This window comes from Microcaecilia unicolor, chromosome 7 (genome assembly GCF_901765095.1).
Source record: "Microcaecilia unicolor chromosome 7, aMicUni1.1, whole genome shotgun sequence".
Classification (NCBI taxonomy): domain Eukaryota; kingdom Metazoa; phylum Chordata; class Amphibia; order Gymnophiona; family Siphonopidae; genus Microcaecilia; species Microcaecilia unicolor.
In genome coordinates, this window is record NC_044037.1 from 32377037 (window position 1) to 32665394 (window position 288358).

Genomic DNA, 288358 nt, shown 5'->3' on the forward strand with positions numbered 1-288358 from the left:
GAAGAGTTCCATCCCCGTTATCATTTTGGTCGCTCTTCTTTAAACCTTTTCTAATTCTGCTATATCTTTTTTGAGATACGGCGACCAGAACTGAATGCAATACTCAAGATGCGGATGCACCATGGAGCAATACAAAGGCATTATAGTATTTTCAGTCTTATTCTCCATCCCTTTCCTAATAATTCCTAGCATCCTGTTTGCTTTTTTGGCCACCGCGGAACACTGAGCAGAAGATATGCATTCCCCTTCTGATATTTATTTATTGGTACTTATATCTCACATTATCCAAAGAAACTTCAGTTCAATGTGGCTTACATACAATTATAGATTACACTGTTCAAGTAATAAAGGTTGAGATAATTCACAAATTTATGAGTTTAGTAGAGTTATTGACGATCAAGGAATGCCAAAAGATCATCCCGCACATTCCTTAATCTGCACTTCCCGAACTGCAAAGGTCTGAAATACAAACTAACACACGCGTCAAACTTCACCTACTTGAGTACACAGATATGGAACGCATTGCCGCGTAACTTAAAAACGACTTACGAATTAATGAACTTCCACAAACTACTGAAGACCCATCTCTTCAACAAGGCATACCACAAAGATCTACCAATGTGAATATACATAACTCCTCCACATATATTCAGAACTATCTCAAAATATCTGCTTGAGGTACAAATCAAAGTAGGGTATACACAAAAAGTAGCACATATAAGTTATCTTGTTGGGCAGACTAGATGGACCGTGCAGGTCTTTTTCTGCTGTCATCTACTATGTTACTATCGTGCTTTATCTTTTTCACGTTCCCAAGATCCTTCTGTAACACTAATTGTATATTTTCTAATATATGTCCACTATTCATGACTATTGTAAGCCACATTGAGCCTGCAAAGAGGTGGGAAAATGTGGGATACAAATGCAATAAATAAATAAATAAATAAAATAAATAACAATATATCAATGTAACAATTGAGATATTACTGATCATTCTGAGGTAGGAGCTTTTTGAAAATAAAGGTTTTTAATGATTTATGGAAAGACAAATAGTTGTATGTATATCTTATGTCCTTCGGAAGTAAGTTCCACCACTTGATACCTAGGCACGTAACTCCCTTGGTAAGGATAGATTTATATTTAATCTTCTTACAACTAGGAAAATAAAGGGTGAGATCATCTCTGGCTCCTACTATGGCATTTGGTAAAAACGTACAAATTTTAAATGGATCTAGCTTTTAATGGGAGCCAGTGCAGTCTAGTCAGGAGTGGAGAAGCCCTCTTGAATCAAGAATGGGGAATACACCCTAGCCCTGCCCAAAACATTCCCCCTTGCCATATGCACACATCTAAGATTTACACGTGTAAATGCCTGCTTTCTAAAAGCAGGGGGTCTGTTTACTAAGCCGTGCTAGCGGCTTGCGCGCTGCATTGCCGACAGCCTGTTCACTTTGAATGGGCTATGTTGTCACTAGCGCACAGCGAGCCGCACTAGTGGCTTAGTAAACCCCAGTGCAGTTTTTCTATGTGTATCCAAGATACATGTATAAATGCCCATATGTACACAAGTAAATCACTATTAGAGCTTCTAAAATATCTGCCATAGCTATTAATCTTCAATTAAATTAATTGATAATTTTAATATTCTTTACCATAATACCAAATTCCTAAATCAATCAAGTTTACAGATGATTACCTAACTTTTAGAAGTCTTCTAAAAACACATTTCTTCAGTCCAGCCTTTCTGAATACAAAGAACTCCATTTGAATTTTACCCACACCCTTTTCTTAATCTCATTTCCCATCTAGTCCTGTCTAATTATGCTCTCACCTATCCACCCTTAGGACCCTGTTTACTAAGCAGCGTTATAGACGTGTTAACATTTTTAACGCTCGTTAACCTTGTATGTGCTTACAATATCCCTATAGGCGCCTACATGGTTAGCGCACACACTACATAAGAACATAAGTAATGCCACACTGGGAAAAGACCAAGGGTCCATCGAGCCCAGCATCCTGTCCATGACAGTGGCCAATCCAGGCCAAGGGCACCTGGCGAGCTTCCCAAACATACAAACATTCTTTATGTGTTATTCCTGGAATTGTGGATTTTTCCCAAGTCCATTTAGTAGCGGTTTATGGACTTGCCCTTTAGGAAACCGTCTAACCCCTTTTTAAACTCTGCCAAGCTAACCGCCTTCACCACGTTCTCTGGCAACGAAATCCAGAGTTTAATTATGCGTTGGGTGAAGAAACCTTTTCTCCGATTTGTTTTAAATTTACTACACTGTAGTTTCATCGCATGCCCCCTAGTCCTAGTTATTTTTGGAAAGCGTGAACATACGCTTCACGTCCACCTGTTTCACGCTAAAAACACTAATGCACCTTAATAAACAGGGCCCTTGATTATTTGTTTGTCCTTGAGATAGTCGAAATCCCTGGTTACTTACTGCGCATGAATTAATTTGCTTCTTGAACTTATTGTAATTTGTGTTATATTCTGTACATTATTATGTTTTATTCACTTTATTGTTTGTTTGTAAGCCACATTGAACTTGAGTTTATTCCGGGCTAATGCAGAGTATAAATATCATGAATAAATAAATAAATAAAAAGATAGCTAGATAGCTAGATAGATAAATAAATAAAATACAGTTGCCCTACATCAAGCCCAACAATCAAACTATTTTCAATGTAACAATTATAGAAAAATGGTCAAGGTGTCTGGAGGGAAAAATGACTCTGAAAATTTAACAGAATGGAATGAATCTTGGCATGTGGCAGAAAACCAGTCATAAGGCACACGGAATATGAAAATAAGTCAAATTGGACAGGGGTTCCAGAGAAATATCCTCCCCCCATCCCATTTTTATGGGAGGAATTCTAGCTTCTGTAGCATATAAACTTAAATACAATTACACAGAGCAATTAAGGAAGTCTTCTTTCAAACTATCTCTCCCTGTTCTTCTCTCTTCCCACCCCCTGCAAATGCCATGGACACAGGCATATGCCTTAGTTCTAATGCAAACCATATGGAGCTTATGAGTGGCATAATCGAACAGAGATGACCATCTCTAAGGGCGTCCATCTCTGAGGACGTCCCCGTGAAGGGGTGGGTCATCCCGTATTATTGAAACAAGATGGGCATCCATCTTTTGTTTCGATAATACGGTCGGGGTCGCCCAAATTTCAACATTTAGTTTGACCGTTGAGATGGTCGACCTCATTTTTCGCCGATAATGGAAACCGAGGACACCCATCTCAAAAACGGCCAAATCCAAGGCATTTGGCATGGGAGGAGCCAGCATTCGTAGTGCACTGGTCCCCCTCACATGCCAGGACACCAACCGGGCACCCTAGGGTGCACTGCAGTGGACTTCATAAATTGCTCCCAGGTGCATAGCTCCCTTACCTAGGGTGCTGAGCCCCCCAACCCCCTCCCCACAACTGTACAACACTACCATAGCCCTTAGGGATGAAGGGGGGCACCTACATGTGGGTACAGTGGGTTTCGGGTGGGTTTTGGAGGGCTCCCATTTACCACCACAAGTGTAACAGGTGGGGGGATGGGCCTGGGTCCGCCTGCCTGAAGTGCACTGCACCCACTAAAAACTGCTCCAGGGACCTGCATACTGCTGTGATGGAGCTGGATGACATTTGAGGCTGGCATAGAGGCTGGAAAAAATGTTTTTTTAACTTTTGTTTTTGGGTGGGAGGGGATTGGTGACCATTGGAGGAGTAAGGGGAGGTCATCCCCAATTCCCTCCGGTGGTCATCTGGTCAGTTCGGGCACCTTTTTGAGGCTTGGTCGTGAAAAAAAGGGACCAAGTCGGCTAAATGCTCGTCAGGGATGCCCTTCTTTTTTCCATTATCCGCAGAGGACGCCCATCTCTTAACCACACCCCTGTCCCGCCTTCAGTACGCTGCCGACACGCCCCCATGAACTTTGGACATCCCTGTGACGGAAAGCAGTTGAGGACGCCCAAAATCGGCTTTTGATTATGCCGATTTGGTCAACCCTGAAAGGACACCCATCTTCCGATTTGTGTCAGAAGATGGGTGCCCTTCTCTTTCAAAAATTCCCCTGTATAGCTCCAACTCTATGCTTTGAAAAGGGAATTGACAACTCAGAATTAGCTCCCCCAGTATACAGCATTCAGACAATTTATCCTCATGTCCATAGAGAATTAAATATCTGAGTTGCAAGAGCCTCTGGAAGGGCTCAACCATACCTCAAAATATTCTACAAAATATATATTGCTGCCTTGTAAAATGGTAAAGCTCCAATAATAAAATCTGAAGTGGTGTTAGAGATAATGCGTGACACCCAACATGCTCCAAAGCCTCAGGTTAATGTCAAAAGATCTCAAAACAGAAAACTCTTACTGCCGGGAATTAACTTAGAAAACACAGTTAGTTTCAATTGTGTTTAAATCTAGCTGTTTAAAAATGGACAAAGTCGGTTCTAGGGGACCTGGGGGTTGCCAAATAGATTTTAATTTGACTCTTGAGGTGTCTCTAGTCGTACCTTCACTTTGTGAAAAAAAATATTAACTGCAGCTTCCGTATGAATCTCTCTAAATCTGTTCTGAAAACTGTCAGATTTCTGCGTGGGCACAAAAGATAAACCTTTAAGGACCCGTGCCTCGGCTTCCGTAAGATGATGTGAAGACAGATTGATAATTCTAGATTCATTCACCATTGAGACCTAGTCTGTGGCGGGGCTTGTCTGTATGTTTGTGTGTCTTGTGGAAACGATCACTGTTGGCCTCGTCTGGATCGGCCTCCATGGCCTCTTCCCCGACGTCCTCTAAAAAAGCTTCAGATCCAGAGGAACTAGTGTCTGAAAAATCTCTTTCCTCTCCTTCAAACGGTAAACTCTGGGGGGCTTGCTAAGGCAGAGACTAGACACACACAAAACTCAAAAGGCCTATTTTTTTTAAATGTTGATTTTGACAAAATGAGGAAAGTTATTGAAGGAGGAGCTAGTAGGTGGGAGAAGACAGGGAAAGTAGAATAGTGAGCTTAACTAAAAAACAAAACAAAACTATAACGGCAAAAGCAAAAAGGAATCTCCAATAAAGCAGCTGAAAAATTAAAAGTAAAAAAGGTAGCATTCACTATAAACAGGATTTTAAAAAGGATCTCAGCTTTACCAGGTGCTTTCTGTGATGATGAAAGTAATCAGGGCAGCAAAATGAAGGACAGGAAAGAATGGCCAGAAACAGCCCAATGAGTACAGCAGAGCTTCCCAAATGGGATCGCAACCCGAGTGATCTCTCTATAGGTGCACCATTATTCTGCACCTCCAGGAGGGTTAAACAATTGTATTTGGCTACTATCATGGGGGTCACAATCTCAAAGAGATTGACAGCACTAGTGTAGAGGGTGATAAGGAAAAGGCAGATCTGCTGATCAGTGTTAAAAATGTGGTATTATGACATTCTGTGGCCCAGGGCAGAAATCTGGGAGGGGATCCCAAAGCTAGATAGCAGGTTGTGTTGCCTTCAAGTTTCGGGCAGGCCGGTGTAATTGCTGTTTGCACCCCACTAATACTGGCCCTGAGAACTGCAGATGGCTAGTTCATACAGAAGAATGTTCATGAATAAGTCTTTCAAATTTAAGTAGACAAACACATTCCAAGAGACTAAAGGAGCTCAGAAGAGGCCTGGCGGGTCTGCTGAAGGACATATGGGAAAATTACGTTCTTACCTTGGTAATTTTCTTTCCTTTAATCACAGCAGATGAATCCATTAACTGATGGGTTGTATCCGCCTACCAGCAGGTGGAGATAGAGAACACTGAAAAGCCACAGTGACCCTGGACGTCTAGCTCCTCCTGCCTCCAGTATATGAAACTTCCAAAGCAGAGTAAATAAGGTAAAACATCGTAAACTCTCCTCACAGTGAACAAACGCCCGAGAACCGGAGCACTAACCAAACAAAGGAGGGACAATCTGAACCTCCTGCAATAGAACAGTATGTAGCAACTCGGAGAGCTGATCTTCAACTCCTCCCGATGAGGTACAATGTCTGCATAAAAAATCTGACGAAAAAACAAAACCAGACAGGGAGGGATCATGGATTCATCTGCTGTGACTAAAGGAAAGAAAATTACCAAGGTAAAAACCTAATTTTCCCTTACTTATCATCAGATGAATCCATTAACTGATGGGATGTACCAAAGCACTCCCTCTGAACAGGCCTCCAAACAGTCTCTTCCCAGCATTCTGAGCAATCCAACCTCAAGCTCCTGGGCCCCTTTCTCACTCAGGGTGAGCTGGTTCTCAGTATGCAGATTAGAATGTTATCCTTTCACGCTCAGGGTGACCTGGTTCTCCAGAGGCAAAATTAAACAGGTCTTACCAACAGCATATTCAGGCAATTCTTTATTCCAGCCCCTGGGCACAGTTCTTCTAGCTTAAATACTTTATACATTTACATATTACAGTCCTTTTGTTGCAGGAATGGATGCATGAATTTATGATACCTCAGGAGTCAGACAGCACACCAGAATGAGAGAGAAATCTTCTTTATTTGCCAGCAAACAAAGTAGAACATCAGCATTAAGTCTCTTCTTCTCTTTCTCAGCTCTCTGTGTCTTTGTGGCTTCTGTCTCAGCTGCTTCTCTTCTTATGCTGTCTTCTCCTTCTTCTGTCTGTTCCTTCTGTCCTCTTTCTTTTGTCTGTTCCTTCTGTCCTCTTTCTTTTGTCTGTTCCTTCTGACGTAAGCTGCTTCTACTCCCACTTAAATACAGTTCTATCTAGCCTAGCCCCCTTACTCTCCAATTGGTTAAGGAATAGATTGATTACCTTGCCTCAACCAATCAGCTCTATACAAATATCAGTTACATAGGTTCCAGACATCCTAAACTGACCTATGACCTGGGGCCCCTTACACCAGACATTGTGGCTCCCATCTCTTACATGTTCTTATTATGATTGATTTCTCATCTATAGCTTAACCTGGGTTCACTTAGAGGATAATGGATATTCTTACATTTATTATTCTCATATTCCTAGTACTAACTGCTAACTAAACTCTGGCATTCATTAAAGGGGTCAAGGGCCAGTCTTACTTAATGGCATACATATCAGTTATTACTTTCAAGACCATTTCTACATTTTACCTATAATTAATCAAGGAGAAGAGAGCTGACTAGTCCTGACCTTTTTCACCTATCAGCTTATACATTGAACCAGCCAGAACTGCAGAATAACTTAAAACACATGTTGGCCTCTTCACTGCAGTCCTTGCTTGACCTCTTAAACAGCAGACAAAGAGTAATACAGAATTTAACAGACATTCTACACAGAAACAAAACTTATTAATTTACACAGAATACAGCATATTCTAAAGTAAGCATCCTTATAAGACATATTCTACATACTTATAATGGTCTCTATATCTATATCTAAGCTATCTCCTTCTAAGCATTTTTAACTAATCCTAAACAAACTGCCTGCTTTTAAACTACAGTATGTCTGGCTCATTCCTTTGTTCATTCATAATAGTTTACAGCTGTGCCAGCATTAACAATCCATCATTCACAAAGGACAGAGTTTCATTTCTCACTGACCTTTCTAACCTTTAGCTTAGCCAAGCTAGACTCTAATAATCTGAACCATCTGGCATTCCTTCACTTTAGTTGCAAGGTAAAAAGTTGGAATTCAAATCACCAAGCTTTTAAACCCCAGATTTTTAAACCAGAATTAACACTTAATATGATTTCTTATATATATAATTATGCCTATGGCTGCCTCATTCCCCCCTTTGAGACTAAAATCAGCTTATGCAGAGATAAGTCTCACTACTCAAACTCTGGAGATTATAGTGATCCTAACTAGGAATAGACTTATGAACCACCATTACCCTACTTGTTAAGGTCCGACGGCATACTGCCGAAGCACATGAGGCCAGGAAACAAAACAACAACCCTGCTAGAACTAAGACTATTAGGGAAATAAACAAGGGACGTATCCAGGAGGTCAATGACCACCACCAGGAGGTAAGGTCTAATCCTCCTCGGTAATCCTCCACATTAAGGCTGGCCAACTGTAGGACTTTATCCATGGCATGCCTAACTACATGCGTCCTATTTATAACAATAGTACAGCACTCTGAAGAATTTAGCACTGTGCAGAGGCCACCCTGGGCTGCAAAGAGATAATCAAGGCCCATACGGTTATACCGAGAAACTATACTTAATTCATTAATTTGATCCTGCAATGCATTGACTACCACATTCAGCTCATGAACTAAAACATGAAGTAGGGATTGAAGTCTCCGGGTGGCCATACCTAGTTCAGTAATACCCGCTACCGGGCCCCCAATTGGAATCCAGGCCGTAGCAGAAAGGGCTACAAGTCTCTTTTTAGTCAGAGGATAAGTAGAATTGATATACTGGAGGGCTAATTCAATCGCCTCATCCTCTGTGGCAACGGAGGAAGGTAAGGACAAGGCCTCTCGCTTAGAGCGGTGCGGGGATGGTGGCCTGAGGAGAGGAATAACTTTAGGAAAATAATTCAAAGTTACCAATACACAAAAATCATATGTGGGGGGAAGAATCATGTGGAGGACATTATCACAGAGCCAGTAATGACCAAGGAGAGGGCGACGAAAGTTCCCAATAAATGTAGGCACAGGATGGAGATTAGGATGCCCATAATGCGAGCCCCTATCCCAGGGGGAACGAAGAAGAAATGGAGACTTTGTACACCATAGGTGCCAATCCCCAATTGTAACAGACCGCTCATATGATGCAACCCCTTCATACCCCGGGGACTTATGAAAGTAGAAAATAGGATGGGACACTATAGTCTTCTCAGTAGTATAGTTAGGAGCCAGATAATCACCTTGGTCATAATCTGCAGGTATGGTAGTAGGGCACATAGGAGTACCTGGAGAAACTACCCACACAGGTTCCTCCTTCTCTGGGAGAACATTAGTATAGTTACAGGGAATGGGAAGAACAGTTGAGATGTCTCTTGTTAAACAAAACACTCCAGAAGCTGGATAGGGAGACGTAAAGACTGGCCTTAGAGAAGAGTCAGAGGGGGAAGTAGCATTATAAAAGGACCACCAAGTATAATCCTGGCTCCAAGGACCTGAACTCGAAAAGTAGGGAGGTATAAGAGCTGGGAGCTGCACAGGAACAGGAACAGCTGGGACGTCTGTAGTATAAGGAGAAAATCGGGAACACACAATACAAGGGGAAGTAATCTTTGCCTGGCTAATTAGTTCCTGGACAGAGTGTAACCAAAGGTTGGAGTGAGTTGGGGTTTTAGGAACAAGGAGGCAAGGAGTAGAAAACAACAAAAGCATCCAAACTACTAACATTTTCTTTCTTCCTAATCTAAAACAAATACAGCAAACTAATTAAGCAATAATATTTCAACAGTCTGTGCTAATCACAGATTACTCTCATATAATGTTCTCAGTCTTTGAGTTCTTATACCAGTTGGGATAGACCCTCAACTGACAAGGATCAAGCTCTCAAATTCCAAGAAAGCCAGAACCTGGGCAAGAAAGAGTCTCAGCGTGAAGCCGAAGTTCAGCAGCTCCTGCAGTACGCAGTTGACCCTTCTTTTCAGCTAGTAGATTCTTTGGTTCGGGTCAAGCGCAACTTCAATGGCTCCGCAGGATCTCTTTCTGCTCTCCACTGTTTAGGCTCCGTCTGATCCTTGCTGGGCTCAGTCTGGTCAGCAGACTTAATTCGAGACCAATGGACCCATGGAGTTATCCCTGCGACCTTCACAGCTGTAGGGGTAGAAAGCAAAACAGTAAAAGGTCCTTTCCATCGGGGCCCCAAAGGCTGGAGCCTCCAGTCTTTCACCCAAACTCTATCCCCTGGCAGGAAGGAATGTACCTGAGCCTGGAAGGGGACAGGGTTTATTTCTCTCACATAAGACTGAAGCTCAGAAATTATCTTGCCCAAGAGGGCTACCTGCTCCTGCACCTGGGCAGACCCTAAAATCCCTATATCTCCCTTAATTCCCTGCAAAATGGCTGGGGGCTTCCCATACACAATTTCAAAGGGAGAGAGGGCTGTTCCTTTAGTTGGAGTGCATCGGAGGCGGAAGAGGGCTAGTGGCAGTGCCTGTGGCCATTTCAGTTGGGTTTCCTGACAAATCTTTGCTAGGCTATTTTTCAAGGTTCTGTTTGCCCGCTCAACCTGCCCTGAACTCTGGGGACGATAGGCACAATGCAATTTCCAGGTAATGCGCGGGACAGGGCCTGAAGTGTAGCTTCAACAAAGGCGGGACCATTATCTGAACCTATGGCAAGGGGCAATCCATACCTGGGGATGACATCCCTAAGGAGGGCTCGAGCTACTTCTGTGGCTTTCTCAGTAACTGTAGGATATGCTTCCACCCACCCAGAAAAGGTACAGACCATGACCAAGAGGTATCGGAACCTACCGCTCCTGGGCATTTCTGTGAAGTCTATAACTAGAGACTCAAAGGGTGTTAGTCCTCCAGACTGAACTCCTGGTGGAATACGGGGTCCCTGACGAGCATTATTCTGGGCACAGAGAGTACATCGGGCAGAGGCAGTGGCAACCAGACTATCCAATCCTTCCAGCACCACTACTCGACTGAGTAGGCGGGCTAGTGCTGTTTTCCCTAAGTGTGATAGGTCATGAGCTTGAGACACTACAGGCCAAGCTAGGTGGCGTGGCACCAGAACTCTGGTATCAGGGAGATGTAACCAGCCATCAGGTCTCCTTACTGCACCTTCCTCTTGAGCCCATTTCTCTTCCATTTGGGTATACATAGGCGTCCATTCTTGCAGTCGAATTTGGAACAGGGGGGTCAGAGTACTTGCTGGGGGTCCTCGAGCAGCTTCCTTGGCCACCCGATCAGCATGGCGGTTCCCTCGGGCCACTGGAGTATCTATCCTTTGGTGTCCCCTGCAGTGAATGACAGCTACCTTCTTAGGTGCCCAAACAGCCTCTAGCAGCTGAAGTATTTCAGGTCCATACTTAACAGGTTGGCCTGCAGCATTTATGAGTCCCTTTTCCTTATACAAAGCTCCATGAGCGTGTAAAGTTGTGAAGGCATACTTGGAATCAGTATAAATGTTAGTCACCAGTCCTGCTGCTAGCTCCAGAGCTCGTATGAGGGCCACAAGTTCTGCTTTCTGGGCTGAAGTTCCTTGGGGCAGGGCTCTTGCTTCTATCATCTTGTCCTCTGTCACCACAGCATAGCCTGCCAATCGCTTGGAGTTCTCCACGTAACTGCTTCCATCTGTGAAATAAATTACATCTGGGTCCCTCCACGGAACATCTTTAAGATCTGGTCGACTGGAGTACACTTCATCCATGGTTTGGATACAGTCATGATCCGGTGGTCCCTCAGATGCTGGCAAAAGAGTGGCGGGATTGAATGTAGCCACCGTTTCCAGGTGTATCCGTGGATTCTCACATAAGCTAGCTTGGTACTTAACCATGCGGTTATTTGTAAACCAGTGGTTGCCCTTATACTCCATGAGGGTGAGAACTGCGTGGGGGACTTTAACAACCAGTTCTTGCCCCAAGGTCAGCTTATCAGCTTCCTGGACCAGTAAGGCTGTTGCTGCAATGGCCCTCATGCAGGCTGGCCATCCTTTAGCCACTCCATCCAGCTGTTTAGACAGGTATGCAACAGGCCTCTGCCAGGATCCCATCATCTGGGTCAGCACACCCAGAGCAACCCCCTGTCGCTCATGGACATACAGTGAGAAAGGTTTCTCCACATCAGGAAGGCCTAACGCAGGGGCTTGGAGTAGGGCTTTCTTTATGGCAATGAAGGATTGTTGAGCAGTAGGTCCCCATTCAAATGGTTCCTTTTCACCCCCCTTTGTGGCCTGGTAAAGGGGTTTCGCCATCAGTGCAAAATTTGGAATCCAAATTCTGCAGAATCCGGCTGCTCCCAGAAATTCCCTAACTTCTCTTCTGGACTTGGGTTGAGGAATTGCAGCAACTGCTTGCTTCCTACTGACATCCAGTCTCCGACTTCCCTGGGAAATACAAAAGCCCAGATACTTCACTTCTGACTGACAAAGTTGGGCCTTTGAGCGTGAGACCTTATAGCCTGCATCCAAGAGTAGCTCCAGCAATTCTCTGGTAGCCTCAAAACACTCTTCCTGAGTCACTGCTGCAATCAGGAGGTCATCTACATACTGGAGTAAAACTCGCCTGGAAGGCTCAGATTTAAAAGTCTTAAGGTCTTGTCCTAGGGCAGTCCCAAAAATAGTGGGGGAATTCTTGAACCCCTGTGGCAGGCGGGTCCATGTATACTGAAGCTTCCTTCCTGTTACTGGGTTTTCCCATTGAAAGGCAAAAAGCAGTTGACTGGCGGGGGCCACCCGAATACAAAAGAAGGCATCTTTTAGATCTAGTGTCGTGAAATGGGTAGCTCCAGAAGGTATCAATCCTAACAGGACATATGGGTTAGGCACTACAGGGTGTAATGAGATAGTAGATTTGTTGACCACTCGTAAGTCTTGGACTGGCCGGTAGTCCTCAGTCCCTGGCTTCTGAACTGGCAACAGTGGCGTATTCCATGGAGACTGACAAGGACGAATAATTCCATGGGATAACAGACGATTCAGGTGTGCTTGGATCCCTTCCAGAGCCTTTCTGGGAATTGGGTATTGGCGAAGATGGATTGGCCGGGCACTTGGAAGTAAGTCTACATGGACAGGAGGAATATTTCGGGCCAACCCTGGGGGATTATCTTCTGCCCATACCCCACTGACCTGAAAGCTGTCCGCCAGGGGTAGGTCAACTTGGCCATGTGACTGATGCAGCCGCCATTCTTCTTCAAGGGGGCAGCAGAAACTCAATATACCCTTAGGGCTAGATGTCGGGGGCCGAAAGGAGACTGAAGTCTGGCCATCAGAGTCAAAGGAAATTTGGGCCCTAAGCTTGGACAGCAGGTCTCGACCTAACAAAGGGATTGGACAGTCTGGCATATACAGGAATTCATGAGTGACTGTGTGTGAGCCTAATTGGCATCTACGGGTTGTCAGGAAGGGCCTCCGGTTCTGCACCCCCGTGGCTCCCACCACTCGGACAGTTTTTCCAGACACAGGCGCTAATCGCTCCGTCACAACAGAATGTTCAGCTCCTGTATCAATCATGAATGGAATTGAGCGGCTCCCTATAGTTAACTTGACCATAGGTTCCTGGGAGCCCAGTTTGTAGGAACCCGGTCTGTCCTATTCGTCCCATTCTGCCATCTCGGCTATCCCGATGATGTCAGATTCAGCAGGCTCATATCTTCCCTCTCGAACTCGGCCTCGGCTTCCTCGATCTCCTGGTCCCCTTCTCAATCCCTGGCGCCTCTGGGGGCATTCATCTTTCCAGTGCCCTCTTTCCTTACAGTAGGCACACTGATCCCTCTCCAATCTTGGTCTGGGATTCTCCCCCCTTGGCCGGGATTGATTGAAGGAATCTCGGGGCCTGGCTGGTGGTCCGGGGTCCCACTTTGGCTTCCCATTAGCTAGAGGTCGACCTCGATTAAGGGTGGAATTAGTAATGGCTGCCGCTAAAAGATCGGCCTTCTTCTGCATCTTCCGGTCAGCCTCTCGGCGCACCTCCTGATCTCTATTAATGAAAACCTTGGTTGCGATCTCAATTAGCTGGGTGGTATTCATCCCTGCGAATCCCTCTTGACGCTGCAACTTCTTCCGGATATCTGGCATACTCTGGGCCACCAATGCACTATTCACCATTCTCTGGTTTTCTAGGGCTTCAGGATCAAATGGGGTGTATGTTCTGTAGGCTTCAATTAGTCGCTCTAAAAAGGCCCCAGGGGATTCAGTTGCCCCTTGGAGAATTTCAGAAACCTTTGCCAGATTAATGGGCCTCTTTATGCCTTTCCTCATACCTTCCAGCAAGTCCCGGCAATAGCCAGACAACAGTTCATAGTGCTGCCCATCATTTGGATCCCAAACTGGAGCTGCGTGAGGGAACCGAGCTCTAACCCATTCCTCTAGGTTCTGTGTCCCCTCGGGGGCACGCGCTCGCGTGATGGCCTCAGCATTTTGCAAAATCTTCCGCCTCTCCTCAGTTGTGAAGAGGGTCAGGACAAGTTGTTGACAATCAGTCCAGGTTGGGTTATGGGTGGCCATAATGCTAGCCACTAGGTCCACCACTGCCTGAGGCTTTTCAGTATAAGAGGGGTAATGCGTCTTCCAATTCAGGAGATCGGTGGTTGTGAAGGGTACATACTGATAGGCCTGTGCCTGTATAACCTGACCCTGATTATTAGGATCCGGTCGAGTGGTAGTTACCTGACGGAGTGGCAGAACTCTCGAGGAGGTGGGAATGGAATCTGAGGTAGAGCTAGGAGCTACCCTCCTATCATGCTCAAAAGTGATTGCAGCAGGTCTAACCCATTCAGGGGAGGTAGGTTGAAACCCTGAGGGATGGGGAGGGGTACTCATAGAGGTGGTCACAGGTGATTCAGTCCATTGAAAGGGATGCCGGGCCCCTGATGAGTGGGTAGGGGTATTAGAAGGAGAGGCTGGGCTGTCGGGAGTTGAGGAGTCAGGGAGTGGAGCCCAAAGCGGGTCTTCGGAGGTTAACAGGGAAGGATGTGGCAGAGGAGGGTAGAGACTGGCTGAAAAGTCCAACCTAGGATGTGGTGGGGTTCGCACAGTGGGGGAGGAACTATCCGGAGAAGCCTGTACTGGAGAAGCTTGGGCTGGGCGGCATGGATCTCTAGGGGCGGCACGGAACCCCAACAATGGGCCATAAGGTGGTGGCTCAAGATCTGAGGGGTCATCAGAAAATATGGGTTTCTCAGACAGGGTAGGGGCGGAAGCCACCGATTGGGTGGTAGGCTTCCTAGGGCTCTTTCCCTCTTCCAATTTAGATTTTCTAATCTTTCTTTGAGCACGGCCTAACATGAATTTTACTGGGGATCCCATATAAGTTTTCAACCAAGAGGGAGGGTCAGTCACAAGGCTATCCCAGGAATCTATATAAGGGAGTTGTTCAGAATATTCTGGTTCTCCTACAACTATGCTGTAGACCTTCCGGATTACTTCAATATCTAAGCTGCCACTAGGGGGCCACCCCACTCCCATAGATGGCCACTCAACTTCACACAAGGTTCTTAAAGTACTTGAGCTTAAAGTCTGTCCATAGTCATTAATTAAAAATCCTTTTTTGAAATTCTTAAGCATACAATCTAGGGGAGTATCAATTTGTCTAGACGATTTCCCTCCCATAATGCTTACAGTTACAACACACAAAGAGGGGGGGGGGGGGGGAATTTTTTTGGATTTGCGGTAAGGGGTCCGCAGATCCAGAAACAAAATGGTAGACAGACAACAATCGCTTCCTTCTGTTGCTGGCCAATTGAACTCGCGTTAATTGGAAACGCAGCTATAAGAAGTCCGCACTCATTTAGCATTCACGCATCACACATTCATTCAGTACAGAAAATCCCACCCAACAATTTCAGATTTCTCAGATACAGATAAGCTTAAGCGTTTTCGCTTCTAATCTCCACTAGACTAGAAGGTACTAGGGCCTTCGCTGAGAGTTGATCAGACTCTCCTTCCCCCAATTTTTGAGGGGCTGGTTTACAATTTCCTAGCTAGGATTACAATACAGAATACAGAATACATACCCGGCGAATGTTCTCCAGTCAGTTGGGTGCTGGGATTAATGCAGGATTCAGGATCCCACCGCTGCCACCAAGAATTGTTGCAAGGAATGGATGCATGAATTTATGATAACTCAGGAGTCAGACAGCACACCAGAATGAGAGAGAAATCTTCTTTATTTGCCAGCAAACAAAGTAGAACATCAGCATTAAGTCTCTTCTTCTCTTCTCAGCTCTCTGTGTCTTTGTGGCTTCTGTCTCAGCTGCTTCTCTTCTTATGCTGTCTTCTCCTTCTTCTGTCTGTTCCTTCTGTCCTCTTTCTTTTGTCTGTTCCTTCTGTCCTCTTTCTTTTGTCTGTTCCTTCTGACGTAAGCTGCTTCTACTCCCACTTAAATACAGTTCTATCTAGCCTAGCCCCCTTACTCTCCAATTGGTTAAGGAATAGATTGATTACCTTGCCTCAACCAATCAGCTCTATACAAATATCAGTTACATAGGTTCCAGACATCCTAAACTGACCTATGACCTGGGGCCCCTTACACCAGACATTGTGGCTCCCATCTCTTACATGTTCTTATTATGATTGATTTCTCATCTATAGCTTAACCTGGGTTCACTTAGAGGATAATGGATATTCTTACATTTATTATTCTCATATTCCTAGTACTAACTGCTAACTAAACTCTGGCATTCATTAAAGGGGTCAAGGGCCAGTCTTACTTAATGGCATACATATCAGTTATTACTTTCAAGACCATTTCTACATTTTACCTATAATTAATCAAGGAGAAGAGAGCTGACTAGTCCTGACCTTTTTCACCTATCAGCTTATACATTGAACCAGCCAGAACTGCAGAATAACTTAAAACACATGTTGGCCTCTTCACTGCAGTCCTTGCTTGACCTCTTAAACAGCAGACAAAGAGTAATACAGAATTTAACAGACATTCTACACAGAAACAAAACTTATTAATTTACACAGAATACAGCATATTCTAAAGTAAGCATCCTTATAAGACATATTCTACATACTTATAATGGTCTCTATATCTATATCTAAGCTATCTCCTTCTAAGCATTTTTAACTAATCCTAAACAAACTGCCTGCTTTTAAACTACAGTATGTCTGGCTCATTCCTTTGTTCATTCATAATAGTTTACAGCTGTGCCAGCATTAACAATCCATCATTCACAAAGGACAGAGTTTCATTTCTCACTGACCTTTCTAACCTTTAGCTTAGCCAAGCTAGACTCTAATAATCTGAACCATCTGGCATTCCTTCACTTTAGTTGCAAGGTAAAAAGTTGGAATTCAAATCACCAAGCTTTTAAACCCCAGATTTTTAAACCAGAATTAACACTTAATATGATTTCTTATATATATAATTATGCCTATGGCTGCCTCACTTTATTTGAACACACAGTTCCTCTAAGTACTGAGGCTACCCAGTCCAACACTAATGCTTTAGGGACTTCTTACCCCAGCCTGTTTTTCTTCCTTGAGCACTCAGTCCACCACAAGTCCATAGGGTTTAGCCAGTTCTTTCCAGGGGGATTCTCCTTCTTCTGCTGCCAGCTCACCTCTCTCCCTTTCACAACTCAGGTGGGGTATAAAGTGGTTAATCGCTAAACAGGACCCAGCCCATAACCTCCTACACCCGTGGACCTCCCAGGGCTCTCCCCGGTCCTAGCGACCTCCATCTATTCTCCTAACGCCCTCTAGTGGCCTACCCCGGAAATCCTGGACATTTTTAGGGGAACAGCGCCATCTAGTGGCCTGCCCCGGCTAGGACAGCCTCTTATTTATCACAGGTGGGAACAGGCAACTCCGCGAGCAAGCACCTGCGCCCCAAAATGTGCGTCCTGCTTCGCTGCCACATCCAGCCTGTAATGCCGTACAAATGAGAGCTGAGAAGCCCACGTAGCCGCACGACAGATCTCTTGAAGAGAAAGGACACCTGTTTCAGCCCACGAGGCAGAAATTGCTCTAGTGGAATGCGCTTTAAATGCTTCAGACGGAGCCCGCCCTGAAAGCAGATACGCAGAAAAAATGACTTCCCTGAGCCAGTGAGCCAGAGACTTTCCCTCGGAAGCATGCCAACGCTGCCACTTGAACCCGAAGGGAATTGTAAGTCATGCTTTTTTGTAAGCAGTCCTGCATAAAGTCCAGAACCTGCGCAACTGGAGCCCACGTTGGTGTGATCGCCTTTGAAACACACCATGCCTCAAACTTGTGCAAGATCCGAGCATAAGCTGTGGAGGTAGACCGCTTGAGGGCCTGCAAGAGAGTGGAAATGACCTTGTTAAAGTAGCCCTTGTCTCTTAATTGCGTCCTCTCAAAAGCCAGGCCTTAAGACCAAATCGGCAGAGATCCTCCATAGACACCGGACCCTGAACCAGTAGGTTCGGCACCAGAGGCAAAGGAAGTGAAGCCTCCACCAGCATCTGACGGAGATCCGCATACCACAGATGCCTTGGCCAATCCGGTGCGATGAGAATCACCAATCCTCGGTGTAGTCGAATCCACAGTAGAACTCGCCCTATCAAGGGCCAAGGAGGGAACACATACAGGAGGCCCGAGGGCCAGGGTTGAGCCAGTGCATCCAACCCCCCTGAGCGAGGATCTCTCCTTCTGCTGAAAAAGCGAGGTACTTTGGCATTTGAACTTGACGCCATTAGATCCAATCCGAGAGTCCCCCATTTGGCACAAATCTGAAGAAAAACTTCTGCCAGTTCCCATTCTGCTGGGTCGATTTGATGTCTGCTGAGGAAATCGGCTTGCATGTTGTTCTGACCTGCTATGTGAGCTGCGGACAGCAGAGGCAAGTGGAACTTGGCCCAGAGAAAAATCTGAGCGGCCTCCGCGGCCAGGGCCCTGCACTGCATGCCGCCCTGGCAATTGATGTAGTCCACCACTGTCGTGTTGTCTAACAGAACTCGGATAGGAAGTCCCTTCAGAGTCTTGTGGAAGGCCAGAAGAGCCTGGAATGTCGCTCTCAGTTCCAAGCGATTGATGGACCACCCCCGCTTCCACGGGCATCCACTGACCCTGAGCATAGCTGCCCTGGCAATGAGCTCCCCAGCCCGAAAGGCTGGCATCCGTTATCACCAGGCACCAAGAGGGAAGCGCGAGCGACATTCCCTGTTGCCGCATCCTCTCGGAAAGCCACCAATCCATACTGTGCTGGGCCGCAGGGGGCCACGTTAGTCTGCGTTGGTATTCCTGGGAGAGTGGAGGCCATTGATGCAGCAGAGCACTCTGTAGTGGTCTCATGTGAGCTCTCGCCCAGGAACCACCTCCATGGTGGCCGTCATCGACCCCAGGAGCTGAACGAAGTCCCAAGCTCGAGGGCGAGGCATCCGCAGGAGCAGATGGACCTGATTCTGAAGCTTGCATCGCCTGTGATCGGGGAGAAAGACGAACCCCGAGGCCATGTTGAACCAGACCCCAAAACACTCGAGAGACTGAGAGGGGGTCAGGTGACTTTTGGGCAAATTGATCACCCAGCCCAGAGACTGAAGAACCGTTATTACTCTGGTCATGGCGAGTCGGCTCTCGTCTGCCGAATCCGCCCTGACGAGCCAGTCGTCTAGATACGGGTGAACTCTGATACCCTCTCGCCTGAGAAAGGCAGCTACCACCACCATCACCTTGGAAAAGGTACGGAGAGTTGTGGCTAGGCCGAAAGGCAAGGCCTGAAACTGGAAATGTTGGCCCAACACCGCAAACCAGAGAAACCGCTGATGCGGGGGCCAAATAGGAATGTGCAAGTAAGATTCCTTGAGGTCCAGAGACATGAGAAACTCTCCTGGCTGTACCGCCGCAATGACAGAGCGCAGGGTTTCCATGCAAAACTGTCACACTCTTAGAGCCTCATTGACTCTTCGTAAGTCAAGGATCGGTCTGAAAGACCCGCCTTTTCGAGGGACCACAAAGTAAATAGAGTAGCGACCGCAGCTGCATTCAGCGGGAGGCACCGGAACCACCGCTCCGAGTTGCAGCAAGACTTGCTAGGTCTCCTCTACTGCCGCCTGTCTGACGGCAGTGCCGCATCGGGACTCCATAAAAGCATCTCTCACCGGGCCACCGAATTCCAATCGGTAGCCTTCTCTGATCAGGTCTAGGACCCACTGATCCAAAGAAATCTTGGTCCACTCCTCGAGGAAGAGGGAAAGATGACCCCCTACTGCAGGAATCGACGAGTGGACTTGCGTCCCGTCATTGCGGAGAATGCCCCTAAACTCCTGGCCGCTGCGGAACGTTTGTCCGAGTGAAAGGAGTTCCTCTACTGAAAGCGGGCACGTTGAGAAACCCCAGCAGAGCGCCCCGGGCGATACCTGCGAGCTTCGCGGAAACGTGGCCTGGAAGAGGAGGGAAAAACAGGAGTTTTGGAAGAAGGCCGCGGCCTATCCTCAGGTAACCGTTGGGATTTAGAGTCCCCTAGGTCTTTAACAATCTTCTCCAATTCCTCTCCAAATAACAGAAGACCCCCAAAAGGGTAACCTCACCAGCCTTTGCTTAGAAGCCATGTCAGCTGCCCAATGCCGCAGCCAAAGAAGATGGCGGGCAGAAACCGCCACAAACATCTGCTTAGCCAAAGCTCTGACCAGATAGTGAATGATACATACCTGTAGCAGGTGTTCTCCGAGGACAGCAGGCTGATTGTTCTCACGACTGGGTGACGTCCGTGGCAGCCCCCACCAACCGGAAGAAGCTTCGCGGGCGGTCCACACGCAGGGCACGCCCACCGCGCATGCGCGGCCGTCTTCCCGCCCGTGCGCGACCGTTCCCGCCAGTTGAATGACAAGCAAAATGATGAAAACGCAACTCCAAAGGGGAGGAGGGAGGGTAGGTGAGAACAATCAGCCTGCTGTCCTCGGAGAACACCTGCTACAGGTATGTATCATTCACTTTCTCCGAGGACAAGCAGGCTGCTTGTTCTCACGACTGGGGTATCCCTAGCTCTCAGGCTCACTCAAAACAAGAACCCAGGTCAATGGAACCTCGCAACGGCGAGGGTATAACAGAACTTGACCTACGAAGAACAACTAACTGAGAGTGCAGCCTGACCAGAATAAATTTGGGTCCTGGAGGGTGGAGTTGGATTTAAACCCCAAACAGATTCTGCAGCACCGACTGCCCGAACCGACTGTCCCGTCGGGTATCCTGCTGGAGGCAGTAATGTGATGTGAATGTGTGGACAGATGACCACGTCGCAGCTTTGCAGATCTCTTCAATAGTGGCTGACTTCAAGTGGGCCACTGACGCTGCCATGGCTCTAACACTATGAGCCGTGACATGACCCTCAAGAGCCAGCCCAGCCTGGGCGTAAGTGAAGGAAATGCAATCTGCTAGCCAATTGGAGATGGTGCGTTTCCCGACAGCGACCCCTAGCCTGTTAGGGTCGAAAGAAACAAACAATTGGGCGGACTGTCTGTGGGGCTGTGTCCGCTCCAAGTAGAAGGCCAATGCTCTCTTGCAGTCCAATGTGTGCAACTGACGTTCAGCAGGGCGGGTATGCGGCCTGGGGAAGAATGTTGGCAAGACAATTGACTGGTTAAGATGGAACTCCGACACCACCTTCAGCAGGAACTTTGGGTGGGTGCGGAGCACTACTCTGTTGTGATGACATTTGGTATATGGAGCATGAGCTACCAGGGTTTGAAGCTCACTGACCCTACGAGCTGAAGTAACTGCCACCAAGAAAATGACCTTCCAGGTCAAGTACTTCAGATGGCAGGTATTCAGTGGCTCAAAAGGAGGTTTCATCAGCTGGGTGAGGACGACGTTGAGATCCCATGACATTGCAGGAGGCTTGATAGGGGGCTTTGACAAAAGCAAGCCTCTCATGAATCGAACGACTAAAGGCTCTCCAGAGATGGCTTTACCTTCCAAACGATAATGGTAAGCACTAATCGCACTAAGGTGATTCCTTACGGAGTTGGTCTTGAGGCCAGACTCTGATAAGTGCAGAAGGTATTCAAGCAGGTTCTGTGCAGGGCAAGAACAAGGTTCTAGGGCCCTGCTCTCACACCAAACGACAAACCTCCTCCACTTGAAAAAGTAACTTTTTAGTGGAATCCTTCCTAGAGGCAAGCAAGACACGGGAGACACCCTCAGACAGACCCAACGCAGCGAAGTCTACGCCCTCAACATCCAGGCCGTGAGAACCAGAGACTGAAGGTTGGGGTGCAGCAACGCTCCGTCGTTCTGCGAAATGAGAGTCGGAAAACACTCCAATCTCCACGGTTCTTCTGAGGACAACTCCAGAAGAAGAGGGAACCAGATCTGATGGGGCCAAAAGGGCGCAATCAGAATCATGGTGCCGCGGTCTTGCTTGAGCTTCAGTAAGGTCTTCCCCACCAAAGGTATGGGAGGATAAGCATACAGGAGGCCGGTCCCCCAATGAAGGAGAAAGGCATCCGACGCTAGCCTGCCGTGTGCCTGAAGTCTGGAACAGAACAGAGGCAGCTTGTGGTTGGTCTGAGAGGCGAAAAGGTCCACCGAGGGGGTGCCCCACTCTCGGAAGATCTTGCGTACCACTCTGGAATGAAGCGACCACTCGTGCGGTTGCATGACTCTGCTCAGTCTGTCGGCCAGACTGTTGTTTACACCTGCCAGGTATGTGGCTTGGAGGAGCATGCCGAACTGGCAAGCCCAACGCCACATCCCGACGGCTTCCTGACACAAGGGGCGAGATCCGGTGCCCCCCTGCTTGTTGGTGTAATACATTGCAACCTGATTGTCTGTCCGAATTTGGATAATTTGGCAGGACAGCCGATCTCTGAAAGCCTTCAGTGCGTTCCAGATCGCTCGGAGCTCCAGGAGGTTGATCTGCAAATCCTTTTCCTGGAGGGACCACAGACCCTGGGTGTGAAGCCCATCGACATGAGCTCCCCACCCCAGGCGAGATGCATCCGTCGTCAGCACTTTCGTGGGCTGAGGAATTTGGAATGGACGTCCCAGGGTCAAATTGGTCCGAATGGTCCACCAGAGCAGTGAAGTGCGGCAACTGGTGGAGAGGCGGATGACATCCTCTAGATTCCCGGTGGCTTGGAACCACTGGGAAGCTAGGGTCCATTGAGCAGATCTCATGTGAAGACGAGCCATGGGAGTCACATGGACTGTGGAGGCCATATGACCCAGAAGTCTCAACATCTGCCGAGCTGTGACCTGCTGGGACGCTCTGGTCTGTGAAGCCAGGGGCAGGAGGTTGTTGGCCCTCGTTTCGGGAAGGAAGGCCCGAGCCGTCTGGGTATTCAGCAGAGCTCCTATGAATTCCAGAGACTGTGTTGGCTGGAGATGGGACTTTGGGTAATTTATCACAAACCCCAGGAGCTCCAGAAGTTGAATAGTGCACTGCATAGACCGGAGGGCTCCCGCCTCAGAGGTGTTCTTGACCAGCCAATCGTCGAGATATGGGAACACATGCACTCCCAGCTTGCGTAGATACGCCGCTACCACCACGAGGCACTTTGTAAACACTCGTGGGGCAGAGGCGAGCCCAAAGGGCAGCACACAATACTGAAAGTGCCGTGCACCCAGGCGGAATCTGAGATACTGTCTGTGAGCTGGCAGTATCGGGATGTGAGTGTATGCGTCCTTTAAATCCAGGGAACATAGCCAATCGTTTTTCTGAATCATTGGCAGAAGGGTGCCCAAGGAAAGCATCCTGAACTTTTCTTTGACCAGGAATTTGTTCAGGCCTCTCAGGTCTAGGATGGGACGCATCCCCCCTGTTTTCTTTTCCACAAGGAAGTACCTGGAATAGAATCCCTGTCCTTCCTGCCCGGGTGGTACGGGCTCGACCGCATTGGCGCTGAGAAGGGCGGAGAGTTCCTCTGCAAGTACCTGCTTGTGATGGGAGCTGAAGGATTGAGCTCCCGGAGGACAATTTGGTGGCAGGGAGGCCAAATTCAGGGTGTATCCGCACTGCACTATTTGGAGAACCCACTGGTCGGAGGTTATGAGAGGCCACCTTTGGTGAAAAAATTTTAACCTCCCTCCGACTGGCAGATCGTCCGGTACGGACACTTTGAGGGCGGCTATGTTCCCGTGGATCCAGTCAAAAGCCCGCCCCGGCTTTTGCTGTGGAGGCGCAGGGGGCTGCTTGGGCGCACGCTGTTGACGAGAAAGAGCGCGCTGGGGCTGTCCCTGTGCCTGACGAGGCCTTCGGGCCGGCTGGGTGTACCTACGCTTGGCAAAAGAATAGGGCACAGCCTGCCGGGCCCGGGAAAAACGTCCACCTGCTGAGGTGGATGCTGAAGGCGCCCGGTGGGAGAGCTTGTCGAGGGCAGTTTCCCGCTGATGCAGTTGGTCCACCATCTGCTCGACCTTCTCACCAAAGATATTATCCCCCCGGCAAGGGACGTCGGCCAGTCTCTGCTGGGTGCGGTTGTCCAGGTCAGAGGCACGCAGCCATGAGAGCCTGCGCATCACTATACCTTGGGCCGCAGCACGAGATGCCACGTCACAGGTGTCATAGATACCCCTGGACAGGAACTTTCTGCACGCCTTCAGCTGCCTGACCACCTCCTGAAAAGGCCTGGACTGCTCCGGCGGGAGCTTATCAACCAGGTCCGCCAGTTGCTTCACATTGTTCCGCATGTGGATGCTCGTGTAGAGCTGGTAAGATTGGATGCGGGTCACGAGCATGGAAGATTGGTAGGCCTTCCTCCCAAACGAGTCCAGAGTGCGAGACTCCCGCCCCGGGGGCGCCGAGGCGGTATCCCTCGAACTCCGTGCCCTCTTGAGAGCAGAATCCACGACCGCCGAGTCATGAGGCAATTGGGGCCGCATTAACTCTGGGTCCGAGTGAATTCTGTACTGGGACTCTGCTTTCTTGGGGATGGTGGGATTAGATAATGGTCGCATCCAGTTCCGAAGCAGTGTCTCCTTAAGGACATTGTGCAACGGCACCGTGGAGGACTCTCTAGGTGGTGATGGATAGTCGAGGACCTCGAGCATCTCAGCCCTCGCCTCATCCACAGAGACCACGGGGAAGGGAATGCAAATAGACATGTCCTGACAAAGGAGGCAAAGGAGAGGCTCTCAGGAGGCGAGAGCTTCCTCTCAGGTGAAGGCGTGGGGTCGGACGGAAGGCCCACAGACTCCTCTGAGGAGAAATATCTGGGGGTCCTCCTCCTCCCCCCACGAGGCCTCTTCCTCGGTATCGGACATGAGCTCATGTAGCTGAGTCCTCAACCGGGCCCGGCTCGACGTCGAGGCACCGAGGCCTCGGTGTTGTCGAGCGGTGGACTCCCGCGCCGGCGGGGACGAAGCTCCCTCCATCGACTCCACCTGTGTGGCGGTTGAGACCGGCGCCGCAAGCGGCGGTGGTGTCAAAGGCCTCGGCACCGGGCTAGAGCTCGCCGGCGCCACAGTCAACGGCGCCGAGGGCGCAAGCACCCCCGGCGCCGGCACAGCCTGGCGCATCAGCCCTTCCAGGATCCCCGGAAGGATGGCTTGGAGGCACTCGTCCAGGCCCGCTGTCGGGAAAGACGGGGGGGCCGGTAGAGGCGTCGGTGCTGGAAGCTGCTCGGGTCCAGGAGACTGCACCGAAGTGCTGGGGCCCTGACGCGTCGGTACCTCCACTACTGAGGGGGACCTTTCCTCTCGACGCGGACGTTTCGGCGTCGATTCCTCTCCGGCACCGAGGGCCGGGCGCACCGATGGGGACCGATGACGGTGCTTCTTTTGTTTCTTGCGGTGCCCGTCATCGGCGCCAGGTGGAACGGAGGAGGAGGAAGTCGATCCCCCTCGGTCTCGAGGGGCCGGGTCGGACAGGGTTCGGTCCCGAGGGCCATGAGCAGAGGGAGTGACCGGGGCCGATTGCCCACGCGGCCTCTCACCCCTACCGTCACCGGAGGACCGGCGGGCCGACGGTACCTGTACTCCTGGGGTCGATGCCATCGGTGCCGATTTCGCGGACACCGGTACTGGTACCGAAGAACCGGCCGTCGATACCGATGCCGTCGAGGTCGACGTCAAGGGGCCGGCGCAAGTTCCAAAAAGACGGTCCCGAAGAACTTGCCTCGCAACCTGAGTCCGTTTCCGGAGACCAAGACACAAAGAACACGACTTGATATTGTGCTCCGGCCCGAGGCACTGGAGGCACCAAGCGTGGGTGTCGGTCTGCGAGATAGGCCGGCCGCACCGACCACACTTCTTAAATCCACTCGGGACCTTCGAGGACATCGACGGAAAAATCGCGTCGGCGAAGTTAAAGTCGTCGATGGTGGCGGTAAATCACACCTCGAAAAATAAAGCGGCCACAAGGCCGCAACGCGACGCCCCCGCTAGAAAACGAGGGAAAAATTCAGCGCATTCTCTTCCTTTTTTTTTTTTTTTAGAAAGGGAAAAAGGTTTGAAGCGCGCGGGAACAAAAAACAAAAAATTAGCGAATTCGCGGACAACGCGACGGTTTTCCGGGGCTGACTAAGAGAGAGCGGCAACGCACGACTCTCTCCAGCGCGGAAAAGAAAAGACTGGCGGGAACGGTCGCGCACGGGCGGGAAGACGGCCGCGCATGCACGGTGGGCGTGCCCTGCGTGCGGACCGCCCGCGAAGCTTCTTCTGGTTGGTGGGGGCTGCCGTGGGCGTCACCCAGTCGTGAGAACAAGCAGCCTGCTTGTCCTCAGAGAACTTAAAGGGCATCAGCCAAAAAGGACAGGGCAGACTCCATACGCGGGCCAACCTCAGAGAGGGCACCCACACCATCCTCAGGCTGATCAACCGCCTGCTGTAACCAGAACAGGCAGGCCCGGGCTACATAGGAACTGCAAATAGCCGCCCTTAAGGAAAGGCCCGAGATTTCAAAGGACCGTTTCAGCGCGGATTCCAGCCGCCGGTCCTGCGTATCTTTCAAAGCGACCCCTCCCTCCACCGGGAGAGTGGTCTTCTTAGTCACAGCCGTGACCAACGCATCCACTTTAGGCATCCCAAAAGATGCCAGGTGATACTCACTCAGAGGGTAAAGCTGACCCATAGCCCTGGCTACCTTCAAAGGCCCATCAGAGTCAGACCATTTAGCTGAAAAAAGCTCTTGGATGGAGTCATGCACAGGAAAAGCCCTAAACGGCTTCTTAGTACTAGCCATCCTAGGATTAACAGAGGAGGCCTCGCCCCCGGCAGGATCTTCAATAGAAAGGGCCTGCAAGGCGTCAGAAATCAGAGCTGGCAGCTCATCGCGGTGAAAAATCCGTACCGCTTTAGGGTCATCCAAGTCCTGTGGCAAACAAGTACTCTCATCTGGAACATCCGTCCATGAGGGCCTTCCAGACCCGTCAGACTCCCCACATCCTGACCACAGGGGGGAAAAGGGAGATGCGCCACTCTCAGACGGAGAATTTACCCGTTTAGCAGCAGTCCAACGCTTGGGGGAAGAAGTAAGCTTCGCAGCCAACACAGGGCTATCCAAACATGGAGGTAATCCAGTCCGCATCGTAGCATCAGACACCTCTGGCATAGCTCTTTTTAACATAAAGGCCTTATGCATCAACAGCACAAACTCAGGGGCCAAAAGCTCACCCTGGTTCTCCACCCCCAAATTAGGAGAAGCGGGGTATGGAGCTCCTCTAGCAGCCTCGAAACAAGTCGTCCCCCCGCAGACTCCTCCGCAATAGCGAGGATCAAGCCACGCGGCGTTTCCCAAATGGCACCCGCTGCCAGCTCCATCGAGCGGGAAGAATCACCGTTTGACTAGCACAAGCATCCAAGGAGCACGTACTGCAAATCCCTGCTGCTGACCTGCTTTTACCACAGCGGGAGCAGCGCTTAACTGTTTCAGCAGCCATTGCCCAACCGGACGGAAATGTAGAAATAAAATGGCAGCCTCACGCCAACTTACCCCGCACAGGACGCTGTCCGCAGGAACCTCCCCGGAGGAGCTGGGCACCCACCACTCTCACCTCGGAAGACCGAGTCAATGAGCTTTGGTCAGGCTGCACAAAACCAAAATCTCTGGAAAAAGCCTCAGAACAGCAACGCTGAATAAGCACGCCCTTTTTTTTTTTTTTAAACACTGAGGAAAGTTGGAGGCAGGCAACAAACAAGGGACTCTGGGAGGAGGTGGGATGGGGTAAGGCAGGGACAGGGAACAAAACCAAGTATGCTTTCAAAGTGGGCACCACCAGCCACAACACCCCCGCTCTACTGGCAAAGCACAGGAGCCACCCCAGGCAGGGATCCAGGAGCTGATGATCAAGCGACGTCCACACCTGCTAGGAGATAGAGATATACTGGAGGCAGGAGGAGCTAGACTTCCAGGGTCACTGTGGCTTTTCAGTGTTCTCTATCTCCACCAGCTGGTAGGCGGATACAACCCATCAGTTAATGGATTCATCTGCTGCTGATGACAAGGAATTAACAGATATTTAGAAACATAAGTTCCGTGGAACCACAGAATGGCAGCTGTGGTCCCTGACCTCTTTGAAGAGGTGGGAAACTAAGTAGGTATGCCTTACCTTGGTAGTGGTTAAAAGTAATGACAATTCTGATGGAAAGAATAGTGAAATATCTACAAATCCAGTAGGATTCATGTAAAAACATAAGAAACTGGGTCAGACCATAAGAATAGCCATACTGGGTCAGTCCATCTAGCCCACTAGCCTGCTTTCAGCAGTGGCCAATCTAGGTCACAAGTACCTGGCAGAAATTCAGATAGCAGCAACATTCCAGGCTACCAAACCCAGGGCAAGCAGTGGCTTCCCCATGTCTATCTCAATAGTAGACTATGGACTTTTCCTCTGGAAACTTGGCCCAAACCTTTTTTAAACAGATATGTTAACCAGCATTACCACATCCTGAGCGAGTTCCAAAGCTTAACTATTATTTTTTGCATGAAAAATATTTCCTATTTGTTTTTAAAGTATTTCCATGTAATTTCAGGTAAAATTATGTATCATACCTGATAATTTTCTTTCCATTAATCATAGCTGATCAATCCATAGACTGGTGGGTTGTGTCCATCTACCAGCAGGTGGAGATAGAGAGCAAACTTTTGCCTCCCTATATGTGGTCATGTGCTGCCGGAAACTCCTCAGTATGTCGATATCAAAGCTCCATCCGCAGGACTCAGCACTTAGAGAATTACACCCACAAAGGGACACTCTGCCCAGCTCACCACCGCCGAAACGGGGGAGGGGAATTAACCCAGCTCATCCCCACACAAGTGGGGGAGGGGAATCCGTCCAGCTCATCCCCGCGGAGCGGGGGAGGGACACCACACCCGCCGATGCGGGGGGATCTGGCTTATCCTGCAACCGCAACCGCGGGAGGAGCTGACTGACCCTAACACCGCCGAAGCGGGAGGGGTACAAAGCTGCCCTACAGCCGCACGAAGCGGGAGGGAGTGCCGGCAGAATTTAAGTCTCAATCCAGCCCCGTAAAACGGAGGGGAGAGGAATGCAGCAGCTCACTGTAACACAAACTCGTCTCAACTCTTGAAGAATCCAAGCGAAAAAACTTGAACACGAAGTCCTCCTGAAGGAACTGAAGACTAAACTTGAACCTAAAATTCAACCAGAATATAAACAGTACAGATATCTGGGAGGGGCTATGGATTGATCAGCTATGATTAATGGAAAGAAAATTATCAGGTATGATACATAATTTTACCTTCCATATCATCATGCTGATCAATCCATAGACTGGTGGGATGTACCGAAGCAGTACTCACCCAGGGCGGGACATAGAAATCCCTGACCTCAACACTGAAGCTCCAAACCGGGCCTCCGCCCGAGCAGCCACAGTCAAGCGGTAATGCTTGGAGAATGTATGGGCCGATGCCCAAGTTGCCGCCTTACATATCTCTGCCAAGGAGACGGACCCGGCCTCTGCCATCGAGGCCGCCTGAGCTCTAGTGGAGTGAGCCTTCAGCTGGATAGGCGGCACCTTCCCCGCGGCCACATAAGCCGCTGCCATGGCTTCCTTGACCATCTTGCCACTATAGGCTTAGCAGCCTGCAGACCCTTACGAGGACCTGCAAACAGGACAAACAGATGATCCGATTTCCGGAAACCATTGGTCACTGCCAAGTATCTGATGATGACTCGTCTCACATCCAGATATTCGAGAGCAGAATACTCTTCTGGGTAGTCCTCCCTACGAAAGGAAGGGAGACAGAGCTGCTGAATCACATGGAAGCGAGAAACAATCTTGGGTAGGAAGGAAGGCACTGTGCGAATAGTCACTCCTGCCTCAGTGAACTGCAGAAAAGGCTCTCGACAAGAGAGTGCCTGGAGCTCGGAAACTCTTCTGGCTGAAGTGATAGCCACCAAAAAGACTGCTTTCAACGTCAGGTCTTTCAGAGATGCCCTCGACAAGGGTTCAAAAGGCGGCTTTTGCAAGGCTCTTAGCATCACACAGGCACCACTGAGTGCAGAGGAGGGCGCAGGTGATTAACTCCCTTGAGGAAACGCACCACATCTGGCTGCGAAGCCAGGGAAGCACCCTTCAGGCGGCCCCTGAAGCAAGCCAGGGCCGCTACCTGGACTTTCAGGGAACTGAGCGACAGGCCTTTCTCCAGACCTTCTTGCAGGAACGCCAGCACTGAAGAAATTGGAGCAGTAAATGGAGAAAGTGAACCTGCTTCACACCACGCTGCAAAGGTACGCCAAACCCTGGCGTAAGCAGTAGAAGTAGAGCGCTACCTCGCTCTCAGCAGAGTGGCGATGACCTTGTCTGAGAAGCCCTTCTTCCTCAGACTCTGCCGCTCAATAGCCAGGCCGTAAGACCAAAGGGGGAGGAATCCTCCATCACCACGGGACCCTGATGTAACAGGCCCTGCTCCACTGGCAGTCGCAGAGGTCCGTCCACTGAGAGCCTGATCAAGTCCGCATACCAGGGACGTCTGGGCCAATCCGGACCCACCAGGAGTATCCGGCCCAGATGCTTTGCCACCCGGTCTAGCACCCTGCCCAACATGGGCTAGGGCGGGAACACATAGAGAATCTCTTGTGTCGGCCACTGTTGGAGAAGAGCATCTCTCCCAGGAATCGAGGGTCCCGTCCTCTGCTGAAAAAGCGCGGCAGTTGGCAATTGGCCGATGACGCCAACAGATCTAGGCTCGGCTGGCCCCAGCGCTTCGTGATGTCCAAGAACGCCTGAGCAGATAGCTGCCACTCTCCGGGCTCCAAGGTATGGCGACTGAGAAAGTCCGCCTTGACATTCATGACCCCGGCAATGTGGGCCGCTGACAGCTGTTCCAGGTTCGCTTCCGCCCACTGGCATAGATTCATGGCCTCCTTGGCTAGAGGGGCGCTCTTGGTACCTCCCTGGCGGTTGACATAGGCCACAGCCGTGGCATTATCCGACAGGACCCATACAGGCTTCAACGCCAGTACCGGGATGAACTCCAAAAGCGCCAACCGAATGGCTCTGAGTTCCAGGAGGTTGATAGACCACTTTGCCTCTGCAGGAGACCAGAGCCCCTGCGCTGTCCTTCCCAAGCAGTGGGCTCCCCAGCCCGACAAAGAGGCGTCCGTCATGACGACAATCCACTCCGGGGTCACCAGAGGCATTCCTGCAGACAACTTGTCTGTCTGCGTCCACCAGCTCAGCGCCTTGCGCACTGCTGGGTCCAAGGGAAGGCGCACAGCATAATCCTCCGACATCGGAGTCCAGCGCTGCAACAGAGAATGTTGTAGTGGTCTCATATGAGCCCTGGCCCAGGGCACTACTTCCATCGTGGCCGTCATAGCCCAACAGCTGCACATAGTCCCAAGCCCGAAGAGGAGAGGCTACTAGGAACTGGTCCATCTGAGCCTGAAGCTTGACAATCCGATTGTCTGGCAGGAACACTCTGCCCACTTGGGTGTCGAATCGAACTCCCAGATACTCCAGGGACTGAGTTGGGCGCAGCTGGCTTTTCTCCCAGTTGATGATCCACCCCAGGGAGCTCAAAAGAGCAACCACCCGGTTCACAGCTTTGCCGCACTCTGCATAAGAGGGGGCTCGGATCAACCAGTCATCCAGGTAAGGATGGACTTGTACTCCTTCCTTCCTCAGGAAGGCCACGATGACCACCATTACTTTGGAGAAGGTCCGTGGAGCAGTAGCCAACCCGAACGGGAGGGCTCTGAACTGGAAGTGTCGGCCCAGTACTGCAAAACGCAGAAAGCGTTGATGAGGAGGCCAGATGGGAATATGCAAGTCCGCTTCCTTGATGTCCAAGGATGCCAGGAACTCTCCTGCCTTCACTGCCGCTATAACAGAGCGGAGGGTCTCCATGCGAAAGTGCCTGATTGACCCCTTTGAGGTCGAGGATAGGCCGTACAGAACCTCCTTTCTTTGGTACCACAAAGTAAATGGAGTAACGTCCCTTGCCAAGCTGATTTTCTGGCACCGGAACGACCGCACCCAGGCGGATCAGATTGTCCAAGGTCTGCTGCACTGCCACAGCTTTGACCGGAGACTTGCAGGGAGAGAGTACAAACCCGTCTCTTAAGGGTTGGCAGAACTCTAGCTTGTAGCCGTCTCTGATGACTTCCAGCACCCAAGCGTCTGAAGTTATTGTGGTCCACTCGTCCAGAACCGAGGACAGCCGTCCTCCAATCTGCACTGGAGCGTGGACCAAGGCCCCGTCATTGGGTACAAGACCCTAGGGGAGGACCGGCAGGAGCACCTCCGGGACGGCGGTCTCTGCGAAAGGAATGTTGCTTGGGGGAGAAGTTCCTCTTGAAGGAAGAGGGGGCAGAGGAGCCCGACCTGCCCGGGCGGTACCGACGGGCTTCCTGAAACCGTCCTCTGGAGGTACCGGGGCGAGCACTAGCCCGAGCCCTGACCTCTGGTAACTTCTTGCCCTTAGACGTGCCGAAATCGGTCACGATTTTGTCCAGCTCGACCCCAAAGAGCAGCTTGCCTTTAAAAGGCAATCTAGCCAGGCGGGATTTAGAGGCGTGGTCAGCAGACCTATGCTTCAGCCAAAGCCACCGCCGCGCAGAGATTGTCTGAGCCATGCCTTTAGCTGAGGCCCTCAAGACATCATACAGCAAGTCTGCCAAATAGGCTAAGCCCGATTCCAGGGCCAGCCAATCAGCCCTCAAGGAATGATCCGAGGGGGAAGCCCGCTGCACCATAGACAGGCACGCCCTGGCCACATAGGAGCCGCAAACTGAGGCCTGCAAACTTAAAGCAGCCGCCTCAAAGGACGACCTTAAGGCCGCCTCCAATCTTCTGTCTTGGGCGTCCTTTAGGGCCGTGCCACCTTCCACCGGCAACGCCGTTTTCTTAGTCACCGCAGTGATTAAAGAATCCACGGTAGGCCACAGATAGGCCTCACGTTCACTTTCAGGCAAAGGATAGAGGCGGGGCATAGCCCTAGCCACTTTAAGGCTTGCTTCCGGGACATCCCATTGAGCCGAAATTAAGGTGTGGAAGGTTCTATGCGGGCGCTTCGTCCCCAGCATAATGGCAGAGCCAACAGGGGCTGAGGGAGAGACGTCCTCCGGAGAGGAAATCTTCAAAATGCCCATGGCCTGCAATAACAGGTTGGGCAAATCCTCTGAGCTAAAGAGCCGCGCTGCAGAGGGGTCATCCGCTCCATCCGAGCGGGGATCCGTCTCCTCCAAGGAATCCGCAAAGGACCGTTGGGAGAACTCAGATACGCTGCCCTCATCTACATCGGAGGAGACAAAGTCCTCCAAGGCCTGGGAATCAACCCGAGGGCGTTTACCTCCGGGGCCTCAACCTCTTTACCAGACGAGGGAGCAGGGGCAGCATTTTGCATAAGGGAGGCCTGATGCAGCAGCAAAACAAACTCGGGGGAGAAACCCCCCAGACTGTGCACTTCCGCAGCCTGGGCTACAGCCCTAGACGCACCCTCAACCGGCGCTCGCAAGAGCGGGGGAGAGACATGCTGCGCATCCAAGATGGCGTCCGGCGCGACACTCCGCGAAGGAGCCGCGCGGGAAAAACGGCGCTTAACTTTAGCCGCTTTTGTGCCGTCGCCCAAATTAAGGGCGTTCATGGCATTAATGTCTCCTACCTCAAGGGCGGCCCAAGAAGAAGCCGTCCGAGCCGCGTGGCCGGCCAAGATGGCGGAGGCGAGCAGCGGGGGATGGGCGTTTATGGCGGGAAAAACCGCCACACCTGAGGAAGGACCGGGACACTCATCGGTCACGAAACTGTCACCCAACAAGGGCGAATCAGACTTCAAGACCCCCGCATCCCCTCTAGAAGCCCCAAGCGATCCGGGGAGCGACTCTTTGTGCCCTCACCCTCCGACGCCATAGGCCACGTGGAGATCAATCGGGGAACTCCCTGCCCGCTATAAAAAGGTAAAAATTACCTGCTTTCCGCTCCGAGCTGTAACGACCTGGTGTCCCAGTGAGTAGCTGCAATAAACGTTTAAATAAACGTCGAAATAAACGCCTTTAAGGACGTTCAAAATTTTTTTTTTTAAACGGAGCCAGCGAGAGGGGGGAGAAAAGGAGGGACCTGGCGCCACCAGGTTTGCACTTGCTCAAGAAGAGCCCTCAACCCCAGGCACTCAAGAAAACCTAAAAATTAGGCTTGGAGGCCTAGCCAGAGCTGCTGCTGTGTGTGACCACCACCTGCTGAGATAGAGAACATACTGAGGAGTTTCCGGCAGCACATGACCACATATAGGGAGGCAAAAGTTTGCTCTCTATTTCCACCTGCTGGTAGATGGACACAACCCACCAGTCTATGGATTGATCAGCATGATGATATGGAATTGAGTGTCCCTTAGTCTGTACTTTTTAGGAGTGAAAAATCAATTCACTTTTACCCGTTCTACACCATTCAGGATTTTATAGACCTCAATCATACCCCCCCCTCCCCCCCCCCCCCCCCCCAAAAAAAAAAAAAAAAAAGTCATCTCTTTTCCAAACTGTAGAGCACTAACCTTTTTAGCCTTTTCTCATATGGGATGAGTTCCATTCCCTTTATAATTTTGGTTGCTCTTCTTTGAACCTTTTCTAATTCCACTATGTCTGAGATAGTGACCAGAATTAAACAATACTCAAAGTGAGGGCACACCATGCAGCAATACAATGGCATAATATCTTGGTGTTGTGAACCCCAGCATCAGGTTGAGTCCGATTATTCTTCCCAATGGGCATCAGTTTGCATTTGTCCACACTAAATTTCATCTGCCATTTGGGTGCCCAGTCTTCCTGTATTTTTTCACAATCCACGTTAATGATTTTTAATAGTTTTATGGCATCTGTGAATTTAATCACCTCACTCATGGTGGTTTTCTAGATCATTTATAAATGTTAAACAGCACCAGTCCCAGTACAGATCTACTACTACTCTGCAGAACTCCACTAGTCACCCTCCTCCATTGAGAAAAATGGCCAACAGCAGCCTATCCAGGTCACAAGAACCTAGCAGAATCCCAAAAGGTATACAGATTTCATGCTGCGTACTCCAGACATAAGCAATGTCCTGAAGTCCTCCTTTGTAATGGCTTATAGACTTTGCCTCTAAGAGCTTGTCCTTTTTAAGCCCAGCTCCCCAACCTCAGATTTAAATTGCTGCTTTGTAACTTCATTGCCTTGCCCCTTGTATTTGTACTTTTTCTGGTCACTACAGTCATGATGTGGTCCCGCCATTGGGCACAGGCATCATGAGATTCTCCATTCCTAATTCTTAATGCTGTTTTCCCATCTATACCTCCTCACAGAGGATTTCAACATATTGTGCATACTATTACCTAGATCAAAGCTGTCTAATCACAGCCTCACAAGGGTAGGTTTTCATGATTTCCATTATGAATATGCATGAGATCTATTTGCACACAATGGAGGCACTGAATGCAAATGGATCTCATATATTCATTGGGGAAATGACTACATTGCAGCCCTTGAGGACTATGGTTAGACATCCCTAACCTAGATAATTTCCCTGGGTGATAACCCCTAATGTGGAACTTTGCATTGTGTAGCTGTATTTTCCCCCTACGTGCATCACTTTACACTTGTTCATATTAAGTTTCATCTCATTTGAATGCCCAATCTACCAAGGTCCTCATGCATTTCTCACAATTCTATTTAATGAGCTTTCAATAACTCCTCTAAGTTTTAAACAGCTGTTCCTATTTCCACAGGCTTTACAAAAAACTAAAAAAAGTCAGAATATGAGTACATCCCTATTCTTCTCTCTTTTTGCATCTCCTAAACTATAGGTTTCCTCACGCACTGGGAACATCAGCATCCTGTATCAGCCCCGATTTAGGAAGTCCTTTGATCCAGAAAACCAAGACTCCTAATACAGATGAGAATTTGAGACTGGTATTTGTCATCCCCCCCAACTTAGAAAAATAGTAATTCGAGAGGCACAGTCCATGCCTTGGAGACATTACAGGAACCTCAAGGCAAAATGACCAGGGCTGAGGCACAAACAAGCCAGGATAATTCCTTCCAAAACCAAATTAAACGCAGTAAGTTTAACAGAAAGTCCACTTTTTCTAAGTTAAATGAAGCTGCAGGAAGCACAGTCTACTGATGTTACCTTACAAAACCACAAGTAAACTCACATCACTAATACATCTAAAATAATGACCATTCATTTAACATTCAGCACAAACATAGAATCATCACAATCCAGTCATATGACATCCTACTTTGTGATTAGGATGTTAAGCTACATTTCAGTACAAGCCCATGAAAGATTTAGAATATTCAAGAAACCACTTAAAAACATAATACTGTTTATTTTGATTCAAAAACATTTCAGCATTCTAAACATAGAAAAAAAAATTGCAAGTTTAAATACAGAATCTCTGAACTTTTAATTGCTGCACTTCCTCTTCACTTGAGAATGGGGATTAGTTTTAGTTGAAACCCAATTTAGCTAAAACGATCCATGTTTCTCATGCCAGTTTAACCCCTTCCATAAAACTAAGAATGGCAGCAAAACGCTATTTCACTATATACAGAAAGACAACTTCAAGCTAAATGGACACCCACTGTAGTGTAAATAGATCTACCCTCACAGTGCATGCTCTGGGTCATGATAGCACCGTATGGGAGGTACCATCTTCCAAGATTTCCCTCCTTAAGGCACTACAATGCTAAAAGCATGTACTACAAGAATTTGTCTACTTTTTACAGACTATAGATATGTACAGTTTATAACCCAGGATTTTCTAGCCAAGAACCATATAGTTAACACCTTACAAATTAAAAAAAAAAGATGCTTGAAACATTTTTAAATGCTTTGTTACACCAACAGCAAAGTGCACAGAGTGAGGAGAATGAGCGCCTTTCCTTAAAAATTGTTTGGAAATATATACAGCTTTAATACAGTTTCAGGATGCTCAGTACACCCATGGCCACATAATGTAAACCAGTTACAACTCCGTGAGCATTTTAGAAACTACATTTGATATTTTCCAATTCTGTCAAATCCAATAAAGGCAGCTGACACCAACTCAAGTGAGATGGCTCATTTTTGTTTCCCCTACTCTATGGTATCCACATAGAAACAAATATACAGTTTTATTCATCATCATCCTCTTCCTCGTCCTCTTCTTCCTCCTCTTCTTCGTCATCCTCCTCTTCATCCTCCATCTTTTTCCGAGCTGCTTTAGGAGCACCTTTTGCACCATCCATTTTTCCTTTTGACTTGTAGTCTGCAACATCCTGCAAGTATCAAAGAAAAATCAAGCTGTTAATAGCAATACTACATATCCAAACCCAGCAAATTTAACGTTTTAAGTAAGGCAAATTTTTTTAAAAACAAAAGCCAACCAAGAATTCTGCACTGGGTGAAGTTACACATGCACAGGATACAGATCTGTTGAGTCAAAATATAATCCTATAAAAAACATGAGAAAAACTTATTTGACTGCCCCAATATTTTCTGCACAAACCACTTTCCATTCTTTTGGAGTGCTAACCAGAAGGCTAGCCAATGCCACCACTGTTGTTTTGCAACTACTATTCTAGAAGCCAGTTTATTTTATATCCCATTTTAACTCTGTTCTAATAGCCCTTGGCTGGGAGCCATGCACTGGGGCACCCCATTCCAGATTCCTTCAATTATAGGCCCTAAATATGTTACTATTACTTATTTCTATAGCACTGTACACTAAACAGGTAAAAGTCCCTGCTCAACAGATTTTACAATCTAATCAAGACAAACAGGGCAAATAAGGGATAAAGGAATTACTTAAGGTGGGAATAATAAAACAAGACATGGGTACTGAATAAGTGAACATAGATTTGAAGACAGTCAGAGAGGGAGCTTGATGCACTGACTCAGAAGTCTATTTCCAGGCATATGGTACAGCAAGATAAAAGGAACCTGGAGTTGGCCATGGAGAAGGGTACAGATAAGGGATTTACCCAATGAATGGAGTTCCTGGGAAGGAGTGTAAGGAGAGATACTGAGGAGCTAAAGAGTGATGCACTTTTAAGTCAATAAGAGGAGTTTCAACTGTATGTGGAAACAGATAGGGAACCAGCTTAGTGGGAAACCTGTGAGAAGCAGGTTGCAGTAGTCTACGCATGAGGAGATGAGTATAGCTAAGACATTGTAATAGAGAACAAAAAAACAAAAAAAAAAAACAAAAACAAACAGGCTTTACCAGTTTTTTTTCGACATGTGCAGAAAAAGAGGATTCAAAGATGTTGGCTATAACACTACAAAAAAAAAAAAAAGTGCTTATGTGCATCAAGGTACCAGAAAACCATTAATGAGATCTATTAAAAAGGTAATATGCAAACCAGCAGTAATGGATTGTCACACTACTCATAAGCAACAATCCATAGTTAACTGGTAGTGATAACTTATACCTGTATTGATAGGGGCATACATGCAGATAGTGTATGCCTACAACATCTCCACCTTCTCTGTACAAAAATGCACACTGTCCCTTTTAGATGCTGCATAGCCATGGAAATGCAAGCATTTTTTTTACTTTAAGGTGTCAGGATAGAGATGAGACCATAGGAAAAGCAGTTTCTATAATGTCCAAAACTTGGGCATACCCCTGAATTCTATAACTTGCATGCAAAGTTAGAAAATAGCATCAGTTGCGTGCATAACTTAGCTGCACATTGGCACTGACAAGCAGTTGCACATAACTGCCCTTAAGTCAGCATTCTACAAATTGTGCACACCAACTCCATATGCAAGGAGGTGTGGACCTGGGAGAGGCATACCTAACACTTACTGCACTCAAGTTAAGCTAGTATCCTAGGACAGCAATTATGCACATTATTGCTGATGCAGAATTCACACTTAATGCACATCATTCTGGCACTTTAGAAGACCTGTAGAGAATTACCCCCCCACAGTATTTCGAGCATAAAATTGTGTGATCAGTTACAGGTAAGTAAAATATGGCTAGAACAGGACTAGAGACCATCTAAGCTCCCCCCTACCTACAGACAGTTGTATATGCCCAATATATCCTTCACATATTAGCCAAAACAAAAGTCTTGCCCCTCAAGTTGTGGCAAATCTAGGCTTGCCACAATTCATGCTCACCTTTTCATATTTTTCCTTCAGCTTAGCTGCTTTGTTATTATATGGCTGCTTTTCACCATCACTAAGATTGTTCCACATTTCACCAAGTTTCTTGGCCACATCTCCAATAGATATGCCAGGATTTGTGGATTTGATTTTAGGACGAAATTCAGAACAGAACAAGAAGAAACCAGACCTGGTGGGGGGGCAGAAAAACAGACACAGTAAAAGCCCAAATACCCAGTGTTGGGACATTTTTGGGTCCATTTCTTTTCAACAAAAAATGTTTACCTATCCAATGAATGCTTATCTAGATAGTACCTCAGGTATACACAGCTAAACTGAACTACAAACAAGTTACCCAGAAATGGACTGTTTAAAAAAAAAAAAAAAAAAACCCACACCCACCCACAGATGGACAGTTACTGTATTTATTATAATGGTCAGTATATATATATATATATATATATATATATACACACACACACAAGTATTTTTTTTTTTTTGGGGGGGGGGGGGGGTGTTGGTTTACTTACGGGGGCCTCTTTGGAGCATTGGGATCCTTCTTTTTCTTACCACCTTTAACTGGTCCATAATCTTTCATTTCTCTATCATACCGCACTTTATCAGCCTTTGCGAGATCTTCAAATTTGGACTTCTCCTTAGCAGACATTATCTGATATAAAAAAAAAAAACCACCACACCAGATGTAAATTCAACTGCAAACCATTATTTTGTAGTTATAAACATGACATTTAATTCAATCCATACTTCAAATGGCACATGGACATACTCTGATGTGTAATGCAATGCTAGTACAATAGCTTAAAAAGGTTTAGTACTTTTAATCCTCATTCTAAATGCCGAATGTACAAATCAAATTATGAAAACAGAAGTAGAATATAGTCATGATCATAATACATTGAAGAAATATTTAAGTATATGACCAAACTCTGCCAACATACATGACTATACCAAAGACCATAAAATTATTTTAAAAACAAGGAATACCTTCCATCTCTCTGAACACTTCTTGGAGAATTCTGCAAAATTCACTGGAATTTCAGGATTTTTCTTCTTGTGTTCTTCACGGCAGGTCTGCACAAAGTAGGCATAGGCAGACATTTTGCCTTTGGGCTTCTTTGGGTCACCTTTAGCCATCTTGTTTCTTTAAAGAATAATAAAAAAAAATCCACAATGTTTAAAGCTTGTGTAATTGCCCTTGAGCTCAATACTCACCTGTAACTGTCAGTGGTCACATTTTGGGGGCAATTCTAGAACAGGGTACCTAAACTTAGGTGACCATAGTATGTGCTTTAGGAGCCTATTCTGTAAAAGGAAGGTAGGGGCCTATTTTCCTTTATAAAATTCTAGCCTAACTGGGTATTTATACACTTAAAATTTAAGCATGATCACATATCAACTATAGAGCTGGTATAAGTGAAAGCATTTAAGTGCTACAGGATTCCGTTACACGGTAAGTGGAAGCCCTACCTATGTTCCACCTATGCTACACCACTATGCTACTCATTTTCAAAGCATTTAGACAGTTCCATAAGTTATTATGGAACTTTGTAATTACAGCCTAAAAGTGCTTTGAAAATACACCTCAAGTTAGTTAAGTGCTATTTTTAACCAAAGTGGCATCCTAGCATCTACATACTTAACACATGCAATTGGCCATTTATGTTTGCAGAACACCTGGCAGGTCTTTTACTAAGGTGTGCTAGCATTTTTAGCTCATGCTAAAAGTCAGCTGGCTCTAAATACTCAAACACCCATAGGAATATAGAGGGGGTGTCTGCATTTAACACAAAAATGCTAGTGCACCTTAGTAAAAAGGCCCCAGGTGTTAGCAAAATACTCATGAACGCTCACAAGCATATACAATTGGCTATTGTGGTGCTACAGCACCTTAAAGAGGATTCATTTTTTGTCTAGATTAGTACAGTTGCTGCAACTCACTCTTAGGAAAAGTTGAGTTGGCATTGAGGACAGAACTATACGCTCTCATTTAATAATCTTCAAGGTGCCTGTGCTGCTACTCTGTGCCGAATTAAAAAATAAAATAAAAAAAATTCGGTGGCATTTTAGTAAACTTGGTCTCTGCCTGTTCATGTAAAGTGCCAGTCATCCTTATGCAGCTAATTACTGCAGTAACTAACAAACCCAAAACCATATTTTCCACTGTCAATTACACTAGAAGTGTTTTAAGTTTAAATCCTCCTAGTTCACATTATAGACATCTTTCGCATAAATGCAGACCACCCACAATAAGTTATTTCAGCAAGTCGTAATTTTATTGTATCTAAAATAAGCCTCCAGATCAGAGCCGTACTTTCTGCTGAGGTAAAGCAATATATAAAATAGCAAACACTCAAATCAGCCAGAGCGAATGTATAATGATGCTCAGTTGTTAAACTTATGAAGGTTCCCGATTTTTTTTTTTTTTAAACAGCACGGATGTTCTTTTCTTCTCAGCTTCCCGCCATCTTTTTCCTTTCTCCACACCCAAGGTCATCATAAAAAATTACCTTTGAAAAATAAAAGTTCGCACTCTAAAAGCCGGGCAGCCTTTCAGCGCAGTCAGCGCACGTATAAAAGAGCGTCTCGGGCTAGAGAGCACAACGCGCCACACACGAGGCTGCAAAATGAAGAGCCGCTGCCTCACTCCGCTAAAGACGACAGGTCACCAAGACACCAATAATTCATCTTCCATTTTGTGAAATGCTTCCTCATGAAAGAAACTGCCCCTCAAATCGTCCCCTCTAAAAAGGCTTTCGGTGTGGGGGGCCCGGGAAAAGGAGAGAGGCGGGAGGCGACGTCTCCAACGCTTTGGCCGTCGAGCGAAAGGCTTCAGTAAAGTATATAGGCTCGCTATTGAGTATATAGAGAAGCGTTGCTCTTCTCTGCCATAGCCCTCCCATTCACTAAAATGGCTTCTCTGTGCAGAGCGCGGCGCCCAGGCGGTGCAATACCTAACAAAGCCACACGCGCGCGCGCGCACACCCCCCTCCCTCCCTCCCTCACGCTCATTCCCCTGCACTCTGCTGCAACCCTAATGCCCCCCGCGCCCCCACCAACCAAACCACCAAAACAGAAATACACCCCAAGGCCGGGTCCGTCGCACCGGGCGTTATGGTGAAGCTAGAGACACGTTTCAGGGCGCCCCCCCTACCCCTCCCCCGCCTCCTCCTTAGCGCAGTGGCTCAGTAACAAAGGCTCGTGCTCGGCCATGACAGGCAGTGCCGTTCTCAGCCGCTCTGTGGGGGTGGGGGGGCAAATACAAGAGGTGCGCTGTCGTCGGCATTGAGAGAAAAAAAATGGGGGCAAACCAAAGGTGTTTGGGGGGGGGGGGGGAATATTGTAAAATGTGGTACTTTATGGTCACGCCGCTGCCGCACGAGGAAAAAAAAGTAGGGAGCCCCCTCCCTCCCCAAAACGGGGGGGGGGGGGGCAGCACAGGTTACGACTGCACCACCACCAGCTGCCCACCACACCGGGGCATTAGCAAAGCGGCCCCGCCGTCCAGAGACGGCCTTGATGCTCAAGCAGAATTAAGGCGCGCGCGGAAATCGCACAGGATACCCGGGCCAGGCAGCGGCCTCCACTCGATGACCTGAGTTATTGGTCGTATTACTATTTTTTTCATATTACCCCGCGCGCTTCTCTCGCGTGCCGGGAATACCCAGCACTCCGTGCAGCCGCTTCTCCGAGCCAGCAACAAGAAAAACAGCCCCCAACTTCAGAGCTCACACTCGCCACTGGCAGAAGAAGCGGGGAAAGGGGGAGGGGGAGGAGGAAAAAAAAAAAAGTTACACATAAAACAAGGGGTGAGGGGAGAGCGAATACAGTTTTATGCATCCCACAGATACAATTTTTTTTTTCAAGTCGAACGGTTCACTCGCGCGCTGCATAACAAATAACGAGACATCTATAACACGGCGCGGCTGCAACTCGGAAGGTAAGATCCGAGCAAAGTCCCATCACTGTAAGTCGCTCTGCGGGGCCAAAGTATTTATGTCACGGGGCGCGCCAAGAACAAAAAAATATATATCGGCATACATATATACACGAAGACAGAAAAAGTTTGACGGTACATGCTAGGGCGCGGCAAAGAACGACGGCAAAAGAAGCACAAGGAGACCAACGGCGGAAGGGCAGTGGTGCAGTGAAGGAGAGGCGCAAATTGGCGAAATCGGCCAACCTGCGCGACGCGAAGAAAGAGAGGGAATCGGTCCACTGAACGTACCTGTATTGTTCACTATAGTGCGGGAAGGAAGCACAGAACACACGGCGCCTGGCTCTTCGATGTGTACGTACGCACACACGCGCCCTGGGCTCAGCCTCGCGCCGCCTCACTGTCGCCGGAAAGCGCTGTGATTGGTTGCCGGCTGCCGTCGTTTAAAACAGCCTCCGCATAGTCTCATTGGGTGGGAGGTGTTGATCATCTAGTTGGCCGCTAGGGGGTGTGTGCTGCGTCTGTTATGAATATAGTGGAGGGGTAAGTGATGAAGTTGATGATGAACGGAAAGAAGTGTGAAAGCATAGCTTGGGAGGACGGTCACCATTTGCTGAGTTTTATTTTTCTGGAGCTGAAACGTGCTTAAGGAGGAGAGAACAGGTGTTTTTTTTTTTGGGGGGGGGGTATTGGAATGAGGAGGTGAGATGTTTCATTGAGTGAGTTGTCTGCGTTTCTGGTTGCTCCTTTTAATAGCACGTGGATGTAGTTTGAACCTGTTCTAGTCAGTGTTGCTTTTCATTGATCCTGAATGCATGCAGCATGTATGTCAACGATGTAATAGGTGAATTTAGTTAGCAGCTGGCCACAGCTGTACAATTTCGGATCCACTGTCTGCCCTGAATGTGGTTATGATAAATATATTAAATGTTAGCTTATCAAAAGTTTATTGCTATGCAAAATATGAAGATTTAAAATGATGGCTAAAAATTGTCGGTATGCCAAATTGCAGTTCTTCTACTTTGGATAGATGAATGTATGAGTTCACATACTCAGCAATTCTACTTTGAATACGTGAGTATATGAATTCACATACTCAGCCTAACAGCCAACACCAGTTCCCCATCAGGGCCAGTCCGTTTTTGATGCTCTAGTATTAGGTAAACTGAACATTCAGCTGAATGCTACTGCTTTCGACTCCTAACCATGACTCTCTTACTCAGTACCCTCACTTATTGCCCTATCCTTTATCCTCACCTCTTTATTCCCCTACCCTTAATTGTTCTGTCTGTCTCATGTCTTATCTAGATTGTAAGCTCTTTGAGCAGGGACTGTCTTTTTTTTGTGTATGGTGTGCAGCGCTGCGTATGCCTTGTAGCGCTATGGAAATGATAAGTAGTAATGCCCCAGCCTCTCCTGTCCACCATTTTCTCTTCTTACCCTCTTGTTGTCTAGCATCTTGCCTACACCCACCTCCCCCAAGTAGCCAGCATCACTCATTACTTATGCCCTCAGGTGTCCAGCCTCTCCTCTCCTTTATTCCCCACTCCAAGTGGCCATTATCCCTCCCCAGATATCCAGCATCTCTCTTCTGTTCCCGCTTGTTCAGTCACTGTTGTTGCCACTGCCACAGACTTCCAGTAGGCCAGCCCTAAAGCTAAGTGAGACTGAGTGTTAACCGCAGGCCTTGAACAGATGTATGTGCTCAAGGCCTGCCATGTCCTGCACTCTCTGAACTTATGTGCAAGGCCTTCTGGTGCTGTCCCCAGATTTATGCCACCCTAGGCACATGTCTAGTCCACCTAATTATAAAGCTGATACTGCATATCTTTTACCTGAGCTTTCTTTTTTAATTTTATTGTTAATAACAAATGAAAATGAAGAATAATTGACAAAGGAAAAAGCATGTCACAGCAAGAAATATCATCATTATAAATAATCAGTAATCAATATCAAAGAAACATAACCATAGTGAACTGCAGGGTTGTATAGCCCACAAATGTGGAGGTCCAAGAGTCAATGATCAGGAATGTGATTGCAGGAAAATAAATAGAAATAAAGCAAATGGGTTAGCTAACATATGTCTCCTACAATATAGTCCAGTACATACAGACCCTAACTGATGTGTTTACCCATTTGTACCACCGTATTCCTCTCCAAGGACGCTACCAAACTCCTTACCCACACCCTTATCACCTCTCGCCTAGACTACTGCAATTTGCTTCTCGCTGGTCTCCCGCTCAGCCATCTATCTCCTCTTCAATCTGTCCAAAACTCTGCTGCGCATCTTATATTCCGCCAGAATCGCTATACTCACGTTAGCCCTCTCCTCAAGTCGCTTCACTGGCTCCCTATCCGCTTCCGCATACGGTTCAAACTTCTCCTTTTGACCTACAAGTGCATCCACTCCGCAGCTCCTCAGTACCTTTCTGCTCTCATCTCTCCCTACACTCCTCCCCGTGAACTCCGTTCGCTGGGTAAATGTCTCCTGTCGTCCCCCTTCTTCCCCACTGCTAACTCCTGGCTCCGTTCCTTCTATCTCTTTGCTCCCTATGCCTGGAGTAGACTCCCTGAGCCAGTACATCAGGCTCAGTCTCTGGCTGTCTTCAAGTCTAGGCTTAAAGCCCACCTCTTTGCTACTGCTTTCGACTCCTAACCATGACTGTCTTACTCAACACCCTCACTTATGACCCCTACCACTGCAATTTCCCCACCCCTAGCTGTCTGTTCATCTGTCCAATTTAGATTGTAAGCTCTGTTGAGCAGGGACTGTCTTTTCATGTTAATTTGTACAGCGCTGCGTAAGTCTAGTAGCGCTATAGAAATGTTTAAAAAAAACTCTTAATTTAGAAGTATGCAGCAATGATTTTGCTGCATACTTTGCCAACAAAATTAAAAGTCTCCACCAAGATTTACAGGCAATCCCACCCAGTGCCCAACCAGTCAACCAGAGGTGCACAAACTCACCCCCTCCTAACAGAGACAGATGGAACACTTTTAACCTAATGACAGAGGAGAGCATTGACAAAATCCTAAGAGACCTTCGACCAACTACCTGCTCTCTCGATCCCTGCCCATCAAAGATAGTGCAGCAGGCAAGTATGGGCCTTATAGAAGGCGCCACAAAAATTGTGAACACCTCTCTTTCTAATGGGCAACTACCAACAGCATTAAAAAGGGCAGTGGTTCGCCCTCTGCTGAAGAAAAACAGCCTTGACCAGGACAAACTTGAAAGTTACAGGCCAGTATCCAACATCCCGTTTCTAGGGAAACTCATAGAACAAACAGTCTGTGTTCAACTTAATGAATGGCTAGAAAAGAGTAACTGCTAAATCCATGTCAATCTGGATTCAGACCTGGTTATGGAACAGAAACGGTCCTCGTATCCCTGCTAGATGATCTTCACAGAAACCGAGACAAGGGATTTGCCTCGATGTTAGTACTGCTAGATTTCTCAGCAGCTTTTGACACTGTGGATCATGATATCTTGCTGGCATGACTGACAGAAACAGGTATCAATGGAACAGTACTTGCCTGGTTCAGATCCTATCAGACAGGCAAGAATCCATAATGATTGGCAGCAACTCATCACCACCATGGACACTGACCTGCGGGGTACCACAAGGATCAATACTGTCACCTATTCTGTTCAATATCTACCTCAAGCCAAAGCTGAGCTGATTTGGTCAATGGACACTCAGTTCTACATCTATGCGGATGATGTGCAGCTACTCATCCCCATTGAACTTGACTTACCCACAGCCTTGAATAAACTGATCACTTGTCTAACATCAATTCAAGAATGGGCTAAACACAACAAACTTTGCCTGAACCCAAGTAAAACCGAGCTTCTCTGGATCCCTAACACAAGTGGATACATACCTGACATCAAAATCCCTTTTGGGAAGTATGAACTCCCCCTCAAATCACAAGTCAGGAACCTGGAATACAGCTAGATTCAACACTTACTCTGATTCCCCAAATCCAAGCAACCTTCAAGAGCTGCTTCCACTATTTGCCATAGCTACGCAGCCTCTCTCCTTACATCGAGAAGGTAAATCTTATCCCAGTTGTGCATGCCATGGTAACATCAAGACTGGATTACTGCAATCCACTATACAATGGTCTGACTACAAAGGGCCTGCACCAGCTCCAGTTAATTCAGAATGCAGCAGCAAGACTCATAGAAGGTTGCAAGCGACATGACCACATCACACCATTTTTGCAAAAACTTCATTGGCTACCAGTACAAAACTCTATGTCTGATCTTCAAGGCCCTGAAAGGAAATGACCCCGAGTATCTGAAGAATAGGATGATCCTCCACACACCACCAAGGACACTAAGGTCCTCCCAAGGACTTTCACTAACTACACCCTCTCCAATAGACATTACACGATGTGATACCTGCAAGCGAGCCTTCTTCAGAGTAGCCTCCACACTCTGGAATGCATTGCCTGAAAGGCTCCGCTTAACACAAGACTACCTCTACTTCAGGAAGTAGGTAAAAGCTTGGCTCTTCAACCAAGCCTTTAATGGAAGAAGTAACTAACTTGTTAGTCTCACTCACACACACAAGGATTGACTCGGGCTGCACATACTGCAGCGGCACATGTTTATCCACTCCTACCCTAGCTGAGATAATATTTAACCATCTCTCTGACCTCACGTGCAACTTTTTTCAAATCAGTCACCTTACTTTCTAAGTCTTCCTACTTTCTTACTCATCTATATGTTACAACTTTGCCTTACCCTTCACTACCAATTATAATGCTCTAGTACATATTGTGTTGTCATTGCAAATAGTATACCATGCCATACTTTGTATTGTTGATCGAATGTTTTACTGATCTAATTGCCTATTGCTCATGTTTGATCTATTCTTACTGTACACCGCCTTGAGTGAATTCTGTCAAAAAGGCGGTAAATAAATCCTAATAAATAAATAAAATAAGGTTTTTATTTTATTTTTTTATTTGTAGCATTTGTGTCGCACTTTTTCTCACCGATTTGCAGGCTCAATGTGGCTTACATTTGACGTAATGGCGGTTGCCATTTCCGGGTAACAGAATTACAAATGGTATTGCGTTAAGGTACATACTTACATGGTTGCATACATGGAACATAACATATATGGAACAGATCATGGTGTATGTATATATATATATATATCACGTGCATACATACCTGGTAAAGCAGAATACATTATGGTATTGCATGAAGGTTCCTGAGTAATACATTGGATTGTAACATACATTAGGTCTTCGACTATAGAGAGACCCTATTCGACAAGGTTTAAGGTTGTAGTGCTTGATCATTAATAGTAAAAAGGTTGATCAGTCATGTGGGAAGATTTCGGTTTTGTGTTCCATACACTATTAGCTAATCTAAATATACATTTACAAGGAAATCTAAACTAAAATATAGACCCTAGAGAAAGTGCTTCCTGGAACATAGGAATTGCTTTTTTCTTTCCTGGGTCTGTCAGCAGACTGTCCCAGATGGCAAAAAAATAGATATTGTGTAGTGGTGGAAACCAGTGGCGTAGCTACGTGGGGCCTGAGGGGGCCTGGGCCCCCGTAGATTTCAGTCGGGACCCCCCTCCCGGTGAACCCGCCGCCGCCTACCTTCCGTTTTGCTGGCGGGGGACCCCACTCCCCGCCAGCCGACGTCCTCTCCGACCGTTCTACTGCAGAGAAAAGTCTTCTTCCTTGCATGCTGAACACTGTTCTCTGAGTCTGACGTCCTGCACGTACAGGACGTCAGCATGCAAGGAAGAAGACTTTTCTCTGCAGTAGAACGGTCAATGGACACTCAGTTGTACATCTATGTGGATGATGTGCAGCTACTCATCCCCATTGAACTTGACTTACCCACAGCCTTGAATAAACTGATCACTTGTCTAACATCAATTCAAGAATGGGCTAAACACAACAAACTTTGCCTGAACCCAAGTTTTCCAATTTCTTATGCACCTCTGTCTTCTCTTGAATTAAAGCCTAAGTTTGCCCATAATAGTTTTTAAATCCGCTTGTTTCTGAGACTGGGGACAAAAGTTGCTGACCCAGGTTTTGGCTTCTCTGATTCAACTCCACAGAAAATTTTACAAAAGACAAACAAACTTGGTGAAGGGAGAACAAAGCAGTGGCGTACCAAAGGGGGGGGGGGCGGTCCGCCCCGGGTGCACGCCGCTGGGGAGTGCCGTGGTGTGCGCCTGTCGCCCTGTCTCTGAGTTCGCATGTGTTTTCAAGTCTTTGCTTAAAGCCCACCTCTTCAATGCTGCGTTCGGCACCTAACCCTTACCGTTCAGTGAATCCAGACTGCCCCAATTTGACTGCCCCTATCGGACCGACCGTTCACTTGTCTATTAGATTGTAAGCTCTTTGAGCAGGGACTGTCTCTCTTTGTTAAATTGTACAGCGCTGCGTAACCATAGTAGCGCTCTAGAAATGTTAAGTAGTAGTAGTAGTAGTGTTCACTGCTCCCTCTGCCCCGGAACAGGTTACTTCCTGTTCCGGGGCAGAGGAAGCAGTGAACACATGTGAACTCGGAGCCAACAGGGCGACAGGCGCGCGCCGCGGCACCCCCCCCCAAGCGGTGTGCACCCGGGAGGGGGGGGGTGTCATTTCACAGGGGGGGTGTCATTTCGTGGGGGGGCACCGCGCTGCACCCGGGGGGGCGCATTGGTGGTCCGCCCCGGGTGTCAGCCAGCGTCGGAACGCCACTGGAACAAAGCACTAGAGGTGCAACTGAGACACTTTTACAGCTCTTATCAGTGGCTACAGCCCTTTCCTCTATGTTGTTGCTGGCTTTTCTATCTATACCTACATGAATAACTCCCTACCATCATCAAGTAAACCCTACAACTAACAGACCACTACTTGGAAACTTGGACCTAGTAAATGCCAGATCAGCTAATTAAAAAAAATTCCTATAATCTGTGATGTCATCATTGAATACCACCTAGACATCCTGGGAATAACAGACCTGGCTTGATGAAAGCGGAGGAGACCTATTGACTGAACTATGCCCCACAGGATTCACTATCCTGGAATCAACCAAGACAAGGGAAAAGGGTGGAGGTGTAGCAGTCCTGATCTGAGAGACAGTTAAACTGTGCAGTGTCTCCACCTGTCTGAGTCAGAATGCCTCCTAATCCATTGAGGCTATTTTGACAGTCCGGTGTTATTTTCCTGTTTAACTTCAGATTATATTTATATCGTTTGTGTCTATTGATTTAATAAACACATCTTTTTTTCATAATCAGCTATACATCATTAGACTCCTGAGTAAGGTGCTTGGGCGCTGAAACACGGCTGCTGTGTTGAGTTGTTTCTGGTTTTCTTGAAATAAAGATTTGATTTCCATCATCACGTCTCCTCCGGTTTTTGAGAAGAGCCTACTCTTCCTACTTTTTGCTTCTGCATCCTTTGACGTAGGAAAATAGCGCACCTCCACCTTTGGGTGGTTATCTTTGGATAGAGGCTTCTAAATCATATTTGTATTCACATTTGTGAAAGGTGGGAGGGGTTCAGTGACCACTGGGGGGGGGGGGATATTTGGGGGGGGGGGGGTCACCCCTGATTCCTTCCAGTGGTCATCTGGTCATTTAGGCCACCCTTTTGTGCCTTATTCGTTATAAAAACAGGCCTAGTTGAAAAAGTCTTAGTTTTAGCCTGGACATTTTTGTTTTGTTCCATTATGGTTGAAAAACATCCAAGTATTAGGAATTTCACACCGTAACAAAATAGCCCTTCCCACAAAACAACCCTTGACCAAATAGCCTCTACACAAAACAGCCCCCTAAGAAAAAATAACACATCACAAAAAAATATAATAAACTACAACTGAAATCTTCACTGATAAAGACTCCTACCAGCATTCAACTGCATAGAGCATATATAAATAAAATTCTGTAACTACAAACTGGTATTCATGATCTGTTCTGCTAGTTAAAGGAACTATTCTACCATCACCATGCTAATTAAAAAAAAAAACAATAGTGTCATAATTTTCATAGTCTTACCAACCTTATCCTGTTTGGCAAGGTAAGATTATTAGGGGAAAAAATGCAGTGCCATATTCTGGGCATCCTGATCAGGCCCTTTTGTTGTGCAGCTAACTTGTCAAGGGCTGTATTGTGGGCAGGCCATTTTGACAGTGGCTGTTATGTCAGAGAATATTATGTCAGGAGCTTTTTTTAATTTGGAGCTATTTTGTCAGGGCCATTTTGACCAGGTACCTATTTCCATTAGTTCGATACCGATATGCTATTGCTGGGGGAGACTAACACGTATCCTCATATGGTTCTTAATTGGCCTTTATGATTTCATTCTGAACCCAAATGCCACTATGCCCCTCTCATGAGCCAGGCTTCCTCTAGCAACAGGGTGGATGATAGTTACATTGGTGTGGATAATCTCTGATTGTTTCCCATTCTCAAGGACTCACCTTCACCCAGTCTCCTATATAGGGAATCTGTCAGCCTTATTTTCCTTCCCTAGTTGAATCCCAGCTGCCTTTCACAGCACAACATATCAGGAACCATGTCTCCCTTACAGTGTTGACACTGTTCTCTGAGTAAGTCTGTTTTCAGATAGAGTTGCCTAGGGCTGTCACATATCAACACATTTCTGGTGAGTCAGTCTTGTGGTGTGCTTGTCCCGAGGGCAAGATCTATGGTCTTACATGCAAAACACAGACAGAGCCTCATTAAATATGAAATAAGGGACCCAGTGGCGATCCTAGGTCGGCTGCCACCCGGGGCGGATCGCCGCTGTGCACCCCCCCCCCCCAGGTGTAGCAGCCTCCGTCCCCCCAGGGTGCAGCACGACACCCCCCCTTGGTGCAATGACACCCCCTCCCCGGCGCATCAAGCCCCCCCCCCCGGGTGCATTCTTGGCTGCTGGAGGGTGCAGAGAGCAGCCATGCGCCTGTCAGCTCTGCTGGCTCCCTGCTCCCTCTGCCCTGGAACAGGAAGCAACCTGTTCCGGGGCAGAGGGAGCAGGGAACCAGCGAAGCCGATAGGCACGTGGCTGCTCTCTGCACCCTCCAGCAGCGTGCACCCGGGGCGGACCCACCGCCCCACCCCTGCTATGCCTCTGAAGGGACCACAGATCAGTCATAGAGATATGAAGGTAAAAAACTGTAAACCTCAGATCTGATTTGCATATATAGCAATAGAGAAACAGAAACTCAAATGCAAGATATCAGAGATACTGATTTCCCAAAGCTGACATGTTCTAATTAACACATTCAAAATAAAATACTTTTTTTCTACCTTTGTAGTCTAAGCATTTTATTTTTCCATTCAATTTGGTCCAAGCGTCTCTTCTGCTTTTCTGTTCTTTTGTCTTTCCAGGTCTCCTGTATATTTGACACTTCTCTCTCTGTGCCACTATCTGTCCTGTCCAGGATCTCCCCTCTGTTTTCCTGTTCCTATCCTCCCACATATGTTCAGTATCTGACGTTTTAGTGTCCCCTTTCCTCAACTTGGCGAACGCCTTACGGTACTATGTAAGCCACATTGAGCCTACAAATAGGTGGAAAATGTGGGATACAAATGTAACCAACAAACAAACTTATATTCAGCATCACCCCTCTCTCTCTCTCTATCTTACCCCTTTTCCTTCATTGCTCCTCTGTATCCCTGTCCCTATGCTTACTCCATGCCCAGCTTCTCTTCTCTGTGCCCTGTCTCTCCCTTTTCTCTTCCCTTCCTCCTGCACCCTTACCCAGGGTCCAGCATTTCCCCCCACAGTGCAGCATATCTCCCTCTTTCCTTCCATGGGCCTTGTATCTCTCCTCCTGTGGTCTCTTCCCCCTGCCCCCCCTCCTGGATCTAGCATCTTTCCCCTCTCTCCCCCTCCACCAGTCCGTCCTGTCTCTGTCTCTCATCCTCATCTTAATAGCAGGTCTAGCACATCTCCATCTCCCAACTTCCTCCCCCCACCAATGGCCAGCACACCTCCATCTCATAATTCCCCCCACCAATGCCCAGCACACCTCCATCTCCCAAGTTCCCCCCTCCAACAATGGCCAGCACATGTCCATCTCACAGCTTCCCCCCTCCCAATAGCCAGCACACCTTCAACTCCCAACCCCCCCCACATACAAATGACCAGCACACCTCTGTCTCCCAAGTCCCTCCTCCATCTTCTCTCCCTCCCCCCCCCCGAGTCCAGCGCCCTTCCCCCTGAACCATCCCCAGTGAGTCCTCTCCACCTGTCGGCTCCCCGAGTTCTCCCATCCAGCCCGATCACTGGCAGCACCGTGGCTGTGACCATGGCAGATCGCCCCTGCCGACATCGGGATTTTCCCTGTGGGATGTCCCGCCTGTGTGAAAATATCATAGGAGGCACAGCACTGCACAGGAAAAGCTCTAATGGTGGCCACAGTGCTGGCAGAGGCAGTCTATCGCAATCACACAGCCGCTGCCAGCGATCAAGCCAGGTGGGAGGACCCGGGGAATTGACACACAGACTGGACCCACCGGGGGAACAGTTGAGAGGCTGCTGAGCAGGAGACGACCGTGAAAGCAGGAGTCTCCCACTGAATGCGAGAGATTTGGTCTGATATTGGAGCCCCTGGGAGCACGAGGCCCAGTATAGCCGCATTGGTTGCCCCTGCCTAAGACTGGCCCTCCTTGTCCCTTCTGGAAATCACTAAAGACTATCTTGTTCAAAAAGGCATACCCTAACGATCCAACTTAAATACCTGAATCCTGCAACACAACGATACTAATACTTGAACTGGACATAACGCTTCCTCCTTTCTATTCCCTTATGTGTCTGTCACACATGCACCATAATATCACTCTGTGTTTGTCATACCGGAAAGGCGATCGCCTCATGGTACCATGTAAGCCACATTGAGCCTGCAAATAGGTGGGAAAATGTGGGATACAAATGCAACAAATAAATAAATAGAAGGAACTGGTCATAGGCTCATTGAAGACCATTAAAGTTCTGTCCACAGTAGGCGGTCTACTGACATCAAATGATGTATCAACGCACTCTGTATATTTCTTGTTTGATCTGTGTTCTGTGGCTTTTACTGGAGCACCTTGTAACGAGTGTGGAGCGTGTTAGATGCTTAGGATGGGGTGGGGCCATGGCATGGAGCTAGGCCTCAGACCTAAGGGCCTTGCACATTACAGGTTGCCTGCTATGCCCTGGAGAGAAGACATGGGGTATAGTACACATGGACAGGGACCACAGATGATTGCAATGGGTTGTCAGGACTATGCACCAATGGTCAGGCCAAGTGGAGGAGTGGCCTAGTGGTTAGGGTGGTGGACTTTGGTCCTGAGGAACTGAGTTCGATTCCCGGCACAGGCAGCTCCTTGTGACTCTGGGCAAGTCACTTAACTCTCTATTGCCCCATGTAAGCCGCATTGAGCCTGCCATAAGTGGGAAAGTGTGGGGTACAAATGTAACAAAAAAAAAATACTTGGATGTATTCTCTGGGATGGAAAGGGTACTTATTTGACTGTGATGCTGCATGTTATAGGTTATAAGGTACACCACTAAGGTCTTTTAGAGACTCACTGACTTGGCATGGTATGGCTCTAGACATCGGCTGACACAGTAGTGCTGCAGTGCTGAGATAACCATATACCAAGCATCCATCCCATGGGGTGTTCATGAATAACCATAGACCTCGAGTGATACACATACTCAGCATCCAGTTGACAGTCTCCAATTTTTTTGCATTAGACCCAGATTTTGTGTCAGAGCCCTAGGCATGGATGAGGGACTGCAGCTTGGATGGGTTCTCTCATGTGTGAACTTTGTGATACTATTAATCTGTGTCTCATGTTACACAGTGTGATAGTGTGTGGCCATACATGTAGCACATAGATATGTGTGCTCTGAAACTCTTTATAGTCTGGTTGTGTTCCTAGTTTGGGAGCTGGAGGGAGTTTTATCAGTGTTGGTATGAATGCCACGGGATATGTAGGAGCTACACACACCCATATTTGGAGAACTGGGTATATGGTGGGTGCTGAGCTGACATAAATGGTAAGTTCAAGCCTGACAAAGATTAGGCAAGGATGTATGTTTGCTGTTGTTCTCTTGTATCATATTTGCTGGCTGCTTCCATGACATGTGATAGCCACATCTAGCACCATGGGTAACTCTCCACAGTGTCTGATGATAGTGATAGGCCACAGATCTGATTATTGCCACCCATGGAAGAGCTGAGGCTGGTGAAAGGGTTGTCCTGTAGGGTGTTTGTGGCCTTTGAGGAGAGCAGGATTACAAGTGCCTTGGGTTGCCTCATGTTCTTGTGTCTCCATTTGTGCTGCCCCTATTGAATGTGAGCAGATTAGATTTATTTATTTAACACATTTATATCCCACATTATCCCACTTAGTTGCAGGCTCAATGTGGCTTACACAATACCGTAGAGGTAGGCTCCGATTCAATAATACAAATACATAGTAACAGTATTAAGCATGTAACAAACATCGGTATAAAACATCAAGGAAATACAGAGGGGGGTAGTGATAGAAGCCTAGTACGGTCCATAGTTTGCTGTGTCGCAGGAAGTAGGATTGTTTGTTTGTATTAAGTACTGTTGTGCTGTGAACTACAAGCTCCTGTAGTTTTGTAGTTTTCTTGTAATTGGCCCTTTCTGAGCACATGTTCTCTGTTCCCACTGTGTTATGGGCATTCCTGATTGGCTTGCCTTGTCTCTAAGCATGTTGAGTAGGAACCTTTTCCCCTTTTCCATTGCGGCTGTAGAGAACCAGAATCTGGCCATGCTGTATTCTGCTGCTTGTGCCTTTCAAGTCCCTGTGATTTCATTGTGTTTTGTTTTTTTACCATATGTATTCAATATATTCAACTTTACCAGCCAGTGTGTGTAAGCTGAATTACTGGCCTCCCTTGCCTGAGAGAGTTACATCCAGAGCAGAGCTGCAGTGGCAGTAATGCACATTTTCAATACATCTCAATAATAAGTGTTTTGTTTCTTTTTTTGGATTAACTGCATTAAAGAATAATTGGATCAAGAATTTTGAGTCTTGTGAGGACAGGAGTGAAAACACAATAATTTCCTTTAGGGAGCTTCACATTAATGAAGTGTACAGTGCATTGAAGTGGAGCATTTGCTCAAAGCATCACACATGATGACAGAGGAATGCTGACATCAGTTTAGACCAATATTGCAGTCAAAGACATTAAAAAGGAATTGCATTTGACTTAGGAAGCACTCTTCCTACAAAAGTTTATCAGAGTGAACTGTAAGGAACAGAGCAAAAAATTACATAGCTTTAAAACATTCAATGTGTGGATCAGTGGTGTAGCCACGTGGGGCTTTGGGGGCCTGGGCCCCCCCCCCCAATTTCGGTTCAGGCCTCCAAAGTCTGCTGGTTTAGCTGGTGGGAGGCCTCAAATCCTCACGCACATATTTGGGTTTAATGAAATTGAGCATGCACAAGCTTTGCGTGTGCTCAATTTCACTAAAACTGAGCATGCGTGCCGGGGCAGGAAAGGAGGGCAGGCGGCGTGGTGCCGAGTATCGCCAAGGAAGGCTTCTTCTGGCAGGGCTTGGGGAACCCTGCCAGCACAGGTGTGTAGGGTTCCAGTGTGGGCAGAGAACAGCAGGGTGGTGGGGTAAAATGTGCCCCAGCACTTAAAATCAAGGTCTAGCTACGCGTCTGGTGTGACTATAACTAAGGATTTTAGAGCTAGCCATAGTGAACTGTGTAAAAAGCAGAAAGCCAATAGAGAGGGTAATACAGCATACACAGAAAGTATACAAATAAAAAAAAGCAAGCAACACTGGGCCTTCAAGACTGGGACAACTGAAGTTCTTTATTGACAAGTGACCCGACACGGGCTGTTTTTCGGCGTTATTCAACGCCTGCCTCAGGGGTCAAGATATAGTTCTGTAATAGGTAAGTTGTATAGGGTCGTTGCCCCAAGATGTTTAATGATGATTATGAATTGCCGCACTTGTGAAGGTAGAGCTCTATGAAGAGCCTTCTCATTTGCACAAAAGAACTTTAGTTGTCCCAGTCTTGAAGGCCCAGTGTTGCTTTTTTTTGTCTGTGTAAAAAGCAGGAAATCTGCAAAGCTGTCATCTACTGCTTCAGATTTCAGGAAGTTAGCTCCTTGTGCATGCTTTAGCTCAAGCATAATTAGCTGAGCGAGCTATGTTAGGCATATTTTCAAAGTACTTAGCCTTCCAAAGTTCCATAGAAACCTATGGAACTTTGGAAGGCTAAGTGCTTTGGAAATATGATGGTGTGCTATCCTTGCAAGGAGCTTCCAGCTGCCATCTTAGCTGCAGAGAAAGAAAACAATTTTGGCACAGAGCCAAGGTTCACACACTGACCACAAAGGTGTCCAAAGAAGAGCTTTATTCTTACCAGTACAGTTGCAATGCCATGGCATAGCTTAGTGTAAAAGAAAATAAAATAATTGAAGAGACTGAGCAGGATATTTATGCTGAGCCAGATGACATTTCAAATGCAGCACAGGAAAGTCCTGAGACAGGGAAAGGTCCTGATAGATCCAAAATACAAGCTAACAGAAAAGGCTTGGCAAACATACACTGCAGCATAGGAGCCGACTCTGTGGGTGCTATGGGTTCTTGAGCACCCCCAATATTGAGAAGTTTCATGGTATGTGCCCAAGGAAGGGTTATTTCCACTGGGCTTTGCAATAATTTTGAAAAGTTGGCTCCTATGCATTGCAGACAAGCAGGAATATCTGCCTGGCTTAAGTAGAAGATGGCATCAACTTGAGCAGTCCATAACCAAAATCTCTGAAACCCCTGCAAACCTCAATTATCACACCAAACAGTTGCATTCCAGATTTAAAGACTATCAACTCACAGCAGAAAGCTATCTTAAGCTTTTAGCAAAGACCAATATAGAGGAAAGCTTGCATGAGTATAGCCTTCAAGAGAGTTTGAATCGAATGCACCAAAGAATGGCAACAGATGCAATTAAAAACATAGAATTAAATAAGGAGCCTATAAGGGACAATACATCACAACACTGTAGTGCTTCTAGGCATACCTCAACATCTTCTCCATCACATAAGAGAAGCTGCTGTAGTTTGTCCACCAAAAGTTCAATTACTATCAGACTGCAAAGGAAAGCAGAGGCTGCTAAATCACATGCACTTTTGATAGCCCCCAAGAAGCAGTCCTAAAGCTAGAGAAGCTCAAAATGGAAGATGAGGAGCAGAAAGCAGCAGCAGCATGAAAGCTGAATTAGAAGGAGAGGAACAGAAAGAAGCCACCATTGCTGCACACAGGAAAGCTGAATTGGACATTACTATGCTACACATTAAATGCTGTGGCAAAAAAGGAAGCAGCTGCCATTGAGGCCTAAGTCAAGGCTCTTGAAGCAGCCACAAAGCAGGATGACGGGGAGACCCATATTACCTCCAAAGATCCTGCACAGCAAGCCAAAACTTATGTAATGAAGCCATGGAAGCCAGCCGCCACCACAGTGATCCACACACTCACATGCATACGGATGCACTACCACTGGCTCATGCTACAGGTATGCGCATCAAGAAAGATGCTTCATGTCAGACACAGATTTCAGTGCTCTACAGTGATTGGGTGCAAGAAAGATTTGGGCAGTTGCTCTGAAGAAGGGCATCAGCTAAGCACTCTTTGCTGAAGCAGGAGGCAGCTGAGAAGCCACGCTCCACACCACTGTTCAAAGAAAGTGAAGCAAACAATCAGCCAAAGTGCAGGTCTCACTATAGTCAGCTGGAAAGGGCTTCCACCATTCAACCTGAGACTTCAGAAAGCAAAAATCTAGCAAAGTATATGACGTCCAAAGACCTAGTGATTTTGGGGCTTACCCAGTTCAATGACTGCCCTGAGAGCTGCAGGAAATGGATATCTAACTTTTAAGGATGCCATATCAATTATGAAGCTCACTCCAAAGGAAGAGATGAATCTGATGATGAGATGGCTAGGAAGCGAATCAGCTGAACATGTAAAGGGATTAAAAAATGCATATTCCTTTTCATCTAAGACTGCACAATTCTGAACATATAGGTGCTATCTCCTTCTACCAGCAGATGGAGGTAGAGAAAAAGCTAGGCTTTTCCAATGAAGTCACTGGTGCTCTAGGAAAGTTCCATTATTTTTCTCTACCCCTAGCAGATGGTAGGTTGTTCAGGCTGGTGTTCCTGGTCCTTGGCCTAGTTCCCCAATCTGCTGGCTCAGGCTGAACAGTGAAGTTGATCCTAACGACTGCTCCCAGCTTACCCAATCTCTGGCTCAGACCTGGTTGAGCGTGGAGCCTTGCTCTGCTGCTCCCAGTCACGTTCTGTAGTGTCCATTGAATGAAGCGTGTGACTTGGTCCTACTGGACCCTGCTGGAGGAGCACCTGTCCTGTGGGACCCTGCTGAAGGGTGAGATGTTCTTTCCCTGGGCTCTCCTTATGGGCTTTCCTTTTTGGCTTGCCTTGTCTCCAAACATGCTGGGTAAGGAGCCTGTTCCTCCCTCCCATTGTATCTGTAGAGAATCAGAATCTGCATATGCTATATCCCGCTGTATGTGCCTTTCAATTCCCTGTGATTTCATTGTGTTTTAATTGAATGTATTCAACTTCACCAGCCAGTGTGTGTAAGCTGAATTCACCAGCCTCTCTTGCCTGAGAAAACTGGATCCAAAACAGACTCAGACCTGCAGTAGCAGTAACTCTTATTTCCAATATATCTCAATAGTAAGTGCTTGTTTCTTTTTCCTTGGATTAATTGCATTAAAGAATAATTAGATCAAGAGTTTTGAGCCTTCCTGGTGATGTTAATACTGATTTATCTCTATGTCACACATGGTGATCAACTGTATGAGGATATGTAACAGTGTGAGTACAAATGGACATGGCAAGGGGGGGGGGGAACCATGTGTAAGCAGTAAAACATAACAACTGTTATGTGAAAGCCTTCCACCAAACTGTATGCATTTAAGTTCTGTCAAAAAAATGTAATATTTGAGGGGAGGATGGGTCACAGGGGGAGGGAGGGAAGAGGATAGATATCAGGAAGTGGCAGGGCTAAGGGGTATCAGAGGAGCGTAGCTGGAGGATGGCAGCGTGTTCAAAGGCAAATGGGTTAATGAGCATATCCAACATTTACCCTAAAATGCACTCCATCCTCTCCGTGTGCTCCTCTGTGAGCATTAACCTCTGATCTAGTACCTCTTGCTGCCGGACCACCTTCTGCAGCACCTGGGTTCTCAGACTGAGCTTCACCCCAGATACCACATGGGATGGTGTGTTGGCTGCCTGAGGAGCAGGAGATGATAGCTGCTGGAGGACCTGGACTTCCTTGCTTTCTGAAAGGAAAACTTCCTCCTGATTGTCATCCTTCTCCTCTTGGGCTTCCACAGCAGTATAGCCAGGGATGGTGTTCCTTCCTCTTGTGGTACGGGTGATGTCCGACAATGCCCCAGTGGTTGCATATGTCAACAAACAGAGGGACATCAGGAATGCAACTGCTGTGCAGGAGATCAGCTGGCTGTCCAGTTGGCCAGATATAAAAGGCTCCCATAGCAGGGATTGAAAACATCTGAGTGCACTTGGGAAAGTGGAAGCTAAGTCCTGTAGGGGAATGCCAGTGTTTAACCTGATGGCAACTCAGAATGCCAAGACTCTTCAGTTCTTCAGGTACAGAAAATATGGTGATGGGATCAATGCAATATTGCAGCCTTTGCCATGGACGGAACCTCTGTATGTCTTTCCCCCATGGCTTCTTATCAGGCGGTTGCTTTGGAGTCACTCGGAAATCATAGCGCCCACTTTTATGCCAAACACCCATATCTGGTTACCCTAGTGGCCCTGGACTGGCCCTGCAGACTGTGGTATTTTGACCTGGTTCGGTTGTTTGCAGGTCCTCTGCTGCAGTTGCTGTGGAGTCCAGGTCTTCTGCATTAAGGGCCAATATGTATGTAGGATCCAAATCTCTTCTGGCTTATGGCTTGGTCCTTGAGAGGGACTCTTTAAGGTGCCAGAGGTATTTGTCATTGGCCATTGCTATCTTGCTGAAAGCTTGCAGGAGCTCTGTGTCACTGGTATATTTGTGGGACTGTCACTTGTTTGAAATATGGTGTGGAGAGATGGAGTTGTCCGGCTAGCAGGTTTTCAACCATGGCCTGGCTCTTAGCTTTCTCAAGGTTAAGGTGGAGACCCTGTCTTATTGTAGAGGTAAAATTAATGGAATTTCATTGGTAGCACATGTGGACATCTCTTGTTTGAATAAATGATGACATGTCATGTGATGAATTGGCTTGGTGACAAAGTGTCAGGTAAATGTCCATAACATCATGTCTTGTAGGGTTTGAACTAGTTTAAGGACCAAGGACAGCAACACACTTATTGCAGTGATTACAGTATTTTATACACGTGCTTCTGATTCCCTGTGTCTCTGAGAACTTCCTGGTGTGCCACACAAGATTCTGCCCTCCTCCAAATGTATGCTCAGTAACAGGCTGCTTTGAGCGTGTTTTGTGCTGTAGAGCAGCCTGTTACCAAGACTCACCTGCCATTGTCCTACTTCTTTTGCCCACTTCTTGCTGGTCTTGATGCCCCCACATAGCCTCAGGGCCTGCCCCAGCTATCAACACAGACAAAAAGGCTCCTTCCTCTCTACTATCAACACCCCTGTATAGTCTCCAGTCCTGCCCCAGCAGCAATGCTGACAAAAAGGCTCCCTCCTTGCTGCTGCCAACATTCCCACAAAGCCTCCAGTCCTGCCCCAGCTGTTCATGATAACAAAATCGATGACTGCCCAAGAAGAATTCCTATGCACTGCAGAACAGGTAAAAGTGGAGGAAGCCTGTTTGAAAATTGCCTGTGAGGGAAGGGAAGGGAAGCGCACCCCCAGTGGTTCCTAGTAGCCTATGAGACTTTTGGTGATAATGAGATGGAGATTTTTTACCTCATTTTCGAAAGAGATCGCTGGCCATCTTCTGACACAAATCGGGAGATGGCCGGCGATCTCCTGATCCTAGCCAAATCGGTATAATCGAAAGCTGATTTTGGCCGGCGCCAACTGCTTTCCGTGGCGGAGCCGGCCAACCTTCAAAGCAGGGTACAGAAGGCGGGACGGGGGCGGGGTGTAGTTACAAGATGGCTGGCTTCGCCCGATAATGGAAAAAAGATGGCCTGCTCGGACGAGCATTTCGCCGGCTGAACTTGGTCCATTTATTTTTAGGACCAAGTCTCAAAAAAGTGCCCCAATTGACCAGATGACCACCGGAGGGAATCGGGGATCACCTCCCCTTACTCCCCCAGTGGTCACCAACCCCTTCCCACCCAAAAAAAAATTAAAACAAAAATATTTTTTGCCAGCCTGTATGCCAGCCTCAAATGTCATACCCAGCTCCCTGACAGTAGTATGCAGGTCCCTGGAGCAGTATTTAGTGGGTGCAGTGCACTTCAGGCAGGTGGACCCAGGCCCACCCCCCTATCTGTTACACTTGTGGTGATAAATGTTGATCCCTCCAAAACTGTACCCACATGTAGGTGCCCCCCCTTCACCCCTTAGGGCTATGGTAGTGGTGTAGAGTTGTGGGGAGTGGGTTTTAGGGGGGGATTTGGGGGGCTCAGCACACAAGGTAAGGGAGGTATACACCTGGGAGCAATTTTTGAAGTCCACTGCAGTGCCCCCTGGGGTGCCCGGTTGGTGTCCTGGCATGTCAGGGGGACCAGTGCACTACAAATGCTGGCTCTTCCCATGACCAAATGCCTTGCATTTTGCCGGGTTTGAGATGGCCGGGCCCGGTTTCCATTATGGCTGAAAACCGAAGCCGGCCATCTCTAAACCCGGCGATCTCAACATTTGACCTAAATGTTGAGATTTAGCCGGCCCCAATCGTATTTCGATAATACGGTTGGCCCCGGCCCTTTGCGGAGCCAGCCCCAAAGATGGCCGGCGCCGTTCGATTATGCCCCTCCACGTGACCTAATGATCATGCTTTTGGCAGCCTATGACTGTTTTGTACTTGCTGTTGTTTAAGTCTGAGGTATTTTTTCTTCATCCTTTGGTAAACTGTGACTGAGCATAATTAGACATTCTGTTATTTTGAAGGTTAAGGGGAATAGGAATCACTGAGACTCATTGCTTTCTTACAGCAGTGTATAATTTCTGTGCACTGGCAAATTAAGTCCCTACCATGTATTTTGCTTTTCAAATTCCCCCCATAAAGCTGAAGGTTCAGGTGTTGTATATCTCAGTGGGGGAAGGGACGAAATTGTAAAGTGGAACTTATTATTCTCCGAGGACAAGCAGGCTGCTTGTTCTCACTGATGGGTGACGTCCACGGCAGCCCCTCCAATCGGAAACTTCACTAGCAAAGTCCTTTGCTAGCCCTCGCGCGCCCGCGCGCACCGCGCATGCGCGGCCGTCTTCCCGCCCGAAACCGGCTCGAGCCGGCCAGTCTTCTTTTGTCCGCACTCGGTACGGTCGTGTTTTCGCCGTGTCGAGCCCCGGAAAGTCGACCTCGCGCGTCCAATTTGTTTGAACGTGTTTTTTTCCTTCGGGAAAGCTTTTTTGCCCCGGTAAGTTTTCTTTCGTCGTCGGGGTAGGCCTTTTTTCGGCCTCGGTCGAGATTTTTTCTCCCTCTAAATTTGGTGCTTCAAATTTCGCCATTTCGGCTTTTGATTTCGCCGGCGTGATTTTTCCGCCCATGACATCGAAGCCTTCCAGCGGCTTCAAGAAGTGCACCCAGTGCGCCCGGGTTATCTCGCTCACTGATCGACACTCGTCGTGTCTTCAGTGTCTGGGGGCCGAGCACCGCCCTCAGAACTGCAGTCTGTGTTCCCTGCTTCAAAGGCGGACTCAGGTAGCGAGACTAGCCCAGTGGAACGTGTTGTTCTCGGGCTCTTCGTCGGCATCGGCACCGGGATCTTCGAGTGCATCGACGTCGTCAGCGTCCAGACCATCTTCCTCGGCCGCCCCTGCATCGAGTGCATCGAGGCATCGGGCCTCTGCATCGGCGCCGAGACATCGGATAGCTGCATCGACGTCGGTGGTACCAGGACCTCGTCTGCTGATGTCGTCGGACGGTGGTGCATCGGGTGGAGTGCAGGTGAGGGCTGTCCATTCCCCTGCTGGTGGCGGTGAGCCCTCGGGTGGGTCTCCCCCTACCCTGAGGGCTCCTGCGGTACAGCCCCCCCGAGATCGACCTTCTTCAGTCTCGGCCCCGAGGAAGCGACGGGTGGATTCGACGTCCTCCTCGTCGGTGCCGGGGAGCTCCGGTGACATGCTTCGGAAGAAATCGAAGAAGCATCGACACCGGTCTCCCCCCCGTGTCGGCACCGAGAGCTCTGGGTCGCCGAGGGATTCGGCACCCAGCAGGCATCGGCACCGAGAGGACCGCTCACCCTCTGTTCAGGAGGTGTCGATGCGCTCCGCTCTGGACAGCCCGGAACAGCCTCCACGCCCGGAACAGGTACTGACGTCGACGCCTGCATCGACCTCTCAGCCTTTCTCTGCAGCCGCTCTAAACGAGAGCCTCCGGGCCGTTCTCCCAGAGATTCTGGGAGAGCTGTTGCGCCCTACCCCTCCGGTACCGGCGGTGCTTGCGCCACCGGTACCGTCGAGCGTGGCGCCGGCTGGCCCATCGCCCAGGTTGAGGTCCCCGACGTCGGTACCCGCGTGCGGTACCGACCGCGGCCACCTCCCAGGAAGGCTCCCCGACTACGTCGGCGGAGGGAGCTTCGCCGATGCGGGCGAGGGAGTCTACCTCTCGACGCCCCCATCGTGGACGGGGTTCCACGGAGTCGAGCAGGGCGAGGTTGCAGACACAGGTCCGTGAACTTGTGTCTGACACCGAGGGTGAGGCCTCGTGGGAGGAAGAGGAAGATCCCAGATATTTCTCTGACGAGGAGTCTGGGGGTCTTCCGTCTGATCCCACTCCCTCTCCTGAGAGACAGCTTTCTCCTCCCGAGAGTCTGTCTTTTGCCTCCTTTGTCCGGGAGATGTCTACGGCCATCCCCTTCCCGGTGGTTGTGGAGGACGAGCCCAGGGCTGAAATGTTTGAGCTCCTGGACTATCCTTCTCCACCTAAGGAAGCGTCCACTGTTCCCTTGCACCATGTCCTGAAGAAGACATTGCTTGCGAACTGGACCAAACCATTAACTAATCCCCACATTCCCAAGAAGATCGAGTCCCAGTACCGGATCCATGGGGACCCAGAGCTGATGCGCACTCAGTTGCCTCATGACTCTGGAGTTGTGGATTTGGCCCTAAAGAAGGCTAAGAGTTCTAGGGAACATGCTTCGGCGCCCCCGGGCAAGGACGCTAGAACCTTAGACTCCTTTGGGAGGAAGGCCTACCATTCCTCTATGCTCGTGTCCAAGATCCAGTCTTACCAGCTCTACACGAGCATACACATGCGGAATAATGTGCGGCAGTTGGCGGGCTTGGTTGATGCTCTTCCCCCTGAGCAAGCCAAGCCTTTTCAGGAGGTGGTCAGGCAGCTGAAGGCGTGCAGAAAATTCCTGGCCAGAGGAGTTTATGACACTTTTGATGTTGCGTCCAGGGCCGCTGCTCAAGGTGTGGTGATGCGCAGGCTCTCATGGCTGCGTGCCGCCGACCTGGAGAATAGAGTCCAGCAGCGGATTACGGACTTGCCTTGCCGTGCGGATAACATTTTTGGCGAAAAAGTCGAGCAGGTGGTAGAGTCTCTCCACCAGCGGGACACCGCATTCGACAAGTTCGCCCGCCGGCAGCCTTCAGCTTCTACCTCTACAGGTAGACGATTTTTCGGGGGAAGGAAGACTGTTCCCTATACTTCTGGCAAGCGTAGATACAATCCTCCTTCCCGACAGCCTGCGGCCCAGGCTAAGCCCCAGCGCGCTCGCTCTCGTCAGCAGCGTGCGAATCAGCAAGGCCCCGCGGCTCCCCAGCAAAAGCAAGGGGCGAGCTTTTGACTGGCTCCAGCAGAGCATAGCCGACATCCAAGTGTCAGTGCCGGGCGACCTGCCTGTCGGAGGGAGGTTGAAAGCTTTTCACCAAAGGTGGCCTCTTATAACCTCCGATCAGTGGGTTCTCCAAATAGTCCGGCAAGGATACACCCTCAATTTGGCCTCTCAACCTCCAAATTGTCCACCGGGAGCTCAGTCCTACAGCTTCCAGCACAAGCAGGTACTTGCAGAGGAACTCTCCGCCCTTCTCAGCGCCAATGCGGTCGAGCCCGTGCCATCCGGGCAAGAAGGGCTGGGGTTCTATTCCAGGTACTTCCTTGTGGAAAAGAAAACAGGGGGGATGCGTCCCATCCTAGACCTAAGGGCCCTGAACAAATATCTCGTAAAAGAAAAGTTCAGGATGCTTTCCCTGGGCACCCTTCTCCCCATGATTCAGCAAAACGATTGGCTATGCTCTCTGGACTTGAAGGATGCCTACACACACATCCCGATACTGCCAGCTCACAGACAGTATCTGCGATTTCAGCTGGGCGCACGCCACTTCCAGTACTGTGTGCTACCCTTTGGGCTCGCCTCTGCGCCCAGGGTGTTCACAAAGTGCCTAGCTGTGGTAGCAGCGGCGCTTCGCAGGCTGGGGGTGCACGTGTTCCCATATCTCGACGATTGGCTGGTGAAGAACACATCCGAGGCAGGAGCCCTGCAGTCCATGCAGATGACTATTCGCCTCCTGGAGCTACTGGGGTTTGTGATAAATTACCCAAAGTCCCATCTTCTCCCAGTGCAGAAACTCGAATTCATCGGAGCCCTGCTGGATTCTCGGACGGCTCGCGCCTATCTCCCAGAGGCGAGAGCCAACAACTTGTTGTCCCTCGTCTCGCGGGTGCGAGCGTCCCAGCAGATCACAGCTCGGCAGATGTTGAGATTACTGGGCCACATGGCTTCCACAGTTCATGTGACTCCCATGGCCCGCCTCCACATGAGATCTGCTCAATGGACCCTAGCCTCCCAGTGGTATCAGGCCGCCGGGGGTCTAGAGGACGTGATCCACCTGTCCACGAGTTTTCTCGAATCCCTGTATTGGTGGACGATTTGCTCCAATTTGACTCTGGGACGTCCCTTCCAAATTCCTCAGCCTCAAAAAGTGCTGACCACGGATGCGTCTCTCCTGGGATGGGGAGCTCATGTCGATGGGCTTCACACCCAAGGAAGGTGGTCCCTCCAAGAAAGCGATCTACAGATCAATCTTCTGGAGTTGCGAGCGATCTGGAACGCTCTGAAGGCTTTCAGAGATCGGCTGTCCCACCAAATTATCCAAATTCAGACAGACAATCAGGTTGCCATGTACTATGTCAACAAGCAGGGGGGCACCGGATCTCGCCCCCTGTGTCAGGAAGCCGTCAGCATGTGGCTCTGGGCTCGCCGTCAAGGCATGGTGCTCCAAGCCACATATCTGGCAGGCGTAAACAACAGTCTGGCCGACAGGTTGAGCAGGATTATGCAACCTCACGAGTGGTCGCTCAATTCCCGTGTGGTGCGACAGATCTTCCAGGCGTGGGGCACCCCCCTGGTGGATCTCTTCGCATCTCAAGTGAACCACAAGGTCCCTCAGTTCTGTTCCAGGCTTCAGGCCCACGGCAGACTGGCGTCGGATGCCTTCCTCCTGGATTGGGGGGAAGGTCTGCTGTATGCTTATCCTCCCATTCCTCTGGTGGGGAAGACTTTGTTGAAACTCAAGCAAGACCGAGGCACCATGATTCTGATTGCTCCCTTTTGGCCGCGTCAGATCTGGTTCCCTCTTCTTCTGGAGTTATCCTCCGAAGAACCGTGGAGATTGGAGTGTTTTCCGACCCTCATCACGCAGGACGAAGGGGCTCTTCTGCATCCCAACCTCCAGTCCCTGGCTCTCACGGCCTGGATGTTGAGGGCGTAGACTTTGCCTCTTTGGGTCTGCCAGAGGGTGTCTCCCGCATCTTGCTTGCTTCCAGGAAAGACTCCACTAAGAGAAGTTACTTCTTTCATTGGAGGAGGTTTGCCGTCTGGTGTGACAGCAAGGCCCTAGATCCTCGCTCTTGTCCTACACAGACCCTGCTTGAATACCTTCTCCACTTGTCTGAGTCTGGTCTGAAGACCAACTCCGTAAGGGTTCACCTTAGTGCAATCAGTGCATACCATTACCAAGTGGAAGGTAAGCCGATCTCAGGACAGCCTTTAGTTGTTCGCTTCATGAGAGGTTTGCTTTTGTCAAAGCCCCCTGTCAGGCCTCCTACAGTGTCATGGGATCTCAATGTCGTTCTCACCCAGCTGATGAAACCTCCTTTCGAGCCACTGAATTCCTGCCATCCGAAGTACTTGACCTGGAAGGTCATTTTCTTGGTGGCAGTTACCTCGGCTCGTAGAGTCAGTGAGCTTCAGGCCCTGGTAGCCCAGGCCCCTTACACCAAATTTCATCACAACAGAGTAGTCCTCCGCACTCACCCTAAGTTTCTGCCAAAGGTTGTGTCGGAGTTCCATCTGAACCAGTCAATTGTCTTGCCAACATTCTTTCCCCGTCCTCATTCCTGCCCTGCTGAACGTCAGCTGCACACATTGGACTGCAAGAGAGCATTGGCCTTCTATCTGGAGCGGACACAGCCCCACAGACAGTCCGCCCAATTGTTTGTTTCTTTTGATCCCAACAAGAGGGGAGTGGCTGTAGGGAAACGCACCATATCCAATTGGCTAGCAGATTGCATTTCCTTCACTTACGCCCAGGCTGGGCTGGCTCTTGAGGGTCATGTCACGGCTCATAATGTTAGAGCCATGGCAGCGTCGGTAGCCCACTTGAAGTCAGCCACCATGGAGGAAATTTGCAAAGCTGCGACGTGGTCATCTGTCCACACATTCACATCTCATTACTGCCTGCAGCAGGATACCCGACGTGACAGTCGGTTCGGGCAGTCAGTTCTTCAGAACCTGTTTGGGCTTTAGGATCCAACTCCACCCCCCGAGGGCCCTGTTTGTTCTGTTCCAGGCTACACTCTCAGTTAGTTGGTAAATTTTTTAGGTCAATCTCAGTTATGTCCTCGCCGTTGCGAGGCCCAATTGACCAATGTTGTTGTTTTGAGTGAGCCTGGGGGCTAGGGATACCCCATCAGTGAGAACAAGCAGCCTGCTTGTCCTCGGAGAAAGCGAATGCTACATACCTGTAGAAGGTATTCTCCGAGGACAGCAGGCTGATTGTTCTCACAAACCCGCCCGCCTCCCCTTTGGAGTTGTGTCTTCCCTTGAAGTGTATTGTCTTGCTACATACTGGACTGGCCGGCTCGAGCCGGTTTCGGGCGGGAAGACGGCCGCGCATGCGCGGTGCGCGCGGGCGCGCGAGGGCTAGCAAAGGACTTTGCTAGTGAAGTTTCCGATTGGAGGGGCTGCCGTGGACGTCACCCATCAGTGAGAACAATCAGCCTGCTGTCCTCGGAGAATACCTTCTACAGGTATGTAGCATTCGCTTTACAACATTTTACTTGCTACTATTGCACTGTTGGTTCAATAACAATTTGATAATGAATGTGAATGTTGGGCAGACTGGATGGACTATGCAGGTCTTTAATTTGCTGTCATTTACTGTGCTACTATGTAAAATGGCTGCTGCAACCTCCCACGGCCGTCTTGTGAGGCTGACGCAGGAATTTTTCATCGCTCGTGCCCTGAAGAGGCCAGAAGACCACCAGGGCTTCAAAGGTAGGTCCAGGGAGGCCAGCACAGAGTGGTCACAGGGGTGGGGAATTTCAGCTTCAGCCAAAACCGAAGCTTAGCCGAATCTGGATGTGGGCCTGTTTCAGCACTGTAACCAAAACTGAAATTCAGTCGGCCTCTACCCTGGAAGATATCCAGATCTTGCTACTATTTAGTTCTGATACCCGAATAACTAACTGGGCATAGTTAGTGTAACAAGGGAAAGAAAAGGGAAAAAAATAAATAATAAAGTGTTTTTTTAACTTACCTGGGGGGGGGGGGGGGTTAGGACCTTTGGGGCACCCTGGGTTCCATCGCTGGGAGCGCCGCTGTTTCTTGAGGCCCGGGAATGGTTGGGAATCCCTGGGCCTGGCGGAATGCATCGCGGTTTTTCCTGGTGTCGGGGGTTTCTGTGGTGGTCTGAGGGAGGAGCGTCGAGAAGAGCCGGCGACGCCAGATTTCCCTGCTCCCGGGGACGATTGGACACGTCCCTGGGAGTGAAGTGGCAGTGTCGGCGGGCCCGACTTGGGCCGAGTTCTGAGGGCCGGGATCGGAGGACAAGGGGGAGAGAGAGCGGCAAGGAAGAGGGCTGCTGACAAAGAGGACGTCGCGGAGACGTGCGTGAGTGTGCATGAGGTGGCGCGCCTCATGCACGAATCGGCGGTGCGCGTTTTCCATTTAGGCCGAAGCCAGGGCCTAGATTTTGGGCTGGCTTCGGAAGTTTTTTTTATTTTAGTTCCGTTTTAAAAACCGGAGGACCGGGACCAGAAACAGCGGGGGTCGTCGCAAAGGGGGAAATTCTTCTTTCAGGTAAGGGGTCGCTTGACCCGAAATTTTAATTTATTTAATTTTAAATTGTGTAAATAGCGTTTTTTATTTTTAAAAATTCGGGGTTTGAAGTTATCTAAATTTGGTTTTCAGTTTTGGGGTCGGGGGATTTTTGTGGCGGGTCAGATTTTGAATTTGCATATTTTAAGTGGGAGTTTTTGGTAGGGTGTTGTTTAAAGGGGTTCTGAAAGGGTTAATTTTTTTTATTCGACGGGGTAGGTTTAGAGGGGGGAGTTTGAATTTTTGAGATATTTTTTAAATTATTTTGGGATTTTTAAAAGGGGTTTGGGGGGAAAATATTGGGGTATGGCTTAAAAAGGGTTAAATTTAAATTTTGAAAATATAGCTGGGTAGGGAATAAAAGTTTTATTGAGTATGGGACAGTATAGCATTTCAGTGACAGTCTAACAGGATGGGGGTGGATAGGTGAGAGACAGGAAGAGTGGGGTGGATGAGGGACAGGGAGATATGCATGGAGACAGGAGGGTGACAAAGCAGTACAATTTTATGGTTTATAATGGGCTAGAAAACCCAGATCTTTGTTAAGTCCTGTCTGGTGGGTGTCAAAATATTTAATCATTCTGACTTCAAAGGTCTTATGTTCCTGTATTGTTTTAAAGGTCCCTTTCAGGATTATCACCATGAAATCACTGGTACAGTGTTCTGGTTTTGTAAAGTGCTGCCCCACAGCACTGGTACTAGCATTTTTCATATGGTGTCTATGTAAATTAAATCTCTTCTTTAGCATCTGACTTGTTTCTCCAATGTAGCAGCCTTCGTTGCATTTTTTTTACACTGAATGGTCTTTTATCTAAACCAAAGTAGTTTAATAATTTGATTAAACCACTCTTCAGAATGAATATATCAATGTGGAGAGAGGAGAAAAAGTGATAACCACATCAAGGAGTGTCCTGACAACAGCCCCCCACTTCTCCAAAAGCTTGTTTGAAAAGATGTGGTTTTCTACCAGTTTTAAACTGTGTGTTAAGACAACTATAAAAGTGAAAAGCAGGATGGGAATTCCACAGTGCTCATGCTAAATAAAAGGCATTACAATGAGTTGTCTCTAATTCTATTAGGTCCAGGAAGGTAAAGGAAATTAGTGAGCTGAGTGGCCGAACAGGGTTGTAAGTAATAATTGGAAGGCCATATTTATTTTTTTAGTCACCTGTCAGAGCAAATGAAAACAACAACATACCCATCATCGCCTTCAGTTCCTTGTTCCCGAGGTGAGATGGGAATTTTGATGTTTCTAGAAATGCCTCCTGTTGAGATACTGTATCCAAACAGTTTCAGGTCTTTTATCAGTAGAGAGGTGTGGTGGCTGTGTTAGTACACTTTTAAAGGTAATCAATAGAAATAAAACAAAATAAACATGGAAAAGAAAATAAGATGATACCTTTTTTATTGGACTTAATACATTTCTTCACTCAACGTGTAATTAAACTGTGGAATTTGTTGCCAGAGAATGTGGTAAAGGCGGTTAGCTTAGCGGAGTTCAAAAAAGGTTTGGACGGCTTCCTAAAGGAAAAGTCCATAGACCGTTATTAAATGGACTTGGGGAAAATCCAGTATTTCTGGGATAAGCAGTATAAAATGTTTTGTACATTTTTGGGATCTTGCCGGATATTTGTGACCTGGATTGGCCACTGTTGGAAACAGGATGCTGGGCTCAATGGACCTTTGGTCTTTCCCAGTATGGCAATACTTATGTAGTTAGCTGAGTTAACTCAGTAATAGACTGTTCCAGTAATGCTGAAAATCATTTAAATCCATTTGTCCACCTCAGCCTTGCACAGCCAATGCCTCTCCTTGAGGCATTAGAAGAGGCATTTATATAGAATATCTTATTCAAAGAAGGAAATAAGTCTGGGGAAAATTTCAAAATTTCTGAGAGGTATCTCTTAAACATATCCAAAGGAAAAACCCCAGGAGAAAGTGAAGAATGCAAAACACTTAAATTCAAACGTTGGTTATAACTCTCCCTCTGTTCAATCTTCCTATGCACAAGTACCTTATCTTTAACAATAGTGTTTTTAAATTCCTGGAGTACCTTTATTTCGCCTTGAATTTGTTGAAAATGGTCAATCATTTTTTAAAATATCTTCTGTCACCCTAGTTAGACCATCAACTTTCCCAAGCAAAGTGGTTACCTCATTGGAGGTCTTCTTAAAAGACCTTCATATGCTGTCCAGACTCCACCACCGCTACTCCAATGTTCTCACTCTCCCGACATCTCACCAGCCAAGCATTGCCCCCACCTGAGGCTTCCAGTGGCGATCCCACCAGCACCTGTGGCTCCTCCAACAGTGCAGCTGCCTCTGACAGACACAACAAGGGAATGAAACTGGGGGAAACAAGCTGACATCACGTCCTAATGAATCTGGAGCTCCGTCAACCGGCTTCACAGAAGGACTCTCCACCCCGGAAACATTCACTGTGGTCCTGGCAAAATAGCACGCCATACATTGTTGCTGCATCGGGAATGAAGTGCATGCAGGTGGGGGAACTGGCCTCACTGTCCCCTTCCTCTTGGTATGGGGCATTGCTGGCAAATTCCTCAGAATTGAAGAAATCAAAGGAACAGCAAGCAGGAGTACCAGAGCTCATCAGGTATGTGCTGCCATCTTAGGCTCACCCCCACCTTTTTTCCATTTGTAAAACATTTTGCACATGGAAGTGGCTTTATAAAATTATCCCGGAGGAAAGACCAAAAAGATGCCTATTTTATCAAGGCAACGTAAGCATCTATGTGCTTTTATAAAATAGGCTCCCAGAACCAGCCCCAGCAGCACTCACATTTACACCTGCTCCAAATTAAGTACAAATGTTTATAAAATACATGTATACATTGCAACTATATCCCCAGGAATGCCAATATGCAGGCATCTGTGTGTACTTATATGTACATAAACAACTGTACAATTTTATAAAATGGCCACCATGACTACTGTAATACCATGAGATGACCACTAGGGGTCATGGTGGCTCTTTTGGATCCTGGGACATACCCAAGTGGCAGTAGAGGGGCTCAGTTGCCACCAGGGTAGCACTGGACCTCCAGTAGGGACTGGGGAGGGTCAGGCTGCCAGAGGGCTTCTTCTCAAGAAGGGGATTTAGAAGGAAGGGAGTAGAAGGCCATGTGGCAGTGTCAGGAGGAGGATCAGGATGTGCAGGGGTGGCTTGGCAATGTTGGGAGAGGGATCAGGGCTGTCAGATATGATACTGGCAGTGTTGGGAGGGGGATCAGGGATGTGGGGGTGGGGAAGAGAAGTACCACTGCTGCATTGAGTCATTGTACTGTGTCTTTCCTGGGCATGCACCGTATTACATGCAGTGCCAGATAGCGTGGGTGCTCCTGTGCTGTCTGGCACTGCATGCAATGTGGTGCCTGTGCTGCATTAACTGACTATCCCGTTCGTTAAATGCAGGGCAGAAGCAGGGCACACAACTTGCATTTACCACACAAACCTCACACGTATTGCAGGTTAATTTTTGCATTAAACATGCAGCAAATGAAAATTTAGCACAGCTTAGTTAAAGGGCCCCAATATGCAGTTCTGGAGAAGGAGAAGCTGAAGTTTCACCTTCTTTGCTTTACCCCAAAGGTGATAGAAGCTGTCCCCTCAAAACGTGGCTGATGATCCCTGTTTATGTGCTCTAAAGCAGTGTTTCCCAAGTCAGACATAAGGCATCCCCATTCCAGTCGGGTTTTCAGGATATCTACAATAAACTAGCCGTTAAGCCCGTTAAAACGGGCACGTATTGGAATGTTTTTTTTTTCCCAAGGCCCCCCTCCCGTTGCAGCTGCAAGGCCCCCTGCCATCCTCCTTCCCTGCCAGCTCCAAGGCCCCCTCTGTCCCTCCCTCCCAGCTCCAAGGCTCCAGTCCTCCCCCCCCAGCTCCCAAGGCCCCCTTCCCTCCCTCCCAGTTCCAAGGCCCCTGCTCTCCCTCACAACTGTAAGGGCCCCATTCCCTCACAACTGTAAGGGCCCCCCTGCCCTCCCTCCCAGTTCCAAGGCCCCCCGCCCCCCTGTGCCTTCTTCCCAGCCAGCTGGAAGGCCCCCTTCAGTCCAGCCCTCCCAGCTCCAAGGCCCCCCCTCCTTCTGAGACCTCCCATGTCCCCTCCCCCCACAAGGTAGCCGCCCCCGCTTCACCCGGCCCGGGCCCTCTCTTCGTTATTCAACTTACAGCAGCGCCAAAACAGCAGCAAGCAGCAGCTCCCGTTGGCCTTCCTTCACTGCCTGTGCCTCGCCCTCGTGTGACGTCACATCAGCGAGGGCGGGGCACAGGCAGGGAAGGAAGGCCGACGGGAGCTGAAGCTGAGCTGCTTGCTGCTGTTTCGGCGCTGCTGTAAGTTGAATAACGAAGAGAGGGCCCGGGCCGGGTGAAGGGGGGGTGGTGGCGACTCCGGGGGGGGGGGGGGGCGGTAGCAGCTACCTTGGGGGGGAGCGGTAGCGACGTCAGCGGTTCCCTCCCTCCCGTTCCGCGCAGTTTCCCTCTCTGTCCCGCCCCCCTCCCCCCGTCATCACGTCTTGATGCGGGGGCGGGACAGAGAGGGAAGTCTCTACTGCGCATTTGCAGGTGAGTCGGTCACTTGCCATTTATAGGTTTGATATGCTTGAAAGAAGTTTGCATATAATGGAGGCAGTGTATGCAACTCAATTTCATTCATATTCATTGTGGATATTCTGAAAACCTGACTGGCAAAGGGATACTCCAGGACCAACTTGGGAAACACTGCCCTAAAGTCCTGTAGAGTAGTGCTACAATCTGGCATGTAGGAAGATATTTCGCTTACTGAAAAACAGATTTAACTGCCTGGATGGATAAGAAATATTTTATAAAGTGCGATCATATAATACTGCTTCTTAAGGAGCATTAGTTACCCAGTCTTCAGAGATCACCTGGCCAGTCAGGTTTTCAGGATATCCACAATAATGTGCTTTATTCATCTGGATACAGTTTGGCATGCAGTTTTTGCAGTGACTGCTCCAATACTTTGGAAGAGCATACTCAATTATCTGCAATTGGAGATGTCACTCCCAAAATTTAAAATTGGATTGAAAAGTTTTTTTTCTCAAGGGCTTTTAACTTACCCCCCACCCCCCCTGTTTACTAAGTGGCACGGCCGCTAGCATGGATTAGTAAACAGGAGGGTTACTTAGTTAGACTAAGGGGGGGCAATCATGCTTCTCGAGGGCTGCAACCCAGTCGGGGTTTGCAGGATTTCCCTAATAACATGTATTAGATCTATTTGCATGCACTGCCTCCATTTTATGCAAATAAATCTCATGCATTTTTATTGATCCCTATAATGAGCTCCCACTGTTTCTCACTAGTTACAGTATATGAATAAAATAACAATTATCTACTTGTTTATAAGTTTTTGCTTTCTTTATATCAACTGCAAATTAATACAAATTTTTCAACTCTTATAGTTCCTTATGGTTTTCTTGCATCCATCCATTCACTTACTATCACACTTCTGCTCCGCCCTCTCTTCTCATTCAACTTCTCCTCTCATTGCCGAAGGGTTACAAGGTAAAGTTTGCCTTTTTACGGATGACACCAAGATTTCCAACAGAGTGGACACCCTGGAGGGTGTGGAAAACATGAAAAAAGATCTGAAGAAGCTAGAAGAATGGTCTAACGTTTGGCAATTAAAATTCAATGCGAAGAAATGCAAAGTGATGCACTTAGGGAGTAGAAATCCAAGGGAGACGTATGTGTTAGGCGGGGAGAGTCTGATAGGCACGGACGGGGAGAGGGATCTTGGGGTGATAGTATCTGAGGACCTGAAGGCGACAAAACAGTGCGACAAGGCGGTGGCAGTAGCTAGAAGATTGCTAGGCTGTATAGAAAGAGGAGTGACCAGCAGAAGAAAGGAGGTTTTAATGCCCCTGTATAAGACGTTGGTGAGGCCCCACCTGGAGTATTGTGTTCAGTTTTGGAGGCCGTATCTTGCGAAGGATGTTAAAAAAATGGAAGCGGTGCAGAGAAAAGCTACGAGGATGGTATGGGATTTACGTTCCAAGACGTATGAAGAGAGGCTTGCTGACCTGAACATGTACACCCTGGAGGAAAGGAGGAACAGGGGTGATATGATACAGACGTTCAAATATTTGTAAGGTATTAATCCGTAAACGAATCTTTTCCGGAGATGGGAAGGCGGTAGAATGAGAGGACATGAAATGAGATTGAAGGGGGGCAGACTCAGGAAAGATATCAGGAAGTATTTTTTCACGGAGAGGGTGGTGGACGCTTGGAATGCCCTCCCGCGGGAGGTGGTGGAGATGAAAACGGTAACGGAGTTCAAACATGCGTGGGATATGCATAGAGGAATCCTGTGCAGAAGGAATGGATCCTCAGAAGTTTAGCTGAAATTGGGTGGCGGAGCAGTTGGGGTGAAGAGGGGGTGGTGGTTGGGAGGCGAGGATAGGGGAGGGCAGACTTATATGGTCTGTACCAGGACTGGTGGTTGGGAGGCGGGAAATACTGCTGGGCAGACTTATATGGTCTGTGCCCTGAAAAGGACAGGTACAAATTCAAGGTAAGGTATACACATATGAGTTTGTCTTGGGCAGACTGGATGGACCATGCAGGTCTTTTTCTGCCGTCATCTACTATGTAATCCACTAGACCCGTGGGGACCGTATAATACAGCGAAGGGCGACGAAAATGATAGTGGGGATGGGACGACTTTCCTATGAAGAGAGGCTGAGAAGGCTAGGGCTTTTCAGCTTGGAGAAGAGACGGCTGAGGGGAGATATGATAGAAGTGTATAAAATAATGAGTGGAATGGATCGGGTGGATGTGAAGCGACTGTTCACGCTATCCAAAAATACTAGGACTAGAGGGCATGAGTTGAAGCTACAGTGTGGTAAATTTAAAACGAATCGGAGAAAATTTTTCTTCACCCAACGTGTAATTAGACTCTGGAATTCATTGCCGGAGAACGTGGTACGGGCGGTTAGCTTGACGGAGTTTAAAAAGGGGTTAGATAGATTCCTAAAGGACAAGTCCATAGACCGCTATTAAATGGACTGGAAAAATTCCTCATTTTTAGGTATAACTTGTCTGGAATGTTTTTACGTTTGGGGAGCGTGCCAGGTGCCCTTGACCTGGATTGGCCACTGTCGGTGACAGGATGCTGGGCTAGATGGACCTTTGGTCTTTCCCAGTATGGCACTACTTATGTACTTATGTACTTATGTACAAAGGTTCCTAATGTCCCATTTGTTACTAGGACTATCAATACAACTTATCTTTTATATATCCTTCTCAAATATGATGTAAAGCGCCATTATTCCGGGACTCCTGTGGGAGATCAATCCTGTGGAAGCAGCCTGACTGATTAAAAAGTTAAACCCATGAAGACGCCACTGTGTGAAACGCATTGATTGCGTAGGGTTTGACACTTCAAGGTGCTGTTCATCAATGCATACCAATGGAAGTTAAGTTGGTGATTTGAATGACAACAAGAATTACATTGAGATACCGAGGGTGAAGTACGATACTGGGACGGAAGGAATATATTCAGCAACTTATAAGTACTGTAGGAACATTCGAATCAGAATGTAATAAGTTCGGAGGAAGTACACCAAAAGGAAGTACATAGTGCACCTTGGTCTGGAATAGACTGACACGGAATAAAGAACTTTAAAAACAGTACAATTAGGAGTAAGAGAAGGATATATAAAAGATAAGTTATATTGATAGTCCTAGTAACAAATGGGACATTAGGAACCTTTGTATTATACGGTCCCCACGGGTCTAGTGGATGAGAGAAGTTGAATGAGAAGAGAGGGTGGAGCAGAAGTGTGATAGTAAGTGAATGGATGCAAGAAAACCATAAGGAACTATAAGAGTTGAAAAATGTTTATTAATTTGCAATTGATATTTTTATTTATTTGTTGCATTTGTACCCCACACTTTCCCACCTATTTCCAGGCTCAATGTGGCTTATATAGTACCGTCAAAGGCGTTTGCCCAGTTGGTGGATAACAAATACAAAGTTGTACAGTGATCGTATGAGGTATAAGTGGAGGGTCAGAATGGATGAAGATTGCTTGTTGTCCTGTGCGATCACAGTCATGCTGTGTTGATAGGTGAAGAGGGTTACGTGGGGTCGTTGGGGTAGGCCTTTTTGAAGAGGTAGGTTTTTAGTGATTTCCTGAAGTTCAAGTGCTCGTGGATTGTTTTCACAGCTTTTGGGAGCCCATTCCATAGTTGTGCGCTTATGTAGGAGAAGCCGGCTGCGTAAGTTCAATAAAGAAAGTAAAAATTTATAAACAAGTAGTTACATAATTGTTATTTTATGCATTTTTATTGGGGAAATCCTGCAAACTCGACTGGGTTGAGGACCCCTGAGTTAGACCCTTAGCTGTTTTTGCTTTTAGAATATTGGGTGGGGCTGTAGAATGCTGATTCAGCAATTCTAAGATGATTATCTTTACTTACGCTTGATTTTCTGGCGTTCTTCAGCTTGGAACACTTTTTTTTCTTGAGGTATCCCTGTAAGCGTATCATTAAGATGAATTCTGTTAAACGTGTGTTTTTTGAACCTCCATAATTGTTGGCATTGATTAGTAGTAGAAGAGTATTATCCAGCTGCCCATGAAGAGAAGCAGTTTGATTCCGAATAGAGAGTATAATGGGTGCAGTTCACCACCTATTTACTTAAGTTGGTTAAAATAATTTAGCTTTACCTTTTGGTATTTCCTCTATACTACCTCCCCACAATGTTGTGGATTTGGTAATATATAATTTATTTATTTATTTTTACGCTCTATATTTAGTTTAGAATGATTGTGGGTTGATGAGTATTGCTGTTTATTTCCAGTAAGTTATTTTTTTTCCTTGTTTGTCTCTAAAAAAAGCTTGCAATAAATACAAACAAATGTTAAAAAATAATTTGGGAATTTAGGTCTGCCCTTTTTCGCTACCCCCTTCCATCTAGCCTCTGCCCTCCTCTTCTCCCTCTTCTATCCAGCCCCTGCCCTCCCTCTCCCCACTTCTGTCCAGCATCTGCTCCCTCTACCCCTTCCACCCTGCTTCAGCCATCTCTCCCCCCCCCCCCGTTCCATCTAGCCTATGCCCTCTGTGTCTCCTCCCAATCCAGCATCTGCCTCCTCTCTGTCCCCCTCCCCCCCCCACACACCCTCATCCTTGCCGCTGCTGCTTCTCTAGACCAGCAAAGCAAGCTACAGCCACCACAAGGAAGGATTCTTCATGTGGCTGCCAGCTGTGCCCCGGAACAGGAAGATACGTCCGAGGGGGCAGGACCTACAGCAGTGTAAAGGGAGAATCCAGCCTCATGGTGGAGGCAGCTTGTGCCGTCGCTGCTGCTGCACATCTGGAGAAGCAGCAGTGGTGGCGGGAGGGAGGTGGGGGAAATAGGTCAGCTCCGCACCCCTGAGAGTTCGCTGCGGCACACAGTTTGGTAACTGCTGCTCTAACCTACTAACTAAACATATTCAGCTGTGACAGAAACAGCACACAAGTATCTTTAGACTGTAGTGCCGTGTCTGCTGTAATTTTACAGAATACAAACCAGCTCCTATTGTCAGAATGTGCATGTTATATATTTCTAAGGTACACGTTCTAAACCCTAAAGGTTTATGGGATCATTTTGTACCACCAGGTAAGATAAATCAACCACTTTGGGCACATAAAATAGAGAACTAGGAATGAAAATTAGCCTTAATAGCCAGCCTGGATTTTCCTGTTTATTGACATTTGAGATTATTCCTACCAGGCCCAGTCAGATTCCAACAGGGAACATGTGATCAGTTTTGCAGACACAATGTAACTGTGCCTAGGTTTGCTTTCTGCAGTGTGTGCTGTGTGCCCTTGCAACAGAACACAGGGCTGAAACTGACTCACTGAGGAGCTGATGTAATAAACTGTGATATCCCTTACTGCAGTAATCTTTACTCTTTTTTTTTTTTTTTCTTTTCAGCAGGGGCCATGTTGCTGAAAAATATTTTAGTGTCAAGGGCCAAGATCAGTGCTGGACAAAAAGGACAGCACAATGGGCGATGAGGGGAGTCTTCTTCCAGTGAAACACCTGTCCCTGATACAGGAATCCATCTGAAGTGCATTTTGAGTAATTTGTATAATCCCTCCCCTCACCCTAATCCTCAAAATACTCTCCCAACTTCAAATATTACTTGTGGATTACAAAAAATCTTGAAAGGGAAAAAACCTCAGTACCCTCAACTCCACATGCTGCACGAGCTTATAGTGTAACATGGGGGTAGAGAGGGAAAAAGGGAAAAAATATTTTTTTTCTTACCTGGAAGGGGCTTCGGGGCCATTTTAGGAGCCTTGTGGGGCCGATCTGTTGGCCGTTGTGGTGAGGGGAAGCGCTGGAGAAGCGCTCCGGGAAGGGACGATTTTGGGGTTTTTTTGTCCCGGAGATGATTGGGCACGTCTCCGGGAAGGAGGGCATTGGGCTGCCGAAGGGGAAAAAAAACAACAGCGCTATCATTTTCGGGGTCAGGGCGCTGCAGGCAGGAGAGATGCTGCAGGAGGCAGCGTCGTGTTTGCTGGCTGTCGGAGGACGGACGTGCTGTGGAAGGCAGCAGCGCCGAGTTTTTTTTGGGCTCCCGGGGACGTTTGGGTACGTTCCCGGGAGTGAAGAGGCCGTCAGGAGAGAAGATTCGGGCCAGATTTCGAGCCCGTTCAGGAAGAAGAGCGCTGGGAGGCAAGTGCCGACGCGGGAGGCATCTCCGGAGCAAAGACACGTGTGCATGAGGCGGCGCGCCTCATGCACGAATCGGCGACGCGCGTTTCTCTGTTTAGGCCAAAGCCGGGGCCTAAATTTTGGGCCGGCTTCGGAGGTTTTTGTTTTTTGACTCCGTTTTTGCCTATGGATGTCGGAGACCGGAACCGAGGATAGAAGTCGAGTGAGGGGAAAATCCCGGTTTAGGTAAGGGATCTGTTGACCCAAAATTTTAATTTATTTTTAAAATGTGTAAATGCGATTTTTGATTTTTAAAAATTCAGGGATTTGTTAAATTTAAATTTGGTTTTCAGTTTCGGGTTCGGGGGATTTTTCTGTTTTTTTCTGTCGGGTAAATTTTTGAATTTTAATATTTTTAGGGGTTCTTTTAGAGGGGGTTTGGTTTTAGGTGGTTGTGAAAGGGTTAAATTTTTTTTATTTGACAGGTAGATTCAGGGTAAGGTGTGTGAATTTTGGGGGTACTTTTTAAATAATTTTGGGATTTTTAAGGGGGTGTTTTGGGGAAAAAAGGGGACAGACGTAAAAAAAATGTTAAATTTAAATTTTAAAAACAGGGTTAAATAGAGGAAGTAATGTTTAGTATTTGGGAGTGATTTTGGTAAAATTTGGGTGAATTGGGACTTTTTAATTTGGTTTTGAGTATTTTTCCCATTATTTCCTATGGGAAAAGTAAAAATAAAATGGAGATTCAGTTGTGCTGCCCAGGGTTCCGTTGGTCAGCGGGAAGGAGCGGAACCTTGGGAAAGACAACTGATTGGCTGGGGGGTCTCCAGAACTCTGGCCACAGTTCCGTTGCTTAGGCAACGGGGCTGTGGACAGTTGGTCAGAAGAGCTGAAGACATTGAAGAGAGAGGTTGTGTCTAGCTGTGTGTCAGAGTTTGTGAGGGGGTATATATGTTTTAGGTGACTGAATGGTGTGATAGAGAAAGCAAATAAAAGTTTTTTGAATGCTGGTAATGAAAGAGGGGGATTGTGTTAGTGGTGAGTGCTATAGTAAATAGAGTTAAATTTTAAAGGGGTTGATTGGGGTTAATAGGGATCTGGGTGGTTCAGCTGGAGTGGTGGAATAGTGCATGAGTGTATCAACACTAGTGCTCTTCTAGAGCAGGGAAAAAAAATAAAAGGAAGGACAGGTCCGGAAGAATAGGGATGTTTAATTATTTTATTTTTGGAGAAGTTTATGGCCACAGTGTATCCCTCTTAATTGACATTTAGAGGTTCTGCATGAGGACTCTATTAGGGAGATAGGGTTTCTTTCCCTTTTAAGTTGTGTAAGTTAGGTTTAGGGTGAAGAGCAAGACATCCTGACGGTGAGTGGAGTGTACATCCGGGCCCCAACGCAAGAAAGACTTCTGTGCTTCGGACAACAGCTGCCTAGGAGTACAGCTAAGTGACTTGGAACATAAACAAATTAAAATATACATACTTACCTGAGGTCCTGGGTTTTAGTGTGAATCCTAAGAAACAAAAATAATACAGAAAGAATCAAATTCTTGCATAGAGAAAGAAAAGGAAAATAAATTAACTTAATAGAACTCATTAGTTTGTAAATAGAGTTATAAGGAAAATATATAGAATACTTATCTGATGTAGTTGGTTTTGTGGTTAATGGGTTGACCTGCAAAAGGAAGAAACTGGGGTTAGTAGCATTGAGGTTTTTGAAGGTTTATTGAACAAAACTTAGTTATAAAAGCATTGATGAAAAGTTTATTCTGTTTTAAAATAATTGGTTATTGACAAATAAAATACACGCGAATTATTTAACCAACAGTGTCTGGTGTCATCGGATTGTGGGAAGAATAACATCCAAATCCTAAATTAGTTTAATTTTCCTCTTCCGCCCTTTGAGGTCAGGAGACGAGGATAGTGAATCTACAACACTTCCGGTGCTTTGCAGTGTGTTTCAGAAACCTGGCCCGACTACAACCACCTGGTTTTAGGAATCGCACAGTAATACCTGGAGCACCGGAGGGGCTTGTTAGAATAGGGTGAAAGGGACTTTACCAGGATAACCTCTCACCACAGGCATAAAAAAAAAAAAACTTTCAAAACAATTGTTAAAACTCCACTTGCATACAATTTATGGATCAGTATTTAAACGTGACAAAAAAACAAGAAAGAGTCTGACCACTTAGCTTTCAAAAAATTAGAGTGCTTGTCCACTTTCATAAATCACACCAGCTCTGGCCAAAGTTTTGCTATAACCATGACCATGACCAAACGTCAGTGTTTCTCAAGCAGAATTGTTTTCCATGTCACTTGGAAACCCTCCCTTCACTCCCCCACTCCTTTTCTGTTTCTTTACGCCCATCTCTCTCTACACATTCCCTATCCCTGTTCTTCAGCTCCTCTCCCCCCAGAGCACTTTCCTCTAACCCTATCCCAACTACTCCCATTTGCTATCCCCATCCACAGGGCCGCCCTCGAGGGTGGGAGACAGGGAGGGAAGGCCTGAAGGGAGGCGATCTGCAGACTACCGCTGCTGCGCTTCTTTCACACGGAGCGAGGTCGAGGTGAGGCGCAATGATTTGAATTCAGGGGGCCCGGCCCGGTGGTGGACGGAGGGGGCGGGTGGAGGGGACTGCAGCGCCGGGCTCCCTTGGAGGCCCGGGCCCAGGAAATTTTGTCCCCCCTGCCCCCCCCCCCCCTCTCGCGGCCCTGCCCATCCAAACTCCAGGAGTCAGCCTTCATCATCCTGTTCCCTCTTCCAACCCCTTCAAGCTGTTTCTTTTCCCACTTACTTTAATCCTATTTGCTGCACAGGGCTAGACTGGCCACTCTGGCAATAGGACAGTTCTTGACGGCCCACAGTAGTAGGAGACTTTTTCTCCCCTAACCATCAATAACCAGTTTATTTTGGATGGATGGTTAGGGACCCATGACCCTTATTGTCTGGGGGTCCAAACTGCTATCAGTCTGCCCCTGGTGGCACCCGTGGAACAGCTGTTCTGCTTTTTTTTCTGGGACCACATGACTCTCGGCAGTTTTGAGGTCTTCAGTGCCCCAATCTCCCGCTGTACTCTTGTCTTATAAGAATAGTGAAGTTCAAATATACAGAAAGCTGAATGATGGTGTAAGAAAACAGAACAACTGCTATGGATGTAATGCCACTAGCAAGACTGTTGGGGAGGGGGAAATTCAGGGGGTCATACTTAATGTCAACAGGCACTGCCACTGGCCCTTGCAATGAATGACAAAGCTTTAGGGGTCCTTTTAGTAAGGTGCGCTGAAAAATGGCCTTCGGTAGTGTAGGCGCAGGTTTTGGGCACACACAGAATCATTTTTCAGCACACCTGTAAAAAAAGGCCTTTTTAAAAAAAGTTCGACGAAAATTGCCGCGCATCCATTTTGGGTCCGAGACCTTACCATCAGCCATTGACCTAGCGGTAAAGTCTCACGGTAACCGGGCAGTAATGACCGATGCACGCCAAATGCCACTTGGCGCGTGTCTGATATGCGTGGCAGAAAATATAATTTATTTTTTTGCTGCATGGGGAAAACTGAAATTACCGCAAGAGCCATGTGGTAGCCATACAGTAACTCCATTTTGGTGCATGTTGGGTGCATAGATGCCTATGCGGCTTAGTAAAAGGGCCCCTTAGTTTTTATTTAGATTTTACTCACACCTTTTTCAGTAGTAGCTCAAGGTGAGTTACATTCAGGTGCACTGGATATTTCTCTGTCCCAGGAGGGCTCACAATCTAAGTTTGTACCTGAGGCAATGGAGGGTTAAGTGACTTGCCCAAGATCACAAGGAGCAGCAGTGGGATTTGAACCGGCCACCTCTGGATCACAAGACCGGTGCTCTAACCACTAGGCCACTCCTCCACTCAGTATGTTGGCTTTTATTTTTTTTATTTGCCTGAATTTGTCTATGCTAATATTACCTACCCAGTCTAGTACAGGTTTGAGCATGGAAAAATCTGCCCTGTAAGCCACCACACTAAAGGACAGCACAGTCGGAATATTGATACATGCAAATTAGTAAAAGAGGGAATTACCTCAATATACAAAAACACACTCAATTTTAGTATGGTTTTATACTTGCCTCCTAACACTGAATCTTTGCCTGTAGGGAAGATTTTCAGACAGGGCTCACACAGTTCTGCAACCAGGAGCTGTAGTTTTGTAAGAACTGTTCTAAATATGTTTGTTTATTGTACTTGATAAAACCGCCCTTATTACATAGCAAATCAGAGCAATGAACAAACACAAATATTAAAAGCAGGGAAAGAAACTCCATAAAATACAGGATATTGTTTATTACTTAATATACTGCTTGCTTTGTAAACAAACTAAAGCAATTTACAATTAAAAAAAAGAAAATTAAAAGCCAGAAGAGAACGCCAGTTTTAGATAGGAAAGAGGAGACATCATACATCCCAAAAAACTATACATTTTAAAAAAATCTTTACTTATAAGTTTTTAGAATAATACAATAATAATAATACACATATCCGTAAGAAATGAACAAGCTCCATATGGTGTAGCCAATTAATTAACAAACATTTTGAAAGAGTAAAATAAAAGCAACAAACCAAAAACAAAAAGCAAAAAAAAAAAAAAAGGTAACAGAGAATAAAGCAGAACAGTATGTGCATATGATTAAAAGGAGTTGATTTTACCTAACAAAGTTACACGCAAATATCACTTAACATAGTTGTCTAGCAATGACCATGTTTTACGGAAGGACAAAATATGACCAAATTTTATGGCAGCTATTTCCTCGTAACGCCTATATGAACAGAGCAAATTCCACCATTCATGAAATGAGACGTGAAGATTATTTTTCCAATGTAAAACAGTCAAGTGAAGAGCAAGCGAAATCATCAAATTAAACAATTTTACATGCTTTAGAGGAACTGACAAACCAGGGGTGGATGTTTTAAGGATTAGCACTTTAAAAGACAAAGCATCTGGAATGCCAAATACCTTCTGAATAATGCCCCAAATCAGTTTCCAATACGGTTGCAAATTATGACAGTGAAAAAGCATATGATCAAGGGATCCCACAGCAGATTGACATGACCAGCACAAATTTGATATATTACGATTTACTTTAGCAAGCTTTGCAGGCGTCCAATAGGATTTATGTAAAATATAATAAGTGGATTGTAAAAGAGCAGCTGATAGAGAAGAATGCATGGTTTTTGTCAAAAAGAGTTCCCATTCCTTACTGGAAAGTGAAATATTTAGTTCCTTTTCCCAGACAGAAGTTAGGGTGGAACACATATTCGGTTTAGACAATTGTAGAAGTTTATACAATGCTGATGCAGATTTGGGCGCCATGAGGGATAGACATAAACTATTGAAACTTGAAGATTGATGAGCCAGTGACGTAGGATATAGGTGGTTAATAAGCTGAGTCAGATGATCCCAAAAGGCTCTATGTGAATTGTAAGGAGGTTGGAGGGTCTAAGCAGCTCAGGAGGAGGTATGGGGCCAGACTACATTCCCCACAAGGCCCTGAGAGAAGGGATCGGGGTGGTAGGTCCCAAAACCCGGTATGGCCCCCACGTGGAAGGGAGGGGGGAAAGGACTGGAGAGAGCAGCTGCGATGGCAGGCGAGGGCCAGAAGGGGGAGCAGGGATGACAAAGCTCAATACCCTTGGGTTAGAAATCAGTTCAAGATTCCTTCCACCTGGGAGGGGGAGGAGGTCTCCAACCAACAGCCTAGCAGAGAAGCAGAGTTAATGGAGTGTTTGGAGGAAGGGGAGGCTGGAGAGACCAACACACCAGGTTTGGAGGAACCAGTGGACATGGACTGTAATTGTACTTTGGGGCAGAGTTGCAGGGACTGAAGGCAGTGGGTGGTCACAGGAGTCAATTAGCTGTGTTGTGGGCGGTGTACTGCCATTCTGCAACCACCCAAGCGGAAAGACTTTTAAAACTGAAACCCAGGCTGTTGAACTGGGGGAGAACTTGGATTTAAAGGGAAGTTTTTTTCTTGTTGCTTTCTTTTGGAAACTGAATGGGACTTTAACCCCTTGAACTGAGATTTTGTGGAGGAGGGGAAATAAACTGTTTGGAACTAAAAGCTGTGTTGTCTGGAAGGACTTTGTTTGTGGACTGCTAAAGGGAGCCTACCACCCCTGAAGGTTTGCTACCGGGATTACAGATATTACAGAATGAGGGATATTATAGCAGGTGCAGAAATCCTGAAAAGGAATAATGTTAACGCCTGACAACAACTGAACTGGTGACCAAATATTGGCAGAAAACCATATTTTACGAAGTTTAGGAGATGTTTTAACTGGAAACATAGAGTTATGCCAAATGGAAATATCCATGGAGTTTGACCATTTAAAATTTAAAAGAGAACAAGCAAGATTTATTGACCGTGTGGAATTCTTTAATATCTTTTATATCTGCAGAATAACCGAAACCTGTTCATAGTTGGAAGTAAGCGCAGAGGTAGAGGAAATATTTTTTCTTTTTCAAAAATTACCCATCTAGGAATATCATGTGAAGATGATGATGAGTACCACTGTTTGACCTGAGATATCTGAAAGGCTAAATGGTAAGACTTAAAGTCTGGTATATTTAATCCCCCAAGATTTTTAGGAAGCTGAAGTTTTCTAATGGCAAAACGAGGCACGGAGGATTTCCAAAGGAATCTAGAAATTAACACATTAAGTTTTTTATAAAACGAATCTTTAAATAATATAGGAACCATACTAAAGATATAATTAAGTTTCGGTGCTAGTACCATTTGTAGAGCTTCAATTTTACCCCACCAAGACACGTAAGGCTTAGTCCATGAATTTAAGAGATCATTAGTAATTTGTAGAATATTAGATTCATTAATTTTTAGCATATCCTCTGGAGAGGTGCTATAATTTATACCTAAATATTTTAGATTATTAGATTCCCAAGTAAATCGATACTAGGGAACTATACATTCTGATCTGGAAGATCCATCTCAAACAGACATGCACTACACCTATCCTATGGGAACAACTGACCCACACCAGGACAATCCACCATCATGTGTCAAATGCTAACTGAAAGAGATGTCTTCAAAGCGGCACAAAATGAAGAGGTGGGAAGATTCTAACCGGAGATATTGTGGAAGAGAGTTCCATAGCGCAGGCGAAAGAAAAACAAACACGCTAGTCCTTGTGGATTCCCGTCTTGCTTTGGAGGGATGGGGGGAGGACCAGCCTGTTATCATTCAGAGAGCGAAGTATACGAAGAGGCACATTCGGAATTGTTAGAGAGGCAAAACAAGTACAAATCCCAGGATGCAATGTGAGGAGTGATGACGTGGTCCTCGTGCATCCCACACAAACCTAATGCAGTCCTTTGCAGAAGGGTAGGATTGTGACTAGGTTTTACTTCCCTCATGCTGAACATACATACCTAAGGCTTACCTGAAAGTTTGATTTACTGCACACATAGTGGCATGAAAATAAGCAGTGGTGATTTCGTGCCAGGTCACCAAGCCAGCAGCTTTGACCGGTGATCATGAATGAAATTGATTGCCTTTATTGTATGTGGATAGTGCCAAGACTGAGCAGTGCCATAGGACAGTTTGCTGATTTTGTGCTGATGTAGATTTTATTTCATGTGTTGTTTCATTTAGAGGACTCTATTATGCATGTCATATTGTGATCCACCTTGTGACAGCAGAATATAAATAATAAAACCACTTGAGGAGCACATGCAAAGAGAGTGGACCATTGACTGTACTTTCCAACCTCTTAGAAGCTGCACTTGCATCAAACTGGGCTGAATGATAAGTTTGGAAATGTTACCACTGGCGCAGGCAGGAGGGGGAACCTGGATTGATCATGGTCTGACCTGCTGGAGCCTGCACTTCAGCCGGCCTGCTGCCCAAGGAACAAGAAGAGCTGGCTGCCTGTGACCCTGTACCACCTGAAGAGAAAAGCTAGTGATAACAGCCCTGAGTGTCAGTACACTGCTACTGTAACAGGTGTAGCTGGCCTCTCAGTAAAGGAATGAGGGTGGCTTCAGAGGTACTGCACTAGAACAGAACACAAACAAAATAAAGGGTCCTGACAGGGGAGACTGAGCTCAGGGCCTCAGTTGGAATAAATTAATGACTCAATGACTTAGGGCCCTTTTACCAAGCAGTGCCAAAAAGTGGCCTGTGGTAGCCCCACCATGAGCCTTTCCTGTGCACTGAGGCCACTTTTAGTGCTGCCAGTAAAAGGCAGATTTTTCTATTTTTCCAGTAATGACCATGTGCTAATTTCCCCATGTGCGCATCAGCGTGCAGCAGTGCCCAAGTGCTAACCTATTGCCATAGCCCATACCCACTCTCTGCCCCCAAACATGCCCCCAGTGCATGCACAGATTCTGAAATTACCGTGGAGCACACTTGTTAAGCATATGTTAGTGTTTATCACAGCTTAGTAAAAGGACCCCTTAGTTTTAAGTTTAGAATTCTTATTGTTCTCTACATGGAGTCCATGTTTCTCCTCAAAACAGCATCTTCAGGAGAACAAGACTAAACACGAACATCAAAAACAAAAATCAAAACTAAAAATAACTCAAAAAGGTCTGTCAACCTCTCACATTTACCTATTCCAACCCCCAATCTCATTACTTCCTAAACAGTGTCTAACAGCTACCTGCAATGCGATCTACACTCTCCTTCACCGGCGCCCAGAAAGACGCCAGCACTTCTGTTATCAAGCAAGCCACACACCCTGCTCTAAACTGGGAAATTTAAAACAGCATCAACCACTCAATTTCTTTATTCAGACCACGAGGGGTCATAGTTTGCCAATTAAAAATGAATTGCTGTTCCTTCTTTAACAATATTGCTGCAATGGGTAAATAACCCTTTTCCTATTTACCCATTGCACTCAACTCATAATGTAATAGACATCTAGCATGTCTCTTCTCAGCTGTCTGTTCTGCAAGGTGTAGAGCTCTAACCTCTGTTGTCTTTCCTCAGGGGGAGTCATTCTGTTTGGTTGCCATTCTCTAATCCTTTTCCACTGAATTTTTTGTACCTCTAAGGAAGAGGAAGGAATTCTAAAGTTTAACATTTGGTATGGATGGGCAGACTTGGATTGGCCATATGGCCTTTATCTGCCATCATTTTTCTGTTTCAGTGTGTTTCATCACCTGTTGATACAAAGCCAGTTGTGTAGGAAAGGAAAAAGTGATTGTACGTGGGACAGCCCAATGAACATCTCCCCATTTAGATCCACTCTTCGAATTAATGTAACTACTATAACCAGTGGTGTGCTGGCCAGCCCTTCAATTTGTGGGTGCCCCGAGATGGACTAGGGTGGCAAAACATTCCTCTCCTCCCTCCCCCCATGCGGAAACACTAGGCATACCTTTGCCCCACCAGCCAAATAAATGGACTACTATGGCTGTAAAATGTCAAAGTCTTAGGAATGCCCAAATCCCACCTTTAACACATCCCTAACACGCCCCCTTCTGTTTTGAATGCACTTCTGACGGACTTCATATAAAAACATCTAAAAATTTGTTTTGAAAATATTGATTTGAATGTTTTTGTGAGGAAAGAAACATCCAAATGCTGCTTCATGCCACTTTTTAGACGTTTTTCTCTTTCGGAAATGAGCTCCTGAGTCATAAAACTCTGTCACCTTTTGATCACCCATCAACCCCTCCCCCCCCCCCCAAAAAAAAAACCTTTCCCCTTAATAACATCATTAGGATATTTATCATCCATGTATATTATCTGGCGATGTCTTTTGCTCATTCTGCTCTCAAACCTTAAGGTGCACCATGCTCTTGTGTATGTTTGATTTGCAAACCACTCCGATTCAATATTCTTGCTTGTTAATGGTGGCAATGAGGATTTTAATATAAAGATACTAGGTCTGATCCTGTCTCTGACAGTTGCCAATCCAGGTCACTTGGAAGAACATAGCTGTTCCCACAGAGTACATCCTTTCTTTTCTGCTCTCTCCCATGCATTAATAGAGGCTTTCCCAAGTCTACTTGGCAAATAATTGTTTATTGGCTTTTCTAAATCTCTTATGTAGCTAGCTGTGCTAAATGTTATTTTACCACATCCTCTGGTATCAAATTTCCCACACTTTGTTTTCAAACCGCTAATAATTAGTTCCATGGAGTTTCCGCTAGTCCTTGAATTATTTGAAGGGGTAAAAAAAAAACCTGATTACTACATAACTGCTCCACTCCATATATGATTTTATAAACTTCTCTCAGCTCCCTCTTCTCCGTTCTTCCTAGGGGAGCTGTTCCACACCCTTCGCCCTTTTCTGTACATTTTCAAAATGATTGCAGGTGTTACAAATGGATTGGATAGTAATAAAGATGGAGGAGGCAGAATTAAGAAGGGGTTCGAGATGATATGTAAATGTGTCTTGTACACATAAATTGCTTAGGGTCGTTTGTTTAAGAGTGGGATTGCTCAAGCACCTCCAGAGGTGGCACCTGTGCTAATATATATTTGTAGAGATGGGGGATAGAAGAACGGTTTATAACAGTCAAAGTGCAGTTGCACCTTGGATCAATACAGACACATTATTTATACCTTTATGCCTAAGTGACAACTTTTCATGGGTAGCTCTAGGCAAGTACATTTCGATATTTTCTTATCTTTGGAGCTAACAGAGGGCGAAGTGACTTGCCCAAGGTCACAAAGTCTGCTCTTCTAATCAACAGTCTATTCATTCAATCCTTTCTGAAAAATTCCTAACCTTCTATTTGCTTTTCTGACTTCTGCTGCATACTGAGATGAGGATTTAAGGTATTGTCCACAGTGAATTTTCTGGATGTGGATCCTTTTCTTCATGGTCATAATTTTTTTTTTTTTAGAGGGGGTGAGTGGAGACACTGCCCCCTGCCTTTCTTTCCCCCCCCCTCCCCCAACCTTTCTTTTGTGGCTTTTCCTTGTTCCCACGACAGTGTTAGCACTGAAATTGAAGTGCCATGGAGCCTCCTGTTCCTTCAAGCTGCAAATCTCTGTGGGATCTTGTCTGATTCCTGCTTCCTGTTGCCATGTGGACAGGACCCAGCACAGACTTATCTGTTGAATGGGAGGCTATGTTGCACTTTGCTTATATTTTCAGTAGTGACACTGTTGCAGTAACAAGGAGAAGCCACAACAGGAAGGCTTGAGGGAAGAGAGGGGAGATGCTGGATCAAGATGGGTTGGAGGAGAGAATGCATTGTTAGGTCATACTGGAAGGGGAGGAAAGATGCTGCCTCATTCAGAAGAAGTGGCCTTGTGGTTAGAGCACTGGTCTTGCAATTTAGAGGTGGCCAGTTCAAATCCCACTGCTGCTCCTTGTGATCTTGGGCAAGTCACTTAACCCTCCATTGCCTCAGGTACAAACTTAGATTGTGAGCCCTCCTGCGACAGAGAAATATCCAGTGTACCTGATTGTAACTCACCTTGAGCTACTACTGAAAAAAGGTGTGAGCAAAATCTAAATAAAATAAATAGGGGAGATGCTGGACAAGGGGAAAGAGAGAAAAGGAAGGCAGAGGGGAGATGCTGCTTTGAAGGGGCAGGGAGAGAGAGACAAGGAGGCTGATGTTGGCATTAGAAGGTGAACAAAACTGAGTTTTTTGGTAAGCCGAAACCAAAAAATTTGTCCTAAATTTGCCACACAGTTTCAGCTGAAACCGAAGCTGAAATCAAACCTGGGTGGCACAGCCTCCCCCCCCCCCCCCAACAGAAAGTGCGCTGCATGGCTCACCCAACAGAAAACAAGTCCCCCAGCTCCTGTCCCCCTGACAGAAAGTGGGCCTCCCAGCCCCCTTGACAGAAAGCTTCCCCTAGTCTACCTTAGAAGCCCTAATGGTCTAGATAGGAGTGACTGTGAATTGCTCCTGTCTATGCTGAGAGGAGAACCACATGGGCCCTATTCTGATACCGTCCCCATTTCCCCCCTAGTAAGGAACTCTGTATATAAGCCACAGAGGGAGTCCACTATTAAATCAGCCATGAGTTTATAAAATTCGTTACTAAAGCCATCTGGCCCCAGCGTCATAGCTGGCTTCAATTGTTTGATGGCTTGTCGTGGGGCGCCCTAGTGCAACTGCCTCCCGAGGTGTAACCTGAGGCAGCTCAAAGTGCTGGAAAAAACTATCCTGCTGTGCCACATTCATGGCCTCTGGGCCATATAATTGCTGGTAAAAATCTAAAAAAAGCCTGAGAGATGGATGGGGAATCACGTTCCCAGAGGCGTAGCTAGGGGATCAGCTGCTCCCTCAAAAGGACTTCCGACAGTCTCAGCGCCTATTTTTGACATGATCTGCCGCGTTTAAAATACAAGCTGTCACCATTGGCAGTCCACTCTCCACTCCCCACATGCCCTGAACCTGGCTACGCTTCTGCACGTACCACAGTGTCTTGTACCCATATCTTCATAATACATTTACAAATTTTGGAGGGACAGACCAGATTAGCTAATAGCTTACTGGTTTTATTCCCCCACTGATATACCTTATATTTAGGCAGCAAAATATTATATATGGCCTTCTGATTCAAAATGGCATCTAGTTCCAATCCATGTGATAACATTTCCACTTTATCAGAGGTGCTCAAGGTAAAAATATGCTTATTTCTCCAATATCGAAGCTATGTGGTAAGGGCCAGGATCTGAGCATCTCTCTGCTTGCGAACATGGCTAGCATACCCAATGATTTTACCCCTCAACTCGGCTATGGCCGTTTCCAAAAAGGTAATGGTGTCAGGGAGCTCCCCAGTCCCAGGAGGGGGCATATTTGTGTCCATGACGTCCTCAAATGCACCTGAAAATCATGATCCTGACAGGGGATTGGGTTCAGGTGCCACAGGGAACCCCTCGCCCCCAGACAAAATTGAAGCAGCAACTGAAGAGAAGAATGATCAGACATAATAGGTGGTAATATATCAACTGATAAAACAGAGGAAAACGCAGCTTCTGATACCAAAAAATAGTCCAGTCTACTCGGGGCCTAGTCAGCATGAGTTAACCAAATACGACCATATCTTAACTAGTTAACTCACTTTGAATAGCAACCCCTTAATTTTTATAACTTTATTTTTTCATGCAACTAATGTGTACCCCTTTGAAATTGCCATGTGTCTTTTAATTTAGGGGCCCTTTTACTAAAGCTTAGCATGTGTGATAACGGAATTAGTGAGCACTAAATGCTAAGAAGTCCAGAGATATAAAATGGGCCTAAGTGACCAAAAAATTGAGGTTACATGGAGCTAACATCAGGTGGGCAGCTCTTGGCATTGTGCGTTTCACTCCTAACCCCTATCCAGCAGATAGCCAAGACCTGTCGCTTCTTCCTCTATAACATTAGCAAAATTCGCCCTTTCCTCTCTCACCACCTGAACTCTCGTCCACTCTCTCATTACCTCTCGCCTTGACTACTGCAACCTACTCCTCGCTGGCCTCCCACTTAGCCATCTATCCCCCCTTCAGTCCGTTCAGAAATCGGCTGCACGTCTTATCTTCTGCCTGGACCGATATACTCATATCACCCCTCTCCTCAAGTCACTTCACTGGCTTCCGATCAGGTACCGCATACAGTTCAAGCTTCTCCTACTAACCTACAGATGCACTCGATCTGCAGCCCCTCCTTACCTCTCTACCCTCATCTCCCCTTGCGTTCCTACCCGTAACCTCCGCTCTCAAGACAAACCCCTCCTCTCAGTACCCTTCTCCACCACCGCCAACTCCAGGCTCCGCCCTTTCTGCCTCTCCTCACCCCATGCTTGGAATAAATTCCCTGAGCCCATACGCCAGGCCCCCTCCCTGCCCATCTTCAAATCCTTGCTCAAAGCCCACCTCTTCAATGTCGCCTTCGGCACCTAACCACTACACCTCTATTCAGGAAATCTTGACTGCCCCAACTTGACATTTCGTCCTTTAGATTGTAAGCTCCTTCGAGCAGGGACTGTCCTTCTTTGTTAAAACTGTACAGCGCTGCGTAACCCTAGTAGCGCTCTAGAAATGTTAAGTAGTAGTAGTAGTATTCACTTGTACAGTACCCATGTCTGTTTTATAATTCCCACCTTAAATAATTCCCTTATCCCTTATTTGTCTGTTCTGATTAGATTGTAAGCTCTGTCGAGCAGGGACTGTCTCTTACATGTTCAAGTGTACAGCGCAGCGTACAGCTAGTAGCGTTATAGAAATGATAAGTAGTAGTAGTAGTGGTAGTAATAATCAGAATCCAGTTGACTCCCTTTTTAGCAAAATGAGGGGCTAGTACGTTAGGTGGTCAACAGTCAAATTGTGGCTGAGTGACTAAAATCCTCCCCAACACAGTGTAACCATCAAATTGGCCCACGAAATCAAAAAGCTTGGAGAAGAAAGCATGGTCATATACATTCAGTGCATAAATATTCCCCAAAATGAATTTGTGACCTTTTATTTTACCCACAAAGATAACATATCTCCCATTCTTATCTAAAGCAATTTATGCACTAAAATATCGAACACCTTTTGAACTAAAATCGACACTTCCGATAAAGACCATTCAAGAGCTCCTTGTCCGCAAAGGTCAGCACCTGCACCTCAACCAGCCTGGGTGTTGGTTCAGTTCACTGCACATGGGGGACCCCACACGATGAACTTGCTCAATTTTCAGGCCGCCATCCGGGAGTGCCATTCCCAAAGTTTGAGGAAGCCAAGTGTCCACCAATGTCCAAAGAACCTTGGAGGATTCCATTTCAGGGAAGCCCACAATGCGTAGGTTATTCCTACAACACCTTTTTTCCTGATCCTCCAGTTCCTAGACTTTCACTTCCAGTGCCGCAATACTATTCTCCTGGACCTTGGTAAGTTTTTCATCCAGTATAGCAGACAAATGCAGATTAAGCTCCTGCACTACTTCTTCCTGCAGGGTAACAACTGGTGTCGGAGATGGGGCCTTCAACGCCATCTTGAGAGCCTCGTGCATCTGCTGTATTGGCCATGGTGTACAAATCAGCGTACCGCGAGTACAACCACAGGTCTGACATCCCTACCTTCCTCTCTCCATCTCCTCCTCTCCCCACAACTGGTCTGGCCCTGCATTGCTCCATCCTTCCCTCGCAACTGGCCTGGCCATGCATCGCTCCATCCTCCCCATCTCTCTGGCTTCTCCCGATGCAGTGGCGGGTGGATGGCAGAGGCAGCCCTGAAAACTGACCATCTCCAGTCGGCGGGGCCTTTCCTCTACTGCATCCTCCCTCTCTAATGCATTTCCTGTGGGTGGGATGCGACAGAGGAATGGCCCTGCCACTGCCAGGCACCCACTACAACACTGGGAGAAGCCAGAGAGCCAGGGGGAGGGTGGAATGGAGGGCAGGAGAGACGCGCGGGGAGGAGGAGACCATAGGGGAATAGGAAGAGAGGGGGAGTAATGCTGGACCTTGGGGGGGGGGGGGGAGATGAAGAGTAAGACAGAGACCTGGACCAAAGTAACATAGTAGACAACAGCAGAAAAAGACCTGCATGGTCCATCCAGTCTGCCCAACAAGATAAACTCATATGTGCTACTTTTTGTGTATACCTTACCTTGATTTGTATCTGCCATTGTCAGGGCACAGCCCGTATAAGTCTGCCCAGTATTAGCCCCGCCTACCCCCACCGGCTCTGCCACCCAATCTCGGCTAAGCTTCTGGAAGTTTCTCAACACAGGCTCTGTTGAATGACATCACCAATTTATGAGGACTTGCTATCCTGAAGATCCTTAGACAGAAAAGAGAGGGGGCAGACACTGGGCTGGGTGGGGGAGGGAAGAGGGAAAGAGAGACAGAGAGGACCAGGGGAGAGAGGTGTAGAGACACTGGACAAACAGTGTCTCTGCACCATGGGGGGGTGGGAGGTGCAGGAACAAGGGAAGAGAGAGAAGCAAGGAAACAGAAGAGATGCTGGCCATGAAGGAAGGACAGGGACACAGAGGGGCAGTACTGGAAACAAGGGGAGGGGACAGGGGCACAGAGATGCTGAACATGGGGGGGGGGGGGGAATGACAGGGACCCAGAGGGGAGGCTGAACAGGATGGATAGGGACACACAGGAAAGACGGTGGACACGGAGAGAGTTAAGGGAAAAAAAACCCCAGAAGAGACCCTAGGACCAACTATAGAAAAATTTATTTTCTTCTTAATTTATTAACTATAATATGCCATCTTTGGGAAATATACATCTTCCCCTGTCCCCACCACATAGGGAGCGATGGGGTTATAGGGGGCCCAGCTCAATTTTTCTACCGAGGGGGGGGGGGGGGCATTCAGTCCTGGCTACCCCATTGACTACTGCTGTGCCTTCAAACCCACGGACTGTTATCAATTTACTTATGGGAGGAAATGGTGTAATCTTATCTCCTATTCTGAAAAGCTTTAAAAACGTATCTGTTAAAAAATATATATGTCTCTATTAACTGTTAACTAGAAACCTAAATCTATTGTATGTAAACTGTTATATCATTATTTATTGTAAGCCTGCTGGCTCATTTCATTAAAAAAAAAAAAAAACTTAATTCTTGATACATTGGCGTCCTATCCTGTCTGTATTATGGGGATAAATGTATGTATGCAAATTAATATAATGTGTCCATAGCGCCCCCGACTCCCCCCAATGAAAAGATCAAACTACCCCCCATGCCTTTCTCGATTAGGTTTTGGGAGTGAAATCTCCTCAGTCACAGCTAGTTAATGAATATATTTAGTGCAGCAAAAAGCCTCATCTTTTGTTTTTACTTGTAAACCTGCATAAGACTGAACAATGAATGAGCCAGTCGTACACTGCCCCTAGTACGTACCCTCCGCCGGCTTCCCGATCCTGGGTTCGGACTGGAGAAGCAGAGGGCGGGGCACACACAGTCCTCTCCTTCTCCTCCACAGTTCCACTACAGTCTTTGCTGGCACAGCCGCTGGTACCACACCGTCTTCCCTCACTACCCGGCTGGGATCATGGCGGCTGCCCGCTCTCCTGGCCCGCTACTATTGTTGCTGCTGACGGCTCTCTGCTGGGGAGGTAAGCATGGTGGCCATCTGGGGCTGGGCGATGCAGCTGGGGTGTCGGGCTGGCGGATCGAGGGGATGTTCAGGTAGAATTGGGGTGGGGCGATCGATGGCCTGCGAGGGGTTCATTGGCCTCTGGGGCACGTCGTGATCTGGGGTGCTCAGCGCCGTGCCATAATGCGGTGTCTGCAGCTTTGTGCATGGCCCGTCCGAACAAGCACAATTGGGCCCGAATCATTGAAGGGAGGGATCACCCTGCAAAGCAATGCTCTACAGTATCTTATCGAATCAGCCGGCACCTGCTGTTGAAGTTAACCATAATAATTCGCTTATTTTGGTATGAAAGGTTGGAAGAATACCGTGCAAAGAGACTGAAATGTTTTGGTTAACTTTTTGAAAGAACCCTACATTTTCCTTTTCATGATCAGAATGCATGGCTTCTTACTGAGATATTTAGAAGTAGACAACTTCTGTTGTGCTTGTGAGTCTCTGGAGGTGCTAAGGAAGGCAGTGGTTTTATTAAATACAGGGTGGCGTGAAGCATTTTGGCTGGAGCTTGGGTGGCAGTGTTAATGCAGACAGAGAAGATATTATCCCATCATGCTTTATAGTAAATCTCTAGTATTTAGAAAGTAGAGGGAATATATTGTTACCCCACCCCAAATAAAATGAATTTAGAGAATACTGACAACGTACCTAGGTGGAGGAGAGAGTTTTTTATAAGGTAGCAAATTTTTAAAGATGCGAATTGTGGGGCTGCTAAAACTTATCTGCACAAATAGCTCATAAATGTCCCACCGACAGTGGACAGTGTTTTGCATTTTCTGCTGCCTCAAGAGCCACTTATGCTGGAACACTGTTGCATCAAGTGAAATAAGCAGCACATTCTCATCTACACCACAGCAGCAGAAAATGTGAAATTCTGGCCATCGTTAGTGGGACATTTTGAGCTATTTGTGCAGATGTTTTTGCATTTATTTCACATTAATTTTGTGCATATTTATTGCATGGTCCTGCATTGCACTGTGTTTCCCAATTCTGGTCCTGGAGTACCCCCTTGCCAGTCAGGTTTTCAGGATATTCATAATGAATATGCATGAAAGATTTGCATATAATGGAGTTAGTGTATGCAAATCAAGTTCAGGTATATTCGTTGTGGATATCCTGAAAACCTGGCTGGCAAGGAGTATTCTAGGACTGGACTTGGGGAAACACTGATGGCAGAGGGGAAGTTGACAAGAGAAGATTGGAAGCTGGTGGGAAGGGGCAGAGAGGTAGAAAAGAAGAAGGGGGACAAGGGGCTCTCGCCCTTAGCTCACATACAGGTACAGTAGATATTTTGTGTCCCCAGAGAGTTTACAGTCTAAAGACTAGGGGATCCTTTTACCAAACCATTGTAAAAAGTGGCCATAGCGCCCTTACGCAGTCTTTCCCACGCGCCAAGGCCATTTTTACTGCTGGGGTAAAATGGCTGAATTTCCTTTTTTTTTTGTATAAATAGCCACTCACTAATTTTGCCACCAGTGCATGGCCATTAAAACAGGTTAGCACGTAAAGCCCTTACCACTACCCATTTTGTCAGTGGTAAGGGCTGATGAGCATAATCAGTGTACAGCAGTGTAGCTGCGCTAACCAATTAGTGCAGAACCTGCCCACTCTCGGCCCCCAGACATGCACCCACTGCAAAAAAATACATATTTTATTTCTTACTGCATGGGTAGTGCACGCACATCCCGAATTTACCACAGGATGTCTTCACAAAAGCATTCACACTGAAATTATGTACAAAACAATGACAACTTCAGGTAGATTTTCTGTTCTGAGGTTGTACGTTCTACGAGGACAAGCAGGCTATTAATTCTCACAAGTGGGTAATGCAATACCATGTTGCTTGGTTCGGAGTTTATAACAAAATTTACAGAGGGCATGGGTGCCTTCCCGCACGCTGCGAGGACATGGTTCCCGCCCGTAACCTCCGTTCACAGGATAAATCCCTCCTCTCAGTACCCTTCTCCACCACCGCCAACTCCAGGCTCTGCTCATTCTGCCTCACTTCACCCTATGCTTGGAACAACCTTCCTGAACCCTTATGCCAAGCCCCCTCCCTGCCTGTCTTCAAGTCTTTGCTTAAAGCCCACCTCTTCAATGCTGCGTTCGGCACCTAACCCTTACCGTTCAGTGAATCCAGACTGCCCCAATTTGACTGCCCCTATCGGACCGACCGTTCACTTGTCTATTAGATTGTAAGCTCTTTGAGCAGGGACTGTCTCTCTTTGTTAAATTGTACAGCGCTGCGTAACCCTAGTAGCACTCTAGAAATGTTAAGTAGTAGTAGTAGTATTACATATAGCAGTGATTTAACCAGAGCTGAGATTGTGATGTCATAATGCCTCATTCCACCAATGCCTAAGAGCCAACCTCATCAGTGATGTCACAATGGCTTGATTGTCCTATATTTGTCTCACTCTTATCTATTAGATTGTAAGCTCTTTGAGCAGGGACTGTCTCTCTTTGTTAAATTGTACAGCGCTGCGTAACCCTAGTAGCGCTCTAGAAATGTTAAGTAGTAGTAGTAGTAGTAGTACTGCAGTGAAAAGAGGTTGCATTGGTAATTCTTCTTCACTTCTGGTCTGGAAGAGCTTCATTTTTTTGGTATCTTTTTGGCTTCTTTTTCATGATTTTTCGCTGTGCCTTATTTAGGCCTTTTTCCCTCTCTTCCCATATATTTTTAGTTCTTTTTTGCCAGTTTTAAGTTTCCTTTATTTTCCATGACTTAGGCTTCGTTTAGGCCTAGTTTCAGGTTGGGTCTTTCACATGACTTTTTTCTGGTGCATTGCCCCTTTTTCAGGCACCATCGTGTCTTTTGATTTGGCATCGGAAGATTTTCCGTCCATGTCCACTAAAGTACCCAGTGGCTTTAAGTGCTCTTCCCAGTGCAATTGAACAATCTCTGGCAAAGACACCCATTCTTGGTGTCTTCAGTGCTTAGGGCCCTCCATAGCCCTGCTGACTGTGTCCTTTGCATGAAGAAGAGGACTCTGGTGTCCAGAGAGGCTGAACACGAGAAGATTTTTGGAGCCAGGTCAGAGTCCTCGACGTCTGCATCGGAATCGATGTCGAAGACTGCATCGGCATCAGGAGCATCGGTCCACATGGCAGCTTCGAGACTCATGGACACTGGAAGCAGTAGTGCGTCGAGTGGGTCTCCACCTGGTTCGATGATGGCTGCTAGACAGGGACCCCGGGACTGGCTAGCGTTAGACCCGACCCCGAGGTGATGTGAGGATTCGACGTCGTCCTTGTCGGCACTGAGGAGTCTCGATGCCAAGCTTCGGGTGAAGCCCTTGGTCTATTTACTAATATGAAGAAAAATGTATAGGTTTATGGAGTCTATTAATGCAATCAAAACAAATACGGACAAACTCCAATATTACAGTGATGTGAAAAACAATCAGCTGTAAAACATTGACATAATATTCATAAAAGGGCAGGGAAAAAGCCTCGGAGACTAAACAGTACACCAAAATCCAAAAGTATGCGGCTGCAATATCCAGTCATTGGTTAAAAAAAAAAAAATCTTGACCAGGCAAGGCTGCCCTTTATCCCCGTTGCTGTTTGCTCTTTATTTAGACCCCATGATCAGAGACATCCAGGATTGTCTAGCCATTAGTGGAGTGAGGATAGGTCGGCAGGAGTTTAAAATTGCAGCATTCGCTGATGATTTATTGGTCATAATCACAAACCCGCGACCATCCTTGGAAGACTTACTAGATCTTTTTCACGAATTTGGAGATTATTCAGGCTTTAAATTGAACCTGGATAAATCAGAGGCCATAGCAGTAACATCGGACACTCGTCATTTGTGGGCTGAGGGATTCCCTTTGAAGTGGGCGGAAGGCGCATTTCGATACTTGGGGATCCTTCTGACAGCTAACCCTGCAGAGATATATAAACTAAATGTCAACAGGCTGTTAGAGCAGACAGAAAGGCAATTGGATGCCTGGAATGTATTGATGATGCCTTTGGGAGGCCGCATTAGTCTTATCCGGATGGTGATACTGCCTAGATGGCTGTATGTATTGCAAATATTACCGTTGTGGCTTCTTAAAAAGGACATTAGGCAATTTTATAAGGTTGTGATGAGATTTTGCTGGGCAAAAAAGAAGGCAAAATTTAAGTTGCAGTTTTTAATGGGAAATTGGAGTCAGGGAGGTTTCGGCCTACCCCATCTACGGTATTATAACATGGCCTGTCTTTTGAGGGCGTTGAGAGATTGGATCTTTGGGTCTAATATACATGTGCCGCGTGAGTTGGAAGAGGCCTTTTTTCAGCCCTTTAATTTAATCGCATTGTTACATACCAGAAGACAGATGATACCAAAAGCCTTTGGACATAGCATCTTATTAATGCCCTTCTGGGACGCATGGCAATTTCTAGGGAGAAGCTTAGGGGGAGACCCGAAGATATCGGAATTAATAACGATTAAAGGGAATCCGGAATTCTTACCGGGACTTGAAAATCCGGTGTTTCAGCAATGGGAAACCAGAGGATACTGTAAGCTAAATAATATATTAGACACCTCAGGGAAAATTAAACCCTTAGACCAATTAATATCACGTGCTGAACAGAGATGGGGGGATGTATTTGCATATGATCAGATCCGTCATTATGTTAAGTCCTTGGGTATGGAGAATCTAGAGTTCAATCTGGGGGAAAAGGTACAGGCTTTTTATGATGAGATTTCGCCTGAGACTCCATCTATTTCGGGCATTCACAGAAAATTATGGATCCTGATTCCGAGAGAAGGGCTGGCTCAGCTTCGGCAGAGGTGGGAAGCAGATTTAGGATTAGATTTAACCAGTTGGGATATTGACAGACAAATTAAGGGGATTCCTAAATTAATTACGGGTGCCCGGTATAGGGAATGTGCTTTTAGGACACTTCATAGGGCATATTTTACACAAACACAACTGTTCCGGGCAGGAGGGATTCACTCACCAGTGTGTTTGAAATGTGGACAGCACGAAAACACATTTTACCATGCCTTTTGGGAATGTGTCAAGACACAGAGATTTTGGCAAAGAGTAGTGGAATTTTTGTCTTATATATTATCAACACGGATAACAGGCACCCCCTGTCAGTTAATTTTAGACTGTTTGGGGTCATTCGGGGGTTTATCAGCGGTTAAGATACTTCTGTGCCGTAAGCTGAGTTTAGTAGCCAGGAAATGCATACTACAGGTCTGGGTGTCAGAGAGTCCACCAGAATACTGGCATTGGCGTAACCAAGCACATCAATTGATGGACTGGGAAGTGCGTGAGGCAAGAGGATCTTGCAAACGTAAACAGCGCTTCCTTAGTATTTGGGGCCCACTCTTGGGGACTCTAACACAGAAAGGTAGAAGCCATATTCTTAATAAGTTGTGAATCTGCTGGGATATCACACATCATAAGAAAGAATATCCTGCTGCTTACAACCACACACACATAAGACCATACATCTGATTCCTACGATAGGTAGGGTAGGAGGGGACGGAGGGGTGGGGAGGGGAGGTAGGAGGGTGGGGGGTTAAGGGGGTTAAGTATATTCAATGGCAAATGACAACATAAAAATACTCGTCCAAGGGATATGTTGGGGATTTGTTTAATGTGGGGCACAAGGGTATGGTGTCTCGTTTGTTTGGGATTGCTCCACATTAAAAGAAAGATACATAACATTGAGGTAAAGGACTGGGGCTATTCCTAATAATGATGCATGATGGTTTCTTATATTTGACTCCGTTGGATATAGTTTAAGTTTGATTTTTGTATATTTAATAGTGAAGATACCAAATTTGTATGGTTTACAATAAAACTGCTGGCAAGGTACAATCAACGGAGTAGGGGGGAGAAACAAAATGTTAAAACTTAAGGATGGAATGTACCTGAGGGGTTCTATTGTAGAGAATCAAATGTACCGGAGAATTTTTGCTGACTTATGGTGCATGTATGTCATTGTTGTTGTCATTAATAAAAAATTGTTGAACTTTAAAAAAAAAAAATCTTTCCAAAATCACACTCGTATACAGCAATAACCTGTCATTGATGCTATCATGGTCTGATTCCGTTTCCAGGACCTGGACCATTACAGCTAAGTTTTAAACGTCACTGCTATACAGAGATGCCTCGGTTTTCGTCGATAATCCGTCCGAAAACAATCGGCGAAATCTGAAACCAACGAAAACCGAGGCAATAAGAAATGAATATAAAAGACTAATGTAAAGAATAAAGGAACATTTACTTAACATGGCATTTACTTCCAAAAGAGGCCAGTTTCATCACAGTTGAAGACTTTTGATTGATCCAAATTAATGTTCTACATCTTCAATTGTTTGTGATCTCTGTTTCGTTAGCACATTCACGCCTTTCGCTGCATTAGCCTCCTTTATTGCTACCTTTTTCGCCACAATGGAACTTATCGTGGATGGCGACTTCCCGTACATGTGGCCGATTTCAGCAATCTTAATGCCGCTGTCGTATTTTTCAGTGATTTCCTTCTTCAACTCGATCGTGTTCTTGGCCTTCTTCTTTGAAGGGCTACTGGCTGTGGAAACTTTTTTTGGACCCATGATGGAGCTAGGGGTGATGATCACACAACTAGAAACAACGCCACAGGAGAACACAAAATCAGCAGCGTGGGCACACCGATGAAATCCGAGGCAACCGACGAAAACCGAGACAGATTTTTTGAAGAAAAAACCGACAAAAACCAAAAACGACAATAACCGAAGTGAACGAAAACCAAGGTTTTACTGTATATGTGTGTTTTTTAGGCAATACTTATGTTTTTATGCATTAATTGGGGTAGTGTGTGGTAATGTGCCCACGCTACCCGATCAGCTCAGGCACGCCTACTATCCGCCCCCAGACACGTCTCCTACGCTGGAAATTTTTAAAAATGTTTTCCAGCGTGGGATTAGCATGTTCTTTTTTTTTTATTTTTAATGCATTTAAATTTTTACAAGTCATATACAAACTTGAACCAGCAATACGGAACTTAAAATTGTAATTACAATTATACTTTTGAAAGAAAAACATTTTCCCCCTCTTTAGACCACTATAAGAAGGGCCACATGAAAGAAAATACATGGAGAAATCCTGAGGAAAACATAAAAATAATATAGCTTAGCACCCATCTATCCAAACTAAATATGCCTGAATAATTGGTTCTAGCCAGCAGCCAATTTCTTCATTTTTATAAATTCACTAAGATGTTCTGGATGGAAAAAAAAGCATATTTTATCCCCAAGAATTTAATCACACATTTACAAGGATAATTAAGATAAAATGATGCTCTTAGGGCTAAAGTTTCAGCCCTAAGAGATAGAAAAGCTCTCCTTCTCTCCTGGGTTGATCTAGTTACGTCTGGAAACATCCATATCTTTTTGCCCAGGAAAAGTGCCTTGGCATTTCTAAAGTATAGGCGTTTAATTGCCTCCAGATCTTGCTCAAATACAGACGTCACCATCAGAGTCAGCCTTTCAGATTCTTCAGACATAGAAGCTTCTAAGAAATCAGTCAAATTCAAAATATCTTTATTTAATCTTGGTGGGTCAGAAGCCTCCGGAAGCTGTTGTAAATCTTTCTTTGGCAGAATATAATAGATTTTACTTATTGGCGGAAACGTTTCTGGGGAATAATGTAAAATCTCCATTAAATATTTCTTGAATGCGTCCAGAGGACTGACTCCCATAGATTTTGGAAAATTAAAAAAATCGTAAAGTTAATCTACGATGAAAAATTTCAATTTGTTCTATTTTCCGATGAATAAAGGTCCTATCTTTGACTGTAGGTATATTGAATTCCTGGAGAGTTTTCAATTCTGATTTTAAATCTTTAACCTGTGAACCAAATTCTTGTTTTATATTTTCCATATTTGTAAAAAGTGAATCCACTTTACTTACAAGAGATGAAATTTCTTTTGTTGAATTGGCCACTGACATGTCCAAACGCTGGAGAGTTTCCCAATTCTCTCCAGCGTCACCGTCCCAGGTCTGCTGATTAAAGCACTCGGCTGAGGAAGGGGAACATTCTCTTCCTTCCCTCTGTTGGTCTTCGCCACCTCCACTCCTCGCTCCGAGGGCCCCTGCAAAACCACTTCCGGTCCTGGGAATCCTCTCTGAGGGTAGCGTCCGGGCTGGGGCGGGGGTTCGAGTTTTGGAGGAGATAAGGTAACATCAAGTCCAGAGCTCCGTTGGTCTCCTCCCAATGGGGCTGCTGGACTGCCTCCGGATATCGGGGTAGATGTAGTCGTGGTGTATCGCTCCATTGTTTGTTGCCTTGCGGGCGGTCTGGGCAGCGAGGATTCGCCCCTGACCAATCCTTTATGCTTTGTATGTGGCATCACTTAAAAAAGAGAAAAAGTTTAGCAAACTAAACTCCGGAGTTCTCAAACCACTAACTTACGTGCCGCCATCTTGTCACGTGACCCCTCGGATTAGCATGTTCTAAGCAGGGACGCCTCGGTGTGTCTTGTGGTAGTGCTCTTTTAGTGCGGAGTACGCCTACCACACTTTAGTAAAAGGGCCTCTGTGTCTGTCTGTTTTCCTGTCAGGGGGCAAAGTAACTCTCAGAAAATGGGATGAAACTTGGCACGTGGTAATAGCCGGTAAAAAGATAGTTTGAAAATAGGCCAGATTGGGGTGTGTGTGTGGGGGGTGTTCCAGAGAAATGGCCCTTCTCAAAAAAATGGGTGCCCCCTTCATCTATAAGGGCTGTTGTAGTGGTAGTGGGTTTTGGATGGGTTTTGGAGGGCTCAGCAGACAAAATAAGGGAGCAACAGTAAGATGTGTACCTGGAAGCATTAGTCCACAGCAGTGCCCCCTGTGGTGCCCCATTGCTCCCCTGGAATGTCTGGGGAACCAGTCTGAAAAAAATGCTGGCCTCTCCTACATCCCAATGGCTTGATTTTCTAACTTTTTCCACTTGTGCATTTTTTTTTAATGGCCTGAAAAAATAAATGCACAGAGCACAAAACCTTGTTACAAATGGCGTTTTCGAAAAAAGATAAGACTTTTTGTGGTTTCGAAAATGGTCATGTTTTCTATTTGGATTTGGGGCGTTTAGCACAACACGTCCAAACTCCGACTTAGGCGTCATATCAAAAATGTCCCTCCATGTAACTTTGTAAGTCTGAATTCTTTGAAAATATGCTTCCACATCTTACAGCAGCCTTTGATTTAGTTAACCATGCTTTGCTTCTGTCTCGTCTTACTTATTTCTGGGACTGTGTTCTCTTGGTTTTCTTCTTTTCTTGCTGGTTGAAAATATATTGTTAAATTCTTCTAGGATTCTTCTGCTCCTCATTCTTTGTCTTGTGGGGTTCCTCAGGGTTCCATTCTCTCTTCTCTTCTGTTCAATATCTTTATATCTCTTTTGCGACTCTTATTCAAAATGCAGGTTTAAGGTTTTATATATATATATATATGCAGACGATCTACTTTTGGTTTTTACTCATACTCCTACATCACCTGATCCTTCACAAGTGCAGTCTTGTCTTAACTTTATCGATCATTGGCTCACACAAAATCGATTGGTTCTTAATCCTTCAAAAACAGTTGCTCTCAGGATGGCCAGGATGGCCATCTATTACCCCTACTATCTGTAATGCTTCTGTCCAAATAGATGATTCCTTTAAATACCTAGGTGTTATTCTCAATCCCCAGCTTTCCTTTTTGCTACAGATTTTTGCAGTAGTCCGCTCCTGTTTTGGTCCTCTCCGATCGATCAGTTCCATTCATTATTTTCTTGATCCAGATGCATGTTCCATACCGCTTTAAGCACTAGTAATGTCTAAGTTCGATTATTGCAACGTTTCGTATGCTGGTCTTTCATCTGTTTTGTTAAAGAAACTTTAGTCTGTACAAAATACCGCAATCAATTTCCTGTCAGGGGCACGAAGTTTGATTATATTGCACCACTTCTTAAACAGTATCACTGGTTACCTAGTTCATTTTGTTCACAATACAAGATTTTAACCTTAACTCACAAGATTCTTTTCTCTCAGATTCCATTTTATCGATCTGCTTTAATCGTCCTTTATACTCCTTTACACACTTAACATTCCTTCACCAGTCATCAAGTAACCATGCCCGCGCTTGCTCCTTCTAGACTTCAGTTGACTTGTCGTTCCACTTTTTTTGTTTCTCAACCCTTCTCTTTGGAATTCTCTTCCCTTTACACTTCGTTCTGAACTTTCCTATCAATTCTTTAAAACTTGAAGGTGCAGTTGTTTATAAAGGCCTTTTCTGAATCTCTTTAAGGAAGTGGCATCCTGTTTTTGGCACGGTGCAGCTAGAATTCCTATCTTTGCTTTTTTCTTCCTTTTATTCTCTTTCCTAAATTGGTTGTAGTTCCTTTCCCCGATAGTTTTATTGATTTAAGAACATAAGAATAGCCATACTGGATCAGACCATTGATCCACCTAGTCCAGTCTCCTGCTTCCAACAGTGGCCAATCCAGGTCACAAGTACCTGGCAGAAATCCAATTAGTAGCAACATTCCTGCTACCAATTCCAGGGCAAGCAGTGGCTTCCCCCATGATTTTATTGTAAACTGCTTTGGGTTTTAGTAAAGGAGGTATATTACATTTTAATAAACTAAACTAAAATGGGCCAATTTGGAATGGGAGTTCCAGAGCACTAAAGTCCCCCCTTCAAATGTCCTAATGCATCTTTATGGGAGAAGCAGTTCCAGCTTTTTCATCATAGAATCACTGATAACACTGACATATAGCAATTTGGGAATATTCCCTTTTAATCCAACCCTTGCCTCTTTACACACACAGAGGCAACAAAAATACATACACACCCTCACAGATGCACACATACATACATACACATGCAAACAAACCACAGACAGACAGACAGACAGACAGACACATAGAGGAACTGGGAATGGGTCCATGAGATATGTTCTGTATGCTTTTTCCACCTTGAACTCCACACCCCTGTCCCTGCTGGGCTGGCTCTTAGTGATTCAGATGTGTATTTTATTTTCTTTCTTGTAAATTCTTTTGTAGAACATAGTGACTAAATTATAAAACTTTGCTCATAGTTGCTGTGTATGGTGACAGCTTTGACTTATTGGTGTAGCTCGGTCCTGTTTGCTCTATGTTCTGCCAACTTGTGGCGGAGAAGCATGGTAACACCTGTTATCGTACGACTGAAGCACTTTGTAGTTAAACTGTAAAATCTATCTTTTGAAATCTGTTGACAGTGACATCTAATGGTAAATATATTATCATGGTTTAATTTAATTTTTTTCCTAACCAAAGGAATGTTTGGGACCATTCAATTGATACACTCCCTCCCTTCCATCTCACCTCCAGGTCTGAGACATACAGAGAAAACACAGATATATAGACAGACAAGAGACACACATACACACATTCAATACGGATGGAAAGAATTCTATAGGCCGCGCTCTGCATGCTTTCACTACTTGTTTAAATTATTTCTACTACTACTACTACTACTATTTAGCATTTCTATAGCGCTACAAGACGTACGCAGCGCTGCACAAACATAGAAGAAAGACAGTCCCTGCTCAAAGAGCTTACAATCTAATAGACAAAAAATAAAGTAATCAAATCAATTAATGTGTACAGGAAGGAAGAGAGGAGGGTAGGTGGAGGCGAGTGGTTACAAGTGGTTACGAGTCAAAAGCAATGTTAAAGAGGTGGGCTTTCAGTCTAGATTTAAAGGTGGCCAAGGATGGGGCAAGACGTAGGGGCTCAGGAAGTTTATTCCAGGTGTAGGGTGCAGCGAGACAGAAGGCACGAAGTCTGGAGTTGGCAGTAGTGGAGAAGGGAACAGAAAAGAAGGATTTATCCATGGAGTGGAGTGCACGGGAAGGGGTGTAGGGAAGGACGAGTGTGGAGAGATACTGGGGAGCAGCAGAGTGAGTACATTTATAGGTTAGTAGAAGAAGTTTGAACAGGATGCGAAAACGGATAGGGAGCCAGTGAAGCGACTTGAGGAGAAGGGGTAGTATGAGTAAAGCGACCCTGGCGGAAGACGAGACGGGCAGCAGAGTTTTGAACCGATTGGAGAAGGGAGAGGTGACTAAGTGGGAGGCCAGCAAGAAGCAGATTGCAGTAGTGTAAACGAGAGGTGACGAGGGTGTGGATGAGGGTTTTGGTAGAGTGCTCGGAAAGAAAGGGGCGGATTTTACGGATGCTGTAAAGAAAGAAACGACAGGTCTTGGCAATCTGCTGGATATGAGCAGAGAAGGAGAGAGAAGAGTCAAAGATGACCCCAAGGTTTCGAGCTGAGGAGACAGGGAGAATGAGAGAGCCATCAACAGAAATAGAAAACGGGGGGCGTGGGGAGGTGGGTTTGGGGGGAAAAATGAGTAGCTCGGTTTTGGTCATGTTTAATTTCAGGTGGTGTTGAGACATCCAGACAGCAATGTCAGACAAGCACGCTGAAACTTTGGTTTGGATGCAAGGTGAGATTTCAGGGGTAGAAAGGTAGAGTTGGGAGTCATCAGCATAGAGATGGTAGGAAAAGCCATGGGATGAGATTAATGAACCAGGGAAGAAGTGTAGATAGAAAAGAGGAGGGGACCAAGAACAGAATCCTGAGGTACGCTGACAGGCAGAGGGATAGAAGTAGAAGAGGATCCACCAGAGTGAACACTGAAGGTGCGGAGGGAGAGGTAGGAAGAGAACCAGGAAAGGACAGAGCCCTGTAATCCAAGTGAGGACAGGGTATCGAGGAGTATGCTGTGATCGACAGTGTCAAAAGCAGCGGAAAGATCAAGAAGAATGAGGATGGAATAGAGACCTCTGGATTTAGCCAGTAATAGGTCATTGGAGACTTTAGTAAGCGCAGTTTCGGTTGAGTGGAGAGGGCGAAAATGAGATTATAGTGGGTCAAGAATAGCATGTGAGGAGAGAAAATCAAGGCAGCGGTGGTGAACAGCACGCTTAAGTAATTTGAAGAGAAAAGGGAGGAGGGAGATGGGTCTGTAATTAGAGGGACAAGTAGGGTCGAGTGAAGGCTTCTTAAGGAGAGGTGTGACCACAGCATAGAAAAGGTAGGAGGGATGCCTAAAAAAAAAAAGCTCTTTTGTCATACTGATTTTTATTTTATTTCTTAAGTAAGATGCCTGTTAGAGTGTTAGAAAGCATTTTGTCAGATAGCAGCTTTGTTGGCTCTGGTGGACTGATAGAGTGCTATACTCAACCTCGGTGGAACTCCAGGTTAGACTTGAACCACTGTAAAAAGAGAAGTCAGAATGAAGGGTTCGTGCTTTTAATTCAGAGGAGTGTGCACAGATGTAAGATAAATAATACATTTGGGAAAGGCAAAACGTTAATGAACCCAGGAAGGAAAGGATTAGGGGCCCTTTTACTAAGCTATGGTAAAATGACCTGCACTAGTTTGTATGCGGTGTGCGCTGGGCCATTTTTTACCGCAGCAGGTTAAAAAGGGCCTTTTTTTAATGGGGCAGTAAATGGCCGTGCGCTAAAATTAAAAGTTACGCATGGCTATTTACCGCCTGAGCCCTTACTTCCACCAATTTACTTGGTGGTAAGGGCTCATGTGCTACTCGTGTGGTAATCAGGCAGCGCACAGCAATGTGGCCACACTGCTGATTACCACCGGGAATGCCCCCAGCGGTAGAAACTTTCAAATTACTGCTGGTAGTGTTGATTTGGTGGCACCCCGACATAATAGACCATACAAAAAAAAAAAAAAGACAAAAAAACCCCAACAAAACAGACCATGACAAAACCCTCCCCAAAAAAACCTATACAAAAAAACCTCCATAATAAAACAGATTTATGATTCTCACTAGATACCAAGTGTGGATAGTGAAGTCAAGCCATAGGCAGGTGCCAGGACTTTCAAGTGACAAGCCGTGGACTTTCTCAGTAATTTATGGCTCCTCCACTTCTTTGTACCCTTCAAATTCGTACCATTCAAAAATAAATCTATTTCATCAGGCCCTTTTGTCAGGGACTTTTATGTCGGGAGCTTTTTTGTCTGGTTTCTTTTGATCGGGTGCCCGATTTGGTGCACGCTATCCGCAGGTTAGCCTTACCTCAGCTTAGTAAAAGGGCCCCTTAATGCAGAAAACCCTTGTTAATACTGAATAATACCCATTGAATAAAATGAGATGGTTTAGTAAATAATGCGGGTTTCCCAATATAGTAGCCATAACATAGGCTAGTGAATCAGTCTTTTAGAGTTTTTATATAGCTGTTTTAAACAATGATTTAGGAATAAGACTGAGACCCTCACAACACACCAGTCAATATTTTTAATCAATCTAGAGCTAATCCTATAGCACAGAAAATGGTTTGGCTTGTAACAGTTCTTGCCCTGACTGATAAATGTGGGTTATTAGATATCTTTCCCGTGGGCTTGTACATTGATCACTGAAGGTGTCAAGTATTGCAGTGATGCTTCTCGTGTTAACCAACCCTTGTTAGCTTTAATTAGCTTGAAATAAATTATTAATCCTTCTGTCATAGGCAACACCCTTGGAACATGCCTCTTGGTCTCCTTAATAAGGCGATTTTTCTGTAAGCACTGAATAGGAAAAATCCTTTATGAATAAGACCCATTGTTTTGAACAGAACTTCAAATGTCAAATTCTTTAAAAGAAGCTGAAAGCATGCAGAGTTTTTGCACTTCTTTTTTTAGTTTTATTTGAGGTCTAATTATCCAAACATACGCTCTCCATTTTGCTGTTTAACATGATGCTAGCCATCTTATCTAGTGCAGAGTTTATTTAGATTCTGATATTTTAAAGGGCTCGGCAGTGTTCCCGACTGTATTGCTGAATACTTCATACAGCTTGAAGCAAATTCACTCGTTCTAGTACCTTTGAGATGTCGTTGGCCATTGTGACCATTCCTTTCATGACCCGAGGGCTGTGAGATCAGTCACAGATGATTTCACTCGGATGCCGATCAGCTGCAAACATACCATCATTTTCCTAACAATTGGTTCAGCCCAGTTGAATCCAGACGGTTTCCCCTGACTGTGTCGCTCTTCAGTAATGCCTTTGCTCCTACATAAGTATTTTGAAAGGTCACAATATAAGGAAAGCATGGCTTCTAAGTCAGAAGTCTGCATTTAGTAGATGTTCTTATTTTTATTTTTGGACCCAGCGGTTTCCAGCTCATTTGGAACCAGGGGGCCGAGATCTGGCTTCAGGAACGTTTACTCGGAACTACCCAGAATTTTTTTCTCCTTTTTGTATTCCTTTCTCTGCTTACCTTAGCTCAGTCATTGCAGTGACAGCTCTGCTCTGGTGCCCATATATTGGAGCTCCTTTTCAAACCTTGTAACCTTGCAGTAAGTATAATTTCTGCTGCCCAGAGGCGTCCTAGGGTCTCTGGTGCCCCCCTGCAGACTATGAGTTGGCACCCCTCCCCCAGCATCTCCTTTCTCTTTTCTCCCACCTTGCCCCTGTCCAGCGATTCTCCTTCACCCCCATCCCCCTCCCATTTATGGCCACCTGCCCACCCTCTTCTCCCCCCAACATCCCCCTTTTTCTTCTTGCCACCCTGCGTGGTTTAAGTTGTTTTTTTTTTAATTTACCTCCGTCCCAGCGACCTCGTCATTTCAAAACCCGTCTCTAGCCTTCCCTCCCTTCGTGAGTTCGTTCCCGCAGAGTCCCGCCTTCTGATGTCATTTCCTCGAGGGCGGGACTCTGAGGGAACGAACTTACGAAGGGAGGGAAGGCTAGAGACGGGCAGGGCTTTGAAATGACGCGGCCGCTGTGACGGAGGTAAATAAAAGATTTAAACCCCCAAGGGCGGCGTGGTATGGCGGCGCGGCGCCCTTGAAGGCAGGCGCCCTCCGGTGCTTACCGGGTTTGACCGGCCCTGTCCAGAGGGCTGTGAATGCTGCCTGTACAGTATCATTGGCTATGGTTGAGCCTAGAGGTTAGGAAGAAAAAGTTGACCTGAGAAGTGAACCCACTGGCTTGGTCCTAAACCTTTTATTTATGGGGATTTATTAACCACCTTTATGAAGAGATTCACCCAAGGTGGTGTACAGCAGGTGCAGTTTAACATAAAACTTAGAATTTTGCTAACAGCGTAACAATAGTAAAAAGACCAAAGATAAGCACAAATGCAAAAAAAAGAGGTAAATTTGGAAATGGCGAATTGAAACTTAGTAATAGGTATCAGAAATATACACATTTAACAACACTGAAGAACAATCATGTAAGAGAAATATAAATGTCAGTACAATACAAACAGTACCATAATAGAGAACATGGAAGAACATTCAGATAATTTAGATATAATACAATGTCGGCATTACACCAGTGAAACAATAAGCACGCATTAGATCATTTGAATAACATAGCTATGATTCTAATGCTGTTCTACAATACAGTGAAATATCTTACTATGTAGCCGAGAGGGGCCAAGTGCAGATGACTGGGCAGTACAAAGTCAACTGGGATAAATAGGTGGCTAAGCTTAAGGCAAGTTACAAGGTGTGCAGAAAGCTAGTCCAGATGCATGATGTTCAGTCACCACATGTATTGAAGGTTTGGAAGAAGAGCCAGGCTTTCACTTTCTTTATGAAGTAGAGGTAGTCTTGAGTTAGACATAGCCTCTCTGGGAGTAAGCTCCAAAGTGTGCAATTTCTTTTAAGGAAGGTTCAGATAGTGATGCTCCTTGAGAGGACCTTAGAGGTCTCAAAGGTATGTAAAGTGCTACTTTATTCTTTAAGTACTCTGGCTCATTTTGTCTGAGAACCTTGAAAATCAAGCAGCTTTTGAATTTCAGCTGTCATGTTGGCTTTCATTCATTAAACAGCAGGTATTAGCTAGGTGGCTCAGTGGTAGTGTTTGCTTATCGCCATGCAGAAGGCCCCTGGTTCAATCCTCAACTTGGGTTTTTGATTTTGGGTCGAGCTTATGCCTTTCTCAGAAGTTCAGCAGTAGTTATAGCTGACATTTCCCTGTCCCCAGTAGACCTATAGTTTACTTATTTGTTACATTTGTATCCCACATTTCGGGAAGAATGGTTTTACTCGTTTGAGTTTCCACATTGAGTGGAACATTTTCTTCGTTGTAAAGTTAACTTGGCTCTCAAGTGTCAGGTTACGGTCGATAGTAATACCAAGTATTTTCAGGCTGTCTGAGATAGGGAGGGCATAGTTTGGGGTGTTTATATTATTGGGTTTGTTCATATTGTATTGGGATGAGAGGATGAGACTGTGTTTTATCTGTATTGAGTTTTAGTTGGAATGCATTTGCCCATGAGTTCATGATGTTTAAGCTGAGCTTGATTTCCTTGGTGATTTCTGACAGGTCATGTTTGTAGGGTATGTATATTGTGACATCGTCTGCATAAATGAATGGGTCGAGGCCTTGGTTGGATAAGGACTTGGCTAGTGGTGTCATCATTAGGTTGAAGAGGGTCGGTGATAGCGGTGACCCTTGAGGTACTCCGCAGTCGGCTTTCCACGGTGATGATATGTTTGAATTTGATTTCACTTGGTATGTCCTAGTGGTTAGGAAGCCTTTGATCCAACTAAGTATGTTTCCACCAATACTGAAGGTTAACCTTGTACCTGTGACAAAGAAGAGTTAGGTGACTTGCCCAAGATAGCAAGGAGCAGCAGGAGGATTTGAATCTGTCTTCCCTGGCTGTCAGCCTACTGTCCTAACCAAGACTTCACTTGCACTTTTTCTTGTGTTAACTGGGGAAGGAGGCATGGTCACTGCTTACAGGTAACATCTAGTGACTGGATTCAGGGTCCATGATTGCATGGTTCCAGAGTGAGCCATGGTCCCTGGCTGAAGGTATGTCACTTGAATGAACAGACTAGGTACACTGTGAGATGAAGGGGTAATAAACCAGGAGAAGATCCTTGGGTAGCTGTGAATGAAGTCTCTTGGCCCCAGATAAGACTAGTCATACTGGTTCAGACCAATGGTCCATGTAGCCCAGTATCCTGCTTCCAACATTGGCCAATCCAGGTCACAAGTACCTGGCAGAAACCCAAATAGTAGCAACATTCCATGCTACCAATCCCAGGGCAAGAAGTGGCTTTCCATGTCTTTCTCAATAGCAGACTATGAACTTTTCCTCCAGGAGCTTGTCCAAACCTTTTTTTAAATCCAGATATGCTAACCGACACTACCACATCCTCCGGCAATGAGTTCCAGAGCTTAATTATTCATTGAGTGAAAAAATATTTGCTCCTATTTGTTTTAAAACTATTTCCATGTAATTTCTTTGAGTGTCCCCTGGTCTTTGTACTTTTTTGAAAGAGTGAAAAATCAATTCACTTTTATCAATTCTACACCACTCAGGATTTTGTAGACCTCAATCATGTCCCTCCTCAGCCATCTTCAAAGTAGAAGAGCGCAAACCTCTTTAGCCTTTCCTCATATGAGAGGTGTTCCATCACCCTTATCATTTTGGTCGCTCTTCTTTGAACCTTTTCAAATCCGCTATATCCTTTTTTAAGATAGGGCGACCAGAATTGAAAGCAATATTCAAGGTGAGGTTGAACCATGGAGTGATACAGAGGCATTATAGTATTCTTTGTCTTATTTACCATCTCTTTCCTAATAATTCCTAGCATCCTGTTTGCTTTTTTTGTTGCCGTCGCCACATACTGGGCAGAAGATTTCAGTGTATTGTCTACAGTGACATCTAGATATTTTTTCTTGGGTGCGGAGTCCTTAAGGTGGACCCTAGCATCAGGTAACTATGATTCAGATTATTCTTCCCGATGTGCATCACTTTTGCATTTGTTCACTTTTTAAACTTCATCTGCCATTTGGATGCCCAGTCTTCCAGTTTCCTAAGGTCTTCCTTCAGTTTTTCACAATTTGCTTGTGTTTTGACAACTTTGATCATTTATAAATATGTTCAGTAGTACCAGTCCCAGTCCAGATCCCTGTGGCACTCCACTATTCACCCTCCTCCATTGAGAAAAATGGCCACCTTTTGGTTCTTATTGAATAGGAGGCCTGAAAGGGCAGGAGGAAAGTGCCATATCAGAATTAAAAGGAAATCTTTGGGTGTTATGTGATTGGGTTCCCTCAGCACGCTGTTTCCTACAGGCCCATCAGCCACAATAATCGTTTATATATTGGGTCTTGTAATAACCTTGTTCTCTAACCAGTTTTTCTGGTACCCTTTCATACTATGGCCTGGTCTGGAAACCGCTCATGTTTACAATGGGTTTTATTCTTATTATTGTCACCCCCCACACCTGCACGGGTGGTGTCAATCACCCGGGCTCTCTTTGCCACCCACGGTACCATGCCAAGACCACTAGGGACCTACCCTCTCCCTCTTTGGTGTAAGTGGGCACAGCCACAGAGGGTTACACCACAGGGAGGGGAGAGGGGCTGGTGCTGTAAAAGAAAAGTAAAAAATAAAAAACCTTAGGAAATTGCGGAACATAGACATATATCAAGAAATAATGAAAATTGTTATAAATTTTGTTGGGGATCGAGGGTAGGTAAAAAGAAAAGCATTTTCAATACAAAACAAATTCAGTTGCTGCAAACAGTTATAGCACTCACAGGTTTCAGAATTTCAATAATGAAACCTCATTTTGCAAGTGTAATCTAACCATAGATGTGTATTTTAACTTTGGGCCTCTCTTTGCCATTTCAGTAAGGTTCCTAGTTTAATACCTAGAGTCCTTTTACCAACCACAGAATTTGGCTGATGCACCCAAAGAGTGTCCCTGGGGCTCAGCCTTTCTTGTGTAAAAGCAAGGTGGTTCCAATCCTGAATTCTATTTGTATGAGGGGTAGATGCTCTGCGCATGCCAAGGACGTCCTTCACTGAAAGAGAAAAAAAGTCGTCCCCATAATCGGGAGGGAGATAAGGGCTACGAGGAGGCTCCCGATGCTGCTGGCAGCTATCGGCAGCTTCTGCTTCGGCCGCCTTGCTCCTTTCTGTCTGCCCCGGGTTGTTAGCAGCACGTACGATGCTCCTCCTCTAGGTCTCTCTCAGCCAATCACAGCGCGTTTAGCTGTCACTGGTGTCAGCTAAACGTGCTGTGATTGGCTGAGAGAGACCTGGAGGAGGGGCATAATCGAAAGAGACATCCAAATAGTTTTTTGATTTGGACGTCCTTGCACGTCTCTCTCCGGCGGTGGTCATTGCAGAAGGACACCCATTACAAAACTATCAGGGGGAAAAACGTCCAAGTGCTCGTCAGGGACGTCCTTTTTTTTTGTTTGTTTTTGTTTTAGTGAAGGACGTCCATGTTAGGCACTTTAGAAGGACAGCCCTGACGAGCACTTGGATGTGGCTAGGCAAAGGTTTCTGGCTGGTTGCTTTTTTTTTGTTGTTGTTTTGAGTGAAGGATGTCCATAAAGGACGTCCCTGATGAGCACCTGGACATTTTTTTCCCCGATTTTTTTTTTTTTTTGGGGGGGGGGGGGGGGGTAAATTTATAGAAGTTTTTAGAGGTGAATAAATCCCATGCAGCCCCAATGAGAGGTACAGACCTCCCCTTAGATTTTTCACAGTTAGGCAATCGGAAAACGGTAGTGCATCTCATTAGAATACGATTTATACACATTATAATACTAATTTGCTCATCTGCATTCCGTTTTCGTTAGCTGCCACCGTGACAGGACAGTGCCCTTTTGTGCAAGTCCTGGTTTACTACTTGCACGTTAAACTGGCTAGAACCAGTTTAAAACCCACGTTAATGGCTCGTTAAGTTTAGTGCATCTGGCCCTCTGTGTCTCTGCTTGGTGTCCATATCTTAAGTACCAGAGCTCCCTGTAATTGAGTTCAATTACTCTAATTACTGGCCAGTGTGAAGTGCATTCAACAGTCTCACTTCATGTGTACTAGAGTTGAAACTCCATTCTATTGAATCCTGCAGAGGCTCCTGGTGATGAGAGAGGGTACAAGATCCTCCTGTCTCATGCTGCGCCTATCATGCTGTGCCTATGGGAAACAAGAATCTCTCATTAGCTGCTAGCAGGCCATCAGAGGTTCAAGTCTTGCTCCATGTATGCCTGCTTTGGTGTGTGCTGTGCTCTGAAACTGGGATTAATGTATACGTAGCTAGGAATTTGTGTTTTATTTAACTAGAAACTATTATACGTACTTTCCTAGCTAGTCTTCCTTCAGGGACCTGTGGTGGCTTCACAGTCCCTCCGGAGAAAGGGTTTCTCTCCAGACAGAAGCTATCCTTCTACCACATAACATCTTGGCAGTGATTCTCAAAATCTCTCACTCTTCCTCTGACAGTTGGCTTTCTGGTATGAGCTTCACACAGATAAGCTAACCGCTGTTACCACACCCTATGGCAATGACTTCCAGAGGTTAACTGTTCTTTGAATGAAAAAATATTTCCATGTAATTTCATTGAGTGTCCCCCTGGTCTTTGTACTTCTTGAAAGAGTGAAAAATTGATTCACTTTTACCCATTGTATACCACTCAGGATTTTGTTGACCTCAATCATATCCCCCCTCAGCCTTCTCTTTTCCAAGCTGAAGAGCCTCATTAGCTTTTCCTCATATGAGAGGCTTCTATCCCCTTTATCATTTTGGTCACTCTTCTTTGAACTTTTTATAGTTCTGCTTGAGGCTCAGGGAGTCCCAGACTGGGAAAGTTTGAACAATTGTTGGGGAACCCCCATCCTAAACAGTGCGACATTTCTTAGGCAGCCACATCAAACAGTCAAGTGGCACAGGCCCTACCTGATTTCGTTCTATATGTACCCAAAACTTATAAGCGTGATTCCGATACCGCTCGACTGCTGCTCTAGCCTGTGCTGCACAATAATAATTCCACAATTTAGGGACCCCCAAACCTTACTAATATCTCTGAATTAGACTTTCCTAGAGAATCTGGGTTTCTTCCCATTCCAGATAAACGTTAAAATCACTAATTTAAAGTACATCTTTGCCTCTACTGGTAGACAGTGTCATTGGTACAAAATCCAAGTCAAATTTATTAGGCTGCACTATCAACAATGCTACACTATTTTGAATTATTTGTAACATTACTTGCATTAGTAGTAGGTCACAATATATTATATTACAATAATCTAATGATCAATGTTTGCACCAGCAGCCTAAGGTATTCTAGTGGTAGATATGGCCACAATTGTCAAACAGAAAAATTAGGTTTTACTACTAGTCAAATCTGTGGAATTAAAGTCAGTCCTTGATATAACTTTATCCCCAAACTATAAATAACCTGTTGGTACAATATGAGGGGCATTTTCAATATGATGTCTGAATCCAATTTTGGACGTTTTGCAAATAACGTCCAAAAATCCAGTACCAGTCATTTTGAAACCAGAAAAACATCTTTTTGGTTTGAAAATCACCCAATTTTAGATGTTTATGTGCTCAGTGCATCTTTTTTCGAGGGCCATTTTCAAACCAAAAATGTCCAATGGAAAAAATGCACAAAAACAAGCCATTGGGATGTGTGGGGGCCATCAGTCTTACTAGAATGGCCACACAGACATCCCAGTAGAGCAGTGGGGCAGCCTAGGGGGCACTGCAGTGAACTTTACATAAAAGGTCCTAGGTACACATCACATCATAACCCCTTTATATTATATGGTGAGCCCTCCAGGAATAGCAAAAAATGTATTGTACCCAACTATACAGTCATTTATATGTGGGTTCACTAGGTATTTTGTGGTTTGGGGGGCACTCACGCTTTCCACCACAAGTGTACCAGTTAGAATGAGATATGGGCTTTGGTCCCCTTCGTTGCAGTCCACTGCACCAGCCACTAGGCTACTCCAGAGACCTTTCTGCTCTAAGAAGAATGACCATTATATCTGCTGCTGTCATAGAGCCTGGTATGTACTGTCAATTTCACCTCTTAGAGGGCTAGGAAGGGGTCAGTGATCACTGGGGAGTTAAGGGAAGGGTTATGCCTTTATCCCTTCAGTGGTCATCTGGTCAGTTTGGGCAAGTTTTTGGCACTTAGTCATTATTGAAATAGGTCTAGCCAAAAAGTCCTATTTTTTTTGTCCTGGACGTTTTTACAAAGTTCCGTTATCGTAAAAAAAAGTTCAAATCATAAGCCCACCATAGTTCCGCCCAAAACATGCCTCTAACACACCCCCTTGAGGTTTAGACGAACTTCATAGAGAAACATCTTAAAAACAAATTTTGAAAATAGCAATTTGGATATTTTTATGAAAGAAATGGCCACCTGCCACCTTATGTTCTTATGTATTTTTTTTTTCAATTAGAAAATTCAAAATTTAAAGTATCATCAGCCTGTGATGTCTTTTTGTTATTGGTTGGGGCCATGGGCACACCAGTAGATGAATTGGACCTCCTTCAGAAAGGCCTAATTGTTAGGCAACCCCAGATTCTTTCAAGGAGATATTATCCTACCCGCACCTAGCATGTTGTATAAGCTCTATCCTGCTCCTGTCTCTGATCAGGGCACTTTTATCACTCAGCAACATTGTCAGCCTGTGATGTTGTTTCTAGCATGGGGACAAAGCCATGGGCGTGTCATCAATCTACTGGGACCTTCTTCAGGAAGACACCAGGTACGGGAATCCAACTCCCCTACTTGCATCCAGCACCCTCCACGAGCTGAAGCCTCTACAGAGGCAAAGGTGTATTTTGTGTAGGAGAAACTTCTGGCAGTTCTGCATTTCAGGAGCTGAATTAGTACAAGGCTCGAGCTCATGAGCAGAGTCATCAATAGACAAGACTTGAATCTTAACAACTATCCGTTTGCACATCTCTTATTAGCATTTAGAATTCAATTACCTAAAGAAATACGAAAACATCTCTCAGAACTCAAAATGAATCTTTCATGCCCCTGTCTTATGCTTGGATCAATAAGAGCTGGCCATACTAACTGAGCTGTTTGAAGGCTCCCATTAGGAAATGCATGTATCAGTAAGAAGGGTTTGCAGGGCAGTGTGATCCTCTGCTGGATTGGGGGGGGGGGGGGGGGGGGGAGGGGAGAATGAAGCTACAGAAAAAGCATGATTTTTATGTAATAAAATTCCTTTTACACAGAACGGCTGAAGCTGTCTCTGGAAAATCCATCTGGAGCTTTCACAGTTTACAATTAATTAAAGGATGAATCAGCTGACTGAGCAGAACAGATATTTCAGCACTCGAAAAGCCTCCCAAAAATTTATTATCTTATCACCAGCATTCCTAGGTCAGGGATTACATGTGTTACATATGGCTTTTAGAATATTTGTCAGGGCTTTTACGTTGCAATCCAGCAGTGAATGGCAGTATTTTGCTATGTTACCACATGACAATATTAAAGTACCACTTCGTGAGGAAGGAGATAGAGAGAGATGCTGGTGAAGTTCAACAGAACCAGTTTAAAGCTAATCAGACTGGATTTGATTACTCAGCTTTCTAAATCTGAGCTGAAGGCAAGCTGCATTCGGATACAAAAGCTGTTTCTCCGTCCCAGAGGACTTATAACCTACATTTGTGTGTGAGGTAATGGAGGATGAAGTGACTTGTCAGAGGTCACCAATACCATCAGTAGAAGCAGGATCCTTAGCCTACTGCTTTAAACACTGGGCCATACTGCTATTGATTTGCTCATCTCACCCCAAGCTCTATGTCTTAGAGCTGTAACATGCATGAATGGCTTTTGTTTTCTACCCCTTGAAATAACTTATTATGAAGCTGCTCATATCCTTTCTCAGTCTGTGGAAATTGATTTAACCTTATGACACTGGAATACTGGGTATTAAATGGGAGAAATGGCAGAATCCTCGGAGGAGGCACTGCCCTGTACATTGTAGTGAATTTAAGTGGATGAATTATTTAAGGTGGGAGAGGTTCTTGAGTTCCAAGTCATTTACCCAGCACCACATCTACCGTCTTATTCAGCATTTGACCAGGTTGAGTCACCATTACCTGCGTGCAGCAATAGTGGTTTTGCACAGGCAGGTCTGGATTTTCCTTGTCGTTGTTCCCATTGAGAATACTGGAATACTTCCCTTGATTAAATCTGGAGCAAATTTTGGACTGGAGGAAAAGTTTGATAACTGCACCCCTGCAAGCACAACAAAAAGTGTATTGCAAAATGGAGAGAACACTTCTTTTGAGAAGAGGAAGGAAAACAACTTTTAAAGTATTAATATCAAAACATCCAAATCCATTTAAAATCAATAATGTAGTTCATCAGGTGCACTATTGTGATCAACCTCCTCTTTTGTTTGATCGTCTTATTCCCTACCTACCCAATAGGTCTTTCCGTTCCTCCAGACAAAATTTATTCGTCATTTCTTTATTTCAATAACATCAAATATATCCCAGCCTTATCCTTTTGATTTAAGCAAACATTTTGATATTCCGCGCTTGAAAAAATTAATTCACAGAAGCGACTTGTTTCACATGGATATTTATTTATTTGTGACATTTATATCCCACGTTATCCCGAACAAGTTTGAGTTCAATGTGGCTTACAATAAACAGTATTGGATACTTAAGTAAGAATAATGCATAAGAAAGTATTTTCTGTAAGAATCAAATTTTACAATACAGTATCATAAACATACTGGGATAGCTATGGATGTTTAACATTTTAGAAAATCTGTTATGAATGAGAAATTGTACATGAAGCAAAGAGAAAGTTAATGGTAACTAGAGTAATAACTAATTCTGGTAATAATTAATTGTTTGAGATATGGTTGTTCTTTGTGACCTCATGACTCGCTTACATCATCATCGGTCTTAGAAGCGTCTTAACTTTGTAATATTTTTACATTTTTTTATTTAACCTATTTACTCTTAAGCAAAAAGGATCCATGTTGCCGACATGGGCCATGTTTTGCGAGAACACTTGCTGCTCCAGGACATGGTCCTATCAAAATAAGAACAGCAATTAAAAATTTAAATATTGGATTTTTGTAACATCAGCACCACTATATAATATATCAACTAACATACTGCCTAATATCTAAGGCATATGGTCAAACATCAACATTCGTAATTCTCATTCAAAATGGCACACACTTTCAGAAGATTCCTATTTAACTATTACATGGTCAGCTTCAACCAATAGAAAACACCTGATCAAACAAGGGGAAACCAATCTAATTCAAAATTTAACCTGGCAGGGACTACTGTATTTAGCATGAAGATCCACCACTGTTCCTTACAGTTGAGTAACTTGGCAATATTACCTCCCTCCCAACCCATCTCTATTCTCTCAATTACTCTCCATTTTATATCCTGCATTGTATGTTGCTTATCTTGCCAATCTGTAACCAAAGAAGCCAAACGACAGTCCCTCAACATCCTCTTCAGTTCCATGCGGATCACACAACAGTAAAAAAACAGTGTATTCAACTGGGAATATACAATAAATCACCTAATAGTTTAAACTTTATATCAACCTACAGACTGCTCAAATAACACTGCTTTAAGTTGCTTATGAAATAACAGATAATTAGTTAATGAGCGATCTGCTATCAGAAGCAAATTCTGTAAGCCTTAGTTTTATCTGCCTAGACGTTCTACCAGTATATACTAGTTTACAGGGACACTATCATATAGACTACATTTTATTGCTTCGTAATTCGTATTAGTTCTGGACAAAATTTTGTAATTAATCTTTGAGATAGTGACAGGTAAACGCTCAATAGTAGTCTCACACCATTGGTATTCTCCACATCTGGTATGACCTGTCAATGTCTCACTACTTTGAGTATAATCCAAACATTTGCCCTGTGGTACATCCTCTATGGTAAGCTATAAGTGGTGGATCTGAAAAGCATTCATGAACAGGTAATACTTGCCCGTATTTATAAATTATAGATGCTACTTGTGTGCTCTTCGTGGTATAAGGCAAGACTGTAACCATATGTTCCTCTTTGACTGATTCATTGTATTGTAATAAAAGCTCTTGTTGTGCATATTTCCCCCATAGGTAGTCTCTACGAACCACTGGCTTAGGATAACCCCGGCACAAAAATCGCTGAATCAAAGACCTAACCTGTTTTTCAAATTCTGCCAAAGTTGAGCATATCCGTCTAGTTCTCAAAAATTGACTCACCAGAAGGCTAGTACACAACATATAAGGGTGGTAAGATTGAAAATGCAATAATGTATTTCTTGCCACAGGCTTTTGATATATAGAGGGGCATAATCGAACGGGGTGCCCAAGTTTTCCTGAGGGCGTCCTCACAGGACGCCCCCACGAAGGGGCGGGGAAACCCGTATTATCGAAACAAGATGGGCGTCCATCTTTTGTTTTGATAATACAGTCGGGGACGCCCAAATCTCAACATTTAGGTTGACCTTAGAGATGGTCGACCGTAGAGATGGTCGTCCTTGGTTTTCGGCCATAATGGAAACTGAGGACGCCCATCTCAAAAATGACCAAATCCAACTCGTTTGGTCGCGGGAGGAGCCAGCATTCGTAGTGCACTGGTCCCCCTGACATGCCATGACATCAACCGGGTACCCTAGGGGGCACTGCAGTGGACTAACTGATGCACTAACTGAACGGAAAAAGCCCTTCCCTTACCGATTCAGAAAGGAACGGGCATGCATGAAGGAAATCGCATGCAAATGAGCTGCTCGCTGTTAGCTGATTTGCACACGATTTCCTTCCTAAGGAGGGGAAGCCAGTGCAGAGCAGCCAAGCGTTATGCGTGGCTGCTCTGCGCATGCCAAAGACGGCTTCATAAACGCAGACAAGCTGCGTGCATAATAGCCGTCTACAACCTTAAAAAATCACAAGTCCAGGTGAAAACGTCCAAGTGCTCGTCAGGGATGTCTTTTTTTTGTTTTGAGTATGGGTGAAGGACGTCCAAGTGTTAGGCGCCTTCGCTATGCTTCCGTCCCTGTGACAGGCAGTTGAGGACGTCCAAAATGTGGATGTTTCTGTGAGAGGGATGTCCATGCCTTTGCTATGCCTCCGACACCCCATTTATTTATTTATTTGGATTTTGGATCACAAGTAGCAGAGTGGGATTTGAACCGGCCACCTCTGGATTGCAAGACCAGTGCTCCAACCACTAGGCCACTCCTCCACTCCACTCCCTTGAAATTTGGCCGTCCCTGTTGGGGGGTGGGCAGTTCAGGACATCCAAAATGTTTCAAAGAAGGACATCCAAGCCTTCGCTATGCCTCCGCTGACATACACACACCTTCCCCACCTCAGGGACCTGCATACTGCTGCGATGGACCTGAGTATATTTGAGGCTGGCAATAAAAGTTTTTAAAGTTGTTTTTTCAGGGTGGGAGGGGGTTAGTGACCACTTGGGGGGTCAGGGGAGGTCATCCCTGATTCCCCCCGGTGGTCATCTGGTCTGTTTGGGTACCTTTTTGAGGCTTGGTCGTAAGAAAAAATGGACCAAGTAAAGTCGGCCAAATGCTTGTCAGGGACGCCCTTTTTTTTCCATTATCGCTCGAGGACACCCATCTGTTAGGCACGCCTCAGACCCGCCTTTGCTACGCCTCCGACACGCCCCTGGGAACTTTGGTCGTCCCTGCGACGGGAAGCAGTTGAGGACGCTCAAAATTGGTTTTCGATTATGCCGATTTGGGTGATCCTGAGAAAAGGACACCCATCTCCCGATTTGTGTTGAAAGATGGGCACCCTTCTCTTTCGAAAATAAGCCTGATAGTAGTTTGAATGTTATCTCCAAAACACTTCAGCCGCACATCCAAAAAGTCCAGTTGGTAAAAATCATGAATCCATAGTAAATTTCAGATTTGTGTCTAGTGAATTCAGCCATTGCAAAATCAATTGTAAATTTTGGACCATATTGTCCCATAGAAAAAACACTGTCATAATTTGATGGACTTATACTAGTGAGAAGAACGTAAAAGTTTTCTTCAAAAGACGCCACATACAAAGTGGCCACAGAAGGTGCCAGTGAGGCTCCCATGGTCACCCCCTGTTTCTGCTCAAAAAATGAGCCTTAGAAATGGGAAAAAAATTAATCACCATTTGCTGTGGACTAGGGTGATGATTTAAGGCATCTTGAATTATATCTAAAGCTTGATCTTGTGGAATTTGTGTGTATAAAGATACTACATCCAAAATTACTAATATTGTACTTGAAGAAAACTGAACTTACTGTATAAAGTCATAAAAAATGAATAGTGTCCTGTAAATATGACCTGACTGTTGTAGCCAATGGTTGTAGAAAATCTACAAATTTACTTAGTGGTTCAAGTACCGAATCTCACAAATATATGCTGAAACATCCTGGAGGGTTCATGGTGGTTTTTTTATGAATCTCTGGGTCAAAATATATTCGAGAAGTGGTGGGGTTAATCTTACACAAATAGGCCATCTACTTAGTGGTAACAATATTTTTATAAAAAGCATCGCCAACTGTATTTTTAATAATGTCCTGCAGTTCTTTTGTAAGATCTTCATACAACAGATGATAAACTTCGTGATCCGCTAATTGGTGATTAATTTCTGCTAAATACAATTTATTTATTTAAAATATTTATAAACCACTCTATCCAATCGCCCTAGGTGGCGTACAACACAAGAACATACATAATCATTAGCACTGAGACAGTTACTGTTTGTTTGTTTATAAACATGTACTAACATTGTACAGTGAGTGAGCAGCTCCCTACATTGTGACTCCACACGCGAGTAAAAAAAGAGTGATTTCAACTGCTTCCTGAATTGCACAATGGATGATACCATTCGTATTTTCACTGGCAAGGTATTCCAAATCAAGGCACCAGCAATTTGAAGCATTGCAGATCGATTAGCCTCAAGCCGGATGCACCTAAATGAAGACATATCTAATAAGCACCGATCAATAGAATGCAAATTTCGAGAGGGCTGACAAAAGCTAAAAGAAGAAACCAAAGAGGGAGGAGATTCAGCCTTCAAGGCTTTAAAAAACAGACTCAGAACCTTGAACCTGATCCGCCAGTTGACTGGAAACCATGACTTGCATCAGAACTGCACCACGCTTACAACCATCTTTACATAAATGCATCCACAAACAGAGACGTCTTTATTAACTGCCTAAATTGCAAAGTGTTCCATAACTGTACCCCAGCCACAGAAAAAGTAGCAGATCTTGTCTCCCAATATCTTGTGTGGGACACTGTATCAGATGACAAACGCATTGTCATCTCAGACCTCAAACTCCTAACAGGACAATACACAACAAAACTATCTTAAGGACACCAAAATCACACCAAGGTACTTACACTCAGTAGTAATAGGAATTTCAACACCTTCAAAATTCACTGCAGCAGGCCAAGACCCAGGATCCAAATGATTTGACAGAAACAGAATACTAGGACTAGGGGACATGCAATGAAGCTACAATGTAGTAAATTTAAAACGAATGGGAGAAAATATTTCTTCACTCAACGTGTAATTAAACTCTGGAATTCGTTGCCAGAGAATATGGTAAAGGCGGTTAGCTTAGCGGAGTTCAAAAAAAGGTTTGGACGGCTTCCTAAAGGAAAAGTCCATAGACCGTTATTAAATGGACTTGGGAAAAATCCACTATTTCTGGGATAAGCAGTATAAAATGTTTTGTACATTTTTGGGATCTTGCCGGGTATTTGTGACCTGGATTGGCCACTGTTGGAAACAGGATGTTGGGCTCGATGGACCTTTGGTCTTTCCCAGTTTGGCAATACTTATGTACTTACGATTGCATCCATCATAGTAAACTGCTTATAGGTTGTAGGTAGATAAGAGGATCTTTAATTTTGGGGATTGAGGTTATATAGAAGACTGAATGGATCCATACACCTGCTGACAGTTAAACGTTAAAGATCACTAGATTTGTTTTTTTGCTGGTAGGTATTCTTGTCCATATGCTTCTTGCCTTGACCCATACTTTATCTCCTAGTTCAAATTGAGGAGTGTTTTGTCATTGTCTGTGTTTCTTCTGTCATTTTTTGGCTTTTTCAAGGGCTTGTGGCACTTCACTGTTCATATTTGCCAGATTCTCAGTCCACCTTGGAACAGCTGGCACCTTCAGTTGACATATTTCTCATGGATATAAATACATAACCTATCTGTTCAGTGACTAAATAATGCTGCTGAATGTATAAATGCATGCTCTGGTTTGTATGGATAAAAATTTGTTGTTTTAGCAAATAGCACATTTTTATCCATGTAAGCACTGAAAATACACAGGAAGGCAGGCATTTATGAATTGGTTCTATATGGGCACCTTCTTTTTAGGCGCTCCAATAACATGCAAGAAGAGTATATTCTATGATGATACCTGAGTGCCCAGATTGAGTTATGGAATACTTACGTAACATGGTATTGACTTGCACCAGTGGTAGACCTGTCATAACTATGGACACCTAAATGCGACAAGGGTGCATTTAATTTTATTCTAGAAGTAGTGTGCATAAGTGACTGCACCATCCATGTCACACCCATGCCCCAATTAACGTGTATGACTGCCCTTGCAAGTATGCGCTGTAGCTCTGTGATACTGTGAGCGGAGTTGGTGTGGGTGGCCTTCAATAAGTACAGACAGACAAGGGAAAAATGAAACAAAACCCACAAATACAGTGCACTCCATTTAAGTGTACGTCTGATAAGCGCATGCTTTAACTGCATGCCATACTTCAGTCACATTTTTGGCACCATCAGTTTCTATGGGGACAAACTTCGGTTTAGCGCACCACTGATAAGTGCAAGATTCGCTTATATGCATGGTTTAAGACCGCTCCTCTGCAGGAAAGACTCCGCATATGTGCGCGCATGGAATATGGAAGCCGATTGGCGCATGACAACCAACGAGATTTCAAATTTAACACCCCTTTAATTGCCACAGGCAGAATAAGCGAAAGAATGTTGTTAGAGTGTACACTGGGGTTGTTGCGGCGGAACTGTAAGACTTTAACACTGGCTGAACGAATAGAAGTTCTTAAAAAATTAGAAAACAAACAAAGTCAAGCATCAGTCAAATTCCATGTGTCTTGAAGCAGAAAGACCAGCTTCTGGAAGACTGGCAAAACAATACAAATCCACAACGGAAACAAAAACAGGAGGGAAAAGCTAAGGAGGTAGAAGATGCTCTTCTTCAGTGGTTTTCTCGAGTCAGGAACAGACAGTTTCCTGTCAGTGGTCCACTGCTTATGGAGAAAGCTAACCAGCTAGCTGAAGGACTAACTGAATTTAAAGCCACTGTTGTATGGTTGGAAAGATGGAAGGAGAGGAACAACATAAAATTCAAGAAACAGCATGGTGAGAAACAAGACGCTGATGACTTTGGTGCTGAAAATTGGGTTGTTTCAGTTCTTCCTACCATCTTGAACGAGTTTGCACCTCTTGACATTTTCAATGCTGACAAAAACGGTCTCTACTGGCGAGCGATTCCTGATGGAACACTTGCATTCAAACATGCCGAAACTACAGGAGGTAAAACGTCGAAGGACTGACTGACGATCCTCCTTTGCTGCAATGTGGATGGGAGTGAGAAGTTGGATCCCCTGGTCATTGGATAGAGCAAACAGCCCCGTTGCATCAAGAAAGTTAAGTGACTTCCTTTGTCATATGAGGCTAATGCAAATTCATGGATGATGGGGGAAATTTGGAAGCAGTGGCTAAAGAAGTTAGACACTAGAATGCGGGCACAAAAGCATCAGATTTTGTTGTTTTGTGATAATTGTGCTGCACACAGGGATGATGTCAGGCTGTCTAACATCAAGGTGGTCTTCCTGCCACCAAACACTACCTCCCTGATCCAACCAATTTCAAACAACATTATCAGGCTCTTGTGCTACATCGTCTGATGAGTGTTATGGATGACCAGACTGGCAAGGATAAACGTGCTGTCGAACTGACTCGTAATCTATCACTGATTCCCTACATATGCAGAAAGAAGCCTGGAATCATGTTACACAGGCAACCATTGTGAACTGCTACAAGCGGGCAAGCTTTAAGGATGTGGAGAGGGACGAAACAGATGCAGCTGTTGCAAACGCGTCGGATGAACAGGTTATTGACATCCCAGCCGGTGTTACTGAAGAGGAGTTTCATCACTACGTAGTTGTTGATTGATCTCCAAAGAGCTGACGACAGCACTGATGTCGAGATATGCGCCTACACGCAGGCAACAACGGCTGATGATGAAACAGATGATGACATGAACAGCGAGGCACATGCTGACGAAATTCAACAACCTCCTCCTGTCACTTTTGCAAGAGCGCTGGAGAGTCTCAACACCTTGCGGGCCTATCTGTAGGCCACTGGATGTCAGTGCTATGGCAGTTTTTACCGTCTTGCAGACGTAGTCTATGGAACTCACAGACCCAATAGTGTACAGAGGACTATAACTAATTACTTCAAGTAAGCCTAACGTCAGTTAACGGAGACTGTATACTGTATGTATAATAATAGTACTGTACATATGTTTATCAGATGTGAAGCTTCTTTAGGTCACAACGGTTAAATGAACGCTCCGGTTAACTGCATGCATTTCTTTGGTCCCAGACCCTTGCACTTAAGCGGATTGCACTCTACTGAAACCTGTTACCTCACAGGCATAGTAAATATAGAAGAATAAGGGTCTCTTTAGGTTCAGAGGCAAACTTTACACAGGCCTGTAGCTGGCAGGCCTTAAGTCCACAATACAGATACAGCTACTTGCAGGGTTTCACAACACAGGTCTGCCTGTAGCTTGACCCCAAGGACAGCTGTAACCAGGCACCTCTCTTGTGCAGCCAGGGATAGAATAATCTCCTCTAACCACAGGCTCCCGATACAATGAAGAAACAGATATCCACCAGTAACTTCAAACTCAAGGACTTTATTCCATGTAGGTTTCTAGTACACAGTTCCAACAGCAGCATTCACCTTCAATCCTAAGCACCTATAAGCCACCTGAAAGTGTGTGGCCAGTAGTCCCCTTTAAGCAGAAGGCTCTTAGCACATGGCAGGATTCAATATAGGCTACAGTCTGCTTCAGTCTAGGCTGTTTATCCAGTGCACCATAAACATTAGTTCAATTCCAAACAGCAGCAGTCCATTCAATTTATCATCATAGTTAAATCACAAAGCAGCAGTTATACTTCTATTCTCTTCACCCTCATAATGAGCTCCATATTTTAGGGACTTCTCACACCCAAGGGATTCCCCCTGCAACAGCTTCACTAGTAAGGTCAATACTTTATGGACTTCTTCTTACCCAAGGATTTTCAGCCTGCAAATACTTCCAAGACTTCAGTACTTTAGGGACCTCCCTGCCCAAGGGTTTTCAGCCTGCAACTGCCTCTCAGACTTCAGTACTTTAGGGACCTCCCTGCCCAAGGGTTTTCAGCCTGCAAATACTTCTCAGACTTCAGTACTTTAGGGACCTCCCTGCCCAAGGGTTTTCAGCCTGCAACTGCTTCTCAGACTTCAGTACTTTAGGGACCTCCCTGGCCAAGGGGTTTCAGCCTGCAACTGCTTCTCGCCTTCCTTGCTTCTCTCCCTGAACTGAACTGCTGAGACTCTTTCCCACCTGCCTAATCAATCCCTGGCTTCTGCCTTCACAACCAATCATTCTCCACTCATTAGCTTCTCTACACACCCATACCAGCTGAGTTGAGCATGAGCCTAATGAGGAGCTCCTGCACACAGGGTTTCCTAGCTCTCTTTCCCCCATACCAGCTGAGTTGAGCATTAGCCTAATGAGGAGCTCCTGCACACAGGGTTTCCTATCTCTCTTTCCCCCTAATGGCTGCCAATCTGCACATCCTGTCAGCTTATTCCCTTGTCTTCCCCTATTGCAGCTAGAAGTCCAGTCCGGGTTCCTCATCTCACCCCCTGGCTCCTTGCCTGCAATGCCTTCTGGGACTTGTAGTTCAGACTGAAACTGCCTTAACCCAACTATCCTGGATGTGACTTTATCACACAGCATTCTTGTAAACCTAAAAGGTTAAAGCTTAGCCTACCTTATCCAGGTTCTGTTAGCTTACACACAAGCAGTGGAGGCCTGCAGTCTAGGGCGGCTTTCTCTCTTCCCAAGGCCTCCCTGTTCTGTTCTGCCAGAGGGCTTTTACTTTGTGCTCACTGTTGAGCCCTGCCCTCCTGGCCAAACAGCTTAACATGCCTATGCTTACTTTGGCTCTGCTTCAGCCTCTGACATGTCAGGGTTAGCGCCACCTGCCGTAAGGTGGCTGAACTGCAACTTAAGTGAGGGAGTGTTCCCATGGACACCTGCCACTATATTACTCATAAACTCATAGAATAGCATTTAGGGTGCTTACACCTGTAAGTGATTCTTTTACCTACAATAGCCCTGGCGAGGGTCGTGTAATTCTGGACACCCTGTTATAGAATTGCCCTTCACATGCCACAGCTTTAGAGGATAATCTTAAAGCTGCACTTTCAAGGGCAGCAGCCTGGATAGAATCACAGGCTTTGGAGAAGCCTCATCACAGTTTAATAAGTGTAAGACTGTCATCTCAGAAACTGCACAGCAAAGCACTGTATCAATACTAGTCTTAGCTCTGCAGAACCCAATGAAAAAAATGACTGTGTCAAACACTTCAAATCTGAATTACATTAGAATGTGATTGTTCTTTCTTGCATTTTTCTTATGTGGTACTGTCTGAGGAATTACAAGCATTTTTAATCAACTCTCCAAAAGTTTCCTTCGGCTTGCTTTCAACTTAAAATAGATGCTTCCTACATTTGCATCGTCTTGCCCAAATGAAACTAGAATCCTGCAGTAGTTTTGTGAGGGCACATCGTCGAGTGTTGTCAAAGCAAAAGAGAGAGAGGAGGGACAAGTTTGTGAAGTCTGTACAAAATTTGCCAAACTTTGTTTCTCTGGATTGTTTGAAATGCAGGGGAATAAGAATATAAAATATGCCATGCTGCGTCAGAACAATCCATCAAGTCCAGCATCTTAGTCTCCAACACTAACCAGCCTGGATCATTAGAAAGTACATAAGTACATAAGTAGTGCCATACTGGGAAAGACCAAAGGTCCATCTAGCCCAGCATCCTGTCACCGACAGTGGCCAATCCAGGTCAAGGGCACCTGGCACGCTCCCCAAACGTAAAAACATTCCAGACAAGTTATACCTAAAAATGCGGAATTTTTCCAAGTCCATTTAATAGCGGTCTATGGAGTGTCCTTTAGGAATCTATCTAACCCCTTTTTAAACTCCGTCAAGCTAACCGCCCGTACCACGTTCTCCGGCAACGAATTCCAGAGTCTAATTACACGTTGGGTGAAGAAAAATTTTCTCCGATTCGTTTTAAATTTACCACACTGTAGCTTCAACTCATGCCCTCTAGTCCTAGTATTTTTGGATAGCGTGAACAGTCGCTTCACATCCACCCGATCCATTCCACTCATTATTTTATACACTTCTATCATATCTCCCCTCAGCCGTCTCTTCTCCAAGCTGAAAAGCCCTAGCCTTCTCAGCCTCTCTTCGTAGGAAAGTCGTCCCATCCCCACTATCATTTTCGTCGCCCTTCGCTGTACCTTTTCCAATTCTACTATATCTTTTTTGAGATACGGAGACCAGTACTGAACACAATACTCCAGGTGCGGTCGCACCATGGAGCGATACAACGGCATTATAACATCCGCACACCTGGACTCCATACCCTTCCTAATAACACCCAACATTCTATTCGCTTTCCTAGCCGCAGCAGCACACTGAGCAGAAGGTTTCAGCGTATCATCGACGACGACACCCAGATCCCTTTCTTGATCCGTAACTCCTAACGCGGAACCTTGCAAGACGTAGCTATAATTCGGGTTCCTCTTACCCACATGCATCACTTTGCACTTGTCAACATTGAACTTCATCTGCCACTTGCACGCCCATTCTCCCAGTCTCGCAAGGTCCTCCTGTAATCGTTCACATTCCTCCTGCGACTTGACGACCCTGAATAATTTTGTGTCATCGGCGAATTTAATTACCTCACTAGTTATTCCCATCTCTAGGTCATTTATAAATACATTAAAAAGCAACGGACCCAGCACAGACCCCTGCGGGACCCCACTAACTACCCTCCTCCACTGAGAATACTGGCCACGCAATCCTACTCTCTGCTTCCTATCTTTCAACCAGTTCTTAATCCATAATAATACCCTACCTCCGATTCCATGACTCTGCAATTTCTTCAGGAGTCTTTCGTGCGGCACTTTGTCAAACGCCTTCTGAAAATCCAGATATACAATATCAACCGGCTCCCCATTGTCCACATGTTTGCTTACCCCCTCAAAAAAATGCATTAGATTGGTGAGGCAAGACTTCCCTTCACTAAATCCGTGCTGACTTTGTCTCATCAGTACCCATCAGATCCTGAAGAATAGATCCATTCCTTGCAACTCCCTCCCGGGGATGGATGATAGTTTTCCAAGGTCTACTTGGTTAATAATTGTTTATGGACTTCTCTAGGAATTTGTCCATATCCTTTAGTAGAGGAGTGTGGTAGCCGTGTTAGTCCACTCTTAAGGTTATCAATAGAAATCAAACAAAATAAAACATGGAAAAGAAAATAAGATGATACCTTTTTTATTGGACATAACTTAATACATTTCTTGATTAGCTTTCGAAGGTTGCCCTTCTTCGTCAGATCGGAAAATCATATCCATATCCTTTTAAACCCTGCTTTGCTTGCTGCTTTTATGTGTCTCGCAAAAGTTACCTAGGTCTTGGGACACTACAACTTCACTGTCATTCTGCCTTAAACATCTGTGAAGAAAAAGTGTAGTTGGCCACAGTTGGAATCACCAACGAGAGATAAATCTGCCACTCTTGTTAGCGTTTAAGCTGTGGCTGTTTCTGTATTTGCTGTCTCTGCTGTGAAGAGCCTGAAAGGACGACATTTTATATAGCTTTTTCTGCTGACCCCTGACACAGGCAATTGCCAAAACACGGGCTGGGTTGGGTCTTCAAATAAATATTGCTTCCTCTCCATTTGGCTCTGCTTGGTGATTGTATCTATGACCGACTACACTTCTTTTCTTCCTCAACATTTTTGTTGGTTTTTCCGTCTAAGCTGCCTGCTGTGCTTAAACATCTGTGAGACTTTCTGGGGGGTTTTTACATTTGCTGTGTAAGTGCAAGATCTGTGGGAACTTCTGTACACATGTAATTTTCCGTTCTGCTGGACTTGCTTGTGCTGGAAAAATAGGTGCATATGTTTGAAAACTATGAAGATCAATATTCAGCCAGCGACGGTGATCATTTTGCTGACCGCCGCCCGTTATTCCCTTCTCCCTCTCTTTGTCTCTGTTCCCTGCCGTACTCTTAGCTTGATTAAATGGATATCTACTGTCCTATCAGAATTTGTAGTTCCTCGTCCTACTTTTGATTATGTGATTAGTTTTGTAAACCGCCCAGATCTGCAAGTCAGCTTGGGCGGTATAGCAAGTTTTATTAAACTATGATCTATAAATACTTTGAGCACAACCAGTGGCGTAGCAAGGAGTTTTTAACAGGGGGTGCATCTCCCGCGCCTTCCCCGGCACCTTAAACTCACTACTACTGCAGTCTTTGCTCAGTCAGCAGCAGCGGAAATTATAGGCTGCCTGTGGCCTGCACCAGGAGTTTCTCTCTGAATCGTCCCCGCCCTTCACAAAACAGGAAGTTGCATCAGAAGTGGTGGAACAGTTCAGATAGAAAGTCCCTGTGCAGGCCACAGGCAGCCTATGAGTGATGTTGCCGCTGCCCCAGCGAAGACCAGAACAGAGATGATTTTTAAGGCATGGGTGGGGGGGGGGGGGGGGGGGGAGGGTCCGGGTCTCTCAGGGGTACATACGCAACACATGCACCTTGAATAAATACGCCACTGAGCACAGCCCATTTTTATTGTGCATGTGCATTTACTCACTGTGAGGATCTCTTACCGTCTGCCCCAAATTCAGCTTCGTAGCTGGATAGATCCCTTTGAACACTGACCTGTGTTTATGTATTTTTGGGTGTTTGCTGAGATCAGTGGTATCAGAAATTTTTACATGTATCCTCCTGAAACACTTGATCTGTATACACTTGGTGCAGAGTAGAAGTTCCTCTGATTAAAAACTGTGAAGTTTAAGATAAGTCAATATGGGAAAAATGACATTCTGGGTTCTTAGTATGTGGTGTCACAGTACTTCAGTGTCTGTGACATTTGCTAGTTAGAATCCCAAATGCTTAAAAAAGTAAAACTGAAATTCCAGGGAACACAGAGCTCTCATGTTTTCACCAGGTGCACACATTCATCGGGGTTCGGAAGGTTGCTCAGAACGAAAGAAAGAAACCGGAAATACATTTTTTATTTCAGTCTGCTTGTATCTGAGCCTCAGGTGTGATCTCTCTGGTCAGTTTATGCTGACACTGGAGCAAAGTTGAGAAGGGAAGTTTGATGGGAGGGGGCAGACCTTGAGGGAGAGAGGGTGGCAAGAAGTGAAGATGCTGGACCTGAAGGGGGAGGTGGTGAGATGAAAAAGATATGTGTGTGGGGGTGGGGATGTAGTAAGGAGAAGTTGTTTCAAAAGTTGGCTTCCATGAGTTCAACTCTAGGAGTTTGTTTGCCTGTATGAAGTTGAGAGGTTGGAGAACAGAACTTTTTTTTTTTTGTAGGTTTTGTAGCCTGCTTCTCTCTAAAATTATGATTGAAGTGGATAATAATGAGGAAAATACAGTACAATTGTAATAATCCAGTAAATGGATACCAAACAAGAATGCAATCTTAGAAAAAAATGATTGAAATCAGTCTGCTGATAAGCCCGTACATAAAAACTTTTAAAAAGCAACATAATAAACATCTTAAAGAAAATACAAGTTTTTCTTTACATTTACAGACTTATTGGTAATTAAAATCCTGCAATCAGATCCTCATAACTGGAGGAATCTCACGTGTGCTGCAATGAACTCAGTGCCTTTGGAAAGTCTCTTCCTGGTTTCATTTCATACTTCCTATAGTGGCCTGCTTTCAAGGTGGCAAGTGGCCCTTTTCTATTTGGAAGCAGCTAACAAATAGTCTTGCCATCTTGACTCTCCAGAGTCTTGTTTTACTGACTAACTGTCATTGGCAGATTATCAGTCTGACTCTTGATCACACATTTCGCTGACTGCATGTATAGGGTTGTGCCAAGAGAAGTCTGCCTCTAGTATTTCAATCTGTGTTCCTGTACTCTATCTCTTTTTCAACCAGCTCTTACCTAACTGGTACACAGGATGGCCTTGGAGAATGATACTCCAAATCACCCAAGAAATATTTTGTTAGGTGGAAAAGTTGTAGAGGTGCTCCAAGATGAAAGACTTCTCTGTTATTTCAAGCCTCTACATCGACTAGCAACACAGTGTGCTCCAAGATCAATTCAGATATAGTGGGATTTCTCTTCCCCTTTCCTTTTAATAATTAATTGCCAACCTCTTAGGACAAAGTCATTGATAGAAGAAGCAACAGTTCTTTCTATAACCAAAAATATAAGCTATGTTTTTTTTACTAGCCCTTAAAAACTTGTTTTCATTAATACATAACGTTTTCTACAATTGTCCTTCTGATCATAAAACCGAAAAGAGCAACATTCCAAATGTTATGTGTTCTGAACATTTGTGACTTGTATCTCCATCATGTTGGAGGTCCAGGTCCTGAAGTCATTTTCATTTTTAGGAATAATCTGTGACTGTTGTAAAGCCACAGCATCCAACTGAGCATGTACTATGCTGCTCTTTCAAGTCTTCTTAAAAGGAAACTCACTGTGGAAATCAACTTCATTAACAGAAGGTGAACTTGGAGAAAGGCCATGCAGAATTCCTTATCTACCAAAATAGAAGATGCTTGCTCAGCTATAGGAGCGCTAGCTGCTCTCTGATTACTCCAAATTGAAGAGAGCTGGCAAGATACATGTATATCATGCATTGATGTCTTATACTATACTGGCAGGAATATTTAAGAAAAAAAGCCCCCAGTCTGAAGTACTTCAGGTCTCATAAGAAGAAAACACATTTCTGCTGAGTCAACTTTGCCATATCAGGAAAAATTCAGGAAATTTCAGGAAAGTTTTGTGACAACTCTTGAAAAATGATGCAACAGCCAGTCTGAATTGAAAGCTAAAGAAATTAATAGTGTAGAGGTAACTGCCAGTTCAGTGTCTGATTTCCCCAAAACACTCATTAAATCCAGAAAATCCAATTCACCAGAAGGTCTTCTAACAGGACTACCCTGAGCCGTCCCTCTTAAAGGTTGGAATATTATTATATTCTTTAGACACTGGTGGAAGTAGGGGTGGACCAATAAAAATGAATAATGGAACCCTGGAGTAAGAACTGATAAAACATAAAGGAGGCCTTTTATTAAGATGCGCCAATGGACTTAGTGCGTGCTAATGATTAGCGTGCGCTAAATGATAAGATGCCCATTATATTCCTATGGGCATCTTATCATTTAGCTCATGCTAATCATTAGCGCAGACTAAATCTGTTAGCACACCTTAGTAAAAGGACCCCCCAAAGTTTGTTATGATAAAAGAGACCATAGATCTACATAAAATGAATTCCCAAAAGATGGTGGAAATTCAGAAGACAGACTGTGTTTAGCGCCAGTTTTTTCCAGCACCCATTTTGATTGCCATTTCAGTGCATATCAGAACACATGAAGTCAGGCAACTTTATAAAAGCTGTCTCCTCTGCGTAAAACATTCTTGTTGATTGTTGTCCTCTGATTCTGCTCCTCCGGCCACCAGTCAATCCTTCTGGTAGTACTCCACAATAATCCTTGGTGTAGTACTCAATAGCAATAGGTCCATCCACAATAATAATCCATGATAGTCCTCAGTAATCCAGCAATAAGTCCATCTGAACAGTCTCTCACCTCCACTTTTCTGGGCTCCCCTGATGTTGGGTCCTGATCTGAGCCCCCCCCCCCCTTTAATTAGGGTGAGTCCAAGACCCTCAATATTCCACCCACCTTTGGGCTCAGGGTAGTCCGGTGGTACACTAATATTCCCACCCTTACCCCTCTCCGGTCGAATAGGGTCCTATTCCCCTCTTCTTGGGTCTTGTTAGCAAGCAAAATTCTCAGTTCATCTACATATTCAAAACACATGTTGATGTCACTCTTGTTCTGTGGCTGGGTATTTGTCTCTCGCTCCCAACCCTCAGGGACTTGTAAAGATAGATTCTGGAAAGGTTAGTCCCCCCTGCCACCTCCCACATAGCCTTCCCTGCCAAGTTACAAGTGCCCCACGCAGGGTTCCAATACTCTCGCCCTAACTGTGTGAGTGGGCCATGGGACTAACCTCATATCCAAGTTGTCCACCTGTATGGTCTGGTTTTGGTACCTTCTTGAGGTTGGGGTTCCCTCCCACCATGTGATGGGACATATACCCTGTCACATATCTCCTCTCTCATTTTTAGGATGTTTTTCCTCAGGTTTTTCGATCTCTGGGTCAACTTCACCACCCTCTTGGGATAGGTAGTCATTGTTAATATGGTTCTTTTCTACCGGATGCGCCATTGAAAAATTATAGACTTGGAGGGCTAAATACCACCACATTAGTCTGGCATTTTTCATTATACCCAGCCATTTCAGGGGATCCTAGTCTCTGTTATGAGAGTAAAATGTCTTCCCAAGAGATAATATCTTAGGGTCTTCACCGCCCATTTTACTGCCGAGCATTCTTTTTCAGTGGTAGAATATTGCTGCTCAGTCTCAGTCAACTTTCTACTGAGATATAAGGTAGGGTGTTCCTCCTCTCTTACCCCTTGACTCAGTACTGCACCCAAGCCCACCCCTGAGGCATCAGTTTGCAGCATGAATTCCTGAGTAAAATGTACATTTTTCAGCACAGGCTCTTTACACAGGGCTTCCTTCAATTGGACAAAAGCGTGGTCCGCCACCCTATCCCATTTTAATCTGTTGGGTTGGGAATTTCATAATGGGACAAGATCAGCAGCTATCTCTGCAAAATTAGGTATGAACTTCCGATAGTATCCTATCAGTCCTAGAAAGGCTCGTAGCTACTTTTTGGTTCAGGGAGTTTTTACATTTTGGATGGCTTCTATCTTTGAGGGCATGAGTTTTATCCAGCCTCCCCCTCCCCTCTCCTACACAATGGCCTAAGTATTGCACTTCTTTCTGGCCCAGGGCACATTTTTTTAATCATACGAATCAAACTCTGATTGAACCGTTCCAAAAGGCTGTCTGTTTGAGGGTAATACGTTGCAGTCTTTACGTGCTTTATCCCGAATAGTTTAAACACCCCCTCTAGGGTCCTAGACAGGAAATTGGTTCCCCTATCTGTCAAGACCTCTCGATGGAACCCTACTTGGCAAAAGATCTCCAGAAATTCCCGGGCTATGCCTTAGGCTGTAGTTTTCCTCACTGGAACCGCCCAAGGGTATGTACTGATATCCATTGGAACTGCAGTCCAAGAGTCCCACAAATGTCTACCTGTCTATGATTCCTGCCTCTGCCAGATGCCCAGCTAAAGGATGGGAGTGCACTAAAAAGTTCCGGGATCATGACTTGCATCCGTTCCCCCTCAGGAATGGCCTCAATTACCCGGTATAAGATGTTGTTAACCTTCTGGTAAGTCAGATATACATTCTTCCCTGCTATCTTTGAGCCCTCAGCTTTTTCCCAGTAAACTTGGAGGGAGGGTTCCCTTCTCTGCTGCAGGGGAAGCTGATGGAATTTATGCATCACTTCTTCTCCTATCGCCTCTATTCGCCCAGAGGGAACCAACCTCTTCCATTTATCCAACATTTTCTGTGTTCGGGATTTCCTAGTTTTCCCTGGGTCTCCTGTTACCCCTTGGTCTGCAAATGGGAATATATTCTCTAACTGGAGCGTGTCTGTATCTTCAAGGGGGTTGTCTTTTGCCTGGGTAGATACTCAATCTGTAAAATTACCTCTTTCCCATTTCTGTGTACACTTTTGTTACATGTTAAGCCATTATGTTACATTTTAACCCACCCTGGTTGGTTTTGGAAAGATGGGATAAAGATTGAAATGAATATATCTTTGTTAGTAGTAAGATTTGGGGAGTTTGCTTCTTAGTTGACTGGGCTGAGTGTATTTGGCTTCTTGGTCCAGATACTAAGGGGCTTCTTTTCAAAAGAGAAAAATGTCCAAAAAGTGGAATAAATCTGCATTTAGGCATTTTTCTCACAAAACGTCCAAATTGGTATTTTCAAAACCAATTTTTAGATGTCAGCTCCCTTGTGATTTGAACTTACCAGGGGCATGTTAAGGGCGGGATCTGGGCATTCCTAATACGTTTTTCTGCCATAATGGAACAAAACGAAGGGCTATAAGTTGGACGCTTTGGTATAGAGCTGTTTTATTAACAAGCCACAAAAAGTGCCCTAAATGCCCAGATGACCACTGCAGAAATAAAGGAATGACACCCCCTTTCTCCGTCAATGGTCACTGACCCGCTGCCACCTGTCAAAGATGTAAATGAAACCAACCGGTGTGACAGCTTCAGATGTTAGGGCCAGTACTATTAGAGCAGGAAGCAGGTTCCTGGAGCAGCCTAGTGGTCTGTGCAGTACACCATAGAGAAGGGGACCCAAGTCTATAATCCACTCTATTAACACTTGTGGTGGAAAGTGTCAGCCTCCAAAAACCTACTGTACCCACAATTAGGGGACACCTGCTGCTGTCAGGGCTATTGTAGTGGTGTATAGTTGGGTACAATAAGTTTTTCGTGGGTTTTGAAGAGCTCACCTTACAATATAAGGGGGTAATGGTGAGATGTGTACCTAGGACCTTTTATGTGAACTCAACTGCAGCGCCCCCCTAGGGTGCCCCACTGCTCGCTGGGATGCCTGTGTGGCCAGTCTACTAGGAAAGCTGGCTCCTCCTACATCCCAATGGATTGATTTTTGTGAGTTTTTCACTTGAATGGGTTTTTTTTTGGGGGGGGGGGGGATGTTCTAAAAAGATAGATGTACTAAGCACAATGACGTCTAAGAAACGGTCAGTTTCAAAGAAAAACGCTAAAGACGTTTTTCTGGTTTGAAAATGGTCATTTTCACTACTTGATTTTTGGACGTTTTCAGTAAAACGTCCAAAGTCGGATTTAGACATTATATCAAAAATGCCACTCTAAGAAGCTTTGGAGAAGAATGATGAGCTCTGAAAGATCCTTTTTAAATTCATACCAAGTTCTTTTATTTTTACATTATAATAAGCAAAGAGAGAGACAGGCGCTGTACCAAACTCAAAGCAAAAAACCCCCACAAGCAGCACTGAGGAAGTAATAGTGTCAAAGGTTATAAAGTTTAACACAGGGTTGTCTAACCAATCCAGTTTGGTTTTCAGGATTTCCCCAATGAATATGCATGAGGTCTATTTGCATTCACTGCCTCCATTGTATACAAATAGATCTCATGCATATTCATTGTGGAAATCCTGAAAACCTGACCTGTCGAGGGCCGAGGTTGGACACCCCCTGGTTTAACGGATACAATTTAAAACCATATAAGACCTGACATGGCCATGTTTTGTCCTTGGGCTGTGTCACGGGTAAAAACACAATAAGAAGACAGTAGCAGGCTGGAAAGTGCAGCGTGGAATGAACCAAGAAGGTAATAGCCATCCTGTACTGGTGCATATAATCAAAATAATGGTAATGGCTGATTGTGCTTGATTATTACCATTATTTTGAGTATGTGCACCAGTACACGCTGAATATTACCTTCTTTGTACATGGCCATGTTGGTTTTTTTGTGGTTTAGTCTTTGATAGTATTGCTTCCTCAATGCTGTTTTTGTGTTTTGTTTTGGGGTTTTTTGCTTAGAATAATCCAAAGATTACAGAATGAGGTTTTAAGATCCTGTAGTGGATTCTTCTGCCTCAGCGCCTAAAGAAGAGACACTTAGTTTTGGAAATGTTTTTATATTGGTCCAGTAAAAGATGTTATCTATAGAGAATCCAGTTTTCTCAAGGATTAAATTTAGTGGTAGAACTTGGCACCATAGAATGATTTCCTCCCCAAATCAAGTTTCGGCCGATCTGAATACTTCCGGAAAACTTGTCATATTGTTCCTGCTTGGGCTTTAACAATGTAGGATTCTGTAGATTGCTCAGAATAGCACCATGACTTCCATTGGGTTAAAATTTTAGGACTTTTCTGATATCTGCTAGCATCCCCTCAGGAATGAAATATAAATTAAAACAAAAAAGGGACAGCTTAATAGATCATTTGATACCTTGAATTATCAAATTTTTAAGGTTGTTTTTTTTTTCACTAGTCCTGGAACTTTAAAATATTTCTCTAATGCTAGCTTGGTAGCTCAATACCAGTGGAGAATCCCCAGTTCAAACCCCGAGTAAAGTCTTCTGCTCTTTACTTTGAGTACAGTAGATAAAGCAGCGATAGGAAATTCCAGTCCTTGAGTGCCACAGGCAGGTCAGATTTTCAGGATATCCACAACAAATATGCAGCAGATAGATTTGCATACAATAGAGGTAGTGCATGAAGATTTATCTTATGGATATTCATTATGGATATCCTCAAAACCTGACCTACCTGTTTCACTCGATGACCAGAGTGGCCTGTCTGGTAGAGGTAACAGTCGTAGCCTCTGGGGGAAAGGGTGTCATGGTCATCAGTCAAGAGTGACATCTAGTGGCCAGTTTCATGATTGCAGTGGTTCCAGAAGTCATCTTAGTGCACAGTCCTCAGTCCAGGACCATTTTTTAAACGACCAGACTAGAAGCATCGTGAGGGATGTAAAAAATAGGGCAACAAATATCTGGGTAGTTGCAAACGAAGACTCGTGGTGCCAGATCTCATCCCTGGTTCCAGTTAAACTGAAAGCCTAAAAGAGGAGGAGGAAACGGCTGGGTCAGGAAGCTTCTCTTTCTGTATATGTATGTGTTGGGGTTTAGCCTTTTAGTTTGACTGATACTTTTTTCTAAGTGGGGGGTTAGACAGAAGTGACTATGGATTAAGCAGTTGACTCCACAAAATATTTATTTGTCACATTTTCAAAGCTGGACACTGGGTTTGTGAGCCCTTGGGCCACTGCCGAGGAGCGGCAGTGGCAGGCAAAACCACCCCACGCTAGAGACAGGGCAGATCTCTGACAAACAGCTAGGCTTCACCTGCACCTGGCCACTTTCCACCAAGAGTTGAGCTCAAGGCTAGGCAGCACAGGGACAGCAAGGCAGGGAAAGGATAGGCTAAAGGACTGCGAGCAGCCACTGAAACAGGGAACAAACACAGCCAGACACAAGACTGAACTGAAAGCTGCAAGCAGCCACTGAAGCAGGGAACAAACACAGATAAACCCAGAACTAGACAAAGACACACAAACAAGACACAGGACTGGGAAACAAGCAATACCCTAAACTAAACATAGACTAACTAGAACAGGCAAGGCTTCAGGCAAGAACAAGAGAACAAGGAAACAACTCAGGCTGAAGTGCAAAAGCACTAACATACCAGGACCTTAGACGCAATGCAAAGGCAAAGCAGCAAGGTTTCAGAATGGCTAATAAGCCCAGCAGCACCTGGAGCTCAGCTGCAACCATCACCAGGAAACTACGGGTGCTGTGTAGGTTCAATCCAAGCAAGCAAGTCTGGCAGCCCGGAAGATCCGGACCGGACTAGGCTGAAATCTGGAATGGGTGACAGTCCACAGCAGCCACCGGTTCTGGCCACCAGAGGGCGAGGTGAGCACTGAAGTAACATTATTTAATCTTTCCAGCTAGACAAGTCCTTTGTGTGTAAAAAAAAAAATGCATTCTGTGAGAGTCCCAAAACAAAACCCCTCTTAAAGATGGTGTGCGCGATCAAACGTTTCATGGTGAGCTAAGTAAAGCTATTCCTATTTAAATGGTGCTTTTCCAGCGATAAGATCTTGGCAGTGCATGTTGTGGGACTTGAATGATAAGCTGAACATTTTTAACATTTAGCTTACACTTTTTTTTTAGTAGTAGCTCAAGGTAAGTTACATTCGGGTACAGTGGGTATTTCCCTATCCCTGCTGTGTTTACAACCTAAGTGGGCCCTTTTACTAGAATGCATCGAGTATTGGGCTTAACATTTTAGGGGTCCTTTTTACTAAGCCTTGGTAAAAAGCGGCCTGTGGTAGTGTGAGCGCATGTTTTGGGCGCGTGCTGGGCCATTTTTTTACCGCAGCTGGGAAAAGGGGCTTTTTTTTTAATGGGCCGGGAAATGGGCGTGCGCTGAAACAGTGCCGTAGCAAGGGCGGGGCGGTGGGGGCGGTCCGCCCCGGGTGCACGCTGCTGGAGGGTGCAGAGAGCAGCTGCGCGCCTGTCGGCTCCGCTGGTTCCCTGCTCCCTCTGCCCTGGAACAGGTTACTTCCTGTTCTGGGGCAGAGGGAGCAGGGAGCCAGTGGAGCTGACAGGCGCGCGGCTGCTCTCTGCACCCTCCAGCAGCCAAGAATGCACCAAGGGGTGGGGGGGAGGGCCTTGAATTGACTCCTGAAACGCAGGACTGCATCAAGTCTTTGGACTTTATGTTTGAATAAACCTGCTGTTTAGATATACGTCTGGTCTATCCCCACTTCTTCTTTTTTTTTTTTTTTGTACACTGTGTGGTTTGTTGTTTGGTTCGTTCTTGTATTCCAGCCATTAGGCTATTTCTCATGCCCGATATATTAGAAATATGCAGCATCACAGTGTGAAGTTTTGTTTTCTTTGTTTAAGATGAGCTAGGAGCAAACGTTGTTGATGTCTGCCCTGTCTCTCTGCCAGTTAAAGGGATACTAACCTCATTTTCTTGTGTGTTTAATTATTTAAACAGCGACTCTTAAGAGAGGTGCATCTTCACATGTTTTATTGCAGTTACCTTCAGGACCTCTCTCTTGTATACCACTAGTGCTCGTTTCACGAGGGACGACCATGAACTATAAGCCTCTGAAAGAATGACTTTATCTGTAGGCTGATTTTCATCCAGCAAGCGGTAATTGTGGTTCAGTGCCCATGAGTGTGAGAGACACATTCATAATCATTTGAAGGCCTTTGAGTTTATGTCTAAACCATTGTTTGCCAAGTGTAATGTAATAATAGATGCCAGATAAAATGACATTTCAATCAGTAAAGTCGGAACGAAATAGGCAGTGATACTGGGTGAATGTGGAGGTTTCTTTTGCTCTGCTGGTAAGCAGTATCCCCAATAGAGTACGGTTAATGTCCTTTCTGGTGAGGCGTTGCATTTATGCATGAAGTAGGCTGGAGCTCAGATGGGGGCAGTGAAATCCATTTGGCAGCAGGAATAAGAGCAAAGCCATGTTAATATTCTCTTGCAACGCCGCAGTATTTAGCCGACCCAGAAGATATTAATTACTCAGCATGCTTTCAGATGTAAAAAGCATGAATTTATCAAGACAAATAACAATGAATCTAGGCTAAGTCAATAGTAATTAATGTGATGCATATAGACAAGTAGGGGACCAGGGTTGGCTAAAACCAAGCATTATTTCATGTCTAGACTGCTGGTGTGATATGTAGAGAGATGTAGACTTCTATGGGTATAATAGAAATGCAGTATATATTTTCCATTTTGTGAGATGGGTTGTTTACTTATCAATTTACAATGTCATGAAGTGAACCAAATTATTATGCCTTTGAATTCCTAATTGATAGGCTTGACAGCCACAATAGATTTGATTTTTAGAAGGTTGGAAAAATATTTAGGAAATCGTTTGCCAGCCAGAATCTTTAGCAGCCAGCAAAAAGTTGGCTTTGTTTTTCATTTTTCTTTTTTTGATTTGCTTGTTTTTTTGCTTGTCTATAATTCAAATTTACCAGCCCCCTCCCCCCCCCCCCCCCCCCCCCCCCCGTTTACTAAGCCACACGCTAATTTGCTCTTTTTATTTCAGTTATTGTGAATTTTTTTTTCTGATGCTTTTACTACTTTTCTACAGTTTTGCCTTTTTTTTTTGCTCTGCCTTTTCCTCTTCTTCCTTCCATTAGTATCATCATGATTTGTGTAGCGCATAGCAAGGATACACAGAGACGCAGGATGGAAACTTATAATATAGTATAATCCAATAGAGATATATCAAGACCATATAATCAACACGACAGAGTTCATAAAGGTCTTGCCAAATTTGACAGTAGATAACTTTTTCTTAATTTTACTTTCCAGAAGGGTAAGGACCACAGAAACCACCACTGGTGACACTTGAAAAGTTGAGTAAATAAAAGTTGTCTACTGTTAAATTTGGCAAGACCTTTATGAACTTTGTCATGTTGAACTTATAATATAGCCAAGAAAGGAACAGACACGCATACGTACACACCAAAAAGGATGAGCTCCGCCTTAACCGGGATGGAACCAGTGAGGTCCCGACGGACCCGTTTCGTGCAGGCTTCGTCAAGAGTCCTCACTATTGTCCCTTAAGAGCTGTTACATGATAACAGCTCTTAAGGGACAATAGTGAGGACTCTTGAAGAAGCCTGCGCAAAACAGGTCCGTCGGGACCTCACCCCACATGAAAACAGTACTGTAACAGCTGGGGAAGCAGCACCATCACACACAATACAGATAAGTGAACCCTTGATTCGTTCTGTATTTTTGCTGATAACTTTTTGAGGTTAAACAAAGAGGTTTTTTAGCTCATGATTACTTTTTCACCGTAGTGCTCTAAAATTTGAAACAATTCCGGTTATCATACCGAGTGGAGCAACGGCAGTATGAAGCTTTTTCCTCTCATTTCCACAGAGACATTAGTAGTGTTTCACAAATGCAAGCAACCAACGTCAAAGGGTACACACTTGATCTTATCTCACACAAACTTTCACCAGACCAGAACCTAATAATAGATATTAAATGGACAGAAACACCCTGGACTGATCACTACACATTAAATATATCCCTACACTGGCGGAAGAAGGGATTACACCAAATACAGGAACACACATCCTACCGCACAAGAGGTCAAATAGACACGAAAACATTCTGGCAACAGATATACAACAATGAATGGACACCACAAACAAAACAGACTCCATATATTACCTCGTGGAATGGGAATGGGATAAAATATGCAAATGCATACTAGATGAAATAGGACCCTTACGAACAAGAACTTCACGTAAGCATAACTCGATACCAAGGTTCAATGATGAACTGAAAAAGCTAAAAACACAATCTAGGAAACTCGAACGAGCATGGAGAAAAACAAAAGACGAACACACACTCAACATATGGAAACAATCACAAAGAAAATACAAATACGCAATAAGATAGACCAAAAGGTCATACTATAAAAACTAAAATAGGGACAGATTACAAAGACACGAAGAAATTATACCAACTCGTGAACAAACTCCTAGACACCAACTTGGTCACTACATCGAATACAGACATCCCATCTGCAGACAAACTTGCTAAGTATTTCAGTGAAAAAAATTGCAAACCTACGCAACACGCTACCTCAGGACAACACTGACATCGAAATCTTCCTTAATGAGTTGGACCCAACCACTGGAGAATACCCGGCTGACCGAACCTGGTTAATATTCACCCTCCTTACCATCGACGCAGTTGCACAGGCGATCAGCAGGTTCTCCAACACTCACTGTAAACTAGATACCTGTCCCAACTACCTAATAAAATCCGCCCCTGACCGCTTCATAACAGACCTCACATCCCACCTAAACTACATGCTTCAGCAAGGTCTCTTCCCTAAGGAAAATGGCAATATCCTACTCACTTCGATACCAAAAGACACCAAGAAAAAAACAAATGAAATCACTGACTACCGTCCAGTAGCATCCATTCTGTTGTCAGTCAAACTGATGGAAAGCATGGTAGCCAAACAACTTACAGATTATATAAACACATTTTCAATATTACACGAATCACAGTCAGGTTTTCGCCCCCTCCACAGCACAGAAACAGTACTACTCACTCTCCTAGCCAAATTCAAGCAGGAAATAGCAATAGGCAAAAACATCCTCCTCCAATTCGACATGTCTAGTACATTTGATATGGTAAACCATAATATATTAATAAGATTACTAGATAAGTTTGGGATTGGTGGAAACATACTTAGCTGGATCAAGGGTTTCCTAACAACAAGAACATATCAAGTAAAATCAAACTCAAACATATCATCACCGTGGAAAGCAGACTGAGGATTACCACAAGGATCACCGCTATCACTGATCCTCTTCAACCTAATTATGACCCCACTAGCCAAGTCCTTATCCAACCAAGGACTTAACCCTTTCATCTATGCAGATGATGTCACAATATTCATTTCTTACAAATCTAAACTGACAGAAATCACCAACAAAATCAAGATCAGCTTGAACATCATGGACTCTTGGGCAAATACATTTCAACTAAAACTGAAAGAAAAAAACACACCGTCTCATCCTCTCATCCCTACACAGCGCGGATAACCCCACAATTATCAACACTGCAGATTACACCCTCCCTATCTCAGACAGCCTGAAAATCCTTGGCGTTACAATGGACCGCAACTTAACACTAGAGAGCCAAGTGACATCCACAACAAAGAAAATGTTCCCCTCAATGTGGAAACTCAAACACATGAAACAATTCTTCCTGATGGGAACATTTCATAAACTGATACAATCAATGGTACTAAGCCATGTAGACTACTGCAATGGAATTTATGCGGGATGCAAAGTACAAACCTTAAAGAAACTTCAGACCGCTCAAAACACAGCAGCTAGGCTTATCTTTGGAAAAACGCGATTTTGAAAGTGCAAAACCCCTTCGCAAAAAACTACACTGGCTCCCAATCAGAGAAAGCATTGCTTTCAAAATCTGCACTCTGGTTCACAAAGAGGGGCATAATCGAACGTCCCTGGTGAAATAGATCGCCGGCGATCTATTTTGGCGGCGGCGCAACAGCTGGTCGGAACCGTATTGTCGAAAAAATGGCCGGCCATCTTTTTTTCGATAATACGGTTTAGACCGGCCAAATGCCAGAGTTCGCCGGGTTTGAGATTGCCGGTTTTGTTTTTCAGCTATAATGGAAAAAAATGCCGGCCATCCTGAACCCGGCGAAATCCAAGGCATTTGGTCGTGGGAGGAGCCAGCATTTGTAGTGCACTGGTCCCCCTGACATGCCAGGACACCAACTGGGCACCCTAGGGGTCAGTGCGGTGGACTTCAGAAAAAGCTCCCACATGCATAGCTCCCTTACTTTGGGTGCTGAGCCCCCCCAACCCCCCCCCCCCCCCAAACCCACTACCCACAAATGTACAACACTACCGTAGCTCGTAGGGGTGAAGAGGGCAACTACATGTGGGTACAGTGGGTTTTGGAGGGCTCCCATTTACCAGCACAAGTGTTACAGGTAGGGGAGGGATGGGCCTGGGTCCGCCTGCCTTAAGTGCACTGCAGTACCTACTAAAAGTGCTCCAGGGACCTGCATACACGCAGGCCTCTAGGACTTGTTGCTGCTGTATAACCTTGACACCTGAAGATTAATCTCTTTCAAAAAGTTCTTTATTTGAATATGCACGTTTACTCACAGTTAACTGCAGATCAGAGGTTGTGCCCCACTGGCAAAGAGTCTCCCTGGTACTGAGATGAGCAGTAGGTCAGAGCTGGCAGAATGGTGTACAATGCCCTCTTTCAGCAACATTCAAGGTAATAACTAAGTTCTCTAATGTGGGTAACACATGAAAGGGATCTAAAACTGGCTTACAAAAATGGCCACTACCTCATGGACTACCGGAAACAAAACTGGACACACTCTGACCCAGTTAGCAGGGGGGAAAGCACCATGGGAGTAGAACCCACTACCCTACACCCACCACAATGCATTGCTGATGTGACTCTGCAGTGCACCTAACAGAAAAGGTGTCATACTTACCCGAGAGCCACATCACAACCAGGGAAAGGCTGTCAGAGGATAGAACACATTCTGCTGTCATGGAGGTGGGTACGACATTTGAGGCTTGCAAAATATGATGTGTTTTTTAGTGTGGGAGGGGGTTGGTGACTACTGGGGGAATACGGGGAGGTCATCCCCTATTCCTTCCGGTGGTCATCTGGTCAGTTGGGGCACCTTTTTGAGGCTTGGTCGTGAAAATAAAAGGACCAAGTAAACCCGGAGAAATACTGCTTAACGCCGCTTTTTTTCTCCATTATCCGCAAAAGCCGGCCATCTGGTAGCCACGCCCATGCCCGCCCATGTCCCGCCTTTGCTTCGTTGCCGACACGCTCCCTTGAACTTTCGCCGGCGAGGCGATGGGAAAGCGGCGATGCTGTCAAAAAAGCTGCTTTCGATAATACTGATTTGGCCGCTTTTGAGAGATCGCCGGCCATCTCCCGATTTATGTCGGAAGATAGCTGGCGATCACTTTCGAAAATAAGCCTGAAAATTATCTACGGTGAAGCTCCGGGATACATGACAGACTTGATGACATACAATCAAGGGTACTGAAAGAACTCAAGCATGAAATTGCTGTTCTGCTGTTAGTAATATGTAACCTGTCATTAAAATCATTCGTAGTACCGGAAGATTGGAGGGTGGCCAATATAACGCTGATGTTTAAAAAGGGTTCCTGGGTGATCCGGGAAATTACAGACCAGTAAGCCTGATGTCAGTGCCAGGCAAAATAGTGGAAACTATTATAAAGAATAAAATTACAGAACACATAGATAAACATGGTTTAGTGGGACAGAGTCAGCATGGGTTCAGCCAAGGGAAGTCTTGCCTCACCAATTTGCTTCATTTCTTTGAAGGCGTGAATAAACATGTGGATAAAGGTGAGCCGGTTGATGTAGTATATCTAGATTTTTAGAAAGCTTTTGATAAAGTTCCTCATGAGAGACTCCTGAGAAAATTAAAGAGTCATGGGATAGGAGGCAAGTTTCTGGTGTGGATTAGGAATTTGTTATTGGACAGAAAACAGAGGGTAGGGTTAAATGGTCATTTCTTTCAATGGAGGAGGGTGGAGTGCCGCAGTGATCTATACTGGGATCGGTGCTATTTAACATATTTATAAATGATATGGAAATCTGAACGATGAGTGAGGTGATTACATTTTCAGATGACACAAAACTATTCAAGGTTATTAAAACACGTGCGGACTGTGAAATATTGCAGGAAGACCTTTGGAAATTGGAAGACTGGGCATCCAAATGGCAGATAAAATGTAGTGTGGACAAATGCAAGGTGATGCACATTGGAAAGAATAATCTGAATCAAATTTACCTGATGCTAGGGTCCACCTTGTGGGTCAGCAGTCAAGAGAAAGCTCTAGATGTCATTGTAGATAATACGCTGAAATCTTCCGCTCAGTGTGCGGCGGTGGCCAAAAAAAGCAAATAGGGTGCTAGGAATTATTAGGGAAGGGATGGTGAATAAGACTGAAAATACTATAATGCCTCTGTATCGTACCATGGTGCGATCGTGCCTTGAGTATTGTGTTCAATTCTGGTTGCTGTATCTCAAAAAAGATAGCGGAATTAGAAAAGGTTCAAAGAAGAACTACCAAAAGTACAAAGACTAGGTAGGGGACGCTCAAGGAAGTTACATGGAAATACTTTTAAAACAAATGGAGGAAATATTTTTTCACTCAATGAATAGTTAAGTTCTGGAACTCTTTGCTGGAGGATGTGGTAACAGTGGTTAGTGTATCTGGGTTTAAAAAAGGTTTGGACAAGTTCCTGGCGGAAAAATCCATAGTTTGCTATTGAGACAGACATGGGTAAGCAACTGCTTGCCCTGGGATTTATAGCTTGGAATGTTGCTACTATTTGGGTTTCTTCCAGGTACTTGTGACCTGGCTTGGCCACTGTTTGGAAAATAGGATACTGGGCTAGATGGACCATTGGTCTGACCCAGTATGGCTACTGTTATGTTCTTATATAAAAACAAAAAGGAGGCATTGAGCTAAGACAGCAAAGCTATGACTGAGAAGTTTTAAGCTACATGGTTACAGGTAGAGTTAGACAGAATTTTGACTGAATATCCTCCTGGTCTCTTCTGTATGATCCGGCAATAGGGAGTATTCCCAGGCGAGCCATCCAGCAGCTGCATCTTCTCTTGGAAGTAGCTCTGGGCCACTTGCAGCGACTTTTCCTTCTCGGGTCTGGCCCAAGTGTGGGCTGTCTGCATCAGCCTGTTTGCTCAGGGCTGGGCTGTGAATATTGGCATCTCCTCAGGATATGTTCCAAGTTAAATTATGCTATTATTCTGCCCTCACTGCTTGTGATGAGGTATTGCTGTACAGGTAGGTAACTCTGATGTGGCTTTTTTTTTTTTTTTAAGGAGGCTCACTTCTTAACTTCTAGATAAATTCAGGGTTTTTTTTTTTTCAATAACTAAACATAGAAACATGATGACAGATAAAGGCCATATGACCCATCCAGTCTGCCCATTCTCTGTAACCCCTAATTCTTCCTGTTCCTAAGCGATCCTACATGCTTATCCCATGCCTTTTTAAATTCTGGAGCAGTCCTAGACTCCACCACCTCCACCACCCTTTCTGTGAAATAATACTTCCTTAGGTTACTCCTCCTAAGCCTATTCCCTCTTAACTTTGTCATATGCCATGCTGCCTCAGGTCCCGCATTCCATTTAGTTCAAGAAATCTACTACTACTACTTAACATTTCTAAAGTGCTGCCCAGGTTACGCAGCGCTGTACAATTTAACAAAGAAGGATAGTCCCTGCTCAAAGGAGCTTACAATCTAAAGGACAAGAGTGCAGTCAATCAAATTTGGGCAGTCTAGATTTCCTGAATGGAGGTATAATGGTTAGGTGCCGAAGGCGACATTGAAGAGGTGGGCTTTGAGCAAGGATTTGAAGATGGGCAGGGAGGGGGCTTGGCGTATGGGCTCAGGAAGTTTATTCCAAGCATAGGGAGAGGCGAGGCAGAAAGGGCGGAGCCTGGAATTGGCGGTGGTGGAGAAGGGTGGAGAGAGGAGGGATTTGTCCTGTGAGCGGAGGTTACGGGTAGTAGCGTAAGGGGAGATGAGGGTAGAGAGGTAGTGAGGGGCTGCAGATTGAGTGTATTTGTAGGTTAGTAGGAGAAGCTTGAACTGTATGCGGTACCTGATCGGAAGCCAGTGAAGTGACTTGAGGAGAGGGGTGATATGAGCATATCGGTCCAGGCAGAAGATAAGACATGCAGCAGAGTTCTGAACGGATTGAAGGGGGGATAGATGGCTACGTGGGAGGCCAGTGAGGATACCCTTATCGTATAAAGAGATTGAAACAAGAAAAACTGTTCCTTGTTGAATGCTTAGCTGAATTCAGTGTGAAAGCACTGCTTTCTTTTGGTTCTAAGAGACAGACAGATGTGACTGGGCCACAGGCTAGTCTGAAAGCTGCTGACAGAAAATGGGGAGGAGGGAAGGTTTTCTTACACATGAAAGCAAAGTAAATGTCGATGTAGTTTCCTCATGTGACCAGCTGATGGCAGCAGAATACATACTAATATAGTAACAGATAACATACTCAGCAAGGTGACTAGAGTCATACCTGCTGCTCTGTGCATAACTGCTACTACTTATCATTTCTATAGCGCTACTAGATGTACGTAGCGTTGTACACTTGAATATGAAGAGCATTCAGGTTACCTCCTCTCTGCCTGTTTAGGATTGTACCTGCCACTCCATGCAGGTTACGTACCTCTGTCATTTGTTTTATTTATTTATTATTTATTGCATTTGTGTCCCACATTTTCCCACCTCTTTGCAGGCTCAATGTGGCTTACAATGTGTCGTTCTTAGTAGATAATTGATTAGGAGATAACAGTTGGTGTTACATGGATAGTAGCATGATCGAAAATTAAACAAGTAAATATAAGTAGAAAACATTACTGATAGGTAAGGCGGAGATATCATAGAAACTAGCGTAATTGAAATTCAGACAAGTAGATATAAGTAACGATAGAACATATCCTTTTGGAGGGAACTTTTTTTGTATATAATTTCTTTGTTTTTGGCGCCTGCTTTCCCAGCCATTGTACCACTGAGTGAAGTGAAGGGTTTATGGCTTTGATACCCCAGCCATTGTACTGGGCTGCAGAGGGGATCAAGGACTTTAGCTAACCCAGCTATACTGCCAAGAGGAGTAAAGAAGTGGTGAGCAAAGACAGAGCTGCTTAGGTTTCTGCACTTGCTTGAAGGCAATGCTGCCGAGTGGTGGGTAAAATTCCATGGGCCCGGGCCTCCAGAGGGGCCCGGTGCAGGGGTGTCTCTCTGTTTCTCTCCTGCTCCTGACAGGATCCGGGTGATCACGTCCCGACAGGAGCAGGAGAGAGAAAACTCTGGCGCCAGGCCCCCCTTGCATTGCCTGTCTAACAGCTGTTGGGCCCTCAGGCCACGCATGCTTAGTTTTGAGACTGAGCATGTGCGACCTGAGGAAGGCAACCGCAGGGTTCAGGCAGTACTGGGCAGAGGAAGGAGCCGCGCTGCCTGCAGCTGGCGGGGGCCAGCCAAAGTACTTTGGGCAGATGGGGGGGGGGGGCGGTGGCGGCGATGACAATTTGGGGGGAGGGGCGGAGCGGCAATGACGATTTTGCCCTGGGCCCGGCAGCGGCGGTTCTGCCTCAGGCCCGGCTCAGTCTCTCGGCGGCCCTGCTGAAGTGTAAGATGAAAAGGGAACCAGCCCACGGCTACTTGTAAGGAGAAAGGAGTGGAGCAGTTGGACCGGGGATCCTGGCTCTGAGAAGCAGCAAACAGTAGCTTAGCCAGGAATTTTTAATAGAGGTTGCGTCTCCCACCCCCTGTACCTTAACATCACCTCCAGTCTTCGTCCAGGTAGTGGCATTCATAATCGGCCTGCACCGGGACATTTTCTCTGAACCGTCCTGCCCCTTGCCTTTCAGAAAACAGGCAATTGCATCAGAAGGGGCAGGACGGTTCAGAGAGAAAACCCTGCAGGCCACAGGCAGTCTGTGAGTGCCACTGGCGCTGCCTGGGTGAAGACTGGAGTTTATTTTAAGGCGCTGCCTGGGTGAAGACTGGAGTTTATTTTAAGGTGTTTCTAAGCTTGTACGGACAATCACCACATTCTGGGAATTACTTCCTGATTGTTTGACTGATCTCATGTATTTATGAGGATACCTATAGGATCTCTTTGACCCCTGAGGCAGGCGTGTGTACGCCGAAACGCGGCCCGTGTCGGGTCACTCTCTGAATTAAAGGATAACATTTTTCTCCATCCTGAAGGCCCAGTGTTTGCTTTTCTTGTGTTTCTGTTAATATTTGTATATCGGCCATCTTCCAAGGTTAGGTCGTAGCAGGCAAGATAGTGACCACAAAGTTGACCGGACATGAAGTGGCTCAATCTGACCTGGATAGAGGCCTACCATCATCGCAAGATCAAGAACAACTAGATGGTGAGCATAAGGCCAACCCCTTGAGAGAATTTTGTGCATTGTTTTATATGAGATTCAAGCAGATATTGGAGCAGTGCATTCACAACTGGCCACTCCAGCCACTGACTTGAAAGGTGAAATAACAGACTTGAGCCATAGCGTGGACGAGGTCAAGAGTCGATCGGAGGACCAGGCCACAGCTCTGATGGGTCTTGACTCGCGGCAACAGGAATATAAGCAGTATGAGTCCTGTGTTCTAGACAGCTAGAAGACCTTGAACACCGCAGTAAAAGGCGTAACCTCCGCATATGCAGAGTGCCTGAGGGAGCTAAATATATTGATTGCAACATCAAACATCAGATACTTGCTTACCATCTCATAGTAACATAGTAGATGACGGCAGAAAAAGACCTGCACGGTCCATCCAGTCTGCCCAACAAGATAAATTCATATGTGCTACTTTTTATTTGTACCTGTCCTCTTCAGGGCACAGACCGTATAAGTCTGGCCAGCACTATCCCCGCCTCCCAACCACCAGCTCTGGCACAGACCGTATAAGTCTGGCCAGCACTATCCCTGCCTCCCAACTACCAGTCCCGCCTCCCACCACCAGCTCTGGCACAGACCGTATAAGTCTGCCCAACACTATCCCCGCCTCCCACCACCGGCTCTGGCACAGACCGTGTAAGTCTGCCCAGTACTGTCCCCGCCTCCCAAGCACCAGCCCCGCCTCCCACCACCGGCTCTGGCACAGACAGTATGTCTGCCCAGCACTGTCCCCACCTCCCAACCACCAGCCCCGCCTCCCACCACCGGCTCTGGCACAGACCGTATGTCTGCCCAGCACTATCCCCGCCTCCCAACCACCAGCCCCGCCTCCCACCACCAGCTCTGGCACAGACCGTAGAAGTCTGCCCAGCACTATCCCCACCTCCCAACCACCAGCCCCGCCTCCCACCACCAGCTCAGGCACAGACTGTATAAGTGTGCCCAGCACTATCCCCGCCTCCCAACCAATAGCCCCGCCTCTCACCAAAACCTGATGTTACTTTTAGTTAATCATGAAATAAGGAATTTTCTTATCCGCCAGGAAGCAGGCCTGATAATATGGGCACTACATGTAAAAGTTGAAGGATATCTCCTCGATTAGTTTTTATTACTTTTCAAGGATAGTTGCACTCAATTCTTGGGGGGATGGGGGGGGGGAGAAAAGGATTACAGCAGATGACACGTTGGATTACAATAATCTTAAAGTTGATTTACACCGAGTTCCATACGGGTTTCCTCTCTACTTTGGTGAATTACAGTGGTACTGCGCTCAAATAATAGAAGTGGGAAATGGGTGGGGGTGGGTAGGTAGGGAATGTTTTTGGGAACTGTCTCTGTGTTTAGTTTAAGCTGTGCCTCTAGACTATTGTTTTGTAAACTTGTATTACTGTCTTTCTCATATAATTTGATAGTGAGGTCTGTAGATTGTACCAGCCTTGGCGAGCGACCTGGTAAAGATCAGTCATGGGAGAAGTGAGATTTATGACCCTAAATACCCTAAATTACCCAGTGTACCTGAATGTAACTCATCTTGAACTACTACCGAATAAGTTATGAGCAAAATCTAAATAAAAAAAAAATGTAAAAAAGGTTAAATTTGCCAATTAAGCAAAATCTGTTATTTAAAGAAGCTTATCTATTACACATAGATGTAGCATTTGTACAAGAGATAAGTTTGCCTCCGAATTCTATATAAGGCACAGCAAGTAGCGAGCGTTAAGTTGCGTGTGCAGCCAATTTACATGCACTACTCAAGTAATGAGCCAATCAGTGATAATTGGCTGATAACCAATTATCACTAATTGGCAATAACTGGAATTTACACACACTTGTTTTTAGGTGTGTTCTAATATGAGGCGCATGTAAATTCTAGTGTGTGGAGCTGAAAAGGGGGCTCTTCTTTGCAGGGCTGCCGAAAGACTGGGCCGGGCCTGGGGCAAGGCTGCCCCCTCCCTCCGTCCACCACTGGGCCGGGCCCCCCCTGAATTCAAATCATAGCGCCTCCCCTCGACCTCGCTCCGTGTGAAAGAAGCGCAGCAGCGGCAGTTTGCAGATCGCCTCCCTTTGAGCCTTTCCTCCCTGTGTCCCGCCCTCGAGGGCGGGACACAGGGAGGGAAGGCCCGAAGGAAGGCGATCTGGAGACTGCCGCTGCTGCGCTTCTTTCACATGGGTCGAGGTGAGGCGCTATGATTTGAATTCAGGGGGGCCCAGCCCGGTGGTGGACGGAGGCTAGCGGGTGGAGGGGACTGCGGCGCCGGGCCCCCCTTGGAGGCCCGGGCCTGGGGAATTTTGTCCCCCCTGACCCCTCCTCTCGGCAGCCCTGCTTCTTTGTCTGTCTGGCAGGGCTTGAACATCCCTGCCAGCCATGAATCTGGTGCTGCAATTTTTGAAGTGAGCCTGAGCCCAAACTGGGAGGCTAGGCTTACAAGGACCCCCCCTCTCCAGTGGCTACACCACTGCCCCCACCATACTTAACTCACCATGTAGCACCGGCTCTGCTTGGAAATACCAGAGCATACAGTCCTGTGCACCTTTGTCACCCAATAAGCAGGAAGTAGCAGAACCACACCTGGATCAGAGAGCTGAATTTTACTGGGTGACAGGGTGAAGGATGAAGTGTGTGAGGCTGTGCTCAGCAAAATGTAATTGTAGTGTTTGTAGGACTCCAGGTTTGACAGAAGAACTGCAGATGACATTTTCTGGTTCATCAGTCCTGCAGTTTTAGTCCTGCTGCTGGACCCTTTTCATCCCTGATTGTACAATTTGATTGAAAAGAAGAAAATCCAAAGCTTCTTTAAAGGTAAATAGCACAAGAATGGGACCAATAATCAGCAGAGGCAGTGAGAGGCTTAATTTAAATGCCAGCACAGGAATTTAAATTTAATATGTATATTTCGCACCGCTACATACAGTGGTGCTGACTACCCCCTTAATTATATATATGACTCTCTCTATGAGGAAAGGCTAAAGTGGCTAGGGCTCTTCAGCTTGGAGAAAAGGCGGCTGAGGGGAGATATGATAGAGGTCTATAAAACAATGAGTGGAGTTGAACGGGTAGATGTGAAGCGTCTGTTCACGCTTTCCAAAAATACTAGGACTAGGGGGCATGCGATGAAGCTACAATGTAGTAAATTTAAAACGAATCGGAAAAAATTTTTCTTCTCTCAACGTGTAATTAAACTCTGGAATTCGTTGCCAGAGAATGTGGTAAAGGCAGTTAGCTTAGCGGAGTTTTAAAAAGGTTTGGACGGCTTCCTAAAGGAAAAGTCCATAGACCATTATTAAATGGACTTGGGGAAAATCCACTATTTCTGGGATAAGCAGTATAAAATGTTTTTTGTACATTTTTGGGATCTCGCCGGGTATTTGTGACCTGGATTGGCCACTGTTGGAAACAGGATGCTGGGCTCGATGGACCTTTGGTCTTTCCCAGTATGGCAATACTTATGTACTTATGTAAATCTGGGTGTGAGCACAATTTGTATATGGAATTAAATTGTACAACAAGCCAGTTAGTGCTGATAGTTGGGTGCCAAATCATTGACACTAATTAGCAATAATTTGAATTTACGCACACATCTTTGTAGTCAGTATTCTATAAAGATGCGTGTGTACATTTTTTTATGCACGGATCCAAAAAGGGGGCACGGCCACGGGCGTGTCGGGGGGGGGGGGCTTTCTTAGAATCTGCGTGCAGTGTTACAAATACTGCAAATTTGCGCCTGATTTAGGTGTGAGGATTTATACCAGGTATCAGTTGGTGTAAATCCTCATGTACCAAAGAAAGTCGAGGCAGCGACGGTGGACAGCACGTTCTAGTAACTTGGATAAGAAAGGAAGGAGGGAGATGGGGCGATAGTTGGAAGGAGAGGTAGGATCCAGAGAAGGTTTTTTGAGGAGCGGGGTGACTACGGCATGCTTAAGGCAGCAGGGACAGTCACAGTGGAGAGTGACAGATTGAGGATATGACAGATGAAAGGGGTGACAGCAGGAGAGATAGTGTTGAGTAGGTGAGTGGGAATAGGGTCAGAGGAGGTGGTTAGTTTTGAGGATTGAAGAAGAAGTAAAGGTTCTTCTTTAGTGATTTCGGAAAAGGAAGAAAAGGAGGTAGGGGTAAGAGGGTTGGGAGAGTGGACTAAGGGAAGAAGGGGTGGAGGAGAGCTGGTTGCGAATTCAAGTTTTATCTTGTGAACCTTATCGTTAACGTAATCAGCCAAAGTCTGGGAAGAAAGTGAAGGGGAATTGGAGGAGAAGGCGCTAACTGCTATTCTATGAACTGCGCCCAACTTTGAGCACTATTTATAGAATAGTGCTTAGCACTCTTTTTTTTTTTTTTTTGGCACCGAAATTTGGGCGCCAGTTATAGAATTTAGCCCAGTAGGTATAATGTGATCGCTGCTGCCTCCACTATCCATTTGGTTTAGGATTACTATTTAGCAGGCCTAAACTAAACAGAAATGATCTGGATAATTGCTGAAAAAATAGGCATTATCCAAATAATTTCTCGGCTCTTCCCTCACTCCAGCCACTTAGAAAGACTTTTGATCTGACATTATTCATATATGGATTGAAAATGCACACATAACAGATTTATAGGTCTGTTGGTGAATATTGGATCCTATGTTCAAAGTATTATAGAATACTAGTAAAAAAGGCCCGTTTCTTAACGCAATGAAACGGGCGCTAGCAATGTAATGAGTTCCTGCCATTAATGTTTCCATGGTTGTATTCTGAATATAATTGTTGTTTACATGTGTAAGATTTCTTTATATACAATATTTTTTGTGTAAACTGTGTTACAATGTGGTAAAAGTTTTCCTTGTTCAGGCCCTTCAATCAGTTTAACAATCACATCAGAAGAGCTCCTTACTCGTGAGAATGCAACATACAGTTGCCCATGTGAGAGATTGAGAGTGACAGTGTGTTTTACAGACAGTGTAAGAGAGAGATACACTGAGTGATTGTGTGTGTGATGTCTGTATGTGTGTGTATGTGTTTGAGTGACAAAGTGATTAAATGTTTGTCTTCCCTTCCGTTCTGTGCACTTGCCTCCACTGATGTTCGTACCTCCCTGTATATGATTGTTTGTTAGAGATTCAATCCACTCCACTTCCCTCCTCCAAGTTCCGTTCTGTCTGATTGGTGAGGGCGGGGACAATGAGAGCCAATGAAACACTGAACTACAGATTTACGAACCCTACACTGCCACGGAGTCAGCTTCAGGATATTGGAGGTGCTTTTTATTATATAGGAGATATTCTGATTTAGATGGTCCTGAGGTTCACTTCCCAGAGGCAGTGGATGTAGCAAAATAAAACACAAACAGATATTTGCACGGTGAAGGATGATTTATCTAAACGAACATTTGTTACAAATATTCAGCGTTTGGCACAGATTCTTTACAGAGCACCTGCTTATGTGTGTGTGCCATCTGTATGTATCCCTTCCTAAGCCTCTGTGACTCCAACGATTAATTTCCCCTGTTCTGTTCCAAACAGCACTGTAAAATTAGTGCCAGAACAGTGTGGGGAAATAACTGCCCTATGATCAAAGCTAATAGTATCTAAATTTAGGCACGCTATTAGCTTCGATCATGAGGGGATAGTTCGGGAGGATTGTGCCTAGGCACGTACCCAAGGCACAATCCTATCGCGGTTTGACAAGTCTGGGCTGTCAAAAAAAAAAAAAGAAAAAGCCTGGACCTGTCAAACAGGAGGTTCCCCCACACACAAGGGACTGGAGGTCTGATGGACCTCCAGCCCCCCATCCCCCCTTGGGACAAGTTTCCCTGGTGGCCCAGTGACCTCTCTCCCCCCCCCCCCCCCCCAGACATGGGGGGCCGGAGGGTCTGGTGGACCTCCAGTCCCCCGACCCAAGGGCACATGGACTTCTAGCACCCCTTACACTCTGACACCAAAATAACTATCCTTTGTGGCCCAGTGGGCAAACCTACATTTACTCCCCACTTGCCCTGGTGGCCTACTGCCCCCCAAACCCCCTCCACGTACCTTTTGAAGGGAGGAGGGAGTAGCACTCCCTCCTCCTTCCAGCGCCGCCTCCAAAATGGTGGCTCCCTGCCCTGCCCAGTGCATCCTGAGATGTGCTGGGTAAGGCTTCCCTACCATATGGGAAACCCCACCCAGTGCATCCCAGGATGCACTGAGCAGGGCAGGGAGCCACCATTTTGAATGCTGTTCTGGAAGGAGGAGGGAGTACTACTCCCTCCCTTCTAAAGGTACGGAGAGGCGTTTGGGGGGGCACTAGGCAACCAGGGCTGGTGGGGGTGGCTGTAGGGTGCCCACTGGGTCACGAGGGACAGTTTGCTTTTGTATTGGGGGGGGGGGGTTAATGGGGCTAGAGGTCTACTGGACCTCCAGCCCCCTGTGCCATTATGTCGGGGGGGGGGGGGGCTGGGAGGTCCCACTGGACCTTAGCCATTGGGGGGTCTGGGGATCCACTGGACCCCCAGGACTGACAGTGACAGCCCGGGCTGCCTGACTTGGGGGGGGGGATGAGGTCTGGCACGGATTTGTCACACTAAAGCCCTCTCTTCATCTTGCGCTGGTAAATGCGGGTGCTAATCTGGCGCTCGTGGCCTCTAACGCCCGCATTTACCTTTGATCGTTGGCCCCTGTGTTATTATACATGAAGGAATTCAGCATCTCCCTGCTTCCCACATTTGTCCTCCGTACAGTCTTTTGATCTGAAGGCATTTTTTTTTTTTGAAAGCAGGTGTGATTTCCTTTTGAACTGGTGCCTCAGGAGTCTGTATGTCGTGTTGTTCTGGAATATTCTGGCTTTTTCTTTTGGGTCTGCTTATTTCTGTAAGTTTCCACTGACAGAAGACAGGAATTTCTGGCTGGTCACATGCTCTGATGGGGTCTCATGTTGCTAAGGCAATTCAGATACCTGGTATATCCTGTTTATCAAAAGTGAGTTAGAGGTGTGGCAAGGACAAATTGTAAGCTTCCAGCCATATGAAAGTCCCTATTACAAGTCTCCAGCCCATATGCAGCACCTATGATTGATCCAGGGTGGATGCTCACAACAGCCTATAAAACCCTGCTGCAGACAAAGGAACTCTGAAAAAAAACAGGCACGTTTGGAGAAAGAGTGTTTCAGATCCGTCCACTGGCCTATGGTTTTTCCCAAGGGGGTTTTACTTTCCCTCCCTTGATAGAAACTAATTCTCTCTAGCTATGAATCTTTCTTTCATTCATTCTTTCTGTCTCTGCCTTTTCTCTGCTTTCTCTCTGTTCTGTGACCTTTATCTAATTTAGTCTAATCCTATATAATAATTTGCACCTCCAGCATTCTATGTATTGATGCCTGAGTTCGTAACATCCATTCCCACTCATTGCCCTGCCCTCGCGTCAAAACGTAATGACATCACAGGGCGGAACAATGAGGGGAAAGGGAACGCTGGAGGCGAGATGATGTCAGGAGGAGAGAATCGTGGGAAATCAAGGGGAGGGAGGAAGGGCAGAGGAGAATTGATGGACATGGATGGGATGGGAGGACAGTCATAGGCGCCCCATATAAGCCCAACCGTGACCTTCCCCTGGCTGCTGCCTCCCCCCCAAACGCAGCCAGGCAGCTCTCGGACGGTCCTTCCGCTCCTTCCCGCCCTCAGCTCCCCGATTGACAGCCCTCCTCTCCATTCCCCCCCCCCCTTGCGCGTGTTTTACCCTTTTACTTTCAGGTGCATCGATGGCAGTGAAGAGGACAACACAGCGGGCTCGCCTCCAGCTTCTCCCTTCCCTCACACAGTGTCCCGCCTTCTGCAATGATGTATTTCCTGTTTCCGCGAGGGTGGGACACTGTGTGAGGGAAGGGAGAAGCTGCATTGCCCTCTTCACTGCCGTCGCTGCGCCTGAAAGTAAAAGGGTTAAACGCACGGGGGGGGGGGGGAAGGAACGGAGAGGAGGGCTGTCAGGGAGCTGAGGGGAGGGCAGAGAGAATTGCTGGACATGGATGGGAGGGCAGGGGGAGAGAAGAGATCGCTGGACAGGAGAGGAAGGGAGGGCAGGGGGAGAGAAGAAATCGCTGGATAGAAGAGGGGAGGGCAGGGGGAGAGACGAGATTGCTGGACATGGTTGGAAGGAGGGGGCAGGGGAGAGAGCAAATTTGCTGGATATGGATTGATGGAGGAGAGGGCAGGGGAGAATGGAGAGTTGCTGGACATGGATGGATGGAGGAGAGGGCTGGGGAGAATGGAGAGTTGCTGGACATGGATGGATGGAGGGGAGCCAGAAAACAACAAGGCAGACGATCTGCAAAATCCAACGTGGAAAACAAACTAGCAGATCAGTATAATATCCCAAAAACTTTATTGAAGATACCGTATATAAGACAGTTGCCCGACACAGGCCGTGTTTCGCCCAACAATAGGGCTGACGCAGCCCTATTGTTGGGCGAAACACAGCCTGGATGGAGGGGAGGGCAGGGGAGAGAGGAGAATTGCTGGTCATGGATGGATGGATGAATGGAGGGGGCAGGGGAGAATGGAGAGTTGCTGGACATGGATGGATGGAGGGAGGGGAGGCAAGTCAGGAAGGAGATGCACATGGATGGAGGGGAGGGAAGAGAGGAGAAATGCTGGACATGGATTGAAGGGAGGGAAGAGAGGAGAAATGCTGGACATAGATGGAGTCTGCGTACTCTTTATCTTTTTATAAATAAAAATCACAAAAAAAAGAAAGATTAAAACAAAAATAAACATAGATAAAACAATCCGTATCTCATACCCCTGGAGCATATTACTCATTAAACACCCTTCCCAATTATTACTTATCATGACAGAACATTTCTCCTAAAGGTTCCCTTAAAAACATAATCGCCATTACATGATAACCTTGCTAGCGCCCATTTCATTTGTGTGAGAAACGAGCCTTTTTTTACTAGTTACTTATAATTACCAGAGGTACTGATGTTAGATTTTGTAAGTGTGTTATAAGTTGAAACTGATGTCTGGTGCTGTCCTGGTGGGTGAGTAATTAAAAAGACTTTTAATTCTAATTCCTGTAAATTATTTCTGTTTTATAATGTGATATTTACATGGTATGTAATACTTTATATGTATATCCAAGTTTCATAAGTGTTGTAGCGGATAGCATTCCAAATTGCGCAGCCTAGAACAGTGTCTTTGTAATTCAGAACATGCCAACGTATAGCATGCAAATAATAAACCAACAACTTTGGAGTCCTCAAGTCGGACGTCACCTTAAGGGTGAATAGGTTAGCTGAATTGTGGGTACGCACTATGCAATGCTGACATATTGCACCTCACTGTCTGTCTTGTCCTCTTTTGTGTTTCAGCCTATGGGACTGATGACTTCAGTTTAGAAGATGCAGTGGATGGTATTCCAACAAAAAAACGTACGTACTATCACCAGAAAGTGGCATTTTAATTTGCAGTATGCAAAACCCATCCACATTTTGGGGGTGCGGAGAGGGGCAGGCTGGGGGATTCCGATAAATGCAGACACCATTCATGCAGAAGTATTTCTGTTAAGCACCGTGAGTTCTGTGGTGGAATCAGTGTAGGTGGGAGTTAATTTTTAAAGAAAGTACTAAATCCCTCTGAGTCTAAAAGTTGTGCTGTTTTTGTTTGTTAGAATTTATTTATCATTTATTTAGAATTTTATATATTATCTAATTCTCAGGACAAGTCTAGGTGGATTAACAATAAAGTGCACAGATACACAATCGCACAGTTGCAGTATTCCACCCTTATCCCTTCTTGGATTCATCCACCATCCACATTAAACAAAACAGTTCTTTGAATTGTCTCCAGACACTGTTCTGGAAAAATGTGTCTTAAGAACTGACCTAAATTGAGTCAATGAAGGTTCAGACAGTAAACAAGGGTGAGGGGGCAAAGTGTTCCATAAAGCAGGGACATCTGGTGTACTTTGGACCTGGGAGGACTAATCTAAGATCATTTAAAGCACCCAAAAACCGTGGGGTTATCAGTACGAAGAGCCTTATAAGCTAAAACCAAGATTTTAAACTTCACCCTATATTTTACTGGCAACCAAAGTAACTGCTTCACAAAGGATGCCACTTGGTCCCTACCCTTCGCCCTGTAAATCAAACGGGCTGCACTGTTTTGAAGAGTCTGAAAACATTTAAGTTTGGCTTAGCAATACCCGCATAGATGAAGTTAAATCATAGCAAGAGTAGATGAAGACATAATGCAAAGCTTCATGGTCCAAATGGAACTTATTTGGCAGAGAGCGTAAAACCCAGATTTCACCGTATTAGGAATTTGCTAAGTGAAGATGAGTTGAGAATCTAATATGACTTGTAAATATCTAAAGAAAGGAGCCGTTTGGACTGAATGACCAGACAGAACTGGGGGAAAGATTAGGAGGAGATGTGTTGACCCAACAGGCCACCATTGTATCTGGACGAAGCAGTAACCAGTTTCTAAGCCATTCTGCCACCGCCTCAAGGCACGATTGAAGATGGAGATTCAGTACGTCACTGAATCAGAAGAATGTCATCTGCATAATAGGTAATTATTCCTAAACTTTGTATCAGAACAACAAGAGGACTCATGAAAATATGAAATAACAATGGGGAAAGAACTGAACCTTGTGGAACTCCACAAATTAGGAGATGAGATGCAGATGTTTATCTTTCATAGAGACTTTAAGGGGGTCTTTTACAAAGGTGCACTAATGATTAGCGTGTGCTAAACACTAGAGACGCCCGTAGGAGTGTCTCTAGTGTCTAGCGCACGCTTATTTTTGGCGTGAGCTAAAACACTAACATGCCTTTGTAAAAGGACCCCTAAATGAACAGTTCCGGAGGAATGATTTAAACCATTCAAGAACTGTTACAGAGACCCCCTATATCTGTAAGTCTATGAAGAAAAGAGTATGATGGACAAGATGGAATGCTGCCTAAAGGTCTAAGGAGGAAGCTAGCGCAACCGAGGAGTCTAACATCACTTAATGTTTCATCACCTTTCCATTTTGATGCTTGTTCGCTTCCCAGCTGCAGTGTGTACATAGAGTAAGGTTGCACCAGGGTCTGTATTCACAAAATAAAACAATTAACAAAATGGCTGCCAAGTAAACCGTTGGCTCTTCTGGAGCTTTGCAGATGGAAAGGCTTAGAGGAAAAGCTCTCATAATGAATTTCTCTGATATTAGTAGAGGAAATGAAAATTTACGAGAGGAACACAATCTGAATGCCGGGCATTTGTACACAGGGTAGATAGGACAGTTTTTTTAAAAAAATGAAGGACGTGAAAGTATTACATCTTGGGGGAGGGGTGAGGAGGAAAGCGGTGGGGTATCCAGATACTGGGCATTAGGGCCACAGGGGTACATAGACTTTTGAAAGCCTTAAGGAACCCAAAGTGTGGGAAGGAGGAGGAAAAGGAGAGGAGGTAACAGGGTGAGGGGTATTAGGAACAGGGGAGGGGGCCCTGTCATACACTCTCATTCTCACACACACACTGTCACACAGACAGTCTCACTCTGTCACACACCCGCACATTCACTCTGGCTCTCTCTCTCTCAAACATACACACTCCCAGGAAAACCTTGCTAGCGCTCGTTTCATTCGTTCCAGAAACGGGCCTTTTTTACTAGTTTTCAAATAACCTGTGGAACGTTGTAAGAAGTGCTTTGAAAATGAGCCCCTATGTGAGATAATTTACAGCAAGTATAATACAAATGTAGGCAATAAACAGTTAAAACATTAGAAAAGTGTACTGTTATTTACATTTATGGGATTGATATTCAGAGGGTTTATGCTCCTAACTTTGAGAGTTATGCTCACAAATTGGCCTCTCTGAAAATTTACTAGGGCTGAGTGCATAACATTTAACTCAGAATTTCACTAAACTCTGAAATTTAGAAACATAAGTGGGTGGCACAGGGACGGATGTAGGGCGGAGAAAAGAATTTAGGAGCTTAGCACTGATTTTCAGCACTAGGCTCAAATCTAGGTAAACAAATGGCAGGCCTTAAATGTATGAACATAACTTTTAAGCTTCTAAATTAAGATGAATTTTCAGCTGAAAACTTAACTTGGGAGCATAAATTTAGGAGCTCAGCACTTTCTGAATATTGGGCCATATACCCATAAAAGTCGCCACAGAATCTAGACCACCTGATGTAACAGACCAAGAAGTGGGAAAAGGAAAAAGGTTCGACAGGTGATGGGATAAACAGTCAAACTTTATTCCTGCTTCTTGGTCTGTTCCTTTTATCCCGTGGGATCTGTTTGTGTTCAGTTACCTCTTGGCACCTGATATAACAAATCACTCCTGTCTGTACCCTTCTCCACCACCGCTAACTCCAGACTCCGCCCCTTCTGCCTCGCATCACCTTATGCCTGGAACACACTTCCCGAGCCCATACGCCATGCGTCCTCCCTGCCCATTTTCAAGTCCTTACTCAAAACCCATCTCTTCTCCCTTGCTTTTGGCGCCTAACCACCTTCCCCATTCATGATACCTACACTGACTACATAGTTTGTAACCTTTAGATTGTAAGCTCTCTTGAGCAGGGACTGTCCTTCCCCATGTTTAAACTTGTACAGCGCTGCGTAACCCTGGCAGTGCTATAGAAATGCTAGTAGTAGTAGTAAGTAATAGTATAACAAACATTACCCATATTTGATTGTTCTCCAAGTGGGAAACCCCTTTGGAGGTGCTATTGGCTCTACTGTGGTCTTTTCAGGTTGGCCAGTGATGGGATAGAAGGAACAGACCAAGAAGCAGGAATAAAGTTTGACTGTTTATCCCATCACCTGTCGAACCTTTTTCCTTTTCCCACTTCTTGGTCTGTTACATCAGGTGGTCTAGATTATGAGTGGAGGAGTGGCCTAGTGGTTAGGGTGGTGGACTTTGGTCCTGGGGAACTGAGGAACTGAGTTCCATTCCCGGCACAGGCAGCTCCTTGTGACTCTGGGCAAGTCACTTAACCCTCCATTGCCCCATGTAAGCCGCATTGAGCCTGCCATGAGTGAGAAAGCGTGGGGTACAAATGTAACAAAAATAAAATAGATACTATTGGAGATTCTACATGGAATGTTGCTACTATTGGAGATTCTACATGGAATGTTGCTATTTCACTAGCAACATTCCATGTAGAAGGCTGCGCAGGCTTCTGTTTCTGTGAGTCTGACGTCCTGAGGAAGTGAGTTCAATTCCCACTTCAGCTCCTTGTGACTCTGGGCAAGTCACTTAACCCTCCATTGCCCCATGTAAGCCGCATTGAGCCTGCCATGAGTGGGAAAGTGCGGGGTACAAATGTAAGAAAAAATAAATGACAACGGAAGGGATGGAATCAAAACATCTCTTGGATATAGTCCAGCAGTGGCAGCAACAAAAAGAATAGCTGGGGAGGATAGTAAGGAGTAGAGAATCAGGGGAAGCCCTTCTTTACTGAAGTGTAACTAGAAGACAAGCAACTACTTGAAACCAGAACACCACTGGTTCTTGGAATATATTCCATTTATTTATTTATTTGCTGCATTTCTATCCCACCTTTTTGCAGGTTCAATGTGGCTTACATTATGCCGTAATAGCGATCGCCATTTCCGGAATGAGAAATACAAAGTAATGTTACATTAAAGTTCATAAATGTTAAAGTAAATTGTAAAGTACGTTGGATAAACAGTTCATTACAGGCATAAGAGATAAGGGGGTGATGCATTAATGTTCATTGGTGACATTGATTGATGCAATCAGGTGTAGAGAATACGTTTTTTTCTGGTTCTAATAGAGTTTTGATGTTAGGTCATTTATGATGGCACAATATGATATGTCTTCTCGAATAGTTTGGTCTTTAGTAACTTCCGGAAGGCTGTCAGGTCGTGCATTGTTTTTAAGGCCTTTGGTAGTGCATTCCACAGTTGCGAGCTGATGTAGGAGAAGCTAGATGCATATATTGATTTATATTTAAGTCCTTTGCAACTGGGGTAGCGGAGGTGTCGGGATCCAGAACTCATTTTTTGATCCGACATGTAAGCTAGTTTTGTATTATGTCATATTCCAACAGGTTTTGGAATAACATTTTGGGCTGGATATTCAAAAGCACGTATCGGTATAGTGGTTGCCATTGTTCAGAGAACTGCTTTATCTGCCAATATTCAGAGGTGCCAGGGCGGAGTGGGCGTTCCACCTAAACCTCCAGATTTACTACTACTTGGCCACCTTTAAATCTAGACTGAAAGCCCACCTCTTTAACATTGCATTTGACTCGTAACCACTCGCCTCCACCTACCCTCCTCTCTTCCTTCCCGTTCACATTAATTGATTTGATTTGCTTACTTTATTTTTGTCTATTAGATTGTAAGCTCTTTGAGCAGGGACTGTCTTTCTTCTATGTTTGTGCAGCGCTGCGTACGCCTTGTAGCGCTATAGAAATGCTAAATAGTAGTAGTAGTAGTAGATACCTTCCGAAATTCAGCCACTGTCTGTATGGGAACGTGGTTTTAATGTAGGCCAGCAGAAAGGCTGTCCTCACTTAAACTACAGAACAATATGGATAGAAGCTGATCTGTTCTGTATAGTCAACACTGCCATCTGGATAGTGAGCGACAGTCACAAATCTCCACGTATATTCAGTCCCGTTTGCTATCCGGATGGTGGTGCTGAATACACAGATTACATTTAACTCCAAAGTCGGTGTTCTTTTAAAAAAATCAAAACAAAACACACTGACCATGGCATTTGTCTTTTTTTCCATGCCACATGTGTTATGTAATGATAACCTTATTATTGGTCAAATTGGTAACTTATTTTACTGGTTGTAGAAACCCTGAAGACTGTGAACTTTGTTCTGCCTTGAAATGACTTTTCATCTACTTTTCAGCTGATCCCAAACCACCTGGAAAACCATCCTTTGGCTCAGGTGAGGTTATTTGCGAAGTATTACTTGAACATATCCCTGGAAGGGAAGCTGATTTTCTATGTCTGTCTATCTTTTCCCGAAGAAGAATCAAAGCAGCTTAGAACAATGTAAAAATACATCAAAGATACAATTGATTTAAGAAATGCATTCAGCTATCAGTAGATTACATTATGGCTTGATTTTCTAAAATGTTTCCCGTGTGTATAACATGTTTTACAGGCAGAAATGACTCTTATATAGCTGTGCAGCTGAATATGTCTCCTCAAAGATCACGCATACCTTGTATGTGTCCTGCATGTAGACATTCCCAAGGGAGGAGTTTGGGCTGAGGCTGGATCTTTACCGCACCAACTACCAGCGATGTTACTGGTCGGCAGTTTAGAATTTGAAACGGCCCATTCAGTCTGCCCAGCAGTGATTTTGCCCACTTCTAGTAGACTGTTACATAAATCCGCATAGGGAACACAACACCCAAACTTCTTTCCCCTGTGTTCTCCCCCATTCTTTTTTTTAGGGCTGCAGTTGTCTTTCCATGCAGGCTGCTCCCAAATGCTTTCTCATAACCCACTGGCTTTTAAGGTTGCGTGTAACCTATTGTTGGTCAAATTGGTAATTCATTTTACTGGTTGTAGAAACCCAGAAGACTGTGAAGTTCATTGTGCTTTGAAATGACTTAACTTTTTCATCTACTTTTCAGCTGATCCCAAACCACCTGGAAAACCATCCTTTGGCTCAGGTGAGGTTATTTGCAAAGTATTATTTGAACATATCCCTGGAACGGAAGCTGATTTTCTATTTCTGTCTCTCTTTTCCCAAAGAAGAATCAAAGCAGCTTAGAACAATGTATAAATACATCAAAGATACAATCGATTTAAGAAATGCATTCAGATATCAGTAGATTACATTATAGCATGATTTTCTAAAATGTTTCCCGTGTGTATAACATGTTCTTTAGCGTCCCTCCGGACCGGACCAGGATTGGACTCTTGGGTTGTGCTCGCCTACCAGCAGGTGGAGACTGAGAAAACCTTGTGACTGGAGAGCCAATAAGAGCCCTGGTCATGTGACCCTAGCCTCAGTATTTTCTCAGTCTCCCAGCAGGTAGGAAGCGAGCCCATTAGTCTCTCTCTTTATCTTTCTCTTTTAGAGGTTAATAATAAGAACAACAATGCTACCTCTTCTTCTGTGCCTAGGAATTCTCTGTTAGACGCTGGTCAGGTAGGGATTTCTTTTCCTTTCTTTCTTTTACAGCCTCTGGGGGTGTTAAACTCGGGGTGCCCCCGGGTCCCTCCCCCCTTCCTCCCCATCTCCCATACGTAGCTGGGAAGGGCTAGCCTTTGTTTAGCAAGGTGTAGGCCTCTGGGAGAGGCAGCCACTCTGGAAAGTCCCACATTTTTAACCAGCAAGCTCAGTTGTTTAAAAAAAAAAAAAAAACAACAGACTGCTATTTTATTTCTCTTCAGCACTGGTCTTTTCTAGCTCGGCTGTATTGAAAGCATGGAGGACACGAAGGCAGAGACGATGGCAACGAAGCAGGAAATAGCAAAAACTTTAGCCTGTCCTCCGAAGTTGATAAACAGCACGTCTCAACATGAGCTTTGTCGACAGATCGGAGGAGAGCGTGCCCGCGCCTAAGCGATTCGCGCCTTTTTTTTTTTTTTTTTTTAATATGTAAGAAAACTGAGGAAAATAATTGTGAAGAAAAAAAAATCGCCCCTTTAAAGACACAGACGCTGAATAATTCGCTAGTATTAATATATAAATATATCTATATATATATACATGTATATACATATATATTTTAAAAGCTGAGCTAAGAAAGAGCTGACTGCCAGCAAAAGTCTGGAGAAGGAAAAAGCTTCTTGTCTAAATTTCGTTTTCTTTTAATTCCTTTAGAGTAACAAATGGCTGCCTATTAAAAATGGCCAAACAATACAGCCGAGCTAGAAAAGAACAGTGCTGAAGAGAAATAAAATAGCAGTCTGTTTTTTTTTTTTTTAAACAACTGAGCTTGCTGGTTAAAAATGTGGGACTTTCTAGAGTGGCTGCCTCTCCCAGAGGCATACCCCTTTCTAAACAAAGGGTAGCCCTTCCCAGCTACGTATGGGAGATGGGGAGGAAGGGGGGAGGGACCCAGGGGCACCCCGAGTTTAACACCCCCAGAGGCTGTAAAAGAAAGAAAGGAAAAGAAGTCCCTACCTGACCAGCGTCTAACAGAGAATTCCTAGGCACAGAAGAAGAGGTAGCATTGTTGTTCTTATTATTAACCTCTAAAAGAGAAAGATAAAGAGAGAGACTATTGGGCTCGCTTCCTACCTGCTGGGAGACAGAGAAAATACTGAGGCTAGGGTCACATGACCAGGGCTCTTATTGGCTCTCCAGAGTCACAAGGTTTTCTCAGTCTCCACCTGCTGGTAGGCGAGCACAACCCAAGAGTCCAATCCTGGTCCGGTCCGGAGGGACTAAAGGAAAGCAAATTAGCAGGTAAGGTCTAATTTCTCCTTTTACAGGCAGAAATGACTCTTATATAGTTGTGCAGCTGAATATGTCTCCTCAAAGATCACGCATACCTTATATGTGTCCTGCATGTAGACATTCCCAAGGGAGGAGTTTGGCCTGAGGCTGGATCTTTACCGCACCAACTACCAGCGATGTTACTGGTCGGCAGTTTAGAATTTGAAACGGCCCATTCAGTCTGCCCAGCAGTGATTTTGCCCACTTCCGGTAGACTGTTATATAAAACACAACACCCAAACTCCTTTCCCCTTTGTTCTCCCCAATTCTTTTTTAGGGTTGCAGTTATCTCTCCATGCAGGCTGCTCCCAAATGCTTTCTCATAACCCACTGGCTTTTAAGGTTGCATGTAACCTATTATTGGTCAAATTGGTAATTCATTTTACTGGTTGTAGAAACCCAGAAGACTGTGAAGTTCATTCTGTTTTGAAATGTTTTTCATCTACTTTTCAGCTGATCCCAAACCACCTAGAAAACCATCCTCTGGATCAGGTGAGGTTATTTGCGAATTATTACTTGAACATATCCCTGGAAGGGAAGCTGATTTTCTGTTTCTCTTACTTTTCCCAAAGAAGAATCAAAGCAAGTTAGAACGATGTAAAAATACATCAAAGTTACAATTTATTATGAAACTAGTAAAAAAAGGCCCGTTTCATACGTAGTAGATGATGGCAAATAAAGACCTGAACAGTCCATCCAGCCTGCCCAACAGTCACACTTATTATCGATTCATGATTAAACCAACAATAAATGTGATATAAAATACTTTATCCTGGTCTTTTGGCATTTCTGGGACATAGACTGTAGAAATCCGCCTGGCACTGTCCTTACATTCCAACTACTGGAGTTTCAGTCGAAGCCCACTCTAGCCTATCCAAATCCATTTTGTCATTTGCGGGAGACAGCCTGTAAAAGTCTGCCCAGCACTGTCCTCGTGATCCAACTACTGAAGTTGCTGTCCAAGCCATTTCCAGCCCATCCTAAACCGAATTGCCATATACAGGATAAAGACCATACAGTCTGCCCAGCTCCGGCCTTACTTCTTCACAGCCGGAGTTGCCATCTAAGCATCACTTGACACACCTACACAGATGCACCTATTTGTTTTCTTATGTTTTTCAATACCATCCATTTTCTAATTTGAGATCCTCTCAGGTGCATTTTCGAAAGAGAAGGACGCCCATCTTCCGACACAAATCGGGAGATGGGCGTCCTTCTCTCAGGGTCGCCCAAATCGGCATAATCGAAAGCCGATTTTGGAAGGCCTCAACTGCAGTCCGTCGCGGGGATGACCAAAGTTTACGGGGGCGTGTCTGAGGCATAGCAAAGGCGGGACTGGGGCGTGCTTAAGAAATGGGCGTCCTCGGCCGATAATGGAAAAAAGAAGGGCATCCCTGCCGAGCACTTGGCCGACTTTACTTGGTCCATTTTTTTTCACGACCAAGCTGTGAAAAGGTGCCCGAACTGACCAGATGACCACCGGAGGGAATTGGGATGATCTCCCCTTACTCTGCCAGTGGTCACCATCCCCCTCCCACCCTAAAAAAAATTTTTTTTAAATTTTTTTGCCAGCCTCTATGCCAGCCTCAAATGTGATACCCAGCTCCATAAGTACATAAGTAATGCCACACTGGGAAAAGACCAAGGGTCCATCGAGCCCAGCATCCTGTCCACGACAGTGGCCAATCCAGGCCTAGGGCACCTGGCAAGCTTCCCAAACATACAAACATTCTATACATGTTATTCCCGGAATTGTGGATTTTTCCCAAGTCCATTTAGTAGCGGTTTATGGACTTGTCCTTTAGGAAACCGTCTAACCCCTTTTTAAACTCTGCCAAGCTAACCGCCTTCACCACGTTCTCCGGCAACGAATTCCAGAGTTTAATTACGCATTGGGTGTCCGAAGAAAAATTTTCTCCGATTTGTTTTAAATTTACTACACTGTAGTTTCATCGCATGCCCCCTAGTCCTAGTATTTTTGGAAAGCGTGAACAGACGCTTCACATCCACCTGTTCCACTCCACTCATTATTTTATATACCTCTATCACGTCTCCCCTCAGCCGTCTCTTCTCCAAGCTGAAAAGCCCTAGCCTCCTTTCTCCATGACAGCAGTATGCAGGTCCCTGGAGCAGTTTTAGTGTGTGCAGTGCAGTTCAAGCAGGCGGACGCAGGACCATCCCCCCCTACCTGTTACACTTGTGTTTGTAAACGTGAGCCCTTCAAAACCAACTGTACCCACATGTAGGTGCCCCCTTCACCCCTTAGGGCTATGGTAGTGGTGTACAGTTGTGGGGAGTGGGTTTTGGGGGAGGTTTGGGGGGTTCAGCACCGAATGTAAGGGAGCTATGCACCTGGGAGCAATTTGTGAAGTCCACTGCAGTGCCCCCTAGGGTGCCCGGTTGGTGTCCTGGCATGTCAGGGGGACCAGTGCACTATGAATGTTTGCTCTTCCCACGACCAAATGCCTTGGATTTGGCCGTTTTTGAGATGGGCATCCTCAGTTTCCATTATCGCCGAAAACCGGGGACGACCATCTCTAAGGTCGACCTAAATGTTGAGATTTGGGCATCCCCGACCGTAGTATCGAAACAAAAGATGAACGCCCATCTTATTTCGATAATAGCGGTTTCCCCGCCCCTTCGCCGGGACGTCCTTAGAGATGGTTGTCCCCGTTCGATTATGCCCCTCTCTGTGTTCATTCCATACCTTTTTGAATTCCATCACTATTTTTTTTGTCTACCACCTCTCTCTCGAGGGCATTCCAGTCATCGACCACCCTCTCCGTGAAAAAGAATTCCCTGATATCACTCCTAAGTTCTAGTTTTACCATTTCCCTTTCTCCGGAAAAGATTTGTTTCTGTATTAATACCTTTCAAGTATTTAAACTTCTATATCATATCTCCTCTGTCTCTTCTTTCCTCTAGGTCTTCCAGTCTCTTCTCATTCATCTTTTGGTGCAAACCCCATACCATTTTTGTCGCCTTGCTCTGGACTGCATCAAAAGTCGTTTTACATACTTAGCAAGATTTGGCCTCCAAAACTGAACACCGTACTCCACAAAACACCAATGACTTGTACAGGGTCATCAAAAACTCTTTCTTCTGCTGGTTATGCCCCTCTCTAAGCAGCCTAACATCCTTCTGGCTATGGCTACCACCTTGTCTCACTGTTTCATCACCTTCAGATTCTTTGACACAGTCACCCCAAGGTCCCTCTTTCTGTCTGTGCATATCAACTGCTCACCGTCTAGGACGTACGGCTCCCTTGGATTTCTACTCCCCAAACGCATTACTCTGTGCTTCTTTGCATTAAATGTTTGTTAACTGACAAACATTAGACCTTTCTTCTAATTTTTGCAGATCCCTTTTCGTGTTTTCCACTCCCTCACAAACCTTGGTATCATCCACAAAAAGGCAAACGTTACCTCCTTTGAATCCTTCGGCAATGTCACTCAAATATATTGAACAGTACCAGGCCCCAGTACTGATCCTTGAGGCACTCCACAACTCACCTTACCTTACTCTGAGTGAATAACATTACATAAGCATTGCCATACTGGGACAAACCGAAGGTCCAGCAAGCCCACTGTTTCCAATAGTGGTCAATCCAGGTCAGAAGTACCTGGCAAGATCCCAAAACAGTAAAACAGATTTTATGCTGCTTATCCTAGAAATAAGCAGTGGATTTTCGTATGGACTTTTACTTTACAAAATTATCCAAACCTTTTTAAAATCCTTCTAAGCTAACTGCTTTTTCCACATTTTCTGGCAGAGTATTCAGGACTTTAATTACACATTGAATGAAGAAATGTTTTCTCCAATTTGTTTCAAATTTACTATTTAATAGCTTCATTGTGTGCCGCCTAGTTCTAGTATTTTTGGAAGGAGAAAACAAGTGATTCATGTCCACCCATTCCATTCCACTCATTATTTTATAGGCCTCTATCATATCTCCCCTCAGCCATCTCTTCTCCAAGCTGAACAGCACTAGCCGCTTTAGCCTTTCCTCCTAGGGACATTATCCCCATTTCCTTTATCTTTTTTGAGAAGTGGTGACCAGAACTGCACACAGTATTTGAGGTGTGGTCGCACCATGGAGCTAATACAAAGGCATAACATTCTCATTTTTGTTTTTCATTCCTTTCCTAATAATTCCTGACATTCTATTTGTTTTCGTAGATGCCGCTTCACACTGAGCAGAGGATTTCATCGTATCATCAATAATGACACCTAGATCCTTTTTCTGGGCATTGACTCCAATGAAAAAGTACTTATATTGTGAGCCTAGTGTCAATCAAGCTTTTAATGACGCCCATAACTTTAAGGAAACAGAGATCACACCGCAGTCCCCTGCTACAAAGAGCGCCCGACACCACGGGTTTCAGGAAGAAACTTTCTTCAGGGACTTGGGTTAGGGGCCGTCTGTCCAACCTGAAATCGCCAGCTGCATATAAATTCCACTTCAGTGGTGATTATATTGGCTCCGGGCAAGGGTAGAACGTTCCCTGCGAGGTGATGTCACTGCAACAAAAAACTTTATGAACAAACATAGATCCACTATTGAAAAACAGTATAAAAATCCACCACCCTGCAACAAGTCAGAACACCTTTAGCTGGACATTGTTTGGGTGTAGTCAGTGTAGCGCACACGTTTTTCAGCGTCTAATGCACAAAGGGGTTCTGCGTCGCTTTTACCATTCATGGTAGCAGCTACGGATAATCCTATGCAAATGCATTACAATGAGCTCATTAGCTCTTATCACCTCTCGCCTAGATTATTGCAACCTGCTTCTCACCGGCCTCCCTATTAGCCATGTCTCTCCTCTTCAATCAGTCCAAAACTCTGCTGCGCGACTCATTTCTGCCAGAGTCGCTTTGCTCACATTAGCCCTCTCCTCAAGTCACTTCACTGGCTCCCTATCCGTTTCTGCATTCAATTCAAACTTCTCTTACTGACCTATAAATGCATTCACTGTACCGCTCCCAAGTACCTCTCCACTCTTGTCTCTCCCTACGCCCCCCCCTCGGGTACTCCGTTCTGTGGATAAATCTTTCTTGTCTGTCCTCTTCTCCTCCTCTACTGCTAATTCCAGACTCCGTTCCTTTTATCTTGCTGCACCTCACGCCTGGAATGGACTTCCCGACCTTGTACGTCTAGCTCCGTCCTTGGCCGTTTTCAAATCCAGGCTAAAAGCCCACCTCTTTAACGCTGCTTTTGACTCCTAACCACTACTCACTTGCCCTGTACCCCTTTTATCCCCTCTTTAATTCCCTTAGTTGTTCTGTCTGTTTGTCCTACTTAGATTGTGAGCTCTTTAAGCAGGGACTGTCTTTTTATGTATGATGTACAGCACTGCGTATGCCTTGTAGCGCTATAGAAATGATAAGTAGTAGTAGTAGTATTGGCATTCCATGTGATGCACAGAAAGGAGTGCCTACCTGTAATGTTAAAAAATGTTCTGGCACATCTGGAGCAGTGTTTGCATGAGGGCGTCCTCTTGGTGGAACAGTCTGCTTGCATTTTTTAATTGTATTTGCATGTGTGTGTTAAATGTGCATTTATTAGCCTTCGGATTCTATATAGCAACTGAAATTGCGTATGCAATTTAATTAAGTGGCAATTATCAGCGCTGATTTACTTAATGGGCAATTATTGATACTAATTGGAAATTGGAATATTGGAAATGGGACTTGATATACCGCCTTTCTGAGGTTTTTGCAACTATATTCAAAGCGGTTTACATATTGATGCATCCCTTGTCCCTTACCCTGCCTAGTTCACGCTGTTAGTTTCTCCCCTCCTATTTGCTTCTTTTATGCTTGCCTAAGCTTTTAAGTTTGTACTCTTATTTAATTCTCTGTAAGCCACATTGCGCCTGCATGAGTGGGAAAATGTGGGATATAAGTAACAAATAAATAAATAAAATAAATATATTCAGGTACTTATTTTGTACCAAGGGCAATGGAGGGTTAAGCGACTTGCCCAGAGTCACAAGGAGCTGCAGTGGGAATCGAACTCAGTTCCCCAGGATCAAAGTCCACTGCACTAACCACTAGCCTACTCCTCCATTAGCAACATTCCATGTAGAAGCCTGCCCTTGCAGATCAGCAATGCGGCCCAGAAATAGTGGATTTTTTCCCCAAGTCCATTTAATAACGGTCTATGGACTTTTCCTTTAGGAAGCCGTCCAAACCTTTTTTAAACTCCGCTAAGCTAACCGTCTTTACCACATTCTCTGGCAACACTGCTGGTTCTGTGGATAGTGCTGCTGAATATACATGGAGCGTTTTAAAACACAACCCCTGGGATTTAAAACAAACCCTGATTGCAGCGTTTAAATATTGACCCATGTGTTTTCAGTTTAATTTTACATTTCTGGACAGGATTGAACTTTGCCTTTGACAGTTGAGGTAATGGTATGTTTCTGTCTTGCTTGCATTTGTGCAGATGACTTTAATTTGGACGACTATTTTGACACTCCAAGTAAAACTACTACGAAACGTCCTCGGACAACTACTAAATCCCCTGCAAAGAAAACAGGTGAAACTCCCGCTGATTCTCATGTTATTTTATTTAATTCATTTCAATTTTACTCTGCACAACTAATACAAGACTGTTCTGATCTGCACTGGAGCTGGTGATTTGGCCTAACGGTGCTCACTGATATTTTATCTTATTCCACTGTTTAGTGGTGAACCGTGAGGCTTTATAGGAAAAACAAGAACTTCCAACCCAGATGTTTTGAATTAATGCTAGAAACGTAGTGGTCTTTCCTCTACCCTAGTGGTTGCGTCTTCAGGATATCAGCACTATGTATGCATGATATATAAAATTCCTTGCATTACTTTCATTTTATGTAAATAAATCTTGGGGCTGATATTTAGGGGCCGATACAGAAAGTCTAGCCACTCGGTTACCTTGGGCTGTGCGTGTATGTTAATGCAGAGAGAGATTGAGCACCAGTGTTAATGTCACGCTTTCACAGCAGGAAACTGGGTTGTGAGCCCTTGGGCCACTGCCGAGGAGCGGCAGCGGCAGGCAAAACTACCCCACACCGGAGGCAAGGCAGAACTCTGATAACCAGTTAGGCTTCACCTGCACATGGCCACCTTTCACCAGCAGTTGAGCCCCTGGCTGCTGGCGGCCGGCAGGACTTATAGGACAGGGCAGGACTGGATAACAGCTAGGCAGCACAGGGACTCAGGGTCAGAGGGAAAAGGAATAAACATGGGCAGCAAGGCAGGGAAAGGAAAGCGAAAGGACAGGACTGAAAGCTGCAAGCAGCCACTGACAAAGGGAACAAATAGTGACAGACAAAGACAGGACTAAAAGCTGCCAGGCAGCCACTGAAACAGAAACACAGACAACCTAGAGTTAGACACTGAACAGTAGAATAAACCAAAGTACAAGCCGGGTCGGGGCAGGCAGCAGACAGAAGAGAAAACCAGGATACTAGCCAGGTCAGGGCAGGCAGTAGAGAAAACCAGGAAACAAGCCGGGTCAGGGCAAACAGCAGAATCAGGCAAGAAACCGGACTAGGTAGAAGAGCACAAAGCACCAACATACCAGGGACCTTAGATGATGCAAAGGCAGAGGCAGAGAGTTTCCAAATGGCTAATAAGCCCAGCAGCAGCTGAGGCTCAGCTGCAGCAATCACCAGGCACCACGGGAGCTGTGCAGGGTCAAACAAGACAGACAAGTCTGGCAGCCTGGAAGATCAGGACCGGACTGGGCTGAAGTCTGGAACAGGTGATAGTCCACAGCAGCCACCGGTTCTGGCCATCAGGGGCCGAGGAGAGCACAGACGTAACAGTTGTGCAGAAGACATGGCCATACGTTGCGCTAGAATGTATGATAATGAGTCCATTAAGTATTCCGGGCAATGCACAGAAGGAAACGGTGGCTTTTGCCGCATGGACAACGCAAGGAAAATTTTCACCAGTTCCCAGGGACTATAGAAGAGTTAGCAGAGAAGATTTAATGCCATTTCTTAAGATTTAACTGCGTTTTGTCTTGTATAACGAGAAGAAATGTCTGTAAGTTTAAAAGATTGAAAGGACATAACAGAGCTTGTGTGCGTATCGGAACAAAAGCAAAAGTATCAACACATATCAGCGCCTATTCCTTGCAGAAATATCAGCTGCACAAAATTTTTTTGCAAGGCTGATATTCATGTGCAGAAGAATAGGTTTTGATGTGCACTGACACTTTTTCATTTTTGTTCCAACATGCATCTATAAAGCCACATTTACCACAAAACCTTAATGTGCCTGTGTGTGGCAGGCTCCTCCCCCACTCCGATTTGCATGCATAAAATTTGCATATACTTGGGGACCCTTTTACTAAGCTGCAGTATAAAGTGGTCTTAGCACGCCCATGCATGGGTTTTTCCTCTGCATGAAGGCCATTTGTACCGCAGCTGTAAAAATGCACTTACGTTGCCATTGGTTTGAGGCCATTAAAAGAAAAAGTGTGTGTGAGCGCTTATTGCCATCCATTTTATAGGTGGTAAGGGCTCACACACTATTCCTGTGCTAATCAGTTAGCAAACTGATTAACACAGGAACATTTATTTTCTGCCCACAGACACACCCCCTCCAAGAAAAAATTAAAAATATTTTAACATGCGGTTAATGTACGCTGAATTGGCTGTTACAGCAGGATGCCTCAGCGCGTCCCATAGTACGCCATTGTGCATGGTAGCACTTAATGCAGCTTAGTAAAAGGGTCCCGAATATACTGCTCTACCTGCAGCTTTCTGCACTGGCCTCTCAGTGGGGGAAGATCTGCTCTTCAAATTAAGTGAATTTTCAGGTGACTTATCCATTTAAATAAGTCTGCTGAGTGCCCAGGCGTTAATTTTAAATGGCGTTACCAGATAACACTGAATTTCAGTGATGTCTGGATAACCTTTGGTCCTTCCTCCTGGAATGCCTCCCGGCCCTTCTCCTAAATGTGATATCCAGCCAAAAGCACGTGGTGGGCAACTCCATCTTTTCAGCCCACGTTATTTATGTGGTGAATCGTATAAATTGTTTTCAGTACTGACCTCGGAATGCATTTTCCATAAGAGTCCTCACAGAGCCCTTGGATACAAGTTTGGGAACTGCAAACCAATAGAAATAGTAAACCAGATCAACAAAATCCAACATTTTGAAATGAAAGGATCTCAAGTTAGCCCCGATTGTGGACTATCTCATTTTATATGTGGCTCACTTTTTATTGTCATTACCGGAAATAATTACTGAATTATGGGACTTCGAGGGAGTGGCAAGTTTCAAGGTGAATAGAGATAAAACAGAGGTGCGAAACATATCCCTATACAACGCAAAGATGGAGCAACTTCTGCTGCAGTTCCCTTTGAATAGGTGAAGGTCGGGGTCAAGTATTTGTGGATTCAAATTGGGAAAACTTTATGGAAACAATTATGGAAACATAATAGGTGCGATGCATGCAAGTTCTCTCTCCTGGTGGGGGAGAATAACTGTAGTAAAAAAAGAATGCTTCGGCCAGGCTTCTATATTTTGTTTCGGGCCTTACAAGTTGAAATCCCCAAAGGGTCACTGATTAAATTGCAGAAAGGCATTAGCCAATTTATTTGGGTGCCTAAAAGACCAAGGGTACACAGGAGGTATTATTTTGAAAGAAGAAAGGGGTGAGGATTAGATGATATTATCTGGCCACCCAATTGAAACATATGTTGGATTAGGCATTAGGAGGGGGGTGTGGAAATTTGTCCATGTAGATATTTGCAATGGACCTCAGGAGGGGGATGGGGAAATGGATAAGGGCAATACAAAATCCATATGACTGACACTTGTTGAAGGTTTGGTGAGAGATTATTCAGCTAAAATGTTTTAGGAATAAAGTATTCAAGTTGGCCCTGGTCAAAAAAGAAGTGGGGTTTATTTGTGGGGGGGGGGGGGGGGGGGGAGGCAGGTACAGAGGGACATTTGAAAGGTAGGCACAATAAGGGCTGTATAGCTTCAACTAAATGGTGGGGTAGAGGGTTTTATTTCAGTCCAAGAGCTATAAGAGGAATATGGGTTGAAGGTGTGTGTGTGGGGGGGGGGGGGGTATTTTCTGGCATTTCCTCAAGTGCAGGGATATGTGCAGACATGGAGGAGAGGAGCAGAGGATACAGTGGGTAGAGAAGGGGTAGAAAAAGTTGAAAACCTGAGGGGTGCAATAAAAAGGATGAAAGAGCAATTACTTTTTGTATGATTATCTAAGGGGAGATAGTTTTATGTTTAAATGTGTTTATTAAAGGACAAAATAGTACAGTCTGTAGGGCTATACTCAAAATACATTTTAAGAATATTAACTACAAAACATACAATTGATAGCCTCCAATAGTTTCGCCAGTTTCCTCTTTACTTTGAATCTCCCTTTCCCCCCCATCTTCCCCCCTCCCCTCCCTCCCGTCCCTCCCATCTCTAAAGAGCAATTATGGATACGGAGGCAAAGAGTTACTATCCAGCTTAGCCTCTTATGGAGCTATCACACACAAAACTTATGTCTGATTTACAAAACCTGTCAGTGCTTCTAAATCAGGCCATGTCGGTTATCTTCCAGGGGTCATTTCCTTTTAAAATTCTTAGTATCTAGGGCTTCGAGGATTCTAGGCAAGCACCTCATTAATTTTTACTTTTTCTCTTACATCATTTCCCTCTGCTACCACGTTAGGGCAAACACCTCCATTCAACCTTTAAGAATTCAAAATCCTACTTCTAGCCACCTCTGTTAATGAGTCCCAAAAGGGGGCCCATGTTTGGCAAAAAGACTCTCCTCTGGGTGAGGCCAGGTCGCCCACCGCTCTACGTTCCAAAGAGCACAAAAAAATCATTATCACTCGCCATTGAGACAGGGTTGGTGAGTCTGGTGTTATCCATAATTGCAAGATAACCTTCTTACCCAGTAAAACCGTTTTTTTAAGAAACGGGCGCAACCCTATAGGTGGTGTTTGTACCAAGTGAAATTTATGGAATAGTAGCTGAGGCTTTTTCCGCCATGTAACCCTCCACATTTCCGACACATGACAACACACTTGCGTCCAAAATCTGGCTATTCGGGGGCAAGCCCAGAACATGTGGCCTAGCCCAGCTGGAGAGTGACCACACTTCTTACATCTATCTTCCTGACCCACATGCGCCCTCCATGCTCTATGTGGAGAAAAAAACATTCGAGACAGGAATTTATAGGCCGTTTCTTGCAGCGCCACGCTTTCAGAGATTTTGGATAAGTCCAGAAAGCATGCCCTCAAGTGATCAGATTTAACATTCACTGGTAGGTCTTTATTCCATTGCATTGCCAATTGTTCGTAATCAATCTCACCTAATTGCTCACGTAGTTCCGAATGGTAATATTTTAAGGGGACAGACCCTTGAGCATCCAAAGCTAAAAGAGACATCAGTCGACTCCATATTTGGGGACTCAAATGTGCGGGTGGAATAGATCGTAAATAATGTCTTAGTTGGAAGGAGGCAAAAAAATCTTTTCTAAGTATACCAAATTCTCTGTCTAATTCTTCAGTAGTTTTTAAAATACCCTCTTCTGAGTATAAGTGATGTATGTAGCTAATCCCCCGTGTTTCCCATTCTAAGAAAAGTTTAGCCGAGCTCCCCGGGGGGAAGTGGTTGTTGCCTCTTATCGGCAATAGTGGAGTGCAAGTTGTAGAAAAAACAAATTTACGGCCCAGCCAACGCCAGGTTTGTCTTAATGGAGACACCACTGATGTGAAATACCGGGGTGTATTTACTGCCCCTGGCGTAGCATGCAGCCATGCACTGAAATGTCGGGGGGAAAACACCATGGTCTCTATACTAGTACACGAAAAGAAACTAGTGCCACGAAACCAATCAGAGAGGTGGCGCATATTACTTGCCACAGAGAATAACTTTAGATTTAAGAGTCCCAATCCCCCCTTAGCTCTAGAGAGATATAATTTAGAGACTGGCAACCTTTGCTTCTTCCCCTGCCATAAATATTTGGTCATTACCCTCGTCAACATCTGATCGTCCTTATGTTTAAGAAACAAAGGCAGCACTTGCAATACATAAACCCATTTTGGGACCAGAATCATGTTATAGAGGGCTATCCGCCCCATCAAGGATAGGGGTAAAGTCGTCCATGTTTGCAAAGTCTGTCTAGTTTTCAGTTTAAGGGGTTCTATGTTTTGGCTATAAAGGGTGTTCAGATCGGCTGTCAGCCATATGCCAAGATATTTCAATTTATCCTCTGCCCATGTTAATGGAAATGCCCCCTCCCAGGTCGAACGTATCCGTGTCTGGACTGGCAGAGCCATAGACTTACTCCTATTCAGGGCAAGGCCCGAGTAGAAGCCAAACTCCTCCAGAATTCCAAATAAATACAGGAGAGAGGATTGGGGTTTTGTTATAGTTACTAATATATCATCTGCAAAAGCTAAAGTTTTGAGCTCCTGCGAGTGTAATTTAATCCCCTGTACATCTGGGTCCCTTTGAATAGTGCATAACAATGGTTCAAGGTATAACAAAAATAAGAGTGGTGAGAGTGGGCAACCCTGTCTCGTGCCACATGCTATTGTAAAGGGGTTTGATTTCATACCATTAATCAATAATGACGCTTTTGGATTAGTGTATAGCGTTACAATAGCATTAAATATCCACCCTCGGATGCCAATATAATCGAGGACAGAAAAAAGGTAATCCCATTTTACCTTGTCAAAAGCCTTTTCGGCATCTAAGCTAACTAGCAGCAAAGGTTCGTTCTTGGTAAGACTCTGTGCAATGGCTAAACAGGCCTTCCTGACATTGTGACAAGGGTGTCTACCCCGCACAAACCCCACTTGACCTTCTCCCACTAATTTTGGTATTAAAGGGGATAAACGTTCCGAGATGATCTTCGCTAAGATCTTTAAATCAACATTTATAAGAGATATAGGTCTATATGAACCTGGATTTTCTGGTGGTTTGCCCTCTTTTGGAATTAGGGTTATCAAGGCTTCATTAGACTCTCGCCTAAATCCCCCACATTCAATGGACTCCTCAAAAAAATCAAGAAGCGGGCCACCCACTTGTGGGAAAAGCAATTGATAGTACTCAGCACCAAATCCATCCGGACCCGGGGCCGACCCACGTTTTAATGATTTCACTACTCTTTGCAGCTCCTTGGCCCTTATAGGCATATTTAATTGCTCTAGCACTTCAGGGTTCAGACGTGGCATTCCAGAGTCTGCCAAGTAATCTGTTATGGATGGGCCGAGTGGTGCCTCCGGGACTTTGTATAGGTTTGCATAATATTGTTCCAATAATCTCACTACTTCCTCTGGGTTATTTATTTGTCTACCCTCTGCATCTCGAAGTGTTGGTATAAACCTATTTCCTCCCCAGGTCTTATTAAGGCGGGCCAACAATTTCCCAGATTTATTACCATGTTTGTGGAAAGAGAAAGATCTATAAAAAAATTGTTTCTTTGTTCTCTCATGGATCATTGTGTTAAGGGCTGCCAGAGAGGCCAGCATAACTTCCTTGGACTCTTTCGAGGGGTGTGCTATGTGTGCCCGTTTCGCTGCTTGATACGCTACTTCTAATTGTTTCACTCCCTTTGCCAATCTCTTTGAACGAGCACACATATAAGCGATTATATCCCCACGAATCACTGCTTTGGAGGTCTCCCAGAACAATCTAGCTTCCCCCGCATGGCCCCCATTCGTATCAAGGAAATAAGACCATCTTTGTTTCAAGTAATCCTGGAAGTCTGCGTCCTCTGCCAGATATCCGGGAAACCTCCAAACTTGATGGCGTAAACTAGTTGCTCCCACTTCCAGTTCAATCCAAATCATTGCATGATCTGAGATTTCCATTACTCCTATCTCTGCACGTGGTACTTGAGGAAACAAGACTGAGGATAGCAATATATAGTCTATTCTCAACCATGAGCTATGTGCTCTGGATAAATGTGTATAGTCTTTAGATGTAGGGTGGGTTAACCTCCATGGGTCTATAAGGTCTAAAGCGGTACTCAAATACCCCAATCCTTTACCCCTCCCAAACATTGAGCTTGCCTGCGGTCCAGAGCGGTCTTGGAGCCCATCCATGACTTGGTTAAAGTCTCCTGCCACTATCCATGGGGTGTGTCCATATTGGATTCCTAGCCGAACCAGGTGTTGGAAAAAGGAATGGTCATATACATTTGGGCCATAAACATTAAGTAGGAAAACTTCTTGTCCCATTATGTTTAGCTGTAAAAGTATATATCTGCCCTCTCTATCTTTACAAATTAACTTTGATGTGCATTGCATATTTTTATGAATTAAAATTGCCACCCCTCCTTTTTTGCTGCCCGAAGACGCAAAATAACATTCACCCACCCAACGTTGTCTAAGCTTTTGGTGCTCAACGTCCGTTAATTTAGTTTCCTGAAGGCATGCTATTCCAGCTTTGTGGCGCTGCAACGCTGTCAAAATCTTTGTGCGTTTTATTGGGGAGGAGATACCCGATACATTCCATGAAATCAATCGGGGGGTTGGTGGCCTAGCCATCCTTTAAGTAAACTTGGTAACATAAATCAGACAATTTCCATACTCTTAGAGCTCCCGGGTGCCCAGCCCCCACCCAGCAGCCTAGTTTGTATAACAGAGGTGGCCTATAGTCCTTTCCCAGTAACTTTCCATTCCTATCCACCCCAGCATTGCAGCAGGTTCCACCCAAGCTTTGTACTTTTCCAGGTCCTTGCTGTAAAGATAACATTTGCTCCATTCGACAGGACTCCACAATCCAACATAAACAGTATCTGGTTTTGTGTCTCTCCCTTCCCCCCCCCCCCCCCCCCCCCCCCCGCCATGCAAATCTTATCTCAATTCTACCCTGCTCTCCCATTTCATCCCTACCCTCCCCCCTTAGACCTACCCTCTTCCCTACTCTATTCCCCATTTAGTCGCACCTGGGCCTACTTCACCAGACGCAACCTAAATTAGCCGCGTCCGGTGAGGGGTCAATAGGTGCCAGCAAAGCCTCGTTCTCCGTCATTTTTAATAATTTCAACAAATTTCTGAACTTCCCTCCACCCTCTCCAAACCCCCAAACAACCGGGTTATACATCTCTTATAAAGCTTAGAGCACTTGCGAGCCAAATGACTCTAGTTCACTTATCATCGTTCCAGTCTTAGGATTGGCTCTCCAGCATCTGGGTGCCGCCAGTTTTACATCTTGCGTCCATTTTCCTTAACAACTGGGCCACACGAACCCACAAACCAAGTGATCAACAAAATTCCAAACAGCCAACCTGTCAATCTCGATAATTGTAATCCAACAGGTGTTTTAATCACCTCCAGCCTTTCATGATGATCTCTCCGTAAAGCTGTTTTAATCAGTCTGCTGGCCCTGCTGCTTGCTTATTCAGCCATTCCACGGCTACTTCTGGTTTATTAAAGGCTTTCCAGACACCGTTATCCATGATTTTTAAAGTCGCTGGGTATTGTAACATAAATCTGTGTTTCTTCTCCACCAGACTCGTGCAAACTGCCGAAAACGCCCGCCGCTGCATTGACAAGGCCGCCGAGTAATCCTGGAAAACACGGATGACTGTGCCATCATACTTAGTGGAGTCTCTGCATCCTTTATATGCCCGTAAAACGGCCGCTTTTTGTGAGTAGTCGTGAAACTTTGCTATGATCACCCTAGGGCGTTGTTCTCTTGCTGGTCTAGGTCCCACGCGGTGGGCCCGCTCAAGACGTATTTGCCTCCCCTCTCCTGCTTCGGGAAAGTTCGCTTGCAACCAAGTTTCAAGAGTAGTTTTTAAATTAGCTTCTGATAAGGATTCCGCAAAGCCCACAAAGCGGATGTTGTCTCTTCTAGATCTATTCTCCAAGTCCTCGATTCTCTCTGTATAATCTTGTATCAGGCGGGACAATCGCTCTAGTTCACCCGAGCTTTCCTGGTGCCCCTCCTCCACCTCTGCCACCCGGGCTTCCAACTCACCCGTGCGCCGCGAGAGTTCCGAGGTCACCGCCGTTATGCCTGCTATTTGTGTCGATAACTGATCAAATTGTGGGGCTAATGCCCGCACAACCGCCTCCGTAAGCTCCGGTATGAGCGTCTCTCTATTCTGGCTGGGAGGAGAATGTGCCGGCGAAACCGGCACCATGTTGGATTCGACAGCTCTTGTTTTGTCTTCCTTTTTCTTTCCACTTTTCGCCGTTTGAGCCATCAAAGATCTCGTAATATACTTGTCCATATATTAAGAAAGCTGTTTTGCGCAGTTGGGGAGATTTTCAAGGGCGGGGATCGCCAGTTAAATTGCTTTTTGAACGAGGCTTTGAGCAGCTAGAGTAGAGCACGTCTTCTGCCGCTCACTGCATCACGTGACCCCCAGGGGAGATAGTTTTAAAACAGTTTAGATATATGGTAGCTTGGGAGTAAGATTTGGGGGGGGGGGAAATTTTCCCCAAATCTTACTCCCAAGAAGAATGGAAGAGGATTTATGAAGTAGCAGGCAAATGGCCAGTAAGCGTCTTACTAGAAAGGGAAATGCCTACAAAGTACTTTAGAGATCAGGGGTAAGCAACTTGCGGCCTGCAAGACCATGGGAAGTATACATAGAAAACATCATTAACCAGAGTTTGGGTGATTTTTAAATACTGTGTTTTGCAAATATTTTCAACATAGGCACTCTAGCAGTTTGTTTCCATTGTTTTTAGTTAAATTTTTACTCATTTATTTATCACAGAAGGTCTCTGGAGCTCTGTTCATTTCCACATCTGGTATTCTGTAATTTTGCAACTGACTGGGGATAGTACTGACATTCATGTGGCCCTCTGTGTATAAAGGTTGCCCATCCCTGCTAATGATGGTACCTTACCCCATTCAGATTTCCTGATGCCATGAGCCACTGCTGGACACAGTTTACCAGGAAAAGACTTTCTGGTACATATGGTGGGTGTGGTAAAATAGTGAAGTTTTAGAACTACGTGGGCAGGAAAATTCATAAATTATGAAGGGAAGTAGTGTGGGTGGAACCAAAAATTTATTTTGGGGGGACTGTTACCACACAGACTGAGAGAGAGCAAGAAAAGACTAATAAAATGAGGTATAATGGCTGTGACAAGTATGATTGGAGGTCATTGGAAACACGTGGAAGCTCCAACACTTTAGAGCTTATAGCATGGATGGAGAAACTGACAATATCAGGCATTAAAGATTTTGTAAGGCAGCAGAGGAGTGGACTAATTTGGGGACCTAATAGCAGGAAGTGGGAGAGAGAGGGGAGTGAGAGAGAGTGGGGTAGAGGTTAGGCAGGGAAGGAAATTGAGGGTGGGAGATTGATGTCAAGGTGGGATTCTGATAGTTGTATTACTATGTTCACAGTTTCTATGTGCTGATGGTATTTGTTGGAAAAGTTAAAGATAATACATAAATAGAGCTTTTTGATTTCAGAATATTTTTGAAATTTTAAATGTGATAAATGAACCGACTGAGCGAACCAGCTGTTCCTTATTTGTTAATATCTCTGTTCTCCGTAGCCTCCAGTTGATATTCAGTATCAACCTACCAATGCTGCGTTCGGCACCTAACCCTTACCGTTCAGTGACTCCAGACTGCCCCAATTTGACTGCCCCTATCGGACCGACCGTTCACTTGTCTATTAGATTGTAAGCTCTTTGAGCAGGGACTGTCTCTCTTTGTTAAATTGTACAGCGCTGCGTAACCCTAGTAGCGCTCTAGAAATGTTAAGTAGTAGTAGTAGTATTATACTTTCTGTCTCTCCCCCCACCCCAGGTAAATTGAGGGAAGACATTTTTTTTATTGCAGTCTTGCTCATAGAGGGGTTTTTCTTATTTCCTTAGATCAAAGCATATGGAACCTTTTAGATGTGACAACTACCAAGAGCCCAAAGACCAATAAACCTGTACCCCAAAACAAGCCAGGTAAACAGAGTCTTTTATCTACGATTGGTTCTTTGGTTTCCATTGGCACCAGTTTCGTGAACAAATACTGACAGAGGTGTTAGCTTTCACAGGGGATCATGAAGGGGCAATATTCAAAGGAATTTCTTTGGGTCAATGGGTGTTTAGTTAGGGTGCACATGGGAAACATTTTTGTTTTGTTTCATTTTGTTTCCAATTTATTTATTTTATTGTGGTTTTCTTTTGTTTGTTTGCTTAATTTGCGGTGCGCCCTATTTGGCCAGAGTGTCGTCCTTGGTGTGGCACAGACTGAAAGGTGTTGGCCCACTGTTTTGTTTCTGCGGGATGTTGTTAAAAAGATACAGTGGATTCTTTCCGTAGATAACAAGGAATAGAGCTCCAGAAAACCTGATCAAAAATAAAAGAAGGCTGTATGGCAGTTACATTCAAATCTGTACATGAAGGGGGAGGGACGGCTAACAAGTTCTCATGCTCCAAGCGGAATATAATGAATCCATTGAGCAGCCAGATACTTAGAGAAATATGAAAAAAGCCCCCCCCCAAAAAAAAAAAAAAAAAAAATTTGTTCTGGCCCCCCTGGCAGGGGTCTATGCACCTCATCTGGGGGGTGGGAGGGGGGATCAAAGGGAAATGCTACATTTTTTTTTAAATAAGGTCCTGGCTGATATTAAGCCAGGGCCCGCATAAGCTTCGGCAGTCAACCCTACCGTATTTAGCTCCCGATATTCAGGGCCATGCCCAGACGTGACCTAGCACTGAATATCTGGGACTAAGTTACGCTGATGGCTGAATATTACCCCCGTTGTTTTTATTATTTAAAGGTCCTAAGGACTTTGATTTATCTGATGCCTTGGACAACCAGAATGACAGACAGGGCGGCAAACAGAACAGCAACACTGGTGGAGGAGGTATGCCTGGGAAAGGATTCTTGCCTTGTTTTCAGTTTTCTTATAGCAAGTTCATTTTCTTGTGATTTTATAAAATTCAGTGAACACAAGAAAACCTAGGTAAAAATATGGATATTATCAATATCAGATTTTTACCCCAAACTTGAACCTTCCTTCATCAGCAAGACATAGGGTCACCATATTTGCCCTGACAAAGAGGACACTAATAGCCATGCCCCTTCCCCCCCACCACTCCCTCTGTCATGCTCCTCCCCACCCCCATTCCACAGTCACCTTGACTTGACCCCCCCCCCCAAAAGAAAGCCATCCCCTTCTATATATTTTCCTCCCCAACAAATCTTTTTCCAGCATCCCCCCTCACCCTCTACCCACATTCCATATCCTCTCCCCTCCCCTACCTTACCTGTGTCATGTCCTGGTGGTCTAGAGGCCTCTTCAGGGCAGGAAAGGAGCCCATTCTTTCCTGCCCGGCAATGCTGCTGTCCGCTCGCTGCCAGCGCTGCTTCAAAATGGCTGCCAACACTTCAAGCAGTGACCTCACGACTTCTGGAAGTCTTGCGAGGCTGCCGCTTGAAGTCTTGGCAGCCATTTTGAAGAAGCACTGGTAGCAAGCGGGAGACTCACTGGACACAATGGGACATCCAATTTCCAGCCTGCTTGTTTGTCCGCAAATCCTCTCGTGCTTTTCCCATGCATGCTTCCATCCAAGAGCTTATTTCAGCTCAGTGGTCTGACCCTGATGGTCCCTTGAAGGTGGCCAGGGCTATGTGTCACCTTTACCCTCTGAGTGAAAGTCAGTTGGCCCTCTTTGAGATGCCTAAGTGGATGCATTAGTCATGGCTGTGATTAAAAAGACTACTCTCCCGGTGGAGGGAGGGGTCGCTTTGAAAGATATGCAGGACCGGCGGCTGGAATCCGCTCTGAAGCAGTCCTTTGAAATCTAGGGCCTTTCCTTAGGGGCGGCTATTTGCAGTTCCTATGCAGCTCGGGCCTGCCTTTCCTGTGTCACGTTCTCAAAGCTGGAACTGGGTTGTGAGCCCTTGGGCCACTGCCGAGGACCGGCAGTGACAGGCAAAATCACCCAAGCAAAAAGCAAGGCTGAACACAACAGGCAGGAACCACAGGATATAACTAGAAGAGACTTTAATAGTAGGCAGCAAACGATAACAGAAGTCAGGTCCAGGCAAAGTCTCTAGGCAGGCGGCAAACAAGGGTAATCCATAAACTAACCAGAGTCTTTAGGCAGGCAGAAATCAAGAGATTTCCAGGAACAGGCAGGGTCAAACACACAAGAAACTTTCAGAGCAGGAACACGAACAAACCAACAGGAACTCATGGAAGACCATTGATACCAAGGCAAAGCAAGCTAATAAGCCCATCAGCACCTGCAGTTCAGCTGCCAACAATCACCAGCCCACTATGGATGCTGTTCAGGTCCAAACTAGAAAAGCAACTCTGGCAACCCGGAAGATCCGGACCAGACTGGGCAGAAATCTGGAACGGGTGACAGTAAACAGATAGTCCCATGCAGCCACCAGGTCTGGCCACCAGATGGCGAGATGAAGGAGAGCATAAAACATAGGCACAACCGTGACATCCTGGTTGCAGCAGGCGGTTGAGCAGCCCGCCGATGGAGCAGGTTCCCTCGCTGAGGTCAGCCCGCATATGGAGTCTGCCCTGTCTTTTTTGGCTGATGCCCTTTATGACCTGGTTAGAGCTTCGGCTAAGCAGATGTTGGTGGTGGTTGCTGCCCGCCACCTTCTTTGGCTCCGGCATTGGGCGGCTGACGTGACCTCTAAACAAAGGCTGGTGAGGTAACCTTTAGGGGCCGCCTTTTATTTGGGGAGGATTTGGAGAAGATTGTTAAGGACCTAGGGGACTCTAAGTCCTACCGATTGCCTGAGGATAGGCCAAGGCCTTCTTCCAAAAGTCCTTCTTGTCCCTCCTCTTCCAGGCCACGTTTTTGCGAAGCTCGCAGGTATTGCCCGGGGCGCTCTGTGGGGTTTGGTTAACGTACCCGTTTCCAGCAGAGGAACTCCTTTCGTTCAGACAAACGCGCTGCGGCGTCCCAGCAACATCCAGGAATTCAGGGGCGCCCTCCACAATGATGGGGCACTGGTCCACTCGTCGGTTCCCACAGTAGGGGGTCGTCTCTCTCTCTCTCTCGAGAAGTGGACCAAGATTACTTCGGATCAGTGGATCCTGGACCTGATCAGAGAAGGTTACTGACTAGAATTCGCTGCCCCGGTGAGAGATGCGTTTTTGGAGTCCTGATGCGACACTGCCGTCAAGCGGACGGTGGTAAACGAGACCTTGCAGGTGTTGCTGAAGCTCGGAGCGGTGTTTCCGGTTCCTCCCGCAGAACGCAGCTGCGGTCGCTACTCCATCTATTTTGTGGTGCCTCGAAAAGGTGGGTCGTCCAGACCTATCCTCGACTTACGCAGAGTCAACGAGGCCTTAGGAGTGCGACACTTCTGCATGGAAACCCTGCGCTCCGTCATTGCGGCGGTATAGCCAGGAGAGTTTCTCACGTCTCTGGACCTCAAGGAAGCATATTTGCATATTCCCATCTGGCCGCCACATCAGCGGTTTCTCCGGTTTGCAGTATTGAGCCAACATTTCCAGTTTCGCGCCTTGCCTTTCGGCCTGACAACTGCCCCTTGGACTTTTTCCAAGGTGATGGTAGTGGTGGCTGCCTTTCTCAGGCGAGAGGGTATCAGAGTTCACCCTTACCTCGATGACTGGCTCATCAGAGCTGATTCGGCAGACGAAAGCCGACTTGCCACAGCCAGAGTTGTTACAGTTCTTCAGACTCTGGGCTGAGTAGTCAATATGCCCAAAAGTCACCTGACCCCCCTCTCAGTCTCTCGAGTATTTGCCTGCTCCTGCGGATGTCTCGCCCTCGAACTTGGGACTTTGTTCAGCTTCTGGGCTCGATGACAGCCACCATAGAGGTGGTTCCCTGGGCGAGAGCTTACATGAGGCCACTGCAGCTTGCTCTGCTTCAGCAATGGTCTCCGATTTCCCAGGAATACCAACGCAGACTAAGGTGGCTTCCTGCGGCCCAGCGCAGTATGGATTGGTGGCTTTCCGACAGCATGCTGTGGCAGGGGATGCCACTGGCTCTTCCTTTTTGGTGTCTGGTGATAATGGATGCCAGCCTTTCAGGCTGGGGAGCTTATTGCCGGGGACGCTATGCTCAGGGCCTGTGGTCCACTGCGGAAGCGGGATGGTCCATCAATCGCTTGGAACTGAGAGCGATATTCCAGGCTCCTCTGGCCTTCCACAGGACGCTGAAGGGTCTTTCTGTCTGAGTTCTGTCGGACAACACGACAGCAGTGGTCTACATCAATCGTCAGGGCGGCACTCAGTGCAGGGTCCTGGCTGCGGAGGCATCTCAGATCTACGACTGGGCCGAGCGCCACCTAGACCTGTTGTCTGCGGCTCACATAGCCGGTCAGAGCAATGTACAAGCCAATATCCTCAGCAGACATCAAATCGATGCGGCAGAATGGGAACTGGCAGAACAAGCTTTTCTTCAGATTTGTGCCAAATGGGGGACTCGAGGCTTGGACCTCATGGCGTCAAGCGTAAACGCCAAAGTCCCTCGCTTTTTCAGCAGAAGGAGAGATCCTCGCTCGGTGGGGTTGGATGCCCTGGCTCAACCTTGGCCCTCGGGCTTCCTGTATGTGTTCCTTCCTTGGCCCTTTATAGGGTGAGTACTACTTCGGATTCGCCTGCACCGAGGATTGGTGATTCTCATCACCCCAGATTGGCCAAGGTGTCCGTGGTACGCGGATCTCCGGCGGATGCTGGTGGACGCGCCTCTCTGTTGCCTCGAGTTCCGAACTTGTTAGTTCGGGGTCCGGTGACTATGGAAGATCCTTGCCACTTTGGTCTTACGGCCTGGCTGTTGAGAGGGCGCAATTGAGGGTCAAGGGCTATTCTAATAAGGTTATTGCCACGCTCTTGCAGGCTCACATGTGGTCTACCTCTGCGACTTATTCTCGGATCTGGTGCACTTTTGCAGTGTGGTGTACTCCAAAGTCTATCTCGCCGACTCTGGTGACAGTCTCGCTTTTGCTGGACTTTTTGCAGGACGGGCTACAAAAGGGCCTGGCCTACAATTCCCTTCAAGTTCAAGTGGCAGCGTTGGCCTGCTTCCGGAGGAAAGTCTCTGGATTGTCCCTTGCTGCTCATCCGAATATTGTCCGATTTCTCAGAGGGGCGCTTTGTCTCCGTCCTCCTTTGCGGTCACTCTGTCTGGCTTGGAACCTGGGGCTCGTATTGAAGGCGCTCCAGCGATCTCCGTTTGAGCCTCTTAAACGGGCTTCTGAGAAGGATGTGACTCTCAAGACAGTTTTTTTAGTGGCAATGACGTCGGCAAGAAGAGTGTCTGAGCTTCAGGCTGTTTCCTGTCGGGATCCTTTTCTACAGTTCTTGGAATCCGGGGTAACTGTTCGTACGGTGTCTTCCTTTCTGCCTAAGGTGGTTTCAGCTTTTCACCTGAACCAGCCCATTTTTCTTTCTTCCTTTTGTAAGGAGGAGTTTCCGGACTCCTTTGGGCAATTGCGCCTTTTGGATGGCCGCAGGCCTCTGTGGCAGCATCTGTAGATGTCAAATGAGTTTAGGAATTCTGATCATTTATTTGTTCTGTTGGCAGGTCCCAGACGGGGGTTTCCGGCGTCTAAGAAGGAACTCATTTTTTCTGCTTATCTGCTTTCAGGGCGGTCGCCGCCTGAAGCGATTAGAGCGCACTCTATGAGGGCAATGTCCTTTTCGTGGGCTGGAACGGGTGTCTTTTCTCTTCAAGAGATCTGTCGTGCGGGTACCTGGGCTTCTGAGCTCTCTTTTGTGCAGCTTTACAGGCTGGATGTGGCAGCGCGGTAGGATGCGCATTTTGGAGCGCAAGTGCTTGCTCGCAGAGTTGCCTGTTCCTACCCTACTTAGGGAGTGCTTTGGTACATCCCATCAGTTAATGGATTCATCTGCTGTTGATGACAAGGAAGGGAAAATTAGGTTCTTACCTTGATGATTTTCTTTCCTTTAGTCACAGCAGATGAATCCATGATCCCTCCCTGTCTGACTTAAATTTTTGTACAGATGTTGCATACAGACATTCTGCCTCATCAGGAGTACTTGAAGACAAGCTATCAGAGTGACTACATGCTGTTTTTATTGCAGGAGGTTGATGACGTCCCTCCTTTGTTTGGTTATTGCTCCGTTTCTGGGGCGTATGTTCTCTGTGAGGAAAGTTTGTTATTTTGCCTTTCTTATTCACTCTGCTTTGGAAATTTCATATACTGAAGGCAGAGGGGGCTGAGCATCCAGGAACACCATGTGCTTTCAGTGTTCTCTATCTCCACCTGCTGGTAGGTGGATACAACCCATCAGTTAATGGATTCATCTACTGTGACTAAAGGAAAGAAAATTATCAAGGTAAGAACCTACTTTTCCCTTTCTCTTACTCCCCTCACCCTCATAGCCTGACATCTCCCTCTCTATTTCTCCCAACACCCCCCCACCAGCATCTGCCTGTCCGTTCTCTCTCCCCTCCTACCCCTCCTCCATTGTCCAGTATTTCTTCCTTTCTCTTTCCTCCCACCCATTGTCCAGCATCTCTCCCTCAATCCCTTCTGCCCCTGGATCCAACACCTCCCTCTTTTCCCCCTCTTGTGCAGCATCTGTCCTTCCCTCTCCTCCACCTCCATGTCCAACATCTCTCCTCTCCCATTGTCCACTATCTCTCCTTCCCTCCCCCCATGTCAAACAATTATTCCTCCACCCCACCTTGCATCCCCCCCCCCCCCACTGCTGCTATCATAAGCTTAAATCACCAAATCTCCCAGAAAAGTAATATTGACTTACCCAGAGAAGCTTCCTCTTCTCTCAGAACTCCCTCAGAAATTAGAAACCCATATGGTATTTGTCACTAGAATGTTGTTCCCTTCTTCATCAAAGGCACTGCTTGTTTGATTTTTATTTTCTGTTTTGCAATGTATTTGCTTACTGATTTTCAGAGTTTGGCTTTCTGGGATATCAAACTACCAAAGGAAAATAGCTTTTGAAGTTTGATCTTAATTCTTGTCTTTCCTACTGGGTATATTTCTAATAATCCTATATTATTTTGCAGATTTGGTGATATCACACTTGTATTAGCTATACAGCATTTTGTAGCTTAACTAAACATCACTCCATCTTTCTATATTGCCTCTATCATTCCCTATGTCCCCCTTCTATCCACCCTTACCTTACCTTCATCCTTTCCATCTCCCCCTTACTTTCCCCTCCCCACCCTCCCCATTAGTAATGCATTTTCAGCCTTTCACTGTGTGGCTAGTCAGGGCTGGTGCTTGGGTCTCTGGGGCCCCGCTTCCCCCCCCCCCCCCCCCCGGGTCCAGCATCACCTTTCTCCCTCCCCCTTCTCCCACCCCACACCCTTTTTCAACTCAGTGCCTTAATTAGTGTCCAATATTTCCGTAATAAGCCATATGGGAAGAGATTGATGGGACCATTGGACACTAAAGGGTTAGGTGAACAAAAGTTGTTGTTTTTTTTTTTATTTTTTTTTATTGACAGCTTTTTAATTTATTTGAAAACTTCCCATATGTAGATATAAATATCATGAAATAAAATTGAATATTATTAAAACTGCTTAAAACATGTATTGTAGCTTGTGGAAACAGCACTAATAAAGGCTTTATTTTGTGCTCATTTTTCTACACTGTTCTATACAATACAGTAGTACATGGCCAAATTTCAGTGGATATCCTGTTTACTGATGGGTTCATCTTAACTGTTGTTGTAATCTGCCTTGGGATGCCTGGTGTTATAAAGATTGGAAGTAAAATTAAACTCTTCTTTCATTGGGGCACATGGAATCACATCTTCATCTCTTTTCTTTTGTACAAATGGATTATTCTATTTTCAGCATGTTTCAGGGACAAGTGGTTTTCATAAGTCAAAATAATAAAAATATTTTCTTTCATGCAGATCTGTCATTTGTTTTAACTTAACTAAATGGCCGCTGATTAACGGGCTGACGATCCACCAGCTTCTGATTTCATCTCGGAGTCTGCCCGCTGTTTGGCAGGGAACTGGCCCGATGCTGACCCTCGGGGACTGTGGAGATCAGGGGCTTCTCTTGCCACCTGTTCTGGAGCAAGCTGTTTCATGGAGCGGCTGGCTGTCGTCACTCTTTGCTGTTTCGGTGCCAACGGGCGGCCTGTTTGCTTTGTCGGTGCGGTTGCGGGAGCCAGGTCGGTGTGGGTTACTCGTTTGGGCCGGCGTTTTCTGGCTTTGGGCTTCCTTCGGTTCGTCCGTGCCGCCGGTTTCCTTTGCTTTGCGGGATTGCCCCCGGCATGCTCTGTCTGTGCCTCCCGTCACTCGACCTGCCGCTCGACCGCTGACCGTTGGATGCTGCGCTGTTGCCTCTCCCCCGTTCCTCGTTTTTTCCGTCGGGGAATCTGCTGCCTTTACGACCTTCTGGCCGACGTGTTGGAGCTGTTCCCCTGCTGTCATCGCTGGCTCTTCCTCTTCTGCCGGCCTGATGGAAGAGCAGTGGAGGAGGTCCTTGGCTTGGAGGACCCTGACGGTTGGGGCTGCAGAGGACGACCGTTTGATCCACCATCTTGATTCCTGCTCAGCTGACTCCGTTGCTGTGAATGACTGCCTTCCATCTCGTCATGCCTCTGCATGTTTCTTCTGTGCTTCTTTTGTTCCACCTGGGCGCTGTTGCAGTTCCCGTGTGAGGATCATCTTGCTGGTCCTGTTCGTGTCAATCTCCTTGTCTGGACCTCCATCATCCCTCCTGGCTTACCTGGACTTCTGCCGTCCATCTTTGACTCTCTTCCCTTTCCCTTCTTTCCCTGTTCTCCCGCTCTAATTAATGTAATGTACCTGTAACTGTATTTATTTTACTAGTTCATTGTAAGCCGCTTTGGGGCTGCAAAACTGTGGCAAAAGGCGGGGTATAAATGACCTGAAAATAAATAAATAATGCAGTCCATTGGTTTCCTTATATTTTGTCCTTGTGATGACTTATACTTTGCCAAAACCTGCCCCCCCCTACAGTAATGCCACCATCCCCCTCCAGCATACTAGAGCCCTACCTTGCTGCCCGCCCTGGTGGTGTAGTGGCTTCTGCAGGGGCAGGAAAGAATCCCACTCTTTCCTGCCTGCTGCCGCTACTCCGTCTCCGGCGCTCCCCGCATTTCACTTCTGTGCTGTGGGTGCTGCCGCCGCCATGTTTTCCCAAAATGGCTGCTGAGACTTCGGTGGAAGACTCTGCAGCCATTTTTAAAATACGGTGGGGCTGTCCACGGCACAGGAGAGAAAAGTGGAGAGCGCCGGAGACAGAGTAGTGGCAGCGGGCAGGAAAGAGTGGGATTCTTTCCTGCCCCCCACAGAGACCACTACACCACCAGGGTGGGTGGCAAGGTAGTAGAATGCAGGAGGGGGATGGCAGCATTACTGTGGCGTTGGGGGGCAGGGTAAGCATGACAATCTCTGGTGCCTCCTGAATGTTGGCGCCCCCTGCCATGCATACCCTGCTTACTGCATTCTGCCAGCCCTGTGGCTGGTTTTTCTTTGGCTTTTAATCAGCAGGGTCTCGAGCTTCTAGTATGTGAAGTGTCTGTTTACGCTTTCCAAAAATACTAGGACTAGGTGGCATGCGATGACGCTACAATGTAGTAAATTTAAAACAAATCGGAGAAAATCTTTCTTCACTCAACGTGTAATTAAACTCTGGAATTCGTTGCCAGAGAATATGGTAAAGGCGGTTAGCTTAGCGGAGTTTAAAAAAGGTTTGGACTGCTTCCTAAAGGAAAAGTCCATAAACCATTATTAAATGTACTTGGGGAAAATCCACTATTTCTGGGGTAAGCAGTATAAAATGTTTTGTACTTTTTTGGGATCTCGCCGGGTATTTGTGACCTGGATTGGCCACTGTTGGAAACAGGATGCTGGGCTTGATGGACCTTTGGTCTTTCCAAATTATGGCAATACTTATGTACTTATGTACAGTATCTCCATTCTTGAATCCACTCACACTATTCCTTTGTTTGCATGGTGTGAACTGGGTCCCCGGTGAACCCCATGGATCAGTGCAGTTCACTTTTGGCTGCATGCCTGTCAGCCTTGCCTGTGACATTTCTGATATCAGTGTCACAGACTAGATGAATGGACTGATAGAAGTGAGAACATTAACACTTTTTGATATCATGAAACACACTGAAAACAAACAGTATATCAACTTATTTTCTTTCAGGTGAATATTCAGCTGGTGGCAGTGACTGTCATTTTAAATGCTTAGGGCCAAATTCTATATATGGTGGTAAGAGTTACGTGCATTAAGTTGGGCATGCACCCAATTTAATGCGTATAACTCAATTGAGTAACGAGCCAATCGGTTCTGATGATTAGTGATAACCAATTAGCACTAATTGGCAATAATTAAGATTTATGCACATATCATATTCTATAACGATATGTGTGTAAATCCTAATGCATATATATTTGGGAGCATGGATAGAGGTGTTTTGGGGGGCATTCCCAAATGTTATGTGTGTTGATATAGAATATGGCCAAACTCTGCCTACCTGTAGGTGCCTGCATTTAAGCCTGTTCATAGGAGGCCTAATTGCAGATGCCTAGAGTTAGGCGCAGTTTATACCTAAGCGTAATTCTGTAAAGGATGCATACTCTTTATAGAATCGTGCTGTGTTAAATTCTCAGCACTGATTTTTAGGCTCTACTTATTTACCCCTTTCTTCCTAAATTAGAGTCGCATATTCAGTGTTAGGCCACTTCCAGGCACCGACAGTAAATAACAGAGTCATTGGTGATATCCAGAAGTTATGTGGATATGGATGGTACTCAGAGACACGCTGTGGTGGAACGGGAGCACCAATGCTTGGTGATTTGTATTGCTGCACTATGATACTCTTTTTCTTCAGGGTATTTCCCTTAGTTGGCCAGCAAGTGATTGTTACAGCTATAATGTAGAGGTCAAACAAGGTCTGTTTTTTTTTTGTTTGTTTTTTAGCTACAGTCCCCAAAAGGGAAAAGTAACCTGCAGTGTCATTGGTCAAACACCCATAGTGCTAATGCCCTGGGCCCTGATTGGCCCTGAAGCCAAAGACCTAGTCCAGAATGTGCTAGAACTCCTCTGTCTCAGTTGGGTGTGTGGTGGGAGTTGACCTCTGCGCTGAAGCCCTGTTCAATTTCTGTGAGCATTTTCTTTATCCTGACCTCCATAGGTAGTAAAAAGTGTTCTGCTAGATTTAACACCAAATCCTTGTTATTTTATCTGTTCCTGTTTAAACTTTTGCTGTTCATTGTTCTACTTTTTTTGATAATAAACCTATTGGTTTGTTAGCTCTGTTTCCTGGACTAACTAAGAATCATGGCAGTTTGTGTTCTCGGTCTATGGGTGTGGTGGAACCCCTAGGACTGTGGCCCCAGTGTCCCTAGAAACCACAAGGGAAATAACTTGCAGGTAGGAGAACTTGTCCAGAGGCCAGCAGGACCCAGCAGTCGGGTGGAGGGTGTGCCAGTGTAGGGGCACAGGTGCAGGCGGGCCTGGGTAGCGCTGAGCCAGACCCTCCAGGTGGCTGCAGAGTTAACCCCAGGTGGGTGCTAGGGGTAACGCTAAGGCGTTATACCACATAGCTAACCAGAAGAATTAGGATTACTGTTTAAGCAGCCCTACTTGCCTGGTTAGCTATGCACAAACAAGCACTGAATATTGTTAGTGCCACATAACTTCCGGGACAACTCTAACTCCGCCCCGGCTCTGCCTGGACAATGCAGTGGCAGCCAGGCCAGTTAAGTGCTGATTAATAATCCTTCCTGAGGGGCTCAGTGTGAATTAACAAGGCAAGAGCTTCTCCTGCCTGGTTAAATCCTTGTAAATATCAAGCCCTTTATATTTACCGAATTGTACCTTCACTCAGCATTGTTCTGCCCCAAAGGGGATGAATTAATGCAAGAAGGACCATTTTTAGCTCACGAGAACATGTTAGCTAGAATTACAATTTATTTTTATCAAACTAAAAACCTGCAGCTTTGGTTGAAGAATTATGTACTATACATGATTTTGTATCAAATATTCCTTCAGGCACTTGTTCTTGAAAAGAGGCCACCTTGCCGTATCTTAAGTACATGAAGCTGCCATTCTATTTCGTAGGCTTTTTGGATAATATATCTCTCATCAGTGATGTAGCCAAGGGAGGGGGAATGGGCCCCCTTATTTTGGACTCAGGCCCTCTTCAAACCTGCACTGCACCCGTTAAATGGCTGGTGGGGATGCTGAGGCCCCACCAGCCAAAGAAGTTCACTGCTGAGCCGCTTCCCCTCCCCCTCCCCCCCCCTTCCTCGCACTGCTGCAGTAACCTGGAAGCCGGCGGGGTGCCGTTGATGCCGGGACTCCTTGCCCATGCTCAGTTTGCACAAGAACTCAGCGTGCTTATGGAGCCCCGGAGTCGGCGGCTGGAGTCACCTGATAACTTCAGGGTTACTGCAGCCCCATGAGGAGGGGGGGAGTGGTTTGACAGTGAATTTCTTTTGCTGGCAGAGCTTTGGCATCCTCACCAGCAAAGCTATACTTTCTAATGCACCGAGTGAGGGAGGGATACATTGCCCCGTTAGTCCATCTCTCTCCCCCCACCCCCCCCCTCACACAAATCAGAGGGCTGGCTATGCCCCTGCCTCTCATACATAGTCACAGTTTTTCCTTTTGCTGAGTCTCATTTTGGAGTTCAGTGTAAAAACCGGGTTACCAAGGACAGGATACTGCACACAGTGGATGTAAACTTTGTTCATGACTTGCTTCATATCTCAGCTTTGTTTTCTACATGAACGTATAATAACTCTTCCTCTCTATGATTCCCTAATGTGTCTGTGCACATGGACCTTATTCTACCACAACATTTCTGTATTTGCTCATAACCGGAATTGGCGAATGCCTTTATGGTACTATGTAAGCCACATTGAGCCTGCAAATAGGTGGGAAAATGTGGGATACAAATGTAACAAATAAATACATAAGTATTGCCATACTGGGAAAGACCAAAGGTCCATCAAGCCCAGCATCCTGTCTCCAACAGTGGCCAATCCAGGTCACAAATACCTGGCAAGATCCCAGAAAAGTACAAAACATTTTATACTGCTTATCCCAGAAATAGTGGATTTTCCCAAGTCCATTTAATAATGGTTTATGGAAGCTGTCCAAACCTTTTTTAAACTCCGCTAAGCTAACCGCCTTTACCACATTCTCTGGCAACGAATTCCAGAGTTTAATTACACGTTGAGTGAAGAAACATTTTCTCCGATTCGTTTTAAATTTACTACATTGTAGCTTCATCGTATGCCCCCTAGTCCTAGTATTTTTGGAAAGCGTAAAGAGACGCTTCACATCTGCCCGTTCAACTCCACTCATTATTTTATAGATCTCTATCATATCTCCCATCAGCCACCTTTTCTCAAAGCTGATGAGCCCTAGCCGCTTTAGCCTTTCCTCATAAGGAAGTCGCCCTTCTCTGCACCTTTTCTAATTTCACTATATCTTTTTTCAGATGTGGTGACCAGAATTGAACACAATATTCGAGGTGCGGTCGCATCATGGAGCGATACAAAGGCATTATAACTTCCTCATTTTTGTTTTCCATTCCTTTCCTAATAATACCTAACATTCTATTTGCTTTCATAGCCGCAGCAGCAGCACACTGAGCAGAAGGTTTCAACGTGTTATCAACGACAACACCTAGATCCCTTTCTTGGTCCGTGACTCCCAACGTGGAACCTTGCATGACGTAGCTATAATTGGGGTTCCTTTTTCTCACATGCATCACTTTGCACTTGCTCACATTAAACATCATCTGCCATTTAGACGCCCAGTCTCCTAAGGTCCTCTTGTAATTTTTCACAATCCTCCCGCGATTTAACGACTTTGAATAACTTTGTGTCATCAGCAAATTTAATTACCTCACTGGTTACTCCCATCTCTAGGTCATTGATAAATATGTTAAAAAACAGTGGTCCTAACACGGACCCCTGGGGAACCCCACTAACTACCCTTCTCCATTGAGAATACTGACTATTTAACCCTACTCTCTGTTTTCTATCTTTTAATCAGTTTTTAATCCACAGTAGAACACTACCTCCTATCCCTTGACTCTCCAATTTCCTCTGGAGTCTTTCATGAGGTACTTTGTCAAACGCCTTCTGAAAATCCAGATACACAATATCAACCAGCTCACCTTTATCCACATGTTTGTTCACCCCTTCAAAGAAATGTAGTAGTTTGGGAGGCAAGATTTCCCTTCACTAAATCCATGTTGACTTTGTCTCATTAATCCATGCTTTTGAATATGCTCTGTAATTTTGTTCTTAATAATAGTCTCTACCATTTTGCCCAGCACTGACGTCAGACTCACCGGTCTATAATTTCCAGGATCTCCTGTGGAACCCTTTTTAAAAATCGGCGTTACATTGGCCACCCTCCAATCTTCCGGTACCACGCTTGATTTTAAGGATAAATTACATATTACTAACAATAGCTCCACAAGCTCATTTTTCAGTTCTATCAGTACTCTGGGATGAATACCATCCGGTCCAGGAGATTTGCTACTCTTCAGTTTGTAGAACTGCCCCATTATATCCTCCAGGTTTACAGAGAATTCATTAAGTTTCTCCGACTCGTCAGCTTCGAATACCATTTCTGGCACCGGTATCCCACCCAAATCTTCCTCGGTGAAAAAAAACAGTGTCTACCTTTTTGAGCACTTTAGAAACATGTGCAGTGTATTCCTTGTGATTGTGACACCAGATGTGGATGTGGAGTTTCTGTGGAGGAAGATGCTTCATGAAGTAAAATGTGTCATGTCTTTTCAGGTTTTTCCGATTCAGATCTTGCAGATATTCTTGATGATGGAAGCTATAAGCCCGATAAGAAGAAAGGTAAGCATTTAAGTGCTTGGAAGAGGATGATGCCCCTTGTTCCTTCCCCACATACACAGGGTTTATTTACCGTTATTTCTAGGAGTACAAGAATGCACATGAAGTGAAAGATCAGTTTAAAAGTATACCTCTGAATGCCTACCACAATAGCTATGTTTTTACTATATGTTTACATCTGATGTGAGAGAGATTTTGAGAGGGAATTCCAGAGGTGAAAGATAGCAGAACCTTCATCCTCATGATCAGTTTTGGGGGGATTATATTCAGTTTGTGCAACACCATGGGTGTAAACCACAGTGTCCTATGGTATTAGCCGTCAAAGGCAGTGGTCAGATGAACAGCAGCTTCAATGTAAGGCATTCTCCTAGACCTTTAAGCAGAATTGCAAACCAATGCAAGCAATTAGTCACAAGGAAGCAATTAATCATTTTCTAGATGCTTAACTCTTAAAACGTGTTTAATGGATTAATTCTAAATATAGTCATCTTTTCTAGGTGGAGATGGCGGTGGTGATTCTGCATCAGGTATGTATTCTGTTCAACAGAAAACAACAGCTCTAACTTGTGCAGAGCACTTCAGATAAATCAGGGGCGGCCTGCAGGGGGGATGCAGAGGGAGGCAAGGCCATGTGCACTGTGACACCTTATTTGTATGAGTCACTAGGGGCTAAAAAACAGGACCACGCATAAAAAACCGTCGCTTGGTAGGGCTGGCCCTGAGCAAAATAATTCTGCTTATTTTGGGGACAGAAAAGCATTTGTCCCAGGGAAAGCGGAGTGGCTTAAAAGAGCAGCAAAGATATTTGGAATGGCGCAGGGGCAGACTGAGAATGGTCTGGGCCCCCAGGCACTGGGGATGGTCTGGGCCCCCCCCCCCCCCCGCCCAGCCGCTGCCTGACACCCCCCCCTACCACCACGCCAGTGCCCGACACCCCCCCCTACCACCACGCCACTGCCCTACCTCCACAGCCGATGCCCCTCTGCCCCAGTCCTACCTGAAGGGCCCTAGTGGTCTCTGCAGGGGGGGGGGGGGGGGAGGAACATGTTCTTTCCTGCCCACTGTGCTGCTGCTAGTCCCCTGCCTGCTGGCACCGCTGTGTTTTCAGAATGGCAGCTGAGACTTCCCGCGGTACTCTCACAGGTCTCGATAGTCTTGCGAGACTTCTGCAGTGAGTCTCGGCCACCATTATTAAAGTACGGCAGTGTCAGGCAGGGGGAATAGCAGCAGCACAATGGGCAGGAAATAACATTTCTCCCCCCCCCCCCTCGCAGAGGCCACTAGATCACCAGCGGCACGTCTTTAAAGGTAGGACCAGGGAGGGCTGTAGTGTGTGGTAGGCATCTGGGCAGAGTCTCTGGGCCCCTGGGCACTGCTCGGTTGCCCGGATGGTTAGTCCGCCCCTGAAATGGAGAAATTGGAAGCAGTGTTGCAAGAACGTGAAGAAATTTGATAGTGTGGTCATCATTTTAGGAGTATCTAAATGCCTAGGCTAGTAGACAATAAGATCTTTTTTTAGGGGGGGAAGGGAATTATAGCCGCATGGTGTGAATGGTAGTAGAGAACTGGCTATATTGAAGGAATCTTTTGGTTCTTATCTGGGCATGATTTAGCATTGCAGAATGTGTCTGGATAGTCACCTTATTTTATACACTTGTATCCCCCTGGTGGTGGTTGGTTGGAACTGGTGGTGTCGAGGTTGGTTCTATGTTTATTATTGAGGCTGATTCCTGGGGGGAGGGGAGGGGAAATTACAAATAAAAAGTTGAAAGAAAGAAAAGCATTTGCTTGCACATAAGAACTGTAACTGTTATGTGAAGGATTTGTTCATTTAAAGTCTGATTTCTGTTTGTTTTGTCGTGGCAGACAGCATGGCAGAGACTGGGACGATAGCAGGAATAGCCAGTGCGTTGGCCATGGCTCTGATCGGCGCTGTATCCAGTTACATCTCCTACCAACAAAAGAAATTTTGCTTTAGCATACAACGTAAGTTGCCTGAGTATAATAGTAGGCCATTTCCCAACCTCTGCAAAACTTTTTTCCTCAGGTTTGGTGGTGGCCTAAGAAATAGTATCACACTGCTATTACGAGTTAAAGGAGGCCATTTAAAATGTAGCCACATGGAATGGATGAGCAGCCTAGTGGTTAGAGCACTAGGCTGACAAGAAAGAAAGTCTGGTTCAAATCCTGTTGCTGGCCCTTTGACACACTTAACCCTCCAGTGCACTGCCCCAGGTACAAAATAAGTGCCTGCATATAATTTGTAAACTGCTTTGATTGTATCCACAGACAGGCAGTATATCATATCCCATCCCCTTTCTCAGGTAAAAACTTAGATTGTGAGCCCTCCAGAGTCAGAAAAATAGTCCAGTGTACCTGACTATATTGAAAAGGTGTCAGCTACATCCAAAGAAATCAGAGGATGTGGCCAGTATGCATGAAGAAAGCAGTGAAATTTCCTGTATCTGTTCCTTTCTAAATCTGACACTTGCAGTGTAGCCAGTGGCAGACGTATTTAACATTTGCTCAATACACACATGTATTTCTGTTAGTTTATGCACATATAGGGGTAAATTCTATTAAGTGGTGCTGAAATTTTTACGTGCTGAGCACTATTCTATAAAGGGTATACGTCCTTTATAGAATAGCGCTTAGGGCATACACCGTGCCTAACTTTAGGTGCCATAAGTACATAAGTATTGCCATAGTGGGACAGACCAAAGGTCCATCAAGTCCAGCATCCTGTTTCCAACAGTGATCAATCCAGATCACAAGTCCCTGGCAAGATACCAAAAAAGTACAATACATTTTATGCTGCTTATCCTAGAAATAAGCAGTGGATTTTCCCCAAGTCCACGGACTTTTCCTTTAGGAAGTTATCCAAACCTTTTTTTTAAACCCCATTAAGCTAACTGCTTTTACTACATTCTCTGGCAATGAATTCCAGAGCTTAATTACACGCTGAGTGAAGAAACATTTTTTCTGATTCGTTTTAAATTTACTACTTTGTAGCTTCATTTCGTGCCCCCTAGTCCTAGTATTTTTGGAAAGAGTAAACAAGCGATTCACGTCTACCTGCTCCACTCATTATCTCTCCTTAGCCGTCTTTTCTCCAAGCTGAAGAGCCCTAGCCGCTTTAGCCTTTCCTCAGGGAAGTCATTCCATCCCCTTTATCATTTTCGTCGCCCTTCTCTGTACCTTTTCTAATTCCACTATATCTTTCTTGAGATGTGGTGACCAGAATTGAATACAATATCTGAGGTGGTGTCGCATCATGGAGCGATACAAAAGCATTATAACATCCTCATCTTTGTTTTCCATTCCTTTCCTAATAATACCTAATATTCTGTTTGCTTTCTTAGCTGCCGCTGCAAACTGAGCAAAGGGTTTCAACGTATCATCAATGAGGACGCCTAGAACCCTTTCAGATTTTGGATGTTTTTTGCAAAATGTTCAAAGTCGGACGTAGACATCATATCGAAAATGCCCCTCCATGTGACTTTGTAAATTTAAATGTTTTGAAAATAATCACAAATGTGATTCAGAGGTAGTAAGATCATCTGGTATGGATTATATTGCACTACCAAATGCAAATATGGAGGAAATTGCTTTTGGCTACTGCAAAGCTTATCCCATACTACAGCAAACAAGTTTACACACACACACTCTTTCATCCATTCTCATGGTCCTTCCTCGGAGCAGTCACAGACAGAAAGTGGAGGAGTGGCCTAGTGGTTAGGGTGGTGGACTTTGGTCCTGAGGAACTGAGTTCGATTCCCACTTCAGGCACAGGCAGCTCCTTGCGACTCTGGGCAAGTCACTTAACCCTCCATTGCCCCATGTAAGCCGCATTGAGCCTGCCATGAGTGGGGAAAGCGTGGGGTACAGATGTAACAAAAATAAAATAAATTCAGTCATTCCATTGTCAGCTACCATACAATGGTGACATCTAGTGACTAGATTGAGGGTGTGCAGGGATGAGGTGATTGAGGAACTCTGTGGCCCTCAGCTGAGAACAGTCACTGCCGTATTGAGCTTGTCTAAGTTGATTTCAATTGTTCACTGCCCTGATACTTGTTTTGAAGGATAGTCCATCAAATCTATTAACATATTTAATGGAAGAGGAAAATCCTGAAGCAGCAGTGCAGAAAGGCTTATGGTGACAGTCCAACAGTGACCAGGTCTGATTCAGCTGGAAGCCAGGAGGACCTTCTGAACCAAACCTCCTACACTAGCCAGCACAAAACATTTCAAGCAAAGAATGCCATTTATTTATGTAATAATCTTTTTATTGAAAACCAAACCAACAAGGCAACATGTCACAATAAGCAATATTATCCAGAGTACACCCACCCAACAGCTCTCTAAACCCGCCCCTGCCCGTCCCCCCCCCCCCCCCCCCCCCCCCCACTTTGTGAAAGCAAACAAACCATAACCATGGGTTACACATTCAACAATCAGCTATGGGACTCAAGGGGAAACATTTCAGTATCTACTCCAGATATGCTGAGTTCGGGATTATGGAAAGCCCTTACCTCACAACTCAATTTGTGGCTTTACTCAAAATTTATAGACATTTCCCCTGACATTTACAGTAACAAAATGTTAACAAGTGTTAAAAAGATATGGATGTATCCGGATGTTACTAAAACAACTCAGGAAAGGAGAAGAGTTTTTTTTTAGCCCTTGGGAAAGAAGCTCTAGCCATAGGAGCTTCTTTATATTTAAATTACCCCTGCAAATGTGTAATAAAATATCTAGGGCTTAAATATATCTTCCTTCAACCTGAACAATTAACTGCTTTTCTTAATCAAAAAAAGTTGGGACAGCTTAATTCCAGTGTTAAGTAAGATTGAGTAAAAAACAAAAAAGGTCAGGTTAATGTGTGTTATGCTATATACATATGAATGTTTTCCTTTTTATTTTTCTTTAAATTCTCTCCTGAATTCGTAACTCCCCTCCCCAATTTTGTGGTCTAAAGAGGGCATTAATAATTTTTCTTTAAGATGGATAATGTATTGCCTGTATTACCTAATCAAGAATTGTTACTTGTTGAAAAACGATGAAATAAATAACATTTTTAAAATTATTATTATTTTATATTTAACAAGTGTTGCCTACGTGCAAAGGATGGGGAAGAAAGGGACATGGTGTCAGATTTTGTACTTCCTATAGTTAGTCTTCATAGGTTTTTGCTGGGTATTAAACTCATAGAGCTTTATTCACTGACAGTTTTGTCATAGACAAACAAATGGGGAGTGTTATTAATAAAGCAAATCTGTCAAGCAACACTGATTTATTTCATATTTTTTATTTCATTAAAACAGTTAAGTAGAGAGGTGTGGTAGCCGTGTTAATCCACTCTTAAGGTTATCAATAGAAATCAAACAAAATAAAACATGGAAAAGAAAATAAGATGTTACCATTTTTATTGGACATAACTTAATACATTTCTTGATAAGCTTTCGAAGGTTGCCCTTCTTCCTCAGATCGGAAATAAGCAAATGTGCTAGCTGACAGTGTATATAAGTGAAAACATTCAAGCATTACTATGACAGTAAAATAGATACCATTGGAGATTCTACATGGAATGTTGCTACTATTGGAGATTCTACATGGAATGTTGCTATTCCACTAGCAACATTCCGTGTAGAAGGCTGCGCAGGCTACGTCAGACTCACAGAAGCAGAAGCCTGCGCGGCCACGTTGGCGATCTACAAGGGCCAACTTCTACATGGAATGTTGCTAGTGGAATAGCAACATTCCATGTAGAATCTATAGAAATCAAACAAAATAAAACATGGAAAAGAAAATAAGATGATACCTTTTTTATTGGACATAACTTAATACATTTCTAGATTAACTTTCGAAGGTTGCCCTTCTTCCTCAGATCGGAAATAAGCAAATGTGGTAGCAGATAGTATATATAAGTGAAACATCCAAGCATTACTTTGACAGTCTGACAGGGAGGGTGGGAGGGTGGGGGTGGGTAGGAGGTATGCATGGGGACATCAAAGCAATTGAAACCCTCTTGGGTAGACAGCATCCATTTTCCTCTTAAGGACGTTTAAGCAGGAATCCCCAAACCTGTTCCATTTTATTTTCTCAAAAATTATGCTGCAGGATAAAGCCTACATCTATACCATTCAGGCAAGCCATGTAGAATATTTGAGAGGAATTAAGGTGTTTACTGCATCTCAAGTGGAGAGATTTTTTTTTTAACTTAGATTGTGAGCCCTCCTGCAACAGAGAAATATCCAGCGTACCTGAATGTAACTCACCTTGAGCTACTACTGAAAAGGTGTGAGCAAAATCTAAATAAATAAACAATTATTTTAGTTTGAAATACATCTATTTGGGCTGGTAAACAATTGACTTTACAAAAGAACTAGGTAACTGAAATACATATCTAGGATTTTGTAAAACAGGAGATTTCTAGAAGGGCAGGATAAAATCCATTAATTGAATTGTACTAAGGGAACACCTTGTACTACTTTCAAGATTCACAATATTAAAAATAACAAACTTTACAATTGTAAACACAGTATTGTGACACACTTAATGTAAGGCCTCCCTCTGCCAATCCCTGGAGGATCTATCATCTTCCTTCTGGGAAGGGAAATTTAAACTCCCCCCCCCCCCCCTTCTGTTTAGAAAAGGGGATGAGAAAGAGGCTTCCCGATGCAGCCCCTACTCAGCAGCGGCTGGAGAGAAACATCATCTGTGGCAGCAGTCCAGACCTTGAATGTTGAAACAAGGAAGAGTGAGAACTGGGAGTAGCAGTGAAGTGAGCCATGACTGCATTGGCAGCTGTGGCAGGAGAACAGGGTTGCAGCCAGAAGAACCCTGCTCCCTACTGGCATCCTGAAAGGCAGAGATAGGAAGAATTAACCCTTCCCTCCTAGTGGAGTCCAGAGGAGACCAGGGAGCAGATGGCAGAAGAAAATGCCCAGGGAAGAGCAGAAAGCTATGCTGCCCATCCAAGGAAGAGAGAAGGCTGAGCTGAAGAGAAGCTGTAACCTGTGAAGAGACCCAGGACAGTGGGAAGTAACAAGCCAGGAAGCTGGCTAGAGGAGTGCTCAGAGCTGCCTGTGGAACTGAAGCTGTCCTGCAAGCTATAGATAACCAGCAGCAAGAGAGATGCAGACAGTTTGTGCAAGAGAAGCTGTGAGAAGGTTCTGTCAGGAAAGCAACCTGCCTTTAACAGAAAGTGTGAGAGCTGTTAAGAGTTAGAAGCTACTGATTATGAAGAGAGGAACATCTGCTCCAGAAGGGACTGCAAAGTCAGTGCAGAAGAAAGACATTGTCTAGGGAAGGAAGTACACTAGTTTTTAGTTAGTTAAAATAGATTTATTTCTAGTTGAGTCACAGTGTTAAAGTCATGCACACACCCAGTGGCGTTCCTAGGGGGGCTGACACCCGGGGCGGATCGCCGATGCACCCTGGCCCCCGGGTGCAACGCCCCCCCCCCAGGCGAAAGAACCCCCCCCCGGGTGCACGCCGCTGGGGGGGGGGGGGGGGGGTGTGCCATGCGCCTGTCGGCTCTTTGTTTTCATGCTCCCTCTGCCCAGGAACAGGAAGTAACCTGTTCCAGGGCAAAGGGCACCCCCCCCCGCCACCGTCCCCCCCTTGGTACGCCACTGCACACACCATGAGTAGGCATACTTCGTTGTGCAAGGCCTGGAACTCCTGTGGCCTGTTAGACAGGTGCAACATGGGACAAGAAGCAAAAGAACATCTGCATGGAGCTAAGGAAGGAAATGTGGAACCGGAGAAGGTGAGTCTGTTTGGTCAGCTATAGAGCACCTTTTCAAGACAGTGTTTGAAATTTAAATGAATATAACCATATTTGTTAATCTACACTGTACTTTGCCTCCGTATCGCTCCAAGGTGTGACCTCACCTTCAGTATTGCATTCAATTCTGGTTGCAGAATTAGAAGAGGCTCAAAGAGGAGTGACCAAAATGAAAAAGGGAGATGAAACTGCTCCCATGTGAGGAAAGACTAAGGCTAAAGTGGCGTACCTAGGTTGGCTGCCTCCCGGGGCGGGTTGCCACTACGCCCCCGTGCATCACCCCCCCCCCCTCAGTGTATCTTCCACCTCCCCCACTTCAAAGCGCATCATCCTCACCACCTGCAGGTGCATGGAGCAGTTGTGTTGCTGTTGGGTCTGCCGGTCCCCTGCCGCAGAACAGGAAGTAACGTCAAAGAGGGCAGGGAACCGGCGGAGCCGACGGCTGAGTGAGTGCTCTGTGGGACCCCCCTGGCTGCCTGCACCAGGGCAGCCTGTCCACACCGCCCTGCCCTTGGTACGCTAGAGGTCTAAAGAGGTTAGGGCTCTTCAGCTTGGAAAAGAGGCGGCTGAGGAGGGGGCGGGATATGATTGAAGTCTATAAAATCCTGAGTGGTGTAAAATGGGTAAAAGTGAATTGATTTTTCACTCTTTTAAAAAAAGTTCAAAGACTAAGGGACACTCAATGAAATTACATGGAAATACTTTTAAAACAAATAGGAGGAACTATTTTTTCACTCACAGAATGAAACTCGTTACTGGAGAATGTGGTAACAGTGGTTAGCGTATCTGGGTTTTAAAAAGGTTTGGACAATTTCATGAAGGAAAAGGCCATAGTCTGTTATAAAGATTGACATGGGGGAAGCTGCTGCTTGCCCCGGGATTGGTAGCATGGAATGTTGCTACGAATTGGGTTTTCCAGGTACTTGTGACCTGGATTGGCCACTGTTGGAAGCCGGATACTGGGCTAGATGGACCATTGGTCTGACCCAGTATGGCTATGCGTATGTTTCATTACAGAAAATAGAACATGTTATAATTGAGTCATAGGTTTGATTTTTGGATGAAATAATTCACTCATGAGGTCCTATCATCAATATCTTTGCCAAGTGGTCAAAGCTTTACAGTCAAATCTGAAACCAGAGTATTAGGGGTCTTGCTTAATTCTAAACTCACCTTGTCTTCCCATATTAATCAGCTATGGAAGAAAACACTATTCAAAATGAGACGGCTACGTCTAGTCAGACCATTCTTCAATCAAAAGGCCTTCGCACTACTAGTCCAAATGTTAGTCCTACTTCACTTGGATTACTGTATCATTCTATTGGTATCAAGTGTCAATATCAGAAAAAAAACTGCAAATCATACAGAAGACTAATATACAGATTGAATAGATATACTAGTGTTGCTCATCTAAACAAACTGCACTGGCTTCCCATAGCAGAAAGACTCAGGTTCAAAGCTGCTTGTTTAGTTTTTCAAATCTTTACAGGGCTTCACCTCTGAACTAAGACTGCTTCGCTATATCTGGTCCACTCTAACAGACTGAAACAACTAATGCTAGCCTCAGCATTTGACAGGGCAATTTGAAATCAGAAGATTTTCAGCTCTCTAGTCCCTGTACTTGGAGTCAAAATATGGAAATCTCTATTTCCATCAGAAGAGAAAACAGCTACCTCAACTTCAGGAAGAGGCTAAAAACCTTTCTCTTCCCAAAGACTGCTTCATAATAATCCATCATGATTTCTGCTTCCTAGTATCATCCATTATCCTTTCCTTTAATGTTTTTAGTCTCATGCATTACACCAATGGCATCTAATGTTTCTCACATCTCACACTAACACTATCTGCTTTTGTCTCACCTACAATGTGAACATCACTGAACCCTGGAAAGGGGATATTAGTGGTATACAAGAATTGAAATGAATGTCTTCATAGATTGAAGGTTTATTATAAACGTAGCTATGGGTCAGTGATATACATGAAAACTGGATTTGGATCTGATTACTCATTTATCCAAAATCCAAGCTCAAGGTATTACTCTGCCCAGGAGGACTTACAATTCAAGTCTTGTATATAGGATAATGGAGGGTTAAGTGACCTGCCCAAGGTCACAAAAAGTGGGATTTAAACTCTAGCTTTCCTGGCTCTCATCACTGTTCTAATCACTAGGCCACACACCCCACTCAGCCAACTGGTAATGAATTATAACCATATAATGATTACATCTGAACCCCACCTTGATTTTAAAAGCCTTGCTATGAGTATAATCCCCAACTACTTGAAATGCACTGAACTTTGCTAAAAATTATAATCCTTCTGCACTGACTTTTTCCCATCTTTGCTGCCCTTTTAACTTAAGGGAAAGAGGATGGGACTTGATATACCACCTTTCTGTGATTACAATTCAAGCAGTTTACATATTATATACAGGTAGTTATTTTGTACCTGAGGCAGTGGGAATCGAACCCAGTTCCCTTGGTTCTCAGATCACTGCCCTAACCATTAGGCTACACCTCCACTCATAAAACCAAATTCTGAACTGGAGTCTGCAAACATGACAGGGAGACTGCACACCTCATGGTTAACTGAATTTACAGAATTGATTTCTCACCTTTTCACAAGTCTGTGCATATATACAATTAAAAAAAAAATCATAGTCATTTTCAGCGAATACAATTATTAGAACGTAACCAAAACCTTCAGAATTAAAATCTCCACCAGCCTCACGCCTATGCGAACAGTGGCAAGGTTGCCTTAGTGGAGAATATTTTGGGCTGCAGCCACGCAACATGGAGGCTATCTGCCTTTCTGCTTAGTTCTGTAACAGCTGCAACTCTGTCCTCTCACCATGGAATCAGGTGAAGGTTTTTGGTTTCTTGGAGTCATTAGGGCAAAAGTATGGAGCTTGCTTCAAAATGTGTTCCCTATAATCTGGGAGGTGCACTAATCCATTTGTTTCTTATCTTTTTTGCTCTACAGAAGGTCTTAATGCAGAGTATGTAAAGGGAGAAAACATGGAGGGTGTGGTCACTGAAGAACCACCAGGTAAAAAAAAAAACCCTTTACTTAAATATACACAAGATCACTTAGAGGGGCATAATTGAACGAAAACGCCTATCTCCATGGGCGTTTATCTCCGAGAACGGGTCCGTGAAAGGGTGGACCGAACCGTATTTTGGGAAAAAATAGACGCCCATGTTTTATTCAACAATGTGTGAGCTGGGCGTTTTTGTTTTTCAGCGATAATAGAAAATGAAAGCGCCCAGCTCAAAAACGAATAAATCCAAGACATTTATTCGTGGGAGGGGCCAGGATTCGTAGTGCACTGGTCCCCCTCACATGCCAGGACATCAACCGGGCACCCTAGGGGGCACTTTTACAAAACCAAAAAAACAGGTAAAAGAGCTCCCAGGTGCATAGCACCCTTCCCTTGTGTGTTGAGCCCCCCAAATCCCCCTCAAAACCCACTGCCCACAAGTCTACACCATTACTATAGCCCTAAGGGGTGAAGGGGGGCACCTACAAGTGGGTACAGTGGGTTTGGGGGGGGTTGGACGACTAATAAGCATTAAGCAGCACAATTGTAACAGGTAGGGGGGATGGGCCTGGGTCCACCTGCCTGAAGTCCACTGCACCCCCTAACAACTCCTCCAGTGAGCTGCATACTGCTGCCAGGGAGCTGGGTATGACATTTGAGGGTGAAAATAAAAAGTTGTGAAACATCATTTTTTTGTGGTGGGAGGGGGTTAGTGACCACTGGGGGAGTCAGGGGAGGTCATCCCCGATTCCCTCCAGTGGTCATCTGGTCATTTAGGGCACTTTTTGGGGCCTTATTCGTGAAAAAACAGGGTCCAGGAAAAGTGTCCTAAATTCTAGCTAAAAACGCATACTTTTTTCCCATTATCGGTGAAATGCGCCCATCTTTGTTCGGCAGATAACCACGCCCCAGTTCCGCCTTCGCCACACCTCTGACATGCCCCCATCAACTTTGTCCGCATCTGCGACGGAGTGCAGTTGAAAACGTCCAAAAATCGGCTTTCGATTATACCGCTTTATTCGTTTTTGTGAGATAAACGTCCATCTCCCGATTTAGGTCGGAACTTGGGCGTTTTTCTCGTTCGATTATAAGCAGGTTAGGGAGCCCTTTTGGTAAAGCTTAGTGTGCACTAAGTGCCACGTAGCTCACAGGTATAAAATAAGACATTTAGCACGCACTACTTCCATTAGCACATTCTAACCTTTAGTAAAAGGGCCCCTTAGTCTAACATGTGTGGGATAAACATAAAGGAATCCTGTTCAGAAGAAATGGATCCTCAGGAGCTTAGCCGAGATTGAGTGACGGGGCTGGTGGTTGGGAGGTGGGGATAGTGCTGGGCAGACTTATACGGTCTGTGCCAGAGCCGGTGTTGGGAGGCGGGGATAGTGCTGGGCAGACTTGTACGGTCTGTGCCCTGAAAATGACAGTTACAAATCAAGGTAAGGTATACACAAAAAGTAGCACATATGAGTTTGTCTTGTTGGGCAGACTGGATGGACCGTGCAGGTCTTTTCTGCCGTCATCTACTATGTAATTCTGAATTCCTGCACCGTTGGAGATGCTCCATTGAGTAAATAGCGTTATCAGTGAAAACATGCAAAGGACACAGAGATGCTAAGAATTCTGTCAAAGGCTAACCAGCACCCAAAAGGAAGATCACTTGCTAATGTCGGTTCTCTAGGAAGACGCATCCTTAAATCATAGTGCATTTTACTGTGTGGTAACTCAATATATGGGGAAAAAATTCACAATATATTTAGGATTTTGCCTGATCTTCAGGCAAATATCTGTGGTTGATTATTTGCTCACATTTTTCAGCATTCTTAATTGTTCATTCACTGCAGAATATGACAGTAATGTGTCTTCTAGAATAAAAATGTCCGTATGCATGTCTTCTAGTCTTTGCGCTGGATTTAGCCTGCAGCACCATCCTAGGTATTTTCTTCTTTTTTTCTTGGATCTTGCTCTGTGTAATCCACATCCCTACCCGTGATTAAACTTTAGCAGGTTTATTTAGTTAGGGTTTATTTTTTGCCCTTTTTGAAGAATTGCTGTCAAGGCAGAGCACAGCAAGAATAAGGTGGATTTAAACAATAGACAATTAAAGCCAGGGCTATGAATTCCGAGTCATGGAGTCACAGTCGGAAGCCATTTTGGGTGGAGTTAGTAAAAATGTATAAACTCTTGACTCCAGCTTCAAAATAAATTTACCATATAGTATAATGGTTTTTTTAAAATCATTTTATACTTATATCTTTGTACTGGATGTAAAGTTGTGTTTACCAGTGCTTTAGATCTAGAACAAAAAAATTAAGGCCTAATATCAGTAGAAGTCAGCGTTAGAGATGGAGCCGGAGTTGCATAGTAGCAAAATAGAGGAGTGGTTTGGTGCACCAACGCCACAGCCCTGACTAAAGTGGTAAAAATATTTTATAACAAAAAAAAAAAAGTCAATACCAGTACGCATTATGGCATAGTATGCGTCGTACAATGTCAACACAATACACATTAAAACATCCTAATAGAGAGCATATGGTTTAAAAAGTGGAACATAGAGACAGATAAGATAAAATATAAGGGTAACTAACGTAAGGAAAAGGAGCATGAAAATGATCTCAGCTAGAGTAGGAGTGGATAGGCAAATCCTGCTACAGTATTTGCAGTTGGTGTTAATCCTTGTGTGTGTGACTAGCTATTTAATTTCTTCATTCGTTAAAGGCTTAGGAGAATCTGTCACCTGCAACACTTGGATGCTTTTCAGCCATAATGGAACAAAATAAAACCATCCAGGTCTAAAACTAAGACGTTTTGAGCTAGACCTGTTTTTAGAATAAGGCACAAAAAAGTGCCCTAAATGACCAGATGACCACTGGAGAGAATCGGGGATGACCTTCCCCTACTCCCCCAGTGGTCACTGACTCCCTCCCACCCTCCCCCCCAAAATGTGATTAAAAACATTACCAGCCTGCATGCCATCCTCAGATGTTAGAGCCAGGTCCATTAGAGCAGCATGCAGGTCCCTGGAATAGACTAGGGGTGGGTGCAGTGCACTGTAGATAGGTGGACAGAGGCTGTTACACTTGGGGTGGAAAACTTGAGTCATCCAAACCCTACTGTACCTACATATAGGTTCACTTTTCACCCGTAAAGGCTATGGTAGTGGTGGGTTTTTGGGGAGGGGGGGAGCTCAGCAGACAAGATAAGGGAGAAACGGTGAGATGAGTCCCTGGGAGCATGTATTCTGCAGTGCCCCCTAGTGTGCCACATTGCTCTCCTGGGATGTCTGGGAGACCCCTCTACTAAAAATGCTGGTCCCTCCTACCTCCCAATGGCTTGAATTTCTCTGTTTTTCAGTTGGACATTTGTTTTTTTGAAAATGGTAAAAAACAAAAAGCACCAAACCTTGTTTGAAAGGGTATAAAAAAAAAAAAAATAGATGTTTTTCTTTTTTCAAAAATGACTTTTTCATATTTGGATTTTGGATGTTTTGTGCAAAACGTCCAAAGTCAGACTTAGACATCATATCGAAAATGCCCCTCTTTTTCTGAATATGTTTGGAGAATTTCTCCATTTGTTTTGGTGGGTTCGAATTTTATTAGAGATGTTGAAATAATTTGCTAAAAGTTAATAATAAATAGAAGCTAGAATGAAGGAGATGCATAGTTTCATTAAAAGTTGAAAGATGGGAGAGTGGCCAAGATGGTGGCACGACCTGCAACGTGAGTGTCTTACCTGCTGCGGAAGCTGTTTCTTCAATACCATATACAAAGAGAAAGGGAGTTGCTTGGGATGTTTCCTCGGCAGCCCAAACTTCTCCCATTCAGCAGTCAATCTCGCAGTATGCAGTGACTACCCCCATTTTGAGAACCGGCGAGTGGGGCCTGGCGATAGAGGGCAAAGGAGAGAGCCCTTTTCTCTTGGACCAGATGTTTCTGTCCCCTCTGGAACTTGCTCGACCTTTGCAGCCCACAGAATCGGCAGCATTGACAGTGGTAACCCCAGCAGAAGATGCTAGTGGGAAGCTCCGTGTTAAAGGCGGGCCAGCTGCCGAAACGGTTGTGGAGAGGAGTAAGAGCAAGCTAGTTTCGCAGCAACTAGCTGAGTATGCAACGCCGTCATTGGAGAATATATGGAAAGTTCTCCAAAAATTGGATGTCTCAGCTGAGAAAACATCAAAAGAAGTCACTGCTCTTGTAAGATTGATGAGCTTTGTAACACTTTGAATGAAACGAGTCGATACTTTTCTGAGCAGGTTTCAGCAATAAAGGTTGAAATAAAATCGTTGTGGGAGGTCTCCTCTGGTTTGGTTAAAGATAAAATGTTTCTTCATAGGAAGGTTGAGCAGATTGAAAATTTCAATCCAGCATTGAATCTACGCTGTTTAAATTTTCCCAAGGCTACTGGAATTTCACCTCTTGATTGCTTTAGAAAATACTTGATGGAAGTTCTTAAATTTTCTTCAGAATCACTTCCTCCGTTGCATAGAATTTATTATATTCCTCTTAAATCTATGGAGGGACCTGGTGGCCTTATGCAACAGAAAGAACAATTAGAGAGCCTAAATGTATCAGCTTTGTTAGAGACTTCCCTGGATGAGATTTCTGAACGTTCTACATTGATTGCCTCATTTGTGTTTGAGCAAGACCTTAACACTGTTATGAGGTTATTTTTTTTTTTTTCGTAATTCTCAGACGCTATTTTGGAAAGAAAGTTTGGACTTTTCTAGATGTTACAAAACAGACACAGGATCGTAGGAAGGCCTTTTCGGGGTTTCGTCTGGATACATTATCATTGGGTGCCACTTCTCTTTTGGCCTATCCCTGTAAATGTAAAGTATACTTAAATATACTTTTTTCCAGCCTGAGCAGTTAAAAGCCTTCTTGGAGGTTAAGATACCGCAGGACTCCATGAGCAAGTATTGCAAGTTGTAATGGGGTGTTTTACGTTAATGGCCTTTTCTATATGTTCTTTTTTTCTTATATATATATATATATATATTTTTTTTTTTGTTACATTTGTACCCCATGCTTTCCCACTCATGGCAGGCTCAATGCGGCTTACATGGGGAAATGGAGGGTTAAGTGACTTGCCCAGAGTCACAAGGAGCTGCCTGTGCCTGAAGTGGGAATTGAACTCAGTTCCTCAGGACCCAAAGTCCACCACCCTAACCACTAGGCCACTCCTCCACTGTTGCTACTATTTGAGATTCTACATGGAATGTTGCTATTCCACTAGCAACATTCCATGTAGAAGTCGGCCCTTGCAGATCACCAATGTGGCCGCGCAGGCTTCTGCGAGTCTGACATCCTGCACGTATGTGCAGGACGTCAGACTCACAGAAACAGAAGCCTGCGCAGCCTTCTACATGGAATGTTGCTAGTGGAATAGCAACATTCCATGTAGAATCTCCAATAGTAGCAACATTCCATTTAGAATCTCCAATAGTATCTATTTTATTTTTGTTACATTTGTACCCTGCGCTTTCCCACTCATGGCAGGCTCAATGCGGCTTACATGGGGCAATAGAGGGTTAAGTGAATTGCCCAGAGTCACAAGGAGCTGCCTGTGCCTGAAGTGGGAATCCAACTCAGTTCCTCAGGACCAAAGTCCACCACCCTAACCACTAGGCCACTCCTCCACAGTTGTGTTTACATCTCCTTGCCTTTTCTGCTACTACCCCCAATGTATAGTGGTCTAAGAAGGAATGTTTATTTTCTTGAGTACATTCAATACTTGATTACTGAACTTTTTCCTTCCAATTTTCTGTATCAGGTGTTATACTTGTAATTTGATAAACTGAAAATTAAATAAATAAAAGTTGAAAGATGTGATGTGAATGTATGAACTTCCTGTTGAAAGAATATTTACATACCAAAAGAATAAAAATGCTTTATGGTGCACATTTAAAAGGCCATCTCTGAATTGTGCTGTAGCATTGTGAATGTCGCTCTAAGCATTAGGTAGTTTAGATTGACAGTTGTGTTTCCCTTGAAACCCATTTTATGGGTTGAACTCATCTTTTGGCCAAGGTCAGGGTTAATGAAACAAGAGAATCATTTTATTGCTATTGAACTTGCTCCTGGGAAAAGCTAAGTACCTCTTTGGTTTTTTTTTAATTTACGGATATTATTTAATTATATTTTCAAGTGACTTCACTTGAAAAATAGAAATCAGAAAAAAAGAAGCAACTTTCAACAGAATGTAAAAGAGGGAGCCACAGAAAATAGTGCACCGCAAAACCACTATCTTTTTTTTCCATAAAAAGTACAAATATTAATTCAAGGAGCATAAGGGAGATATCCGTGCTGAAGCCAACTATGTGACTCCAGCCTTTAGGGGTCTGCCCTCCACCGTTTTTTGAATAGCCTTTCAAGAAACCAGAAAGTTCAAGAGTTGTTTGGGCTCAAAGTAACGTAATTAATACCAAGATAAGAAACATGACATTGAGAAGGAATTTCAATGAATAGGTTGCATCAAGGACAATAGCCCTAGAATGCAAGGCCCAAAATTCTATGACACTTCTGTGACACCTGAGCAAGATCAAGAAAAATATGTAAGAACATAAGAGTTGCTTTACCGGGTCAGACCAAGGGTCCAACTAACTCAGTATCCTGTTCCCAACAGTTGCTGGTCCATATCACAAGTACCTGCTAGAGTCCCAAAAAGTAGCAAGATTCCATACTACTTAACCCTAGGGATACGCTGTGGCTTTCCCCAGGACTACATTAATAATCATTTATGAACTTTTCCTCTGGGAATGTCCCCAAACCTTTTTTTAAACCTAGTTACATTAACTGCTTTTACCACTTGCTCTGGCAGTGAGTTTCAGAGTTTAACTAACTCTATGTTGAGTGAAAAATATTTTCTCCTATTGCTTTTAAATGTGCTATTATGTAACATCATGGGAGTACCCTCTAATCTTTGTACTTCTTGAAAGAGTAAACAATTGATTCACGTTTACCTGTTCCACTCCATTCAGGATTTTTGAGGACCTTTATCATATCTCCCCTCAGTAATCTCTTCTCCAAGCTGAAGAACACTAACCTCTTTTAGCCTCTTTTCATACGAGAGTCGTTCCAGCTCCTTAATCTTTTTAGTCTTCCTTCTCTGTACCTTTTGTAGTTCCATTATTTGTTTTCCTTTATTTATTTATTTATTATATTTGTATCCCGCACTTTCCCACTAAAAGCAGGCTCAATGCGGCTTACATAGTAATAGGTAACACAGAATTTTGTTATGTAAAGTAGGAAATTAAGTATAACATAATAGAAGGATGGATGGGTAGTAAATGGATGGGTAGGTAGGTAGAGACAGGTGATAGAGAGAGGAGGGTAAGGTGGGAGATAGATTCTGGGTCAATGTCGTTTTCTCTTCAGTATATGTAAGGTAGAGATGCAGCGACCAGAATTACACACAGTAATCAAAATGTGGTCTCACCATGGAGCGAAACAGAGGCATTATTATATTCTTTTGTTCTCCATTCCTTTCCTAATAATTCTTATTATTCTGTTTGGATTTTTAGCTGATGCTGCGCACTGAGCAGAGATTATATTACCACTAGTAAGAAATGCCCGTTTCGGGGAAAAATGAAACGGGCGCTACTACTACTACTACTACTATTTAGCATTTCTATAGCGCTACAAGGCATACGCAGCGCTGCACAAACATTGAAGAAAGACAGTCCCTGCTCAAAGAGCTTACAATCTAATAGACAAAAAATAAATAAAGTAAGCAAATCAAATCAATTAATGTGAACGGGAAGGAAGAGAGGAGGGTAGGTGGAGGCGAGTGGTTACAAGTGGTTACGAGTCAAAAGCAATGTTAAAGAGGTGGGCTTTCAGTCTAGATTTAAAGGTGGGCAAGACGTAGGGGCTCAGGAAGTTTATTCCAGGCGTAGGGTGCAGCGAGACAGAAGGCGCGAAGTCTGGAGTTGGCAGTAGTGGAGAAGGGAACAGATAAGAAGGATTTATCCATGGAGTGGAGTGCACGGGAAGGGGTGTAGGGAAGGACGAGTGTGGAGAGATACTGGGGAGCAGCAGAGTGAATACATTTATAGGTTAGTAGAAGAAGTTTGAACAGGATGCGAAAACGGATAGGGAGCCAGTGAAGAGTCTTGAGGAGAGGGGTAGTATGAGTAAAGCGACCCTGGCGGAAGATGAGACGGGCAGCAGAGTTTTGAACCGACTGGAGAGGGGAGAGGTGACTAAGTGGGAGGCCAGCAAGAAGCAGATTGCAGTAGTCTAAACGAGAGGTGACAAGGGTGTGGATGAGGGTTTTGGTAGAGTGCTCGGAAAGAAAGGGGCGGATTTTACGGATGTTGTAAAGAAAGAAACGACAGGTCTTGGCGGTCTGCTGGATATGAGCAGAGAAGGAGAGAGAAGAGTCAAAGATGACCCCAAGGTTTCGAGCTGAGGAGACAGGGAGAATGAGAGAGCCATCAACAGAAATAGAAAACGGGGGGAGCGGGGAGGTGGGTTTGGGGGGGGGAAAATGAGAAGCTCGGTTTTGGTCATATTTAATTTCAGGTGGCGTTGAGACATCCAGACAGCAATGTCAGACAAGCATGCTGAAACTTTGGTTTGGATGCAAGGTGAGATATCAGGGATAGAAAGGTAGATTTGGGAGTCATCAGCATAGAGATGGTAGGAAAAGCCATGGGATGAGATTAATGAACCAAGGGAAGAAGTGTAGATAGAAAAGAGGAGGGGACCAAGAACAGAACCCTGAGGTACGCCGACAGGCAGAGGGATAGAAGTAGAAGAGGATCCACCAGAGTGAACACTAAAGGTGCGGAGGGAGAGGTAGGAAGAGAACCAGGAAAGGACAGAGCCCTGGAATCCAAGTGAGGACAGGGTATCGAGAAGTATGCTGTGATCGACAGTGTCAAAAGCAGCGGAAAGATCAAGAAGAATGAGGATGGAATATTGACCTCTGGATTTAGCCAGTAATAGGTCATTGGAGACTTTAGTAAGCGCAGTTTCGGTTGAGTGGAGAGGACGAAAACCAGATTGTAATGGGTCAAGAATAGCATGTGAGGAGAGAAAATCAAGGCAGCGGCGGTGAACAGCACGCTCAAGTAATTTGTAGAGAAAAGGAAGGAGGGAGATGGGTCGGTAATTAGAGGGACAAGTAGGGTCAAGTGAAGGCTTCTTAAGGAGAGGTGTGACCACAGCATGTTTAAAGGCAGCAGGGACAGTCGCAGTGGAAAGTGAGAGGTTGAGAATGTGACAGATAAAAGGAATAAGAGTAGGAGAGATGGCATTAAGAAGGTGGGTGGGAATGGGATCAGAGGAACAGGTGGTACATTTTGAGGAAGAAAGGAGAAGTGTAGTTTCCTCAATAGTAACTTCAGGAAAGGAGGAAAGGGAATGAGGGGTAGGAGAGAGAGGGGAACGGACAAGTGGAGGGAGAGTTGGTGAGGTAGAGAAAGCAAGGTTTATCTTTTGAACCTTGTTGTGAAAGAATTCAGCAAGGGTCTGAGGAGATAATGAAGGGGGAGTTGGGGGAGGGGGCACCTTGAGGAGAGAGTTCAATGTGGTGAAGAGAAGTCGAGGATTAGAGCCAAGAGAGTTGGTCAGTTGGATATAATAATCCTGTTTAGCACGTAAAAGAGCAGATTGGAAGGAGGTCAGCATGAACTTAAAGTGTAAGAAATCAGCAAGGGCCCGAGATTTCCGCCAGAGGCGTTCGGCGGAGCGGGTACAGGAACGTAGGTAGCGGATATTAGAAGTCAGCCAAGGTTGGGGTTTTGTACGCCTTACAGGGCGGGTCATCAAAGGTGCAAGAGTGTCTAAGGCAGAGGATAGAGTATTGTTGTAAGAAGAAACAGCCTCGTTGACAGCCGTGGATGGTGCCACAGTAGAGAGGAGGTTTGAAACATGGGAGGATAGAGATGAAGGGTCAATATCGTGAAGATTCCTAGATAAATTAGATAGGATAGGACGGGACTGGGAGGGAGGAGATTTAAGTGTGAAAGTTATAAGATGGTGATCAGAGGAGGGATGATCAGAGGCAAGGAAACTAGAAGGTGAACAGTTGGAGGAGAAGATGAGATCAAGACAGTGACCATTTTGATGAGTGGGGGAGGTGGAGCATAGTTGGAGATTAAAGGAGGACGTTAAAGTGAGTAACTTGGAAATATAAGAGTTGGAAGGATCATTAGCAGGAATATTAAAGTCACCAAGGATGAGAGAGGGGGAGGAAGGATCATGGAAGAAGGCAAGCCAGGCGTCAAAGTCACTGAGAAAGGATGAAAGCAGGGTAATTCCCCCTCCCCCCCCACCGTCCTCCCTCCCTCCCTGCCGAGTTCCAGACCCCCCCTCCGTGGCTCTCTTCCGAGTTGCAGACCTGTCCTCTCCCTCCCTCAGTCCGTCAGTGAGGCGGTTGCGAGTTTGTGCAAGTAAAGTTCGGAGCGCTTTCCCAGCAGCTGTCACTGTGGAAGTCGTGCGTTGTGTGTTCCCCGGCGCACTGTCTGCGTCATCGCGTTTAGACGCGAGGGCGGAGCTACAGTGACTGCAGCCTGCAGGCCAAACCGGATATCTCGGGCGCCTCAAGTTTCAGGCTTGAGGCTTCAATGGAACGTTGGAGGTGCCTTTTATATACAGTGGTGGAAATAAGTATTTGATCCCTTGCTGATTTTGTAAGTTTGCCCACTGACAAAGACATGAGCAGCCCATAATTGAAGGGTAGGTTATTGGTAACAGTGAGAGATAGCACATCACAAATTAAATCCGGAAAATCACATTGTGGAAAGTATATGAATTTATTTGCATTCTGCAGAGGGAAATAAGTATTTGATCCCCCACCAACCAGTAAGAGATCTGGCCCCTACAGACCAGGTAGATGCTCCAAATCAACTCGTTACCTGCATGACAGACAGCTGTCGGCAATGGTCACCTGTATGAAAGACACCTGTCCACAGACTCAGTGAATCAGTCAGACTCTAACCTCTACAAAATGGCCAAGAGCAAGGAGCTGTCTAAGGATGTCAGGGACAAGATCATACACCTGCACAAGGCTGGAACGGGCTACAAAACCATCAGTAAGACGCTGGGTGAGAAGGAGACAACTGTTGGTGCCATAGTAAGAAAATGGAAGAAGTACAAAATGACTGTCAATCGACAAAGATCTGGGGCTCCACGCAAAATCTCACCTCGTGGGGTATCCTTGATCATGAGGAAGGTTAGAAATCAGCCTACAACTACAAGGGGGGAACTTGTCAATGATCTCAAGGCAGCTGGGACCACTGTCACCACGAAAACCATTGGTAACACATTACGACATAACGGATTGCAATCCTGCAGTGCCCGCAAGGTCCCCCTGCTCCGGAAGGCACATGTGACGGCCCGTCTGAAGTTTGCCAGTGAACACCTGGATGATGCCGAGAGTGATTGGGAGAAGGTGCTGTGGTCAGATGAGACAAAAATTGAGCTCTTTGGCATGAACTCAACTCGCCGTGTTTGGAGGAAGAGAAATGCTGCCTATGACCCAAAGAACACCGTCCCCACTGTCAAGCATGGAGGTGGAAATGTTATGTTTTTGGGGTGTTTCTCTGCTAAGGGCACAGGACTACTTCACCGCATCAATGGGAGAATGGATGGGGCCATGTACCGTACAATTCTGAGTGACAACCTCCTTCCCTCCGCCAGGGCCTTAAAAATGGGTCGTGGCTGGGTCTTCCAGCACGACAATGACCCAAAACATACAGCCAAGGCAACAAAGGAGTGGCTCAGGAAGAAGCACATTAGGGTCGTGGAGTGGCCTAGCCAGTCACCAGACCTTAATCCCATTGAAAACTTATGGAGGGAGCTGAAGCTGCGAGTTGCCAAGCGACAGCCCAGAACTCTTAATGATTTAGAGATGATCTGCAAAGAGGAGTGGACCAAAATTCCTCCTGACATGTGTGCAAACCTCATCATCAACTACAGAAGACGTCTGACCGCTGTGCTTGCCAACAAGGGTTTTGCCACCAAGTATTAGGTCTTGTTTGCCAGAGGGATTAAATACTTATTTCCCTCTGCAGAATGCAAATAAATTCATATACTTTCCACAATGTGATTTTCCGGATTTAATTTGTGATGTGCTATCTCTCACTGTTACCAATAACCTACCCTTCAATTATGGGCTGCTCATGTCTTTGTCAGTGGGCAAACTTACAAAATCAGCAAGGGATCAAATACTTATTTCCACCACTGTATATAGATGATGATATTCTTGATTTTATTTTTGGAAAAAGTAAAGTAACCCTGTTGTGTACTGTTTTTAGGATGTTTTGTTAATTCTGGTACAGTGATGAATGTAGTCCCCCTGTCACATCGATAAGTTATGCGTTCTGAGTGGTAGAGTTTTTAAGGGCTTTTAAAATAAGCATTATAATACAAGTTTTAATCTTTTGCTACATAAATATTTTTTCAATAGGAAGTTCATATCTATAATTTTCTAGGTATTGTTTTTAAGAATGCAATGAAGAGAAGTTAAAAACCAAGACATGTTTGTGTTGTTTTCTTACCATGTTGAAATAGTTTGTTTCTCAAATTTGGTGTTTTCCTTTTTGCTTTTGATGTTTGGAATTGGAAGATTGGATGGGTTTTATGGTCTTCCTTATTGTCATATTGTGTGCTTCTAAATAGCTTTTGTATATTGAGTACAATCTGTAGCCATTTGCTAGAAATATCATTAATCTTGGGAGCACGTTTTGAATACAGGACGCAGTACAGAGAAATTGGGGCTTTGTCCCCCTCTGTCAGCATTAAAGGAAAAACAGGCGCTAATATAGATAAACTGGCATTAGAATTAAGTCTGTAATATTATCAGTGTAGTATTTTTCTTTAGCCATATAAAGTGAGCTGCATAGCTAGCTGGTTTCTCGTCATATCTAAAGGACTTATGACTAGGTTGTTCTTTAAATATTTGAAAATCAAATATGATTCATTATTTTTTGTTTGTTTTTTTTCTAGTGAAGTACACAGCCCTGGATATGCAGGCGTCGGAGCCACCGCCATATGAACATCCAAAGATCTGAAACTGGACTTGATGCTAACCAATAATAGCAAAACATGCTTCGAGTCTTTTGCTACATTCTGCTCTGAAAAATACTGTATATGTAGTTAGACTGTATTGGCCCCTGATTATTCTAGGCTAGTTGTGTGAGTTAAATGTCCAGTTTAAAGAGTGGTATGTTTACATTTCACCCACAGGTTCTTCCATTAGATGAACTCTCTGGCATCACTCCTTGCAGTGGGCCCAACTGTTTTAAAATTCTGAAATATTAACTCGGTTTAAATTTAGAATTTTCACTTTGGCCCATCTAGGTGTTCCTTTTCTCACAGAAATTATCAGTTATCTCTTAGTATGAATATTCTTTTTTTTTTTTTTTTTCTACTCCGGTAAAGATAAATTTTATGACAACTGATTCAGTAATATTGGTGTTAATTCTTGTTGAAAACTTGCTTTACTTTATTTATAGCACGTGTACATATGGGCACAGACCAAAGGTCCATCAAGGCTAGTATCCTGTTTCCAACAGTGGTCAATCCAGGGCACAAGTACATGGCAAAATCCCGAACGACTAAATAGATTCTTTACTGCGTATACCAGGATAAGCAGTGGATTTTCCCCAAGTCCACCTTCATATTGTTTTACAGACTTTTTTTTTTCCAGGAACTTACCCAAATCGTTTTTTAAAACCTGCTGGCAATGAATTCCCATAACTTAATTATATGTTGAGTGAAGAAATACTTTTACAAAATTTGTTTTAAATGTGCCACTTAGTAACTTCATCATGTGTCTCTTAATCCTTGTTCTCTTGGAAAGAGTAAACAAGTGATTCACTTCTATCCCTTCCAGTCCACTCATTATTTTATAGACCTCTATCATATCTCCTTTCTAAGTTGCAAGGGTCCTAACCTCTTAAAAGCCTTTCTTCATAGGGGAGTTATTCCATTCCCTTTATCATTTTGGCTGCCCTTCTCTATTCTGCTATATCTTTTATAAGGTGCAGTGACCAGAATTGTACACAATATTCAATTTCTGGGGTTTTTTTCTCCAGTCCCCTCCTAAAACTAAGCAAACCTTGGTTTGCTGTCCTCCCTGCTGAGGGATGGTAGGGATTCTCAGAGACCAGTTCCACATGCTTTTCAAGGTGCAGTTAAAATATTTTTATCCTCAGGGGCAGCATTTCTTCTGATTACCTTCCCATTTTTCTCTCAGCAGGGATCTATTGTATGTCATTTTCCTCCCACATGTAGAAGGAAATAATTATGGTAGAGAATACAGCTTGCTGTACTAATACTACTACTTATCATTTCTATAGCACTACTAGATATATGAAGTGCTGTATACTGGACATAAAGAGAAAGTCCCTGCTCGACAGAACTTACAATCTAATTCGGATAGACAAACAGGACAAATAAGAGATAAGGAAATGACTAATGTGGGAATGATAAAACATGGGTACTGAACAAGTGAGTAAGGGTTAGGAGTTAAAAGCAGCATCAAAAAGGTGTCTTTTAGCCTAGATTTGAAGCCTGCCAAAGATGGAGCTTGACGTACCGGCTCAGGAAGTCTTCCAGGTATATGGTGCAGCAAGATAAAAGGATTAGAGTCTGGAGTTAGCGGCGGAGGAGATGGGTGCAGATGGTGAAATTAGGCCTTACCTGCTAATTTTCTTTCCTCTAGACCCTCCAGACCGGTCAAGACGCTTGGGTTATGCATGCCTACCAGCAGAGGGAGACTGAGAACACTAACTTCAAACTGAGTACATATAACCTGTGCTAGCCCTCTATCTCCAGTATACACTTAGCAAAGCAGAGAAAACAAATCCCTGGAACAGTAACTCTGAAAACTCATAGAACCCCTGTACCTGGAAAACTAATAGTCAAACACCAACAGTGTGCTTAAACAGATGAAACGCCCATGCGTCCCACTCTGCAGAATATTAGAGTCAAAGAAAGTTCTCCGACCATACTGAATATAAAATGAACAGACATAGCAGAACACGGCTCAAAATACTTCTGATAATTGACACGGCTGAAAAATACTTCTGATAAGAAACAGGGCGGGCTCTTGACCGGTCTGGAGGGTCTAGAGGAAAGAAAATTAGCAGGTAAGGCCTAATTTCACCTTCCTCAGCAACCCTCCAGACCGGTCAAGACGCTTGGGAAGTACCAAAGCAGTAGACACATTAAGGGTGGGACCCACGAAAAGCAGAAGACAACACAGCCGCTCCAAACCGAGCATCCTCTTTTGCCTGCACATCAATTCTATAATGCTTTACAAAAGAATGAATGGACGACCACGCCGCCGCCTTGCAAATGTCCTGCGGAGGAATAAAACTGCTTTCCACCCAAGAAGCGGCTACCCCCCGAGTAGAGTGTGCCTTCAATACCGAGGGAACTGTCCGACGCCTCAACAAATACGCCGAGGCAATAGTCTCCTTCAACCATCTAGCCAGAGTAGCCTTGGAAGCCGCTTCCCCCTTTCTGGGACCTCCAAACAAAATGAACAACCGATCCGACGCTCGGAAATCCTGCGTTCTGGTCAAATACGACCGCAAGATGCGTCGAACATCCAACTTAGCCAAACGACGTTGAGAGAGATCACCAGACCTATCCCCCAACACTGGTAACGAGATCACCTGATTTACATGAAAGGAGGATACCACCTTAGGGACAAATGAAGGAACTGTCCGCAAAGTCACTTTCTCCTTAGCCAAGGAGAGAAAAGGCTCTCTACAAGACAAAGCCTGTAGCTCCGAAATTCTACGCGCCGAAGTAATGGCCACCAGAAACACTGTCTTTAAAGTAAGATCTTTACACGAGATGGAAGCCAACGGTTCAAACGGAGGGCCTACCAGAGCCTCCAAGACCAAATTCAAATCCCAAGGCGGCACCGTCGGCCGGCAAGGCGGGCGAAGCAACTTGACAGCTTTCAAGAACCGCCCCACGTCCGGCGAAGCCGCCAAGGAAATTCCCTGAATCTTTCCACGGAAACAAGACAACGCTGAAACCTGCACTTTCAGGGAAGAGAGCGAGAGCCCCCTGTCCAGACCATCCTGCAGGAACTCCAAAACTTCCGCGATCGACACGCGTAGAGGAACATAATCCCGCTCTTGACACCAGTTCTCAAAAATGCGCCACACCCGCACATAAGCCAAAGAAGTAGACCTCTTACGAGAACGCAACATGGTATCAATTACCCTGGCTGAAAAACCTTTCTTCCTTAATCTGAGCCTCTCAAGAGCCAGGCCGTAAGCGAGAATGGAGCCGGGTCGGCCATCTCGATCGGCCCCTGAACCAATCTCACCCTGGGCCCCAACGGCATCGGAGCCTGCACTAATAACCGAACTAGATCTCCGTACCACGGACGTCGAGGCCAATTGGGTGCAATCAGAACCACTAGACCTGCATGGCGCCCGATCCGCTGCACCACGCGGCCCACCAGCGGCCATGGCGGAAAAACATAGAGCAACTGTTGAGTCGGCCACGGGAGCACTAACGCGTCGATGCCCTCGGCCCGAGGATCTCTTCGACGACTGAAGAAGCGAGGGACCTGAGCGTTGTCGGCCGATGCCATGAGATCCAGCCCCGGCCGACCCCATTCCAACACCAGTCGATTGAACACTGAGGGATGGAGGGACCACTCCCCGGGGTCTAACGTGTGTCTGCTTAGAAAATCCGCACTCACGTTGTCCACCCCTGCCACGTGGCCCGCCGAGAGACCCTGAAGATGAGCTTCTGCCCAGAACATTAACTCCGCCGCCTCCACAGCTAACGCTTGGCTCTTCGTTCCCCCCTGCCGATTTACATATGCGACGGCCGTGGCATTGTCGGAAAGCACCCTGACTGCCTTGCCTACTAACAGGGTGTGAAAGGACCGAAGAGCCAAACGAATTGCTCGAGTCTCCAGGCGATTGATGGACCAAGATGCTTCCTCCAACGTCCAACGTCCTTGAGCTACCTGACCCAGGCAATGCGCTCCCCAGCCCGAGAGACTCGCATCCGTGGTCAGCACCGTCCAACTGGGAGGGTCCAGCGGCATGCCCTTTGCTAGATTCGGAGCGTGGAGCCACCAGTGAAGGCTGCGAAGGGCAACCCTCGGCAGAGGGAAACTCTCCTCCAGGTCCTGAGACTGAGGAGACCAACGAGTCAACAAAGCTCTCTGTAATTCTCTCATATGGGCCCTGGCCCAAGGGACCACCTCTATTGTTGCTGCCATCAGACCCAACACCTGCAGATACGCCCGAGCCGAAGGCGCTCTCTGCGCTCGGAGCCGCCGGATCTGCCCCTGTAGCTTGGAGATGCGAGAAGCTGTCAAGAACACCCGGCCCTTCTTCGTGTCGAAGCGAACTCCCAGATACTCCAGAGACTGGGAAGGCACCAGGTGACACTTTGCCAGATTGACCACCCAACCGAGCGACTGTAAGAAGGTCACCACACGACCGGTAGCCTCCTCGCTCTCTGACCTTGATTTGGCCCGAATCAACCAGTCGTCCAGATACGGATGAACCAAAATGCCCTGTAAGCGCAGCGCCGCCGCCACCACCACCATCACCTTGGAGAAGGTGCGAGGCGCAGTCGCCAGGCCGAAAGGCAGCGCACAAAACTGAAAATGCCTCCCTAAGACCACAAAGCGAAGAAAACGCTGGTGCGCCTCTAGAATGGGAATGTGTAAGTAAGCCTCTGTCAGATCTAGAGACGTCAGAAACTCTCCTTCTTGCACCGCTACAATAACTGAGCGTAACGTCTCCATCCGAAAGGAGGGAACCTTTAGGGCCGCATTGACCTTCTTGAGGTCTAAAATGGGCCGGAAGGCCCCCTCTTCCTTCTTGGGCACCACGAAGTAAATGGAGTAACAGCCCGTACCTCTTTCTAACCTGGGAACAGGCACCACCGCCCCTAACCCGATTAGACTCGACAGAGTGGCCCGTACTGCTCTTGCCTTGCATCTTGAATGACAGGGAGACACGAGAAAGAAGTCGGAGAGGGGACTGTCGAATTCTAGGGCGTACCCGTCTCGCACTATCTGCAGTACCCACTGGTCTGACGTGATCTGGACCCACCTCTGGTAAAACAAGCGTAAGCGAGCCCCCACGCGAACCAAAGGCTGGGTCCCCAAACCATCATTGAGACACACGGGACGTACCGGACGCTCCCGAAGAGGAGCCTCGCCCCCCGCGACGGCCACCTCGAAAGGACTGGGTTCTCTGGAAAAACCGACCCCTAGTCCCCCCAGAGGACCTACCGGGCCGATACCGCCGAGCCTCCTGAAAGCGCCCCCGCCCTGCTGCCCCCTTAGACTCCTTGGGGCGAAGCTCAGGAAGCCGAGGGGCCTTAGCATCACCAAGACCCTTCACCAACTTATCCAATTCCTCCCCGAAAAGCAAAGAGCCTCTAAAAGGGAGGGAACAAAGTTTAGTCTTGGAGGCGGCATCGGCCACCCAGCCCCGTAACCACAGGGCCCGCCGAGCCGCCACCGCAAAGGTCATGTTCTTAGCCGAGGCCCTCAACAAATCGTACAGCGCATCCGCTAAGAACGACGACCCCATCTCCAACTTGGCCAGATCTTGAACAAGAGAAGCCCTATCAGCCTGCGGACTATCCAGGAGCCTCTCAGCCCAGCAAAAACAAGCCCGAGCCACTAGACCTCCACAAACAGACGCTTGCAGCGCCAAGGCCGACAGATCAAAACTGCGCTTTAGGAAGGTCTCCAATTTCCTATCCTGAGGGTCCCGCAACGCGGCCCCCCCATCCACTGGAATAGCAGTAGCCTTAGTCACTGCCGTAACCACGGCATCCACAGTCGGGGGCCTGAGGGAGTCTCTGTCCTCCTGAGGAAGAGGATAGAGCTTAGTCATAGCTCGAGCCACCTTACACTGAGCCTCCGGCGAATGCCACTCCTGCGTGATCATATCTCTCAAGTCCGCATTCATAGGGAAAGAGCGAGAGACCCGCCTGATCCCCTTGACCAAAGGATCCACCTGCTTCCCATCCCCAATGGGAGCTGCCGCCGGATCAAACCTTAAAGTGGCAGACACCTGCTCAATGAGGTCCGCTAATTCATCCCTGTGAAAAATCCTAACCACCGAGGGGTCTTCCCCAGGCAAGGACAGGTCCCCATCCTGCCCTGCCACCGACCCCTCCTCCTCTTCTAGGGGGCTAAAATCACCCTCAGAATCCGGAGGGGAAAAGGCCTCTACATCTTCAGAGCACTCCACACGTGGTCTTTTAGCGGTAGCCCCCCCAACTTAGGACTAAGGGACTCCGCACCCGATGGGCCCGCTTTCCAAGCCTGAAACAAACTCCAAACAAACTCAGGAGGGAACCCCATGCTGCCTGAGGCCTCCCCCCCAGCGGGACTCGAAATCGGGAGGGGCTGCGGCCCCACGACCGTCTCAGTGCCCAAAAGACCCGAATCCAAGATGGCGGCGGTTCCCGCCAAAATCGGGACCGCCGCTGAAGCGCCAACCTGAGCCGCACAACTCTCCTGCGATCCCGCCGAAGGAGCCTCCGCAGCTAACACCGGTGGCGCGAGGGATGGGGCCTTGGGCTCTCCACAAAACCGGCAGGAACCGCCAGCTTCGTCAACACCCCGACGCGCGCACAGCCGGCAACGAAGGAACTTCCCCGACATACTCGCGTCTAAACAAAAAACAGCTGATTGCAACCGGCGAAGTTAAAAGAAAGAAAACCAACACTCACCGGCGCTGAATACTGACTCAGCTCTCCCAGACCGGCTGAACAACTCCGGAGACCCCGGAGTGCAGCTCCTGCAGTCCTCCACACGAGGAGTTTTTTTTTTTTTTTTTAAACTTTATTTGAGCCCTGCTGCTAGAATCTGAAAGGCACTCAAGGCTGCAGGATTAACACTGCAGCCGAGGCACAACTCTGGCCAAAACGGGAGAGCCAGTCGGGGGGAGGGACCCGGCCACCCGGGTGTGACACCCCAGAGGGGACAATGGCAGGCCCCACCGGACCTACCAACCCCTTGCACACTACAGCGTTCCAGGCACAGGGAAGAACTGTATCACCAACTTATCCCCAGAAAATCAGGAAAAATTAACTAGTCTCACAAGATCCTACCAGACCGGACAAGCTGCACAGGCTGCATGTCTACCCTCTGCTGAGACTGAGAAAATACTGGAGATAGAGGGCTAGCACAGGTTATATGTACTCAGTTTGAAGTTAGTGTTCTCAGTCTCCCTCTGCTGGTAGGCATGCATAACCCAAGCGTCTTGACCGGTCTGGAGGGTTGCTGAGGAAAAGAGAGATTTACCCAGTGAATGGAGTTCTTGGGGCAGAGTGGAGAGGCACCGAGGAGCTGCAGAGTGAATGCACTTGTAAGTGAATAAGAGGAGTTTGAACTGTGTGCGGAAACGGATAGGGAGCCAATGAAGTGACACTGGTGGAATATAAGTCATGCAGCAGAATTTTGAATAGATTGAAGGGGAGAGAGATGGCTTAGTGGGAGGCCTGTGAGAAGGAAGTTTCAATAGTCCTAAGCGAGAGGTGATAAGAGTGTGGATAAGGGTTCTGGTAGTGTGTTCAAAAAGGAAAGGATGAATTTTGGTGATATTATAGAGAAAGAAACAGCTCCATAGCTGTTTCATGCTCTTTGACCAGTTGTAGGCATTGCTATAGGAAAAGTGCTTAGATTAGTTCTACTTCAGCAGCACTTAGTCACCTGCACCAGCATCATTCACACCTCCCACTGATAATTCATTGCTGGAGCTCTCTGGGAGATACAAGAGCAATTTGGCTACACGGAAACGTGTATGTAGTCAGTATTTGTATGCTTGTTATCGTTACTTTAGTGAGATGTACTTGCAAAGAAAAATCCCTAACATTCTTTTATCCTCACCTAGCAGCCCTCCAACAAGCACTGCAAACCAGACCTAGTTCAGGCAAAGCATCCCAGTTTTTAATGGAAAAGCCTCCTTTAGCCCCCACATTCATGAACTGTGACCTGCTTATTTTAGAAAACGTAAGTGCATTTGAGGGCCCCTCTACGAAAGCTTAGTGCATGCTAAAGGACATTAGCCTATGCTTTTTAATGTATTTATAAATGACCTAGAGATGGGAATAACTAGTGAGGTAATTAAATTCGCCGATGACACAAAATTATTCAGGGTCGTCAAGTCGCAGGAGGAATGTGAACGATTACAGGAGGACCTTGCGAGACTGGGAGAATGGGCGTGCAAGTGGCAGATGAAGTTCAATGTTGACAAGTGCAAAGTGATGCATGTGGGTAAGAGGAACCCGAATTATAGCTACGTCTTGCAAGGTTCCGCGTTAGGAGTTACGGATCAAGAAAGGGATCTGGGTGTCGTCGTCGATGATACGCTGAAACCTTCTGCTCAGTGTGCTGCTGCGGCTAGGAAAGCGAATAGAATGTTGGGTGTTATTAGGAAGGGTATGGAGTCCAGGTGTGCGGATGTTATAATGCCGTTGTATCGCTCCATGGTGCGACCGCACCTGGAGTATTGTGTTCAGTACTGGTCTCCGTATCTCAAAAAGATATAGTAGAATTGGAAAAGGTACAGCGAAGGGCGACGAAAATGATAGTGGGGATGGGACGACTTTCCTATGAAGAGAGGCTGAGAAGGCTAGGGCTTTTCAGCTTGGAGAAGAGACGGCTGAGGGGAGATATGATAGAAGTGTATAAAATAATGAGTGGAATGGATCGGGTGGATGTGAAGCGACTGTTCACGCTATCCAAAAATACTAGGACTAGAGGGCATGAGTTGAAGCTACAGTGTGGTAAATTTAAAACGAATCGGAGAAAATTTTTCTTCACCCAACGTGTAATTAGACTCTGGAATTCATTGCCGGAGAACGTGGTACAGGCGGTTAGCTTGACGGAGTTTAAAAAGGGGTTAGATAGATTCCTAAAGGACAAGTCCATAGACCGCTATTAAATGGACTTGGAAAAATTCCGCATTTTTAGGTATAACTTGTCTGGAATGTTTTTACGTTTGGGGAGCGTGCCAGGTGCCCTTGACCTGGATTGGCCACTGTCGGTGACAGGATGCTGGGCTAGATGGACCTTTGGTCTTTCCCAGTATGGCACTACTTATGTACTTATGTAAGTGCCCTGTGGCCCCATAGGACATACTACTACTAAACATTTCTAAAGCGCTACTAGGGTTACGCAGCGCTGTACAGTTTAACATAAAAGGACAGGCCCTGCTCAAAGAGCTTACAATCTAAAGGACAAGTGAGTAGTCAATTCGATAGGGGCAGTCTGGATATCCTGAAGGTAAGAGTTAGGTGCCGAAGGCAGCATTGAAGAGGTGGGCTTTAAGCAGAGACTTGAAGAGGGGCAGGGAGGGGGCTTGACGTAAGGGCTCAGCATTAAGCACATACTAAGCTTTAGTAAAAGGGCCCCTTAGTCTCTCTTTTGTGTAAAAGGATATTTGCCTTCATATTGCTGATTCCTGTGCATTTTTATAATGTAAATGCAGAAAGCACTAATCTTTGGAAGAGCACTTCTCTTGGCTAGTACAATGGTACAATATTGAACATAGGGCGTGGGGCAGTGCAAAATTCCTTCACCTTTCTGTATACGATGTTATGAGGAACACAAGACCAACCCCTAGGTTTAAGGATGCTCTTGCATTCTAAAAGGGTGGAAATGGATGATTATGGGGAATATTGAAAAACCAAACCTTAGCTCTGTTTTAGTTAGGTATACATACGTTATGCTTAGTTTGAAAAGTATAGACAGCCAACAAACATGTCTAAAACTTTGCCAGTTGGCTTGGTTGAACTTGTGGGCTTTTATTTTAAAAAGTAGTGTTGTGTTGCTAATCAGTATAGGAAATATTTTATGGTACATTTCAGCTGCCCTGGAATGGCAGCATCCTGAGCCAGAACTGCCCCTTATGCAATGTCCCCTAGTGCCCCTGCCTATCATACCACCAGGACAGCCCTGTCCTGGAATCTGTCCTACCTCACGCCTCAATCATATCATACAGCCCATGTTTTTTTTTCTTTTATTTTTCGGAGCAGGCCTGATTTCTTTTAGCTTTACCATATCATTTTAATTGATCTCTTCTGAAGAGAGGACCCAGTTGAACTTACCCCTCTCTTGCCTGTCTGAAAGTGCTGTTTGAGGCCTTTTTTTTTTAAAGATGAAACCCATTCATTCTATAGATGTCTCTTCCTTACTTTTACCCAGAGGCAGCTCCTTTAGATGACCCTGTGGCAGTATTGCAGTGGGCCCAGTTGTTTATCATATACACCCCCTATATATTGTCTGTTTTCTTACTTGTTTATGTTTGATTAGATTGTAAGCTTCAAGAAGCAGATACCTTCTATTATGTATGTCTGTAAAGCAACACTTCACAGGGACAGTGGATCTCTTTTGACATGGGGGGGGGGGGGGTGCAAGCAAACAGAGCTCTACTATTGGCTCTCCAGGTTTCTAGCTGCTGATGGTATGTAGGTTAAAATGTTGATTGGGCTTTAGCTCACCCCACTTGCTATGCCTATTACCTTATCACAGTGAGCGAATGACAGAGGCCTTAACAGCATCAGGGCTATGAAATTGTAGCCACAATACTACTGTACCAAAACCTCCTGCAGCTGTCAGCCTTGGTGGTTCTAGTGCTATTTTTTTTAAAAGGTTTACACACCTGTTGGTTTATCTTTTGTATTTGGTCTGTATTTTTCTTCCTTTTTTTAAACAACTGTAAACCTGTAAATTCAAGATAAATATGCAAAATCTTATTTATTCTAAGGTGTACTGTCTAGCTCTGGGAGAGCCTGACTCAAGATTTTTCTCCCAACTCGCTTGATAAGACAGAGATGAATCAGGCTTATAATGGCTACATATACACAGGGTCTGAAGAAAAAAAAAACAGGACCCTACATTTTCAAAATACCTTGAAATTGTTTAAACATTTAGTGTGACTTTTGACAATACATTAGTCCAACCTCTATTAGGAAACTCCCTTAGCAAATGCTTTGCACCATATGCCTTATTTTCTCACCAAAATGTAACGGCAACGTTTTCTGCATCATTTTGCTAAAATGGATCTTAACGGTCACTTCCCGAATGACATCATTTTGAAAACAGCATCTTGCAAGTAACACCTATCAATAATAGTAATACTTAATAGTACATTTGTTTTTATATTGTTTGTAAAAATGTTGGGGGTCCATTGTGCTTCAATTAAATGAATGCTAAGAATGATTGATTCCAGGTGAATACCAGTGATTTCCCAATTGAAGTGCACCTTTGGAGGTAACAGGAGAGGTTGATGTGATGAAGAGGTGAAAATACAGGGAAGTACCTATAAAAGACTAATTGAAGAACTAACAACCTATAACATCCGGTGGTGTGTATTTTTATGTCAGCGTTTAGTGCACATTAGAAAATTTCATGTATATTAAATGTTTTAGCACTCATAAAGTAGCATGTACGCCACAATTAAATAGTGCACAGCAAAATGAAATGATACAAAATAAACAAAATTTCCCTTCATACCACCAATACACAGACTCAAACAATCACCAAACTAGTGTCTCTATTCACAGGCTTATGCTGGGAAGAGTAGACATAAAATATCTGTTTATAAATCTCAATAATAGTTACTGCCAGACATTTAGCTTCTCTCAAGTTTTTTACAGGCCTTTTCATAGATAGTCTCAGAAAGCTAACAATAGTTTGGGTTAAAATTGTTTCATGAAAACACTGAAGGTTCTGAAATTGGATACAATTAAAAAAAACAAAAACCAACAACTTCCCAAATTTGTTCTTTATATATACAGATGGGACAGAAGCAGCAGACCAAAAGAAAGATGTTTTCATCCAAGCCAAGGACAAGGCTGGTTTTCAAAAGTGAAAATATTTTTGTTGGCATTGAACAATTTTAAAAATGTTGAGTTGTAAAAGGCCAATTACTGGGCCTTGTGCTATTACAGTTTGTGCAACAAGATAGATTTCAACTTGGTTTATAAAACATTTGACCCTGTCGTACAGAAATATACTCTTGGGCATGTTTTAGTCTGTGCATCTTTGAATTTCTGACATGGGTCAAGTTACAAGCTAATTTTTAGTAGTTCTATTGGTTTCCAGCTCTCCCCAAAGGGCTTGCTACATAATATCCCAATATTTAAGAGAACCCAAGGACTGAAAAAGTGAGTGTAAATTTTGGAATGCAAAGAATAAAACTAAACTTATAAAACTTGTGATCTTTATTTCTTATTCTTCAGCTTAATTATTCACTTTCAATTTACCATAACATATCAAGAGGTGTGTGTTTGTGTTTATCAAAGGCTAGTGGCTCATCTTTGAAAAGTAACATTAGGAACACTGGGGTCCTTTTAACAAGCTGCGTTAAAAAAGGACCCTGCAGTAGGAGCAAGGGCCCTTTTTTCAGCAGCAAGTAGAAAGCCCCCCCCCCCCCCCCCCCCCCCCCACACACACACACAAAAATGGCCATACCACCCCGTTAGCGCCACGGTAAAAATTCTAAAAATATGTACCAGCATGCTGGAAATGCACGCTCAAGCCGGAACTACTGCTGGTGGCCATGTTGGACTGGCAGTAGTTCCAGGTTGCCACAGAGCAACCCTTTTGTAAAATGGCCCCACTGTGTAGAGAATTTCATTTCACATTTTAATGTTCACAAAGGACAAAGTCTGTTCCACCAAGTGAGAGGTTATCTTCAGGCTCCTCAGGTCTTTCACTCCTTATGGCTGCTGGAACTGTCATGGTCATTGCTAAAGTGTACAAACAATGCCCACTAATTGTAATATTTTATCAGTAATTCAATATTCGTATGAAGTGCACAGCTTATATAATTACTGTCTATTGGTTTTTTCTATATAGAAAAAACGGTAGACAGTAATTATATAAGCTGTGCATTGCTAAAGTGTGACATCTAGTGGCCGATTCAAAGTTTGATGGCCCAGCTGTTAAAGGACAACACAGGCTTTTATTCTTCCCACTTTTATAATTTTTAGGTATTTACATGTACTGTTTATTATTAGCTTGTTATTTTATTCGTAAATTAATAATGTTGGTGCTTGCCCATCTTTTAATCTTAGTTTCCCCCTTTTTTCCTTTGGTTTAATCATTTTATTTCTTTGTATTTTTGGAGATTTTGAACTGCCCAGTGCCTTCTCTGTGAGCTATTACTTTTGTTCGCATTTCCATAACTTCTCAGTTCTGATGGCATCATCTAATTAAATATGCATGATTTTGGGTAGTCCTTTGTTTTGTTTTTTTAAAGCTTGTCTAACTGCTTTTGTTTTTTAAGGTTCTAGAGGAGTAGCCTAGTGGTTAGAGCAGTGGACTTTGATTCTGGGGAACTGAGTTCGATTCCCACTGCAGCTCCTTGTGACTCTGGGCAAGTCACTTAACCCTCCATTGCCCCTGGTACAAAATAAGTACCCGAATATATGTAAACCGCTTTGAATGTAGTTGCAAAAACCTCAGGCAGTATATCAAGTCCCATCTTTTAGAGGGAGTTTCTGAGCGAACAGGAAGCTAAATTCATCCTCTTGGCACAGCTGCAGTCTGTATTCTATTGAGAGGAGGAGGAGGTACTCTTTTTGGTGTGAGAATGCTGCTGTTAGCTGTAGTTTTTGCTTTCAAATTTGCCTTTTCACATAGCTCTCATTTAATTTCTTACATTGATGTCCTTTTTTACTATTCTTAGGTTGAGCTGGGTTTTTTTTTTGTTTGCACTAATATAGCAGCTATTATGTGTTTGTGCCCTTTGGGACCCTAATAGGTATGTGTCCCTTTTAATGTTTTAATAATTAGCCATATTAACTTACAAAATTGACTTTGAGTTTTATTTAGATATCATTTGGATTTTAATGTTCAGATGTTTATGATTTGATTAATATATTCGTTGTACCTTGCTTTTTATCTTATGCCTTTGAATTCATAAGTGTAGAGAGTTTGTGCTTTTTGATAGTAATATCAATTATATATGTGCTAACATCTTTGAATTATATTAGTTATTAATCTCCATTGGAAATTGATAATCTTGTCTTTAGTATGTATGTTAAATTTAATTTTGAGGAAGTAATTTTATGGTTTAGTCATTATTCATTTTTAATGTACATTTTATATGTTTTGCCACACGATTGTTAACCCCTAACGCAGCCTCTAAAGAAGCAAAACTTGGCCCCATCAGGATGCATTTTAAAGTGGCAAGAATAAAAGCCTTTTAACTTTTGAAGATGTGTGTTCTGCTTTTGAGGACTGCACTGCTTTTTCTGAAAAACTTTGGTTTCCTCTTCTGGATTTCCCAGCTATTAAAGGAGTTGGGTACGTGTACACTGTAAGGACTAGACTAGTATCTCAGGACAGAGGAGGGGGGAAAGAATATAAAACTATCAAGTAGTTGAAAACAGTGGCATATTTACATTGGGGAGGGGGGAGGGGGCTGCACTGGTGTCCAAAGAGGTACCTGATTTTTACACACTTGTGTAAAGCAGTGCCTGTTCTCTATGCCTAGGAAGGTCTGCTGCTATGCCTCTGATTCCTCCCAATAACACTGGTGTCTGCGCTTGCAGCCTGGATGTGCTGGCTCCTGCCTACTGGCACCACATTGAGTTAATGAGTCGTGGTGCTGGTAGACAGGAGCCAGCATGCACCAGTGTGATTGGGAGCATCAGAGCCCGCGAAGGCAAGCCGAAGGAAAAGGAGCCAGCGTGAAGGCAAACTCAAGATTACAGCCGGCAAAGGTGAACCGCCGTCAAGAAAGCCAGCAAAGCTGAAGAGCCACTAGAAGCCACAAAGCCAGCATTCAACTTCAACCTCCTCTCCACAATTGCCAGTGACCCTGCCCAGGTAAAAAAAAAAAAAGTTTAAGATCTTATGCTGGGCTGTGGTGGTGGTGTGTACAAAAGCAGAATTTATGCTGGGCTGTGAAGGCGGGGCAGTACAGAAGTACAGGGAAGATGGGTTTTATTTGAGGGGGTTAGGTGGGTATGGAAGGGCAGGGGAGATGCCAGGCTTTATACGAGGGGTATGGAAGGGGCAGAGAGGATTCTGGACTTTATATGAGGGGTGTATGAAAATCAGAATTTATGCTGGGCTGTGAGGGAGGAGATGCCAGACAAAGAGGGTAGGGTATCCAGAAGGGCAGGGGAGATGGGTTTTATATGAGGGGTAGGGAAGAGATATGCCAGGCTTTATATGGGGAGTTTTGGAGGGTATGGAAGGGCAGGGAGGATTCTGGGCTTTATATGAGGGGTTTGGGGGGTATGGAAGGGCAGAGATGATGTTGGGCTTTATATGAAAGGGTAGGGGGATGGGATTTGATATATACTATTTCTACACAAATATCAGGAAATACCTAAACCTTTTCACCCCCCCCCCCCACCCCCCAAAAAAAAAAAAAAACAACTTGTCACTGGGCACCTTTTGCATTTTCCTTTTCTTTATTTTTTGTGTTATCTGCCGCCCTTTTCTTTTTTTAATGAGATCCCTCCTTTTATTTTGTGGATGTATAAGGAACTTATTTCCTTTTGCCTATAACTTTGAGAAGGTTATTTCTTTTATTTGGTTGACCATTTAAAACATAGCTTTACTCCTCATGCCAAATTAAGTACTTATACATTGATAAATTGCAATAAATTAAAAACAAAACTTAAATGACTGCACCTGGAGCTTGGCTGGTGACACTGGCTGTGAAGAATTAAGGCCAGTGCAGGGGCACCTTTGTATATGGCAAGACAGTTTGAGATAGGCTGGCGTGGGCTTTGGTGGCAACTCCAATGGTTGGAATGTAAGGACAGTGCCAGGTGGACTTCTACGATCTATATCCCAGAAATCATTTTATAGCAGTTGTTGGTTTAATCATGAATTGTTAATGAGTGTGTCGTCATCTTCTACGTTATCTAACTACCTTTTGGTGCGCTTAATGTGGTTTTGCTTTCTCAGAATATATATGCATGGATATCATAAAGAGACACTAGATTTTCGAAGCTCTCTTAAAAACTACACCCACTGGTTTGGTAAGATCAAGCCTTAGTCTCATATCTCAAGAAGCATGTTACATGCACCCTTAAAACAGGTACATACTGTAGTTTGATTTTATGGTATAAAAATAAAAATCACAGAGCCACATTTTCATTTGGCATCTATAACATTTAGCCTTCATCTGCTAAACTATTTCCAGGAAGAGGACTATGTTTAATTAATACACCCTATCAAAGAACGACTTGCTAATGAGAGTGGATTATGTCATTCTAAAGTCAAACACTGTATTCAAGGATGTGTCAAAAACATTCAGAGTTGTATGATGAACAGCAGAATGACATGAATAAAAACAAATAGACATTTAGGTATTATTAAGAAACAAAATGAGGATGTTATAATGCCTTTGTATCACTCCATGGTGCGACCGCACCTCGAATATTGTGTTCAATTTTGGTCACCGCATCTCAAAAAAATATAGTGGAATTAGAAAAGATGCAGAGAAGGGCGATGAAAATAATAAAGGGGATGGGATGACTTCCCTATGAGGAAAGGCTGAAGCGGCTAGGGCTCTTCAGCTTGGAGAAATGATGGCTGAGGGGAGATGTGATAGAGGTCTATAAAATAATGAGTGGAATGGAATGGGTAGACGTGAATCGTCTGTTTACTCTTTCCAAAAATACTAGGACTAGGGCGCATGTGATGAAGCTACAAAGTAGAATATATAAAATGAATCTTGAGAAAATTTTCTTCACTCAACGTGTAATTAAACCCTGAATTTGTTGCCAGAGAATATGGTAAAGGCAGTTAGCTTAGCGGGGTTTAATCAAGCTTTGGACAGCTTCCTAAAGGAAAAGTCCATTGACCATTATTAAAATGGACTTGGGAAAATCCACTGCTTATTTCTGGGATAAGCAGCATAAAATGTATTGTACTTTTTTGGGATCTTGCCAGGTATTTGTGACCTGGATTGGCCACTGTTACAGAATGCTGGGCTTGATGGACCTTTGGCTGTCCCAGTATGGCAATACTTATGTACTTAAATTCCATGTATTAGTCATTTACAGAGTTATCTAGAAGAAAAATGGTGGTCCACACACCCATGTAAAAAACAATAGAAGTGTTAACAATGCTAATTTTCTAGTCTCAAAAGTCAATTCATTTGTATCACCACAGAGTCAACCAGGAAATTCTAGTAAGAAAGTGGGTATTGGACAGATCATATTTCCTGTATGGGAAGAAATATTTTCTCATAATTTTCTCCTACACAGAATAAAGAGTATCAGTCATACAATATACACATAGTGATGATGACAAACTTCAATAACAGAAAAGCTACAAAAAGAATTGTGAATGGGAGCGTACCTCCATAAACTGGAGAGAGAAACAGTTAAGCACTATTTATGTAAAGATGGTAATAAATATTTAATTTTATAAAAAAATAAGGCAAAATTGGGAAGCATACTGGCTTACATGAGATCTAAATGAAATACAGAACTACTAGTATTATGATGGTACTTAAACATTAATATTTCAAACAAAGGTTTCTCTGAAGAAAAAAACTTGCATTTATTACATCACTGGCTTCACCGGCGAGGCATTGTTCACTTTGAAGAGCGATTTCTCTACTTGGGACCACATGTAATTTTAGCAGCCAGGACCTTGACATCTTTTTTAAGTCAAGTTTTGTCACCATCACACAAAGGATTTGTTTGACCCTTGAGGCAGGCCTTTGTGCTGAAACACAGCCATGTCGAGTCAGTTTTATGCCTTTTATAATAAAGACTTTTCCATTTTGATTTCCTCTGAGTCCACCTCACTCTTTTGACTCATTGCTCACGTTTGCATTCAAGGACTTTTCCTCCTTTTTTTTTTTCTTCTTCTTTCGAACTAAAAAAAACTTAACATTTAAACACTGTCCAATGAGGTTGTTAAAATCCAATCATGCATATGACGAAAGCAACAGTGGTCAAGACAAAGCCCACAGCTCAAAAATAGCCATCACATACATTTAAATACATGTACATATATACAAAGCTCACACAAATTGTAGGTGTGTGGCCACAAGAGATATTAAAATATAAAATGTTTTATTATTGGAGTTATATTCAAAGCAATTTAAGCAGGCCTCTTCTGCCTGTTTAAATTGCTTACAACCACCTAAGTGACGATATTCTGTGCCACTTAACTGGTCAGTACCGCTGAATATGACTACAGACTGCCCAACAAAAAAGTAGGCAGGTCAAGGGCAGCCTTGGGGAGGGTGTTAGGGAGGGGCAGGAGGTTATGGGGATGTCGGGTTAATTTAGGACAGCTCAAAAGTTGTCCTAAATTAACTCGCTTAGCTATGCAGACCCTGGCACAGAATATCGGTCAGGACCCGCACAACTACTTTCTAAATTTAAAGCCCCCCCCCCCCAAATACCCCTCCTATCCCCAAGACCTTGAGAATCAAAGATCCTCCCCTTGAGCTCTTGATAGTCCCTCTGGTGGTCTGTGGGTGTTGTTGGGGGCAGGAGTGAAGGCTACTCAGTCCTGCCCATTACGGCTTCCCTTAGAAGACCAAGAAACAGCTTAAGTGGAAAAAATACTAGAACAAATTAACAATGTTAAAACTCTGCATATGGAAAATATATGTCTCAAAGAATGAATCATATTTCACTTAGTACTATCATCATAAAAGTGTAGACTGATGAACAAATCTCATCCCATTACTATAATCCATATCAAAGAAGGGTTTTCATAAAGTAAAATCCTGTTCATGCCTAAAGTTAAATCCTATTTCATTTAAATTCCATTTCAAATTTATAATAATCATCTAAAAGCATTCTCAAAATGGATGTTATTTTTCCCTCAATACATGGCATGCAAGAAAAATTTCCAGCATTCTTCCTAAATGCAAGCAGCTTCTTGCATCCTTCAAAGTGAATGTATGTTAGATACTGCATATATTAAATCAGCAGATCCTTTATAAAGAACGAAATCTATATCAGAGATTGGATTTTTCCAATGTACTGATCAACTCTTCAATAGAAGTCTCCAGTATATGAAGTAACCCATATACGTGAATGTAATTTGGCAGATGCCAGTGTATTAGCGACACCAGGCAAACCTTTAATCTTGCACCCTCTCATGTAACTTTTAGGCTCCTAGGATCTCCCCCCCCAAGAGATTTTGATAATTAAATTAAAACAAATGTGATCATTCCAATATGACCGCTACTAAAACGATCCTGTAAAAATGCATAGAAGTAAAAGTATGCACTGTAGCCCATTGGTTTTGCTTTGACTGCAAATGCTTTTTGCTGCCCACCAGAACCTGCTGCCCTAGATGATTACTTAATCTGTTAATGGTTAACATCAGCCCTAGTTAGGATCTGGAAAAAAGGCAAGTAAAATCTAAAATCCAACTCCATCAAACAATTTTTGATTATTCAGGGTTAAAGAAACAAAATAGTAACGTCTATCAGGTAATGATCACTTATTAAAATCCTTGTCTGGGAGAAGCATCTACACAGGTTAACTGTTGACAATTGATACTACCCTCAGATGAGCCTTGTTTTAATAGGTTTTCCATGCATCAAACAGCGGTGTGCACAGGTGTGGCCGAGTGAGATGGGGAGGACCCACGTTCCGTTGAAGACGAAATGGATCTTGTAGCAGCTTCTCGCTGCAGCTCTTCAACTTTCTTTTGAAGTTCATTTCTAATAGCAAGTAGATCCTTTAGATTCTGATGTATAGGCATCTAGAAAAGCCAAATAAATAGAAAATACATTGTGTGTGGGGTCGCTTTTCCCAGTGTGGCATTACTTATGTACTTATGAGACACTTTATCTCTCAATTTTTCTTCAATGATTTCATCTTGATCAAAATTCTCTTAAAACATAAATGTGAAAGTAATATGAAATTATGATCTTCCTGGCCATATCCAGCAGATAAAAATATCATCTCATCCTCAAATTAATACTGTATCTTTAATTTAGGGCTAGTGTGCACCTAGGAGTTTTTGTTTCCTTCCTGACTCTGCTGAGCATTATTCCAATAGCTATATGTGTACTTTGTATCTAGTTGGTTAAAGGCCAGGTAAGAGCAAAGAACACAGATGTCACATCCAAAACCAATTACTACCTTCTGTAGGGTGTAAAATTTCCAGTCACCAGTTTGCTACCTGAGACTGAAAAGTGAAGGTTGGCGAGTAACTCACGGGTACCACAGGAAGAATGAAAGTTTTTCTCAAGCATGACTGCTCTCGCATCCTCCTAAAGCTGATAATTGATCAGTGTTCACAACCAACATGCCATGGAAGGAGGCAAGAACAGCAGCAGCCCTCAGGGAAGAATTCTGCTTTTGCTTCCTATAGACTACTCTTGCCAGAGCTCTGGCCTCGTCATTGAGTGGAAGTTGGGAGAAGGATACCAAGGACAGCATTCGTTAGTACAGTGGGAGGGGAGAGAAAGAGCAAAGGAACAACTTTAGGTTTATTCATATCACCATCTACACAAGCAGGAAACAAGCAAAATCAGAAGGGGAAAAAAGGCAGAAATATATCACACATCATCAGTAAGCCGAAAAATGTTTAAACAACCATAAATGTAATGACAAAGAGCTTTAATATCACCTTCTCATTATTCGTACTCAAAATACTCTAATCTTAAGACATATTAAATCAAAAACAGAGAAGATAAGGCCTCTCCAAATTTTATCTGTGATGCAGTTTTTATTTTTTTTTTCTAAATATTCTTCATTGGAAAGCAAAAACTGAAGAATTACCTGAGGCCTCATTCTTGGATTCCACCTTACATAATAGTTCGCCCAGAGTTCCAGATGGCTCATGCTAGCAACAGGATACAGCACGTGGTTTTCATAATTTACATAGAAAGGATTAGTAAATTCATCAACTTGACTGTTTATGTAGGACCACAATGATACCGTCTTAGTATATACTTCCTGAATAAAACAAGAAATGAAAAGCACAGTTTAGTACAGGATGGGTTCTCATTTCATCTATCAAATGGAACAACTCATTATTAAATCAGGGGCAGATGTTCAAAGGAGTTTCTTTAATGCTCAGTACCTCTAGTGTAAGAATTCACTCAAGGGCCTCTGTCCTAAACAATCATTTCTACCTACACAGAAATAAAGCCAGAGTTCTCTAACCAAAACAATAAGATTTACTAAATTTCTTGTAGATCAACATAAACATAACAATAGTTTAGAGAGATTACAATGTTTGTAATGATCCAAACACTGAGGCTCCGTTCTATACATTTCAAATTTTGAAATTAAAGCAGGGGGTACATGTACCCAAAGGACATTACCAATTGAGGGCCCAAATCTTCCACAGTTCCAGTCACAGCAACTGACATATCTATCCCTTGCCAATCAACTTGGGAACTAGCTCCAAGATGTTACTTATGACTACCCTTCCACAGCTGTTGCCCTGTTCCAGTTGTTCCTTGTTCCCAGCAGGCAGGCCACGCTTCCCCAACATTAGTGGCCTGTTATTGCAGTAAATTGCATGAGGAGAAAATGTTTCTGGCACTGTGTGGCCAGAAGACTTGCTTATCTATAATGGGGAAAGGGGGGGGGGGGGGGAGGTGTTCACTGTAGACAGCTGGGGAATGCAGCTACATTGTAGGTTGATAGCATCTGCACACAAGATACAGTCGAATGATAACAGCTCAGAAAAGCCTTTGGATGGCTTCCTTACAATGCACATATTCTTATGCCTGTTGAATCTCCCCCTCTTTAGCCTATAATTTAGCTGTGTGCTTAATGAGTGAGGGGAAAAGGGAGGAAAGGTTTGGCTGTATTCCCCTACTGTCCAAGGTGAACCTCTGTTACAGGTAAGAAACTCTACTTTCTCTCTCAAAAAGCAGGGGAAATGCAGGTAAACTGGTGAATACCAAGATGAAGGTCACCATGTGGAGGTCGGTATGGTGGGTGGCCTAGAAAAAGACTATGATGGGCAGTGGTTATGAGGATGTATCAGGTGTATGTGCCTTTAGGACCCCGATAAGTATGTGTCCTTTTTAACTTAATCTTTTTAGTAAGTTGTCTTATTAAGTATTCCATGTTTATGTTTTTAATTTATATTAACCCATTTGGTTATCCAATTGAATTATGTGAAGAGTTTTGTATTTTTGTTTTTAGAATACATTAGGGGCCCTGTTTACTAAGGTACACTAGCATTTTTAGTGTATGCTAAAAACTTAGCACGTGCTAATCATGTAGACGCCCATAGGAATATTATGAGTACCTACACAGTTAGCGTGCGTTAATGCATAGTGAGCGCTAAAAACGCTAGCATGCCTCTAGTGCGGCTTAGTAAACAGGGCCCTTTGTTAATTATTTTGTTTCTTTAAGATATGACTAACTTATCAATTGTTGTATAAGATGTATGATTTTATGATGACTAAGATTTTATTTCTATATGTACTTTTGTAATAGAAAGTTCAGCCCCTGACGCAGCCTTTGGGAGGCGAAACATGGCCACGTCGCATTTTCTCTGTTACCACTTGTGTTCCATAAGATTCCATTCTTGCCCCCACGCTCTAATATTTTTCTTGCACTACTCACTGTCATTCAATCCAACCATTGCCTCCTTTTCTGTTATGCAGATGATATCCAGATCCTATATTGCTTTCACCCTTCTCAATCTGATTTGACTGCCCCTACTTGACTGACTGTACATTTGTCCATTAGATTGTAAGCTCTTTGAGCAGGGACTGTCCTTCTATGTTAAATTGTACAGCGCTGCGTAACCCTAGTAGCGCTTTAGAAATGTTAAATAGTAGTAGTAGCTCAATCTCTGCCTTTCTAAATTCTCAAAAACATCAAGCCATCCATTTTCCTAACTCTTGTTCTCTCATGCCTTCTCTCCCAATTCTCAACCATCCTCTCTCATTCCAAGAAACTGTTAAAATTCTGAGGGTCGTCTTCGACAACCAACTCGCCTTCAAACACCAGATTAACACAGTGGTCAAAGCTTCATTTTTTGCTCTCTATCACATACATGCTGTCCGTTTTCTTTTCCCTCTTGAACAATTTGCTCTCTTACTGCCCTGGTAATTACTCACCTAGACTGCTGCAACTCTCTGTACTCTGGACTCCAACTTCAATTCTTAAAGTGACTCCAACTAGTATAATCTACAGCAGTTCGTCTCCTTTACTGTGCCGCACCTTTCGATCATATTACCCCCTTGCTTTCTAAAGAACATTAGTTACTGCTGTCAGAGTGGATTCAGTTTAAGATTCTAGTGCTGGTGTTCAAATCCTGCCTCCCCATGGCCCCGGACAATCTTTCCTGCCTTTTGCACCCCCCCCCCCCCCCCCATGCACTGTGCGCTTCCAATGTTGGTTTATTACAACTACCTCCTCCCTCCATTATCCGACTAGAACCAACCTGAACCCCCGCAATTAGCTACATTAGCTCAAAATTTTGAAACACACTACCTTCTCACCTCCGCGCAGAACCTTCCTTTTGTGAATTTAAATCTACCTTGAGGACTTACCTTGTCACCCTTGTTTACTTTACTCCCCCCACTGAACCTTGCCTTCCCCTTGTAGTTTTTACTTTGTAAACCACTTTGAAGCCACTTCCATGGCATAGGGCAGTACATAAAGCCTCTGTAAACAAATAAAAATACAAACAGAAACAAGCATAATAACGCAAAACACAATAGGAGGAGAATTAAACAACAATAATTTATCTAACACAAAATAATAGATACAAATGAGAAAACAAAAGGACAAGTAGTAAAGTCAGAAAGCCTTTTTAAACAACCAGGTTTTTAGTGTGCATTTAAATCTGATGTAGAAGGGGTCAGACTGCAAAGTAATGGGCAATTGATTCCAGAGAAATGGTGCCACACAGCCAAAAGCAGATGAACGTGAAAACTGAAAAAACAATTTCCTTGGAGATGGAACAACCAATAAACCTGAAGCCAAAGAATACAGTGTTCTTGAAGGTTAAGGTATGGGAAGATTAAATGAATAGAACGGACATCCAGAGGGGAAAAAAAAAAAAGATTTGTGTGCCAAAAGAAGAATCTTAAACTTTATTCTACTGGCCACTGGGAGCCAGTATTGTTCAATTAGCAAAGGAGTGACATGGTCAGATTGTTTAGCTTTGTAAAGAGGCTTAACTGATGTGTTTTGAAGCAACTGTAGTTGACTGATGGAATACTGAGGAAGACCAGGAAAAAAATTAATTACAATAGTCCACATGGTTTGTTACCAAAGCATGAATAAGTCTTGAGAGCAGAGCTCTCTAAATAATAACTGATAGACTGAATCATACGCAGCGTAAGAAAGATGTTCTGGGTCAAGAGAGAGATATGTGGACCAAGACACAAAGCAACATCGATAATTATACCAAATGACTGGACAGTTCAACTGAATTTAATAGGAAAGTTATCTACACCTGAAAAAAATGGTGGTGGAGAGTTTGATCTTGAAAACCAGATTGCTTCAGTTTTTTAAGGGTGATTTTGATATGATCTGTGACCCAATAAGTCACTTGAAGTAATCTGGCTATCAAATCACCACAAAAAAGTGCTTCCCAAAGATCATGGGCTATCAAAAGCTGGCTAGCATCATCATAAATATAAAAACTAAAGTTCAGGTCTTGCATTAAAGTAGCTAATGGAACAATTAAAAACATTGAAAAAAAAAGTGCCACAGTGAGGATGGAGCCATGAGGAACTCCAGCTAATAAAGAAAATGGAATGGAGAAAGTGTCTCCATAAGCTACAGAGAAAGTGCGATCTGAAAAAAAAAAAAAAAAGCTCTGATCCAATTCAAAGAGATTCTTAAAATGCCTGTTTCTTTGATGCAAGAAAGGAGGATCAAATGATCCACCATGTCAAAAGATGATGTAAGGTCAAGCTGAATCAACAAGACATCCTTATCAGAATCCAAAAAGTAATGAACATCATTAAGAAGAGAGACAAGAGTAGTCTCGGTGCTATGACCTTCTCCAAAACTAGTTTGTTTGGGGTGAAAAGCATTAGTAGACTCATTGCTTTCTCTATGACTTTTGCAAGAAAGGAAGCATTAGCAAAAGGACGAAAATTAGTTAGTCCTGAAGCATTAAGGTTTGATTTTTTTCAATATCAGGCAAACGGTAGCCTCTTTCAAAGCACTAGGAACCATGCCCAAAGTCAAACTAGAATTAAGTAAGATCAGAAACAGCAAGTCTGCATAGGCTTTAAAAACCTTTGCCAGGGCTCCATCAGTATGAGTTCCAGAAGGGTGCATAGAACTGATTTCTCTAAACATATAACAGATTAAAGGTGAAAATGATGATAATGTACTAACTGGAGCAAGATTAACCAATAAAGAAGAAGAATCAGAGACTGCAGACTGAAGAGGAAGTGAAGGGAAAACATGAGGGTGAGTAGTACTGAAAAAGGAAGATTTAATTTGGAAATTAAAGAGAGAACCAAATTCTGTAGGGGTTGCAACCAGAGGAAAGAGGTTGTGGTATAGGGGAAGTAAGACTATGAAAGATTTAAAGAGTTCACAAGGATAGTTAGAGGAGTCACTGATACAATTATTAATAAAAGAACATTTCTTCTTTTTAAAAGCAATGTTGTATTCATATTTGAGCTTTCTGCAGTATGCATGGCTAACAATTGTTTTATTTTTTCGCCAACTTCTCTCTGCCCGACCTAGGCAGACATTTATGAAGTTTCCGATCCATAGAAAAAGGAAAGCAAATTCTATGCTTTAATCGATATAGCTTTAGCAGAAGCACAGGCATCTAAGGTTGATTGTGTGTACTGGATGAAAGCCGATTTTCATCATTAGTTGGCAAATTAAAGTCCTCATAAACTGAAAGTCAGTCCATTGAAAAACAAGTAGGATCAAATTTTGAAAACTTTGTAACACGTCTAATAAGAGATGCCTGCAAGGAGAAAGGAGAACTTAATGAAGCAATCAAGGTCAACAAAAAATGATCAGACCAAGCTAATTCTGAGGAATTGAACTGAGTGAAGAAGGGAAATCCCTTACAGCTAATAAGTCAAGACGATGGTCTGTGCAATGTGTAGGTTTCAAGGAAAAAAAACATCAAAACCAAGGTCACAAACAAGATAAGTAAAATCTAGTTCTAAATTACTAGAAGGGGATTCTATGTGAATATTAAAATCCCAAAACAAGGGACCTTGTTTCAGCGCAAAATCTGCCAATAAGTCATGTAAATGACTAAGTAGTGGTGCATGATAAACAAGTAAAAGAGTTATTGTGAAAGGTGAAGTAAGTGCAACATCTGAGGAATCAACAGTGGGAAATGATTGGGTCCCAATCAGTTCGGGTGCAAAAATCATGACCTCCCCCGTCCCTCTTCTGCCAGAGGGAACACGGGAGAAAACAAAATAAGTCGGAGGGCAGGAAGAGTTAAGAAAATTTGCCTTCCTTTAACCACATTTCAGTAACGCCAAGAATGTTTGGATGAAATTGATTAAAAATATCAAGTACCAATGGGCATTTTCAGCAAAGTGGACAAATATTCAAAAGCATTACCTGCAAAACAAAAAAGACATAACAGGGGGAGCGTTTATCACAGGCAGTGGCTGCGAAAGAGCATCCAACTGGGATCAGGAAACACATGTTGGCTCGAACTTGAGAAAGCTTCAGAGGACAGTGGCCTATTTGAGTTGGAATAGAGAAATTACACATTGAGAATACTAAAAAATAAATGTATAAAACCAAAGTTAAAACAAAGACCTAAGCATATAAAAATCCTGGTAAAGAAGGCGTGCAAAAGAATATAACCTGCTCCTTTGGCAGCGTCTTGTCCACCGCTGAGTGTCTGAATTTAAATTACTCCAGATTTTCTCCTTGAGTAACATCAGAGATGTACGCAGGACTATAGGCTAGCAACAAGGCAGTCAGCATAAAACCAAAAGCAGCAGAAATTTGAAAAAGAAAACAATCCCCGAAAAAACAAAAGTGTTTAAAACAAGGGGAAAACAAAGAGCTAAATATTCAAGGTATACAAATGTGCAGTGTTCGATGTTCTCTGTGTTAACAGAGAAATCAAACTGTTCATCAAGGTCCACTGCCAAACATTTAGTCTTAACACCATCTACTTCAGAAATGTGAAGCAACAAACCATCTTTTGCTCTAACAAACATTCCATTATGTAATATGTTGACCTACATCTATTTACAACATTGGCCAGAGGTTGATGCTGAGGCAGACCCAGTTCATGCTAAATAGGATGCAGATGAGATGTGGAACTGGCTAAATGTTTAAAATGTCCTATTAATTTTCTGGATATGTTAAATCAATATTATGGAAACTTACAAGAATAAAGAGTCATGAATTCATAACTGGAGTATGTGAGCAAACCAATTCATGCCATGTACTTCTGCATCTTTTAAGGCTTTTGTTATATTTGCTCCATTATCTCAAAATACTACAAACTTGGCTTTTCTGAATATTTCAATTTGCCAGCATTTCTGACAGAGCTTCAGCTAGGCGAATTCCTACGAGACTTCCATGAAAATACTCACAATGCAAGACAGCATAATGTTGATTGAAGTCATTGTTGATCCAGTGGGCAATAAGATTTACAAAAAATTCAGCTGTGGTTTCATAAGTCCATGAAGTAGATGTGAAGGAGATTTTTGCTTTATCAATGGTATTTGGCACATTATATTAAATCTGTTCATACATTGAAGGGATAACCTTTTCTGAAAAATATTTCCTTGAAGCCATTTTGTATCTAGGCACTAGAACGGATGTTAGCTTTTGAAAATCTACATCTTCAACAATGGAGAAAACCATTGATGTTTAGCCTATCATTTCACCAATAGCTCCATGCAACCTCTAAACATCTGAGCTATGTCGTCCCACTGCTTTTTCTTTCGATAAAATCGCTTAAGCTAGTTTGACATTTCAGGTTCTTATTTTCACTTCGAACCAGTAGCATCTCATGTTTTACCAATATGCTTTTATATTTGTCAGTATGTTTGTGCTTTAAGTGATTATTTAAAAAGAGGTTGTGAGGTTTTTTCCAACTGGCCTATGCTGAGAAATTAATGCCTTACATATGGTGCATATAGCTTTGCTTGGATCTTCATCCATTACCATAAACGTACTTCATACAGAACTTCATTTATCCAGCTTCTGTAAGTAGGGTTTAACACTACTCTGTTATAACATATAAAAGACTAAAAATAGCCAAATTTATGAAAGATATGAGAACTGATATATATCTGCTTCACAACACAAAAGCTGAACCAGAAGTAATAAAGTATGAAGGAAAGTTCATACCAGAAGAGCACAGATGCTGGAGAATCTTCTGTGAAATTTTTATAGGGTGTTTATTATTTGTATTTGGTTTCAAACCATATGTGGCTGAATATGATTAATGTATTCCATGTACTATTCAGGGCCCAAATGTTCTGTTCTGCTCTTTTAATAAGGTGTGAAAGGCATGCAGTTTAAACCAGAGTATAGAACATCACTATGTTAAGACTCAGAACTCTTGAACCAAAATCTTTTTTAATGCAGTAATCAAACAAGGAAAAAACTTGCCGTTCAAATGTGTGGACAAGAGTTTTTGCCTTACAAACTGAGAGTCTGTTTTCAACCAGCTCTCTCTCTCTCTCTCCTTGCAAGAGAGAAGCTGGGAGCAATTCAACAATATGATGACTAGTAATGTTTATATTTTTATACTGGTGAAATCTTAATAGTGTCACAGTAGCTTGAAGGGGGTCATACAACAAAGTACAGTATAGGCAGATTCAATTCACAGAATACTGCAGACTAACTCTTAAGACCTGATGGAGAGAGAAGTGGGCAATTAGCCCAGAATGTACAGAAAAACAAGGCAAGCCAATAGGAAGACCCTCATAAGACACAGCGATTTGGGACATGTGATCAGGAAGAGCCTATTACAAAGAACTACTTGATTACAGGTATTTGTAGTTCAAGGTCACAACCTTGTTTAAAGATACAGGCAATGAATGTTACAGGCAATGCTTAACATATATTCATAAACACAAATTGGGACAGAACAGGTTCAAATGCATTTATTCAGTAGAGTTCTACTAGCTATACTAGAGCATAAGACTACAAAACGTTTCTGGTATCACTGAGCAGTGATACTTTCCTGTCCTTGACCATTTCAGTAACTACATGACCATCCAACGCCATGAACAGTCCAGACACATCCATAGAATTTGTAACACCAACAGAACTAATGACTTAAAAAAAATCATCAAGTACATTAATACACGCTACAAGAAAAAAAAGTGTTGTTTTTTAAATAGCTTCTTGCCACTCCAAGGACTCCATGTGGAGTTTTTTCTATCCTCTCTTCGCTTCTTGTACCGTCAAATATTTTGACATAGGCAACTTAAAACATTACAACCAACTTCAAGAGATCATGCAATTGTTAAATGCAAGCAATCAATAGTGGTGTTACCTCTTTAATTCTCTGCTGTTCAGAATTATACAAAAAAGTTCCAAAGAGACAGCTATATAGGTGATCCACAATGGTGATGAGAAACAGTTCATTAAACTCAAAGGCTGCAGGAAACTAAAGAAAAAAAAGAAAAGAAAGAAATGCACTCATTTTAATAAATCTGCCACTGCTGTATAATCCAAATGCACAACAACAAGATAATGCAGATCTACACCTAAAATGGTATATAGTTAAACATTAGCACAGACCTGTACTAAATGGCTAATGTGCATTAAAACAGTCAGTGTGTGATGAAAAAATCTGTGCTAGCTGCTTAACCTGGCAATGGGATGTATATGGGTGCAACGGAAGTAGGATGGGGTGGGAGAGTGGTCAATGGTGACAGGCAGACTGATAACACGTATTAGCTGTCACGACTGTCAATAGCGTGGCAGCACTTAATGCCACTACAAGAGGTGGTGATAAGTGCAGTCATGCTAATTGGCAGTCCGGTAGTGTACTTGCTCAAAGAAGAGTCAAGGCGGCGCAATCCCTACCCTAGAAAACAAGCCCTACCCCACACTCCCTGAAACTTACCCAGGGGGCACACTGATAGTCCAGTGTGGCCCGTGATGAGCGAAATCGTCCTCTGCTCTCCTCCCTGGGATCCAAGTGCCCCCTAGTGGTAGTACTCTTATAGTGGCATCAAGTGCAGCCGCTATAGGTCTGCAAATAATCTTTCTAGTCTGCCACTTACTAGGCTTCACTTAGATACTTTACACTCAGTCTGTGTAGCACCTACCCTGAGAAACTCTCTTTCCCTGGTGCTGTGGTTGGAACTTTCTGAAAGCAAGGTTAAGATGGCACTGAAAAACTTACCCTTTCCCCAAATTTCAAGTTTATTTAAATTTGAAATACTGCAAATGTCAATGCCTTCATGGCGGTTTACAATAATAAAATTTAACATAACATAAGAACGTAAGTGTTGCCATACTGGGACAGACCAATTCATCAAGCCCAGTATCCTGTTTCCAACAGTGGCCAATCCAAGTCACAAGTAGCTGGCAGATCCCAAAAGAGTAAAATAGATTTTATGTTGTTTATCCTAAAAATAAGCAGTGGATTTTCCCCACAGCAAAATCAAATGACCCAACTTCAAGGCCTAAATACAACCTGAATGGGCTGCAGAAAATAAAGGAAACTTTAAAAGTGCTGAAAAACCTTTCTAGGGAAAGTTCTCACAGATGGTCCTCACACAACAAGCGACAGAACTTACACACTGAATGAAAGAAAAACTTCAATAACCAAATCTGACATAAGCTAAGGGGAGCACAGAAAAGTGCAACTGTTTTGCCCTGCTGGATAGATCCTGTGTGTCAGTGGCAGGTGGGAAGACATGCATTCATGCATAGTGCAACCTTCTAAAAGTTGTAAACAAACTAGAGAGTGTTCCTGCGTGGGCTCAATCAGATGAAGTTACCCACATGTAAGACTACAGTATCCTGCTTGTTCTCAGAGAAACTGTCTCCACATATTTAAGGAGGGGCATGTAAGCTGTGCTCAGGACTCAGGAGGTTAGACTTGAAAAATATGAGAATTATCAATGGATACAAATAATCACTGGGTTTACGAATAACTGTGTTGTAAACTTTCCTCACACTAGAAGGTTACTTCTTTTTTTTGTAAACTGCTTTGAATCCTTCGGGAGAGCTGTTTTTCAGAAAATCTGCAAAAGGTAGAAGGGTGGGTAATATGTCTGGACATTTTTGAATTTAAAACCTCTATCTGAGCCTACCCTGTTTGTTTCCATTATATCTAGCAGCAGACATTATAAGTAGGTTGCAGCCAATGGGAAAGCAATGGGAGTGGAGGACTGGAAGACAGCTCTATTCTGTTGCTGGAAGAGAGGAGGTGGTCTGGAGGAAGTTTCTGCATGTGGTGGGAAGCACAAGAGAAATGACCCCCCCCCCCCACCCTTTCAAAAAAAGGCCCCAATATATCTCTACGGGAGAAACAGTTCAAACTGCAGAATACATATACTGATTCACTCTAATATGGTGATGGACTTGTACCTTTCAAATGCCTTCCCTTCCATACAAACACAAACATGTACACACTTATCCACCAATCCTCTAACCTCTCCCCCTACACACATTTACATGCAGAAGGGTTGGACACTTCTTGTTTTGAGGGTGCAGGGGAAAGGATTGCAAACTGTACTTTTAGTACTGAAATAGCCTTCTCTTCCAGCTCTCTGGCTTGGAACTTCCTTAAGAACTGTCAAGGGAAGTAAACATGAAATACATTTTTACAAAAATCCAATTATAAAACTAACAATATCTAAAATAAAAACTCAGTGCCTTAGTATGGGTGCTAAGGTAACAGGGTGAGAAACTGGTTAAGTAGCATGCAGCAGAGAATAGCTATAAATTCATTCCAAGAAAAAAAGGATGACCAGTTCCATGCTGCAAGGACTGGCCCTTTTCAACATTGTAGTACCGGATATCTCAGAAGGGCTACTGGAAAAGTTTGCCTTTCTGCAGATGACATGTTGGATCTATCAAACTTTGAAGAATGATCTAGAGCATGGAAGCTAACATTAAATCCAAAATTCAAGATCATTATAATTAGAGTGTCATTCATATTATCATAGTAGTTTATAATTTGCTGAGTATAAGCAGCATGTAAAAATACAAGGCCATTACATTTGATCCAGCTATATTTAAAGCAACACTAAGAAAATTTCAATCTGAATTAAAGGCATCACAATTACAGACAGCCAAAATCTCTCCCTAGTACTCTAAAAGAGGCCAATTGAAAGCCCCCCAGCCCCCACCCCCCCTTTTAAAAACTCTTACAAGAAATTCCTGATCTTAATGTGGATGTAGAAAGTTTGTACAAAAGATCATAAGCATCAACAGGATTTGAAACTGGCTTCCCTGCTTCGCAGCCCACTGCTCTTACCACTAAGCTATTCTCCTCCACAATTAAGACCTGCCAGTGAAACGGTCCCACTCCTTGACACAGATGAACAGGTGTCCTTCATAGATGGAACAGAAAACTGATGACCTAGATGTCTACAGCAACTGAGAGCAGTACACAGAGCTCTATGATTTCTGAGATTCAACAGATTTTTCCCATATACCACCTTGAACAGAAGTGAACAGATTTTACCCATATTCGCCCCTTCCTCTCTGAATACGCTACCAGAACCCTTATCCAAACCCTTGTCACCTCTCGCTTGGATTATTGTAATTTGCTTCGCACTGGTCTTCCGCTCAGCCATCTCTCTCCTCTCCAGTCTGTCCAAAATTCTGCAGCATGACTTATTTTCCGCCAAAATCGTTTTACCCACACAAGTCACTTCACTGGCTCCCTATCCGCTTCCGCGTACAGTTCAAACTTCTCTTACTGACCTTTAAATGCATCCATTCTGAAGTCCCCCATTACCTCTCCTCGCTCATCTCTCCCTACATTCCTCCCTGTAAACTCCACTCTCTGGGCAAATCTCTTGTCGTCCCCCTTCTCCTCCACTGCTAATTCCAGGCTTCGTTCCTTTTCCCTTGCGGCAACTTATGCCTGGAATGGACTTCCTGAGCCTGTACGCCTAGCTCCATCTCTACCTGTTTTCAAATCTATGCTGAAAACCCACCTTTTCACCACTGCTTTTGCCTCCTAACCACTACTCAATTCCCCTATCCTTGTTCCTTCTCACCCAGTTCTTTCCTCGCCCTTAATTGTCTTGTCTGTCTGTATTTTTAGATTGTAAGCTCTATCGAGCAGGGACTCTCTCTCTATGTCATGTGTTCAGCGCTGCGTGCGTCTGGTAGCACTATACAAATGTTAATAATAATATTCCTCTGCTTTATTAGTAGCCAATGCAGAGTCATTAACCTACAGGAAACAAACTGTCCTGCTCTCACCCCATCAAAGCATTTGCAATGCTTACACATTTGATCCTGCATAGCTCAAGTATAGCATTACAGTAGTCTAAACCTTGCATTATGCAACAGTATCCAAAACTCCCTTACTGGTAAAATATTACTTGACATGTTGTAAAAGCTGCAGATTAAAAAAAGCTACGGAAAATAATACTCCAACATGATGATGATCCCATTGGCAAAGTCCTTATCCAATCGAGGCCTTAACCCATTCATCTATGCAGATAATGTCACAATCTACATTCCCTTCATTCATGCCTTGACTGAAATAATAATCAATGAAATCAATGATGGCCTGAACATCATGGACTCTTGGGCAAACTCATTCCAACTGAAACTAAACACTGAAAAAACACACTGCCTTATCCTCTCATCTCAACACAACAACTACAAACCCGCAACCATAAACATCCCAGGACACACACTCCCTATTTCAGACAGCCTAAAAATACTCGGAGTTACAATAGACCGCAACCTCACTCTCGAGAGCCAAGTAAAAACTGTAATAAAGAAAATGTTCTACTCAATGTGGAAACTCAAACGAATAAAACCTTTCTTGCCGAGGGATACCTTTCGTAAACTAATACAATCAATGGTCCTAAGCCATACAGATTACTGCAATGGAATCTATGTGGGATGTAAAGAACTCACAAGAAAACTCCAGACCGCCCAAAACACAGCAGTGAGACTGATATATGGTAAAACACAATTCAAAAGCGCTAAACCCCTTCGAGAAAAGCTACACTGGCTCCCAATCAAAGAACGGATCATCTTCAAAATATGCACTTTGATCCACAAAGACTACAGCGTAGTCCCAGGATATATGACAAACCTCATAGATCTACCAACTAGAAACAGACTCAGATCAGCACGATCATTCCTAAACTTACATTACCCAAACTGCAAAGGGCTAAAATACAAAACAACTTATGCTTCTAGCTTCTCCTACATAAGCGCACAACTATGGAATGGACTCCCGTATGCAGCGAAAACAATACATAACCACCTAAACTTCAGGAAATCATTAAAAACCCACCTCTTCAAAAAAGCGTATCTCACCGATCCAACATAAATCCCCACACCAAGCAACACAACATAATCAATGATCGTACTGGACAATTTACTATCCTCTTTCCCCTTAACCCCATGATGCCTGATTCACTTCTACCTCATTTGAGCACAACACTATCTTGTATTTGCTATCAACCAAAATGGCAAACGCCTTTACGATACTTTGCAAGCCACATTGAGCCTGCAAATAGGTGGGAAAATGTGGGGTATAAATGTAACAAATAAATGTCAAAAGAATAGAAGAAGCAAAATCAAAATACTCAATTCTAAAACAATACAGTTGAGCTGTAAAGCAGTAATAAGGCAGACATGGAAAAATAAGAAAAGAAAAGAAAAAGTGAATATACCAGAAGGAAACTAAAAGGGAGGCACATCCATAGAGCTCTGTAGGGGAAAATAAAGACTGATGAGGCCACTGCATAATGATGCAATACAGGAAAGGCTGCATATTCACAACAGACTCAAAGCTTTGAGGAACTTTTAGTTAGGGAAGTGTTTCCCATGCAAGCTCTGTATAGATGACATTACCCTCTTGTAAGGACTTGTTATTCTGCTTGCTCTTAGAGAGTAGAGTATAAAAGTCCAGTGAACCAAAATCAAGTAAACTGAAGCTGTAATATGAAAATAAGCAAGATTAAAGCAAAAACTGCTTTAATACTTTTGTCCCATATAGTACATAAAGTATTAAAATAACATTAAATCAATATTAAATCAGCTTACCTGTTTTGTCATTTGCCAAACACAATCAACAAACTGAAGAAAAATGGGTGATCTGTCTGCATCAGCATGATTGTCATCTCCATGGCCAACTCTCTGTAAGGCAGCAAGAATTAAATATCCATAAGACACTGCATTTATTTATTTGTTATTTATTGTTACATTTGTATCCCACATTTTCCCACCTATTTTGTAGGCTCAATGTGGCTTACATAGCACCACAGAGGGAAGCACTTTATAAAGTGCTTCCCATCCAGATCTCAATGCACTTTACAGTACTTAACAGCAAAGTTGCTTACCAGTTCTATTAACAGCAGGATTGATCAGGCATAGAAGTGGGTGACATCATTGCATGGCAGCAGGACTGAACAGCTCTCTCAGAGATCAGAATGAATTGTAGAGGCCTAAGCACCTGTGGCCCTTCTTATATGCAGCGGTCTCCTCAATCTCTCAGCTCAAGGAGAAAAACACTCACACACAAGTGGGAGGGATTGTGTGCCTGATCGATCCTGCTGTCTACACAGCACATCTGTTTACATGTGAGCAGCTTTGGTTTTTTTGGCTGTCATGACTGCCTGTGTGTTGATGTGTTGAGCGGTGCTTAGGTGTGAAGAACTAAGGGCAGTGCAGGGCGGACGTCTACAGTTTGTGTTCTGTATATGGCAAGACAATTTAAGATGAGCAGGATCGAGCTTCAATGGCAACTGTTACCAGGCTGCTCTGCTTAATCAGTGTGGATTGATTTCCTTGCTTCTCTATGTTTTTTTTAGTTTTCAACATTTTTATTGATGACAATCAAAATTAGATACATTCCACATCTGGCCTAAATAACATAGCAACATCATAACATACATAACAAAAAGCCAGTGATTGAATCCGTCATCAATTTTTGCTTTCACCTTTTCACCCCCCCTCCCATCCTCCCCCCCCCCTCCTTGCCCCTTTCCCCTTCCGTTACCCTCTCCCCTCCCTCGCGTGCCCTAGGACTTGGACTCTGATAGTCCTAGGGTACCCCCCCTCTCCCCTAGTGGAGCCATATATATCGTATGGACGCTCTCTGGGGCTCCTGACAGTGTCATCCTACCCCTTATTCAGAAGCAAGCTTCGCCCCTTTGGACTCAATGGCTTCCCTGTGTTTTACAAGTATTTGTGCACCAGAATTTTATACACCTCTCTTTGATTTTAGAGAGTTTGATTGTGATCCCTGCCCTGTGGCAGGTGGTTTGTTCCGCCAGAACACGAATCGTGTCAGGTCCCTCTACTGGTGCTGCGAATAAAGTGTGTTTAAGCAACATGTCCTGTGGCCAGCCTCTGCTTTTTCCTGTTTGTGCTGTTTTTCATACTTCTTCCTGTTTGCTGTGCCAACTCCAGTAGGTAGAACATAAGGCCAGTGCCGGGGGATTTCCACAGTCTATGTCCCAGAAATAGCAAAGAAAGACCAGGATCAAGTATTTTATACCTCATTCATTGCTGGTTTAATAATGAATTGATAATGAACCTGACTGTTGCGCAGACTGTATGGACTGTTCAGGTCTTTATCTGCCGTTAGCTACTATGTTACTCCGTTGTTGATATTCAAAATGATTTAACCAGTCAGAAATGGCCACTGACCGGTTAAACCACTTGCTCAGGGCTATCTGCTAATTTTCATCAGCATTTAACCAGTTATTGCCACTGAAAGTTAGCGGATAGTGCCTAAGTGAAAACCTGCTATTTTGGGGGTGCAGTCAGCAGTTGGCCAGTTAAGTGCCAATATTCAGCACTTAGCTAGCCAGGGTAACCACATAAAACACAGTTCCTTCTTTATGCAGTAACCCATAGCTGCTTAAGTTCTGAATATAGACTTAACTGGCTATGTGTTAGCCAGCTCCGCATAAACTGGATATTTAATGCCAAAGCCTGGAAAACACTCAACACCACCGGCTGAATATTGATGCCTATATTAACATTTTTCACTTTGTTTGCCTCCTTCTAGGGCATGTGATCTTGAGTATTCACTTTCATGTGTATATTTATCATGTGATATAGAAGTTCTGTATGGATCCTGATGAATGCAAACTGATGAAACATGAATGTGTCCAATCTCAACTTCTGAGTTTTCTTTTTTGGTTATTTTAATTGGTTTTATTGTTTAAATTAATTAGGGGCCGTTTTACCAAGCTGCGGGAAAAAGGGCCCTGCACTAGTAGCGAGGACCGTTTTTCCCACGTGCCAAGGCCCTTCTGACGGAAACGAGTAAAACGACCCCAGGCATACATGGCCATACGGTAAGAGCGATTACCGAAAGGTTACCACTGTGCAAGTCACTTCCAGGGGTTTTCTTTTTCCCCTGGAAATTGCGTGTGCTTGGGGCGGGACTACTGCCAGCAGCCTAGAAGAGCGAGCGGTAAGCCTGCATTGTGCTTACCGCCGCTATGTAAGAGGGCCCCTTAATATTCTATCCACTTATTATTGTAACCACATATTCTTAATGTGTTTTTTGGTCTGACATACTGCAGAAATGTGCCTTTGTGTTGTGGTAAAGCGTATAGGGACAAAGATCTAAATATGTATACCTTGGAAGAAAAGGTGAATAGGAGAAATACGAGACACACAAATACTTCCAAGGTATAAATGCACAGGAAGTTAGCCTACTGCAATGGAAAGAAGGATCTTGAACAAGGGGGGGGGGGGGGGGCATAGAATTAAAGGTAAAAATGTGTAGATTCAGGAGCAATTTAAGGAAACAGACTTCTAGTGGAGGTGGTTAAGTCAAGGCCAGTCTCTGAATTCAAGGAAGCATAGAACAAGGAATCTCAGAGAGAGGAAGGGATTGTAGAGCTTAGCAATTGCTGTGGATGGAAAGACTGAATAGGCCACACAGGCCTATACTTCTATGGATATGAAAAAAAATACCTCACCCCTATTTGGAGTCTACATATGCAGAAAACCTGATGTAAACAGGAAAAACAAATCAAGCAGTAATTTGGGAGACAAAGACAAAAAAAAACAATGATGTTATAATTTCCTTTGGAAATTAGATAAAAAAGGATAGATTAAATCCTCCACAGAAAAACATTTTCTGGTTCCCAATTTCACTGATAGGGCAATTAAAATGAAGGCAAAAGACCTTAAAGATTGTATTTTTATTCTGTTTAATGCCAAAGATACACCATAAAACTTGTAACACCTAAGAAATTGAACTTCCACTTACAGCAATTATTAATTCTCAACTACAACAAAATAGCAATCAAAACACATTCATACTTACCACTGCAAACCTGTGCCCAAAACTTATCCACTCCTTCTCTATAAGGTCCTCAAATCCTTTGATAGTGCGATAGTAACTGTCTAGCATAAGCATAGCCAGAGATGTGAGCTGTGCTGTACGATCCCAGCCATCACTGCAGTGGACTACTACAGATGTTTTACTAGACTCGACTTTATCTGCAATTCTCACTGCTCCAGCAAGAAGCATCTACAACAAAAGAAAAATTATATATTTTTCCAGGTACTGCATTTGTTTTTTCTTATATTAGGGAAATACAATTTTGTACAAACCTACTGAAAAGAATAAAAAAATAATGTATATATTGTAAGCTAAAATTGAATTTTCTGATAAAGAAAAAACCCCTGAACTTCATACTAAGGTGTGTCCGCCATACTTTGCATTTTGAAAATGCCTCTAAAGATGACCTCACCAGTAAATTTATTTTTTGGCAGTTTAATGTTATATACAAAGTCTAGACTCTCATTGCTTTCCTTGCCAGAGAAAATTTTGAACTGGTATCTCTTACCCCAAACTTTTCATTGGTTGCTCTGGTTCACTGGCCATGCTTCCAAAGTTGAGAAATATTAAAAACTCTTTTTTTAATGTTTTATGGTGATTAGCCAGCTACAAAATAGTCCTACGAACAGGAGTAGAGGAGTAGCCTAGTGGTTAATGCAGCAGCCTAGAAAAAGGGGAACTGGGTTCCAATCTCACTGCAGCTCCTTGTACAGGGACAAAATAAGTACCTGTGCATAATATGTAAACTGCATTGATTGTAACTAGAGAATGACGCGGGGACGGGGACACAGCGGGGATGGGGGCAGAGCCCACAAGAATGGGGACAAACTTTGTTCCCGTGTCATTTTCTACTTTGAAGCCTGTTAATGAACTGGACTGTTATTTATGCTTGAGTGACGCAGACAATGATATTTTGATGTTTTGGAAAAACAAGCAAACATGCTGACCACAACTTGCAACATTTGCATGGGGGATCCTGTACACCTTGCTATCAGCACATCTTCTAAGAAGACATCTTCTATTGAAGGAAGGATTGTGGAAGACAGGAGAGCTAGACAGTGCTTCATAGGGCATATTTCTCCCCTCTAGGGCATACAGAACAGGTTGTATTTTGTACCCCTGGACATTTTAACAGGGTGGATTAGGATTACTTGGGGTAGTAGAAATCAGCTATTGCTGGGGTTGGGGAAGGGTAGAGGGTGGTGGTAAGGAGGGTTATTATAGCTGCTCACTGTTATTGTTTTCTATTTGTAATTTATATACAATAGTTGCATGGAATATTATTCCTTTTATACTTTAATAAAAAGATTCAAATATAAAATCATAATTGTTCAAGGCTTCTGCAGATGAGGACAGAGCCCATGGGGACGGGGCAGGGACGGAGACAGAACTTGCGGGGACGGGGACAGGGCCTGCGGGGACGGAGACAAAACTCACGGGGACGGGGTGGGGACAAACTTTGTCCCCGTGTCATTCTCTAATTGTAACCACAGAAAGGCAATATATCAAATCCCATCCACTTTCTCCTGTCAGATCATAGTTTTCTGGACATGATACAAAAACTTCGTGTCACTGTTAAAAAGGGACCGGTGCTATTTAACATATTTATAAATGATCTGGAAAAACGGAACAAGTGATTACATTTGCAGATGATATAAAACTATTCAAAATTGTCAAAACACATGCGGTTTGTGAAAAATTGCAGGAAGACCTTATGAAACTGGAAGACTGGGCAGCCAAATGGCAGATTAAATTTAATGTGGACAAATGTAAAGGTATGCACTTTGGGGAGAATAATCTGAATCATAGTTACCTGGTCCATCTTAGGAATCAGCACTCAAAAAAAAAATCTAGGTGTCATTGTAGCCACGCTCAACATGCGGCGATGGAGCCGCGCTCAACAAGCAAAATGCATAGATGGAGCCCCAGGGAACAGCCAGAGAAGAAGGTGCTGCCAGAGGCCAACAGAAAAGGAGCACAACTTGTGGAAATGCAGACCTGGCGCTGCACTCCCCTGGCCCAGAGGGACTAAAACTACAAGAAGAGAAGGTCCCATGCCCCAAGAGACACTCTCGGCCCCCAAGTGGTCTCTGAGCCACAATGACTGCCCTCCTAGGCAACCGATACGGAGCAGCAGTCAACGCAGAGAAAGAACTCCCGCCAAGAGGGAGGTAAGCATCACAGAAAGAAGGAAAAACAAAGTTTTTTTCTTTTTTAAAACAACCTTCTTCACTAGTGACAGAAATTAATAATGGTTTACTTCAGAGGCAGAAATTCAGATATACCTACCACCACAAAAGAACCCCACAGGGGAGACAAGTTACTCCATGCCACAATCAACCATCACCCTGCTAGAAAGATAGCCAGGGGAGGTAGGGGAGGGGAGGTAACCAGGGTCACTGGATATCACCCTAGCTGGCAGATGAGGAACTCAGAACCACTGAGTATCATCTAAAACTAGCCCCAACACGGCTACCAGCACACCCCTGGCTTCACTGTCACCAGAAGAATCTGGGACAGGAGCTACCAGCCAGCAATCCAGAGCAACTACACGATCTGTCCACCATCCGCTAGGAGACAGAGAAAATATTGAACATTCCAGGCTGCACGATACCCTTAAGGGGCAGTTTACTTGGAACTATTTTCTCTGTCTCCTTCCGCTGGTAGATGGACACAACCCAATAGTCTGGACTGGTCTGGTATAGATGACAAGGAAATACCTTTACAAAGCACTACTGTAAATGAGCCAAATTTTTTTTTTTGCTACTGCAGATTTACCACAGATCCCCATCCCCTTATCATTCTTTATCACAGCATCCTCATTGCTCCATGGAAAATGAAGACTCACCTGGCCCTGCAAAATGACAGTGGGTAGGAAGACGCGCACATGGACAACGAGGTGCTTCTAAATGCTTCTAGGAAAAAGTGATGAATGAATTGTCAAGCCAGGCTGTGGTCACATCAACAACCAGTAATATTCTTCATCCTGCTTGTCGTTGGAGAATAAGCAGTGTGCCTGTTTTTTGGGGGGGTTTTTGGGTGGAAAAGTAGGCATGTTTTGAATATTCATAACAGAGACTGGGTGGTAATCAAATAACCTGTGACCAGAGAACAACCATACAGGTATGCAAGTACATATCTGCATGTATGCTGGTGGCAAACAGAAACCAGGTTGGAAAGGTGATCACAGGGCTGCAGGGAACGATAGTATGCCAATGGAAGAAAGGAGCTGCCAGCAGAAGATGTAAGATTACTTATGGGATTTCCTTCTGGTCTTTCCATATAAAATTCACATTGATCCATATTCAAAGTATAATGTATTATTTTTATACTTATATATAACTAAGTATAACATTCTAAAGTACATTTACTTAAAATCTGTATTCAGTCTAAAAAGCCCTTACCCGTATGTATTCCAACCAATGGGTTCCATCCACATTGGACAACCATCGTGCCTCATCAAGTGTAGGATAAACTATTTCTTTTAGCTTACGCAGGGACTCTCTCATCACATGGATGTTATGTATTTCCAAAAAGATCAGCTCCGCATTTGGATAAGCACTTTCACTTTCATATCCTCCACCTTTTGCCTGCCATTTAAAAATTATAGCCCTAATTAGAGAGCTAATCTTTATGGTGTACCTAAAAACACAAACTCACTCAAGCACATTGTGACTTTTCTGTAACATTCTCTCTAGATTAAAAATTTCTTAAAGCACTCCTCATATTGATCTCAAACCAGACCACACGGCACATACATGATAGTAGACAAGTGTTGCAATTGTGTTTCTCCTCTCTTCTTCCCCACCATTCAAAAGCACATACTCTTTTGGATTCCTTTCACTCCTGTAAAAGGATATTCAGACTTCTTGATTTTTTTACATTTATACTCAATTTAGCCCTTAAATTGTACTGAAATTCAAATTACTCATACAGTATCATCATCATCAATAATGTATTGTTAAATATGTTATAAAGTAATGAGTAGATTAACAAACATTCTATTAGAAACCTCAAATGGCATCATTTTTATTCATGCAACATAAATCACCTTGTTAGTGTCAGCTACGCTGTTTTGTCTGGCGTCAAAAATGATGAGCTTGTGAGACTGTGCATTGGCATCCATTATTGTTTGTAAATACTTTTCATCTTCTTTGCACCGTTTGTCGTTTGGGCCCACTAAGGGTTGACTACAGCGGGTGATTGTTGCTTGGCTCTCTGGATGGATCCAAGACAAAACCTGAAGAAAAGTTCACGGTTTAATGTACTGCACCTTACATTCACAAGCACTTTTACACAGAAGGGAATGGGTCTCATGTAACATTCAACCTATAGGAGTAAAGAATATATAACCCATTCAGAAAACTGGCCTGCTCTAGTTGACAAGCTGTCGGCAAAATACAAACCACAATGTAAAAATGCACACACAAGTTATGGGGGCAGAACAGCAGCAGCAACTGCCATGAATCATTTAGGGGCCCTTTTACTATGCCGAGTAGGCGCCTATGTGTGCCCAAAATGCATCAATTTTGAGTTACCACCAGGCTACTGCGTGGCCCTTGGAGTAATTTCATTTTTGACGCATTTCTGATACGCGCGCTGAAAAATATTTTTATTTTCTGGCGCGTGGGTGGTAATCGGCATTTTACGTGCTTAGACCATTACCACCCAGTTACTGCATGAGACCTTACCGCTAGGTCAATGGCTGGGGGCAAGGCCACACGTCCATTTTCGGATGCACCCAAAACATGCGTCTACACTACCGCAGGCCATTTTTCAGCGCACCTTTGTAAAAGTGCTCCTTAGGATGGTAATAGTCTGACAACTTTGCACAGTACGATGGGTACAGTTTTTACCATACTTCCTGGCAAAATAGCTCAAGCTCTTTCAAGTTGGTTGGGTATCATCTGTAGGCTGCAGCATTCAAAGTCTTGCTAAAGATTTTTTACTGGATTTTCTAGTCTAGGCCATCATAAGGCCATTTGAGGACATTCATTTTCTTTCTGCTGAACTACTCTACTGCTGCTATGCTTTGTATTTAAAATCCCTATTCTGCTGAAATGTGATCTTCTCAGTTCCAGGTATATTACAGACTGGAACAAGGTTTCCACCAAGACCTACTTGTACTTTGCACTATCTTCTCTCTTGCCTCCTTGTCCCAAATGCGACCAAGAATCCTCAAAACATAATGCTGCCACCACCAGCTTTGCCTTACTAATACCATTTCTACAGTAACGTACTATGTTTGTTTAATACCACACATAGGGCTAGATTCTATATATGGCGACAGGCGTTGAAACAAAATACACCTAGGCGTATTCTATAAGCCACCCCTAACTTAGACGTGGTTTACAGAATATGCCTAGGGCTTGTCTGCTCAACTAAATCTAGTCACGGTAATTTACGCCAAATAAAACTTCGTGTAAATGCTGGTGACTAAGTTAACAGTGTGCATAATTTTTACAAACACCCACGATCCGCCCATTCCATGCCCATGACTACACCCCCCTTTTTGGCAGCAGGCATTAGAATTTACACACATCACTTTATAGAATATACTTAGCAAGTTGCATGTGTAAATTCTAATTAAAGCCAATTAGCGTCAATAATTGGCAATTGTCAGCACTGATTGGCTTAAGATAAGTTGCGTGAGTTTGTTTCCTCTCAAATGATTCCTCTTAGTATATTAATTCAAAAGGAGTGAAGCCTGTGAAACTGGGATTACCTTAATCAGTGGGAATTGGATTAGAGATTCAAGTGCTTATATTGTTAGATAATTTCTGGTTTTAAAAGAGAAAAAAATGAAATCAGGTGTATTATTTCCACTAATATTGGACAATAAGTATGTTTCCAACGAAATTAATTGACTATACACCATCTTGGGTTTGAAGAAGCCAACCAGACAATCAATGTGGAATAATGATTCAGAGAAATAATAACTGGGGATAATCAGGTTAATGCCACGTTTTCTTTGTTTACTGTTGTTTAATTGATCTCCTTGTCTTGTTTCACTCTCCCTATTTACTTTGTGGTCTAAGAAAGAGAAAGATTGTATATAATCCATTTATCTAGTTGAGATTGTTTTCCTCTAATATTGTATTAATGTACAGTCATCTCTGTATTACCGTTTGCAAGTGACCCTTGTAAAATGAAAACTTATAAATAAATGATTAAAAAAAAAAAAAGATAAGTTGCGCGAGCAATACAGAATACGACTTGAAATGCGTGCAACTCAAGTCTCACTATATAGAATCTGGGGGATACTGCTTAGCATCAGGGCCAAAAAGTTCCACTTTGGTCTTATCAGACCATAGAATAATTTTCCCACACATGTGCAGTGTGTGCAAAGAAACACTACATGACATCACATAGCTTTTTTTTTTTTTTCTTTTAAAGCTGAGGCTTCCTTCTTGCTAGTCTCTCAAACAGAGCATATTTGTGGAATAACCTTGAAACTGGAGAACAAACTTTTTCTCCAGTCTAAGTGAAAGACTTCTGTAGTTCTTTTAAAACAATTCTATGCTGAGTTGAGGGGCAGTGGCTAAGATGGTGATCAGGCTGTTTGCAGTGCTAGAGTGCTCTTACTAGTTGGAGGGATTTTCTTCATACTTTTTTTTTTCCTGCTCAATTATATCTCATACTAAGAGGAAGGGGATGGTGCAGGCTGTTCTGTTGTCAGTTGCTGTATCTTCTCCACTCCAGCCAGCCCTCCAACAGACGTTTCAGTGCTATGCTGCACGCTCCCAGCTGGAAGACCGGGGTGAGAGCTCTGCATTGAAATCTGATGGAGGAGAGCCATCCTCATTCAGACATGACATCTTGTTATCCCCCCCCCCCCCATCTTGTTATCCCCCCCCCCCCCCCCGGTAACTAAGATTCCACCTTGCCCAGTTGCAGTTAGGACCGAGTGCGCGACGGCTGCATTAGCGGAAGTTGCTGGCCAGCTGGGTAGTAGCGATGGAGCTCGTTTCCCAGAAGAACTGGTTGCACTGGGAAATGTTGGGATGGCCAAAAATGTGGCAATCCCAGAGGTGGTTAACACTGGAGATAATTTGGGTGACCATTAAGAAACTAGAAGTGAATGTGGAAAGACAGCATTGAATACCACAGTTCTCATAAGGTGAACATTTTATCACAATCTTTCGAGAAAGTTCGACAAGAAACCTCCGAGCAAATCTCACATATTATGTTGGAAGATAATAATCTTAAAAGGTGTTGTTTCTACACTGATCAAAGATCAAAAGAGCGCTCATAGGAAAATAGAGCAGTTACAAAATGTTAGTAGGAGACTGAACTTGAGAATATTAAATTTTCCCAAAGTCTTGGGCATGACCCTAGTGGATATGTGTAAAACGTTTCTTATGGAAAATTTGAGAATTCTTTTGAATAAAGTATACTTGCCGGCTGCCCCAAAAAATGCTGTGGGGTGGGGGGGGGGGGGGGAGAGGGCTTCAGCCCTTGGAAGCTCACTTCCACTGTGTGCAGCATTATCAAAGAAGAGAAGAGAAACTGGGAGAAGTTAGATTTGCTTGGACAACTTTCAGCAGAATTCCTTACAATATTTTATCCAATAGATTCAACTAAAAATGCACACAAGCATTTTCAGGTTTGGAGGCAAGGCCGTTACTTACTGGAATTCTTCCTTTTGCTCTAAATGCAGCAACTTTTGAAAGATCATCATCTTTTACACTGGTTGGTATAACAAATATAGCAGGATATGTATCACAAAGCTCATAGGTGCTATTGATTTTAGTTATTTTCCAGCTCTCATTGGGAAGACCCTAAAGTTAGAAAAAATAAATAGGTTAAAAATCACACAAATGACAAATCTGTGCTATTAACAGTAAATTATTGACAAAGATAATCAAGTATGATTTTGTCTCGAAGTTCTCTGCACATCTTTGGCGAATTCTCATGTTGACTAACATTAAAATATAAATATGGATATTATTTATTTATTATTTATGGTTCATTTATACCCCACATTTACATATAGATAATCAGGCTTATTTTTGAAAGTGATCGCTGGCGGTCTTCTGACATAAATCGGGAGATGGCTGGCGATCTCGGAAAAGTGGCGAAATCGGTATAATCAAAAGCTGCTTTTTGACATCATCGCTGCTTTCCCGTCGCCGCGCCAGCAAAAGTTAAAGGGGGCGTGTCGGCGGCGTAGCGAAGGCGGGACATGGGCGTGGCTACCAGATGACCGGCTTTCGCGGATAATGGAAAAAAAAAAGCGGCGTTAATCAGTATTTCGCCAGGTTTACTTGGTCCTTTAATTTTCACGACCAAGCCTCAAAAAGGTGCCCCAATTGACCAGATGACCACTGGAGGGAATGGGGGATGACCTCCCCATACTCCCCCAGTGGTCACCAACCCCCCTCCCACACTAAAAAAAAACAAACAAAACTTTTTTGCCAGCCTGTATGCCAGCCTCAAATGTCATACCCAGCTCCCTGACAGCAGTATGCAAGTCCCTGGAGCAGTTTTTAATGGGTGCAGTGCACTTCAGGCAGGCAGACCCAGGTCCATCCCCCCCTCCCCCCCACCTGTTACACTTGTGGTGCTAAGTGTTGAGCCCTCCAAACCCACCCCCCCCAAAACCCACTGCACCCACTGTAGGTGCCCCCATTCACCCATAAGGACTATGGTATTGGTGTAGAGTTGTGGGGAGTGGGTTTGGGGGGGATTTGGGGGGGCTCAGCACCCAAGGTAAGGGAGCTAAGCACCTAGGAGCTATTTATATTTTTTTTACAATTTTTAGAAGTGCCCCCTAGGGTGCCCGGTTGGTGTCCTGGCATGTCAGGGGGACCAGTGCACTACAAATGCTGGCTCCTCCCCCGACCAAATGCATTGGATGTCACCGGGTTTGAGATCGCCAGCATTTTTTTCCATTATCGCTAAAAAACACAAACCGGCCACCTCAAACTCGGCGAACTCTGGCATTTGGCCGGGCTACACTGTATTATCGAAAAAAAAAAAAAAGATGGCCGGCCATCTTTTTCGATAATACGGTTAAGGCCAGCTGTAGCGCTGCCGCCAAAATAGTTCGCCCGCGACCTATTTTGCCGGCGACGTTAGATTATGCCCCTAAATGTGACCTAGGTTCAGAACATTTTTTTATGCAGCAAGATTTTGCACAGTTCCTTAAATAAATGAAAAAGAAATCTACATGGATTAAAATTTACTATTTATGAGGCCATGAATAAAATGATACTTATTACTATTTACCTTTTTTTTAAGTCAGTCCTCCCCCCTCCCCAACTATCCAGTTTCTTTACTTCATGCCTGGGTGGCTCTGATACTCTTTTGCTGGACTATGGGCTAGCAGGGGATGCCACAGTAGCTGCACCTGTCTTCCTTGCCTTCTCAGGCCCCTGTGTCCCACCTTTGTGGTGACCACACCCAATGACCCTCAAAAACATGTCTTCCAAACACAAATCTCCTTTTGCAGCACATAGTGCTCAACATTATGCCTGACATAAGTACATAAGTACTGCCATACTGGGAAAGACCAAAGGTCCATCGAGCCCAGCATCCTGTCTCCAACAGTGGCCAATCCAGGTCACAAATACCCGGCAAGATCCCAAAAATGTACAAAACATTTTATACTGCTTATCCCAGAAATAGTGGATTTTCCCCAAGTCCATTTAATAACGGTCTATGGACTTTTCCTTTAGGAAGCCGTCCAAACCTTTTTTAAACTCCGCTAAGTTAACCGCCTTTACCACATTCTCTGGCAATGAATTCCAGAGTTTAATTACACGTTGAGTGAAGAAACATTCTCTCAGATGCGTTTTAAATTTACTACATTGTAGCTTCATCGCATGCCCCCTAGTCTTAGTATTTCTGGAAAGCGTGAACAGACGCTTCACATCTACCCGTTCAACTCCACTCATTATTTTATAGACCTCTATCATATCTCCCCTCAGCCGCCTTTTCTCCAAGCTGAAGAGCCCTAGCCGCTTTAGCCTTTCCTCATAGGGAAGGCGTCCCATCCCCTTTATCATTTTCGTCGCCCTTCTTTGCACCTTTTCTAATTCCACTATATCTTTTTTGAGATGCGGCGACCAGAACTGAACACAATATTCAAGGTGCAGTCGCACCATGGAGCAATACAAAGGCATTATAACGTCCTCATTTTTGTTTTCCATTCCTTTCCTAATAATACCTAACATTCTATTTGCTTTGTTAGCAAGAGGAAATGCAAAAACAAGGCCTGCAACAAACTAAGGCCTATAACCATTATTATTATGATTTATTTTGTAAGTTGTTTTTTTTTTAAACAGCCTAGAAGAGAAAAGTTATGGATCTAGGAGGGTGGAGGGGTGGAGGTGGATTCTAAACCCAATGACTATCACGTTGGGAATCTTGTTCTAGACAGTAATGAGATGTGAATGTGTGGACTAATACCCATGTAGCAGCTCTGCAAATTACCGATGCAGCCATGGCTCTGTCATTATGAGCCATGACAATACCCTCTAGACTGAGCAAAGTCTGGGCATAAATAAAAGATATGCAGTCTGCTAACTAATTGGACAGAGCATGTTTGCTGAAGGCTGACCCCAGCCTATTAAGGTCAAAGGAAACAAAAAGCTCTGCGAAAGAAACAAGATTGTCTGTTAATGCGCAGCAATGGTGGCGAGTGGGAAGGTGTGCACATGTGTGCGGTAAGGCTACTAAAAGCTTCTAGAAAAGGAGCTGGGAAGTTTCCTGTGCTGAGCTTCACTGGATATGTCACCCCATATGTGAAAATATAGTATCCTGCTTGTTCTAGGAGAATCTCTCTCTCTGCTTATGTAGATTACCTAGTGGTTTATCCTGCTAGTCTTATTTCCATTCACTCTCCCCTCTTCCTGCTGGGAGGTATGAACTTTCCTCCAGGCAAGTGTATTGAGATAGACAGTAGATCTTCCTCCTGTGGTGTGATGGCAATTCACTCACTCTCTCAGGAGCTGTGAATACCAATAGAATAACAACTCCAGCCCCACTAGAACCAGGTGCAGGAGTCGGGTCAGTGCACTGGACTTTTGGTCTCCCAAGTAGTACAGGGTTAGTTGCTAAATGCTATCATTTAGCCTGACCAAAAATTCATATCCAAAGGATTGCAAAACAAAAACAAGAGATAGCAACATAGTAGATGATATCAGAAAAGGTCTGAACGACCCAGTCTGCCAAGTTATCTTCTTTCTGTACTATGTTCAGCAGATGAGGATATGAATTCCTGTACTTCAAATACCAGCTCACTTCCCGTCTTGTCTTCCTCTCAATCCTGTTTGTATCACTGCCCTCTGTATCTGTCTCCAGCAGGTCTAAATTCCATTACAGCCCCACCTCCCAGCACTACTTTGTTAACCTCTGGCTCTTACAAATCCCATACTTAATTCAACACCTAGGTCTTATCAACAGGCTTTGCAATAACGGAGACAGCTGGCAAGAGTAGTAAAAGTTGTCATATTATGTTTGTTGATGTTAAGGTGCAAACATGGTCATTTTGTGCAGATTACCACAATCTCCCTGAAGGAGAGAAAACCAAACCTGCCTTTTTGCTTCATAAATGTTAGCCTTAGAGTTCATAGAAGCTTGATAGCGATATACAGCCATTTTCCTAGCACTAGGCCATATTTTTCTTTCTTTGCTCAATAATATGAAATTTTAAAGGGCTGAACATTTAAGCCCCCTCCATTTTTTCCTACCTGTTGTGCCCCATGCTCCATCTGCTTGAAGCTCATTTAAGTTATGTCAAAATTTTGGATGGTACAGTCTCTGCTAGCAAGAGAAAAATGAAATGAATCTAGCTTATGTAAAAATCTGAATATATATATATTGTAACTTACCTGCCTTTTATATTCTGCTACTGGATCATATACTTTCCATCCATTAACAGGAAATTTTTCTTTATAACTGAAGGCAAACAATGGCTTTAAAGACATAGATTACAAAATATATTAATTTTCATTTTATCTTAATATACTATTCCACTACAATATAAAAAAATAAAGGTACAACATTGGAACATAAGATTTTTTTTTTTTTTTTTTGTAAACAGGTCACCTGTGCAAGCAGACTACTATGGGAATAGCTCTTAATAAAGAGCCAGAAAGGCAAAAGTCAATATGTGAAACCAGAAAACATGTATCATTCCTTTAATAAATTCCAGATGTCATAAGAAGCAGTCTTTTCAAGTGGAGTTTAAAGGTGCTAATGCAACATAAGGAAGCAAAGGAAAAGAATAACATTATCAGAACATTTATGGGTAAAGGTAGTTTGGTAAAGGGTATGGTAGCTTTTGGTTTCTTAGTGCAGGTCTGGTCTCTGCAGTCTAGGAGGTATCAGATGCTAGCTTCTCCTGGGTAGTAAACTGATTGAGCCCAGGCGTTCTTTACATTATCATCTTGAAATTACAGCAGCTTTCATTTTCTTTGCTAAAAGTTATCGCTTTGAGACTGTACAGATCTATTAAAGACTTATAATACTGTAATGACATATAACCTGTAATAGAACTGTTATCAGGGCTGACTTTTATTTATTTTAATTTACTGCATTTGCACCCCACATTTTCCAACCTAGTGGTAGGTTCAATGTGGCTTACAATTAACTAAGTGAAAATTGGTTACATGTTAAGAAGCCATGTGGTGATTACGCCAGGTTCAGGTCAGTCCAACTTCAGATCAGATTCTAGTTCATGATGGAGTGTGCCCTAATCTCTGTTGACAGGTGATGTCGTTGGGGAGGATTTTTTTTTTTTTTTTAAGAAGTGGGCTTTCAGGTGTTTCTGAATTGTAGGTAGTTGTTCGTGTATTTTAAGTCTTTTGGTAGGTTGTTCCAGATTTTGGTGCAAATGTAGAAAAAGCTTGTTATGTAAGTGGTTTTGCATTTCAGGCCTTGGCATCTAGGGAAATGGAGGGAAAGGTAGGATTTCGTGCTCTTGGTTACATTGTGTAGTGGTATGATTATGAGATCAGTCATGTAAGCCGGGGAGAGGCCAAAAATTATTCTGTAGGCCAGTGTACAGATCTTTAAGGATATTCGAGTTTTGATAAGTAGCCAGTGTAGAGCAAAGTGATACATGTGGGAAAGAGGAACCTGAACCATTACATTTGTTACATTTGTATCCCACATTTTCCCACTTATTTGCAGGCTCAATGTGGCTTACATAGTACCGTAACGGCGTTTGCCAGTTCCGGTATGAACAAATACAAGGTGAAATTATGGTAGAATAAGGTTCAGGTATGATGAATACTTTGGGGGAGTTTAGGGGGGGAAGAGGAAGAGTTTGGATATGTCCATTACGGTCTTTGGTTTCGTTGTGTCGCAGATATCCGGGTTTTTTGTGTTGGTTTGGTGGGGTATGCCTTTCTGAACAGGTTTGTTTTTAGGGCCTTTTGGAAATTTAAGTGGTTGAGCGTAGTTTTTACTACTTTTGGCAGTGCATTCCATAATTGTGCGCTTAAATAGGAAAAGCTGGATGCGTAAGTTGATTTGTATTGGAGTCCTTTGCTGCTTGGGTAGTGGAGATTTAGGTATGAGCGTGATGATCTTGTAGTGTTTCTAGTTGGCAGGTCAATGAGGTCTGTCATATATCCCGGGGCTTCGCTGTAAATAATTTTGCGAACTATTGTGCAGATTTTGAAAGCAATACGTTCTTTGATTGGAAGCCAGTGCAGTTTTTGTCGGAGGGGTTTGGCGCTTTCAAAACGCGTTTTTCCAAATATAAGCCTGGCTGCTGTGTTTTGTGCTATATAATGCAAGGTTCCACATTAGGGAAAGGTAAAGGGAAAGGGGACCTAATATACCACCTTTCTGTGTTTTTGCAACTACATTCAAAGCGGTTCACATAGTATATACATGTACTTATTTGTACCTGGGGCAAAGGAGGATTAAGTGACTTGCCCAGAGTCACAAGGAGCTGCAGTGGGAATCAAACCCAGTTCCCCAGGATTTTGTTCTGTTCCAGTCTGCACTCTCAGTTACTTGATTTTGGTTTCAGGTCAATCTTTATGTCCTCGCCGTTGCGGGGCCCAATTGACCAATGTTCACTGTTTTGAGTGAGCCTGGCTGCTAGGGATACCCCACATGTGAGAACAAGCAGCCTGCTTGTCCTCAGAGAAAGCGAAGATACTTACCTGTATCAGGTATTCTCCGAGGACAGCAGGCTGATTGCTCTCACAAACCTTGGAGTTGTAATTGTTGTTTCTTGTTTATATGCTTTTTGATTTAACTAAAGAGGCATGCTCGCGTGGCGGGCGGGAAGTCATTTGCACTGCCCACACAACGGAACTTTCCCGAAAGACTTAGATTTTTATTTTGCTTGCAAAATTTTTTGCTGATTCCTGGGCCGCTGCGGACGTCGACCCACATGTGAGAACAAGCAGCCTGCTTGTCCTCAGAGAATGCTAGGACTAGGGGGCACGCAATGCAACTATGAAGTAGTAAATTTAAAATGAATCGAGAAAATATTTCTTCACTCAATGTGTAATTAAACTCTGGAATTCATTGCCAGAGAATGTAGTAAAAGCAGTTAACTTAGCGGGATTTAAAAAAGGTTTGGATAGCTTCCTGAAAGAAAAGTCCATAAGCCATTATTAAAATGGACTTGGGGAAAATCCACTGCTTATCTCTAGGATAAACAGCATAAAATGCATTGTATTTTTTTGGGATCTTGCCAGGTACTTGCTGTTGGAATGTAATTGTATTTTACATGCATTGCCTGTCACCTATTATTTCTCTGTGATTACTCTGTGACCTCTGATGTGAATTACTTAGAGAGGTCACACAGCTATGCAACTTCCTGTGGGGGATAGATGCAGCACATGCAGCACATGGAGCTCATGATCTCTCCTAACCTGAGAGGATCTATGGTGGTGTGAGCATCCATTACCATCTAAGCACATGGAAGGAGCTGATAATACAAATGTATAGTAATATGTATATATAAGCCTGTCTGATTATAATCTAACTGCAACTGTGAGTAAACAGATGTTTTGTTACTTCAACTTTAAAGTGACTCAGCAGTGAATTATTCAGGGGTGAATGAGAGAGAGATGAAGAAAGAAATTAACATTTCTAAAGCTGAAGCTGTGTGTACTAAAATCTGCTAATTATTTACTACAAATAATCCAACAAAAGGGTTATGGGCCCAGGGCTCAGGAATTGAAAAAGAAGAGAAATATTACCAGGCAGAAAAAAAGGCCACATTTTTCTCTTAAGTTTTAAAGGAAAGATTCAGTCTGTCTCTCTCTCCCCCACACAGCAGACAGAAGGCTAAGAAAATGGCTGAGGGAGGAAATTCACCATTTTTCTATTCTCTCAAGGTGCCTAAATTAACTGAGTTTAATTATCAGCAGTGGGAACTAAGATTCATATGTCTCCTTCGAGCAAAAGGATTACATATATGCTTAGACCAAGACAGAACAGCTGAAAATATGGCTGAATGGGACAATGCAAACTATTATGTGAAGTGCATGCTTTTGGAAGCTCTCTCAGAGAAACAAGCCATATTAGTGGAGGGAAAAGATACACCAAAGGACATTTTATATAAACTGAGAACTATGTATGCAACTACATATGCAAAGCAGCAACCAATTTGGCTGGCAGAGTTGAATGAAACCAAATTAAGGGATAAAAGTAAATGTAATGATCACATTATGCATCTTATGTCTTCATTTCAAAAGCTAGAACTTTCTGGAATTCCCATGTGTGATGCATTGAAAAGAGCATTTCTTTTTACCTCACTATCAAAGAAGTTTGATGTTTTTAGGTCTGTAAATGAGGCCATTGAAGGGCAATCTTTTGAACAGACAACATCAAAACTAAGGCAGGAATGCATAATAAATGATTCTGAGGAGATGTGTTCTCAAAGTCAGTCAGAGAGAAATGAAACAAATTTCTTGGCAAAGAACAGAGGAAGGCGGAGCTATGGGAAAACTCCACCCAAGGGCAAGCTGATTTGCTACTCATGTGGAAAGGAGGGACATGTATCTAAATGGTGTAAGGAAACACAAAACACTCCCTCTAGCTCACCTAAGCCAATGGAACTAAAGAATTTTCAAACCAGGAAATGTATGAAGGACAAAGATAAACACAAGGGCTTTCTAATGGCAGAAAAATCTTTGACTATGGTAAATAATAATTCAAATGAAAGTACTTGGATTTTGGATTCAGGGAGCACATGCCATTTAACCAATTGTAAGAATTTCTTTCAGGAAATGTGTCCAGAGGAAGGTATTCTTAAAACTGCAAACGCAGGGACTGCTAAGATCCAAGCAAAAGGAATTGGATTCTTAAAATGCAAAGTGTCTAATGAAGTTAAAGAAATTCCTGTAAGTGATGTCTTGTATATTCCCCAAGCAGTTTGCAATATGCTTAGTGTATCTACATTAGATAAGAAGGGATTTGTGATTCATTTTGAAAACAGTAAGTGCACAATCTCTAAAAATGATGAAGTGTATGCTGAAGCTTTTATGCATAATGATGTTTATAAACTGAGCATTTCAGGTGAAGCCTCACATATGGCGCAAGTAAGGAAGAATGATGGTAAATGTAGTCTGGAAATCTGGCACCGCCGCCTGGGACATCGTGATTCTAAGGTGATCCAGGATCTTTACAGTAAGCAACTGGCCACCGGCATTCAGATAAGTGCAGATGCTGGTAAAATGGAGAAATGCATAGACTGTGTTACTCAAAAAGGTGTGAGACCCTCATTTCCTGCATACACAGGAAATAGGAGTAATAAAGTGCTGGACTTAATACACAGTGACATATGTGGACCGTTTAATATCCCATCATTGGGAAATAACAGATTTGTGCTAATATTCTTGGATGATTTCTCTAGATATTGTGTGGCCTATTTGCTGAAAGAAAAAAGTCAAGTCACAGACATGCTGAAGAAATACGTAGCCATGGTGAGCAACAAATTTGAAAGAAAACCAAAGGTTCTTCAGACCGACAATGGTGGTGAGTTCACTTCACAAAGCATGCGCACATTTCTAGAACAAGAAGGCATTCAACATATCACAACAGTAGCTTATACACCAGAGCAAAATCCTGTTGCAGAGAGAAAATTTAGGTCAATTGTGGAAATGACCAGATGTATGCTGTCAGATAGCAATCTCCCTAAAAGACTATGGGGGGAAGCCATTCTCACAGCAGTGTACCTACAAAACAGAATGCCAACTAAAGGCGCTGAGCGCACACCACATGAGACATGGCATGGTAGGAAGCCAAACCTGTCACACATAAGAACATTTGGAAGTACAGCATATGCTCATATACCAAAGCAAAGAAGGCATAAGCTGGATTCCACAACAGAAAGGGGCATTTTAGTTGGCTATGCTCCAGGACACAAAGGATATAGAATTTTGAATCTGAAAACTGGCATTGTTGGCATAAGACATGTTACATATTTTGATGAAAACAAAAGGGTTGATAAAGGCTGGATTATCCCAGATGAGCCTTATCATCCAGAATATGAAACTAGAACCATAATAGACATGCCAGTGTATATAAATGCCATACCAAGGCAGATGTCTGAAAGCAACTCACCTGTATCTAACGAGGAACAGGCAGAGGAAGCAGACACAGAAAGGATCATTGAAGAAGACAGTACAGTTGGAGAAGGGGAATCAATTGGAGAAGGACTCTCAGATTTAGAGGATGCGGAAAGGTCAGACCAACCTGTTGTCAGACGCTCATCCAGGGAAAACAAAGGTGTTCCACCCCCAAGACTGTCTTACCTAACAAAGTCAGCAGAAGCTCAAGAGCCCTTAACATGGGATGAGATTGAGAAAAATGCCAGCAGAAGAAGCTGCTGAATGGCATAAAGCTGCACAAGAAGAAATTGATGCATTGGATAAAAATAATACTTGGATTCTTACAAAATTACCTCCTGGCAAGAAAGCTATAGGATGCAAATGGGTATTCAAGTTAAAAAGGAATGCACAAGGAAAAGTGGAAAGGTATAAAGCCAGATTAGTGGCAAAGGGATATCTTCAAAAATATGGAGAAGATTTTGATGAAGTGTTTGCACCTGTAGTGAAACACACGACAATCAGAACACTTCTGAGCATTGCAGTCTCAAAAGGCATGCAAGTAAACCACATTGATGTGAAAACAGCATTTCTTCACGGAGATATAACTGAGGACTTGTACATGGAACAACCAACAGGTTTCATAAATACAAAACAAAGACAGCTAGTGTGTAAATTAAACAAAGGTCTTTATGGATTAAAGCAAAGTGCAAAATGTTGGAATGAAAAATTGCATGAAATATTGACAAATTTAGGATTTAAGCAAGGTGAAGCAGATAAATGCTTGTACACTAGGTGCACAAATGGACAATATGCATACATTTTAGCTTTTGTTGATGATCTGCTCATTGCAAGCGAAAGTGAGCAAGAGTACAAGGACATTGTAAAGTGTTTAAACCTCAATGTTGAAATAAAAGAACTTGGTAATGTGTCATACTATCTTGGGATAGAAATTGAGAAACAAAATGATGGTTCTTATCTTCTAAGCCAGAAGCAGAAGATAAATGAGCTTATTGAAAGTTTAGGTATGCAAGATGCCCAGTTGTAAGCACTCCCATGATCACTGATTTTCTGAAGGATGAAACAGTAAG

At 44.6% G+C, this 288358-nt stretch overlaps 3 protein-coding genes and 1 long non-coding RNA gene across 8 annotated transcripts in view; 1 reads left to right on the forward strand and 3 right to left on the reverse strand.

The window, feature by feature from the left end:
• Positions 1-36262: 36262 nt before the first annotated feature.
• On the reverse strand, positions 36263-43405 carry HMGB3 (high mobility group box 3). 2 transcript variants are annotated; one of them, XM_030209197.1, is made up of 5 exons: positions 43297-43405; positions 40056-40212; positions 39581-39720; positions 39066-39240; positions 36263-37213 (listed from the first exon to the last, which is right to left on the reverse strand). In XM_030209197.1, exons 2-5 carry the CDS (start codon positions 40203-40205, stop codon positions 37070-37072), a joined length of 609 nt encoding a protein of 202 aa, XP_030065057.1. In that variant the 5' UTR covers positions 40206-40212; positions 43297-43405; the 3' UTR covers positions 36263-37069. The 2 variants fall into 2 exon arrangements, with proteins under 2 accessions (XP_030065057.1, XP_030065056.1); XM_030209196.1 differs by lacking the exon at positions 43297-43405 and adding an exon at positions 41579-41969.
• Positions 43406-98073: 54668 nt separating this feature from the next.
• Positions 98074-232368, forward strand: CD99L2 (CD99 molecule like 2). Of its 4 annotated transcripts, none has more exons than XM_030210624.1 (13): positions 98074-98152; positions 166703-166762; positions 172225-172263; positions 172961-172999; positions 175231-175269; positions 181226-181318; positions 192603-192683; positions 193505-193591; positions 207488-207553; positions 208048-208077; positions 209417-209536; positions 218325-218390; positions 231339-232368. In XM_030210624.1, the coding sequence occupies exons 1-13, from the start codon at positions 98089-98091 to the stop codon at positions 231401-231403; spliced, it is 849 nt and encodes a 282-aa protein (XP_030066484.1). In that variant the 5' UTR covers positions 98074-98088; the 3' UTR covers positions 231404-232368. The 4 variants fall into 4 exon arrangements, with proteins under 4 accessions (XP_030066484.1, XP_030066486.1, XP_030066485.1 ...); XM_030210627.1 differs by having other exon boundaries at positions 98076-98152; positions 166703-166766; XM_030210626.1 differs by lacking the exon at positions 193505-193591.
• Positions 106847-120871, reverse strand: LOC115474921. The gene is made up of 4 exons (XR_003942936.1): positions 120776-120871; positions 120224-120230; positions 112679-112682; positions 106847-106856 (listed from the first exon to the last, which is right to left on the reverse strand). It is a non-coding gene; the product is annotated as an uncharacterized LOC115474921 (long non-coding RNA).
• A 16377-nt stretch (positions 232369-248745) lies between the features above and the next one.
• Positions 248746-288358, reverse strand: part of MTMR1 (myotubularin related protein 1) — a 142683-nt gene continuing 103070 nt past the window's right edge. The window contains exons 10-17 of the mRNA XM_030208930.1: positions 277371-277520; positions 273791-273979; positions 273144-273329; positions 269722-269928; positions 266475-266567; positions 260764-260877; positions 252093-252269; positions 248746-251067 (exon numbers count right to left, since the gene is read on the reverse strand). Of these exons, the coding sequence (XP_030064790.1) occupies positions 250903-251067; positions 252093-252269; positions 260764-260877; positions 266475-266567; positions 269722-269928; positions 273144-273329; positions 273791-273979; positions 277371-277520 (1281 nt within the window). The 3' untranslated portion in view covers positions 248746-250902. The remainder of the gene's footprint in view (positions 251068-252092; positions 252270-260763; positions 260878-266474; positions 266568-269721; positions 269929-273143; positions 273330-273790; positions 273980-277370; positions 277521-288358) is intronic.

Excerpts from the sequence above, each read along its gene's own strand:
- HMGB3 (XM_030209197.1), bottom strand. The coding sequence starts at position 40,205 with ATGGCTAAAGGTGACCCAAAGAAGCCCAAAGGCAAAATGTCTGCCTAT. Across the intron at positions 39,721-40,055 it reads AGTGTTCAGAGAGATGGAAG|ATAATGTCTGCTAAGGAGAA; the intron begins GTATTCCTTGTT and ends TTTTTATATCAG. Across the intron at positions 37,214-39,065 it reads TGAAGGAAAAATATGAAAAG|GATGTTGCAGACTACAAGTC; the intron begins GTGAGCATGAAT and ends TGATACTTGCAG.
- CD99L2 (XM_030210624.1), top strand. The coding sequence starts at position 98,089 with ATGGCGGCTGCCCGCTCTCCTGGCCCGCTACTATTGTTGCTGCTGACG. Across the intron at positions 193,592-207,487 it reads CAGCAACACTGGTGGAGGAG|GTTTTTCCGATTCAGATCTT; the intron begins GTATGCCTGGGA and ends ATGTCTTTTCAG. Across the intron at positions 218,391-231,338 it reads GGTCACTGAAGAACCACCAG|TGAAGTACACAGCCCTGGAT; the intron begins GTAAAAAAAAAA and ends TTTTTTTTCTAG.